Source organism: Bufo gargarizans, chromosome 2 (assembly GCF_014858855.1).
Source record: "Bufo gargarizans isolate SCDJY-AF-19 chromosome 2, ASM1485885v1, whole genome shotgun sequence".
Taxonomy (NCBI): domain Eukaryota; kingdom Metazoa; phylum Chordata; class Amphibia; order Anura; family Bufonidae; genus Bufo; species Bufo gargarizans.
In genome coordinates, this window is record NC_058081.1 from 567,637,451 (window position 1) to 567,925,808 (window position 288,358).

General features: G+C 44.2%; 2 protein-coding genes across 2 annotated transcripts in view; one reads left to right on the forward strand and one right to left on the reverse strand.

Annotated features, from left to right (window-relative positions):
• The window catches only part of LOC122926725 (ferritin light chain, oocyte isoform-like), a 10,015-nt gene extending 3,313 nt beyond the window's left edge, over nucleotides 1–6,702 (forward strand). Inside the window, exons 2-4 of the mRNA XM_044278198.1 lie at nucleotides 2,103–2,249; nucleotides 5,180–5,305; nucleotides 6,437–6,702. Of these exons, the coding sequence (XP_044134133.1) occupies nucleotides 2,103–2,249; nucleotides 5,180–5,305; nucleotides 6,437–6,595 (432 nt within the window). The 3' untranslated portion in view covers nucleotides 6,596–6,702. The remainder of the gene's footprint in view (nucleotides 1–2,102; nucleotides 2,250–5,179; nucleotides 5,306–6,436) is intronic.
• Nucleotides 6,703–77,856: 71,154 nt separating this feature from the next.
• On the reverse strand, nucleotides 77,857–207,236 carry LOC122926726. The gene is made up of 28 exons (XM_044278199.1): nucleotides 207,190–207,236; nucleotides 177,355–177,463; nucleotides 176,502–176,576; nucleotides 152,041–152,181; nucleotides 146,240–146,377; nucleotides 142,106–142,168; nucleotides 141,004–141,066; nucleotides 129,156–129,308; nucleotides 127,015–127,077; nucleotides 125,453–125,563; nucleotides 119,771–119,833; nucleotides 117,642–117,773; nucleotides 102,971–103,045; nucleotides 102,515–102,597; nucleotides 101,751–101,942; nucleotides 101,492–101,545; nucleotides 99,518–99,607; nucleotides 98,813–98,964; nucleotides 98,178–98,259; nucleotides 95,621–95,748; nucleotides 94,347–94,431; nucleotides 94,098–94,204; nucleotides 91,377–91,489; nucleotides 91,125–91,236; nucleotides 88,875–89,015; nucleotides 88,293–88,386; nucleotides 79,350–79,406; nucleotides 77,857–78,130 (listed from the first exon to the last, which is right to left on the reverse strand). Exons 2-28 carry the CDS (start codon nucleotides 177,452–177,454, stop codon nucleotides 78,050–78,052), a joined length of 2,748 nt encoding a protein of 915 aa, XP_044134134.1. The 5' UTR covers nucleotides 177,455–177,463; nucleotides 207,190–207,236; the 3' UTR covers nucleotides 77,857–78,049.
• Between the last annotated feature and the right edge of the window lie 81,122 nt (nucleotides 207,237–288,358).

Here is a 288,358-nt window from a genome sequence, read left to right on the forward strand (position 1 = left end):
AGGACTTTAATAACGTCCTAGCTGCCATAGTAACACTGAATGCATTTTGAAGACTGATCCGTCTTCAAATGCTTTCAGTACATTTGCGTTTTTCTGGATCCGGCGTGTAATTCTGGCAAATGGAGTACACGACGGATCCAGACAGCGTAAGTGTGAAAGAGCCCTTCCCACAATGGTTACCGATTTAAAATAAACAAATAAAAAAAGTAAGGGGCTTTTATAACCATGCAGGCTTATGGTATATCTCTGTACCTGGCTTCATAGAGCACCCTAACTAACTGTACATGGTTTGTGGCTCTTCACTTCCTCAATATGAGAGCAGCATATGATGGAGGAAACACTGAGCTATCTTGGAGGTATGTGTGGTCACTCGGAGGGAGCAATGCAAGGTTTTTCATACTAAATTCTAGAAATGATTCTTTGGGGTACTTTCACACTAGCGTTTTTCTTTTCCAGCATAGAGTTCTGTCCTAGGGGCTCTATACCAGGAAAAGGACTGATCAGTTTTATCCCCATGCATTCTTAATGGAGAGCCTCTTTCTCTGTTCAGGACAGAGAGAATACTGCAGCATGCTACGGTTTTATTATTTTTTTAGATCCGTTTCTCCGGATGACAAATGGAGAGACGGAACCGTTATTGCAATGCATTTGTAAGACTGATCCACATCCAGATCAGTCTGCATGCAGATTGCCAGATCTGGCAGGCAGTTCCGGCAACTGAACTGCTTGCCGGATCACTCTGCTGCAAGTGTGAAAGTACCCTTGGGCCTCATGCACGGGCGGGACAGATTAAGACCAATTCAACTTGAATAGGTCCGTGATCCATCTGCACCAAAAAAAATAGAACACGTTCTATTTTGCAGTGTTAAGGCACAAACACCACAGAAGCACTCCATCTGGGTTCTGTGCCTCTGTTCCGCACCGCAGCTTTGGATTGCAGACCCATTCAAGCGGTTTGCAGGCTACAATATGGCTGTGTGCATAAGGCCTTAACAGTAAATATAGCAGTCTGCAAAACAGTGCCCCCCCCCCCCTTCTTTCCTAGAAGTATCCATGTTTTGTCAAAATTCTGTTTGGTACTGTAGCCATGCCCATTCATTTGGGGATTTAATCTGCAGTACCTACTTGGTGCTCAAGACTAAAAAATAAACAGTAGCCATTGGCTCCTAAACTGAAAAATTTAGGAGCCAAATAAAAAAAAATTGTTGCCAAATTGAATGTGCATATATAATAAAAAATAAAAACTTGGAGAGGATAAGATGCAGATCACAGCAATGAGCCAGCACTACATATTAGGGGTGTCATGATGCCCAAATTTTGATTCAGTGGTTTTTATACCATAAAGTATTGCAGTACTTGATACAATGCAAACACCATTCTGTATTTTATGGGACATCCGTCTCATAATGGAACAGTCCTATCTTTTTTTTTTTTTTTTTCCTTTTTTGGAAGGGGGGAGGGGAACAAGGATATATCTAAATATTATTTTTTGTTACACTTTATTTACTATTTGCCCCTTAGGGGCTACAACCTTTGTCCTAATCACCCTAATAGAGATCTATTAGGGTGAATAGAACTTTATACTCTCCCTGCTGGGGTGCCAATGGGAACTGCCACAGGGGAGGGGACCCAGTGGCCACGGATCGCAGTTACCTGTCATAGATGTCAGGTGCTGACTGATTCTGAAGCCAGCACCCACTTCCTGTATTTGAATTAATGGGTAAGTTAACATTGGTGGTGCAGTGGCCATAGCCGACTCCCCTCCCCCCTCCTCCTCTCATTGGTGGCAGCAGCATGGGGGGGGGGGGGGGAGGGTCTGCTACTGTCTCCCCTGTGCTGCTGAGCGAATGCCTGCAGCAGGGCAAGGAATTATTGGCTCCCATGCCCCACTGCAATATTTGGCTAGAGCACAGCAGCCCTGTCACAAATGGCAATAAGGCTAAAGTCTTGTTGCCTTCTGCAAATTAAGGCGCATTGTCGCCAATCTTGTCACCACCTGGAGCGCTGCTACTGATCTTGCAGTTCTTTGACTTATCTCCACATATTATTGGTTCTACAGACCTACTGTTCCAACTGTGCATTGAATGTGTTTTCCGCCATAGGGATTCTACTTTGACCGGGATGATGTGGCCTTGGCCAAGTTTTCAAAGTTCTTCCGTGAGCAGTCTGAGGAAAAGCGAGAACAAGCGGAGAAATTTATGAAGTTCCAGAACAAACGTGGAGGACGGGTAGTTCTTCAAGATATCAAGGTAAGAGCTGCTGTGGGGCTTGAAGACTTAAAGGGTTTCTGTCACTAGAATTCTCACTATTAAACTGACGTTAGCAATGTGTTAATGTCACCTAACTATGATTCTTGTTTATTCATGCCCCTGTTACTGCAGAATTCTTACTTCTATATTATGCAAATTGGCCTCTAGGTGAAGGGGGGCATTGCACCAGCACCTAGAGGATCCATTCACCCGTCTTTCAATGCCCTTCTACTCTTGACAGGGCCAGGCAGTGTTCACATCTGCCTGCCCTGTGCGTTGGGGGAATCTTGCACAGGCACGATGAGTAAGCTGGCAAGCATCCTTCCCTCATCACGCCTGCGCCGAATACTGAACGGTGTGAGATTCCCCCAGGAGGATGCGACTGCTGCCTGGCCCTGTCAATCAAGATTAGAAGGGTGTTGAAAGAGGTGGGCAAATGGAGCCTCTAGGAGCAGGTGCACCAAGAGGCTTTTTGCATATTAACCCTTTCATGACCAAGGGTCATTGATGCCCCAGTGTCCAGGTCAAAATTAACAAATCTGACGTGTCACTTTATGTGGTAATAGCTTTGGAACACTTTTACTTATCTACGCCATTCTGAGATTGTTTTCTTGTGACACATTGTACTTCATGATAGATATATTTGAGTCAATATATTTCACCTTTATGAAAAAATCCCAAATTTACCCAAAATTTTGAAAAATTCACAATTTTCCAAATTTCAATTTCTCTGCTTCTAAAAAATATTTATTCCTTAACAGTCCCCATATGTCTACTTTATGTTGGCATCATTTTGGAAATGTCATTTTTTATTTTTTTTTAGGAGGTTTAGAAGCAATTCTTACAATTAAGAATTTCCAAAACCCACTTAAGGACCAGTTCAGGTCTGAAGTCCCTTTGTGGGGCTTATATAGTGGAAACCCCCATTATAGAAACTACACCCCTCAAGTTACTCAAAACTGATTTTACAAACTTTGTTAACCCTTTAGGCGTTCCACAAGAGTTAAAGGAAAATAAAGATGAAATTTTTAAATTTCACTTTTTTGGCAGATTTTCCATTTTATATATATTTTTTTTTCTTTAACACATTGAGGGTTAACAGCCAAACAAAACTCAATATTTATTACCCTGATTCCGCAGTTTACAGAAACACCCCACATGTGGTCGTAAACTGCTGTACAGGCACACAGCAGGGCGCAGAAGGAAAGGAATGCCCTAGTTTTTTTAAGGTAGATTGTGCTGGATTGGTTTTCTGAACACCATATGTTATTTTTCTGCCAATCGTCTTGTGCAGGGGCTCATTTTTTGCAGAAAGTGTTGGTTTTTATTGGTACCATTTTTGGGTACATAGGATTTTTTTTGATCATTCATTATTACACTTTATGGGGCAAGGTGACCCAAAAATTGGCTGTTTTGGAACAGTTTTCATTTATTTATTTTTACAGCATTCATCTGAGGAGTTAGGTCATGTGATAGTTTTATAGAGAAGATCATTACGGACATGGTAATACCTAATATGTATACTTTTTCTTTAAGTTTTACACAATAATAGCATTTCTGAAACCAAAATTTATGCTTTAGTGTCTCTATAGTCTGAGAGCCTTTTTATTTATTTTTTGGGCGATTGTCTTAAATAGGGTATCATTTTTTTGCGGGATGAGGTGACGGTTTGGTACTATTTTGGGGGTCATAAGCCTTTTTGATCGCTTGCTGTTGCGCTTTTTGTGGCAGTTTTTTATTTTTATTGTGTTTATCGGACGGGGTCCATCATGTGATATATTTATAGAGGCGGTCGTTACGGACGCAGTGACACCTAATATGTGTACTCTATTATATTTCTTTTTTATAAGAGTAGGCAATGTTTTTTATTTACTTGCTTTATTTTTACTTCTTTTTTTATCAGTTCCCTCTTGGATCTTGAAGATCCAGTGGGGCTGATAGTTGTACTATACTTTGCAATGCTCTTGCATTGCAAAGTATAAGGCTTCCAGATTGCCTGTAGGTGGCAGCACTGGACGCCTTTGCCATGGCAACCATCGGGTGCTGCAATCGCAGCGCTGCAGCCCCAATGGTGGAGAGAGGGAGCTCCCTCCCTCTGTTAACCCCATGGATGCCACAACCGCAGCATCTATGGGGTTACAGGAGAGTCAGCATAGAGATGACACTCTCTGCTGATGGCGGCAGCTCAGGAATGGAGCCGCCACCATTACACACAGAATGGGGAATCGGGGGCAGCGCTGGAGGGGGGGAGAATAAGTCAGTGGGTACAGACTACAGGAGGGGCAGCTAGAAAATTAATGCATGGGGAGGGGGTGGATCGCATGCCAGGAAGGAGATGAGGGCACAGATCGGGAGGGGCACCATGGGCTTAGAGTGGCACAGATCAGGGTGGTGGGCATGAGGAAAACTATCGGCTTTCAGGCTCTGATCTGCAGAGCGCAGATCAGAGCCTGAAACCGGCATTTTAACACTGCTGCGATCCGATTGGTTAGTCTGCGCAGACTAACCAATCGGATCGATTGCCAGCAAGGGGCCACTCTGATTGGTCCCTTGCCGGCATTACTGCACTGTATGCTGTCTGTGACGGCATACAGGGCAGGGGCAGAAGCTTTAATCCAAGCGCTTTGCAGCGTTTGGATTAAAGAGCTGCCAGAACGTGTATATATGTGGTAGCTGCACGGGGTATGTGCAGCTATCACGTGTGTGTATGTATGTATGTATGTATGTATATATAGATAGATAGATAGATAGATAGATATAGATATATAGCAGTTGGGAAGTGGTTAAAGTAAGAGTGCTGATGAATTGACTTAACCTATATTGCTCAAATTCAGTAGTAATTCCTGCACCTGTAACATGAAGGGAATATCGTGGATGGAGTTGTGTATTATCCAAAACTAAAAGCTGCATGTTTCCCTTTTTTTCATTAGAAACCTGAAGCTGATGAATGGGGGAATGGCACCAGTTCTATGGAGTATGCTTTGAAACTTGAAAAGGGTGTAAATCTGGCTCTAATGGAACTCCACAAGATTGCTACCGACCATGCTGATCCTCATGTAAGTGAATTTCTTGGACAAGGAAATTTGGTAGAAAAAGGTACCATATCCTTAAAATAGATCGCCAATATTTGATCAGTGAAGGTCCAACACCTAGTACTTCTGCCAATCAACTGTTGAAGAGGCTGCAGTGCTGTACAGTATGTAGCAGTTGTGCTTGGCATTGCAGTACAGGCCCATTCACTTGACTGCTACTTTCTCACTCGCATTTTTCAATTTGTGAGATCCGTCATGGACTCACGTGGTCCAACAGATCAGTTTTGCCCTAATGCATTCTGAATGGAAAAGGATCCACTCTGAATCTATCAGTTTGCCTCCGTTCAGTCTCCATTCTGCTCCGGAGGCAGACTCCTATACCATGCCTGCAGCATTTTGGTGTCTGCTTGATGAAACTGAGCCAAATGGAGCTGTCCTGGCACACAATGTAAGTCAATGGGGATGGATTTGTTTTCTCTAGCACAATAGAAAACAGATCAGTCTCCCATTGACTTTCAATGGAGTTCATGACTGATCCATCTTGGCTATGTTACAGATAATACAAACGGATCCGTTCATGACGGATGCATGCGGTTGTATTGTAACAGATCTGTTTTTGCAGATCCATGACGGATCTGCCCAAAATGTGAGTGAAAGTAGCCTAAGCCATATAACCAATGAACATGACATCACTGGCCAAAGAAAGCCACATCACTCACCAGAGTGCCTCTTCAAAGAGCTGATCAACAGGGGTGTTGGGATGTGGACCCCCACCAATCAGGTATTGATTTCCCATATGCAGGATAAGTCATAAATATATGGATCCCATAAAATGCCTTTAAGGGCAAACTATATACTATACAGTAGCTGTAAAGTGGTCTTCACAGCTAGACCTTTTAGATGCTTTCTAAATTTGGCTGATCACTAGTGGTCCAGGCTCTCTAATGTTTAGGAAAACTGGGGAGTGCTCACCATGCAGAGTCAACCGGATTGGAACTTGGTCAGACCTTCATGTGTCCAAATGGGATATATGGTCTTGTGCACTTGGGACAACCTCTTTACAGTGACAATTGCTACTGATTTCACAATAATTTGGCCTGAACTGCTTAGATCATAGAATAAATGTGCTGAAATGTCTATTGCTTCCACATACAGATGTGTGACTTCCTGGAGAGAGAATATCTAGATGAGGAAGTGAAATTGATCAAGAAACTAGGAGACCACATAACCAACCTGAAGCGTGTAAAAGCAGCAGAGGTTGGCATGGGAGAGTACCTGTTTGACAAGCTGACCTTGGGAGATGACAGCAACTAATGTCCTTTTTTCTCTATAGCTGCCAATCAAAGGGAAAGGATTGGGTCTCTGGGATGAGTACTTTTCATGCTCTGAAATGTCAAATAAACTTATGTGCAGCAAAACAATGTGGTGGTCTGGTCTAAGTTACTACTTTAATACAAATTTACTTGTACAACAAATTGGCTTAGAACTTCCCCAAAACTTGGCTTACATAGAAACATAGAATGTGTCGGCAGATAAGAACCATTTGGCCCATCTAGTCTGCCCAATATATCAGAATCCTATGAATAGTCCCTCTTATATGAAGGATGGCCTTATGCCTATCCCATGCATGCTTAAACTCCTTCACTATTTGCAGCTACTACTTCTGCAGGAAGGCTATTCCATGCATCTACTACTCTCTCAGTAAAGTAATACTTCCTTATATTACTTTTAAACCTTTGCCCCTCTAATTTAAAACTGTGTCCTCTTGTGGTAGTTCTTTTAAATATGCTCTCCTCCTTTACCGAGTTGATTCCCTTTATGTATTTAAAAGTTTCTATCATATCTCCTGTCTCGTCTGTCTTCCAAGCTATACATATTAAGGTCTTTTGAACCTGAGGCTTTTGCCATGTGATTCACTCAAAATGGCCTCTGCCGTTTTACAGATCGGAACACAGCAAGCCAAAAGATGACACACAGGACAATGGCTGGCAGGCTTGCATGTGTTTCCTTGCAGTCAGCCTCAGTTAATCAGGTGCTATATTTGATCCCTACCAGAGAAGCTGTGTATTCTGAGCATGTGCACTGATGTGAGGGTGTTTGAAACGGGAAAGCTCTGTAGATGCACTACAGCTAGTTTTGGGTCAAATGGGGACAGTGGGGAGGATGAGTAGACAGTGTCACGATCAGGGGGGGGGGTGTGACTCTACACAGGAGGGAAGGGGAACAGTAACTGGGCCTGGCAACTAGGGGGAAAAAACTGGTCACCTCCTAGACAATGCTTATCCAGGCCTTGCTATATCAATATTAATAGACTCTAAGGTAGGAATAATCTTAAATCCCTGTTAGTACCAGAGACAACCCATTCCTCCCCAGATGGATGAATGGAAGTCTGTCTCAGGCCCAGATACAAACTGAATATAACAAACACAAACAAATGCGACGCCTAACTTCTGAGACTAGCAAAAACACCAGAGATAAACTCGCACTAGCTCAGTCGAACCCAAATGAATCTATCTACCACATGGTCAGAAGGATGGGGTCAGATTAAAGGGTAGAAGTGATGACCACTGAGCAACACCTGAGAAAAGGGAAGTGGTCATTAACCCTATCAACACTGAATCAAGAGAAATCAAGGAGGCTGTTAGATTCCTCCACACTCGGCTAATCTCCTTGAGTTCCTGACAGTCACATGAGGGACCTTGACAGTGGCACTGGGCTTCAGCAATTCAGAGAAGCTGTACTTGCAGCATACCTTGAAGTGTCCCTCTTTTGGAGGGTTAGTCCCTCTTTTTGACTCAAGTTCCTCTTTGATCCCGAAATGTCATTTTCCCATTTCATCACCATGATGGCCACAAGGAGATTGAGCCATGACCTCTGTGGGGGCAGGAAACAGGAGGTTAAATTTCCCCCTCCCACCACCACACCTCAGTGTTCCTGTCCCCACTGTGGCCAGGGTCAGAAGAGTCTCCCTGTGGTCTGACAGGGAGATGAAGATGGGAAATTGATTGGTTTCCTACACCTTTATTTTTATTCTCCAGGAGGGTCCAAGGACTGTCTCCTGGTTTACCTGAAGCTCATCGGAGCTCCCCCCAGTCCGCCGGCGGCCGCGTGCTTGTGCTGGGCATCGGGAGGGCTCAGTCTGGAGCCTGCTCCCGGGCCGCAACTTCCTCCTCCCCAGTGGGTCGGGCTGTGCAGCGGCCGGGTTCGGTCATGTGACGCAACCTGGAAGCAAAGCACAGAAGGCAGAGCTGTTTGAATAAAAGGCGGGACGGCCATGGAACGCTGATCTGAGGTCTAAGTACTGTGTATGCTGTTACTCTGGAAGTAGGATGTCAGGTCCCGATTTGCAAACTGCTATGGAGCCTGATGCTCCCTCCTGTAAGTATCCCTTTGGGGGTCTGTTTAGTGATTCTATTGAAGTTTCTGCCTGGGCTTATTTACTGATGCTTCTATTCCATATTTATTTAATTTCAGGCTAAAGAGTCTCAAAAGGTTGGGAAAAAAAAACGCCTTGCTGCATTTCTTGTGCTATGATTGCCTGAATATGGAAAGAAGCTATGTAAAGAATGTATTTCTGATGTGATCCAGCAAGAACAATCCTCCCTTGTGGATAGTATCAGATCTGTGGTTCAGGAAGAACTTAGGGCCGCTAGAGCTGCTCCATCTGATTCCCAAGGCCAAACGTCCGCGTTCTAAGATAATTACCTCTTCAGGATCTGATGACGCTGATAAGGCTTCTACTTCCATGCAATGGGAAGATTATTTCTCTCTCTGAAGGAGAGATCTATGAAAGCAACAGAATTTTTTTTCCTCAGAAGAAATGGGTGACTTATTAAAGGCGGTCAGAGCGACAATGGGGATTGAAGAAGCCCCTAGGTCTCTATCTATTCAGGACGAAATGTTTGGGGGACTTAGTGAAGAAATCCAAGGTCTTCCCCAAAAACTAAAATATAAGAGGATTCTGGAGGAGTGGTCAGAACCAAAAAACGACTTGGAATATCCAAGGAATTTAAAAATCAGTTATTGTTTGACCCTGCTCAGTCTAAACTATTTGAGACCCCTAAGATCGATGTGCAGGTGGGGAAAGTAAACAAAAAACTGCCCTGCCATTTGAGTATGCTGCTCAATTAAGGGATGCTATGGAACAGAAGGCAGATGCCCTTTTGAGAAAGTCTTGGGAGGCCTCGATGTATAACATTAAGACCAATATTGCAGCAACGTCAGTAGCTAGGTCTATGTACTTATGGCTAGGAGAGCTTGAAAATCACCTAAGTAATAAGACTTCTAGGGAAGAAATCCTGCAGTCCATCCTGCTACTTGTCAGCTACAGGATTCCTTGCAGATGCCTCAGCTGAATCTATTAGATTCTGTGCTAAAGAGGCTGGACTTTCCAATGCGGCTCGTCGGGCTTTATGGATGAAGTCATGGTCGGGTGATAGGATTTCTAAACAGAAGTTAGTTTCTATTACCTTTTCAGGAGGATATGTATTCAGGCCGGTTCTAGACAAGATACTTGAGAAAGCGGCTGATAGGAAATAAAGGATTCCCTGAAGAAAGATCTTATAGAAGGAACCAGTCCTTTCGGTCATACGGTGGACAAAAAAAGGCTGGTAGGGGGGAAAGGAAAGTCAGGCCGCTGGGATTATCCCAAGGGGTGTAAAGGAAGAGGTTTCCTTCTTAAGCCCCAATCTAAATTTGAAGACAAACAATGACTCCATTGTAGGGGGGAGACTGAAGGATTTCCTAGGTCCATGGGTGCTAATATAAAAAAATCCTTGGGCCTTGGATATCATTTGGCAAGGATACAAGATAGTTTACCTCCCCCCACCCTCCAAATTTGTTGTAACAAAGATGCCTGCCAGATCCTCCAACCTGAATATTTTCCGGAGAGTCCAAGACTTGGTGAAAAAGGGAGCAGTAATCCCAGTTCCCATGTCTCAGAGGTCGGGGGTACTATTGAACCCTATTTTTAGTAAAGAACTATTATAAACCTCAAACAACTGAACAAGTTTATTCTTTACAGGAAGTTCAAAATGGAGTCTCTGAAATCCATAGTACCTCTGATAAAGCTAGGAGCATTTATGTGCTCGGTCGACCTGAAAGACTCTTATTTGCATGTTCCCATTCACCTAGATCACCAGAGAGGCCTAAGGTTTGCGATCCTAGACCCTTTCAATTAGATTCTCCATTTTCAATTCATAGTGCTACCCTTCAGGATTTCAGCCGCACCAAGGCTGTTCACCAAACTGGTGATAGAAATGATATCTCCACCCAGACAAGAAGGGTTAAATATAGTGCCGTACCTGGACGATTTTCATATTATAGCAGACTCAAAGGAGCTCCTACTGTCAGACTTGGAAATATTTTTATGCCGTCTGTCACAGCTAGGATGGATTGTGAACCAACCAAAGTCTGTTAGTGCCATCCACGAAGGTGAAGTTCCTAGGGGTTACTCTAGACTCCCTAACAGTCGACCTTCCTGCCACAGATCAAGATCCAGTCCCTGGTAAGCAGGGTGAGGCACTTTCAACACCGGAAGAAATGCTCAGTGAGAGAAGCGATGAGCCTTCTCAGCCTCCTAACCTCCTGTATACCTTCAGTCAAGTGGGCAGTCTCACTGTCGGGTGATACAGAACTGGCTATTGTCCCAATGGAATAGTGATGAGCGGGAGGTGCCATATTCTATTTCGCGAATATTCGAATGAATATTCGTGTTATATTCGTCAATCGAATATTCGTAATTATTCCAATTATCGCGAATAATCGATTTTTTTTTTTTGATTTTTTTTTTTTCGCGTATTGCGATTATTTATCTTGATAGTATAAGGCAACGTTCCTATGCTAATTGACTATGGCTAGGCTAATATGTGTATTTTACGAAATTTCGTGATTTGCTCTAACTTCGTCTCTTAGAATATTACGAATATTCTAAAAGACGAAGTTAGAGCAATATTACGAAATTTCGTAAAATACACATATAGATTGTAATTTAGCTAATATAGTGCTATAATCCCTTTTTTGCCTCAATTGTTTTTTGCCTCTTCTGAACTTAAGTTTTGTAAAATATGTACACTATTAAAAAATATTACTATAGCAGTATATTAGCTTAAATACAATCTATGTGTATTTTACGAAATTTCGTAATATTGCTCTAACTTCGTCTTTTAGAATATTCGTAATATTCTAAAAGACGAAGTTAGAGCAATATTAAGAACATTTGCAAAAGCCGAAATTGCGATGTGAGTAATATAATACGAAATATTCGCATGAAGATTTCAACTTAGCACTGCTATATTCCATATTCTAGCCTAATATGGAATATAGCTGTGCTAAGTTAGCACTGCTATATTCCATACTAGGCTAGAATATGGAATATAGCAGTGCTAAGTTGAAATCTTCATGCGAATATTTCGTATTATATTACTCACATCGCAATTTCGGCTTTTGCAAATGTTCTTAATATTGCTCTAACTTCGTCTTTTAGAATATTACGAATATTCTAAAAGACGAAGTTAGAGCAATATTACGAAATTTCTAAAAGACTAAGTTAGAGCAATATTATGAAATTTCGTAAAATACACATAGATTGTATTTAAGCTAATATACTGCTATAGTAATATTTTTTAACAGTGTACATATTTTACAAAACTTAAGTTCAGAAGAGGCAAAAAAAATTTTGAGGCAAAAAAAGGGATTATAGCACTATATTAGCTAAATTACAATCTATATGTGTATTTTACGAAATTTCGTAATATTGCTCTAACTTCGTCTTTTAGAATATTTGTAATATTCTAAAAGACGAAGTTAGAGCAATATTAAGAACATTTGCAAAAGTCGAAATTGCGATGCGAGTAATATAACACGAAATAATCGCATGAAGATTTCAACTTAGCACTGCTATATTCCATATTCTAGCCTAGTATGGAATATAGCAGTGCTAACTTAGCACAGCTATATTCCATATTAGGCTAGAATATGGAATATAGCAGTGCTAAATTGAAATCTTCATGCGATTATTTTGTTATATTATTCGCATCGCAATTTGCGAAATTTCGTAAAATACACATATAGATTAGATTGTAATTTAGCTAATATGGAATATAGCAGTAAGTTGAAAAGGCCACTGACGGGGGAAGCCAGGAATCCAAAGGACAGGTAAGAACAACTTTAGAGAAGTGGGAAAGAAAAAAATATAATAATAAAAAAAAAAAAAACGAATATTCGAATTCGCGAATATATAGAACGATATTCTAAATATTCGCGAAATCTCGAAATTGCGATATTCGAGAAAAAAATTCGCAATTCGAATATTCGTGCTCAACACTACAATGGAACAAGAAGGGTTCTCTAGATTCCAACCTTTGGATTCCAGGGTCAGTAAAGGTCTGTCTCTGATGGTGACGGACAACACGACCATAGTCTCCTACCTGAAACACCAGGGAGGTACTCGATCAAGGAGACTCCAGAATATCGCAGAGGAAATTTTCTCCTTTGCAGAGAAAGCTAAGATCCATCTCAGCAATGCACCTAAAGGGATCCCAAAATCTAGAAGCGGACTTTTTAAGCAGACAAGAGATGGATCACAGAGTGGGCCCTGAATCAAGAGGTCTTTAACATGCTAACCCCAGAGTTGGGGACTTCCTACAATAGACCTTTTTGCAACAAAAAAGAATAAGAAATTACAAACATTCTGCTCCCTAAATGCGGGAGATCATCCCTGGAGAATAGATGCCTTCCCTCTGAAATGATGTTGGGATCTAGCGTACGCATTGCCTCTCATCCCGATGGTCATTCAGAAGATTCTGGAAGGGAGAACCACAGTGATAGTGATCACCCCGTTCTGGTTCAAGAGGAGTTGGTTTGCTCCGCTCCTAAGACTGGCAATAGACGACCCGGTGAGACTCCCACTCAGAGGGGACATCCTATACCAAGGTCCTTAACTACATCCTCATCCAGAATTCCTGAAACTCACACCTGGATCCTGAGGTCTCCATCTTAGTCTCAGGGCCTGTCGGACAAGGTCATAGCCACCTTGAGATGCTCCAGGAAAAAAGTGACATCTGCGATATACTTGAAGATCTGGAAAAGGTTCTGCTCATGGTGAGGTGAGAAAAATCCAAATCTTGAAGGACCTAACAGATTCTGGAATTTATACAAAATGGGCTGGATCTAGGTCTCTCTCCATCTACCTTTTTTAAAGATTCAGATTTCCGCATTAAGCGCCTTCTTTGATGTCGACCTGGCAAACCATAGATGGATTAAACGGTTTATAAATGCTGCCCGTAGACTTAGACCAACCTTAAGATCTCGCACCCCAACCTGGGACTTAAATCTAGTACTCAATAACCTTATGTGTTCCCCGTTCGAGCCGTTGGAGAACTGTTCAATTAAATTACTTTCATTCAAGACCGCTTTCTTTTATAGCAATTACCTCCACTAAAAGATTAGGAGAGATTCCGGCTCTATATTCGTGAACCATACCTTTCCATCACTGATAAGATTGTGCTAAAATGAGACCCAGGTTTCCTGCCAAAGGTAGCCTCAGACTGCAACAGAGGCCAAGAGATCTTTCTTCAACAATCCTAAGGATCAGGAGAAAGAAGTTTCATTCCCTTGATGTTAGGCATACAGTCCTTAGATACTTAGAAGCCACTAACGATTTCAGGAAGTCTGACAGCCTGCTTGTCCAGTTTGCTGGAAAAAAATAAGGGAACCAGGGTCTCAAAATCCTCCATTGCAAGATGGATAAAGGACACCATTATCCTATGCTATAGGAATCAAAATCAGGCTCCTCCTTCCAATATTCGGACACATTCTACCAGAGCTGTCTCCACTACTTTTGCTGAATGAGCAGGGGCTTCCCTGGATGATATATGCAGGGCTGCCTCCTGGTCTAGTATTCACACATTTGTGAAACATTACCGCTTAGATTTATCTGGAACCTCTGGCCTCTCATTTGGTCGGAAGGTTCTTCAGGCGGTTGACCCCCCCCCCCCCCCCCATATGAAGTAATTTTATAACTCTCCTTGTGGCCGTCATGATATGGGAAAACCGGAATTAGTCTCACCTGTAATTCAGTTTCCATGAAATCACCATGACGGCCCATATATTCCCTCCCTTTCTCTTTTTTTGTTTTTTTGTTTTCACTTTTACTTTTCTGGTATGAAGTAATACTGAGAAATACTAATACACTTCTGGCACTTGATATCTTTGGAACACTGAGGTGTGGTGGTGGGAGGGAGCAATTTAACCTCTTCTGTGTCCTGCCCCCACAGAGGTCATGGGTCAATCTCCTTGTGGCCGTCATGGTGATTTCATGGAAACTGAATTACTGGTAAGTCTAATTCTGTTTTTTGATCGGGGGGGAGGAAGGGAAGGGAAGGGAAGGGGAATGCCTAAATGTACATTCATAAACGTACTGATTTGCTCCTTACTAAACTATCCGTATGGTTTCTACAGGTATATTAGAAAAGAACTTCATTATCTGGTGCAATTTGGACCTTAAAATATCTAATTCAATTTGTGCTAATATTTAAATGGATATTGAAGCACAAGCAAAAAAAATGGTGTAAATGCTGTAAAAATAAAGTAACTTCTCACCTAACAATCCCCGGCTGCTGCAGTTCTGATGGAGTCAGTAATTGTGCTTTGGTTGGAGTTAAAGACGTGGCCTAGTATGAAGAGAGAGAAAAAAAATTGCTGTGATGCATGACACACGTTGTCCCTATTTGCTTTTTTTAAACTTGGGAGGTGTGCTTACAGTGCACATCTAAATTCAAAGCTGCAGTACTCAGTACCCTGCCACAATGTTTCTATGGTGTACTACAGATGAGCAAACCTTTTGAGGTTTGGTTAAAGGGGATGGCTTGTAATTACCCCTGCTCACTGCTGTGATGTCTACAGCAAGGAGGTAAACCTTGAAAGAAAGGCTGTGCTCACATGAAGGTGCAGCCTTCTCTTCAACCAGTTGACCAGTGGTCTTTAACCAGGTGCTAGGTGTGGAGCATGATGGCAGACAGCAACAGTGATAAGGTGGGGCAAGCCCAGATCTATTTATCAGACTCAGCCAGAGGAGTGTGATGATCCTTCTAGATCCAGGCTTGATTTGTTTTTTTGATCATGTGGTATTATAAATCCTCTGACAGGATTTGGCAGGTGGCTGGTTTTGGCATAATGGGGAAGCATGACCGTGTATCCCTCTATGCAGATGATATCTTGGTTTTTGTTCATCAAACAGAAACCACTCTCCCTCGCATAATGGATTTGGTTGGTTCCTTTTCTGTGCCGTCTGGTCTGGAGATCAATTGGGAGAAGACTGTTCTCCTTCCTATAGACGAGCTGCGAGGTGACTGGGATAACCAGTTAACAGTTTCTGATTCAATAAAGTACCTGGGGATTTCAGTTTCTGCCAAACCTCAGGAATATTTACAACTTAATTTGATTCCCCTGCTGATAAAGCTGAGGGCTAAAATCAAGATATGGCAAAAAATTGTATATGCAAGAGCGGACAGAATCTCTTTAATAAAAATGGTAGTGCTGCCCTAGGTCCTTTATGTCCTGCGTAACTTGCCTGTATGGATCGCAGACAAGTATTTTAGATTGATAGAGCGGATGCTTAACGACCTACTATGGGGGAGGAGGCGTGTGAGATTGAAGGCGCTCTATTTCTCCATGCCCTACAACCAGGGAGGTCTTAACCTCCCCTATTTTAAGGGTTACTTTATGGCCTCTCAACTTTGCTTTTTTAATGACTGGGAAAATAGCCATTTCTGCAACAGGGTGGTGAAAGACTCAGGTTTCACTGACTTTTTTACTGTATTGGAGTCCGATTACTTACTAAACATACAGACTGGGTATACACTTTTTTGCAGAATGGCTATAAAGACCTGGCTGGCTATTAGGAGTTGGTGTGGAGTTAAGGCATCACTTATTTGTACTCCATTGTGGCATAATCCAAAGCTTTTGAATTTAAGGGTGGTTAGTGGTGGACAAATTTTGCCCCCGATGGAACTAGGGCAGAGGGCAGATTTGGGCGAGGTGGCTTGGTATGCATATTTCCAATTGAGGTCAGCACTCTCTAGCACTTTGAATAGTCACCTTCTTCTTATAGATACTCCTGAATTCTTACATGATTTAATTACTAAGAAAGCTGTCACGAAAATTAAAATATCACATTGTTATAGACACTTAATGAAAAAAAATTTGATGGGTCTTCTTTCTCCGGGACAGAAATCTTGGTCCTCGATATTCCCAGAGGTGGGTCCTCCAGAATGGGAGAACATAGGGGAAAGTTTAAAACTTGTTTCACAGAATTTTAATCACACTGTTGTACAATTCAATATTCTGCACAAAATATATGTGACACCTATGTGGTTATATAGGAGAGGACTTAGAGCCTCCTCTGACTGCCCACGCTGTGGCGACTCTGAGGCAGATCATTTACATCTGTTTTGGGACTGCCCAATGGTGGGCAGCTATTGGAGATCGGTCCAAATTACCTTGGCTCGTAAACTTAATATTGTTGTTCCTTTTTCTCCCAGGATATGGGTTCTGGGAGACCTATCGGAGGTTAACTACCAGCCCATAAAACGTCAACTATTGATTAAGGTTATGTTCTTGGCCAGGCTTCTGGTTTCTAGGCTATGGTTTTGCTCTTCTGCTACAGATTGTAGTAACTGGTTGGCCCTTATCGAGAAAGTGAAAAGTTATGAGAGCATTTTGTATAAACAAAGAGGATCCTATTCAAAGTGGGGTAAACTTTGGGAAGATTGGGACATGGTTAATTAATCAATCTGGAACTGCCCTTTTTTATCATATATATTTTTTTCCTTTTTTTTTTTTTTTTTTTCCCCCGCAAGGTGGGGGTGGGTGGGTTGGGGATGATCTTTAGTCTGGTTTTTCTGTATGCATTGCAATTGGCGAAGGATGTGAAGTTACTCTAGGAACGCTGGAGGATAGCGGGACTCTCCGGCATTGAACAATGGCCAAAGTTTTTTGTTAAATCAGGGCACTGTGCGCTCTATGGGCAGGGACCCGGGGCTCGGGACCCTGGGCGGCCCGGGGGCCGGGTGCGACCCGAAATGCGGTTCTCTCTGTTTGATATGCGGTTTGATTGTAGGCAGTGATACAATACATGTTGTATGGGTGCTATTAGGGGACAGGGCCGGTCTCTGGTGGTGTTTCTGTCCACATTCCTTTTAAAATGCCGGTGATTGCCGAGTGATACTCGACCTGAGTCCCCTTGCACCTGAGATACTGGTGTGATTGTATGTGAGGTATGGTTAAGCTGGGCACTAACTTTCAATCTTAACTATCTGGGGATAAGGCAGCAAAATATGCACGTGGGTTTTTTTTCTTTCTCCACTGCGGTAGAAGACTGCTCGACTCCCTAGGTTGCCTCAAGAAATGTTTTCGATCAAAGATCGTTGTAAGCCCGCTATGCATGTTTAATGTGAGCACCAGGTGAATGGATCTAAGATTGTTAATCCTGTCCTCCTTCACCCATATTTGGGAGAGGACGCCTGGGGTGTGCGCTCGCCCCCTGGCGGCCGCCCGGGCCGCGGGCCCCCGATCTCTGCCCTTTATAGATATTAACATGCTAAGTTAGATGCTGTATGTGTTTGCCCGATTGGGCTGCCGATGTCGGGGGAGCCCCGCCCTCCTCTTAGCAAGTGAGATTTCCATTTGACCTGTATTATCCCCATAAGTATGGGTAATTGTATGAAATTATTATTAACTATGCTTATAAATCAGAAACTTATGGACTTCAGGATCTTATAGCATAAATGTTATATGGATATGTATTTTTGTATTACAAATAAAATATTTAAATAAAAAAATAAAATAAAAAAAAATCCTCTGACAGTGTAACTCCAGTGATGCTGCTGGAGCAGGGGCGTAGCTATAGGGGGTGCAGTGGTAGCAGTCGCTACCGGGCTCAGGAGCCTGAGGGGGCCCAAAGACTCTTGTGCTGCATAAGAAGACACACAAAGCACTGAGGGAAGGGGGGGCCCAAGTCTAACTCTTGCACCAGGGCCCATGAGCCTTTGGCTACGCCCTTGTGCTGGAGGATGGGCAAGAAAGACTACATACTAGAACAGTTTGGGCCTCTGTTCTAGTCTGACCCCATGGACTTCTGGCAGGCAAGGAATGGGGTATATGCAGGAGAAAGGCTACAGTCTAGGTAGGCCGGAGCATTAAGGCGGGAGGTCTTCGCTTCGATTTGTCTCAACCTGGCTCAGCATGTAGGAAAAAAAGAAACTATTCCATCATGTTGAGACTGAACTGGCTTCTGCTTGTGGTGGCAGGAGGTTGGTGACTCTACATGGGGGCTGTAGAGGGTCCTCCCTTCCAGACATGCTGGCATAAGTGCTCACCGATGGCAGCATACACAGTATTTCCTGGTAATAACGTAATTTGGCCTCACTTTCCCCCATTTTGCTTTGATAGCAAGGGTATAAAAGCATGACTATTTAGTAATCATCAGACTGATGCCTGTCAGTGCATAAGCATACAGGTTACCATTCTGGCCAGCATGCCTGAGGAGCCAGTTCTTTCTGGCTTTGCCCTCCACTGAGATGATTAGGCATTGTAGCCGGGGTCACCATCCTCATAATCAGGCATCCTCAAACTGCGGCCCTCCAGCTGTTGCAAAACTACAACTCCCAGCATGCCCAAACAGCCTACAGGTATCAGCCTACATCAGGGCATTGTGGGAGTTGTAGTTTTACAACAGCTGGAGGGCCGCAGTTTGAGGATGCCTGCTCATAATTATCCTCCACCAGTGGCAGTTCATCCTCCTCCTCTATGGGAGTTTCTCCTTATGAGTCCTCAAAAGCTGCAGAGCAGACAGCAAGATGCATTAGCTATTCTTCCGCTGTTGTCCCCTGCTGCATAAGTGTCATAGTCTATTCTAAGATTAAAATGAGGGGGATGAGATCATTCATACCGCAATTGTCCCTACTAGTGTTGAGCGAACTTGTGTTTTAAGTTCTGCGTCCAAAGTTCGGGTTTGGGTTATCGAAGAATCCCGTTATGGATTCCAAATTCTGTTATGGTCCGTGGTAGAGGAATCCATAACGGGATTCTTCGATAACCAGAACTTTGGACACAGAACTTAAAACACAAGTTCACTCAACACTAGTCCCTACTGACATTTTTTTGCCTCTTCGAAGGGATTCAGCATCTCTGAGCTGCCACTGCCTAACTTTGAAACAACACATGCTCCCTGCTGAGGCAGTTGGTACATGACAATCATTCACAGATTTCCACTGCTCTTACAGAGGCTCTAGCATGTGAAATGTTGAATTCCTGTTGTGGATTAAGCAGTGTAACAGCAGACCGTTCTGTCACTGCAAGTCCAGGAGTGCGAGGACAGTCTCCTGGACATTGCTAGAACTTTGTGCAAGTCGGTGTACTTTTTTAAAAAGCATTGCAAGACTAGGTTATAATGTTAATCATGTGCACCATGCAAGAATCGTGTGTTATTTCCCCCAGATTCAGCGCAGCCACTATGCTGCGCCAATTGTCGCTTATCCCCTTGCTGAGTTAGTGGGGTGACAGCGGGATGCTTTCAGCTTGATGTACTTTAGCACCTGCTCGCCTGTGTGACTACTCTCTCCTAGACTGATCAGCTCCAACACCGCGTGGCAACACTTGACACATGATGGGAAGAAGTGGGCCATGAAACACAAGTACTTTAGATGCCCATAACAGCTGCTCCAGTGTTAGTCTCTAACGTGACAGGTGTCAGAAGATCTAAGAGACTGACTGCATGTGATGCGATCTGAAAGCCTCTTTTGGTTTAACTTCAGTGTTGTTGCTGGTAATGACCACACCTCTTGTCCCAGGTGTAGCTTAGTGGTCATTCCAACGCCTCTATTTAATCTGGCTTCACCCATCATGCTATGCGGTTGATGGCTTCAGTTTCGTATTTGGAAGTGCTGGTGTGTTGTCCTCTTCTGAGTTCCTGCTCATACATTTAATTCAGAAGTTAAGTGTTACTTTCCTTTTTATATTTTGTTGTTTCCCATCTGTCTTTTGTTACTAGGCCGCAAGGAGAGGCTTGTTCTTTCATATTAGAAGGAACAGGTCATCTCAAGCCCTGACACTATTCCAGGGCAATTCAGGGTTTCCAGGTTCATAGGTTCCAGTGTATGACCATTCCTACCCTCAAGGTCTGTTCATACAGTTAGAAGTCAGGGCTAGGATTAGGGTTCCTATAGGTGGTGTCTGTTTCCCTTTCCTTAGCTTTGAGGACTAGTTCCTTTTTCCCTTCCCTTCTGTTGTCGGTAGGAGGGAACACCACACCAACATCACTAATGTGACATCCAGGTGTGCACCTTGCACACAGTGACAATTGCTAGGAACTGCCCACGTTGTCCGACATGTGAGTACGAGGCAGGGATGGCTTTTTGGGAGAAATAATGCTAGCTAGTTATCTTCCAGCAAGGCTGAGCGCCCGCCATCAGCCTGCTAAAGGCAGCAGACTCTACTAAATGGTTCAGCAGCAAATGCACCTCCATCAAGTTGGTCAGGTGGAAATTACTCTTGAGTACCATCAGATTGCTGGATGTGTAAAGTTGGTTACTGGCCACACATTCAATTATCCATGGCTGATAATGTCTGTGCAGGAGAAGCAGAAAGTGATGATGACGATGTGAAAGACACCATACTGCCCATGGATGCAGCAGTTCTATTTCTGTGTACAGTGTAGTTTACAATTAAATTTTCTGGTAGAAAGATGGTAGTATTGTTTGTGATACACTGCAATGCATTTAAAAACAATAGATTTTCTGCTGTGAAAAAAAAATAACTATAATTGGCAGCAGCAGATACTGTTATTTGTAGCTGGTCAGCTAAGACCTGTCCTAGGTTGCTAGTATAGCCTTATATGTGTATACAGCTAAACCTGCTAATAACCTTAATCCAGTTCCTATGTTTATGTGTTAAAGACAAAAGCAGAGTTATTTACTGTGACATCATGTTTTGGATGCCATATAGCGGTTATATTGTGTGTTCACAGAAGCAGATAAAGATAATATGCCTTTAAGATTCATTTTGTAATGTTAGGTAAGCTCAGTGACACAGCGGAAACAGAATGCATAGTGTTAATCTGTTGTTTCTGGGTAGAAGTCTAGACCAATCACAGCCAGCTTCTCACACAGCAAGAGTTTTCACCAATCACAGCCAGCCTTACACACAGCCTGTCTGGGAATTCCCCTAGCAGGATCTGCTAGAATCATTATTCACCAGAGACAGGAGCTGATGAGGCATTAACTCCACTGAGAGCTGTGTTTTTGTGGAAGCAGAGAGGCCAAAATAGTTTCCACCAAATTACTAGCTACAAATTGCAAGCATACAAACCAAATTGCATACAAACTGTGAACTGCTCATACCAGATCATAAGCAATTGCATACTGCAAACCAAGTTGAGCAAGCAGAACTATTAGTTAGACCTCAGATATACCTATCAGAGATCATAAAGTGCTTAAATAACTTAAAGTGAGTACAGATACTCGAGATAAATATATCCACCATTTTATGTTGAATGACCAGATTAAACAGTTGAACCACCATCTTATGCATACCGCCATTTTGTCATATCTTTTCAACACGTGTTTTGTACATTGACTATCTACTGCAGAGGTTGCAGTGTTATATATGAAGAAAAGTTGAAGTTTATAAAGTTATTTCAAGCATTTGGTATGCTCTTTAAACCTACTGTTTCCATAGAACGGCGCTAGAGAAATTACAGAGTAATAGACAGTCTGGTTAGAATAAAAGTCAGAGATGTCAAAATTCTTCTAATGCCACAGCGCAAAAGGCACTTCATAGTGCTGCGCCTGCCACAGTGGAACTATTACTCTGAGGGGGAAGTGATGGCACTCCTCAACTTGCACAGTAAAGAGTGCATTAGAGCAGCAGAGCACCAGCATATACTGCCGCGCAGCAACTGTTCCCTGAGTGAGCAAGCAAAGGCACCTCAGTGCAGCTACCATAAAGGCCATAGAACGTGTAAATTAGTCAAACTGCATCCGACTCTTAAAGTGGCAGAACGGCAAAGGCAAGATAGTTAGAGCGCCAACCCTCCTGCGATCCCTAGAGAGAGAAAGAGACGCATGGTGGGAGGCCAAAGTCCAGAGCTAGAGTGCCTGCACCGCTATCCATGGAGAGACCATGTACTGCAGTCAGCTAGTTAACCACCACTAGGCCTGAAGCAGTGTATCCAAGTCAGTGCATCGCAAGTCATCACAAAGCATCGCAAGTCTGCCAGAGTATCGCAAGTCATCAGAGCATCGCAAGTCAGCGTAGTGCATCACATCAAGAAAAGTCAAGTCTCCTTTAAGAAATTTGTTCCAGCAAACTTCAGATTGCAGTATCCTGCTCTATAGAATAAGGTCAGAGCTTTAATTTTATTACTTATCATTGCATATAGGCTTTGGCATAAAGAGACATTTTTATGTTCAGATAAAGACTTTAAAGTAAAACAAAGGACAGTTTGTATTACACAGACTCTATTGCATTTAAAGGGAACCTGTAACCCGGATTTTGTGTATAGAGCTGAGGACATGGGCTGCTAGATGGCCGCTAGCATATCCGCAATATCCAGTCCCCATAGCTCTGTGTGCTTTTATTGTGTAAAAAAACGATTTGATACATATGCAAATTAACCTGACATGAGTCCTGTCCCTGACTCATCTCAAGGACAGGACTCATCTCAGGTTAATTTGCATATGTATCAAATAGTTTTTTTTTTACACAATAAAAGCACACAGAGCTATGGGGCCTGGGTATTGTGGATGTGCTAGCGGCCGTCTAGCAACCCATGTCCTCAGCTCTATACCCAAAATCCTGGTGACAGGTTCCCTTTAAAGTGAAAATCATTTATTGCCTGCATTTATCGCTGTTACATTTAAAGTGAAAGTCATTTATTTCTGCATTTGTCAATATTGCATTTAAAGTTAATGGACTCTTAATATTTGTATTGATTGTTATAGCATTTAAAGTAAAATGTCTGAGCCAGAGCCTAGTATTACCATGCCACTGTTAGAGGATACAAAGATAGAGAAGAAGTTGAAGAGCAAGGGAACCTGTCTGAGGTAGAAGATTCTTTTGCAGCATTAGTCTTGCCTTGAGCAAATATAGCCCAAACAGATGAACTAACATGTTCATCACATTCCAGAAAACCGACCCCCAAAGATGCTGGAAAATTTGGAGCAAGAAGCAGCATTAAAAGGAAAAAAGTTCGCCAGAATGTATGAGAAGTGGAAACCGTACATTAGACATTCGTAGAAAGCTAAAGCAAGAAAGTATAAAAAGGAACTTGAGTGATATGGTAGAGACGGTAGAAGAATCTGAATCAAAGCTTATGGCAGCATATGTCCACCTGCGGTCACTTACAACACCTTCCCAGGATATTGTAAGGAAAATGGACACATGAATTGTGGTCACTAAAGATTTAGTAAAGCTCATGAGAGAACTATGTAGATGATGGTCTCATAAGTCTAGAGTCTACAGAATCTGCAATCAAACTAGTGAAAGAAAGCCAAGAGTTATGCGCAAGAAGAAAACCTGCGCCTTAAATGCATCTCAAACAACAAAGAGGTACTGGAATCCATCAGTGACTCTGAACGTGCAGCAACAATGAAGAATGTAGATCTCAATTATGATCATCTTCCAGTCCAGAACGTACTTGGATTGGGATGGAATGTAGAGAACGACAAGTTCTTCTTTGAAGTATCTATTGAAGAGAAAGTTGCAACTAGACAAACCATTCTTTCCGCAGTGGTTTCTATATTTCATCCATTGGGATTCTTGGCCCCAGTAATCCTCAGAGCAAAATAAATACTGCAAGAATTATGCAGACAGAAGTTGGGATGGGATGAGCCCATACCTGAAAATTTGAGGCCAAGGTGGGAGAGTTAGATAAGAGACTTGCAAAACTTTAAAGAAGTTTGGATACCCAGATGTTTTGTACCTCATGATTTCAGAAAGTACAAGAAAATAGAACTTCATCACTTTTCAGATGCCAGTAGTTATGGTTATGGTCAGTGCTCTTACATCAGAGTAATAGGAGAAGAAAAGATACACTGTGCCAGAGTTGCACCTACCTGTATTCACACAATACCTAGACTTGAACTGACAGCAGTTGTTGTTTCAGCATCAGTAAGCAAGTTTCTGCGAGAAGAATTGGAATTAAAAATAGATGAAGAATATTTTTGGACAGACTCATAAGTTGTCCTACGATACATAAACAATATCTTTGTCGCCAAAAGAGGTGAGAAAATTCAGGAAATAACTAATCTGGAGCATTGGCATCACAATGACACAAAGCATAACCCAGCAGATCATGCTTCAAGAGGCCTGAATGTAGCAGAATTGACAAATTCAAATTAGTTCACAGGTCCAGAGTTCCTTTAGGAAAAGAAAATTACACCCAGTAAAGGTTACACAGAATTGTCTATGGGTGATCCAGAAGCAAAAGTTGTACAAACATTGAGCACTGCTGCCAAGTGTCAAGATGACATACTTGAAAGACTAGCCAGATGTTCAAAATGGAATAGTCATAAACGTAGTAGCTTGAATTCAACGTTTGGCAAAGGGAATCAGAAAGAAGGAATTGTTGAATGTAGAAGAATGAAAGCTGAAGAAACAGTCATAAGACTCATTCAACAGAGATTCTACAGTGAAGAGTTGAAGAGACTTAGTCAAGAACCTATAAGTAGAGTTGAGCGAACACCTGGATGTTCGGGTTCGAGAAGTTCGGCCGAACATCCCGGAAATGTTCGGGTTCGGGATCCGAACCCGATCCGAACTTCGTCCCGAACCCGAACCCCATTGAAGTCAATGGGGACCCGAACTTTTCGGCACTAAAACGGCTGTAAAACAGCCCAGGAAAGGGCTAGAGGGCTGCAAAAGGCAGCAACATGTAGGTAAATCCCCTGCAAACAAATGTGGATAGGGAAATTAATTAAAATAAAAATTAAATAAATAAAAATTAACCAAAATCAATTGGAGAGAGGTTCCATAGCAGAGAATCTGGCTTCCCGTCACCCACCACTGGAACAGTCCATTCTCAGATATTTAGGCCCCGGCACCCAGGCAGAGGAGAGAGGTCCCGTAACAGACAATCTGGCTTCATGTCAGCAGAGAATCAGTCTTCATGTCATAGCAGAGAATCAGGCTTCACGTCACCCACCACTGTAAGAGTCCATTTTCATAAATTTAGGCCCAGCACCCAGGCAGAGGAGAGAGGTCCCGTAACAGACAATCTGGCTTCATGTCAGCAGAGAATCAGTCTTCATATCATAGCAGAGAATCTGGCTTCCCGTTACCCACCACTGGAACAGTCCATTCTCAGATATTTAGGCCCCGGCACCCAGGCAGAGGAGAGAGGTCCCGTAACAGACAATCTGGCTTCATGTCAGCAGAGAATCAGTCTTCATATCATAGCAGAGAATCAGGCTTCACGTCAGCCACCACTGCAACAGTCCATTGTCATAAATTCAGGCCCAGCACCCAGGCAGAGGAGAGAGGTCCCGTAACAGACAATCTGGCTTCATGTCAGCAGAGAATCAGTCTGCATGTCATAGCAGAGAATGAGGCTTCACGTCACCCACCACTGCAACAGTCCATTTTCATAAATTTAGGCCCAGCACCCAGGCAGAGGAGAGAGGTCCCGTAACAGAGGATCTGGCTTCATGTCACCAGAGAATCAGTCTGCATGTCATAGCAGAGAATCAGGCTTCACGTCACCCACCACTGCAACAGTCCATTTTCATAAATTTAGGCCCAGCACCCAGGCAGAGGAGAGAGGTCCCGTAACAGAGGATCTGGCTTCATGTCACCAGAGAATCAGTCTGCATGTCATAGCAGAGAATCAGGCTTCACGTCAGCCACCACTGCAACAATCCATTGGCATATATTTAGGCCTAGCACACAGGCAGAGGAGAGAGGTCCCGTAACAGACAATCTGGCTTCATGTCAGCAGAGAATCAGTCTTCATATCATAGCAGAGAATCAGGCTTCACGTCAGCCACCAATGCAACAGTCCATTGTCAGATATTTAGGCCCAGCACCCAGGCAGAGGAGAGAGGTCCCGTAACAGAGGATCTGGCTTCATGTCAGCAGAGAATCAGTCTTCATGTCATAGCAGAGAATCAGGCTTCACGTCACCCACCACTGTAAGAGTCCATTTTCATAAATTTAGGCCCAGCACCCAGGCAGAGGAGAGAGGTCCCGTAACAGAGGATCTGGCTTCATGTCACCAGAGAATCAGTCTGCATGTCATAGCAGAGAATCAGGCTTCACGTCACCCACCACTGCAACAGTCCATTTTCATAAATTTAGGCCCAGCACCCAGGCAGAGGAGAGAGGTCCCGTAACAGACAATCTGGCTTCATGTCACCAGAGAATCAGTCTGCATGTCATAGCAGAGAATCAGGCTTCACGTCAGCCACCACTGCAACAATCCATTGGCATATATTTAGGCCTAGCACACAGGCAGAGGAGAGAGGTCCCGTAACAGACAATCTGGCTTCATGTCAGCAGAGAATCAGTCTTCATATCATAGCAGAGAATCAGGCTTCACGTCACCCACCACTGTAAGAGTCCATTTTCATAAATTTAGGCCCAGCACCCAGGCAGAGGAGAGAGGTCCCGTAACAGACAATCTGGCTTCATGTCAGCAGAGAATTAGTCTGCATGTCATAGCAGAGAATCAGGCTTCACGTCAGCCACCACTGCAACAGTCCATTGTCATAAATTCAGGCCCAGCACCCAGGCAGAGGAGAGAGGTCCCGTAACAGACAATCTGGCTTCATGTCAGCAGAGAATCAGTCTGCATGTCATAGCAGAGAATGAGGCTTCACGTCACCCACCACTGCAACAGTCCATTTTCATAAATTTAGGCCCAGCACCCAGGCAGAGGAGAGAGGTCCCGTAACAGAGGATCTGGCTTCATGTCAGCAGAGAATCAGTCTGCATGTCATAGCAGAGAATCAGGCTTCACGTCAGCCACCACTGCAACAGTCCATTGTCATAAATTTAGGCCCAGCACCCAGGCAGAGGAGAGAGGTCCCGTAACAGACAATCTGGCTTCATGTCAGCAGAGAATTAGTCTGCATGTCATAGCAGAGAATCGGGCTTCACGTCAGCCACCACTGCAACAATCCATTGGCATATATTTAGGCCTAGCACACAGGCAGAGGAGAGAGGTCCCGTAACAGACAATCTGGCTTCATGTCAGCAGAGAATCAGTCTTCATATCATAGCAGAGAATCAGGCTTCACGTCAGCCACCAATGCAACAGTCCATTGTCAGATATTTAGGCCCAGCACCCAGGCAGAGGAGAGAGGTCCCGTAACAGACAATCTGGCTTCATGTCAGCAGAGAATCAGTCTGCATGTCATAGCAGAGAATGAGGCTTCACGTCACCCACCACTGCAACAGTCCATTTTCATAAATTTAGGCCCAGCACCCAGGCAGAGGAGAGAGGTCCCGCAACAGAGGATCTGGCTTCATGTCAGCAGAGAATCAGTCTGCATGTCATAGCAGAGAATCAGGCTTCACGTCAGCCAGCACTGCAACAGTCCATTGTCATAAATTCAGGCCCAGCACCCAGGCAGAGGAGAGAGGTCCCGTAACAGACAATCTGGCTTCATGTCACCAGAGAATCAGTCTGCATGTCATAGCAGAGAATGAGGCTTCACGTCAGCCACCACTGCAACAATCCATTGGCATATATTTAGGCCTAGCACACAGGCAGAGGAGAGGTTCATTCAACTTTGGGTAGCCTTGCAATATAATGGTAAAATGAAAATAAAAATAGGATTGAATGAGGAAGTGCCCTGGAGTCCAATAATATATGGTTATGGGGAGGTAGTTAATGTCTAATCTGGACAAGGGACGGACAGGTCCTGTGGGATCCATGCCTGGTTCATTTTTATGAACGTCAGCTTGTCCACATTGGCTGTAGACAGGCGGCTGCGTTTGTCTGTAATGACGCCCCCTGCCGTGCTGAATACACGTTCAGACAAAACGCTGGCTGCCGGGCAGGCCAGCACCTCCAAGGCATAAAAGGCTAGCTCTGGCCACGTGGACAATTTAGAGACCCAGAAGTTGAATGGGGCCGAACCATCAGTCAGTACGTGGAGGGGTGTGCACACGTACTGTTCCACCATGTTAGTGAAATGTTGCCTCCTGCTAACACGTTGCGTATCAGGTGGTGGTGCAGTTAGCTGTGGCGTGTTGACAAAAGTTTTCCACATCTCTGCCATGCTAACCCTGCCCTCAGAGGAGCTGGCCGTGACACAGCTGCCTTGGCGACCTCTTGCTCCTCCTCTGCCTTGGCCTTGGGCTTCCACTTGTTCCCCTGTGACCTTTGGGAATGCTCTCAGTAGCGCGTCTACCAACGTGCGCTTGTACTCGCGCATCTTCCTATCACGCTCCAGTGCAGGAAGTAAGGTGGGCACATTGTCTTTGTAGCGTGGATCCAGCAGGGTGGCAACCCAGTAGTCCGCACAGGTTAAAATGTGGGCAACTCTGCTGTCGTTGCGCAGGCACTGCAGCATGTAGTCGCTCATGTGTGCCAGGCTGCCCAGGGGTAAGGACAAGCTGTCCTCTGTGGGAGGCGTATCGTCATCGTCCTGCCTTTCCCCCCAGCCACGCACCAGTGATGGACCCGAGCTGCGTTGGGTGCCACCCCGCTGTGACCATGCTTCATCCTCATCCTCCTCCACCTCCTCCTCATCCTCGTCCTCCTCGTCCTCCAGTAGTGGGCCCTGGCTGGCCACATTTGTACCTGGCCTCTGCTGTTGCCAAAAACCTCCCTCTGAGTCACTTCGAAGAGACTGGCCTGAAAGTGCTAAAAATGACCCCTCTTCCTCCTCCTCCTCCTCCTCCTCCTGGGCCACCTCCTCTTCCATCATCGCCCTAAGTGTTTTCTCAAGGAGACATAGAAGTGGTATTGTAACGCTGATAACGGTGTCATCGCCACTGGCCATGTTGGTGGAGTACTCGAAACAGCGCAACAGGGCACACAGGTCTCGCATGGAGGCCCAGTCATTGGTGGTGAAGTGGTGCTGTTCTGTAGTGCGACTGACCCGTGCGTGCTGCAGCTGAAACTCCACTATGGCCTGCTGCTGCTCGCACAGTCTGTCCAGCATGTGCAAGGTGGAGTTCCACCTGGTGGGCACGTCGCATATGAGGCGGTGAGCGGGAAGGCCGAAGTTACGCTGTAGCGCAGACAGGCGAGCAGCGGCAGGATGTGAACGCCGGAAGCGCGAACAGACGGCCCGCACTTTATGCAGCAGCTCTGACATGTCGGGGTAGTTGTGAATGAACTTCTGCACCACCAAATTCAGCACATGCGCCAAGCAAGGGATGTGCGTCAAATTGGCTAGTCCCAGAGCTGCAACGAGATTTCGCCCATTATCACACACCACCAGGCCGGGCTTGAGGCTCACCGGCAGCAACCACTCGTCGGTCTGTTGTTCAATACCCCGCCACAACTCCTGTGCGGTGTGGGGCCTGTCCCCCAAACATATGAGTTTCAGAATGGCCTGCTGACGTTTACCCCGGGCTGTGCTGAAGTTGGTGGTGAAGGTGTGTGGCTGACTGGATGAGCAGGTGGAAGAAGAGGAGGAGGAAGCCGAGAAGGAGGAGGTGGCAACAGGAGGCAAAGAATGTTGCCCTGCGATCCTTGGCGGCGGAAGGACGTGCGCCAAACAGCTCTCCGCCTGGGGCCCAGCTGCCACTACATTTACCCAGTGTGCAGTTAGGGAGATATAGCGTCCCTGGCCGTGCTTACTGGTCCACGTATCTGTGGTTAGGTGGACCTTGCTACAGATGGCGTTGCGCAGTGCACACTTGATTTTATCGGATACTTGGTTGTGCAGGGAAGGCACGGCTCTCTTGGAGAAGTAGTGCCGGCTGGGAACAACATACTGTGGGACAGCAAGCGACATGAGCTGTTTGAAGCTGTCTGTGTCCACCAGCCTAAATGACAGCATTTCATAGGCCAGTAGTTTAGAAATGCTGGCATTCAGGGCCAGGGATCGAGGGTGGCTAGGTGGGAATTTACGCTTTCTATCAAATGTTTGTGAGATGGAGAGCTGAACGCTGGCGTGTGACATGGTTGAGACGCTTGGTGACGGAGGTGGTGGTGGTGGTGTTGGTGGTACATCCCCTGTTTGCTGGGCGGCAGGTGCCAACGTTCCTCCAGAGGCGGAGGAAGAGGCCGAGGCGGCAGCAGCAGAATAGGCCGAGGCGGCAGCAGCAGAAGAGGTAGCAGGGGGAGCCTGAGTGACTTCCTTGGTTTTAAGGTGTTTACTCCACTGCAGTTCATGCTTTGCATGCAGGTGCCTGGTCATGCAGGTTGTGCTCAGGTTCAGAACGTTAATGCCTCGCTTCAGGCTCTGATGGCACAGCGTGCAAACCACTCGGGTCTTGTCGTCAGCACATTGTTTGAAGAAGTGCCATGCCAGGGAACTCCTTGAAGCTGCCTTTGGGGTGCTCGGTCCCAGATGGCGGCGGTCAGTAGCAGGCGGAGTCTCTTGGCGGCGGGTGTTCTGCTTTTGCCCACTGCTCCCTCTTTTGCTACGCTGTTGGCTCGGTCTCACCACTGCCTCTTCCTCCGAACTGTGAAAGTCAGTGGCACGACCTTCATTCCATGTGGGGTCTAGGACCTCATCGTCCCCTGCATCGTCTTCCACCCAGTCTTGATCCCTGACCTCCTGTTCAGTCTGCACACTGCAGAAAGACGCAGCAGTTGGCACCTGTGTTTCGTCATCATCAGAGACATGCTGAGGTGGTATTCCCATGTCCTCATCATCAGGAAACATAAGTGGTTGTGCGTCAGTGCATTCTATGTCTTTCACCGCTGGGGAAGGGCTAGGTGGATGCCCTTGGGAAACCCTGCCAGCGGAGTCTTCAAACAGCATAAGAGACTGCTGCATAACTTGAGGCTGAGACAGTTTCCCTGGTATGCATGGGGGTGATGTGACAGACTGATGGGGTTGGTTTTCAGGCGCCATCTGTGCGCTTTCTGCAGAAGACTGGGTGGGAGATAATGTGAACGTGCTGGATCCACTGTCGGCCACCCAATTGACTAATGCCTGTACCTGCTCAGGCCTTACCATCCTTAGAACGGCATTGGGCCCCACCATATATCGCTGTAAATTCTGGCGGCTACTGGGACCTGAGGTAGTTGGTACACTAGGACGTGTGGATGTGGCAGAACGGCCACGTCCTCTCCCAGCACCAGAGGGTCCACTAACACCACCACGACCATGTCCACGTCCGCGTCCCTTACTAGATGTTTTTCTCATTGTTATGGTTCACCACAACAACAAATATATTATTTGGCCCAATGTATTGTATTCAAATTCAGCGGGATATAAATTTGAGGCCTAGTATTTAGGCGCTGGGTGACCGGTATGGATTTAGTGACAGAATTAGACTTGGAAATGCACAGAAGCGTGTGTGTGAAGTTATTCTGAATGACCCTATGTGCACCTTGAATATTATATACCCTTTTAGGGATAGATTTCAAATAGCTCTGATATAGCAGAAACCACTAAATTATGAAATTGCTAAATTGGGAATTGTATTTCAACCCAGAACAAAAAATGTGCTTTGACGGACACTAAATATCTTGCCCAGCAACAACAGTACAGCGGTAACGAGAGATTTAGCAGGATATAAATTTGAGGCCTAGTATTTAGGCGCTGGGTGACAGGTATGGGTTTAGTGACAGAATTAGACTTGGAAATACACAGTAGCGGGTGTGTGTGAAGTTATTCTGAATGACCCAATGTGCACCTTGAATATTATATACCCTTTTAGGGATAGATTTCAAATAGCTCTGATATAGCAGAAACCACTAAATTATGAAATTGCTAAATTGGGAATTGTACTTCAACCCAGAACAAAAAATGTGCTTTGACGGACACTAAATAACTTTCCCAGCTACAACAGGACAGCTGTAACGAGAGATTTAGCAGGATATAAATTTGAGGCCTAGTATTTAGGCGCTGGGTGACAGGTATGGGTTTAGTGACAGAATTAGACTTGAAAATACACAGTAGCGGGTGTGTGTGAAGTTATTCTGAATGACCCAATGTGCACCTTGAATATTATATACCCTTTTAGGGATAGATTTCAAATAGCTCTGATATAGCAGAAACCACTAAATTATGAAATTGCTAAATTGGGAATTGTACTTCAACCCAGAACAAAAAATGTGCTTTGACGGACACTAAATAACTTTCCCAGCTACAACAGGACAGCGGTAACGAGAGATTTAGCAGGATATAAATTTGAGGCCTAGTATTTAGGCGCTGGGTGACAGGTATGGGTTTAGTGACAGAATTAGACTTGAAAATACACAGTAGCGGGTGTGTGTGAAGTTATTCTGAATGACCCAATGTGCACCTTGAATATTATATACCCTTTTAGGGATAGATTTCAAATAGCTCTGATATAGCAGAAACCACTAAATTATGAAATTGCTAAATTGGGAATTGTACTTCAACCCAGAACAAAAAATGTGCTTTGACGGACACTAAATAACTTTCCCAGCTACAACAGGACAGCGGTAACGAGAGATTTAGCGGGATATAAATTTGAGGCCTAGTATTTAGGCGCTGGGTGACCGGTATGGATTTAGTGACAGAATTAGACTGGGATATGGCCAAAAAATAACCACACTATTGCTGGTTAAATGCACTTGGTGACGGGCGCAGCTTGCCCCTGATGTAGTATATGGCCAAAAAATGAACAGACTATTGCTGGTTAAATGCACTTGGTGTCACAGCTTGACCAACCACACTACTGAGGGTTAAATGCACTTGGTGACGGGCGCAGCTTGCCCCTGATGTAGTATATGGCCAAAAAATAAACAGACTATTGCTGGTTAAATGCACTTGGTGTGACAGCTTCACCCTGATGTAGGCTTTAGCCAGAAAACAACCACACCATTGAGGGTTAAATGCACTTGGTGACAGGCGCAGCTTGCCCCTGATTTTGTATATGGCCAAAAAATGAACAGACTATTGCTGGTTAAATGCACTTGGTGTGACAGCTTCACCCTGATGTAGGCTTTAGCCAAAAAACAACCACACCATTGAGGGTTAAATGCACTTGGTGACAGGCGCAGCTTGCCCCTGATTTTGTATATGGCCAAAAAATGAACAGACTATTGCTGGTTAAATGCACTTGGTGTGACAGCTTCACCCTGATGTAGGCTTTAGCCAAAAAACAACCACACCATTGAGGGTTAAATGCACTTGGTGACAGGCGCAGCTTGCCCCTGATTTTGTATATGGCCAAAAAATGAACAGACTATTGCTGGTTAAATGCACTTGGTGTGACAGCTTCACCCTGATGTAGGCTTTAGCCAAAAAACAACCACACCATTGAGGGTTAAATGCACTTGGTCGCAGCTTGTGCTGGCGCACCACAAGACACAAAATGGCCGCCGATCACCCCAGAAAAATGTGACTGACAAACGGTCTGGGCAGCCTAAAAACAGTGAGCAATTGAGGATCAGCAGCTCAATGATCCACAGCTGCAGATCGATCAGTTAATCAAGTCCTTTGGAGGAGTTAATCTGCCTAATCTCGCCCTACTGTCGCAGCCGCAACCTCTCCCTACGCTAATCAGAGCAGAGTGACGGGCGGCGCTATGTGACTCCAGCTTAAATAGAGGCTGGGTCACATGGTGCTCTGGCCAATCACAGCCATGCCAATAGTAGGCATGGCTGTGATGGCCTCTTGGGGCAAGTAGTATGACGCTTGTTGATTGGCTGCTTTGCAGCCTTTCAAAAAGCGCCAAGAAAGCGTCACAAAAGCGCCAAGAAAGCGACGAACACCGAACCCGAACCCGGACTTTTACGAAAATGTCCGGGTTCGGGTCCGTGTCACGGACACCCCAAAATTCGGTACGAACCCGAACTATACAGTTCGAGTTCGCTCATCCCTACCTATAAGGCTTCCACACAACCACCCATTGTACAAGCTTAATCTTGTTCTGTAGAATGGTATACTGAAGGTGGGTGGGAAACTGGAAAATGCATAGTTACCTAGCAGAGTGAAGCATCCAGGAATTCTACCCAAAAACTCTACCTTCACAAGATTGATTATTGATCACTACCACAACATATCCTTGCATCAAGGAAGAAGCTTTACCCAAAGCTGTTTGAGAGAAGGTGGTTACTGGATTGTTAAAGGAAGAAAAGTTATAGCAAAGTATGTAAGTAAATGTGTAGTCTGCAGAAAGGCACATAGACCTACCGAAGAGCAAAGAATGGCAGATTTACCGGTAGATCGTGTAAACCCATCACCACCATTTCTTTATTGTGGAATGGATTGCTTTGGCCCATTTATCACCAAGCAAAACCGCAAGGAGTACAAGAGATATGGACTAATTCTAAGTTCCAGAGCAATTCACCTGGAAATGTTAGAGGATATGTCAACTGATGCATTTATCAATGCCTTAAGATGTTTCATAGCCATTAAAGGTACTGTCAGAAAGCTTAGATCTGACCAAGGATCTAATTTTGTCGGAGCAAAGAATGAATTGAAGAAAGCTCTTAAAGAGATTGATAAAGAAAAAGTAATTGAGTATTTGTTAAAGAAACAGTGTGATTTTCATATGAATGCTCCACATGTAAGCCATACAGGAGGAGTTTGGGAAAGACAAATCCGAACTGTAAGAAATGTGTTAAGTTCAGTGTTGAAAAAGAACGCCGGAAGAATAGATGATGCTTCACTTAGGACCCTATTCTATGAAGTAATGTCTACAGTTAACATCAATGATCCAGCAAGTTTGGACCCTTTAACTCCCAACCATCTACGTCACCTTAAGTCTGATTACATGCAACCACCACCTGGCAAGTTCACCAAAGAGGATTTATATGCTAAAAGGAGATGGTGAAGAGTTCAGTATCTATCAGAACAGTTTTGGAATAGATGGAGAAAAGGGTATTAGCCAATCTTATGCTAAGAAGTAAATGGCAAACACCCAGAAGAAATGTCCAAGTTGGTGACATAGTATTAGTGAAAGAAAAAGATTTACCTATAAGCCAATAACAAATTGGCCAAAGTTCTAGAAGTTCAAAAGTTTAAAATTGTATAGTACCTCTTTTATATGCCCCCTGTATGTATAGTGCCTCTCATATGTGCCCCCTTTATGTATAGTGTCTTATAGTGCCAAATTACACCTTGTATTTCAAATATCAGTACACTGCTGTATTTACCACATATTAGTATGGTATGTCTGAGAACTGTTGGCTTGTGCGCATCCAAGGTAGAGAGTCCCAAGCCAACATTACTATTCCAAAAAAGCTGTACCAGCCTTGCACCTGTACGTTGAGCAGAAGGTGGGCCACTCCTGTTCATTTGAATACTTCCAATTGGATAAACCTCTATGGACTCACACCCACTTTAATGACATCATACAGCTCTGATAGGGGAAATCATCTGTCAATTATACTGTAGTACCTAGGTCATTTATATCCTATCCATGGTGTTCCACATTCAATGCTGCCCAAACCCCTGATGAAGCCAGATTAGCTGGTGAAACATGTTGGGGAGCAGTCTTAGGTTTTAGTTTGCTGACCTCACATGTTTATGTGCCTTCAAGTGTTTGATTAATACACAGATACGTGCTATGCTATAAGCGATCAGTGTGTGCCAGTGCGCACTTCGATCAGAGTGGTGGTGTGGGGAAGTGCACTCCCAGCCACCGTCTAAAAACTAAGCAATTCAATAACATATTTATCTGGCACTAATAATGAGCATCAGCTAGTTTTAACCCACAGTGTTTAGCGCTCACTTATAATAGTTAGCAGATTAGTTAATAGATGTGCTGACTTAATTTTAAGCGAATCACTAAAAGTTACATTTTATTATCTGGGACAAGAAAGGAAATTAGCCTGTAGCTATCTGATTGTGTATTGTTAATTCCTTTCCCAGGAAGGGTCTAATTTATTCCTGTGTTGGCAAAACTACGGGATGAATGATGAGTGGACAGAAGACGTGGCACCTACATCTCACCACCACCTGAGCCCTGAGGAGGATGAACTGGTAGAGGAGGACATAAACGCCTAGGACATTTATACACAACTAGGTGGTTTATCTGCCCAAGCAACAGGAGAGGAGCAGGAGGAGCTAGAGTGACAACGAAGATGACGCAGATGACCCCAACAGACCGTGGCAGTATGCAGAGGAGATGGAGGCGGGTCCCTTGCACAAATGGCAAGATGCAAGCTGTCATGTTTGTGTAGTGACCGCCGCATTGTCAGGATTCAGAAGAGGGATGACTACTTGCTATCCGCATTGTTAGACCCTCTCTACCAGTCAAAATTGCCTGCATTTTTTAGACCCTTTGAGAGGGATGTAAAATGGACTACTATAGACATGCTGTGTAGTTGGCCACTGCCTACGAGCGCCATCCATTCTTAGGAAGGTCTGACAGGTAGGGCCCTCTGCGCTCACGCTCTACTGCCATGACTAGTGGGGGGGAGGGGGATGCAGGAGCAGCAGCATCATCTGCATATGCAGCAACTTCAGTCTGGAGTATCTGATGATCAGTTTTCTTCAGCTGTCTACTGAAGAAACCACCAAGCAGCTGAGTGACGTCCAGCGGAATCCCTACAACCAGCAGGTGGTCGCATACTTGTACTGCACCCTGTCACCCATGATCCAAGATCCCCTGCACTACTGGGCATGCAAACTTGAAGTGTGGCTATAACTGGCCGAGTTTGCCACGGGCATGCTTTGTTGCCCATCCAGTAGTGTGGCATCAGAGCGGGTGCTCAGTGTGTTAGGGGGACATAGTCCTAAGAGAACTAACCTTCATAAAGCTGATACTTGGGGGCGGAGCCTGGCAGCAGAGCGGAATGGCCGCAAGTTAGATCGCTCTGCTGAGGACCGACAAGGAGAAGGGCATTATTAGCAGTTACCATCAGCCAACATGGGCAAGCCTCTGAGAGATAAATCCAGGGAGACCCCGGCTCATGCCAAGCACGCTTCTGGGCAAGGAGACCTGGACAAATTTGTTAAAAAGACATCGGCGTTGCAGCCTAAGAAACCTGAAAAAATGGCGCCGCCAGAAGATCCGGAACTGCAGACCGACGCTTCGGACTCTGAAGACGGTGAAGGCAGTGCGGTAACTGTCCCATCACTGAAGGAGCACCTCCCGGTCTCGAGACCTTTCATGAGGAAACTCCTGGCAGAAGCTCTGGACCCGATAGTGCAGGAGCTAAAAGATTATAAAAAGGATCTCAGCACATGGGAGAAAGAATGGAAGCGGTAGAAACGGCCCAGACTGCATTATTGAATTTGGTTCGGCGGTGACACATTCTCTGGACTACACTCAAGCACATATTAACACGCTGTACACACAGCTGGAAGATCAAGATAACCGGGGCCGCAGGAACAATCTGCGTCTTAAGGGCTTCCCGGAAAGCATCATGCCGGACGCCATTGCATCCGCATTAGAAACTTTCTTTACTCACCTCGTGGGACCAGCAACAACCCTGGACTTTACCCTGGAGAGGGCCCACCGAGCGCTGAGGCCGCCACCAGGACCTACAGACCCTCCCAGAGATATAATCTGTAAGCTGGCGAGTTATCAAGCTAAGGAGGGTATATTGAAGGCCGCTCGCGGCAAAGCTCCTTTGAAGTTTGAGGGGGCGTCGGTGGCCATTTTTCAAGACCTTTCCCCTGTTACGTTGCGCAAGAGAAAAGCGCTGAAACCTTTGCTGGACGTTCTGAGAGAAAAGAAGCTTCTTTATCGTTGGTTGTTCCCGTTCGGGCTTCTTATAAATGCGCCTGATAAGAAGTTGGTTCTTAGGTCCCACAGTGACCTACGGCGAATATATGAATATCTGGGCATTGGTGACCAAGACATCCAGGACTGGAACCTAGCACAGGAGATCACAGACATTCCACCTTTGCCGCTTCCTACCAGGGCGACAAGCAAAACCCCAGAGACAGAGGCAGAGAAAGAGAAGCGGGAACGGGGCCTCAAGGAAGGAATCGGAAGGAGAAACCTGAGACGACAATGCTTCCTAGGGGTAATACCCCCCCCCTTCTCCCTCCTCTCACCCGATATTATACTAGTGAATACACTGTGCTTATTCCTGGTTTTAAGCTCATTGACAGGTATTTCTGATGCTTATTTTTCCTCACTCCACTTGAGATGTACCTATGTGTCTGTGGAGGGGACATGAATTCTTCTCTCCACGGTCGCATAGGCTGACTCCTCATTATTGATGTTTAATGATATGGTGAATAGTGACTAGCCGGAGTTTGATTATATATATATGGAAGCTCCTTATTAATGTGCTTTCCTATGATACACCTTGTATGATCTATAAGTGAATACTTGCTCATGACAATTTAGTTGCCCGATCTTTGTCGTTAGTCTGTAGTCGGCCTCCCCCGCCCACTACAACTAACACTGTCTTCTTTGTGGAAGATGTGTTTTTCATCCTTATGGATGGGAGGGCAGCCCGCGCATTTTCACTCTTGTTTTAGTGGATTGTGCGAAGCTATACTCCTTTTCAAAGATTTATGTTATGGTTCTTATGCTGTTTACCTTGTTAACAGTTACACCCGGCGATGTGTACATCATAGATTAGGAACAGAGGGAAAGCTACTGAGTCTAATTGTGCTATATCAGATAGGACTATGGATCCCTTAAAAATATCGCTCAACGTGAATGGGCTAAATGGGCCACAAAAAAGAAGTAGGGTTTTCCAGATGATAAAGAGAAGGTAGATCTATTGCTCCTACAGGAAACCCACTTCAGACACAATAGGGTACCTGCGCTTTACACGAAGATGTTCTCCACATGGGTGCATAGTACGCATACGTCAGCTTCCAAGGGTGTCTCAATAGGAATTAGGCAAGGTCTTCCCTTCCATGTTCAGGCACAGCTAATAGACCCCCTAGGACGGTATGTATTCGTGAAAGGGTCACTCTTTGGAAATAGGGTTACACTAGCCAATGTATATGCCCCCAATATCAACCAGGTCAGATGGTTAGGGGATACTCTACAAATCCTTCACACATTTAAAGAAGGTGCTCTCATCTTGGGAGGTGATTTTAACATTGCCATGGACCATCCCCTAGACTCCACTTCTCTTCTCCCAAGACATCCTGCATCACAAGTGAGAAAACTGAAGAGAGCTTTAGATACACATCAAGTCTCTGATGCATGGAGAGTGTTTCACCCCCAGGGGAAAGATTATACCTTTTTCTCAGCTATGCACGGTACTTATAGGAGACTGGATTATATATATTTATCTAACCACCTCCTGGAGAGAGTGGAGTCTGTGAGCATTGGTCCAATTACGGTGACAGATCATGCGCCCGTGTTGGTGAGAATCCATTTTCAGGGAGCCCCTCCTAGATCCTGGACTTGGAGACTTAATGAGACCCTCCTAGAGGATGTCAGACACAGGTCCCAGATAGAGGAGAAATTAAAAATGTTTTTTGAAATAAATGAAAACCCACAAATGGCCAAACCTATCATATGGGAGGCACACAAGGCCTTTGTAAGAGGGGAACTAATCGCCTTGGGTTCATGGGTCCGCAAACAAAGGATGAAGGAGGTTGATTTAGTAATATCCCAGATAGCGATATTAGAAAATCTTAATAAGAAACAGCCCTCCAGGGTAACCCATGAGGATATAATCAAACTACGCATGCAACTTAAAGACCTTCTGAATATTAGAACTGCTAAAATGCTTAAAATGGCGAAGTTCCAGACCTATGTCCATGGTAATAGAGGCTCAAAGCTGTTAACGAGATTAATAAAAGGCCAGAGAGAAAAGACACATATTGCACGCATCCAAAACGGTAAAGGTGAATCCCTGACCTCTACTCCAGCTATAGCAAATGAATTCGCATCTTAATAGCAACGGAGCGAGGCGCAGACATAGCGCAGGGCGTATTGACTTAGGGGGTAGGCGAGTAAGGGGTTAATTATGAGGGGTAGGTGTGTGGTTGGGGGGCTGGGTTGATGTACGGAGTGGGGGGAGCTGGTATTTTCGCGGGCTGTATATAGGGAACTGAGGGAGGGGCTACTGGTCAGTTGCCAGCTTGAGCCAGCGAGTTTTTGTGGTCATGTCCGCTATGGAGGAACTTTTGGCGTCTGTGCGGGCTGCGGTGGAGTTACATGGTATGGAGTTTCTTCAGGGGACCATCCAGGCTGCTCTTAACCCCCCCCCGCTGCCTCCGGTTGTGTCCGCTCGCGCTGTCAGGGCCAGGAGGTCCGTCCCCCCGGAGCGTTTGAGCCCTGAATCCACCCCTCGGGTCCGCCGACGCATAGGGAGCCCCGCCAGGGACCCTCCGCTGCGGTCTGAGGTGTCTGTAGTCGGTCGGGCCCTCAGACGCAGTGGGAGGAATCCAGGATCGCGTGGCGGGCCGGCGGGAGAGGGCCGGGTTCCCCCTAGGCCTGTTTCCCACACTGCACGAAGGAGGGGGAGATCGCCGGCGGCTGCGTCCCCGCGAGATGTCCCGCGCGAGGAGCGAGCCAGGAGGTACTCACCGGAGCCTGGAGGGAGCAGTGCGGCCGGGCCGTCTTCCGGTTCGGGCCTCGGGGCGGCTGAAGTGGCTGGTGTGTCGGCGCTGCGGCGGAGGGATACAGGCCGGCAGCTGAGGAGTGAGATGGCCGGGGAGAGCGCAGGAGCTGGTGTTAATGTGGATGCGGGGCGGCCCCTAGTGGAGGGCCGGCGTCATTGCACCCAGAGGATGGAGGACTGTACTACTGTGGCTCTGCCCCCGGTGGTGGGGCATGGAGAGGCGGCTTGCAGTGCGGCTGCTGCAGAGCCTCTTCAGTCGGGGGCGGGAGGACTGGACAGCCTGCGGCCGAGTGTTCGGGCCCACACATCGAGGAGTAGGAGTATTACCCTCCCCTCTCGCCATCCGCAGGAGGGGGAGGCATCGCGGTTGGAGGAGGGAGAACTGGATTCGGGAGCGGACGTCGCGGCGGGCGGAGGAGATGTTTCCATTCTGGAGGTCGCCGTGCCCTGCGGAGCGAGCACGCCGGTGGGAGTGTCTGGGAGCGGATCCGCGGCTGCCGGAGGTTCCATCCGGGGACGGCCAGGTGAGACGACGTCGTGTCAGTTGCTAGTTGAGGGTCCAGTACAGCATGGTGGGGGGGGGATGTTTTAGCTCGGGAGGTACTGTCTGGTATGCTGTCGTTGCTTTCGCGGCTGGGGTCTGGGGCGCCTGTCTCCCCGGCGTCGGTTTGGGGGTCGGCTCAGGCGTTGGGGGCGTTGGATCCGGGGATGGTGCAGGGTGCTGGTGGTTCTGGGGTGTGTGTCTCCGCTGTTGGTTCGCAGGCCTCAGGTTCAAGGGCGGTGGCGGGTGTTAGTAGTGATGTGGGGGATGGAGTTCGGTTGGCGGATGCTGCGAAGGGGGAGATATATGTGTGTTTTGAGGGGCCGCTGGGGGCTCACTTGAAGCAGGACGTTAGGGACAAGATATGGAAGGATGAGTACGTGGAGATATTCTCATTGCTTCCGTTGGAAAAATTTAATTTAGATAGGGGTAAACCTGATGAGAGTAAGAAGGAGGAGGAAGAACGGAGGCGATATAGATTGATCTCGCGTACGTTTCAGAATTGGCTTCAGGCCTTTGCGATTCTGGCCAGTGTGGTTGGGGAAAAATCGCCTGAAAATTGCTCTGCACTGTTCTGCTATATGGACGCGATAGGTGAGGCTCATCGGACGTACGGGGGTGTGGCGTGGCTTAGGTATGATGAGCAGTTCCGGCAGTGGAAGGCGGTCAGGCCCAGCATACGATGGGATCATAAGGACATTGGTCTCTGGATGCGGCTGATGGCGGCGCCTAGGGGAGGTTCCCAGCCCTTTCGGGGAGCGGCCGGGGGTCCCTCGGCCTCGGATTTTCAAGGAGGGAGCAGAAAGGGTTGTTGCTGGCAGTTTAATGAAGGGCATTGCAGGTTCTTGTCAGACTGCCGGTACAAACACGAGTGCTCCGGTTGCGGTGGCTCCCACAGTTTGTCGCGGTGTTTCCGGCGTGGGAGGGGTAAGGGACCCGAGGTTACGCAGAAGAGAGGTGACGCCGGTGAGGGTGGAAGAGATGGTCCCCTATTTAAGGAAGTATCCAAATAGGGAGGTGGCTCAGTTGTTGTTGGCGGGGTTTACTGAGGGTTTCGTGATTCCGTGTAGTTTAGTTGTGCCGAGTGTATCGGCTAGGAATTTGAACTCTGCATTGCGCCGTCCGGGGGTGGTAAAGGAGAAGATTGAGAAGGAGGTTGCAGCTGGCAGGGTTGTGGGCCCCTTTAAGGAGTGTCCTTTGCCTGATTTGTGGGTCTCCCCGTTGGGTTTGGTGCCTAAGAAGGAACCCAATAAGTTTAGGTTGATTCATCATTTGTCCTATCCTCAAGGGGGGTCGGTGAATGATGGCATTGCGGATGAGTTGTGTTCTGTGTCCTACACGTCATTTGATGCGGCGGTGCGTTGGGTGCGGCGTTTCGGGCAGGGCGCTCTGCTCGCTAAAACGGACATTGAGGCGGCTTTTCGGTTGTTGCCCATCCACCCGGACAGCTTGCATTTACTGGGTTTCCAATGGGAGGGTTGTTTTTACGTTGATTGTTGTTTGCCGATGGGCTGCGCAATCTCTTGTTCATTGTTTGAATCATTCAGTTCGTTTTTGGAATGGGTAGTGAAACAGGAGTCGGGGTGGAATTCGGTATTGCATTATCTGGACGATTTTTTGTTCCTGGGTCCGGCTGAGTCCAGGGTATGTGCGGTTCTGTTGCATACAATGGAGCGTGTGGCGGCTTGGTTTGGGATCCCTTTGGCGGGTGAAAAAACGGAAGGCCCTTCCACTGTGTTGACATTTTTGGGGATTGAGATTGACAGCGTGGCCATGGAATGTCGGCTACCTGACAACAAGGTGTCTGATTTGTTGGCTGAGGTTGTCTTCCTACGTAGGGCCCGGAAGGTCCAGCTCAAGCGGGTTCAGTCGGTCTTGGGTAAACTGAATTTCGCTTGTCGTATTTTGCCGATGGGACGGGTTTTTTGTCGGCGTTTGGCATTGGCTACTGCGGGTGTTATGGCACCGTTTCATTATCTGCGGTTACCGGCTGAGGTCAAGGAGGACTTGGCGGTTTGGGAGAGCTTTCTTGGGGAGTATAATGGGAGGTCTATGTGGATGGCAGAAGCAGTTAGTAGTGTGGATTTGGAATTATTTTCGGATGCGGCTGGTTCGTGTGGATATGGTGTTTTTTGTCAGGGTCAGTGGAGTGCGGAGGCATGGCCGGAGGAGTGGAGACGGGCCGGGGTCCTCGGCAACTTGGTGTTGTTGGAGCTCTTCCCTATTGTTTTGGCTACTGAGTTGTGGGGGGAATGGCTTAGGAATCGGCGGGTGCGTTTCTACTGTGATAATTTGGGCGTGGTGCAGGCGATTAATAGTCAGACGGCCAACTCCCCGCCGGTGTTGAATTTATTACGGCATCTGGTGTTGAGGGGTTTGCGGCTGAATGCTTGTTTTGTTGCTGTGCATGTTCCTGGGGTAGACAACTCACTTGCTGATTCCCTTTCTCGTTTCCAGTGGGATCGCTTTCGCAGCTTGGCTCCGGGTGCCGAAGTACGGGGGTTACCCTGCCCCCAGTGGCTCTGGAGCGTGGCCTTGGGGTGTCAGCTGATCTGATTCGGCAGTCGCTTAGTAGAGGTACGTGGTTGGCCTACTCTGCTGTGTGGGCTTTGTGGGAGGAATTGATTGAGCAGGTGGGTGGTTGTAGTTCGGTTGATGATTTCCGGACCTTATTGGTTTTTTGGGTGGGGTCGTGTTATGCGGCGGGTGTGTCTTTCTCGGTGGTGTCAAAGAGGGTCGCAGCTGTGGCTTTCTGGTTGCGCTGGCGGGGTCTGGCGGATGTTTCTAAGTGTTTTGGGGTTCGGCAGGCGTTGAAGGGTTACCGTCGTGGGGTGATTCGGAGGGACACTAGGAGGCCGGTGTCTTTCGCGGTGTTGCAGTTGTTGTGGGAGCGTGCGGAGTCGGTTTGTGTGTCGGCATTTGAGGTGTTTTTGTTTAGGGCTGCATTTTCGCTAGCCTTTTTTGGGGCATTTCGTATTTCGGAATTGGTAGCGGCTAGTCGCTCGGGTGGTGGAGGTTTGTTGTTGGAAGATGTACTGTTGTGTGATGGCGGTTTGCGATGCGTAATACGCAGGTCTAAAACTGATCAGGAAGGTAGGGGTGTGGTTTTGTGGCTTCGGCAATTGGTGGGGTCGGTACTTTGTCCTGTGCGTTGCGTTGAGGAATATTTGGGAGTGAGGCCGGATGGATCGGGTGCATTGTTGGTTCACCAGGACGGGTCGCGGTTGTCTCGGTTCCAATTCATATCTGTTTTTAGGAAGTGTTTGTTGGCGGCGGGTTTGCCTGTTGATGAGTATGCATCCCACTCCTTTCGGATCGGGGCAGCAACTGAAGCGGCTAGGTGGGGGCTGGGTGAAGATGTTATCAAGCGTATTGGGCGCTGGGAGTCAGCTTGTTTCCACTCGTATATTCGGCCACATCTTTTGTGAATGATTTGGGCGGGGCTTCTGTGGATGGAGCGTGTTGGTGTTCGGGTTCTGTTATGAATATGTTTATTTGTTTTGTTACAGGGGCGGCGCCTTGTCTGGCATGGATTTTCGGGCACTCGTACGTCCATTGGGGGGCCCTGCGTGCGGATGTCAGGCGGAATGGACGCCAATTGGGTTTCCCGACGGATGAGTTGGTAATCAGGTGGATTGGGTTGCGGGGGCTCCTTTGGGGTCGGGTGTTGCCTGAAATTCATGTTAATGCCACTTTGGATCGGCCACCTGATATCTTAGTGCTCCATGTTGGGGGCAACGATCTGGGTGTGCGGCGGTCTCGGGATGTAATCCGGGACATTAAGTTGGATGTGCTGCGCTTATTGTCGGATTTTCCAGATTTGCTGATTGTGTGGTCAGAGGTGGTTGCAAGACGTTGCTGGCGGTTCGCCAGGTCGGTGGAGCGTATCAATAAAGCCCGGGCAAAATTGAATAAGGAGGTGGGGCGTTTTGTTCGCAGGCAGGGTGGTTTGGTGGTACGGCACCGGGAATTGGAGGCGGCATCGCCTCAGTTCTTGAGGGAGGATGGTGTGCACCTTAATGATGTTGGCATAGACATGTGGGCGTTGGGTATTCAGGAGGGTTTGGAGACTGCCCTTAAGGTTTGGCGCGACGCCCACAGTTGAGGTGTCACCTGTGGTCGTTTGGTGGCTGCTTGATATGGGATCCTGGGGGAGCAATTCAATGGTTAAGAGATGCAGGACATGTTAGAGCCTGCATCTCGTATGGTTTGTTAATACCGAGGATGGGGCTCCTGTTTGGGCTACAAGGCCTACAGGAGGGAGACTGGTATACTTCAAGGAGTTGGTGCCCTTGGGTCGGTGAGTGCGGCCAAGGGTAAGCTTGAAGTACGAGGTGAGGCGGTGAAGGAGGATACTGCTAGTTTGGGTTGCCCTCCAGGATCCTTGGTACGGGGCAGTAGGTGATAATGTTGAGGGATGTTAAAAAGTGCCTGCTGTTGTTATTGTTATTATTATTCATGTTATATGGTGAAAGATGTTGCTTTAATGTGTGGAATAATAAAGTTTGGCCGTCACGGTCATTTTACCAAAGCAAGTAAGTGTTGGCGTTATTATTAAAGGGGATCTGGGTAGGTATCAGTGGACGGAGGAAATTCTTCCATCCTATTAAGTCATTCTATTCTTCCTTGTATAACTTACAACAAATAGATCCTAAGGACAAACATGAGAAGGACGCCTCCTTTATTCACTCAGTCGTCGTGCCCAAACTTAGCATAGAAGAGGCAGATAAGTTGTTAGCCCCTGTCACGGAGGAAGAAGTGAGAGCATGTCTTTTAAGCATCCCCTCTGGGAAAAGCCCGGGACCAGACGGTCTACCTATATCGTACTATAAAAAACTTCTGAAGACATTGCTTCCACAACTTACATTACTCTGCAATTCATTATTAGAAGGATCTTCTCTGCCCACGCAGTCCCTGATGGCGCATATCGTAGTTTTGCATAAAGAAGGGAAAGATCCAAACAGATGCGGAAGTTATAGGCCCATTTCGCTCTTGAACACCGACGTGAAACTATGGGCCAAGATACTTAGCCTTAGGATAGCCAAACATCTTCCTCAACTCCTCAGGGAGGAACAGGTGGGATTCGTGGGGGGCAGAGAGGGTAGACATAATGTTAGCAGGATTTTCCATGCCATCCATTATGCCAGAAAGGAGAAGATTCCTTTAATACTTGTAGGGACGGACGCGGAGAAGGCCTTTGACAGAGTCAGCTGGTCATTTATGAGAAGTGCACTTTTGCATTTTGGCTTTCCTCCCGCGTTCGTTACTGCAATTTTTTCCCTTTATGGAAACCCTTCAGCAAAAGTCTTGGCTAATGGGTTCCTCTCTGCCCCCTTCGGAATCACCAACGGGACGCGTCAGGGCTGCCCCTTGTCCCCTACTCTTTTTGTATTAGCTTTGGAAATTTTCCTAAATAAAATAAGGGCCTCTGACAAAATAAAAGGGTTACGGTTAGGAAATTACACACATACAGTAGCGGCTTTCGCCGACGACCTCTTATTGTTGGTAACCAATCCGGAGGAAGCCCTGCCAGAAATTATGAAATTGCTGAGAGACTATGGAGAAGTCTCGAATTTCAAGATTAACTTTGAGAAGTCCGAAATACTTAACGTCTCCATAGAGAAGGAAAAAGTGAAAACCCTAGTGACGCTCTCGCCATTCCAATGGCCAGATCGGGCCATAAAGTTCCTGGGAATCCAAGTACCTTCCGATCCCCAGCAATTCTATGGCCTAAACTACCCTCCCTTGCTAGCCAAAATCAAGTCCTACCTTGGCTCCATAAAAATCCCCTTCTTGTCTTGGCTGGGTAGGAAGAATGTTCTGACAACGTATGCCCTCCCTCAGATACTATACATTTTGAGATGTTTACCTATAAAGATCCCAGATAAACTCTTTGCAGATTTCAGGAAGCTATTTACCAAATTCTTGTGGGCCAATGGGAGACCACATCTATCCTACACTCTTCTCATCCGGAAGAGAGGGGCAGGAGGTCTTTCTTTCCCTGATTTAAGAACTTACCACCATGCTTTACATTTAGAAAGATGGACTGAACTGGCAGATACGTCCAATAACAAACTACATGTAGACATTGAGCGTAGTCTCATGGGCACCAATGCCACAAGATATATGTGGGTGGCATACAAAGAGAGGAAAAGGCCTTTGTTCCTTTCAGACATGACTAATACTATGCTGACCTATTGCCAGAAAACGGCAGGACTCCAGATGTATCATAACCAGCTTTCCCCACTTGCCCCGCTCTCGGTACTACCTTATTTTATGAGAGGAAAGGGAAGTGTAAATCAGCAGTGCTGGTACAATCTCACAGAAATGAGAATCTCGAACTTGCGGAAAGCTGTTGACCTGGACTCCTTTATTGAAGGTGTATCAGAGACACTACCGAAGCCCCTGAGAAACTCTTTAGCAATAAGAGACCTGACCATTACATGTGGGGAATACAAAAGGAAGTATGCTAGTGGAGCTTTGGATCCAACATGGTTAGAAAACTTATCGTTGTCCTCCAAAAAAACCCCACCAAAATTCTTGTCCTATTTGTACTCTCAGTTGATCCTCGCACCACCTTGTGAGAAGACTTCTTATTTAAGGGCATGGGAAAATGAGCTTGGTATAATCATACCAGACTTAGAAGTCAAATCTGTCCTGGCTCATTCGCATGGCTTTTCAAGAAGTATTCGCTTACAAGAGAATTCCTTTAAAATTCTCACGAGGTGGTACAGGACGCCAGACTTTTTGCACAAGATAAATTTACTCCCCGATGACAAGTGCTGGAGATGTTTAGCAGATAGGGGTACGATTTCCCACATATGGTGGTCCTGTTCCTCCTTAAATCATTTTTGGGGAGAAATTGGGAAACGAATCAACATAATATGCAATAAAACTATTACACTTACTCCAGAGTTGGTGTTGTTGTGGAAGCCCCAGTCGAATTTCGTGCCCTCATCTAATAGTCTACCCACACACCTGATTGCTGCCGCAAAAATCTTGATACCAAGGAGATGGAGGGATAGGGAACCTCCGGGAGTGGAAGAATGGTTGGAGGAAGTCCATCATATTTGCCTAATGGAAGAACAGGTGGGGTGGTGTTCAGGAAATAGGGAGGCATTCCTCAAAGTCTGGAAGCCTTGGCTAAACTTCCACGCAAAGAGAATTCAAACGAGAATTCAAACCACGAACCCATGAGAACTCGCATTTAGCCAGCTTATGATAGAAGGGTCATGATCTGGCCTTTGGGAGTGCTGAAGAGTGTTGTCTGCCTGCCCCCCCCCCCCCCCTATTGCTATCTAACCTGCCCATTATAGTGAGAGTTCGCATTGTCCTTCTCGACATAGTCTACCAATTGAACAGCTGATCCCTCGAACTGTCCGCTTAGCTATTCGCCGAGTTAGGGTGTATACTTGTTTTATGTTGTAACTCATTGTTTTTGTACACTTTCAAGTGTTATACGCATATAAATACGCTGTATGTATGGATGCATTTGCATTGGATTTTTGTGTACATGGAAAATCTCCAAGTGCAAAATATTGTCATGAGATTGATGTCATCGTATTTGGATATTAACCTTTCCATGCATAAATAGCAATGTTGCAGTGTAAATGCCAATTATGCTGTCTAAAATAAATAAAGAATTGTTAAAAAAAAAAAAAGATGATACTTGCCTTCATAGAGATGAATCAGGCGGGGATCAACCCGGATTTCCAGATGCCAATGCCTGATGCAACAGAATAGATCATTCTGCTACTAATGATCATGCTGTAGTATGCTGCCACACCGGAATGTTCTGCGTGCTGCTGCCACCATTCTGATGCCATCCGCCTACTTCCTCTACTGCCATTCGTACAAGGCTTCTTGGCCTACTCATATGTACATGTTACATTTTTAAAAGGATATGCATACCACTGGCCCTTGCTATCACGCTGCTGTTGTTGGGCTCTGCTACTACTGTGATCTGCCATCATCTTGTGCTCTATGCCGCTGCTGCAACCCTCCCACTCGGTTAAGTCCACGACAATAAATTAGACCTGACACTAACGTTGACCTGTAATCAGGGGCATTTCTAGGGTCTCAAAAGATTCGGGGCTCAAGCCCCAATGCATATTGCTTAATTCTCTAAGTCGACCAACCGACCCCAACCACCCCCACCCCCGCAAACACTTTTACTGTACTTCCTATACAGCAGCCGATACCTCTCACATCCAGTGTCTCCCCGGTGAAGTCTACTCTGATGTAGATCTTCTCTGTCATCATCTTCTCCGTTCGGTCTGGACAAACTTCTCTCAGCCGCCTCATCTCTGCAGAGTGTGACACATGGACATCTTAGGCTACTAGCGTTTTGGATTTCTGTTTCTGAGATCCGTCATGGGCTCTCACAAGCGGTCCAAAACTGATCAGTTTTGCCCTAATGCATTCTAAATGGAAAAGGATCCGCTCAGAATGCATTAGTTTGCCTCCGTTCAGTTTCCATTCCGCTCTGGAGGTGGACACCAAAACACTGCCTGCAGCATTTTACTGTCCATCTGACGAACCAGAGCCAAATAGAACCGTCCTGACACACAATGTAAGTCAATGGGGACGGATCAGTTTTCTCCGACACAATAGAAAACAGATCCGTCCCCCATTGACTTTTAATGGTGTTCATGACTGATCCGTCATGGCTATAGAAGACATAATACAACCGGATCCGTTCATGACAGATGCATGCGGTTGAAAAAAGAAGTTGAGAAAATCCAGCTCCACTTAAAAAGGAATAGGCGTTTATTCAGCTTGCGGTTAAAAACTCATCCGAGGATACAAAATAGAAGTCTTGTCTAAGCTTTTCGGGCTACTAGAAACAATTCCAGCCCTTCTTCATGACACAGAAAAACATTGAGAGTGAGACCTCTTGTAGGGGAGGGTGCACCTGTGTTCACTAATGTTCCCACAGGCCTGTAACCGCCCCCAGAAAGAGGTACCACACCTTCAAGTTAACTCTTCATATGAAAATCAATTTAAAGAAAAAAACACATAAATATATAACCATATGTATGCATAGAGAAAATATATATGGCCAATAGCTATGCACAAACTATGTCATACAAGGATGTACATATATAATGGATACATGAAATATAAACTGAATATGTAACAGTATTATGCCAGAATATGATGGAATATAATGGAGATCACATTATCAGAGAATTGAGTACTGTAATACTTCCAGAAAAAAGAGGAGTTCACATATCAGATCCCTGGTATGTGAGTTATTGCTGCATGATCAGATCTAGACGTTTATTGAGCCCCTCAGGCTGACGTGTGTTCAGCGAAAAAATCCAGAAGGACTCTCTATTTAATAGTTTCCTTCTATAATCTCCTCCACGCTTGGGCAGAAAAACTTTTTCTATGCCTTGTACTACCATGTCTGATGTGTCCCCATCATGGCAGACAGCAAAATGCAGACTAGCTGCAGACACATTGCGACTGCCATGATGGGGCACATCAGAGATGTGTTTGCGTATTCTAGATTTTATAGCATTAATAGTGCAACCCACGTATTGCAATTTACATTTAGTGCAAGTGATCAAATAGACAGCATGGGTTGTATTGCAGTTGAGATACGCTTTCATAGGAAAAACTCTATTATTTACTGTTGAGGAAAAGGTCTTGGATTTAATCATGTGTGTGCAGCAAATGCATCTGTGGTGTCCACACTTATAACTCCCCTTGGTCCTAAGCCACACAGGTTGCGACTTTTTCTCCTCTTGATATAGACTAGGACTGACATAGTTTGCAATTGTGGGTGCCCTTCTAGCTGCACATTTAACCCCATCTGCAACTATGTCAGTCCATTGACCATCATAAGACAGGACAGGAAAATGTTTTTTTATAATATGACAAATCTGTTGGTACTCTGTACTATATTGGGTCACAAACAAATTATTCCTTATGTCCTTGTCCTTGATATTACAGTTTTTATTTCTGTTTTTGTCTTTACTGTTGGTGTCTACATCAAGAGGTGGGACCTCCCTTTGCAATGGATCTTGCTGTTTAGAATAAAGGAGGGATCCCCTTTCTATAGTGGAGACCTGAGCTATGGCATCTTTTATGTGTTTTGCACTGTAGCCTCTTTTGCCCAGTCTATGGGAGATATATCCAGCCTCCTCCATAAAGCTATTTTTATCCGTGCAATTTCTTCTTGCACGGATTATTTCCCCCCTGGGTATATTGGCAGTTACATGTTTTGGATGACATGATGTTGCATGTAATGTGGTATTACCTGCCATAGGTTTCCTGTATGTGCAGGTAGATACCTGACTGGTGGCGGGGTCCCCCCTCAGGCGCAAATCCAAAAAAGCCACCTCCAATGTGTCATGATGGACACTAAAGGAGATGGTCTCCACACAAGAATTGATGTAACCACAAAAGGAGGGTATGGCCGCCACATCACCCGTCCAAATCAGGATCAGGTCATCAATGTAATGGCCATACCACCTGATGTGGTGCCAAAAAGGGTGGGTGTCGATGAAGAGAAAACACCTCTCCCACCATGCCATAAAAATGTTTGCAATGGAGGGAGAGAATTTGGCCCCCATCGACACCCCCGATATCTGAAGATAAAATTTATTATTGAACATGAAAAAATTGCGCCTGAGGAGGAAGTCCACCACCATCAGGACATATTCCTGCAGTCCTACAGTAATATTGCCATATGTTTGTAGAAACCAGGTTAATGATTTAATAGCCAGTTCATGGGGGATATTGGTGTACAGGGACACCACGTCTGCTGTGATCCAAACACAATTTGAGGACCATTCCATATTATCAATTGTTTGCAAAACAGACGTGGTCTCCCTGAGATAACCCGGTATTAATGGAATAAGTGGCTGGAGTATAGAGTCAACCCATTGTGACATTCTCTCCGAAAAGGAGCCAATGCCCGCTACAATGGGCCTAAGAGGAGGTGGAAAAACATTTTTGTGTGTTTTTGGGAGTGCATGAAACACTGGAATAATTGGGGACATGGTATAAATATACTCTGATTCTTTATTAGTTAGGAAGCCTGATTGGATTCCTAAATCCAGAATAGCCCTGAGTTCCTTCTGAAAGGAGGCCTTTAAATTTTTTTTTTCTTTAAATTGATTTTCATATGAAGAGTTAACTTGAAGGTGTGGTACCTCTTTCTGGGGGCGGTTACAGGCCTGTGGGAACATTAGCGAACACAGGTGCACCCTCCCCTACAAAAGGTCTCACTCTCAATGTTTTTCTGTGTCATGAAGAAGGGCTGGAATTGTTTCTAGTAGCCCGAAAAGCTTAGACAAGACTGCTATTTTGTATCCTCGGATGAGTTTTTAACCGCAAGCTGAATAAACGCCTATTCCTTTTTAAGTGGAGCTGGATTTTCTCAACTTCTTTTTTCTATTGCCGCCCGCACCTGACACGGGCTGTCCGTGCTCACAACCAAAGGAAGGGCAGGTGAGAGCTGCTACACTCCTCTTTTTCTACAGATGCATGTGGTTGTATTATTGTAACGGAAGCGTTTTTGCAGATCCATGACGGATCCGCAAAAAACGCTAATGTGAAAGTAAACTTAGCTTTCTTACGTTTCTGTACCCTAAACACTATTCTGAAGAAAAATTAGTGCCATACAAATAATCTTCCCCACAGTAATAGTACTCCTCATAGTTTCACTAATAGTAATTCCCTTCTAGAATGCCCTCCTTAGTAATACTGCCCCCAAAAGTAATAGTGCTCCCCAAGAGAGCCTCCATTAGCTGAAGAGCCCTCCAGTATTAATAATACCCTCACAGAGCCCCAGTAGAAATAAGGCTCCCTATTGTTCACCCAGTGGTAATAAAGCTCTCTACAGACTGCTCAGCAGTAATAAGGCCCCGCTATTGCTCCCCAAGTGGCAATAAAGCTATCTACAGACCCCTCAGTAGTAATAAGGCCCCATAGTGCTCTAAGTAGAAATAATGTGGATCTATAAGTCCCTGCTATAGAGCCCCCAGTAGTAATAACAACGCCTAATGTCACCTGGATTTAAAATGCCCCTACAGTACCCCCCTTCTGTTATAATGCTCCCCCTTCTGTTATCTCCCCCTTCTGTTATAATGTTCACCCTGAAGTGCTCCAAGTATTTATATTGCCCCCTACTGTTAGAATACTCGCCCTCAAGCGCTCAGAGTATTTTAATTGCTCTCCGCAGTGCCCCCTGTAGTTATATTCCTCCGTTTAGTGTACTTAGAAATTCCTTAGCCCCTCCACCATACAGTCCTATGTAAATAACATTATTTCCCTCCCTCCACCATAGTCCCATGTAAATACCATCACACCATCTCTACTGCCCCTCCAATATACAGTCCCACATAAATAACATCACCCCCTCCCCAGCCATCTGAACATACAGTCCCACTCAATATTTAGTCCCATGTAAATAAAATCACCCCCTCCCCAGCCACCTCCAACATGTAGTCCAATTTTTAAGGATGCTAACAAGCTTATTTGAGTCCAGCGTGACGTCTAACTTTGATATGAGTCCAGTGGTTTTTCTGTTCAGCGTTGTAGCCACTCCCCAATTCACTTGTTCAGAAGCTCAAAATCCCGCGCATGCGCACTGTCTGATCACTGTAATGACTCACATTCATAGCTGAAAGTAAACTGGGCATGCGTCGGCTCATCCCCACTTCCAGTAGACCAGTACAAGCAGGAGATATTTGGCAGGCAGAATGTACATCTCGGGTAAGCGTTCTCCTGCTTGACTTGTACTGTGCAGTGGGCGGGCAGCAGCCAGCCTCACTGTTCATAAAGACTCTCCATGCTGCCCCACACTTTATTTGGTTTTGCATTTAGAACATTACACTGATCAGATTTAAGATGAGAATTCATTTCCAGAAATAAAATAAAAAAAGAGCTGTAGATTATAAAAGGGGTGTGGTTTATTACGTCATTCATTTTAATAATTGGCGGGGAAATGAATAACAGGGAATGCAAAGGTACTATATTACTAAAGTAAAAAAAACAGGGGAGGAATATACTATTAAAATTAGTAATTATAATATGGGCTAGTTTGTTCATAGGGTGATAAACACATGACAGGTTCCCTTTAAATAACACTACCCCTGAACCCTCAACATTCACTCCCTCCCACAGCCGCCTTCAACATATAATGTAAATAACGTCACCCTGCCCCAGCCACCTCCAACATGCATTCCCATGTAAATAACATCACCCCCTTAACTTTCAGTCCCATGTAAATAACATCACTCTACCCCACCCCACTGTCCCATGTAAATAACTTCTTTCCCTTCAGCCCTAACATACAGTCCCAGTTAAATAACTATAACTTCCAGCATGCCTGCATGCCTCTCCCTTCACTTACCTCTCCTCATGTAGCAGACCTCACCATAGCTTTTTCCCAGAACTTCTCTTCACTGCTGAGCCATCCTCTCCTGCACTGATCACATGATGGTGACATCATCGCAGGTCCCTTTCAGCTACTGCATTTAGAACTGATCATATGACCTGTGGAAATCACAGGTCCTTCAGCTCTTGCAGGGCATTAGATTCAATTGCATTGCCGTCCTGAGAAAGGCAATACAGTTGTATCTAGCAGGCAGGCAGGACATTCAGGGCCCAGGCCCTGAATGTTTTAACCTAGCAACGCCCCTGCCTGTAATACTGACGCACAGTAAATTTACAGCTAACAGGAGGGATTTTTTAATGTGTTTGAGCCTTTTGGACAAAGCTTTTATTTTTTTTTATTTTTTTTTTGCTTTACTAAAAAGTGCTGTATGCTTTTCTTTTGGTTTAAAGGAAGTCTGTCACCACAAATTGTATTATATCTAAATTATAGACCACTTACATAGCGCTGTAGCAGCATAACTATGCATAAGTCAAATAGTACTTTTGTTGTGTCGTTCTGAAGTTCAAGAGAGGCAAAATCGCTGTTTTATTCATATGTATATGAGGGCTAGCAAGTGCCCAGGGGCAGCTTTCGGGCTGTAAGTGCCCAGGCCAGTCTGTCTTATTCTCACATAACTCCTCCCTAGTCTGTTGCTTGGCCCGCCCTATAAGCCTCTTGCATCATCCAGTGTACTGGATGAGATCCCGCTGGCACATGTGCACTGCATATGGTCGGCGGTGAACTGCGCACTTGTCGGATCTCGGCCAGTACACTGGATGACGCAAGGGGCTTACAAGGCGGACCAAGCAAGAGGCTGGGAGGAGTTATCCAAGAAGAAGGCAGAGCGGCCTGGGCATTTGCACAATGATGTAGACGGGGAAAAATTACACCTGCCTGTAATATTGATGGCACAGTACTTACAGAGCGGATTAACTATGAATGTGGGTGCACTAGAACATAAGGCACACAGCGATTCACTCTCCCTGCAGTTTAACTTCCAAACCTTCACACTTAGATTAGGCAACAAAGTGGAATGAATATGATTAGGCAGAATGTCCTCGGTCTACCTGATTTATCGCGATTCGGCTAAATCGAATTTCTCAAAACTTCTCTCATCTCTTTAGTCAAAGAGGACCTTTCATCGGTCCAAACATTGTAAGATAGCTATCAGGCTATGCAGAGCGGCGCCCCAGGATCTCACTGCACCTACTATTATTCCAGGGCACCGCTCAATTCTCCCACTATGTCCCCCGGTATTTTCGCTGATTTGGTTATACTCGGAGGAGTCTGTCCTGTTTCTCCCTGGGCGTTTCTTCTCCCAGGCTGTAGTGTTGTCCAATCGCAGCGCAGTGCTCAAAGCCAGGGAGAAAAAAACCTCCCAGTCTGTGAGCTCTGGGGGGCATGGGGGCAATACAATTAAATTTAGAAGGGCACCTGCAGCCACTGACCAGTAAAAAAAACTACCTGATGGTCCCAGCATTAAAGAGGTTGTCCAAATTACTTTTATTGATGACCTATCCTCAGTCGTGATCGCAACAGCAGCGGTGAGCAGGTGTAACTCCAACAAGTTCAAGTGTATAGGAACGAGCCATCCCATAGAAGAGATGGCTTCTTTTAGTTATACCTGCTCACCGCTGCTGTTGTGACAGTCACCAGGTAAACAATGAGGATAGGTCATCAATAAAATCAACTTGGACAACCCCTTTAACTCTGAGAGCGTCATATCATTATGTACCAGCAAGCAGCAGTGAGGAGGGTTCAGGTGGCCCCCTGGGCATCAGCCCCCCAGGAAATTTCCTGATTCAGCAGAATGGACTAGTGGTGGGAATTGGCTTAGTCTACCATTGATGTACTTTCTTGTCCAACCTCCAGGGTATTCACCACGGTATGATTCTGTGAGGATTCTCCCACACCTTCAGCTGAGGCCAATTAATAGATCTGCCACCGGATCTATCACCAGCCCAATGAGGCCACTGTCTGCCTGTCTTCATTTCCTATATTGTACTGCTGCAGCTGTTGCTGCCCCTACTGACAATACTACTGGCCCTATGCAGCTGTAATCTCCTGCCTTGTCTGTCAGGTTCCAAACTGTACTGCTGCCACTGCAGCTAATACTGCCCTTGCTGCAACGTTTACTAACCTCTACACAGACGGACATCTCCTTCCTTATCTGACCTTACTGTACTACTGTTGCTCCCATAAAAAGGGAGAATTTTTTCAAGGTTTATGTAAAAACAAATGCTCCCTCACTTTACTGGAACTCAGGCACACTGTCACTAGTACATATATTTCTGGCTTTGGAACAGGTGGAGATATATATACCGTATATATGTAGTTCCGACAACCGATTCATTCGATTCAGATCCCATACAAATTTCAAGAAATTCGCTCATTTCTAACATCAAAGTTAGGGCACTTTCACACATACATCAAAGTTTTCCGGTATTAAGTTCCATCCTAGGGGCTCAATACTGGAAAAAAAGATAATCGGTTTTGCATTCTAATGCATTCTGAATGGAGAGAAATCCGTTCAGGATGCATCAGGATGTCTTCAGTTCAGTCCTTTTATGGTATTTGGATGGAGAAAAAAAACACAGCATGTTGCATTTTTCTCTCCGGCCAAAAATCCTGAACACTTGCATTTTTTTCCATTGGAATGTATTAGTGCCGGTTCCGGCATTAAAATTGCTGCAATGACGGATCAGGTCTTCTGGTCTGCCCATGCGCAGACCTTTAAAAATGTAAAAAAATAAAAAAAAATACTGGATCCATTTTTCCGGATGACACCAGAGAGATGGATCCAGTATTGCAATGCATTTGTGAGACGGATCCGGATCTGTCTACAAATGGTTTCTGTTTGCATACAGATTGCGACAGAACTGCCTGCTGGAATCCAGCAAAGTAAGTGTGAAAGTACCCTAAACATTATAAAAAAATACATAAGGGCATCTTGGATAGGGCATAATAAGATTTAAATTGATTGACCACTAGAGTTGAGCGGACACCTGGATGTTCGGGTTCGAGAAGTTCGGCCGAACTTCCCGGAAATGTTCGGGTTCGGGATCCGAACCCGATCCGAACTTTGTCCCGAACCCGAACCCCCATTGAAGTCAATGGGGACCCGAACTTTTCGGCACTAAAAAGGCTGTAAAACAGCCCAGGAAAGAGCTAGAAGGCTGCAAAAGGCAGCAACATGTAGGTAAATCCCCTGCAAACAAATGTGGATAGGGAAATGAATAAAAATAAAAATAAAATAAAATAAATAAATATTGGAGAGAGGTCCCATAGCAGAGAATGAGGCTTCACGTCAGCCACCACTGCAACAGTCCATTGGCATATATTTAGGCCCAGGCACCCAGGCAGAGCAGAGAGGTCCCGTAACAGAAAATCAGTCTGCATGTCAGCAGAGAATCAGTCTGCATGTCATAGCAGAGAATCAGGCTTCACGTCAGCCACCACTGTAACAGTCCATTGTCATATATTTAGGCCCAGCACCCAGGCAGAGGAGAGAGGTCCCGTAACAGAGAATCTGGCTTCATGTCAGCAGAGAATCAGTCTGCATGTCATAGCAGAGAATCAGGCTTCACGTCAGCCACCACTGCAACAGTCCATTGTCATATATTTAGGCCCAGCACCCAGGCAGAGGAGAGAGGTCCCGTAACAGAGAATCTGGCTTCATGTCAGCAGAGAATCAGTCTGCATGTCATAGCAGAGAATCAGGCTTCACGTCAGCCACCACTGTAACAGTCCATTGTCATATATTTAGGCCCAGCACCCAGGCAGAGGAGAGAGGTCCCGTAACAGAGAATCTGGCTTCATGTCAGTAGAGAATCAGTCTGCATGTCATAGCAGAGAATCAGGCTTCACGTCAGCCACCACTGTAACAGTCCATTGTCATATATTTAGGCCCAGCACCCAGGCAGAGGAGAGAGGTCCCGTAACAGAGAATCTGGCTTCATGTCAGCAGAGAATCAGTCTGTATGTCATAGCAGAGAATCAGGCTTCACGTCAACCACCACTGCAACAGTCCATTGTCATATATTTAGGCCCAGCACCCAGGCAGAGGAGAGAGGTCCCGTAACAGAGAATCTGGCTTCATGTCAGCAGAGAATCAGTCTGCATGTCATAGCAGAGAATCAGGCTTCACGTCACCCAACATTGGAACAGTCCATTGGCATATATTTAGGCCCAGGCACACAGGCAGAGGAGAGAGGTCCCGTAACAGACAATCTGGCTTCATGTCAGCAGAGAATCAGTCTGCATGTCATAGCAGAGAATCAGGCTACACGTCAGCCACCACTGTAACAGTCCATTGTCATATATTTAGGCCCAGCACCCAGGCAGAGGAGAGAGGTCCCGTAACAGAGAATCTGGCTTCTGGCTTCATGTCAGCAGATAATTAGTCTGCATGTCATAGCAGAGAATCAGGCTTCACGTCACCCAACATTGGAACAGTCCATTGGCATATATTTAGGCCCCGGCACCCAGACAGAGGAGAGGTTCATTCAACTTTGGGTAGCCTCGCAATATAATGGTAAAATGAAAATAAAAATAGGATTGAATGAGGAAGTGCCCTAGAGTACAATAATATATGGTTAAGGGGAGGTAGTTAATGTCTAATCTGCACAAGGGATGGATAGGTCCTGTGGGATCCATGCCTGGTTCATTTTTATGAACGTCAGCTTGTCCACATTGGCTGTAGACAGGCGGCTGCGTTTGCCGTGCTGAATACACGTTCAGACAAAACGCTGGCCACCGGGCAGGCCAGCACCTCCAAGGCATAAAAGGCTAGCTCTGGCCACGTGGACAATTTAGAGACCCAGAAGTTGAATGGGGCCGAACCATCAGTCAGTACGTGGAGGGGTGTGCACACGTACTGTTCCACCATGTTAGTGAAATGTTGCCTCCTGCTAACACGTTGCGTATCAGGTTGTGGTGCAGTTAGCTGTGGCGTGTTGACAAAAGTTTTCCACATCTCTGCCATGCTAACCCTGCCCTCAGAGGAGCTGGCCGTGACACAGCTGCCTTGGCGACCTCTTGCTCCTCCTCTGCCTTGGCCTTGGGCTTCCACTTGTTCCCCTGTGACATTTGGGAATGCTCTCAGTAGCGCGTCTACCAACGTGAGCTTGTACTCGCGCATCTTCCTATCACGCTCCAGTGCAGGAAGTAAGGTGGGAACATTGTCTTTGTACCGTGGATCCAGCAGGGTGGCAACCCAGTAGTCCGCACACGTTAAAATGTGGGCAACTCTGCTGTCGTTGCGCAGGCACTGCAGCATGTAGTCGCTCATGTGTGCCAGGCTGCCCAGGGGTAAGGACAAGCTGTCCTCTGTGGGAGGCATATCGTCATCGTCCTGCCTTTCCCCCCAGCCATACACCAGTGATGGGCCCGAGCTGCGTTGGGTGCCACCCCGCTGTGACCATGCTTCATCCTCATCCTCCTCCACCTCCTCCTCATCCTCGTCCTCCAGTAGTGGGCCCTGGCTGGCCACATTTGTACCTGGCCTCTGCTGTTGCAAAAAACCTCCCTCTGAGTCACTTCGAAGAGACTGGCCTGAAAGTGCTAAAAATTACCCCTCTTCCTCCTCCTCCTCCTCCTCCTGGGCCACCTCCTCTTCCATCATCGCCCTAAGTGGTTTCTCAAGGAGACATAGAAGTGGTATTGTAACGCTGATAACGGCGTCATCGCCACTGGCCATGTTGGTGGAGTACTCGAAACAGCGCAACAGGGCACACAGGTCTCGCATGGAGGCCCAGTCATTGGTGGTGAAGTGGTGCTGTTCCGTAGTGTGACTGACCCGTGCGTGCTGCAGCTGAAACTCCACTATGGCCTGCTGCTGCTCGCACAGTCTGTCCAGCATGTGCAAGGTGGAGTTCCACCTGGTGGGCACGTCGCATATGAGGCGGTGAGCGGGAAGGCCGAAGTTACGCTGTAGCGCAGACAGGCAAGCAGCGGCAGGATGTGAACGCCGGAAGCGCGAACAGACGGCCCGCACTTTATGCAACAGCTGTGACATGTCGGGGTAGTTGTGAATGAACTTCTGCACCACCAAATTCAGCACATGCGCCAAGCAAGGGATGTGCGTCAAACCGGCTAGTCCCAGAGCTGCAACGAGATTTCGCCCATTATCGCACACCACCAGGCCGGGCTTGAAGCTCTCCGGCAGCAACCACTCGTCGGTCTGTTGTTCTATACCCCACCACAACTCCTGTGCGGTGTGGGGCCTGTCCCCCAAACATATGAGTTTCAGAATGGCCTGCTGACGTTTACCCCGGGCTGTGCTGAAGTTGTGCAGAAGTGGTAGCTGCAAATACAGTGAAGGAGTTTAAGCATGCATGGGATAGGCATAAGGCTATCCTTCATATAAGATAGGGCCAGGGACTATTCATAGGATTCAGATATATTGGGCAGACTAGATGGGCCAAATGGTTCTTATCTGCCGACACATTCTATGTTTCTATGTGAAGGTGTGTGGCTGACTGGATGAGCAGGTGGAAGAAGAGGAGGAGGAAGCTGAGTAGGAGGAGGTGGCAACAGGAGGCAAAGAATCTTGCCTGCGATCCTTGGCGGCGGAAGGACGTGCGCCAAACAGCTCTCCGCCTTGGGCCCAGCTGCCACTACATTTACCCAGTGTGCAGTTAGGGAGATATAGCGTCCCTGGCCGTGCTTACTGGTCCACGTATCTGTGGTTAGGTGGACCTTGCCACAGATGGCGTTGCGCAGTGCACACTTGATTTTATCGGATACTTGGTTGTGCAGGGAAGGCACAGCTCTCTTGGAGAAGTAGTGCCGGCTAGGAACAACATACTGTGGGACAGCAAGCGACATGAGCTGTTTGAAGCTGTCTGTGTCCACCAGCCTAAATGACAGCATTTCATAGGCCAGTAGTTTAGAAATGCTGGCATTCAGGGCCAGGGATCGAGGGTGGCTAGGTGAGAATTTACGCTTTCTCTCAAATGTTTGTGAGATGGAGAGCTGAACGCTGCCGTGTGACATGGTTGAGATGCTTGGTGACGGAGGTGGTGGTGTTGGTGGTGCATCCCCTGTTTGCTGGGCGGCAGGTGCCAACGTTCCTCCAGAGGCGGAGGAAGAGGCCGAGGCGGCAGCAGCAGAAGAGGCCGAGGCGGCTGCAGCAGAGGAGGTAGCAGGGGGAGCCTGTGTGACTTCCTTGTTTTTAAGGTGTTTACTCCACTGCAGTTCATGCTTTGCATGCAGGTGCCTGGTCATGCAGGTTGTGCTAAGGTTCAGAACGTTAATGCCTCGCTTCAGGCTCTGATGGCACAGCGTGCAAACCACTCGGGTCTTGTCGTCAGCACATTGTTTGAAGAAGTGCCATGCCAGGGAACTCCTTGAAGCTGCCTTTGGGGTGCTCGGTCCCAGATGGCGGCGGTCAGTAGCAGGTGGAGTCTCTTGGCGGCGGGTGTTCTGCTTTTGCCCACTGCTCCCTCTTTTGCTACGCTGTTGGCTCGGTCTCACCACTGCCTCTTCCTCCGAACTGTGAAAGTCAGTGGCACGACCTTCATTCCATGTGGGGTCTAGGACCTCACCGTCCCCTGCATCGTCTTCCACCCAGTCTTGATCCCTGACCTCCTGTTCAGTCTGCACACTGCAGAAAGACGCAGCAGTTGGCACCTGTGTTTCGTCATCATCAGAGACGTGCTGAGGTGGTATTCCCATGTTCTCATCATCAGGAAACATAAGTGGTTGTGCGTCAGTGCATTCTGAGTCTTCCACCGCTGGGGAAGGGCTAGGTGGATGCCCTTGGGAAACCCTGCCAGCGGAGTCTTCAAACAGCATAAGAGACTGCTGCATAACTTGCGGCTCAGACAGTTTCCCTGGTATGCATGGGGGTGATGTGACAGACTGATGGGCTTGGTTTTCAGGAGCCATCTGTGCGCTTTCTGCAGAAGACTGGGTGGGAGATAATGTGAACGTGCTGGATCCACTGTCGGCCACCCAATTGACTAATGCCTGTACCTGCTCAGGCCTTACCATTAGAGTTGAGCGAACACCTGGATGTTCGGGTTCGAGAAGTTCGGCCGAACATCCCGGAAATGTTCGGGTTCGGGATCCGAACCCGATCCGAACTTCGTCCCGAACCCGAACCCCATTGAAGTCAATGGGGACCCGAACTTTTCGGCACTAAAAAGGCTGTAAAACAGCCCAGGAAAGAGCTAGAGGGCTGCAAAAGGCAGCAACATGTAGGTAAATCCCCTGCAAACAAATGTGGATAGGGAAATGAATTAAAATAAAAATTAAATAAATAAAAATTAACCAAAATCAATTGGAGAGAGGTCCCATAGCAGAGAATCTGGCTTCACGTCACCCACTACTGTAAGAGTCCATTTTCATAAATTTAGGCCCAGCACCCAGGCAGAGGAGAGAGGTCCCGTAACAGAGAATCTGGCTTCATGTCAGCAGAGAATTAGTCTGCATGTCATAGCAGAGAATGAAGCTTCACGTCAGCCACCACTGCAACAGTCCATTGGCATATATTTAGGCCCAGCACCCAGGCAGAGGAGGGAGGTCCCGTAACAGAGAATCTGGCTTCATGTCAGCAGAGAATCAGTCTGCATGTCATAGCAGAGAATGAGGCTTCACGTCAGCCACCACTGCAACAGTCCATTGGCATATATTTAGGCCCAGCACCCAGGCAGAGGAGGGAGGTCCCGTAACAGAGAATCTGTCTTCATGTCAGCAGAGAATCAGTCTGCATGTCATAGCAGAGAATGAGGCTTCACGTCAGCCACCACTGCAACAGTCCATTGGCATATATTTAGGCCCAGCACACACACAGGCAGAGGAGGGAGGTCCCGTAACAGAGAATCTGTCTTCATGTCAGCAGAGAATCAGTCTGCATGTCATAGCAGAGAATGAGGCTTCACGTCAGCCACCACTGCAACAGTCCATTGGCATATATTTAGGCCCAGCACACACACAGGCAGAGGAGAGAGGTCCCGTAAGAGAGAATCTGGCTTCATGTCAGCAGAGAATCAGTCTGCATGTCATAGCAGAGAATGAGGCTTCACGTCAGCCACCACTGCAACAGTCCATTGGCATATATTTAGGCCCAGCACACACACAGGCAGAGGAGAGAGGTCCCGTAACAGACAATCTGGCTTCATGTCAGCAGAGAATCAGTCTGCATGTCATAGCAGAGAATGAGGCTTCACGTCAGCTACCACTGCAACAGTCCATTGGCATATATTTAGGCCCAGCACCCAGGCAGAGGAGGGAGGTCCCGTAACAGAGAATCTGTCTTCATGTCAGCAGAGAATCAGTCTGCATGTCATAGCAGAGAATGAGGCTTCACGTCAGCCACCACTGCAACAGTCCATTGGCATATATTTAGGCCCAGCACACACACAGGCAGAGGAGAGAGGTCCCGTAACAGACAATCTGGCTTCATGTCAGCAGAGAATCAGTCTGCATGTCATAGCAGAGAATGAGGCTTCACGTCAGCTACCACTGCAATAGTCCATTGGCATATATTTAGGCCCAGCACCCAGGCAGAGGAGGGAGGTCCCGTAACAGAGAATCTGTCTTCATGTCAGCAGAGAATCAGTCTGCATGTCATAGCAGAGAATGAGGCTTCACGTCAGCCACCACTGCAACAGTCCATTGGCAAATATTTAGGCCCAGCACCCAGGCAGAGGAGGGAGGTCCCGTAACAGAGAATCTGTCTTCATGTCAGCAGAGAATCAGTCTGCATGTCATAGCAGAGAATGAGGCTTCACGTCAGCCACCACTGCAACAGTCCATTGTCATATATTTAGGCCCAGCACACACCACACACACAGGCAGAGGAGAGAGGTCCCGTAACAGAGAATCTGGCTTCATGTCAGCAGAGAATCAGTCTGCATGTCATAGCAGAGAATGAGGCTTCACGTCAGCCACCACTGCAACAGTCCATTGGCATATATTTAGGCCCAGCACCCAGGCAGAGGAGGGAGGTCTCGTAACAGAGAATCTGGCTTCATGTCAGCAGAGAATCAGTCAGCATGTCATAGCAGAGAATGAGGCTTCACGTCAGCCACCACTGCAACAGTCCATTGGCATATATTTAGGCCCAGCACCCAGGCAGAGGAGGGAGGTCCCGTAACAGAGAATCTGTCTTCATGTCAGCAGAGAATCAGTCTGCATGTCATAGCAGAGAATGAGGCTTCACGTCAGCCACCACTGCAACAGTCCATTGGCATATATTTAGGCCCAGCACACACACAGGCAGAGGAGAGAGGTCCCGTAACAGAGAATCTGGCTTCATGTCAGCAGAGAATCAGTCTGCATGTCATAGCAGAGAATGAGGCTTCACGTCAGCCACCACTGCAACAGTCCATTGGCATATATTTAGGCCCAGCACACACACAGGCAGAGGAGAGAGGTCCCGTAACAGAGAATCTGGCTTCATGTCAGCAGAGAATCAGTCTGCATGTCATAGCAGAGAATGAGGCTTCACGTCAGCCACCACTGCAACAGTCCATTGGCATATATTTAGGCCCAGCACCCAGGCAGAGGAGGGAGGTCTCGTAACAGAGAATCTGGCTTCATGTCAGCAGAGAATCAGTCTGCATGTCATAGCAGAGAATGAGGCTTCACGTCAGCCACCACTGCAACAGTCCATTGGCATATATTTAGGCCCAGCACCCAGGCAGAGGAGGGAGGTCTCGTAACAGAGAATCTGGCTTCATGTCAGCAGAGAATCAGTCTGCATGTCATAGCAGAGAATGAGGCTTCACGTCAGCCACCACTGCAACAGTCCATTGGCATATATTTAGGCCCAGCACACACACAGGCAGAGGAGAGAGGTCCCGTAACAGAGAATCTGTCTTCATGTCAGCAGAGAATCAGTCTGCATGTCATAGCAGAGAATGAGGCTTCACGTCAGCCACCACTGCAACAGTCCATTGGCATATATTTAGGCCCAGCACACACACAGGCAGAGGAGAGAGGTCCCGTAACAGAGAATCTGGCTTCATGTCAGCAGAGAATCAGTCTGCATGTCATAGCAGAGAATGAGGCTTCACGTCAGCCACCACTGCAACAGTCCATTGGCATATATTTAGGCCCAGCACCCAGGCAGAGGAGGGAGGTCTCGTAACAGAGAATCTGGCTTCATGTCAGCAGAGAATCAGTCTGCATGTCATAGCAGAGAATGAGGCTTCACGTCAGCCACCACTGCAACAGTCCATTGGCATATATTTAGGCCCAGCACACACACAGGCAGAGGAGAGAGGTCCCGTAACAGAGAATCTGTCTTCATGTCAGCAGAGAATCAGTCTGCATGTCATAGCAGAGAATGAGGCTTCACGTCAGCCACCACTGCAACAGTCCATTGGCATATATTTAGGCCCAGCACACACACAGGCAGAGGAGAGAGGTCCCGTAACAGAGAATCTGGCTTCATGTCAGCAGAGAATCAGTCTGCATGTCATAGCAGAGAATGAGGCTTCACGTCAGCCACCACTGCAACAGTCCATTGGCATATATTTAGGCCCAGCACCCAGGCAGAGGAGGGAGGTCTCGTAACAGAGAATCTGTCTTCATGTCAGCAGAGAATTAGTCTGCATGTCATAGCAGAGAATGAGGCTTCACGTCAGCCACCACTGCAACAGTCCATTGGCATATATTTAGGACCAGCACACAGGCAGAGGAGAGAGGTCCCGTAACAGACAATCTGGCTTCATGTCAGCAGAGAATCATTCTGCATGTCATAGCAGAGAATCAGGCTTCACGTCACCCAACATTGGAACAGTCCATTGGCGTATATTTAGGCCCCGGCACCCAGATAGAGGAGAGGTTCATTCAACTTTGGGTAGCCTCGCAATATAATGGTAAAATGAAAATAAAAATAGGATTGAATGAGGAAGTGCCCTGGAGTCCAATAATATATGGTTAAGGGGAGGTAGTTAATGTCTAATCTGGACAAGGGACGGACAGATCCTGTGGGATCCATGCCTGGTTCATTTTTATGAACGTCAGCTTGTCCACATTGGCTGTAGACAGGCGGCTGCGTTTGTCTGTAATGACGCCCCCTGCCGTGCTGAATACACGTTCAGACAAAACGCTGGCCGCCGGGCAGGCCAGCACCTCCAAGGCATAAAAGGCTAGCTCTGGCCACGTGGACAATTTAGAGACCCAGAAGTTGAATGGGGCCGAACCATCAGTCAGTACGTGGAGGGGTGTGCACACGTACTGTTCCACCATGTTAGTGAAATGTTGCCTCCTGCTAACACGTTGCGTATCAGGTGGTGGTGCAGTTAGCTGTGGCGTGTTGACAAAAGTTTTCCACATCTCTGCCATGCTAACCCTGCCCTCAAAGGAGCTGGCATTGACACAGCTGCCTTGGCGACCTCTTGCTCCTCCTCTGCCTTGGCCTTGGGCTTCCACTTGTTCCCCTGTGACATTTGGGAATGCTCTCAGTAGCGCGTCTACCAACGTGCGCTTGTACTCGCGCATCTTCCTATCACGCTCCAGTGCAGGAAGTAAGGTGGGCACATTGTCTTTGTAGCGTGGATCCAGCAGGGTGGCAACCCAGTAGTCCGCACAGGTTAAAATGTGGGCAACTCTGCTGTCGTTGCGCAGGCACTGCAGCATGTAGTCGCTCATGTGTGCCAGGCTGCCCAGGGGTAAGGACAAGCTGTCCTCTGTGGGAGGCGTATCGTCATCGTCCTGCCTTTCCCCCCAGCCACGCACCAGTGATGGACCCGAGCTGCGTTGGGTGCCACCCCGCTGTGACCATGCTTCATCCTCATCCTCCTCCACCTCCTCCTCATCCTCGTCCTCCTCGTCCTCCAGTAGTGGGCCCTGGCTGGCCACATTTGTACCTGGCCTCTGCTGTTGCCAAAAACCTCCCTCTGAGTCACTTCGAAGAGACTGGCCTGAAAGTGCTAAAAATGACCCCTCTTCCTCCTCCTCCTCCTCCTCCTCCTGGGCCACCTCCTCTTCCATCATCGCCCTAAGTGGTTTCTCAAGGAGACATAGAAGTGGTATTGTAACGCTGATAACGGTGTCATCGCCACTGGCCATGTTGGTGGAGTACTCGAAACAGCGCAACAGGGCACACAGGTCTCGCATGGAGGCCCAGTCATTGGTGGTGAAGTGGTGCTGTTCTGTAGTGCGACTGACCCGTGCGTGCTGCAGCTGAAACTCCACTATGGCCTGCTGCTGCTCGCACAGTCTGTCCAGCATGTGCAAGGTGGAGTTCCACCTGGTGGGCACGTCGCATATGAGGCGGTGAGCGGGAAGGCCGAAGTTACGCTGTAGCGCAGACAGGCGAGCAGCAGCAGGATGTGAACGCCGGAAGCGCGAACAGACGGCCCGCACTTTATGCAACAGCTCTGACATGTCGGGGTAGTTGTGAATGAACTTCTGCACCACCAAATTCAGCACATGCGCCAAGCAAGGGATGTGCGTCAAATTGGCTAGTCCCAGAGCTGCAACGAGATTTCGCCCATTATCGCACACCACCAGGCCGGGCTTGAGGCTCACCGGCAGCAACCACTCGTCGGTCTGTTGTTCTATACCCCGCCACAACTCCTGTGCGGTGTGGGGCCTGTCCCCCAAACATATGAGTTTCAGAATGGCCTGCTGACGTTTACCCCGGGCTGTGCTGAAGTTGGTGGTGAAGGTGTGTGGCTGACTGGATGAGCAGGTGGAAGAAGAGGAGGAGGAAGCCGAGAAGGAGGAGGTGGCAACAGGAGGCAAAGAATGTTGCCCTGCGATCCTTGGCGGCGGAAGGACGTGCGCCAAACAGCTCTCCGCCTGGGGCCCAGCTGCCACTACATTTACCCAGTGTGCAGTTAGGGAGATATAGCGTCCCTGGCCGTGCTTACTGGTCCACGTATCTGTGGTTAGGTGGACCTTGCCACAGATGGCGTTGCGCAGTGCACACTTGATTTTATCGGATACTTGGTTGTGCAGGGAAGGCACGGCTCTCTTGGAGAAGTAGTGGCGGCTGGGAACAACATACTGTGGGACAGCAAGCGACATGAGCTGTTTGAAGCTGTCTGTGTCCACCAGCCTAAATGACAGCATTTCATAGGCCAGTAGTTTAGAAATGCTGGCATTCAGGGCCAGGGATCGAGGGTGGCTAGGTGGGAATTTACGCTTTCTCTCAAATGTTTGTGAGATGGAGAGCTGAACGCTGCCGTGTGACATGGTTGAGACGCTTGGTGACGGAGGTGGTGGTGGTGGTGTTGGTGGTACATCCCCTGTTTGCTGGGCGGCAGGTGCCAACGTTCCTCCAGAGGCGGAGGAAGAGGCCGAGGCGGCAGCAGCAGAAGAGGCCGAGGCGGCAGCAGCAGAAGAGGTAACAGGGGGAGCCTGAGTGACTTCCTTGGTTTTAAGGTGTTTACTCCACTGCAGTTCATGCTTTGCATGCAGGTGCCTGGTCATGCAGGTTGTGCTCAGGTTCAGAACGTTAATGCCTCGCTTAAGGCTCTGATGGCACAGCGTGCAAACCACTCGGGTCTTGTCGTCAGCACATTGTTTGAAGAAGTGCCATGCCAGGGAACTCCTTGAAGCTGCCTTTGGGGTGCTCGGTTCCAGATGGCGGCGGGCAGTAGCAGGCGGAGTCTCTTGGCGGCGGGTGTTCTGCTTTTGCCCACTGCTCCCTCTTTTGCTCCCTCTTTTGGCTCGGTCTCACCACTGCCTCTTCCTCCGAACTGTGAAAGTCAGTGGCACGACCTTCATTCCATGTGGGGTCTAGGACCTCATCATCCCCTGCATCGTCTTCCACCCAGTCTTGATCCCTGACCTCCTGTTCAGTCTGCACACTGCAGAAAGACGCAGCAGTTGGCACCTGTGTTTCGTCATCATCAGAGACATGCTGAGGTGGTATTCCCATGTCCTCATCATCAGGAAACATAAGTGGTTGTGCGTCAGTGCATTCTATGTCTTTCACCGCTGGGGAAGGGCTAGGTGGATGCCCTTGGGAAACCCTGCCAGCGGAGTCTTCAAACAGCATAAGAGACTGCTGCATAACTTGAGGCTGAGACAGTTTCCCTGGTATGCATGGGGGTGATGTGACAGACTGATGGGGTTGGTTTTCAGGCGCCATCTGTGCGCTTTCTGCAGAAGACTGGGTGGGAGATAATGTGAACGTGCTGGATCCACTGTCGGCCACCCAATTGACTAATGCCTGTACCTGCTCAGGCCTTACCATCCTTAGAACGGCATTGGGCCCCACCATATATCGCTGTAAATTCTGGCGGCTACTGGGACCTGAGGTAGTTGGTACACTAGGACGTGTGGATGTGGCAGAACGGCCACAGTCCTCTCCCAGCACCAGAGGGTCCACTAACACCACCACGACCATGTCCACGTCCGCGTCCCTTACTAGATGTTTTTCTCATTGTTATGGTTCACCACAACAACAAATATATTATTTGGCCCAATGTATTGTATTCAAATTCAGCGGGATATAAATTTGAGGCCTAGTATTTAGGCGCTGGGTGACCGGTATGGATTTAGTGACAGAATTAGACTTGGAAATGCACAGTAGCGTGTGTGTGAAGTTATTCTGAATGACCCTATGTGCACCTTGAATATTATATACCCTTTTAGGGATAGATTTCAAATAGCTCTGATACAGCAGAAACCACTAAATTTTAAATTGCTAAATTGGTAATTGTATTTCAACCCAGAACAAAAAATGTGCTTTGACGGACACTAAATAACTTTCCCAGCCACAACAGGACAGCGGTAACGAGAGATTTAGCGGGATATAAATTTGAGGCCTAGTATTTAGGCGCTGGGTGACAGGTATGGGTTTAGTGACAGAATTAGACTTGGAAATGCACAGTAGCGGGTGTGTGTGAAGTTATTCTGAATGACCCTATGTGCACCTTCAATATGATCTACCATTTTAGGGATAGATTTCAAATAGCTCTGATATAGCAGAAACCACTAAATTATGAAATTGCTAAATTGGGAATTGTATTTCAACCCAGAACAAAAAATGTGCTTTGACGGACACTAAATAACTTTCCCAGCCACAACAGGACAGCGGTAACGAGAGATTTAGCAGGATATAAATTTGAGGCCTAGTATTTAGGCGCTGGGTGACAGGTATGGGTTTAGTGACAGAATTAGACTTGGAAATGCACAGTAGCGGGTGTGTGTGAAGTTATTCTGAATGACCCTATGTGCACCTTCAATATGATCTACCCTTTTAGGGATAGATTTCAAATAGCTCTGATATAGCAGAAACCACTAAATTATGAAATTGCTAAATTGGGAATTGTATTTCAACCCAGAACAAAAAATGTGCTTTGACGGACACTAAATAACTTTCCCAGCCACAACAGGACAGCGGTAACGAGAGATTTAGCAGGATATAAATTTGAGGCCTAGTATTTAGGCGCTGGGTGACAGGTATGGGTTTAGTGACAGAATTAGACTTGGAAATGCACAGTAGCGGGTGTGTGTGAAGTTATTCTGAATGACCCTATGTGCACCTTCAATATGATCTACCCTTTTAGGGATAGATTTCAAATAGCTCTGATATAGCAGAAACCACTAAATTATGAAATTGCTAAATTGGGAATTGTATTTCAACCCAGAACAAAAAATGTGCTTTGACGGACACTAAATAACTTTCCCAGCCACAACAGGACAGCGGTAATGAGAGATTTAGCAGGATATAAATTTGAGGCCTAGTATTTAGGCGCTGGGTGACAGGTATGGGTTTAGTGACAGAATTAGACTTGGAAATACACAGTAGCGGGTGTGTGTGAAGTTATTCTGAATGACCCAATGTGCACCTTGAATATTATATACCCTTTTAGGGATAGATTTCAAATAGCTCTGATATAGCAGAAACCACTAAATTATGAAATTGCTAAATTGGGAATTGTATTTCAACCCAGAACAAAAAATGTGCTTTGACGGACACTAAATAACTTTCCCAGCCACAACAGGACAGCGGTAACGAGAGATTTAGCGGGATATAAATTTGAGGCCTAGTATTTAGGCGCTGGGTGACAGGTATGGGTTTAGTGACAGAATTAGACTTGGAAATGCACAGTAGCGGGTGTGTGTGAAGTTATTCTGAATGACCCTATGTGCACCTTGAATATTATATACCCTTTTAGGGATAGATTTCAAATAGCTCTGATATAGCAGGAACCACTTAATTATGAAATTGCTAAATTGGGAATTGTACTTCAACCCAGAACAAAAAATGTGCTTTGACGGACACTAAATAACTTTCCCAGCCACAACAGGACAGCGGTAACGAGAGATTTAGCGGGATATAAATTTGAGGCCTAGTATTTAGGCGCTGGGTGACCGGTATGGATTTAGTGACAGAATTAGACTGGGATATGGCCAAAAAATAACCACACTATTGCTGGTTAAATGCACTTGGTGACGGGCGCAGCTTGCCCCTGATGTAGTATATGGCCAAAAAATGAACAGACTATTGCTGGTTAAATGCACTTGGTGTCACAGCTTGACCAACCACACTAATGAGGGTTAAATGCACTTGGTGACGGGCGCAGCTTGCCCCTGATGTAGTATATGGCCAAAAAATAAACAGACTATTGCTGGTTAAATGCACTTGGTGTGACAGCTTCACCCTGATGTAGGCTTTAGCCAAAAAACAACCACACCATTGAGGGTTAAATGCACTTGGTGACAGGCGCAGCTTGCCCCTGATTTAGTATATGGCCAAAAAATGAACAGACTATTGCTGGTTAAATGCACTTGGTGTGACAGCTTCACCCTGATGTAGGCTTTAGCCAAAAAACAACCACACCATTGAGGGTTAAATGCACTTGGTGACAGGCGCAGCTTGCCCCTGATTTAGTATATGGCCAAAAAATGAACAGACTATTGCTGGTTAAATGCACTTGGTGTGACAGCTTCACCCTGATGTAGGCTTTAGCCAAAAAACAACCACACCATTGAGGGTTAAATGCACTTGGTGACAGGCGTAGCTTGCCCCTGATTTAGTATATGGCCAAAAAATGAACAGACTATTGCTGGTTAAATGCACTTGGTGTGACAGCTTCACCCTGATGTAGGCTTTAGCCAAAAAACAACCACACCATTGAGGGTTAAATGCACTTGGTCGCAGCTTGGATGCACTTGGTCGCAGCACCGCACAAGACACAAAATGGCCGCCGATCACCCCAGAAAAAAGTGACTGACAAACGGTCTGGGCAGCCTAAAAACAGTGAGTGAGCATTTGAATTTCAGCAGCTCAATGATGCACAGCTGCAGATCGATTGATTAATCAAGTGAAGTCCTTTGGAGGAGTTAATCTGCCTAATCTCGCCCTACTGTCGCATCCGCAACCTCTCCCTACGCTAATCAGAGCAGAGTGACGGGCGGCGCTATGTGACTCCAGCTTAAATAGAGGCTGGGTCACATGGTGCTCTGGCCAATCACAGCCATGCCAATAGTAGGCATGGCTGTGACGGCCTCTTGGGGCAAGTAGTATGACGCTTGTTGATTGGCTGCTTTGCAGCCTTTCAAAAAGCGCCAAGAAAGCGTCACAAAAGCGCCAAGAAAGCGACGAACACCGAACCCGAACCCGGACTTTTACGAAAATGTCCGGGTTCGGGTCCGTGTCACGGACACCCCAAAATTCGGTACGAACCCGAACTATACAGTTCGAGTTCGCTCATCCCTACTTACCATCCTTAGAACGGCATTGGGCCCCACCAAATATCGCTGTAAATTATGGCGGCTACTGGGACCTGAGGTAGTTGGTACACTAGGACGTGTGGCTGTGGCAGAACGGCCACATCCTCTCCCAGCACCAGAGGGTCCACTAACACCACCACGACCATGTCCGCGTCCGCGTCCCTTACTAGATGTTTTCCTCATTGTTACCGTTCACCAAATAAGAAAAATATTATTTGGCCCAATGTATTGAATTCAAATTCAGGCCTTTTTTTACAGACACCTAACACTATCTGGCTATCTATTTAGGTACCGTATTACACTAATACAGGCACAGCAGTAACGACAGATTTAGCTCGATATAAATTTGAGGCCTATTATTTAGGATCTGGGTGACAGGTATAGGTTTACTGACAGAATTAGACTTGGAAATGCACAGTAGCGTGTGTGTGAAGTTATTCAGAATGACCCTATGTGCACCTTGAATCCTATATACCCTTTTAGGGATAGATTTAAAATAGCTCTGATACAGCAGAAACCACTAAATTAGGAAATTGCTAAATTGGGAATTGTATTTCAACCCAGAACAAAAACTGTGCTTTGACGGACACTAAATAACTTGACCAGCCACAGCAGTAACGACAGATTTAGCTGGATATAAATTTGAGGCCTAGTATTTAGGCGCTGGGTGACAGGTATACGTTTACTGACAGAATTAGACTGGGATATGGCCAAAAAATAACCACACTATTGATGGTTAAATGCACTTGGTGTGACAGCTTGACCAACCACACTATTGAGGGTTAAATGCACTTGGTGACAGGCTCAGCTTGCCCCTGATGTAGTATATGGCCAAAAAATAACCAGACTATTGATGGTTAAATGCACTTGGTGTGACAGCTTGACCCTGATGTAGGATTTAGCCAAAAAACAACCACACCATTGAGGGTTACATGCACTTGGTGACAGCTTGCCCCTGATGTAGTATATGGCCAAAAAATAACCAGACTATTGATGGTTAAATGCACTTGGTGTGACAGCTTGACCCTGATGTAGGATTTAGCCAAAAAACAACCACACCATTGAGGGTTAAATGCACTTGGTGACAGCTTGCCCCTGATGTAGTATATGGCCAAAAAATAACCAGACTATTGATGGTTAAATGCACTTGGTGTGACAGCTTGACCCTGATGTAGGATTTAGCCAAAAAACAACCACACCATTGAGGGTTAAATGCACTTGGTGGCAGCTTGTGCTGGCGCACCACAAGACACAAAATGGCCGCCGATCACCCCAGAAAAAAGTGACTGAAAAACGCTCTGGGCAGCCTAAAAACAGTGAGCAATTCAATAGCAGCAGTTCAGTCATCCACAGCTGCAGATCGATCTCTGAATGAAGTCTTTTGGAGGAGTTAATCACTGCCTAATCTCGCCCTAACGTCGCAGCTGCAACCTCTCCCTATGCTGATCAGAGCAGAGTGACGGGCGGCGCTATGTGACTCCAGCTTAAATAGAGGCTGGGTCACATGGTGCTCTGGCCAATCACAGCCATGCCAATAGAAGGCATGGCTGTGACGGCCTCTTGGGGCAAGTAGTATGACGCTTGTTGATTGGCTGCTTTGCAGCCTTTCAAAAAGCGCCAAGAAAGCGACGAACACCGAACCCGAACCCAGACTTTTACGAAAATGTCCGGGTTCGGGTCCGTGTCACGGACACCCCACAATTCAGTACGAACCCGAACTATACAGTTCGGGTTCGCTCATCCCTATTGACCACCTTTCCTGATTTGTGCCCTTACCGCCTCAGTTAGATGATCAGCAATGGATGGCTTTCTAGTATTACCCTTGCCGACTTATCTGGACTAGTGAGTGGCTCCTGCCTAATCTGGAAATGATATGGATACAGTAATTGTCAGACCTTTTCCCACAACACCTTGACAGCTTCATAGTCCTACTGGTTGTAAGTTGAAATTCTTTTCAGATTCTTAGCGGACCTTGCATAATGCAGTGGATCAGTTTCTCCTCCACCAGATTACTGTATAGTGTACAGATGATGTCTCTCAGAACAGAGAGAAACTCTATGTAGTCATGAGGGAAGATAGGACTGGGACATTACAAGCCTGTGGGATTGCAAATGCAATATTGGGCTATAAACAATCCTTTAATAGCTGTTAGCATTTGGCTGATGGCTATCTCTCCTGACCCCATTCACACTGGCCTCAGCTGAGCTCTATTTTCAGTGAGACAGGAAGAAAGCCGCTACTGGACACCTTTGGCGGCTTATCTTCCAAGACAACAAGAGAATGGCATGCTGAAATTCAAGAAGCTCTCCATACACATTAGTGGTTTGATCAACAATGCTCTGTGTGTATGGCGACCTTAACATGAGCTGTAACTCTGGATCAGTACTGGTATATAGTTCTACACAGAATGTCATATTTGACATCTCTATATTGATGAATGGCATGAAATAGAGCTATATTTTCATATTTCATATTCAACTTCTGGTCTCATTCACTTGAATGGGGCAAATAGTTGTAATTGCACTGCACTGCCGCAACAAAGGAGAGAACATGCAAGGAAACTTTAAAGAGAAAGCAGAACCTCGCACAAGCTATGGGACCCGTTTAAACAGTTAATTAGCAGTGATGCCAGAAGTCGGAACAAGGCTGATCTGATATCGATGACCTGTCCTGAGGATAAGGCATTGATATTAATCCACAGCACAACCCCTTTAGTCTGTGTTATGGATTGAGCTTCCATGACTGAGCAGACGTACACAGGTTGGAGATCGTAATAGACAATGCAGAGCAACGGCATGCGTCGTAAGAGCTCTGCCACCATTAAAAAAATACTACAATATCTTCATGACGTTTATTGTATGCACATTCTCTCAGATTTTCAATCGTCTTATGATATCATATTCCATATACACACAATAAATATAATGTCTTGGCGGGAAGTAAGAAGTCCTCTTCATAATTATCTATTTTACTCAGTTATATAGCACTGACATATTCCGCAGCACTTTACAGACATTCGCATTACTCACTGTCCCCAGTGAAGCTCACAATCTAAGTTCCCTCGCAGTATGTCTTTGGAATGTGGGATGAAGCCGGAGTACCCGGAGGAAACCCACACAAACATGGGGAGAACATACAAACTCTCTGCATAGGTATGTAAGGCATGGGTCAGCAACCTCCGGCACTCCAGCTGCTGTGAAACTACAATTCCCAGAGTGCGCAATTGCTCAGCTGTTCTTGTAAGTCCCATAGAAGTGAAAGAAGGATTTTGAGAGTGGTAGTTTCAGAACACAGAACAGCCAGAGGTTGCTGATCCCTGCTGTAAGGCATAAGTGCTAACAACTGCACCACTAAATATCACCCTACACACAGTAAAAACTGGAGATCTCCTAAATCCAGGCAGAGAGGCCAGAACACTCCCATGTGAGTGACGCTTCTATCAGGAGACCTCTTGAATAGTCTCAGTGCCTTGAGTAAACCTGAGGGAGTGTACAGCATTGATATGGAATCTTGCAGATGATGTAGGTAGGTTATGTATACTGTAACGGAACGCATGGCACCCCGACCGGGTACCTCCGTCGATAGATGCTCCTAGTGCTTTACGAGGACTCCAGGCAGTCCACTTGACACCGTACGTACGCACTGCAGATCCCACGAACCGCCGCAGCTTGGTTGGGGTCTCACCATCCTCCACCCACGCTGGACCCAAGACCGGGCTACAGCTTCTAGTGGGTGAACCTCTCCTACATCCAGAGAGCAGGAACCATGAACAAGCTCTTACAAGAGCTTATACTCAGGGGAGTATTGTGATATAGCAATCCCCAAGAGTGTAGTTATCGTATTCCCCAAACATGAGCCAAAACTTCATGAAGTTATAAAAGCAGCAACACTTTATTGAGGGCTACCCGCCCGTATTTATGCAGGACCCCATCTGGTGGCCACGCCCCTAGGGGACCAGAAGGAAGACTGTGACACAGGACAGATATGTAGCAATTCAGGATACACAGACAAAACACATCCCCACAATGCATCATGGTTTCCTCCTCTGTGCCCTGGAGACACCCGAGGAGCAATTCAATTGTCTCTCAGGACAAAGGGAAATCGCCAATACACATGTGGAGACAACAGGACAGACATCACCATTTAAACACACAATGGGACAATGGCACAATGGGACAATAGAAACACACCCAGCATTTTCCTCCCCTCTGTCTAGGAGATAATTGAGTCAATTTCTGTATCTACTCAACTATCTTCTAAGCTGAAAAGTTACACTTCTTATAAATTGTTACAACTTTGTGAGTTTACATTGTACATACATATAACTTATATCCATTTAACCAGTATAACTTGGGGACAAACCTATCCAAAATTCACTTGAATAGGTTCAGGGGTTTAAAAGTTAGTAAAAGTATCTTAAAGGGCCGTAATCCTGAGGCAAGAGGCTGGTAAACAGGCCTCTCCAAAACCCAGTGGTGAGGTTGGTTTCGCCACATATACAGTATATACATCCAGGTGTCCTGTTCTTTCACATTGCTGAAAAACCTCTCGATATGTTATTGGAGATCACTGTCCTTTTCATTCTCTCTAGTTTCTTAATTTACTCAACACTTTCTTCTTGGCTCTCTTCATGTGAAATATCATTTTTGCCATTTCATCTGAAAAAGTCTACAATACAAAGAATTATCATGTCAAATTCAAGAACTGTGAATTCAGTACATCATGTGCTGATCCATCTTTCCACTGACATCTTATATTGTGTTCCACATTGGTGTTTCCTGACCCCATGGGTCAGCAGTCTACTGAACAGAGACTACTCCAAGAGGTCGTAATTTTATTTCTTGGGACAACTTTTTTAACTTTAGTTTGTTATGGACAGAGAATCATTTTACAGGACAGAGATTCTCTTTTGGATTATAGATTTTATAACAGGATAAAATATTACAGTATACAATATCTATACAGTTACTAAAGCAACAAGTAAAATACTTGAATCAATAGTGAAAGCAAACTAATGTACTTTATTGTTGAAGCAGACTAAGGCCTCTTTCACACTTGCGTTGTCCGGATCCGTTTGTACTCCATTTGCTGGAATTATACACCGGATCCGGAAAATGCAAGTGAACTGAAAGCATTTGAAGACGGATCCGTCTTCAAAATGCGTTCAGTGTTACTATGGCAGCCAGGACGCTATTAAAGTCCTGGTTGCCATAGTAGTAGTGGGGAGCGGGGGAGCAGTATACTTACCCTCCGTGCGGCTCCCGGGGCGCTCCAGAATGATTTCAGAGCGCCCCATGCGCATGGATGACGTGTCCATGTGATCGACTCATCCATGCGCGTGGGGCGCCCTGACGTCACTCTGAAGCGCCCCGGGAGCCGCACGGATGGTAAGTATACTGCTCCCCCGCTTCCCACTACACTTTACCATGGCTGCCAGGACTTTAGCGTCCTGGCAGCCATGGTAACCATTCAGAAAAAGCTAAACGTCGGATCCGGCAATGCGCCGAAACGATGTTTAGCTTAAGGCCGGATCCGGATTAATGCCTTTCAATGGGCATTAATTCCGGATCCGGCCTTGCGGCAAGTGTTCAGGATTTTTGGCCGGAGCAAAAAGCGCAGCATGCTGCGGTATTTTCTCCGGCCAAAAAACATTCCGATCCTGAACTGAAGACATCCTGATGCATCCTGAACGGATTTCTCTCCATTCAGAATCCATGGGGATAATCCTGATCAGGATTCTTCCGGAATAGAGCCCCGACGACGGAACTCTATGCCGGAAGAAAAGAACGCAAGTGTGAAAGAGCCCTAAGAAGATAATTTAACATGTTTTCTAGGCAGAGATGTTATTCTGGGAAGCATAGAGTATTTGTTTTTGTCTATGACTTACCTTCACTACAGGAGTTTCTATGTGGCTATCCTGCCCAGTTTTCTTTGACAAGTTCTCCTAAAAAAAGAACAAAGAGAAAGTTGAATAAAAGATAAATGGGGCTTTGGTTTATTTGACAGACTGGCAAATGTGCTGTCACCCTCTGTGTCAATGGTCAAGATGAACAACAGACCTCATATAATATTGCTTCAAGGGATTGTGCAGTCATATAAAACTATATAGACATAATTATATTATCATTAAAAAAAATCACTTAATAATATAGTGTTTCCTGCTTGGGCTACAACTCCCCTTTCTGACCCCCAATCATGTGATCACAATTATCTGACATACACTGAATCGGCATGATGTTCTCTCTACCAATCCTATGATTTCCTGCAGTTGTAACCCCACCCACTTAGATGGAGCATACTAGTCCTTTGAAGTTAGCTAAGCATCCTGCTAGTTGGAGTACAAGCATCAGGATATATGGATATTTGTCCTGATTGCTACTATGCAAAGCCATCAACTGCCTACTTTATTTCACTTTGGAAGGTTAACTTTCACTTTGAAACCAGACATACTGCCTGGTAGGGCTCATAATGCTGATTTAAACCATACCTTTCTTTTTTCTGCATGTTAAACAGCTTCAGAGATAGCTCAGTTTTTATTCATATGCAAAGGAGCAAGTTGGAGCACTAGGGGGCAGGGCTAAATCCTTGGAGCACTGTTTTTGTAACACCCCCTTTGCTTTGCACACTCCCGCTTCCCTTGATTGACAGGGTTAGACATCAGCATGGTGATGGCAGGGCTGTGTCCTAGCATGTACATATTATATACACTATGTACTGTAGCCGTACCAAAATGAGAAGAGTGGATTTATATGCTTAGAAAGTTAATATACATATTACTGCTTTATTCACTAGCACAATATATGATTATGATGAAACTAATAATATGTGTTAGCTTTCTAAATATAGAGAAAACACAATCCTCAATATGATAAGGCTTTAGCCTGGAGGTAAGTGGCCCCCCTCAAATGTAGAGATCCCAGGTTTGAATCTTGGGAGAGGCTTTCACATATTTTTGTTCAGATATTTTTCTCCCTCATTTAACCCATAATAAAATTCTATAGGCTCATCATATTGAGAATAATGTTTTTATGCATAGAAAGCTAATGCATATTGCTAGTTTCTTTATAATTATATATTGTGCCTGTGAATAAACCAGGTTTAGGTTTTTAAGCATACAAAAACACTATTTCCAACATAGTAATGCTATAGCCTTTTATTATGGGTTAAATGAGAATGAAAAAAGTGAACAAAAAGAAAACATAAAAATCCACTCTTCTACTTATGGTAAGGCTATAGTATGTAGAGTATATGATATATACATGTTAGAACACAGCTCTGCCCTCCTCATGCTGATGTCTAGACCTATCAATAGAGGGGAGGGGAGTGTGCAGAGGGAAGGGGGTGTTAAAAAGGCAGTGCTCAAAGGATTCATCCCTTCCTCCTGGTGCTCCAACTTGATCATTTGCATCTGAATAAAAATGCAGATATCACTGCAGCTGTTTTGCCTGCAGACAAATGAAAGGTATTGCTTTAATCAGCATGATGAGGCCGGGTTTGAATCAGGTTGATTATGCTGACAGAGCCTCTTTAATACTAATACTGAGATACTGTATAACTTTCTACCTATGCAAAGTTTTGTAGAGCGAAAAAGAGACACACTATATCTTCTGACTGTCTGGATTTGCCCTGTTTAAGTCTGAAGACTTGCTTACATCTAGAAAAACTTCTTATTTATTCCCATAGACTTGCATTGAAGCTGTATACAAATCTATAACAAACTAAATTGTAATATTGCTTTTGTTTAGGGGGTGTTTATCCAATCCTCCCCCCTCCCACTAGAAGATTCTAGTTCAGCTAAAAACTGTATATATGGTGAGCAGTCAGAGTCCCTAATTGTCTGCAGATAGGGACTAGTGCTCAGTAGAAGAGACTCTGCCAGACTGCAGGAGTTACCAGAAGACGAAGCTGAGGTGGGGGGTGCTGAGCCACAGACCAAGGGTTAGCAGCCTTTTGACCAGGGCTCCAGTGCTTACTGCATTGGTATTATATTTTTATGGGGGAAGAGGGGGGGTGCAGATGTCTTGGGGCTTGTGCCCCTGATCTTTTTTTTTTTTTTTACGCTAGTAACACCCCTGCTGGCCATCCTAGTCATACCGCATCAATGTACAGCATATAGCCATGGTCTCATTACTGTAGATCAGAAAGGGGAGCTGAAGCACAAACTGAAAACACTTTAATATTAGTGAATACATTTTTTATGATAAAAATATTATGATTTATGGGGCAGAGCTTGGCTGCTTGATGTAATGGACGTGTGAGCTTGCAGCTCCGTCTCAGCGCACCCCAGGGCCGCCAAAAAAACAACAATCAAAAGCCACACAATGGTTAAAAGCTCCAAAGAGAGGACCAGGGACCCTCCAGGCTCCCCTAAAAAGAATACCAGCCAGATAAACCTGTAGAAATGCTGGAAAAAGCAGAGCTTGCTGGGGACGGGTGATTCCTCCAAGATGGCGACCGCAGTTGCATGCGCGGGAGAACATGTGGCAGACTCAGCATCTGCCTCTGCCCCTATCACCAAAGCCTTCCTAAGAAAGACCATCTTGCAAGCCATGAGGCCAGTAATGGAAGAACTTGCCAACATAAAAGCAGACTTAAAAAACATATTGGCCACAGAGTGGAAGACCTGGAAACAACACACTCCAACATAGTCTCTTTTTCAAAAGCAGTGGCTGCCCGTTCATCGCAATAAGCTGAGTACATCAACAAAGCCCTGTTCCTTTTAGAGAATGAAGAATATCGCAGCAGGAAAAAAAATATCAGGATCAAGGGCTTACTGGAGCACATTGCGCCAGAAGAGATATTTCATGACCTGCTGGGGCCAGAAAGAGCTGCAGGAATAGTGGTAGAACGTATCCATAGAGCTCTGCGCCCAAAACAGGGCGAACCTCCACGAGATATAATATGTGGGCTGCTCTCCTATGTGGACACATCTCAAATTCTCACAGCAGCCAGAGAAAAGCATCCAATTGTATATGCGGAATCCATACTCCATTTCTATCAGGACCTTTCTCCAGCAACACTCGCAAAGAGGAGAATTCTGAGACCACTTCTGGAGATCCTGAGAGACACAAATATTCAGTATTCATAGCTGTTTCCTTTTGGGCTAGCAGTATGGCATAAAGGCCGAAAAAAGGCGGTCAACTCTCCGCCTGACCTAGAAAAGCTGTGGGCAGCTCTGGAAATACTGCCCTTACAGATACCATCATGGATGCCGGTATTTCTGGACCAAGAAACCTTCCCCCGCTCCCGACAGTGGTCGATTAGAAAACGGCCTCCAGGGACATGGGTCCAAAAGAGAAAAGAAGATTCTCCAAGGCCGCAATCCCAACTACCTGACTTTCACAACCACCCAAGTTGATTTTACTGCATCCATGAAGAGAGGACTAACCACATCTTCTACTAATCCACAGATTTGGGGTCAACGACCCTACTAATCATTAACCTTTTGCTATAGACCCACACGTACGTGAGTGCAATGGTTCAGTGTTATTTGCATTTTCAGACGTTAGCTCTTTACAGTTGTTGAGTTGTTCTTGGTGTGCAGTGTTCAAAGAGAGGCAGATTCTAGTCTGGTCGCAGAAAAAAAGAGGTTCTCCCCCCCTCCCCTCCCCTCACCCCCTTTAGCTGTAGAGGGAGACCTCTAATGTCCAGGCCATTTGTTGTTAAAGTGCAAGTCATGTTATACATGACAAAGATAGCCCTGAATCAACCATCCCCCACCCCATCCCCTCCAATCTCTCTTACTTAGCTTTCACCTTCCAAGACCGCTTACTTCCCTTTGGGTGGCGCTGGGGTGCGCGACATGCACAGGTGTTACCTTGCCCCCACCCACCCACTTGATTTGTCTCTGCCCAGTTGGAGAGAGCAGTGGGTGGAGACTCTATTGAGTCAGTGTGTCCTAGCAGGCAGGACACATATAGTTCAGCACATTTTTCATATTTACTTAGTATAGGATTGTATACTAGTTATCTTTGAATTGTCGTCCGTTTAGAAATATTTGTAATTGCCCCTTGTCTCGTCTTGTCTAGTCTGACCCTCACCCGTGTCTGAACATACCCATATCCCCTGCCATCCATCCATCTCACGACACAGTTGCATATTGTTCAGTGTGTCTCCCAAGCTAAATATATCCACTAGTACTAGGATCCCTAGCTAAGATTTCACATTTGCTGTGAGCTTCCTATGACAAGCATTACAATCACAACCTTGAATATAAAGGGATTAAACTCACCTAACAAAAGACACCACACCATCTTCCTACTTCGCAAGCTCAAAACTAGAATTGTGTTTTTGCAAGAAACCCACTTCAAAAAGTTTAGAATACCTAAACTTCCCACCCATTATTTCAGCCAATGGCTCCATAGCTGCCAAGAGTCTCTGCGCACAAAAGAAGTTTCAATTGCTTTCCATAAAGACATCCTGTTCCAGATTTCACAACAATTCTCAGATGCTGATGGGCAGTTACTCTTTCTAAAAGGATCCATCGCATCTGAGAAATACACCTTCGCAAATTTGTATGTCCCTAAGAAAAAGCTAATTCCATGGCTACTGCAATCCCTGGAAGATCAAAAAATATTCAGGTGGGGACTTAAACCTAGTACTAAACCCCCTGCTGGATTCCTCCTCACGACGCTCCAGTATTTCGCAGAACGCAATTAGCAAACTTCATGCCAAACTAAGAGAGGTAGGCTTAACTGATATACAAATGTCACATGGTTAGCACTCCTTTTTTCTGAGATTTGAGTTTGGTTATCTAATCTAAGCAAACTACTTAAATTGCTTTTCAATGGCTTTTGTTTCAAGATAATTAAATGAGTTGAAATTTGAGTTAACAGCGGGAGTGCTAACCATGGTACGTGTGTATGGAGGCAACTCCACCCCCAGACAAAAACACCTTCAAATCTTTGGTACACAACTCTTTCCAGAGATTAGATCACCTTCTAGCCACCAAACCAGTTTTGTTACAGACCAGCTCAGCCTCCATTGGTAGAATCACCATCTCAGACCACGCCCAGTGCTCTTTCACAATGTCTATGAATCAATTACCTAAAAAAGAATGGTCATGGAGATTAAATGAATCTCTTCTTAGCGACAAAATATCCCATCAGGAAATAGACAAACTGCTCAGGGAGTACTTTGAATTAAACTCAGTGGAAGAGACAGAACCCCGATGGTCTGGGAGGCGCACAAAGTTTACATAAAAGGTATGTTCCAAACTAAAAAAACATAAACAGAAAGAAATTGATAGCATTCTACAACATATTGCGGCGGTGGCAAAAAAACCAAAACACTTCAAAGCACTCCTACTCCAGGAGGATCTGGTGACCCTGAGAGTAAAACTCAAATCCTACTTTTCAGCTCGGGCATCTAAGCAGTTCCTATACAGTACTTCAAACATCTCATATATGCACACAGGGATAAAGGGGGAAGGTTGATGACTTCCCTCATTAAAAAGGCTAGAGCCAAAGCTTTTATCCACAAAATTAAGGATGGCTCGGGTAAAACAGTGACGTCCACAGTAGAGATTGCGAAAGCTATCCATCACTTTTATTCTAAATTGTATAACTTAAACGAAAAAGAAAATGCGGACACCAATGCCAAAATCTCAGAAAACGCAGAAATTCCTCCACTCCTTAAAATTTCCTTCCTTATCACCCGCAGTAGCGGCTAATCTGTCCTCCCAATTTTCCGAAGCAGAAGTCAAAGAGGTTATATGGAGCTTCTCCCCTAAAAAGAGCCAAGGCCCAGATGGCTTCCCCTTACATTACTTTAAAACATTTCACGAGATGCCAATTCCCCAATTGACGAGGGTTTGCAATGACCTTCTCTCGGGTGGAGCTCTCCCTAGACAGGCTCAAGAAGCCCTGATCAAGCTGATTCCCAAGAAAGGGAAGGACCTCACAGAGTGTGGAAGTAATAGGCCAATTTCCTTATTGAATCAGGACCTGAAAATTTTGGCTAAATTACTTGCCAACAGGATTAAATCCGTTATCCCCACTTTGGTAGGGCCTGAACAGGTAGGGTTTATTCAAGGGAGAGAAGGGAAGACCAACACGTCCAGGCTATTCCATGTCATTCACAAAGCCAAATTACCACTGGTTCTTCTCGGCATTGACACCGAGAAGGCTTTTGGTAGAGTTAAGTGGACGTTTATGGAAGCTACGTTACTCAAATTTTCTTTTCCGCAACCATTGATACATGCGATCCTCGCGCTATATCAAGCCCCTCATGCACGTCTTAACATAAATGGCACACCTTCACCCGTATTTGAGATCACAAACGAAACCAGGCAGGGATGCCCGCTCTTCCCCGCCCTATTCGTTCTTGTAATAGAAATTTACTCCAGATGATTAGACAGCGAGATAGCATCAAAGGAGTACCTATGGGGGCCAGACAACTAAAATTCCTAACTTTTGCAGATGACCTGCTGTTCTTAACAACACACCCATCAGATAGTCTCCCTGAGATTGCACAAGCACTGAGCGACTTCGGATTTATTTCTAACTACAAAGTCAACTCTACCAAGTCGGAGGTCCTAAATATATCAGCCCCGCAAAATGTGATTCAGGATCTGAAATCTATCACAAACTTTGCGTGGGCTTCCTCATCAATTAAAATTTTTAGGGGTTCGTCAATCTAGAGACCTCACGGAGCTTTACCACTTTAATTACTCACTTTTACTTGTAGAGATTACAAAACTATTGAAATCCTATGAGAAAATTTGGATCTCCTGGCTTGTTAGACGAAACCTGCTGAAAACATATATAATGCCAAAAGTGCTATATATTATGCAGATGGTGCCTATACACCTTCCCTCCGCCTTTTTCACCTCTATCAGAAACCTCTTCTCTAAATTCCTAAGGAATAACAAGAGACCTCAACTAGCTCACTCCCTGATGGTCAAGAAGAGGGAAGCGGGTGCTCTGGGTATTCTGGATGTTTTCTCATATTACAAAGCAATTCAGCTGAACAGATGGTCACAGCTGCTGGCCCCAGTAGGAGAACCAGATCCCTATGCAATATCCTCCGTGAGGGAAAAACACACAGAATTGAGGAGCCTATGGTTCCCTAGCGCCAGATCTAGAATGGATAACAAAAGCAATCCTATCTTATCAGGCCCAATGGAAGTGTGGAGTTTGACAGCCCACTCCCTTGCTCCGCAACCTTCTCCTCTCTCTCCAATGTCCCTACTACTGGTCTTAAGTGCCTCCCCGGAAGCAGCCAAGGTGGACATATGGCGTTTCTTAACTAATTGGAAAATGGGGGCTGAACTTAGAAATAGAGCAGCCCCCACACTCAAAGCTCAAGTCATTTCTACCACTAGATACTCCTGGAGTTACCAAATCCTTCTATTACGCACACTTTAAATGCATATGCTCCAAGTTCCTAGCGGTGGGGACCCCAGTGAGGGATCTCACAGTCTTTGAACAACTGTTGCTGTCTGAACCCAATTCTAGGAAAATCTCTTATTTATACCATCATTGTATTTTGAAGAACACTATCTCTAAACCGGCTTTCTTGAGCTCTTGGGAAAAAGAACTGGGGTTAAATCTCTCAGAGTCAGAGACAAGATTTGTCCTGCAACACTCGCAAGGATTCTCGCGATGTGTGCGCCTGCAGGAAATTCATTATAAGCTTCTGTGTAGGTGGTATAAAACAACTGAATTCCTCTTCCAGCGCAATGTCTCTGACTCGGACAGATGCTGGAGGTGTCAGAAAGTAGAAAGTAAAAGGATCTTACTTGCACAAATGGTGGGACTGCGAAGCCATTCGCACATTTTGGAATCAAATTGAATCAGCCATCCGGGTCATTAGCAAAACTCCCATAAACATTTCTCCAGATATGATCGTTCTGGCTAGGCCTAGTGCCACTTACTGCCCATCCAAAACAAATCTCACTACACATTTGCTAGCTACAACAAAAGCATTAATTCCTCTACATTGGCTTAGTCCGTATCCTCCTACAGTGGAGGAATGGTGCATCAAGGTGGACCAGATATGCAACTTTGAGGAACTGGTTAGCAAAACAGAGAAAACTCACCATAAGTTCGTGAAAATATGGTATCTGTGGAGAGTGTGGAGAGGATTGACCTGATGTCATAATACTAACATATCACACCCGCTATTCACTAAGTTCCCCTGAAACTACAACTGATATGGATATATTTAATCCTCACCCCTGGTGGAGGAAAATTTGTGTCTCATAACAAGAGAACTCAAGAAGCAACTTAAAATAGCAGGGATTAAATGCCCCCCCCCCCATTGTCCTCCTGTCTCCACGTCTTATGCGTGTCTTCGGTTGAATGCTTAAGATGTACAATGTCGGGCTATATACCAACGCATTCAGCGTGGGTTTCAAATTAGGGAAACGATACGCTCGTCACCTAGGGAGGAACCCATGACTCGCCCTTACTCGAAACAGGATATGTACATTCTCTCCTCAGATAACATGGGACTGATTGTAATATTATACAGTCGCTTCTTCTTTTTTTTTCTTTTTTTTCCCTCAGAAATGTTTCTGTAAAGTAGCAGTAGTAATTGCGGAAGCTTATACACTCATAGGTGTCATTTTGATTTGTCACCTTCATCGCTCATTGAGATTGCTCATGCTCATTGTATGTTACTTGTTAAGTAAAATAATAAAGAGAATTTAAACAAAAAAAATAATATTATGATTTATGATACTTAGCAATAAAAACATATTAGATTTATGTTTAGTATTAATTTTTTCAGTTTCATATTTCTCAATATATATTCTATATAATATTTGTAACGTTTATTATTTTCAGAGGTAGATCACACACTACACCAATGTCATTATTGTACAAACCTTCATAAACTGCTGTAGATCTTCATAGATAGGAGCCATAGAGTTCTCCCATTCTTCATATACAACACCATGAGGCTCATACTTCTCGTGTCTCCTGAGAAGACCACAAAGATGTTGTGTGATAACCACATATAGCTAGATTACTCCTAACCTGAGGTTATAGTATACAAATGCATGTTCTATACAGCAATACATAATAGGTTAATGATAATGAGGGCCTATACTGCTGACCTGGTGGTATTGGTATTTTCCAAAGCTATGTTGTGTGTGTGCTTAAAAGGGAATTCCAGGATCGAAAATCTGTTCACTAATAAACTGCTCCCAACACATGTAATCACTTGCTATTTATGATCTTCTTTCTGCAATGTCCTGTTTCCTTGCACTCTGGTGATGTACAGTATTCCTTTTTTTTTGCTCCAGGGCCTAATGTCATCACATTGACATGTCAGGTGGTGCATGGCTTGTTAGCCTGTGTCCTGCCAACGTAACATCATCAATGACGTTGTGTCTGAGGACGACTGGTATGTTGTCTGCTTTTGTTCATTTGTCCAGAATGCACAATTATCAAGTCCTGATACTTACATTACTAAGTCTATTAATTCTTTTAACTCCAGGGCCACAGTCCTGGCTTCATTCACATGTCCTTCCATTGCAAGACGAGCGCTGAACTGAACACTGTGGATCTGCAGAACGTTCAGGTCAATGGACTCCAGAGCAGTAGTACTAGAGTGGAGAACAGAAATTCATACAATACAAGCAACGTCAAGGAAACATTTATGAAAAGTAAGGTTTACCAGATGGCATGGCAAAAATATAATACCTAAAAAATATATTACTCACAAAAAGTTTAGGAAATTTGGATTTCAGGTAAAATAACAGTGGTGGGTATGCCCCTACAAAAAATGTCTATGTCTTAAAAACTTTTCATGTGGCCTTGAGCATCAGTTACAGCTTGACAATGACGTCTCATGCTGTTCACAAGTTGACTTATTGTTTGCTGAGGCATGGCATCCTGCTCTTTTTCAAGGGCGGCCCTCAGATCATTGAAGTTCTGGGGCACAGAGTTACGAGCCTCTACGCGGCAACTCAGTTGATAGGTTTTCAATGGGATTCAGGTCTGGAAAAAGTGCAGGCCACTCCATTTGAGGTACCCTAGTCTCCAGCAGCCGTTCCCTAATTATGCGACCTCGATGAGCTCTCGCATTGTTGTCCATGAAGATAAAATTTTGCCTTTGTTGTCCATGCAGAGGCACAATGACTGGATTAATGATGTTATGATTAATCACTGAACTTTTAAAAGGCATATCATGATAAAAATGCAGATCCCTCTGCCCAACCGGTTTCAGCCAGTTACGGCTATCTCTAGGACTGTTTGCCTTTTAAAAGTTTTAATTTTGTGAGTATAACCGAATAAAACAAATTCCTTTACGGTTACATCCTGCACGAAGGGTTTTCTCTCTCCATTTCTTCACCTGAGTTGGCACTTTTGCACAAGGGTCCGGAAAATAGCCATAAGTGACGTTGTCTTAATGTTTCCTTTATCGACAAGGGTGAATTACCATACTGAATGCCAGAAGGGAATAAGCTATAAAGACCACTGGACCTCCGAAGTGACTAGTGGAATTTGGCCAGCACTTCAGACCGGCTTATTAGGAGGAGAGACTTAGGATCACCCGTGTAGTGGTGAGATTTATCTGTCAAAACTCATCCTATTTTAAATAGACTTTATTTTAACAGTGATATCCGCAAGTTCCAAGTCGTCGTATCTTTCTATGTTTTCCTGATCACGGGAGTGTTTTGTCACTTGTTCTGAGCTGTATGTAATCCGTGCATTTTCTTTTGATTTTACTGTTGATCCATTGTTAGGTGTCGTCTTGGTCTCATGATGACAAAATGTGAACAGCATGATGAGGAAGACTGTTTAAATACCAATTCTAATTAAAATAGGAAATGTATTGGGTTTATCCTGAAATTTCACCCACAAGCCAAATATCCCTAATTTTTTGTGAGTAGTGTATATGAACATACATTTCTTTGCTATCACATGGCCTGTGCCCTCTAAGAACACAACTATTAAACAGCTTGGTTTAGAATACTATTGGGACCTGTCCGCACAACTATATAGTGGCTCAGTGCAACTCCTAAGTTGTTTGGAGCAGTGATACAACAACCACAACCTATAAAAGTCTATGGGGACCAGAGCTTTTTTTTTGTCAGACTGTGATGTGCCATTCGATGCTGTATTACAGAAATACTACTTCCAGGGCAGTATATCTCTGAACATATCAGTGTATTTGGTGTACACTCTAGTTAATTAATGTTGCCTTATTGCCCTCTACCTATTGTTTGATTGTGTCATGTCCCCTCAGGTGTAGTCCACTTTTTTTATCTGATGTATTACATCATACATATAACTTTTATGAATTATTGAATAAAGTATATTTATATTTTGCTACTAAACCCGTTTAGTCTCAGTTTATCTTTTGTTTGTGTATGTTTATGTACACTGAGTGGGTACGTTACTGTAGAGTGTTCTTTTTCGCATAGGATCACTATATGTGAACACAAAATGTGTATTTTGTGACTGATATTGTTTATTCCCTATATCTCTGAAGTATAGTGCTTTATAGAGGCATTAAACAGTGGTACATGGAGTGCTTGGCTGCTTGGTACAGAGCCACAGGGACTCTGTGTGCCCCATTCAAGTTCTGTGCAGTGTGCACATGTTCACGAGGCCTTCATTCAACTAAAATGCAAGTTGATGTTCTTCTGATATCATCTTACCATCTTATGATATTCTTTTAGTTTCTTATCTGTTCTGATATCTCTTACCCATCATTGGTGACTGGCCTTTTCTGGCTGAGGATCCGCCATCTACTCCTTCCATCTGGGAGTGTATAAGTTAAGTGTAGTTGTATTGGTAGCTGGGAGTAGCGAAGCACTTCTGTTACAAAAATATAATGACTGTTTAGAACTCCATTTATACTAAAGACAGAGCCAATGAGTATTTCTGTAGTGTCAGTTGTCAAGTGTAACACATATGGTTAAAAAAGGGAATTTAGAATTTACTTTTTTTTAACAAACCTTTAATCTTGGATGAATGAATATCAAATTCTGTGGACAAAACAGTGTCAGCCGTTACACTGCCGAATGTCCTTTCCAACAAAGACTCATTATTTCCCTCATAGAGGAAGTACCTTAATGGAAAAATAACAAACACAATGCATTAACACCAATGAAGGGAGAAGCATAGATACCACTAAATGATCACTGAGAGAGGGCAGGGAGGCATTATTCGTATTATTATTAGGGTCATTTTGGCCATTGTAAACAGAAATCTAAAATCTCAAATGCACATATTGTGCACACTATAGAGTTCCAATGGTTAGCACTGTTGTTTGGGATCCTGGGTTCGAATCCTACCAAGGAGTCTCCAATATTTGTTGATAAAAGACATAGCTCCATCGAGTTCAATGATAAGACATTCATAGATTAAGTATAACCCTCAGTGCTATTTGCTATTAGATAAGCAACTAGCCCTGACGTAGTATCTGCCATTACTACCTATTGGGGTAGGGCATTCCATAGCTTAACTGCATGAATTGTAAAGAATATTTTGCTGTACTGGTGTCTAAATGACCTTTTCTCTGCACAAAATGAAAACCTTCTGGTCCTCTGTAAAGTCCTAAATTGTTGTCCCCAATTTTATTGCATTTAAGATATGCAGTCATATCATTACAGTGTCCCAGATGCATTACTTTACATTTATCAACATTAAAATGTATCCACCATGTTCTTGCCTATGATGCTAGCTTATCTAGGTATTTCTTTAATATTTGATAATGAAGCTAGGCTTTATGTATCCTACATTTTTGTGTCATAGGCAAACATTTGACGCTTTACTCTCAATCCCATCCACAAGGTCATTAATAAAGAGAATTGGACGTAGTGCAGATCCTTGTGGTACCCCGCTGTTGAATTTAGCCAATTCTAAGCATGTACCTGTCACGATAGGTAGGTAAGCAGGAAAATAACCAAACACAGGAAAACAAACAGAATAAATGATTAGGCCCAAAAGCTAGGGAGAAAAGGGTCACCTCCTAGCAATCCCTAAAAGTTTTCCCTAAACTATTGTGTCCATGTGCATACCCTAATGGTGGATATGCACATGCCCTCGTGCCTAAACCTATACACCGTGGGCAAACCCTAAGCAGTAGGGAAAAGGGAAGAGGCAACCTGCTTCTTCAAAACCCTGAGGAAGTAAGCGTCTCCCTAGGAGACCCAGATAAAGACACAATGGGAAATAATGGAGAGGACTTATCTTGAGCAGAGCTGGAGCAGACAATCCACCACACATCCAGAGCTCACAGGAAAGAACTATAACCCAAACAGGCCACTGGGGGAAGGATGGATAAATAGCCTCACTAACAATCAAACCCAGTACACCTGAGGGAAGGTGGATTCAGCTCACACCAAAACCAAAACAAACAGAGAAGTCAGACATGTGCAGCCAGTCTGACAGACCTCCGCACATTCACAGGGCAAGGCATGACAGTACCATTTACAACAATTTTTTGGGGGATGCTTATCAAGACTGGGGTTCCTGTATGCCAGTCTTAATCCCCCTGCGCTGGCGTTGCGCAAATTATAGTAAATCTGGCATGAAGCTCCGCCACTATAGCTAAGGCCCACCCACTGTCTTGCCACTTCAGAAAAGTTGTAAGAATCTGAAAAAGTCGCAAACTATGGAGCAAATATAGCGTAAAAGGTTTAAAAAATTCAGCCCCTTTGTTTTCTGTCCTGTAACCTATTCTTTACCCATGTGCATATACTGTCCCCTAGCCCCTACATTTGTAGCCTAAGCTCAAGGCTCTTGTGTGGTGCAGTATGAAATGCTTTTGCATAATCCAGATATACCACATCTGCCGCATGACCACCATCTAGATTTGCACTTACCTCCTCATAGAAACCATGCATGTTGGTTATGAACAGCCTATTTTTCATTAATCCATTCTGGTTATCAGTTATTAATTTATTCGCTGCTATATACTTTGGAAGCTCATCATTTTACATACAACAGATGTCAACTTTAGACCTTTTTTATACAACCATGTCTGTGATGACATCTGTGACAAGATTGTCAGTGGTTCATCAATGAAGATGTCTGTAACGAATACGTATTTGGTCTTTGAGTCAGTTTTTTGCCCTTCATGTGTCATCCGTATGCTATGCCACAGATACTGTAATAAGCCTTGGATGCACATGACCTTGGTTTTTCTTCCTTGGTAGGTATTAACCACATAATAATGGGAACACCCTATAAGACCTGCCATTATGGATATCTGACCCAGTTGATTAGCCATCATAATTTGCCCCCTATCAGATTTGCTCAAAACCTTGTACTTGCCTATTTTTCCTGCTTCCAACACATCGGCTTCAAGAACTGACGGTTCACTTGCTGCCTAATATATACCACCTTTTGACAGATGCCATTGCAACAAGTTAAGCAATATTATTCATTTCATGTGTAGTTTTCATGTTATGGCTAATCAGTATATATTACAAGAAATTAATTGCATATTACCCTCTACAAAAATGTGATACCACCATGGAGACCAGGAGAATCGCTTTAAAAAAATAATACGCTGATGTAGCACAGACAGAATAACTGGTCCGTATGTTGTAAGAAATGTGTCCATTAACTAATTAATTTACATTTGGTGCACAGTTTGTTCAGAAATGCGGTACCGTCATGGGGACTAAACTTAGTCTATATTTTGTTGAGTACTAAAATTGGTGACTTACATTGTTTTAGGCAGAAAAACTTTTAATTTCACATCAGTAGCAATTATTTCTTCCTCCATGATTGACTGAAACTCATTAGCCAACTTAAATGGATGTACAATATTCACCTAGCAGAGATAGAGCATAAAATAGCTTCTAAATACAGGTATTTTAGCAATGAATGATTAATGGTGGTGAATAAGAACTCATTACTGCTCTGTGACATGATAGGTCAACACACCATAATGCTGAATAATAACCAAATTATACCTTGCCTCCTGTTTTATCCGCAAGTTGTCCCAACTCAGGCAATCGGCAGTTAGTTCCTTCTATCGTCACCACAGAAACAACCACACTGAAAGATAAAAATTCAATTTATATACAGTCTCAAAGCATCTATCTTTACTATCTCAACTCAAATGATTGTCAGTGAGATTTGGTGTTTAAACCAAGTTAGGCTGGGTTCACATATGCACTGTGAACTCTGGACATCTAAAACTAATTTTAAAACTAGGTAACATTGAAATTATTTTAAGATTCTTTGGCCTTGTTTGCAAGTAGGTTGACATTACTTCACTATTAGGTGTCCTGAATTTTAGTTGGCATCTTTATTTTAATCATGGTCACTGCTGTAGTCACCCAGTTGACATTAATTTATAATACACCTATCATTTCAGTCTTCAGGACATTCAGCTTCAACTGCTCAGTAGATGTAGGAGACTTTCCATTTTAATGGTGCAGCAATGCAACGCAGAGTATGTGACCCCATTGGCGCCTACTGAACAGATTTCCCTTGGGCTAATCCTGAGGGTATTGTTAAGGTGAACTCCTTGTTTGGATTTTGGTGCAGGAGCCACTACTTCTCTATGAGTAGTCTCTATTCAGACATCATTGGGGACAGGCATGAGCATGGTCAGTGGACCTTATCAATAATGAATCTGCAAGATTTTTTAGCCATACACATTAATAGCAAACATAACATAAGATGGTCTGGGTGATGTACCGTACAAAAGAAACAATTGTTAAAGAGCCGGGGATCTAGCCCTCTGACTGCATTTCTTATCCTGCATTTGTCTATGACCAGATAAGAGTCTGCGGATCACACATCAGTAAAATCAGCTACAGGAACATAATCAGAGGGATGGGCGCACAGTTGTGAGGTGCAGGGTAGAGATAACAGGGGTAATCTATGATTAGATTTATGCCAATTTGTGGCATATATCTGTCTCAGATTCTGTTGCAAATTGGGATCTGTGACTTCTTCCCCTTCCACGACATGTACACCAGTTCTAAAAACGGGGGGCAGTGAGGGTGGGCCGGCAGGCCCATCTCATTTATCATTTTCTATGACAGTTTTTGGAGTAGAAAATTATCTAAATCAATGCCAGCAAGGGAGCTGGGGTAGATTTCAGGCTGTTAGGTGCTGGGGGTGAATGCGCCTAAGATATGTCAAGGTCGGTGCAGGGGTATTAAGACCGACGTCTAAAGCACCGTGTTTAATAAATGACCACAATTTTTTTTTGCAACGAATATATAAATCAAACCTGTGCTGAAGAGCCAAGTCTCCCAAATTACTATAGAAAAGCTTGGAGGACTGGTAGACATTCTCCTCTGAAATATCCTCCAGGTTGCCTAGGTCAGTGTTAGCTCTGCCATCTGTGCAGATAATCACCTAAACAAAATATGAATCACGTGTTAGTACACAATTGGCCAGGGCTTTTATAGCAATCCAGATGCCGAAGTGAGTGTGCCCCCCACTTAACAGGAAAATTGTTTGCTACTTTAACAGTTGGTAGGACTGTAAGACAATGCTATCACACATTTTTTTTTACTATTAATCACCATCCCTGACATAACAATAATTTTTTTTATGTCATGTTACAACCAGTGGCGTACATACAGAAGTAAGGGCCCCATAGCAGGGTTTAAACCAGGCCCTCCAAACAGAACAGAAAGGTTTCCGCTTAAAACCTTTTCAATGACCCTTGGGCCATTTTTCCACTGTCTCATTTGTAGTAGTTGTTGTTACTTTGGAAGGTAGAGTCCTGACCAAGTTTTCACCCCCAGTAGAGGAAGAGATTATCCCAACTGGGCCCCCTCTTGCCCTTGGCCCCATTGCAGTTGCATGGTCTGCCACTATGGTAGTTTCGTCCCTGGTTACAACTGTCACAGCACAATTCCCATTTGTGTGCACAAGCATACAGTGCCAACTAGTGGAATAAACTGGTAGTGCTGAATACTATGAATAGCCCTTGGCCTCATCTTATATGACGGATGGCCTTATGCCTATCCCATGCATGCTTAAACTCCTTCACTGTATTTGCCGCTACCACTTCTGCAGGAAGGCTATTCCATGCATCCACTACTCTCTCAGTAAAGTAATACTTCCTGATATTACTTTTAAACCTTTGCCCCTCTAATTTAAAACTATGTCCTCTTGTAGCAGTTTTTCTTCTTTTAAATATTCTCTCCTCTTTTACCTTGTTGATTCCCTTTTATGTATTTAAAAGTTTCTATCATATCCCCTCTGTCTCGTCTTTCTTCCAAGCTATACATGTTAAGGTCCTTTAATCTTTCCTGGTAAGTTTTATCCTGCAATCCATGTACCAGTTTAGTAGCTCTTTTCTGAACTCTCTCCAAAGTATCAATATCCTTCTGGAGATATGGTCTCCAGTACTGAGCACAATACTCCAAATGAGGTCTCACTAGTGCTCTGTAGAGCGGCATGAGCACCTCCCTCTGTCTACTGGTAATGCCTCTCCCTATACACCCAAGCATTCTGCTAGCATTTCCTGCTGCTCTATGACATTGTCTGCCTACCTTTAAGTCTTCTGAAATAATGACCCCTAAATCCCTTTCCTCAGATACTGAGGTTAGGACTGTATCACTGATTTTATATTCTGCTCTTGGGTTTTTACGCCCCAGATGCATTATCTTGCACTTATCAACATTAAATTTTAGTTGCCAGATTTTTGACCATTCCTCTAGTTTTCCTAAATCCTTTTCCATTTGGTGTATCCCTCCAGGAACATCAACCCTGTTACAAATTTGTGTGTCATTAGAAAACAGACACACCTTACCATCGAGGCTTTCTGCAATTTCGCTGATAAAGATATTAAACAATATGGGTCCCAGAACAGATCCCCGAGGTACCCCACTGGTAACAAGACCATAGTCTGAATATACTCCATTGACTACAACCCTCTGTTGTCTGTCCCTCAGCAACTGCCTAATCCTTTCAACAATATGGGAGTCCAAGCACAAAGACTGCAATTTATTGATAAGCGTTCTATGTTGGACAGTATCAAAAGCCTTACTAAAGTCTAGATAAGCGATGTCTACTGCACCTCCTCCATCTATTATTTTAGTCACCCAATCAAAAAAATCAATAAGATTAGTTTGACATGATCTCCTTGAAGTAAACCCATGCTATTTGTTATCTTTCAGTCCATGGGATTTTAGATGTTCCACAATCCTCTCCTTAAATATGGTTTCCATTAATTTCGGCCTATAGTTGCCCGATTCCTCCCTACTACCTTTCTTGTGAATGGGCACAACATTTGCTAATTTCCAATCTTCTGGGACGACTCCTGTTACCAGGGTTGGCGCACCTCAGACATTGATGGCACGCTCGGCTGTTTTCAGAAGTCGCATAGCGGTGAATGGAGAGCGCACCAGCATGGCCGTCTCAATGAATTGGAAGGCACTGTATGACAGGAGCTCATTCAGCACTTTGCATCAGCATTACCAAGAGAACTGCACCACCCAGTTGAAGCTTATTCAGCTGGATGGCAGAAGCAACAACAAAGTTTAGTTTGGCTAATGTTACCATCATCCAAATCAGTAACTAGGTTTCATCCAGATATTATAATTTCGGTTTCAACCAGGTGTAACTTGAAACTCCTAGACTTCAATGCAAAATTGATAACATGGCACCTTCACTTACCTTATGCTATTTATATTCTGTTATTGGACAGAATAACCTTTGAACACTCTCAATTGCCTGGGTCTGGGTGTGTCTGATATGTCTGCACCCCCTATAGCTAGACCAAAGGGGTTCATTCATTGTAACCTATGGTTTTCAAACTACAACTCACTTGCCTTCGATCCTGGACTCTTGGAAGCCATTGCTATTGAAACCAGAGCTGCAGGTCCCAGTGCTGTAGCTCCATTTTGTTTCAGGCTGTAATAGAAAAAAAAATAGTTTGTGAATTCAGTTCTTTTAAAGGAATTTTCCCAGAGTTTTTATTTACTGATGACCTATTAGTATCTAATCGGTGCAGGTCCGACACCTGGGACTCCCGCCGATCAGCAGTTTGAGAAGGCATTGGCATTTCAGTAGCACAGCGGCCTTCTCTCTGCTCATAAAGCACAGCGCTGTACATTGTATAGCAGCTGTGCTTGATATTGCAGCTCAGCCGCACTCACTTCAATGGGGCTGAGCTGCGCCGAGGCCATGTGACCGATAAAGTGACATCAGATAAACTAGGAAAAGCTGGAGCAGGCCGCAACTCTACTGTGAGCGCCTTCTCATGCAGCTGATCAGCAGGGGTCCCAGGTGTCGGACCTCCACCGATCAGATACTGATAACCTATCCAGAGAAAAGGTCATCAGTTTAAAACTCCTTGAAAGCCCCTTTAAGTAATATTGGCAAAGCTTGGCAAATAAAATAAATACCAGACCAGACTGTACTGCAAGTCATAACAGGGCAAAACAAGGAGAAGAGTGTACTTTACCATTGAATTATTCCTTTCAGGGCATGCAGAGTATTTACTAGTGGGTCTGGCATGGGTTGGTCTTCACCTCGTGCTTTCAAATGATCTGGATCTAACAGTTCATCTCCATGCAGCACCAGTGGCTGTATAGTGCCATCACCATATAGCTTCACCTTTATACAAATTAATAGAACATGAACATAAGGAGTCATCCACAGGAACAAACAGGTATGAAGTCAAGGAAAATCCATTCAAAAGGCGATTTTCAATATGTGATGGGAATAGTAATGGAAAAGACAGATGGATTTTAACCAGGAAACATCTGATGAGGAGTTAAAGGGGTATTCCAATTTCAGGCATATCAATAGGATGTAGAAATAGAGTGCGTCCAATGTGAGGGCAGCGGCAACCTCCTGATCCATTTGCAGAACAGTCCATATCAGCAGAGTCTGCAAGATACTTTCATCATCCCCAGGTCAGCATGCACCACATAAATTGGGCAGCCAACATGGAAGCCAGCCATGACATGCACTTGTGAAGAGGGCTAGTTCAGAACAAGGGCATCTGATGTACTGGCACCACTTTTCATGTACAGGACTATATACAGTGCATTGTTCCATTTCTCCACAGAGTATACTCATTACTATACTTGAGCCTAATGCTCGCATAATAATCCACATTGTATGACCACAATCTAGGAATCTAGTTTAGATACAGTATTCTTACCTGGTCACTGAACGTTACAAGTGCTACTCTCTTTTTAGAATTCTGCTCATGCAGAAAATCCAGAGTTTGATCCAATGCAGATTTGACAGCCTGAAAGCAATTAGAGTAGTAAGTAAGCAACTTAAAGCAGCTCTAAGGCAATGATGGCATATCGCTAGGATATGCCATCAATGTCAAATAGGTACAGGTCCCACTTCTGGTTCCCTCTCTCATTTCCAGAACAGCCCCCTGAAATAAAGGAGAGCACAAAGCACACGCATTAACACAATCCAATCACCGCTATGGGAGTTCTGAAAATAGGCGAATGCTGGCTCGGTTATTTGTACATATGATAATCTCTCCATTCACTGCTATAGGATTTCAAAAAATAGCCAAGCACACTTGCTCAACTATTTTTGGAGCTCTCATTGCAGTGAATGGAGAGCATGACGCACATGCGCAGTGTGCTGTCCTTTACTTCGGGGGGTTCATTCTAGAGATAGGAGCAAGTCTCACAGCTCGGACCCGGACCTATCTGATATTGATGGCCCATCCTAGCGATATAAAATCAATGTCTACGATAAGCCAGCCTCTTTCATGCAATAATATATTAGAGAAATTCACATAGCTCCAAACTTATATAGCACCAATTCTAGCTATCACCAGGCCAACACCACTGCAGTAAATTGACACATGTTGCTTAATTAGAGAATAGTGCAGGGTGTGTCGTTTTGGTGAGCTAGCAACCACAAGGGTTACTAAATCTCTGGTGGACTTCCACAATGTTCACCCAGAAGGATGTGAGGAAAGGAGGGGGAGAGTAAACTTTAAAACTTTGTTTACCTCTATTGATCAAGTAGAACACTACCCCATAATGCAAGAGTCAATCCTCTTTAAAAGGGTAAAAAGTCCTTCCTGACACCAAGTGGTGATCAGACTAGATCTATGTTTATACAAGGATTATAGTACATTTATATGTGTTGATATTTCTTTATTACAAGGTTTTCTAGAAGAGATCAACTTCTACTGCAAAAAGCAGCCCCTGAGGAGACTATTCCAAGCTTCACCACTCTTAGGCCTCTTTCACACGGGAGTCATGGATTTAGGCCGGATAAGATGCGGGTGCGTCACTGGAAAATGCGTGATTTTTCCACGAGAGTGCAAAACATTTTAATGCGTTTTGCACGCGCTTGAGAAAAATTGGCATGTTTGGTACCCAAACCCGAACTTTTTCACAGAAGTTCGGGTTTGGGTTAGGTGTTGTGTAGATTTTATTATTTTCCCTTATAACATGGTTAATACAGAATGCTTAGTAAAATAGGGCTGAAGGGGTTAAAATAATAATAATAATAATTTAGCTTATTAAGAATGCTATTATTTTCCCTTATAACCATGTTATAAGGGAAAATAATAATGATCGGGCCCCCATCCTGACCATCTCCTAGCAACCATGCGTGAAATTCGCACCGCATCCGCATTTGCGTGTGAAAGAGGCCTTACAGTAAAGAAGCCTGGTCATTAGAAGCCTGGGGATTGAAACGTTGTTTTTCCACCCGCAGTGAATCTTGTCTTCTGGACAAGCTGTACATCAAACAGATGTTTGCAATATTTTTTGTATGAGATATTCATCGACTTTTTTTAAAGTTAAGATTTTTTTAAACCTTTTCCTCTCTCAAATGATTTTTGTACCTTATTAGTTTTATTATCTTCTTTTTCTAACTTTAGTTAGTTATATAATTAGACTATATGGGAGTCATTTATCAAACTGGTGTAAAGTAGAACTGGCTTAGTTGCCTATAGCAACCACATTCCTCCTTTCATTTTCCAAAGGAGCTGTCCAAAATGAAAGGTAGAATCTGATTGGTTGCTATGGGCAACTAAGCCAGTTCTACTTTACACCAGTTTGATAAATGACCCCCTATATTCTTTAAACAAGTACCAGGGGCGGCACTTCTCTTAAAATACATAAAATATAGATATTATATTATGGTTTACCTCCATTCTTGATTTGTACATTATATTATAATCATTGCTCTGGTCTTGTGTCACCTGCAATAGAATTTGAAATTAAAAATGTTTAGACGCACTCTTGGAAATGTATTTAATTTGTTTGCAGTACAATATACTGCCGGTACCTGATACACAGACTTGTTTTGATGAAACCTGACAACCCAATGAGGAAAAGGTACAGCAGTAAGCAAGCTGTCTGTCAATTGCAATAGGCTGTAAAAGTAAAAGAACACTGACTCCTCACCTCTGTGGTCACACTCATGCTTCCTGATATATCAATGCAAAATATGATCATGCTTTGGTCATGGTCAACAAATGAATATTCATTCCAAGACTGGGAGTCTGCAGCGTAGAGTTCGTCTCCTTCTTCTCTACTCATGAATATGCTATCATCGGACAAGTGGTTTGTAGCAGCACAGAAAACACAAGTCCATGTCTGAAAGGAAACCAATAAATACATGAAAGAAATAATAAAGTGCTAGAAGGTGAAAGTTGTCAGAGGGTGCAGGACTTCAAATATATAACTTCCCCTTACATTTTCTTACTATAGAAATAGTTTATCTTGGCAGCTGACATTTTAGTCATGCTCATGTGATCTACATCATTTGATAAGGGGCAAGTGGGTTAAAGAAACTGAATAAGGTGCTATTTGGGGGAAGGTGCGTGAGGGGGTCACAATTTTACAATTCGTACATATAGGGGAGATTTATCCTGTCACAGTTTGCTTTAATTTACAAGACCACAATTATCACTACATTTTGTATAATGTATAAAACGATACACGCGGCATGATAAATTTGCCAACATTGCCATTTGTCTTCTATATACCACCTCACTGCCTGCTGTAAACCAATGCCAGTATCATATGCCAAAATATGGAGTATATCATTTTGCTTTCACATTCTACAGTACAACTTCTCCTAGCCACAGTCCGTTTTGTAGTTTTCACAAATTATTATTTCATTATATATATTTGGCTATTTTTGTGTTTTTTTTTCAGTCATATACCTTGGTATCATCTACATGATTGAGCTTCGAGCAGCTGGCAGAGCAGCCACTGCACAGCAGTGGGGATGCTCTGATATCAGTATCTGCGGAAAGAAGAATGACATTGAGTACAGGTAACTACAGAGTCAGTAAGCAGACATGTAAGTGTATCGACACTATGGCTCATCATGGACTTTGAGGCTAAGTTCCAAATGTTTTCAATGTTCTCAATGTTCTCAGACAAACTTAGAGCATGAATACCCAGGTTCCCTCAGGCTCCCCTAAACCCAGTGGGTGCTATTACTTATGCCACCCCTACACAAGTTTGTATAATGTTTGTGAATGTTTTACCATGTTCTTCGCTTGCGCACCACAAACAATAGCCTGTGGGGTAAAGGGTTCTACTTTATGTTTCCACGTGTGGAAGTCTACTCCTGTATTATTTATACCATGTACCATCATAGTCTGTCTTCTTACCAGAGTCTTCAACCATCTTTCCTATGTTCAGAAGCAGTATGTTGCAGTTGGCTGGCAACCTTTCAGCAGGTGGTACTACAAATAATAAAGATATATTATAAAACTAACTGCTCTTCTTAATAGAATGAGCAAACCAAAAGTAGCATGATCTTCTTACAGAGAAGAGCGGAAGGGAGGGAGACAGGACAAACCTTATAATGACAATCACCTGGCTAATACTGTGCTGCCAAAATAGCTCTGACCCATCAAGGCATGGACTCCAGAAGGACTCTGTAGTTGTCCTGTGGTGTCTGGCATCAAGATGTTGGCAGCAGATTCTAGACGGGGCACACCATTCTACCTAACATATTGCCAATCTTGATGGGTGCATTATCACCAGAAGATCAATATAATTCAATTCACCAGTCATTATTTTTAAAATGATGGTTCATTGATGTAGATAAATGATAGATACATGATGGATGGATAGATGTTTGTTAACACTAGTCAGGCCCCTGTGATTCCAGAGTGGAGGATCAGTAGTATATAGGTGGTGTAGGGATACCAGGTGAGTTTACCATTGTCACCAGATAATCTTTAAAGGGAATCTGTCACCCAGATTTTGGACTGTTAGGACTGTTATAAGGAGTCCAGATCACAATTATTTTATTTTCCTACTGCCCCACATTACCCTGCTGTCAGTTCTCAAAGCTGCACTGAAATACACAGTCCTAACTGCTGTGCCATGCTAACATAATGTAGAGGACTGTGCATGCACAGCAGTCCTGACAATGTATTTCAACACAACTTTGAGTGCTGACAGTGGGGGAACGGGGTTAGTAAATACAAAGAATAGTGATCTGGACTCCTTATCTGCAGTACTACTCAAGTATTACTGTAGATTATGGTCCAAATTTGGCATGACAGATTCCCTTTAGCCTATTTTGGCCTTAAGAATGAAGACCCATTTTTCAAATCTGACATGTCAATTTTTGTGGTATAAAGTTTGGAACGCTTATACTTATCCAAGCCATTCTGAGAATGTTTTCTCATGAAATTGTACTTTATACCAGTGATGCATCTCAGTAGATATATTTTGTTTTCATTTCTAAACGAAATCCCAAGTTTAAAGAAAATTTAAGAGAATGTGCTATTTTTTAAATGTTTAAATTCTCTGCTTTTAAGATAATAATAGCTCACAAAATACCTTTGAATAAATGTTTACCATATGTCCACTTTGACACTGTTAGCATTATTGTTGAGTGAGAATGCCCTGCTGTTCGGCTCGATCATCGCTATGCTCGGCACATGGCGGTACTCGGCCGAGTACCGCATGTGCTCTAGCGCCATGCTTGAGTCTCCTCCCCGCACGTTTCGCCGCTGCTACGCAGCCAATAAATGTGCAGGTAAGTACTGCCCTCACTGTAATGCCAGTAGCCATGTTGGCTACTGGCATTACAGTGATTGGCTGGCCAGAACACGTCATTGGGTGCTATATAGCACCCGATGACGCACATTTGGCTCATTTAAAGCCAGGAGAGCTGCACTTCGGAACTGTAGGGAGTGTAATCGCAATCTATTTAGTAGAAAAACGTTTCAATAACCCAAAAGTCCTTTTAAGGACTATTGTCTGTGGTGGCAGGCTGGCCGTGTTTTATAGCTACAGTACCATATTTTTTTTTTTCCAGCATTTTCAATACTTTTTCTATAGAGGTTGTCTGACTTGTGACATCTGTCCAATACCTTCTGTGTGTCAGGGCCAGAGATTGGAGAAATATAAGTGAAAATTAATATATTTTTTCCATAATTTTCAATACTTTTTCTATAGAGGGTGTCTCCAGTGACTTGTGACATCTGTCCAATACCTTCTGTGTATCAGAGAGAAATATAAGTGAAATCTATTTACCTTTTTCCATACTTTTACGTACTTTTTCAATATACTGTGCTTGCTGTGAACTGTGACATCCGTGCCACATCTTGTGTTAAGCGTGCATATAACATTTAATATGAAAAAAGTGATCACTAAGGGACGGGGAAGTGGCCGTGATGCTGATGGTTCACGCAGAGGCCGTGGCCCTGGGCGCGTTGAAACTGTGCCTGCTGCCAGAGTACAAGAAAAACAATCATCCACGATACCTAGCTTCATGTCCCAGTTTGCAGGGCGTCACAGGACAAAACTCTTGAAGTCAGACCAGTGCGACCAGGTGGTCGGTTGGATTGCAGCAGATAATGCTTCCAGTCGGTTAAGCACCACCCTGTCTTCCACCAAGTCCAGTCTCAGTAGCCAAGAGATTGGTCAACAGAATTCTCTCCCTGATCCTCCTTCCTCCCACCTTCCTTCCTCCCACCATGGAGAGTCTGGCCAAACAAGTGATCCCACACTCTGAAATTCCGAGGAGCTCTTTTCATCTCTATTTCTTGATTTGGCCTTCTCGCCAAGCACGCTTGAAGAGGGACATTAGATTCTGTGCCCTGATTCCCAACCTCTTGAGCATCCACAGTCACAAGAACATGACGGTGGGGAACGGCAATTAGTGTTTAATGAGGTAGATGATGATGAGACACAGTTGTCAATGAGTCAACTGCAATTACTGTCTCAAGAGGTTGATGAAGAGGATGAGACACAGTTGTTAATCACTGAGGTTGTGGTTAGGTCAACAAATCAAGAGGATGATCAGAGTGAGGAAGTGGAAGAGGAGGTGCTGGACGATGAGGTTACTGACCCAACCTGGGAAGGTGGAAAGTTGAGCGAGGACAGAAGTACAGAGGGGGAAGGATCTACAGCACCACAACAGGCTGGAAGAGGCAGTGGGGTGGCAAAAGGGAGAAGGCGGGCCACACCAAACAGACCCGCAACTGTTCCACAGAGCACCCCCTTGCGTAAATCTCCCTTGCCAAGGGGTAGGTGTTCCACAGTATGGCACTTTTTTGAAGAAAGTGCGGATGACAAAAGAATAGTAGTTTGCAACCTGTGCCTCACCAAAATGAGCCAGGGCGTGAACAATAGAAACCTCACCACCAGCAGCATGATCCGCCACATGGCATCCAAACACTGTAATAAGTGGGACTAACGCCTGGGTCCACAATCTGTGTCTGCAGGTCACACCACTGCCTCCTCTTCCCCTATGGTATGTGCTGGCCAATTGCCTGTCGATGGCACAGGTGAGGATGCCTCCTGCCCTACACCCGGACCTTCACAAGCACCATCAGGGACCACATCCACTTCCCTGTCCCAGTGCAGCGTCCAAATGTCATTACTCCAGGCATTTGAACGCAAGCGCAAATACCCAGCCACCCACCCCCTGGAAATGTTGCCATTTAGGCTTGTGGAAACTGAGGCCTTCCGCAGCCTGATGTCGGCGGCCATCCCGCGGTACTCTTTTTCAAGGTGTGCCGTGCCCGCCTTATACCAACATGCGTCCCGAGACGTCACACGTGCTTTGACCAACGCAGTTACTGGGATGGTCCACTTAACCACAGACACATGGACAAGTGCATTTGGCCAGGGATGCTACATTTCCCTGACAGCACACTGGGTGAACATTGTTGATGGTGTTCGATCAACACTAGTTAGCATCATTGTTCAATTGTACTTTTATTTTTCGGAGCTGATAAAGGGCTTATAAGTTTAGCAGCAAGTTTACAGATTTTCAAATTCCATTTTTCATGGACCAATTCAGTTCTGAAGTGGCTTTGAGAGGCCTCTATATAAGAAATAATCCATAAATCACCCCATTTTAAAAACAACACCCCTCAAAGAATTTAAAATGGCATTTGTAATTACAGTGAAGGAGTTTAAGCATGCATGGGATAGGCATAAGGCCATCCTTCATATAAGATAAGGCCAAGGGCTATTTATAGTATTCAGTATATTGGGCAGACTAGATGGGCCAATTGGTTCTTATCTGCCGACACATTCTATGTTTCTATGTTTCTATTTAGGTAATTTTATTAACCCTTTATTAATGCAAAATAGAGGTGAAATTTAAAAATGTATTAATGTTTTGGAAAGCAGGTGATAAAATAGAACTAATACTCAATGTATTACCCTGATTCTACAGTTTTTAGAAACATCTCATATGTGGCAGTAGAGTGCTACCTGACTAAAATACCAACCTCAGAATTGAAAGAGAACCTTGTGGATTTTGGAGCCCAGTTTTTTTAAGACTTTTTTCAGACACTATTTTAGGTTGCGTGGGCCTTGAGATGCTAAAACCTCTCAAGGAATATAGGGTTGCAGTAAGCATTTTGACCCCACAGATGTTTTATTGAATTTATTACAATGGGGGCATGAAAATCAAAAATATTTAGTAATATGTAGTTTTAGCTCAGTATTTTTAATTTTTACAAAGGTTAAAAGGAGAGAAAGTACCCCAAAAATTGTTACACCTTTTATTCCAAGTATGGTTATACCACATATATGGTCCTAACCTACAGTTTGGGCACACAGCAAGCCTCAGAAAGGAAGGATCTCTATATGGCTTTTGAAACCCAGATTTTACTGGAATGGTTTTAGGTGCCATATCAAACTTGCAACGCCCCTGATGTACTAATACAGTGGAAAGGCCAAGAAATAACCCTATTTTTGATACTATACCCCACAAGGAATTAATCTAGGAATGTAATGCTGGTTTTAACCACACATGTGTTTCACAGAATTTATTTGGGGGTACTATCTCTTCTTGGGGAGAGAGTGCCTTAATCGGCATAAGGAGACTTATAGGCCATACATTCTCCTCTGCAATTCTGTGAAGAAAGGGATGCAAATGAGCTCTTAGCAAGCTCTGCCTATAATGTCACAAGATGTAAGACAGCTATCCTATACATCAATGTTTAACCCTTTAAATAGGCCTTAAGACATGATATTAAATAAGCCAGCATATCATCTGTAGACAGCTGTTTGGGGGTGATTGCCCCTCATCAGTGCAGAGCAGAGATTACTTGCTTAACTGGGCGCTCTCTCCCCAAGGAGAGATAGTACCACCTAAATCCTGACTTAGGCCTCTCACCCAGTTAAGCCAGTACTCACAGGTGCTGGCTTATTTAATATCCAAGTCAGTGGAGGGCTGGCAGCCTTCGTCCTGACAGCAAATCCAGTCAAGTGGCACATTTTAGCCCCGCCCCCGCCCAAGAAAAACTTCCAGACCACAGAGAAACATGCCCAGCACGGAGAGGGTCCTTGGAGCCCCGTAAAACCTGACGGATAACAGCCCGTGCCCTCAATTAAATTACCTCCAGCCTATAAACGCCAGCTCGGAGGCAGACAACCGTGGGTCAGATACCCGCCATATCACACCCCAACATCCAATACCTGGGGAGTCCAGACCCCCTTTGGCTCCCTCCCCACCATGCCAGAGCCACTATAACCACCAACTCCAAGGACCCACCCCTGCCACGACCCAAGGGGGTGACGCCTCACCTCCTTGCGTCCCACCACACTCGCAGAGCCACCTCAATTCCATCCTGTATTCCCGAACACCACAAGTTGATACCCACCGCGTTTAAATGAACCCCATCCGCCCTCCAAAAAGCCCCCTCTCCTGCCTCCAGCTCCCTATGCCGGACTGCAACACCGCCATTCCTCACCACAAACCGGCCCACCGCCCTATTAACCTTTATCCGGGCTTTGTTCAACCTCTCTACCGACCTAGCGTCTCTCCACTGCTTACACGGCACCATATCCGACCAGACCGTAACCATACCAGGACACTAAGCCCACAAACGCAGCAAATCGAACTTTATGTCCCTCGTAAGCTCACGAAAACACCAAAACCCCCGGATACGAGTCTAACCTGGTAAAATTGTAAAATTCTAGAAGAACCCGGCTCCACAACATACCTCTAATCCCCAACCAACGAACCACCGCCACCTCCCTAGAAAAGCCCAACTGCCTTCCATCCGGCCTGACCGCTGCTCGCAAAGCTCCCCAAAACACGTACGAGTGCCCCATAATCCACACCAGGCATGCCACACCACCTGTAAGAAGCACAAAATAAAATATGTCAACCGGGCAGCAAAGAACAGCTCCCCACCCATTCCCTCAGCCCAACAACACTAACCCCTCCCCCCCGTTATAACAACGCCGGCCTAACATAGGACCGGAACCGCAGCTACTCCCATCGCCCAATGCGGCGAATGGCGTCTTCACTCAATCCTCTTCTAGCCGCCTCGGTGGCAGCACCGATCCGGAATGAATGCCCCCCAAACAACGCTGGGTCCCTGCCCAGCCTTTTCAAACATGCCTGAAATACCGCTATAAACTGGAATCTAGAAAGGAAGGACCCGTCATCATGCACCAACAACGGTCCGTTCCCCCCAACCTCCTACCCCCAAAAATTCCTAAGACACTGAACTGGGCACGCATCCGACCCCGCCACCTGATATAAAACCACCCGACAACCCCGGCCCAACTGATCCGTTTTCGACCTCCGAATAACAAACTCCACCCTGTCCTGAAATAAAACTATGTCCTCACCCTGCAGTCCCCCTGCTCTGCACTTATTCAGGCTAACCAATTCTCCAATGCGCAACGCACCAAAGAAAGCCAACGAAAACGCCAACTTAAACAGCCTAACTTCACTAACTGATACACAGACCTGTTCTAACTGCTCCAACATCTCCCCTAACAGCTCGAAGGAAACCGGCCTGCGCAGATTCCCACCCGGTGCCCGCCTCCTCCAACCCTTCAAAGCCTGCAATACCCAGAATGATTTAGTCACATCCACTATATCCCGACCCTTACAACCAAAAGCCACCCCTGCCATAAACTTACTGATTCTGGACACTGACCATCCCTCCTCTCTGCAGTGCCCCACAAACAGCAACATCATAGCCCCTTCCTCCAACCCGCACCCCTGAAAACGCTCCCTCCATTCCTCCCATAATCCCCAAGCCCTGTCATACGCCGCCCAACTCCCCCCCGACAGGGATCCCCTCACCAAGTCGCCAGCCGACCAAATGGCAGCTTCCACAGTTCCTGCGGGAAACTCTTTCCTTGCACGTCCGCCTCTGGTGCCAGCACCCGGAAACGCTCCCACTGAAAATGAGACAAAGCATCCGCAATTGAGTTACTCACCCCTGGTACATGGGACGCTACAATCCAAGCATTCGATGACAAGCAACTCAAAACCAAATGTTGAAGCAAACAGACAACCGGCGGTGACGAGGCCGAAACACGGTTAATGGCCTCTACAACCCCCAAATTATCACAGTGGAATCGCACCTTCCTGTTCCTGAAAAGCTCCCCCCAAATGGACAACACTACCACAATGGGGAAGAGTTCCAGCAACACCAGATTTTTTACCCAGCCTTCCTCCTGCCATTGCGTAGGCCACTCCCCTACACACCAATGACCCTGTAAGTACGCCCCAAACCCGCACCCCCCAGCCGCATCCGTAAAAAGGTCAAGATCCGCTGCCAACACCCCCTCCGCCATCCACAAAGACCGGACGTTATACTGCTTCAAAAAGGAAGCCCACACCCCCAAGTCCCCCTGGAGTTCCCAGGTAAGCCGTACAAAGTGATGAGGGGCCTGAACTCCCGCTGTCGCCTGTGCCAACCTTCTACAAAAAATCTGCCCCATGGGCATAATCCGACAGGCATAGTTGAGTTTTCCCAGCAAGGACTGCAATTCCCACAGACGCAGCTTCTTCCGCCCACAGGCCGCCACAAGCACCCCTCGCAGATCCTCAACCTTGTCGTCCGGCAACCGACACTCCATAGCCACCGTATCAATGACTATCCCCAGAAAACTCAGAGCAGTCGCAGGACCCTCCGTCTTTTCCGACGCCAAAGGAACCCCAAACAGTCGCGCCATAACTTCGAACTAATGCAGCATCACTGAGCACCCCTGCGGCCCAATAAACAAAAAATCGTCCAAATAATGGATAATAGAACTCCAACCCGACCATTCCCTCGCCACCCATTCCAAAAATGTACTAAACTTCTCAAAATAGGAACATGAAACCGAACAACCCATGGGCAAACAGTGATCCACGAAAAAAAAACCCGTCCCAAAAACAACCCAACAAGTGCTGACAATCCGGATGAACTGGTAGAAGACGGAACGCCGCCTCAATATCCACTTTCGCCAGCAAAGCCCCTTGCCCATAAAACCGAACCCAACGAACCGCCTCATCAAACGACGTATACACCACCGAACACAACTCCGGCGCGATACCGTCATTAACCGAACCTCCCTTCGCAAATGATAGATGATGTATAAGGCGAAACTTATTGGGTACCCTCTTCGGTACAACCCCCAACGGCGATACACGCAAATCCGGCATCGGCAGATCCTTGAAGGGGCCTGCCATACGACCCAATGCCACCTCTTTTTTTAATTTTTCCATCACCACCCCAGGAAGCTCCCTCGCCGACCTCAAGTTCTTAGACTCTTGCAAAATTTCCCCCTCCACAAATGGGATACGAAAACCTTCTTCAAAACCCGACAACAAAAAACCTGCCGCTGCCACATTCGGATACCTATTTAGGAAGGGCACCATCTCGGTTACCCAGATGGGCGTCTGCCCCTTTTCCAGCCGAATCGCTCCAGCCGCTCCCTTTTCGACCCCTGAAGCACCGCTGTGCTCCATGACTCCCGCCACATGAGGAACACTCGTGCTTGAACTTGCACTTGTCCCCATACTTACATCCCCCTTCATTGAACAGGAAGCATAAACCCTTTTGCGAGGCCGCCGAGCTCTCCGCTTGCCCAGAACCCCCGGCTCCCCCTGGAAAGGACTGCCCCCCCCAGGACCGGAGCCATCACCCTCATCCACAATCCGATGTCCTTATGATCCCACCGGATGGTGGACCGAACCGCTTTTCGTTGTCTAAATTGCTCATCGTACCGCAACCATCCCATCCCCCCATATGTCCGATAAGCCTCTCCTATTGCATCCAGGTAACAGAAAAGTGTGGAACAATTTTCCGGAGCCTTTTCCACAATGACACTGGCCAGGATCACAAACGCCTGCATCCAGTTTGAAAAAGTCAGCGGAATCAAACGGCACCGCCGCTTGTCCTCGTCCTCCTTCCACTTATCCTCCCTCCTATCTCTATCCAAATTAAACCGTTCTAGCGGGAGCAACGAGAATATGTCCACGTAATCCCCTTTCCATATTTTTTCCTTCAACTCCGACTTAAGGTGGGCCCCCAGCGGCCCTTCAAAACAAACGTACACCCCATCGTCCAACCGTAGTTCAACCCCATCCCTTTCCGTATTCGCTTTCTTATCTCTACCACCAGCCTTGTCCGCTGGACCAGCCACTGGAACCCCTAATGACCCACCACTGCCTGCGCCTGCGATCCCGCCATCCCCCAGCCCAATAGACCCAGCCGTCGGCCCCTGACCCCCGGACCCTGCCCCTTGTATACCCCAGGCCGCCACCGGTGCCCCACATTTACCAACCCCTTCACTAAATCCCTCAACCCCCCTAACAATGCCTCTAACCCCCCCGAAACAGACCCCTGTGGGCCCCCCCCACCCCAGGACCCCCCCCCCCCCCCCCCAATACAAGCCACCGCTAATGCTGATTCCCCTTGAATCTCACCTGGCTGCGAGGACGCCGGATCTTGACCGGCGCTGATCTCCCCTCTGGACAATCTCCAATCTTCAGCACTACCAGTGCCCACTCTTGCTGCTTGAGATCCCAGAGCCTGCAGTTCCGCAGCTCGCCCACTAGAGGCCGCCATTTCCTCGGCTGAAGCTGACACTGGAGCCTGCAATACTGCAGCTCGACCAACGGAGGTCGCCATTTCAACAGAAGATGACGATGCTGGGCCAGCTCCGTGCCGCCCGATCAGAGAATCCTGCTCCCGGCCGCCATCTTGACCACGCCGTCCCCCAGATGGATCCCGGACTTCACTCCCACGGCATGCCAGGTGAGCCCGCCCTGGCCCACCTGCCCATCCTGGTCCCGCTCCCACGTCGCCCGATTCAGGGGTGGAGATGTCAGGTCTCTCCTGCCCAGGGCCCCGCCGTAAAACCGGATTCCTCCCGACACGCGATCGCCCGGCTCTACTGCTCCTACCTGCGGCACGTGTCAGAGGGTCCCTGGCGGGGCTCCGTACCCGGCGCCGGACCCTCGGGGTCTCCTCCGGACTTAGGCGCGCCGGAGGCCTGGTCCTCCGCGGCCGGCGAATAGGGAGGGCTGTGAAGGCCGAATCCCCTGACCCCGGAAGCAAGCCTTGAACCGTTGCCTGAAGCCATTCGGGCCCTTTGCTCTCAGCTGCCGCCCGGAGCTGCGCCAGCAAAGCATCAACAGAAGACATCTTTGGGAAAAAGGTCAGTCACCCCAAGAGGTAACGCAACAGCAGGACAGGGGCTGCTGCAAGACTGCTGTCCCCACACGAGATGACCCTGATCCCGCCTCCCGCTGCCCTTTTTAAACCCTACACTCCTTCCCTAACGTCCCCCCACCACCCATCCTTGCAATACCCCTTAACCCTGAGCCTCCCAACTCACTCCCTCCAAACGCCTGTCATGCCAGGCCTACCCCCAGTCTTGCAGCCTTAAGTCCGGCCTGTGCTTGATTGATCCACCCCATACTGTAGAGCAGATTGCTGCATCTAGCAGTAGCTGTCTCTTTCACGGACGAGCAGGTGATTGTCGGGAAGGAATACTTCCTTCCTGACAATAAAAATGCTCATCTGCAGGTCTAATATAGCCCTAAGGCAGACCTCCCAGAGTGGCCGACCCATGGTGGAAATCATACATACCTGGTCTGACACACCCGCACCAGCTGTTTTTCTCTCTGCCGCACTGAAATCAACATCCGTTGACAGGGGGGACACGACCACTTCAGCCAAGTGATGTTTTACCACTTTTGCATCACAAAATCATTTTTTTAATTCAAAAACCATATACTAATGTCCATGACATTTTTATTTTTGCATTAATGTATAAAAGCCTGGGGGCTTTTTTGTGGGATGGACTAGTTTTTTTGGTACCATTTTCTGGTACATTTGTCTTTTTGATCGCTTTTTAATTATACTTTTTTTTGGGGGGGGATGTGAAGTTGGCAAATATTGCAATTCTGTCAGTATTTTTTTGGGGGTTCACCATACAGTATATATGATGTGATAATTTTACTTTGCGTGTTGATATGAATATGACGATACCAAATCTACTGTATTTTTCGCCCCATAAAAGTGGGGGGGAAATGCCCCTGTGTCTTATGGGGCGAATACTAATAAGGGCTTCTATTATTGAAGCGCTTATTAGTACTGGAGGACCAGGAAGCGGTGAAGGCTCTGTACTCACCACTTCCTGGTCCTCGGCTGTCGGCTGTGTAGTGGCTGCGCACAGCGTGAGGGCGCTCTGTGACCTCACGCTGTGCGCGCCAGTACACAGCACAGCAGACAGCAGAAGTAAGCAGATCACAGGCAGTGAGGAGCGGTGGCGTCCAGGAGCAGGAGAGGTAAGTGTTTTTTTATTTTATAAAACATGATGCTGCTTGGGGCTGAGGCAATGGAATTGATGAGAGGCATAATGGGGGCTAATAAGAGGCATAAGGACTGATATGGGGGCTGATGAGAGGCATAGGGGCTGATGAAAGGCATGGGGGCTCATATGGGGGTGATTAGAGGCATAGGGGCTAACGAGAGGCATAGGGGCTGATATGGGGGCTGATGAGAGGTATAGGGGGTGATATGGGGGTGATGAGAGGCATAGGGGCTGATATGGGGGTGATGAGAGGCATAGGAGCTGATATGGGGGTGATGAGAGGCATAGGGGCTGATATGGGGGCTGATGAGAGACATGGAGGCTGATGAAAGGCATGGGGCTCTTATCTGAGGTCTGACTGGGGTCTTATTAACATTGGGGGTCTGATTGGGGCTGTCAGCTTAGGTTTGATTAAAGGGATTCTGTCACCTGCTTTTAGCATTTTAAGCTGGCACCAGCGCTATGTTGACTAAAGTACCTTATTTCCAGGACTCTTCTTTTTACTTATTTTCGTTTGGTAGTTTTGATATAAAAGCGATTTTTATGTTATGCTAATTAGGGTCCAAGGTGCCCAGAGGGGCGTTTTTTTCACTCTCCAATGCCCAGTGACGCCCCCCTGCAGTGCCCAAGACAGCCTCCTGATCATCAAAACACCTCCCACAGCCCGACAAACGCTGCCGCCCCGTCCTCCTTCCTGTCTGCGGCCAGAAAACTTGCAGTACCGCCTGCGGCCTGCGCAATCATCAACCTCCTGAGGGCAACAGCCTCAAAAGTCTCACTGGGCATGCGCCAAGCCCAGTGATGTGACCTGAGCGCTGTTGCCCTCAGGACGTTGATGATCGCGCAGGCCGCAGGCGGTACTGCGCCTGCGCAAGTTTTCTGGCTGCAGACAGGAAGGAGGACGGGGCATATCTATAAGGTAGATTATGACGTGGGGAGGGGGCGGAAGCGTTTGCCGGGCTGTGGGAGGTGCTTTGATGATCAGGAGGCTGTCTTGGGCACTGCAGGGGAGCGTCACTGGGCACCGGAGAGTGAAAAAAACGCCCCTCTGGGCACCTTGGACCCTAATTAGCATAACATAAAAATCGCTTTTATATCAAAACTACCAAATGAAAATAAGTAAAAAGAAGAGTCCTGGAAATAAGGTACTTTAGTCAGCATAGCGATGGTGCCAGCTTAAAATGCCAAAAGCAGGTGACAGAATCCCTTTAACAATGGGGGTCTGACCTGAGGTGTAATGAAAAATATATTTTTTCTTATTGTCCGCCTCTAAAACCTAGGTGCGTCTAATGAGCCGATGCGTCTTATAGGGCGAAAAATACGGTATATGATTTATCATGTTTTACTACTTTTGCTTCATAAAATAACTTTTGATAAAAATCTTTTTGTTTTACATCTCCATATCTAAGACCTATTTTTATTATTTTTCTGTCAATGTAGCATGTTTTCTGCGGGACAGTCTGTACATTTTATTGTACCATTTCGGGGTACGTATGACTTTTTTATACCATTTTTTGGGAAGTGAGGTGACAAACAGTGATTCTGGTTGTTATGGACGTGGTTATACCAATTATGGGTATTTTTTATTATTATTTTTTTCAAATATAAATTAGTGTATACGGGGAAAAGTAGTTTGTTTGTTTTTTATTAATTTTTTTACTTTTTTCCCCACTTGAACCTACAGTGATCTAATCGCTAGTACAATACACGGCAATAGTCAGTTTCACTCTGATACTTCGTCTACTAGAACCTGTCTCTGGACAGTTTTGGTAGACTTTGGTACATGGCAGGCCCAGAGGCCTTGTTAACGCCTCTGACTGCCATAGCAACCATCGGGACCCTGCAATTGCGTTGCAGGGGCCTGATGGGTAGGAGAAGGAGATTGCTCCCTCTGTAAACTCCTTAGCTGCCACAGTTGCTACTTTGGACCAGTATGAGGTCCTTATGTTTCATTAAAAATATCTCTGTACTTTGCCCCATTCAGCTTTCCCCAACCCTGTCCAGTCTCCCTGTCCCAGCCACTGAAAAACACCCCCACAGCATGATTTTGCCACCACCATGCTTCACTGTAGGGAAGGTATTGGGGAGTGCCTGGTTTCCTCCAAACATGACGCTTAGAATTGAGGCCAAAAAGTTCAGTCTAGGTTGGTTCAGCAGACCAGAGAATCTTTCTCACAGTCTGAGAGTCGTTTAGGTTCTTTTTTCTTAAACTCCAGATGGGCTTCCATGTATCTGTTACTGAAGAGAGGCTTCTTTCTAGCCACTCTGCCACAAAGCCTAGGTTGGTGGAATGATGCAGTGATGGTAAGTTTCTCCCATCTGCACACAGGATCTTTGGAGCGTAGCCAGAGTGACAATTGGCTTCTTGGTCACCTATCTTACGAAGGTACTTCTCCACTGATTACTTTATTTGGTGGGGCAGCCAGCTCTAGGAAGAGACCTGCCTGCTACAAACTTCTTCCATTTAAGAAATATGGAGGTCACTGTGCTCCTGGGAACTTTCAGTGCAGCAGACATTTTTGCACCCTTCACACAATCTCTGAGCTCTATAGGCAGTTCTTCCTTCCTAATGGCTTCGTTTTTTCTGATCTGCCTAGCCACCTGTGAGACCTTATATAGACAGGGGTGTGTCTCAAATCATGTGAAATCAACTGTTACCACAGATACAATAGTCTCCAATCAAGGTGTAAAAACATCTTAAAAATGATCATGAGAAATAAGAGGCCCCCAGAGCTAAAATTCAGGTGTCATAGCAAAGGGTCTGAATATTTACATCCATGCAAAATTTTTGTTTTTCATTTTTAATAAATTTGCTAATATTTTGTTTGGCGTATTAAGTGTGGGAAACGTGAATTTTTTGTTTTAGCACAACAGATAAATAAATGATATATAAATGATAGATAGATAAATAGATAGAATAAAGCGGGTCCACTATGCTTTTATCTACTTTGGAGTGCTGCTTTTTTTAATTTACTTTTTGTATATGCATAGGCCAACAGCCTACGATCTATTGCACCTACATGTTCTATTTATGACAGTGCTGTTGTTTTTTGTTTTTGTTTTAGATAGATATATAGGCAGATGACAGACAGAGATAGATAGGCCTCATTGAGTTTGGGCTATAGGTGAATAAAGTGGTGACCGTTTTTTCACTAATTTTGGAGTGCTGCCCTATTTCTGGGATTTAGATAGACAGACAATCGATATATAGATAGATAGATAATTTGTTAAAACGAAGGGTACCAGGTGAGGTTGCCATTGGATGGTCTCGAAGGTTCACTGATGTCGTCTGCATTTCCATTTCTGTGGATACAGCCGGCAGAACTACCAAGTAATTATGGTCATTAGGTGCCATGCTTTCACCATGGGGCAGGTCTATAAAAAATGATAGCAGAGTTAATCTATGAGCATCGTTCACAGTAATTCAGAAAAATGCACAAATATAGTTATATTATTTTACTTTTTATATACAATTTACTGTGGCTTCTATTATTATTATGTGGGTGGGCTGATGGGGTATCTGAAAAAGGGGCATGCAAAAAAAATTGCAACAGCATCATCCACATGGGACATGTAACATCCCTGGTCCCCTGTTAGATCAAACCGAAAAATGCCTGGTCTATTTTTTTCTCGAATATTGCAATTTCGAGATTTCGCAAATATTTAGAATATCGTTCTATATATTCGCGAAATCGAATATTAATTTTTTATTTTTATTTTTTTACTGCTCCAGTCGGTGCCCGTTGCCGCTTCTGCCGACTTCCGTGCTCATGGAGCGTCCCCATCACCATGGGAACGTCTCCATATACTAGAATGTACTGTCAGATTTGAGAATTACGTTGAAATCGCAATTCGATTAAGTCAAGTTATAATAATCGAATTGCGATTTCAACTTAACACTGCTATATTCCATATTCGTTCATTCTAGCCTAATATGTAATATAGCAGTGATAAGTTGTAATCGCAATCCGTTTAATTCAAGTTTTAATAATCTAATTGCGATTTCAACTTAGCACTGCTATATTCCATATTAGGCTAGAATTAACGAATATGGAATATAGCAGTGTTTGTTAAGTTGAAATCGCAATTCGATTAAGTCAAGTTATAATAATCGAATTGCGATTTCAACTTTTACGTATATTCTTAATATTGCTCTAACTTCGTCTTTTAGAATATTCGTAATATTCTAAAAGACGAAGTTAGAGCAATATTACAAAATTTCGTAAAATATTCTATATGTGTATTTTACGAAATTTCGTAATATTGCTTTAACTTCGTCTTTTAGAATATTACGAATATTCTAAAAGACGAAGTTAGAGCAATATTAAGAATATACGTAAAAAGTTGAAATCGCAATTCGATTATTATAACTTGAATTAATCGAATTGCGATTTCAACTTAACACTGCTATATTCCATATTAGGCTATAATTAAGGCTTGATTCCAACTATTTGCGACTGCACTTGGGGACACTTTCAAAGTTTTCCCAATTTTTTCGGACTGACTGACCTTAATTTCTTAAAGTAATGATGGCCACTCGTTTTTCTTTACTTAGCTGCTTTTTTCTTGCCATAATACAAATTCTAACAGTCTATTCAGTAGGACTATCAGCTGTGTATTCACCTGACTTCTCCACAACGCAACTGATGGTCCCAACCCCATTTATAAGGCAAGAAATCCCACTTATTAAACCTGACAGGGCACACCTTTGAAGTGAAAACCATTTCAGGTGACTACCTCTTGAAGCTCATCAAGAGAATGCCAAGAGTGCGCAAAGCAGTAATCAAAGCAAAAGGTGGCTACTTTGAAGAACCTAGAATATTACATATTTTCAGTTGTTTCACACTTTTTTATGTATATTATTTCACGTGTTAATTCATAGTTTTGATGCCTTCAGTGTGAATCTACAATTTTCATAGTCATGAAAATAAAGAAAACTCTTTGAATGAGAAGGTGTATCCAAACTTTTGGTCTGTACTGTATATATATATATATATATATATATATATATATGTATGTAAAATATAGGATAGCAGTACACAAAGAGGTGCCCATGTGCAATCCTCCAAAAGATCCTGGACAGGGATCCCCAATGTAGTAAAATGATAAGCAGAGGCAGCACTCCAGCTGTAAAGAAGAAAAGTGGAGATCCACTTTTCTTCACTATAACCAGAGTGCTGCCTCTGCTTATAATTATACATGTATATATATATATATATATATATATATATATATCTTACTATAAACAGATCACGCTATATATGCATTTCATGAATTGAGTACATTGAAATGAAATGTCAGCTACTAAATCCTTTATATCATGTATATCTTTAGCTTTTTTATTTTTTTTATTTTTTTATCTTTGTCCTTACCATTAGGGTTTAAGTCATCACAGGTGGCATAGTCATATGAATGCGTTTCAGGCTCAGTCACACCTGTAGAATAGGAAAATTTAGCTTGAACAAAAAAATTGACAAAGATATTTTACCATGGCAGTGAGGATCATGAAGGAGCATAGAAAACAAACAATGATGTGTGAGTAAGGCTTCTTTCACACAAGTGTTTTTGTAATTCACATATGATATTTTGTGTATCTGTAAGAGTGTAGGCATGATTTACCAATGTAATTGAATGTAGAGTGTAAATTGCCTGCTATAATTCGTTTGGTCAGTAGATGGCTGCAAAGGACTAATTTACATTGAAGTTTACTATAGAGAAAATTCTGATATTCATTTACCCTGTAAAGTCAAAATACCGATAATTCAGGGGCAGGCTAGGACTCTCAGAAGGGTTATGGCGAACTGTAAATGCAGGTTTGAGGCTGCATTTTGAAAATGACTTGCTGCATCACAGTCTCCCTGTAAAGGGGAGGAGTTTCCTGGCAGAGCAGGAAGAGACCAGACGGAGGCTGCCTGGTGAATGCTGAGGATATCAGGAGAGAACCCCTGTGGAGCCAGAAAGGGATTTGCGGCTCACAGGGGAGACCGACACCATCCCCAAGGAAGACACTTGTAGCGTCCGCCCCAGGAAACATGTGGCTGATGGTCCGGTTCGTGCTGGAGTGAACCAGGGGATCAAGGAAAAGCACCAAGAGACTGCGCCAAGAACTGTAAGTGCGGCTCTGCCGCGTCACACCTCGATGTGACTAGACCAGACTTCACCTTCTTGGATTACAAATAGTATTGCACAGTAGACCATGCTCTTACCCCATGATGTTCTGCCCCATTTACAATAAGGGCTACCTGATTTAGAGGAAGTTGGATAAAGATGTAGAATCCCTGGTTACACCAATTATGCCACAATTTCACCAATTTGTGCCACTTTTTAGACAGATTTTAGATGCAGAAATGTCAGTAAATCTGGGACACAGCATGAAAACTGCAGGAAAAAATGTAGGTGGCAAAAATCTTGTGTTTATTCTTACTTTTTTTTTTATGATATAAAATGCCAGTGTCAAATTCATGTGTGTAAGGACCTTCAAACATTAAAGAATCATGAAGACTAGTACTAATTATATGTTCATATTACCAGTAGGCAGTTTAGGGATGAAGACTACCATATGCATGTTAAGATTAGAGACTGTAGAGCCAAGCTTTTTAAACAATTAGACATCCAATTCTCAGAGAGGTATGGCGTGTTCCTAAGTGTCCCATATTCTGCAGGACAACCCCACTGGACCAGAAGTTTGGTAGATCCAGTAGGACATTGGTTATCTACAACAGCACGGAACAACACCAGAATTATGGAGCAATTTGTGCCCAAAAACTGGTCTGCATTCCTTGTACCACATGAAATGTTTTAGACTCTTTTCATGCATCATTCAAAAAGAGACTGTGACGTAATTAAATGAGGCATGGCTTCACTAGAAAAGGGAGTGTCTTGAAAACTGTGCACTAAAAAATGTGCCACGTTTTTCTCTGTAAAGCAAAGCCACAAATTGGTGGCATAAAGTTAGACTAGACCAGTGATGGTGAACCTCTTAGAGACCAAGTGCCCAAACTGCAACCCAAAACCCACTTATTTATCGCAAAGTGCCAACACAGCAATTTAACCTGAACACCAATATCATATATCTTCCATGTACTTTATCATTTAGCTATAATAACCTGCCTACATTCAATGTGCTGCCTGTGCTGTTCATGGCATGTCCTGCACTATTGAATGGCAGGCAAATTGTAAGGCACATTGGTACACCATAGACTTTCTCCAGGGTGCGGGTGCCCACAGAGAGGGCTCTGAGTGTCGCCTCTGGCACCCGTGCCATAGGTTCGCCATCACTGGACTAGACAGTCTGAAGATGTGACAGATTTATCATCCAGCATAACTCACTGTGATAGATATGGTCCAGTTTAAGACTGCCCAGGTTTACTCTGTCTGTTTGAAAGTATTAGTCAAACTCCTCCATAATCTTACTTATCTTACTAACCCATTAGACACAGGGTTAATGGTTACAGTTCTTGTACAGATGCTTGGCACTTACAGATGCTTGGCATACAGTTTGACAGTTAAAGTCCAGTACGAACCTACTGGCTTCTTAAGAGGCACAGATCTTATACAGTTCAAAACAAATTATGGGATGCTTGTGAGACACTGTAATGATAGCTCTCTATTATTAATGGTACTGTGGATGGACTGGGACAACACAAAATGATTGGCGACTTGGTCATCAGTAGAGAACAGGCCAACTGGGACAATGCTGGTGGTCTATGGAACTGAATAGGTTAGGCTACTTTCACACTCGCTCTTGGTGCGGATCCATCATGGATCTGCACAGACAGATCAGTTCAGATAATACAACCGCATGCATCCGTTCAGATCTGATCCGTTTGTATTATCTTTAACATAGCCAAAACGGATCCGTCTTGAACACCATTGAAAGTCAATGGAAGACGGATCAGTTTTCTGTTGTGCCAGATTGTGTCATAGAAAATCTGTCCCCATTGACTTACATTGTGTGTCAGAATGGATCCGTTTGGCTCAGTTCCGTCAGACGGACACAAAAACGCATCCAAAGCGGAATGGCGATGGAACAGAGACAAACTGATGCATTCTGAGCGGGTCCTTTTCCATGCAGAATGCATTAGGGCAAAACTGATCCGCTTTGGACCGCTTGTGAGAGCCCTGAACGGATCTCACAAACGAAAAGCCATAACGCCAGTGTGAAAGTAGCCTTAGGGGGCACATAGCTGCACGAGAACCTGGTGTCCAGTGCACCAATCACTACAACTAGGCTGAAAGGATCTGGAAGTTAAAAGTTTTTTTAATGGTTACATCAGGTTTTGAGATCCTGAAAAGCAGTGTGATAAGCATCACCCAAAAACATATGCAATTATTTACATACATCATGACCCCAAACATTGCTATCCTACTGCGTTCCAGTTACAAGTAGTTGTTAAAGCTTTTTTGGACCACTGTGGCTAAAACTGGAAAACACTCCAATAGAGGAATCCAGATAAAGGCAGCTGACCTACAGGGCAGGACAAATAGAGACATAGACATGGAACTTGTTCAGATTTGGATCAAGTCTTTAGGAATGCAGTCAAACAGAGACATGGGCTTGGAACTTGTTCAGACTTGAATCAAGCCTTCTGGAACCCAGGCAAACAGAGACATGGGCTTGGAACTTGTTCAGACTTGGATCTAGACCTCAGGAACCCAAACATACAGACAACCAGTCCAAACTGTAACAACTGCAGGGACCAGTGCACACATGAAAGTAACTTCTGGAACCCAAACATACTAGAAAAAGCAAGCAGACATGGCAACGATTTCAGGAATCCAGACATGCTTTGCAGGAAGAGGCAGAACAAAGCTTCAGGAACCAGGCTTTAGGAATCCGGAGCAGAAATCAGGAAACAGACTTCAGCATACAGGCTTCAGGGTATAAGCCTTGTTGCACATCCAGAGTCTGGACAGACAGAACTCCACCCCGATACTGACACAACTTAGGAATGAAATAGCAGATGTAGGACTCATGCCCACGAACGTAAGGGCTCCGTGCCAGTATTGCGGACCATAAATGGATGGTCCAGAATATATGGGCATCTGCCATGTGAACTCCGTGTAACTTGAATGGGTCCACGACCCGCAAGATACGACTGAAGATAAGACATCACCTATCTTTTGTGGGGCAGAGGCATAGATCGGAAGCCCACAGATGCAGTACAAAGTGCTTTCATGGGATTTTGGGACCACGCCTCCGCACCACAAAATATGACATGTACTATCTTTTGTCGTATTTTGTGGATCGCCAACCCATTCAAGTCAATGGGTCCGCATCCGCACCAGGAGTGCACACAGCCAGTGCTTGTGGATTGCGAACCGCTATTTGCAGTCTGCAGCATGGGCACAGAGCCCTTACGTTCGTGGGCATGAGCCCTTACCAAGCACATGGAAAACAGGTGCAGAATAAGACACAGACTGGGGAATTAACCCCTATGGAACCAGATTGGAGAGACACACATCACAATATGGAATTCAAATCCACAAGTAATCTGAGACACAAACAACAGAGGTGAATGTGCACTGCCACATGGACACATGGCCTTAGATAAATCCACAATGTACGGCAACCAGACCATACGGAATACAATGGCGCACAGAGAACAGACATTGTAACAGTACTCCTCCACACACACACACACACAGACAGGGAATATATACAAGTCACAGGGCAGTTCATACCCACAAGTATCCCTGGCCAGTACGCATAGAACAGAGGCAGATGTGCACTGCCACACAGACACAATGCCCTAGATACACAACCACAATGTACAGCAACCAGCTCACACAGAATACAATGGCGCACAGTGAACAGATGTGTAACAGTGGTATGTAACATATTTCCTTCATCATAAATTAATACATAAAAATATTATTAAAGAACAACCCCCAGAATAAACAGAACCCAAAATAATTTCCTAAAACAAATACATGCTGTCAATTAACTTGGAATATACCCTAAATTACAGACTCTCATCTCAGATAAATACAGATACCAGACTAGACACTGAGTAAATACAGACCCTGAAATGAATAAATACAGACCCCAAAGCCCCTAAAAAAAAAAAAAACAGACCTCCGACCAGATCACCTGAATAGAGACCCCAAAATACAAACTCAAAAACTCCTAAATAAATGTAAACTCAGACCAGACCATAGTGTAAATACCATCCCACAACAAACACAAACCTCCAAAACAACTACAGACCCCAAGACAGATAACCTTACCTAAAGTAAATATGTAAACCAGAAAAAATACAGACCCCCTATAAATATGTATCCCATAATACATACACACCTAAGATCATACCACAAAAGAAATACAGACCCCTAAAATAACTAGTCACTAGACCTGACAAAATAAATACAGACCCCAGACCATTCTTTGTAAATAAATATGGACCCTAGAGAAAAATACCTTAGACCAGACTACAGAATACAGACCAGTGAACGAATGCATACTCCAGAATAAATATGGATTCCAGAATAACTAGACTCCCAAAGATAACTAGAGATGAGATGTTTTAGATCTGATTCTAATTAGTCATTTGGAAGATTTGATTCAGGTAAAAAAAAATATACCCAAATAGAAAGTGCTCCAGTCGTGGCCAAAAATTTGTGTATAACACTCTTGGGCCTTCTTTTTTTTTTTTCTCTTGTCTTTTTTTAATCTTTTTTTTTTTTAATAATTTCTCTCTCTGACAAAAGATGACAAACATGGGATGGTCGTTAAATCCTTTTTCATTTGTTTTTAAAAAAAATACATTTTTCTAATATTTGTTGAGAGTTGAAAATGCTTGGAATCACATATCAAATCAGGATATCAAGCAACTGTATGACCATTTCCACTGTAGTTTATTGGCGTTACAGAAACAGCTGAGTATTTCACAACTCCCATAAACTACGATGGAGAAAGCCATACTTCATGTGCAGCCACCATCCATCTAATCTCTTCTACTTTGGAGATGGCTGCCCCTGGGCTGTGAGCTTTGCCCTCATGCACTAGATGAACTCTATTAGTGAGCAGAAATAATTAGATGGAGTAACAATACCTGATATCTGATGTGTTGGAGGCATTTTCATGCAATGTTGAACAGTTGGCTCCAGGCCTGTGACATCTGAAGATGGCCAAGCCACACAACAGTGGTCTTTTTGAATTGTTCCTGGAAATAGAAGACAAGTTCTAAAATGTCAACGAGAAAATCTCAACATTAAGGAACAAATCAAGTTCAAAGAAACAATTGAAGCTTATAAATCTTGGGTTTAGATAATTACCTACTTTAAGTATCAGTAGGTCATAGTCACTTTGGGTTTTTATAGATTAGTGGTGGCCAAACAGTTGATTTCGATCTACCCAAAGACCTTAAAGGTAATCCACAGGTAGGCTCACCAGCAAATCATATAGTGCCTTGAGAATTTCTACCAGGGCAATGAGCTAGTTTGGGCCTCACTTAATTCCTTCTAGCATGAAGAAAGACAGAGTGGTGGAGCAGAACAATAAAGATGGCATGTTTCTAGAGCAAGTGTGTAAAGTAACTAACAATGGTTTCTGTCTCTAGTATTGGGCCATAGGGGCATCTGAAACACAGCTTGCTGAAATTTTGCAACAGAATCAAGTACCTGTTCCTGGTCCACTGGTAGGTCACATACTAATACATACCTGGCCTCTCATATTTAAGATGCACTTAAAGGATTGTTTGCTTTGAATAATCCCTGTTAGTAGTGCCCCCTGGGAATAAGCCGATCAGAGCGAAACCTGCCAGGAAGTGTGTAATAAACTTACCTGTTCGGGCTCCAGTGACGTCATCCTCAGCCTTGGCATGGCCGTGATAGGAGAGATGCGCTGCTGAACTACGCCCCATGGTGATGCAACCGCATCCTTAGTAACAGAATTCAATGCTCTGTTTCTCCCTGCAGCAGGCGTGTGCTGGGGGAGATTAGCAGTGGGCTGTGTAATAGTGTTTCTGACTAATGGAGCGCTGAGTCATGTACTTATCAAGATCTGATCCGGGGACTCAGTGCTCTAGTTGAATCCCTACCTGGCCATACACCATTGCCAGTGACAGTCTTGTTTGGCTCACTAGCTAGGTTCCTTGTTCCCTGTTTATGCATTTACTGAATCCTCTGTTTCTGACTCTGACTTGTCTTCTGACCACTCTCTGTCTCACGTGTTAGGTACTGTACAACTCATCTGGTTCTGATCTCGGCTTGTCTTCTGACCACTCTCTGTCTCTCATTTGGTATTGCATAAGGCCAAGTTCACACTTCAGTTATTTCCATCAGTTATTTCCATCAGTTATTGGGAGCCAAAACCAAGTGAGGGTCAAACCCCAACAGTTGCAATTCTTTCCATTAGACCTTATCTCTGAGAAGGCTTCACTCCTGGTTTTGGTTGACAATAACTGATGGAGGTAACTGACCAAAAATAACTGAAGTGTGAACTTGGCCTAACCTGTTTGGTTATGACCCATTGTACTTATTGGTAATTACTGTCACAACCACAATCACAGATCACTGCACATTTTATGAATTGTGTACACATGAATGTCAACTGCAAAGCCCTTTTTATCATGACATTTATATCTTTATAGTTTTGTAACAATGTTATCCTTACCATCAGGGCTTGAGTCCTCACAGGTGGCATACTCATACGCATGTGTTTCAGGCTCAGTCACAACTATGTAATAGGAAAATTATCATTGATATTGGTAATATTCAGTTTGGACATATACATAATAACAGTGGAGACTATAGGCGCACAGTTCTTAATAAAGCACCCTATTCCTTACTAGTATCCCAGATCCAACTAACCTGTGACTCAATACTTCTACCCCGGAAAAAGTGATGTATCACAGACAATCTCCTATTCACACAAAAATTTATGATGTCCTAGCTGCAGCTGGAGAGGTAGCAATATAGAAAAACTTGTGCTGACTGGTGTAGAGCAACTATTCAAAAAGTGCTAAAGGGATGATGTCATTATTTGTGTAAAAAATGTAAATCAGATATCTTATAGTAAATCACGCTCTCTTTCCAACAAAGTTAGAACCAGCCCTGTACCTCACATGTATCCAGTGATATCACCATTAATTGGGGGCTTGTCTTCTGACCACTCTCTGTCTCTCATTTGGTATTACGTAAGGCCAAGTTCACACTTCAGTTATTTGATCTGTTATTTCCATCAGTTATTGGGAGCCAAAACCAGGTGCGGGTAAAAAACACAGAACAGGTGCCAATCTTTCCATTAGACCTTATCTCTGAGTAGGCTTCACTCCTAGTTTTGGCTGACAAGAACTGATGGAAATAACTGACCAAATAACTGAAGTGTGAACTTGGCCTAACCCATTTGGTTCTGACCCATTGCTGTGTGACTCTGCTTTTGTGTTTGTTGTCTGTTGGTGTTTGTCTGTCTCTGCATTTATTTAGAGTAGGAACTGTCGTCCAGCTGCAGTTCTGCCAAGTAGGGCTTATACTGCAACTAGATAGGCAAAGCCGGCTGGGTTCTAGGTTAGGGCTCACTGTCCTTGCATGTCCCTACCTACAGGCATAATAAAGTGCAGCACCACCACAGAAGAAATTATGCATTACAGAATTTTCATTGAAATGGACTATCCATGTCACATCAAAGACCCTTCTGCTCTTCACGAGAATAACCCAGGATTCCCTACTTTTTATGCTGTTGAAAAGGGGTTGGAGACACTCTGTTATTGACATATATTGGTTACTACAAACTTGGTATATTGTGACTTTTTTAATATGAGTAAAGGTTTATATATCCTAATGTCAAAGCTCATATGTGCAAATTCTTACCCACAGTACATACTACTCCTTTTTTGACAACTTTTACTTTTTACATGGTACAAAAGTAACAGCACTTATTGGCACTTAGTTTCACAACCACCATCACATAATACTGTACATGGGCATTTTATGAATTGAGTACACATGAATGTCAACTGCAAAAAAAACCATGACATTTATATCTTTATCTTCTGGGAACGGCTTTATCCTTAACATCAGGGCCTGAGTCTTCACAGGTGGCATATTCATATGCATGTGTTTCAGGCTCAGTCACAATTATGTAATTCAGGGAAATTTACATTGAACACAAAAAAAAAATCACAAAAATGTTTTCTTATTGGTATCCCAGATCCAACTGTCCTGTGACTCAACACTTCTCACCTGGAAGAAGTGATTTATCACAGACATTCTCCCATTGGCACAAAAACGGGAAGCTATAAATGACTTTCTATCTGCAGCTGGAGAGGTAGCAACATAGAAAAACTTGTGCTGACTGGGGTAGAGCAACTATTCAAAAAGCTCTAAAGGGATCACTCTCTCTCTCTTAGAACCAGCCCTGTAGCTCCCATGTATCCAGTGATATCTTCATTCATTGTTCTAATTGCTCTAAACACTCCCCCCCCTTGACAGCGCTATCCCAAGTTAAAGTTGTTCTCTAGTGCTGTCAATGATTGGGAGGGGGTGTGTTTAGATGTTGGTTGGCGTTGCATAACGGTGCTCATACTCAACCTTTGGGCCTTCGGGTATCTGAACCCAGGCACAGCTGCTAGTTCTGGATTTCTTATGGCTATGTCCCTGTACTGAGTATAGAACATCAGATGGAGAACTATTTATGAGCATGATATTTTATGAACACCACCAAAATATTGTAGACCTACAGCACTGTGGATATGCAATGTTATAGTATAGAAGTATCTACAATAATATAATGTTGTGCACAAGCAGTCATTTTACCAGATGGTTTATATATTGAAGGTTTCTTGGTGCGGTCTGGAATAGGCGGCCGGCTGTTTTCTGTTGTAGGACTGATGATCATTGTTGGTTGCTCAGTTTGGCCTTCACTGGTGGCATGATGTATGTTACTAGGTGAGAACGTACTTGGCATTTCTGAAACAAGAGTGATCAGAGGACCATAGGTTGGCAGGAGCATGTTATTATTCTTAATATAATCGCCATCAATGAGAGCAGACTGGAAAAGGTATTAGAAAAACATGCAATAAATCATGGTCAGAAGCTTTATAAATATGGTGCATGTATAATTTCAACTGGTGTTGGATTTCTTGTACTTGTTATGATTGGGCTCCATTATAGTTCTAACCCTTGGTCCACTGGAAAATTGTCTGGTTATCTAAGGCTACTTTCACACTAGCGTTCATGGGTCCGTTCGTGAGCTCCGTTTGAAGGAGCTCACGAGCGGACCCAAACGCCTCCGTCCAGCCCTGATGCAGTCTGAATGGAGCGGATCCGCTCAGACTGCATCAGTCTGGCGGCGTTCAGCCTCCGCTCCGCTCGCCTCCGCACGGACAGGCGGACAGCTGAACGCTGCTTGCAGCGTTCAGCTGTCCGCCTGGCCGTGCGGAGGCGAGCGGATCCGTTCAGACTTACAATGTAAGTCAATGGGAACGGATCCGCTTGAAGATGTCACCCTGTGGCTCAATCTTCAAGCGGATCCGTCCCCCATTGACTTTACATTGAAAGTCTGAACGGATCCGCTCAGGCTGCTTTCACACTTAGAATTTTTTCTAAGTTATTAATGCAGACGGATCCGTACTGAACGGAGCCTCCGTCTGCATTAATATGATCGGATCCGTTCAGAACGGATCTGATCAAGCGCAAGTGTGAAAGTAGCCTAACCCTGGAAATAACATCACTGTACCGGAGTTTGTAGGTATTTGTCTGCAAGAGGGAACAGAAGAAGGCGGCTTGCGGTTATCTAATTGTGTTGGTTGCAAGCCCATGTGTGTATTAGATGGAGAGAGCATGCAGTGTGGTTCATTGGGCTCTGAAAGGAAAACACTAGCAAAATATACAAAAGTTATGACATATGGGAGACTGCGAATATGGCTTGATTACAACCCCTACATGGTCACCCAGCATGGCTAATGGTAATCCGTCTATTAATGGTGGATTTCAGGGCTGGAGTAGGAACTTAAAGTGGCACTGGAAAAAAAACTACTAAAAGTGGCCCCATTTTGTAGGCAGGGGTTGATGAGGCATCTGAAAAAGTGGCATGCAAAAAATTTGCAACAGCATTATCCACACGGCACATTACCGTCTCTGGTCCCTGGTTGGCAGAGAAAGTTATTGTGAGGCTCAAGCGTCGTTATAAATTATCCGCACTGCTGGCAATCTATGCGCCATTGACCCCTGACTGGAGTAGTTTTTACTCTACTTTTTACAACTGATAGTAAATGTGTTGAGCCCAGTGTCCCAGCCCCAGTCACTCCCTTGCTACTCTCATATGTCGAGCACAGTGTATTGTTTTAGCGGGACCTCACTGCATAATAATGATTTATAATGCTATGTGCCCCTGCCCAGTTATAATTAATTGCATTGTCATAATGTCATGAGTAAAATGCATTATAGTTGAAGTAAGGCAGGGACATACAGCGTTATAAATGAATATAATGCAGTGAGGTCCCATCTACAAGAGCAGAGTCCAGGACCGGAAATCACGCTCCTGCAGACAACTCGCTCGCCTGAAACTGGCCTAGGGATACTACGGTACCACGGTTGGGACAAGTACCAAATGTCCATGTAAGCCACAGCAGGATTATATTTACTGAATAGAACAGAATTGTTCTATTCAGTGTTCACTGTTAATGGTCACACGATAACCCGCAAACCACACTGCCAAAAACAATACTGACCATTCTTGTAATATATTTTAATTACTGAAATCAAACATTTCCTTTAGATAAATATCACTAAAGTGGCCGATTTGAAGCCTTAGCAACGCTGCTCTGTCGTCTGTGTTATACTGTGCAGTATACTTTTTTTTCGTAGGGCCCAAGTTTGAGGAACAGCCTCAGGCCTTTGGGCCATTTAATAAGCCCATGAAACTGAGGGCTGATTCACATGACCGTGGCTCCTCTCACCCAAACTGACTGTATCATAATACTTTATGGTACGGCCAGTTGCTATCTGATGGAGGGGCTATTGTACTGTACGCACATGATGTGAGTACAGTACATGAGACTGATGATGACATAGGATCATAAATCACTATGATGCAGTCAGCTTGGGTCAGGGGAGCCACTGTTGGTCAGCAAATGCAACAACACAAGGCCCATGTTTCCCAGGCCCACCACATGTGAATAAGTCCTTAGTCATACTCTCTAGACCTGCACCATATTTATTACAAGGGCTTAGGCTGGATGATAAATCTGGTGCAGGGATAGACACATTTCACTGAATCTATGCCAAGTATTGGTTAGCTTTTTTGAGACAGAATTTTATGCCATAATTGGGGCACATATTTGCCACAAATGGCGCATATTAGACCACGCCCCTACCCACAATGTTCTGCCCTACTTCCATAAAGCCCTGCCTGTTTTCGAGGAAGTTGAAAAAAGCTGTAGAAACCCTAGTTGTGCCAAACTATACCAAAATTGCACCGATTTGTGCAACTTTTTAGACAGATTTTAGGCACCAATACATTAATAACTTCAGGTCACTGTGTGCAAAAAACTTTAAAAAAAAACACCATGAAAACTACAACAAAAAATGCAGGTGGCAAAAAAAAATTTGCTTATTCTGGCAGTTTGTTACAGATTTTAAAAAAATTCAAGTTCATGTGGGAAAGGACATAAAATTAAGAGTTCATATTCCATATATTACAGGTAAGCTGTGTAGGGATGAAGACTACCCTATAATAAGGCACCTAATTCATAGCATAGTCTCCCATATTCAGCAGGACAGCCTCTCTGGACCAGGGGTTTGGTTATCTACATGAGCAGAGGAATGGCACTAGAATTCTGGAGCAATTTGTGCCAAAAAACTGAAGTACATTCCTTGTACCACAATAACTGTTTAGACTCTTTTTATGCCTCATCCAAAAAGGGACTGTGATGTAAATAAAGGAGGCATGGCTTCACTAGAAAAGGGAGTGGTTTGAAAGGTGACTGTGCACCCAAAAAGTGCCAACAATTAGCAAATTTTTGCCATAAAGCAAACCAACCAGTTGGTGGTGCAAAGTTAGAATAGATAGTGTAAAGATGTACCAGATTTATCAGCCACTGATAAATCTGGTGCAGTTCAAGACTGTTCAGGTTTACACTGTCTAACTATTAGATAGTATTAGTAAATCTGCCCCATAATCTTATGTTATTGGACCGTGAGGGACATGGTTTGTATAGATGCTTGGTGCTTACAAATGGTATACAGTTTGGCAGTTAAAGGGAGTCTTTCACCTCCATATGGCCATATACAGTGCTTACATTGCCCTATAGCACATCTATACATGAATGTTATGTGCACTGCCTCGCCGGGCCGGAGCATGCGCACTGCAATGCCCATTGTAGGCATTGCATCGCTTTAACTACTGCGCATGCGTCAGCACATTGCCGCTGGTTTTGCGCCGTTCGCCGGAGCATGCTCAGTAGTTACAGCGTTGCCGTGCCCACAATGGGCATCGCAGTGCACATGCTCTGGCCCAGCGAGGCTAAGCACAGTCGCAGGATCTCGGCCGGACCTTAGGATGACGCAAGGGAATTGGAGGGCGAGCATATGCAGAGGCTGGGGAACAATGAAAAAAGGCAGGGCAGCCTGGGCACCAACACAGTGAACGCCGCCCCTGGGCACTTGCGAGTGCTCATTTGCATATCAATCAAAGTTAGTTTTTCCAGCTTCTGCAAGTGTAAAGACAAAGGTACCATAACATTCATGTATAGATGTGCTATAGGGCAATGTAAGCACTGCATATGACCATATGGAGGTGACAGTCTCCCTTTAAAGTCAAGTCCAAACTTGCTGGTTACAGTCGTCAGCAATAAATGCATAACAGTTTCTCTTACAGGAAGGTTCTGAGTGCACTAACAGTTCAAAAAAATTTGGGATGCTTGTGAGACACTATAATGATAGCTGTCTATTCAGCTTTGTTTGCCGTACAGTGGATTGATCCTCCACTTGTCAGGGCTGGCACAAGGCAAAATGATTGGGGACAACTCTGGTGGTCTATGGAAGTGGTATATGGAAGTGAATAGGTTAGTGGGCACATAGTTGAATGACAGGGGCATCTGAAAAACAGCATTCAGAAAGTTTGCAACAGAAACAGGTACCTGTTAATGGTCCCCTGGTAAATCACATAATGAAACATTCCTGGCCTTTCATATTTAAGATGCACTTAAAGAGTTGTTTGTCTTGAATAATCCCTTTCTATTAGAATTGTCCCCTGGCAATTAGCTGTTCACAGGGTGTCCTACTGCTTGCACCATCTTTGGAGAAACCTGGCAGCAAGTGTTTTTTTCTCGAATGAATTTTGTTTGAAGAGGCTCACCCGCTAGCGAGGGTAAGGTGGGTGCCTTTGACAAGACTGACTCACCCTGTCAGAACAAAAAGAAATACATTGTATATATAATGTTCGTCAGGCACTCGCAGCAATGGTTCACTCAGAGAGCAGGAGATTTAAATAATTCAAATCCTATTTTATTGTTCTCTAAACATATATATTAGGTTTGACGATTACAAAAAATATAAAATAAAATATACATAAAAACACTCAATAAAAGATAATAAGTAATACATACAACTTTGAAACTTCTATGACACACTGTTGGTATACTCCTATAAAATACAATTAATAAAGCTCCTATGATACATTGTTAGTGAGAGTTGGTGGTGTATTTTTCTTATGACCAACTATTAGTAAAAGTTGCTAATGTATTATGTTTTTTGGACACTAGGTGGCGCTTGTGTTCTACTTTCAGTTTGAGCGGCAATGTATTTATCGGCTGCAATGTATTTCTTGTCAGCCAGATGGCGCTAGTCCTTGCAGTAATAGGTAATTGCTTGCAAAGTTCAGCTGTGTACAGATCCTACTAGTAGATGATTACTTGCAGAGTTTAGCTGGAAATTGTATAGGCATATCAAGTGTTACTCAAGATTATTCAGAAGTCAGAATGTTGATTTATCCTCTATGGAGAGGTGCCCACGTGCATTTTATATGGATCTGTCTATGGAGGTAATTATTTAAGTGCCTAGTCCTAATATGCTATATAGCCTTTTAACTGTTGTGGCGTCCCACGTGTTAAAGGATAACTGTCACACTTAGACCCTAATTTAAATTTTCATATATGTAGTTACTAATAACATGATATTCCAGAATCAGTTACTATTAGACTGACTTAGCCCATATTTAATAAGATTCAGCCCTTAGCAGCCAGTCTGCATAAAACTGCAATTTCACTATTCGGTTAAGATGGCCGCCACTGCCCTCACCCTGAGGCTAATCCCGCCTGCCCTCACTAGCCAGTAACAATAGCCCCCCAAAAGTGTCAGTAACCAGAGCCCTCCCCCTAAAGGGTTAATCTCCTGCAGCACAAAGGGGTCCTCTTACCACATGTGGCTTTCATTTATACACTGAGCAGATGGCAGATCTCCCTTCCCTGGTCTGCGCTGCTTCGGCTCTGCATTCTCCAGCTCTGCTGAGTGAGGGAGCGTCTGCCAAGCGCAGGGACAGGGACAAGTGCCCACAGCCCAGGCACTGTTATCAGCTGCTGGGGGGGACCTGGCTTTAATCATTTACTTACAGTCCCTGTCTGTCTGTAATCTGACCTTACATGCTGCGTCCTCATGTGTCCTCTGTCCTTCAACACAGAGGACGGACCATGTCTAACAACCTTATTTTAAGCACAGGTAAAAGTAGGCAGTACAGGGAACAAAACTGTGGAATTAAGGGGTAATTGAATACACAGTGAAAAGTTGAAATAGGGCCACCAAGGAGATATTAATCACCACAATCCAATACTCCCCCAAAAATATATATGACAGTTATACTTTAATATAATACTAAATACCTCTTGTTGCCCTTGATGGTTTTGTCTTGATACCAGGTTTATTGCTTCTCATTCCCAATAGGTCGGCTTGGCTTCAGGTCTCTATTGTTCAAGGCCTTCCTGTATGTAGGATTTCATCATGCCTCCATGGGGGTTTAATATGAAGTAAATCCAAGGGATTCCCGGATATCCTGACTTCACGCCAATGTTTGATACGGGCCAATGTGGAGGTAAGTGAGCAGGTCGTCTCCCCAAACGCGTTTTGAAGTAACTTACTTCCTCAGTGGTTGCCTGCTCACTGTGGCCTTTGTCTTTTTATACCTGCTAATGGGTTTATTGTTCACCCCAAAAAGCTGTACTGGATTGTCATTCCACTCCATATTTTCTTTTACAAGTAATCCCTTTATATTGCAGTATGGCTTGTGTATCTTTCATTCCAAGAACAGTGCAGCAAAGTGATTTATCACAAAAAATGCATCAAAAACGCATGTTTCTTTGTGTATAAAAACTCTATGTTGTGCAACAAACAATGTACATGGGTGACAATTTCATTTTAACAATGTAATAATGATGTTTTCTTCATATTGATAAAAATACAATATAATAGTAAGATATAGTTCCTCAATATAGACACTACAAGCTGCACTGTTCTTGGAATGAAAGCCATACTGCAATTTAAATGGATTACTTGTAAAAGAAAATATGTAGTGGTATGACAATCCAGTACAGCTTTTTGGGGTGAACAATAGACCCATTAGCCAGGTATAAAAAGACGAAAGCCACAGTGAGCAGGCAACCACTGAGGAAATAGTAAGTTACTTTGAAACGCGTTTGGGGAGACGACCTGCTCACTTACCTCCACATTGGCCCATATCAAACATTGGTGTGAAGTCAGGATATCAGGAATCCCTCGGATTTACTATATATTATACCCACATGGAGGCATGATGGGATCCTACATACAGGAAGGCCTTGAACAATAGAGACCTGAAGCCAAGCCGACCTATTGGGAATGAGAAGTAATAAACCTGGTATCAAGACAAAGCCATCAAGGGCAACAAGAGGTATTTAATATTTCTATAGAATCTCTAAAGAAATAGCTCACCTCCTCACAACCACGGTCAGGAGCTCAGATCTAAATTGATTCACCCTTCAAATTAAGTAGATTGCGATGGAAGACTGGCACACTTGACACATGGAACAATGTGGGCGAAGTCTGAATCACAGTTTAATATCAACCAAAATATGTTTACCGTATTTTTCGCTTTATAAGGCTACTTTCACACTTGCGTTCAGAACGGATCCGTCTGCGTTATATTGTAAAAAAAATTCTAAGTGTGAAAGTAGCTTCAGACGGATCCGTCCAGACTTTTTACATTGAAAGTCAATGGGGGACGGATCCGTTTGAAGATTGAGCCATATTGTGTCATCTTCAAACAGATCCGTCCCCATTGACTTACATTGTAAGTCTGGACGGATCCGCTCGCCTCAGCACGGCCAGGCGGACACCCGAACGCTGCAAGCAGCTGAGCGGAGCGGAGGCTGAACGCTGCCAGACTGATGCATTCTGAGCGGATCCGCGTCCACTCAGAATGCATTAGGGCTGGACGGATGCGTTCGGGGCCGCTTGTGAGCCCCTTCAAACGGAGCTCACAAGCGGACACCCGAACGCTAATGTGAAAGTAGCCTAAGACACACCTGATGATGCACCTAGGTTTTTGAGGAGGAAAATAAGAAAAAAATATTTTGAACCAAAAGGTGTGATTTTGGTAGGTTTTGAACTAATGGTGGTCTGTGGATGACGCACTGTTATGGGGATCTGTGGATGACGCACTGTCATCCACAGATCCCCATAAGTGTCATCTACAGATCCCCCATCAGATGCCTCAGTTTGGACGGAGGAGGCGGGGACACTCATGGCGGGGCCTGGTGCAGTGACTCTACTCTAATACACCGGGCCCAGCAACTGTTAAACATTCAATCTTATCTATTTGTATATGCTCTGTACGGTACTTACTGTAGTACCGTAAGTAAAGCATTAAGACGGTGCAGACCGGCATCTCCCTCGGTCATGCGCCGCCTGCCGCAGCTCCCTCCTCATGCGCCGCCTGCCCCAGCTTCCTCTGTCATGCGCCGTGTGCCTGCTTATCTCACTTTATGAATGAACAGGCAGGCGGCGCATGACAGAGGGAGCTGCCTGGGGCAGGCGGCGCATGACAGAGGGAGATGCCGGTCTGCGCCGTCTTAATGCTTTACTTACGGTACTACAGTAAGTACCGTACAGAGCATATACAAATAGATAAGATTGAATGTTTAACAATTGCGGGGCCCGGTGTATTAGAGTAGAGTCACTGCACAGGGCCCCGCCATGAGTGTCCCCGCATCCTTCCTCCACACTGATACTTCGCTGGCTGCGCTGTGCAGCATAGCGGCCAGCAAAGTATTCGCTTTATAAGACGCACGGCCAAAAGTGCGTCTTATAAAGCGAAAAATACGGTAAATATATATATATATATAAAAAAAGTATGGCTAAAATATTGACTGAAAACAAATAGTGCACAAATACAATATAAAATAGGCAAGTATAGTAGCTCAGAATAAGGTAACTATTATAATTCTTAAATCAGTTTGTTATGCATCCCGAAGCATGACAAAAAAAATAGCTTTCCCCTTCTTGCCACTGAAGAAGGGGAAAGCTATCTCTGAAACGCTTCTGGTAAAAGACTACGATTTAAACATATGTTCAACCCAGAAAGAATGAACTTTGTTGCGATTTAAAACAGTGCACTGTAATTTCCGGAAGTAAACGATCATAGTCTATCATAACCAAGGACTTGATCGAGACACACCGGAAGATCCCTTCCTGCCTGCTTGAACGCCAGCTCCGTGAGTACCACCCACATGGTGAACTGACTTCCGACCAAACGCGGGACGCCGACGGAGAAACAGCCGGGACGCCGGTCTGTAGTTGGCCTTAGGAGGTGCCACAGGAACCTACGAGCAGTCCGGGAAAAATAAAGGTAAGCCCAAATACGTGGGTTATCAGTATCAGCTTAGAAGGACTTCGCTAACCTGGCGTCTAGACTTGCGATCATATCTATCATAGATACAATATATCCAATTTGATTCAAACGGATTTGCCATATTTGCTACATACCGGTTTAATTTTTTTACCACTCTAATTAGACATTTTGGACTATATTGTTGCAATAAAGGACATCTGATCGACATTCCAGACTCACACTGCAATTAAAGCAGTAGACATATTTTTGTCATGCTTCGGGATGTAAAACAAACTGATTTAAGAATTATGATGATATGGATATTTGTATGCAAATATTGTTAACTACGTCTGTGGACTGGATTGGACGGACTTATGGATTGTAAAATATTGGATATGTGATATGGTTATTAATTTTGCATTAAAAAAAAAAATAAATAAATAAATAAATAAAAAGAATTATGATGTTTTCAGTCAATATTTTAGCCATACCTTTTTATTATTATGTATATATATATATATATATAAACATATTTTGGTTGATATTAAACGTTACTGTGATTCAGACTTCGCCCAAATTGTTCCATGTGTCAAGTGTGCCAGTCTTCCATCGCAAGGTATTTAATATTATATTAACACGTGAGACTCCATGACAGTTAAGAGGCTCTATACTAGTCCATAGCATATTGATACTGTGCACTTAAATAATTACCTCCATGGACAGATCCGTATAAAATGCACATGTGCACCTCTCCATAGAGGATAAATCAACATTCTGACTTTTGAGTAATCTTGAGTAACACTTGATATGCCTATAAATTGTCCAGCTAAACTCTGCAAGTAATCATCTACAAGTAGGATCTCTACAAAGCTGAACTTTGCAAGCAAATACCTATTACTGCAAGGACTAGCGCCATCTGGCTGATAAGAAATACATTGCAGCCGATAAATACATTGCAGCTCAAACTGAAAGTACAGGGTGGGCCATTTATATGGATACACCTTAATAAAATGGGAATGGTTGGTGATATTAACTTCCTGTTTGTGGCACATTAGTATATGTGAGGGGGGAAACTTTTCAAGATGGGTGGTGACCATGGCGGACATTTTGAAGTCAGACATTTTGAATCTAACTTTTGTTTTTTCAATAGGAAAAGGGTCATGTGATATATCAAATTTATTGGGAATTTCACAAGAAAAACAATGGTGTGCTTGGTTTTAACGTAACTTTATTCTTTCATGAGTTATTGACAAGTTTCTGACCACTTATAAAATGTGTTCAATGTGCTGCCCATTGTGTTGGATTGTCAATGCAACCCTCTTCTCCCACTCTTCACACACTGATAGCAACACCGCAGGAGAAATGCTAGCACAGGCTTCCAGTATCCGTAGTTTCAGGTGCTGCACATCTTGTATCTTCACGGCATATGCAGATACGAGATGTGCAGCACCTGAAACTACGGATACTGGACACCTGTGCTAGCATTTCTCCTGCGGTGTCGCTATCAGTGTGTGAAGAGTGGGAGAAGAGGGTTGCATTGACAATCCAACACAATGGGCAGCACATTGAACACATTTTATAAGTGGTCAGAAACTTGTCAATAACTCATGAAAGAATAAAGTTACGTTAAAACCAAGCACACCATTGTTTTTCTTGTGAAATTCCCAATAAGTTTGTGTCACATGACCCTCTTCCTATTGAAAAAACAAAAGTTAGATTCAAAATGTCTGACTTCAAAATGTCCGCCATGGTCACCACCCATCTTGAAAAGTTTCCCCCCTCACATATACTAATGTGCCACAAACAGGAAGTTAATATCACCAACCATTCCCATTTTATTAAGGTGTATCCATATAAATGGCCCACCCTGTAGAACACAAGCACCATCTTGTGTCCAAAAAACATAATACATTAGCAACTTTTACTAATAGTTGGTCATAAGAAAAATATACCACCAACTCTCACTAACAGTGTATCATAGGAGCTTTATTAATTGTATTTTATAGGAGTATACCAACAGTGTGTCATAGAAGTTTCAAAGTTTTATAAAGTTGTATGTATTACTTATTATCTTTTATTGAGTGTTTTTATGTATATTTTATATTTTTTGTAATCGTCAAACCTAATATATTCGCTCTCTGAGTGAACCATTGTTGCGAGTGCCTGACAAACATTATATATACAAGTGTTTTTTTCTGCAGCACCACCACAGGAGAAATGATGCATTACAGAGTACTCATTGAAATCAATGGACTGCTCATCTCATGTCAAAGACCACTAGAAGAACCCAGAATTCTCTACTTTTTACGATGTTGAAAAAAGGGGTTGGAGGCGCTCTGTTACTGACATATTGGTCACTATAAACTTGGTTTATATGAGTGAAGGTTTATATATCCTAATGTTCTCAGAATACCTCATCATGTGCAAATTCCTATCCACAGTACATACTAATTCCTTTTACTGTGAACAACGTTTACTTTTTATATGGTAAAAAAAAGTATGTGATGTTTCAATACTTTTGTGTAGAAAAAGACTAAAATATTATAGCAATGATAACTTTATTGGGTAACCAGCAAAAATTCTGTTTGCGAGCTTTCATAGCCCTGAGGCTCCTTCATCAGGCAAATGAAAGTATACATGGTCAAATACAAAAGTAATAGCACTTATTAGTACCTAGTGGCACAACCATCATCACAGATCACTGTACATGGCCATTTTATGAATTGAGTACACATCAATGTCAACTGCTTGGACTTATATCATGACAATTATATCTTTACTGTTTGGGAACGGTGTTATTCTTACCATCAGGGATTGTGTCTTCACAGGTGGCATACTCATATGCATGTGTTTCAGTATCAGTCCCACCTATGTAATAGGAAAATTACCAATAAACAAAAAAAAAAATCACAAAAAAGACATTATGGGGGGCACTAGGAGGAAGGGGGGAGAGGAGCACTATGGGGGCATATACCGGGGGCACTATATAGGGGTATTTTATACTGGCACATTATGGGGACATTAGCTCAACTGGAGGCATTACAAGGGGGTATTTTTTGCATTGTCACATTATAAGGAGAATTATTTCTACTGGGGAGGGGGGCTTTATTACTCCCCCATGGTATGACCCCTTAGTAGTAGCACCAGCCTCTCCCTGCTCTGCTATACTCCGTCCTGTGAGTGGCTGGGAGGGAGATCTGTGGATGACACTGTTATAGGGAGGGAGATCTGTGGATGACACTGTTATAGGGAGGGGGATCTGTGGATGACACATATAGCATAAGATGCTATATACGGTATGTGTCATCCACAGACCCCCCCCCCCTCCCCCATAGCAGTGTCATCCACAGATCCCCCTCCCTATAAAAGTGTCATCCACAGGCAACTAGGACATGTTGAAATCTGAGTGATTGTTGTTTTTTTTTAAAACCACAGACAGCAGGACTTTTCTTCCCTGTTGCGGTTTTAGGTATTGGGTAAAGTATATATATATCCTAATGTTCTCAGAATACCTCATCATGTGCAAATTCCTATCCACAGTACATACTAATTCCTTTTACTGTGAACAACGTTTACTTTTTATATGGTAAAAAAAAAGTATGTGATGTTTAAATACTTTTGTGTAGAAAAAGACTAAAGTATTATAGCAGTGATAACTTTATTGGGTAACCAGCAAAAATTCTGTTTGCGAGCTTTCATAGCACTGAGGCTCCTTCATCAGGCAAATGAAAGTATACATGGTCAAATACAAAAGTAATAGCACTTATTAGTACCTAGTGGCACAACCACCATCACAGATCACTGTACATGGCCATTTTATGAATTGAGTACACATGAATGTCAACTGCAAAGTCCTTTATATCATGACAATTATATCTTTACTGTTTGGGAACGGTGTTATCCTTACCATCAGGGATTGTGTCTTCACAGGTGGCATACTCATATGCATGTGTTTCAGTATCAGTCCCACCTATGTAATAGGAAAATTACCAATGAACAAAAAAAAAAAATCACAAAAAAGATTTTTACCATGGCATTAAATCCACAATTTACATTGAATAATCATTTATTTGAATAGGATCGGACCTGCAGTACCTCAGCACAGCCACTACAAAGTGGATGGAACTTTGCACCTCACATTCCTGACTACCAGCAACTTCTGATTGATGGGGTGTGAGGTGTCAGACTCCCATGAATCTGATATTAATGACTTATCTTGAGCATAGGCCAATATCTAAGTACCAGAAGAAGGTTTGTACACAAACATAGAAGAGGATTCTTTACGGTAAGAGCAGTGGTGTCGCCAGAGGGGGCCACGACCCCCCCTACATCACACTGTGCCCCCCCATGTGCCCCCCCAACTAACATGCCCCCCTAACTGAGCGGCTGCATCCGGGCACAACAGGGAGATGAGCGCTTCCGTTGCGTTCATCTCCATAGTCATCTGCCTGTGCTGCGGCAGGGGAGGGAGAGGCGTGTCCCTTCCCCTTCCTTTGATAGGCTGCAGGCACTAGGCCGCCTGAGCCATACAGCACGGGACACAGGCTGGAAGAGGCCTGCATCGCATCGCTGACATGGAGGTAAGTATAAGTGTTTTTTTGTTTGTTTTTGTTTACAATAGTTTTACAGGCACATTAGGGGGGCTCTTGTTACTGGCACATTGGGGTGGCTTATTATTGGCACATGATGGGGGGCTTATTACTGGCACATGATGGGGGGCTCTTGTTACTGGCACATGATGGGGGCTTATTACTGGCACATGATTGAGGGGCTTAATACTGGCACATGATTGGGGGCCTTACTACTGCCACATGATGGGGGGCTTATTACTGGCACATGATGGGGGGCTTATTACTGGCACATGATGGAGGGCTTATTACTGGCACATGATGGAGGGGCTCTTGTTACTGGCACATGATGGGGGCCTCTGGTTACTGGAACATTGGGGGGCTCTTATTACTGGCACGTGATGGGGGCTGGGCTCTTAATACTGGCACATTGGGGGGCTCTTGTTACTGGCACGTGATTGGGGCACTTATTACTGGCATGTTATTGGGGGCATCTTTTACTGGCACGTTATTGGGGGCACCTTTTACTGGCACATTATTGGTGGGCACTATAGGGGCATCTATTGAGGCCACAAAGAAGGGGTATTTTATTTATGGGGGCTCTGTACAGTAGCATTTTATACTGGGTCACATTATGGTGGGTACTATGGGGAAGAGGGGAGAGGAGTACTATGGAGTCATCTACAGGGGGCAATAAGAAGGGTAATTTTATACTTGCAAATTATGGGGGACACTGTTGGCATCTACTGGGGCACGATATATGGGGCATTTTATACTGGTACATTATGGGGGGCACTAAGAGGAAGGGGGAAGAGGAGCACTATGGGGGCATTTACTGGGGGCACTATACAGGGGTATTTTATACTGGCACATTATGAGGACATTAGCTCAACTGGAGGCATTACAAGGGGGTATTTTTTGCATTGTCACATTATAAGGAGAATTATTTCTACTGGGGAGGGGGGCTTTATTACTCCCCCATGATATGAGCCCCCTAGTAGCAGCACCAGCCTCTCCCTGCTCTGCTATCCCTCTGCCCCTTCTCCAAATCCTTATTATGAAATCTCTCTCTTATTAGGATAAAACACAACATCAGCCCCACCGAGCCCCCCGGCCAAGTGTTGAAGTGGTGTCCAAGATCCCCAAGGGCAAAGCCAAGTAAATGTAAGTTTTCATGTGAAATATGTTTGTTATACACATAGCATACACTGTGCCACACAATGTACAGTATACCTCTACACTGTGCCCCACAATATATCTCTACACTGTGCCACACAATATACAGTACACCTCTACACTGTGGAGTCTGTTCTATAAGCACCCTTGATCTGTGGCGGCAGACAGAAAATAATCTGGAAGTGCCCCTCCCGAGACCAGGCTCTGGATCCCCCACTGGACCGCTCACAGGAGTGTACGTTTCTTCTAAACTGTAATCCGTATCCTCTGACCTACAGAAATCAGCACTTGCTCAGTAACAACTAACAGGCAGTGTCTGTAGCCTGGCCCTGTTACTGAAGCTAGCCGAGTGGTGTAAGGTTAAGGTACTCGCAGAGATGAGCGGCCGCTGAATCCTGATTTAAAGTTAAAGTTACTGCAGGATATGGATTACAGTTTAGAAATGTCAAATGTACACTCCTGTGAGTGGCTGGGAGGGTGATCTGTGGATGACACTGTTATAGGGAGGGGGATCTGTGGATGACACTGTTGTAGGGAGGGGGGTCTGTCGATGACACATATAGCATAAGATGCTATATACGGTATGTGTCATCCACAGATCCCCCCCATAGCAGTGTCATCCACAGATCCCCCTCCCTATAAAAGTGTCATCCACAGGCAACTAGGACATGTTGAAATCTGAGTGATTGTTCTTTTTTTTTAAAACCACAGACAGCAGGACTTTTCTTCCCTGTTGCAGTTTTAAGTATTGGGTAAAGTATCGCAGAATTTCTAAGCATACTTGTGTAAATGTATCATTGTTATAGCTGCCCCCCCCCCTACTTTTGTCCTGGCCCCCATTGTGCCCCCCCCCCTCCCCCCGCCCCCAAAAAAAATTTGAAACCTAGAGACGCCACTGGGTAAGAGCAGTGAGACTTTGGAACTCTCTGCCTGAGGAGCTGGTGATGGTGAGTACAATAAAGGAATTCAAGAGGGGCCTGGATGTATTTCTGGAGTGTAATAATATTACAGCCTATAGCTACTAGAGAGGGATCCAGGGAGTTATTCTGATTGCCTGATTGGACTCGGGAAGCAATTTTTTATTCCCCTAAAGTGGGGAAAATTGGCTTCTACCTCACAGGTTTTTTTTTTTGCCTTCCTCTGGATGAACTTGCAGAATGACAGGACGAACTGGATGGACAAATGTCTTTTTTTGGCCTTATTTACTATGTAGAAAACCCCAGTAAATTAATTTGTCATGTTATTATGGTCATGTGGATACCTAATTTATGTAGGTTTTTTGTTTTATGTATTATATGCACGATGCATTTGCCAAATTTGCCAAATTTATTAAGATTTGTTAATAATTTTGGATCCTAAACTGAGCCTGACTTTCGGCGGGGTTGATTTTAAATATAATTTATGCCAGTTTTTAGCATAAATTATAGTAAAAATGCCTTAACATCACGAAGCCTCCGGTGCCAGTTGTAGTAAATCTCAAAAGTGCAATCTGACATAACAAAATGTTTGTAGCCCATGTATAGCTATTAGACAGGTTTACATGTTACATATTTTTGGTCACCTCTAGAGTGAGTTTCTATTATAAACAACCAACATTCTCCGGTCCTTTACTGATAACAGAAATGCTCCACACTCCTATTACTGAGGCTGCTCATCTGTGTACCCTTCCCATGTCACCTATGTCCTGTAGATTCATTCCTGCCGAACCTTAAATACATTTTGGACTGTCTGGTATACAACAATAGATTTCTATATTTGGTGCTGTCAAAGGCATAACATGAAGCTAATGGTCCTCAAGGCAAAATCTGTAACGGGGCCCAAAATAACATGTGCCATCAATAACAATGGAGGCTTTTGGGCATTCAGGCATCTGAACCCAGGTGTAGCTGGTACTTCGGCATTACTTATGGCTATGTCCCTGTCTTGTGTAGAAAACTAGTGTGAGTAGAACATCAGATGTAGAACTATTTATGGCTAGTGTTGAGCGAACTTGTGTTTTCAAGTTCAATATGGTTTATACATTGAAGGTTTCTTGGTGCGGTCTGGAATAGGTGTCCGGCTGTTTTCTGTTGTAGGACTAATGATAATTGTTGGCTGCTCAGTTTGGCCTTCACTGGTGGAATGATGCATGCTACTAGGTAAGAACGTACTTGGCATTCTTGAAACAAGAGTGATCAGAGGACCATAGGTTGGAGGATTCATATTATAATTTTTAATATAATTACCATTATAATCCTAACCTTTGGTCCACTGGAAAATTGTCTGGTTATCGAACCCTGGAAATAACATCACTGTACCTGTTTTTGTAGCCATTTGTCTGCGAGCGGGAATAGGAGGAGGTGACTTCTGGCCATGTAACTGCACAGGAGATTTTGGTCGCAAGCCCATGTGTGTATTAGGTTCTGGAGGGAGTCTGCAGTGTGGCTGATTGGGATCTGAAAACACAAGCAAAATATGCAAAAGTTATGACATATGGCAATATAGTTGTGATTATATTCCCCTACATGGTCACCCACCATGGCTAAAGGTCAATCGGTCTACTATTATAGACTTGTGCTCTTTCACACGAGCGATACAGATTGTGTCAGGATCTATTCTGGAACCAACTGATGGTTTGCACACAAGTTCAATCAGTTTTTTCTGCGATTGTATTCAGTGTTTCAGTTTTTTTTGCATTTTTAACACATGTGAAGAAAAGCTGAAGAATAACACTCAACATCTCCTAGCATCCATCAGTGAAAAATGCATTACATCTGGACGCCTTTCGCTTTTCACGCAAGCCTCAATAACTTTTATAGGACCAGGGCAGTGTGAAAAATACCTCTTTCACAGGAGTGAGTTTTCCGTCTAGATGTGATGCGTGTAGCGAATGCATTGCATCCGGACTGAATCCTGACCCATTAATTTCAATGGATCTGTTTACTTGAACGTCGTTTTTCACGCACCATCTCTGCATTCAGGAAAAATCGTAGCATGTTCTATATTGTGCTTTTTTTTCACACAGCCCTGGTCCAATAGAAGTTAATGTGGCTTGCGTGAAAAGCGGAAGGAAATGCGTTTTTCACTTATGGTAGCTAGCAGATGTTGAGTGTTATTCTTCAGTTTTAACAATATAACAAAATAATAGCAAAGATAGGTGCACTCTGCGGTCTTACTAAACCCTCAAAAGTGATGGAGGGATAGCATTAAAATCTATCATTCTTATCTCTCTGTATATCATCCCTCACACTCTCATCTAATCTATCGATTTACTTATCTGTCTATCTCATATCTATCTGTCTGTCTGTCTCTACCAAATAAAACCAGACTGGAAAATATTGGTCATTAGAAAAACATGCAATATATGGTGGTCAGATGCTTTATAAATATGGTGCATGTATACAGGGAGTGCATAATTATTAGGCAAATGAGTATTTTGACCACATCATCCTCTTTATGCATGTTGTCTTACTCCAAGCTGTATAGGCTCGAAAGCCTACTACCAATTAAGCATATTAGGTGATGTGCATCTCTGTAATGAGAAGGGGTGTGGTCTAATGACATCAACACCCTATATCAGGTGTGCATAATTATCAGGCAACTTCCTTTCCTTTGGCAAAATGGGTCAAAAGAAGGACCTGACAGGCTCAGAAAATAGTGAGATATCTTGCAGAGGGATGCAGCACTCTTAAAATTGCAAAGCTTCTGAAGCGTGATCATCGAACAATCAAGCGTTTCATTCAAAATAGTCAACAGGATCGCAAGAAGCGTGTGGAAAAACCAAGGCGCAAAATAACTGCCCATGAACTGAGAAAAGTCAAGCGTGCAGCTGCCAAGATGCCACTTGCCACCAGTTTGGCCATATTTCAGAGCTGCAACATCACTGGAGTGCCCAAAAGCACAAGGTGTGCAATACTCATGGCCAAGGTAAGAAAGGCTGAAAGACGACCAGCACTGAACAAGACACACAAGCTGAAACGTCAAGACTGGGCCAAGAAATATCTCAAGACTGATTTTTCTAAGTTTTATGGACTGATGAAATGAGAGTGAGTCTTGATGGGCCAGATGGATGGGTCCGTGGCTGGATTGGTAAAGGGCAGAGAGCTCCAGTCCGACTCAGACGCCAGCAAGGTGGAGGTGGAGTACTGGTTTGGACTGGTATCATCAAAGATGAGCTTGTGGGGCCTTTTCGGGTTGAGGATGGCGTCAAGCTCAACTCCCAGTCCTACTGCCAGTTTCTGGAAGACACCTTCTTCAAGCAGTGGTACAGGAAGAAGTCTGCATCCTTCAAGAAAAACATGATTTTCATGCAGGACAATGCTCCATCACACGCGTCCAAGTACTCCACAGCGTGGCTGGCAAGAAATGGTATAAAAGAAGAAAATCTAATGACATGGCCTCCTTGTTCACCTGATCTGAACCCCATTGAGAACCTGTGGTCCATCATCAAATGTGAGATTTACAAGGAGGGAAAACAGTACACCTCTCTGAACAGTGTCTGGGAGGCTGTGGTTGCTGCTGCACGCAATGTTGATGGTGAACAGATCAAAACACTGACAGAATCCATGGATGGCAGGCTTTTGAGTGTCCTTGCAAAGAAAGGTGGCTATATTGGTCACTGATTTGTTTTTGTTTTGTTTTTGAATGTCAGAAATGTATATTTGTGAATGTTGAGATGTTATATTGGTTTCACTGGTAAAAATAAATAATTGAAATGGGTATATATTTGTTTTTTGTTAAGTTGACTAATAATTATGCACAGTAATAGTCACCTGCACACAGAGATATCCCCCTAAAATAGCTAAAACTAAAAACAAACTAAAAACTACTTCCAAAAATATTCAGCTTTGATATTAATGAGTTTTTTGGGTTCATTGAGAACATAGTTGTTGTTCAATAATAAAATGAATCCTCAAAAATACAACTTGCCTAATAATTCTGCACTCTCTGTAATTTAAAGGGTTTCTGTCATGAGAAATAACGTTATGTAGCTGGATGACATTAGCGATGTCCTAATGTCAGCAGAACATAACTATGACTTATATCTCCCTGCCTGCCGCCGTTCGCGCTAAATAATGACTAGTGGGGCGTTGCTGCAGCACCTAGAGGCTCCGTCCCCTCACCGCTTGGCACGCCCTTGTAAAGGTGATTGACATCCTTGGTCTCCTCTGTGCCCCGCGAATCCAGCGCCTGCGCCGTCTATTTTAGTATTAGGCGCAGGCGCAGTGAGTGAAGGACGGCAGCAGGCGAGCGTCCTTCACTCACTGCGCCTAATACTAAAATGGACGGTGCAGAATTTGCGTGGCACGGAGGAGACAGAGGATGTCAATCACCTTTAAAAGGGCGTGCCACCTTTACAAGGCGTGTGAGCGGGCAGGTCTCTGGGAAAAGAGGATACAGCGTAGTCTCTGTACCTAGAAGTCATCTCAGCCGCCTGATGTATCTATAAAAATAAACTTGGTAGTTTGTTAAATCTACCCAGTTTTTATATGAACATAGACTAGTTGAGGTGCTGTACATTGAATATATGTATGTAGTGAGGTAAGTCTACTGTGTCATGTGCCACTTGTGCAGGAGGTGGGAGACTAGGGGCCCATCTTGATGTCTTGATGGGCCAGATGGATGGGTCCGTGGCTGGATTGGTAAAGGGCAGAGAGCTCCAGTCCGACTCAGACGCCAGCAAGGTGGAGGTGGAGTACTGGTTTGGACTGGTATCATCAAAGATGAGCTTGTGGGGCCTTTTCGGGTTGAGGATGGCGTCAAGCTCAACTCCCAGTCCTACTGCCAGTTTCTGGAAGACACCTTCTTCAAGCAGTGGTACAGGAAGAAGTCTGCATCCTTCAAGAAAAACATGATTTTCATGCAGGACAATGCTCCATCACACGCGTCCAAGTACTCCACAGCGTGGCTGGCAAGAAATGGTATAAAAGAAGAAAATCTAATGACATGGCCTCCTTGTTCACCTGATCTGAACCCCATTGAGAACCTGTGGTCCATCATCAAATGTGAGATTTACAAGGAGGGAAAACAGTACACCTCTCTGAACAGTGTCTGGGAGGCTGTGGTTGCTGCTGCACGCAATGTTGATGGTGAACAGATCAAAACACTGACAGAATCCATGGATGGCAGGCTTTTGAGTGTCCTTGCAAAGAAAGGTGGCTATATTGGTCACTGATTTGTTTTTGTTTTGTTTTTGAATGTCAGAAATGTATATTTGTGAATGTTGAGATGTTATATTGGTTTCACTGGTAAAAATAAATAATTGAAATGGGTATATATTTGTTTTTTGTTAAGTTGACTAATAATTATGCACAGTAATAGTCACCTGCACACAGAGATATCCCCCTAAAATAGCTAAAACTAAAAACAAACTAAAAACTACTTCCAAAAATATTCAGCTTTGATATTAATGAGTTTTTTGGGTTCATTGAGAACATAGTTGTTGTTCAATAATAAAATTAATCCTCAAAAATACAACTTGCCTAATAATTCTGCACTCTCTGTAATTTAAAGGGTTTCTGTCATGAGAAATAACGTTATGTAGCTGGATGACATTAGCGATGTCCTAATGTCAGCAGAACATAACTATGACTTATATCTCCCTGCCTGCCGCCGTTCGCGCTAAATAATGACTAGTGGGGCGTTGCTGCAGCACCTAGAGGCTCCGTCCCCTCACCGCTTGGCACGCCCTTGTAAAGGTGATTGACATCCTTGGTCTCCTCTGTGCCCCGCGAATCCAGCGCCTGCGCCGTCTATTTTAGTATTAGGCGCAGGCGCAGTGAGTGAAGGACGGCAGCAGGCGAGCGTCCTTCACTCACTGCGCCTAATACTAAAATGGACGGTGCAGAATTTGCGTGGCACGGAGGAGACAGAGGATGTCAATCACCTTTAAAAGGGCGTGCCACCTTTACAAGGCGTGTGAGCGGGCAGGTCTCTGGGAAAAGAGGATACAGCGTAGTCTCTGTACCTAGAAGTCATCTCAGCCGCCTGATGTATCTATAAAAATAAACTTGGTAGTTTGTTAAATCTACCCAGTTTTTATATGAACATAGACTAGTTGAGGTGCTGTACATTGAATATATGTATGTAGTGAGGTAAGTCTACTGTGTCATGTGCCACTTGTGCAGGAGGTGGGAGACTAGGGGCCCATCTTGCTAAAACTACTTTCACACTCGCGTTTGGTGTGGATCCATCATGGATCTGCATAAATGCATCCGTTCAGATAATACAACCGCATGCATCCGTTCAGAACGGGTCCGTTTGTGTTATCCTTAACATAGCCAAAACGGATATGTCTTGAACACCTTCGAAAGTCAATAGGGGACGTATCCGTCAGTGAAAACGGATCCGTCCCCATTTACTTACATTGTGTTTCAGGACAAATCCATTTGGCTCAGTTTCGTCAGACAGACACCAAAACGTCTGCCTCCAAAGCGGAATGGAGGTGCAACGGAGCCTACCTGATGCATTTTGAGCGGATCCTTATCCATTCAGAATGCATCAAAACTGATCTGTTTTGGACCGCTTGTGAGATCCCTGATCAGATCTCACAAACAGAAACCAACCTTAGGGGCCCACCGGAGGATTTACCTGTACCCCTGTGGGCCAGTCCAGGCCTGATTACAACCCCTACATGGTCACCCACACTGGCTAATGGTCAATCTGTCTACTACTGGTGGATTTATAGCTTGTGCTCCCATAATAATGTATATTTACACTGACTGATAGCAACAGAAGAGCAGAGACGTTTAAGGGTCTAGCTGGGGCACTTGAGAAGTTTAAGTAGTAAATGCCACAGAAAAGAAAGCCATTAGTAAAACAAAAGGAAATATCACAGTCCCCTCGCTGTTTCCAGTCCCAAGCACCTCTGGTTCGCACCCAAGCTGGGGTGGGGTCAGAAGGGTCTCTGTTCTAGAGATACATATGTGTAAGTCCCAGAAGTCTATCAAAAATATATGGCATATCCTGTAAATATGCCATAAATATCTGAGATGGGAATAACCCTTAAGTATCATACTAGAAGAATATTATTGTTCATTAAATAGAAAGTCAGTAGTGAACAGCAATATGTATTTGTAGAGACATTGGTGGATGCAAGTACTACATGCAATAGCTGTACCAGGAGGTGCGGACACTGTGGATTTTTTCCTTCTTTGTGGAACAGGAGGAGGTGTCTTCTGATCTTCTAACTGTGCAGGAGATATTGGCTGCAAGTCCTGGCATACATTAGATTCCGGGGAGACAGTGCAATGTTGTAACCCTGTAAAGAAAACATGAAAGAAAAATAACATCAGGGAAGGATGACTTCAGCATTAGTCCAATATATTTGGTCTCAGAGGGCATGGAACTCTTAAAACATAATAGGACTATTCCTGTGGGACCCCTGACTATCCCTCCACACAGAGATGCACCCAGGTGGTAGGTGCACTTTGTCCACATACCTGCCCCTAATTGACTCTAATACAGGTCCTTCTCAAAAAATTAGCATATTGTGATAAAGTTCATTATTTTCTGTAATGTACTGATAAACATTAGACTTTCATATATTTTAGATTCATTACACACCAACTGAAGTAGTTCAAGCCTTTTATTGTTTTAATATTGATGATTTTGGCATACAGCTCATGAAAACCCAAAATTCCTATCTAAAAAAATTAGCATATCATGAAAAGGTTCTCTAAACGAGCTATTAACCTAATCATCTGAATCAACTAATTAACTCTAAACACCTGCAAAAGATTCCTGAGTCTTTTAAAAACTCCCAGCCTGGTTCATTACTCAAAACCGCAATCATGGGTAAGACTGCCGACCTGACTGCTGTCCAGAAGGCCATCATTGACACCCTCAAGCAAGAGGGTAAGACACAGAAAGAAATTTCTGAACGAATAGGCTGTTCCCAGAGTGCTGTATCAAGGCACCTCAGTGGGAAGTCTGTGGGAAGGAAAAAGTGTGGCAGAAAACGCTGCACAACGAGAAGAGGTGACCGGACCCTGAGGAAGATTGTGGAGAAGGACCGATTCCAGACCTTGGGGGACCTGCGGAAGCAGTGGACTGAGTCTGGAGTAGAAACATCCAGAGCCACCGTGTACAGGCGTGTGCAGGAAATGGGCTACAGGTGCCGCATTCCCCAGGTCAAGCCACTTTTGAACCAGAAACAGCGGCAGAAGCACCTGACCTGGGCTACAGAGAAGCAGCACTGGACTGTTGCTCAGTGGTCCAAAGTACTTTTTCGGATGAAAGCAAATTTTGCATGTCATTCGGAAATCAAGGTGCCAGAGTCTGGAGGAAGACTGGGGAGGGGGAAATGCCAAAATGCCTGAAGTCCAGTGTCAAGTACCCACAGTCAGTGATGGTCTGGGGTGCCATGTCAGCTGCTGGTGTTGGTCCACTGTGTTTTATCAAGGGCAGGGTCAATGCAGCTAGCTATCAGGAGATTTTAGAGCACTTCATGCTTCCATCTGCTGAAAAGCTTTATGGAGATGAAGATTTCATTTTTCAGCACGACCTGGCACCTGCTCACAGTGCCCAAACCACTGGTAAATGGTTTACTGACCATGGTATTACTGTGTTCAATTGGCCTGCCAACTCTCCTGACCTGAACCCCATAGAGAATCTGTGGGATATTGGAAAGAGAAAGTTGAGAGACGCAAGACCCAACACTCTGGATGAGCTTAAGGCCGCTATCGAAGCATCCTGGGCCTCCATAACACCTCAGCAGTGCCACAGGCTGATTGCCTCCATGCCACGCCGCATTCTGCAAAAGGATTCCCGACCAAGTATTGAGTGCATAACTGAACATAATTATTTGAAGGTTGACTTTTTTTGTATTAAAAACACTTTTCTTTTATTGGTCGGATGAAATATGCTAATTTTTTTAGATAGGAAATTTGGGTTTTCATGAGCTGTATGCCAAAATCATCAAAATTAAAACAATAAAAGGTTTGAACTACTTCAGTTGTGTGTAATGAATCTAAAATATATGAAAGTCTAATGTTTATCAGTACATTACAGAAAATAATGAACTTTATCACAATATGCTAATTTTTTTAGAAGGACCTGTATACCCTACGTCATCCCCACACGTTTCCCCCAATTTATGGGTTCTTCAGGGGAAAATGCGTTAATGGGTACACTATGCTAAAAATAAATGTGATGTCACCATAAGATAAACCCCAGTGGAGAAACTACCAATGAATGAAAAATATACGTGAGTGTAAATGGTAATCAAAATATAAAGAACCGCAAGGGACGAATGCTTAAAGATGCAAATAGATAACAACCGGTCCAGAGGACCACTCACGTGTGATGGTAGCTGAGGGGTGAGACGACCACACAGCTGAACGTCACAGCTAGATAATGGTGGAGCAGCAGAATGGCATGGTGTGTTGGGAGATTAAATAGTGGCGGCGAGGCGGGAATTTCCTCCACGCTAGTCATGTGCATATGGCATCTGGAACGCATATGGTAATGTTTGCTTTCCAGAAATGGAGGTGAGGTATAGGAAGGTGTAATAATAATGGTGCATGCTTAAATGTAAGCACCGCCCATGTGAACACCCCTATCTAGCGAGGTACTGCTATGGTAGCGGAGACATTGCTTACATAACCACCTGGGTTCCAGTCGGGTAGAGTGCATCTTCGGGTTGGAGCGCTCCAAAAGCCGGACTGTGAGCTCCGCCCGTCTCTCGCGCGAGATGCCGCTAATGGAGCGGATACACTTCCCACATAACAGAGGTAGCTTCCGGTCACACACATAATGGAGAGGACTCAAAGAGGAGTCCTCTCAGTGCATTTTACTGCTGGTTTTTGGGAGCACAGGGACAAAATGCAAGTGAGTATGACGATAATAATTACATATCCGGACTGAGCATTACTTACACTATATGCCACTTACTATAGTTTGGGGGGTGTTTTGGAACTAACAGATTCCCTTTTATCTACACCCTTACCTTCTGCCTGATGGATGTTGTCATAGACATGAGGCCTAAGGGACAGGAACACACATGTAAGGGGTAGCGAAGGAAGTGCCTAACTAGCTATCTGTGTGCAGTCTTATTAGCCATGTACACACACAGTCCATCCTTGGAACACTTCCAAAATACAGTCTAAAGGTCCATTCACACGTCCTGTTTTTTTTCATCCTGAAAAACGGTCCGTTTTTTGCGGATCCGTTGTTCCTGAAAATGTTTCCGTATGTCATCCGTTTTTTGCGGATCCGCAAAAAACGGAAACATGTATACATTTCAATAATCAAATAAAGTTGTTTGGATTTCTTTGAAAAAAAATTGAAAAAAAAAAAAAAAAAAAAAATTTGTTATGTGTTTCCAGGAACGGAATCCGCAAAAAACGGATGACATACGGAATGACATCCGAATGTCATCCGTTTTTTGCGGATCCATTGACTTTGTATTGTACCAGGATCCGATTTTTCAGGACAAGAATAGGACATGTTTTATATTTAAACTGACATGCGGAACGGAACAACGGAAACGGACAGCACACATTGTGCTGTCCGATTTTTTCCAGGACCCATTGAAAATGAATGGGTCCAGATCTGGTCCTGATCTGTTCCTGAAAAAACGGAACAGATCAGGAAAGAAAAAACGGACGTGTGAATGGACCCTAAGGGTACTTTCACACTAGCGTTTTTACTGAATCCGGCAGGGTTCTGTAAAAACACTTCCGTTACTGATAATACAACCATCTGCATCCGTTATAAACGGATCTGGTTGTATTATCTTTAACATTGCCAAGACGAATCCGTCATGAACTCCATTAAAAGTCAATGGGGACTGATCCATCTTGCTCCGCATCTCAGTAAACCGCAGCATGCTCCGGTCTGGGAATGAAACTAAACGGAATGGAATGCATTTTGGAGCGTTCCGATTAGTTCAGTTTTGTCCCCATTGACAATGAATGGGGACAAAACTGAAGCGTTTTTTTTTCCAGTACTGAGCCCCTAGGACGGAACTCAATACAGGAAAACTAAAACGCTAGTGTGAAAGTACCCTTAGCCAATCAGCACAGCCCATCTCTGCTGTGTGTAGTGCCCTGGAGCAAGGGCACGTTGGAGTTTGGGTGTTTGTGGACATTGCCTCAGTGGTTAGCACTGGTGCCTTGCAGCGCTGGGGTCCTAGGTTCAAATCTGACCAAGGACAACATCTGCATGTAGTTTGTATATTCTCCCCATGTTTGTGTGGGTTTCCTCTGGGTACTCCGGTTTCCTACCACACTCCAAAGACATACTGATAGGGACCTTAGATTGTGAGCCCCATTGGGGACAGTTGGATGCTAATTGCCTGTAAAGCGCTGCAGAATATAGTAGCGCTATATAAGTGCATGAAATAAATAGACAGCTGGGTCAAGTACAACACATGTAGAAGAAAATGCACTTAGAGTTATAGGAAATCAATATGCAATGTGTAATCTGTCATTTCTCCTGACTTAAAGTAATTGTTTTCTCCATGATATAGCAAACTCTTATATTCCTCCTTGAAGTGTATGAATAAATTGACAAGCCTTCAATGTCATGGTGTGTTCCTGAGCTGCACAAAAACTTGACATTTGAGGCTCATAATCCCCAAGGGGTGGGGTCCATATGGTATCACTCTGGGGGGGGGGGGGGCTGCCTCAGTTGTTGTCCTGGGGTGCCTTTTTGAGGGACCCTTATTACTGGATGAGGAGGAGGAGAAGGAGGAAAAGGGCTAGAGGAATGTGCATGCTCTTCTCCCTCCCTGGCTTTCTTCTTGCCACTCTGCTATAAAGGCCAGATTTGTGGACGACTAAGAGTTGTCCTGTGGACAGATTCTTCCCACCTGAACTGTGGGCAGTTCCTCCAGAGTGAGCATGGGCTTATTGGCTGCTTTTCTTATTAGTGCTGCCCTTGCCTGGGCTGTCAGTTTAGGTTGACGGTCATGTCTTGGTAGGTTTGCAGTTGTGCCATACTCCTTCCATTTTCAGATACTGGATTGAACAGTGGTCCGTGAGATGTTTAGAGCTTGTGATATTTTTTAGAACCTAACTCTGCTTTATACTTCTCCACAACTTTATCCTTCACCTGTCTGATGTGTTCCTTGGTTTTCATGATGCTTTTTGATCACTAATGTTCAATAAAAAAAACTCAGAACAGCGGTAATTATACTGAGAATAAATTATACACAGGTGGACTCTTTTTACTAATAAGGTGACTTCTGAAGTCACATTGGTCACACAGGATTTTATTTAAAGGTATCGGAGTACAAAGGCACACCACACTTTTCAGATTTTTATTTATTAAATATTTTGAAAACTATGCATCATTTTCTTTTTACTTCACACATACTTGCTACTTTGTGTTGCTCTCAAATATTTGAACCCAAATATTCTCCATTTTTGAGAGCAGCAGCAGTGCAGTGTGGAACCTCATGCAGGGGCGTAGCTAAAGGTTCATGGGCCCTGGTGCAAGAGTTCACCTTGGGCCCCCCTTCCATCATTGCTTTGTGGTCAGGGGCAGTGAACCACATTGCCTTCCTGCTGTCTGAGGCAAAAATTGAAACTGCACCCCCACCATGCCAAATTCTTGACCTAACACCTTCCCTTCAGCCAGAGGTGTAACTTAACCAGCATGCACCTTCTATAAAACAGGTGTCTTCTCATGTGCTACAAGGATCTTTGGGGCCCCTCAGGGTCCTGGGCCCGGTAGCGACTGCTACTTCTGCACCCCCTATAGCTATGCCCCTGACCTCATGGACAAGGAAAGAGATTTGCAAAAGGTTAAAGGTTGTAGTAGTGGCACCATGGGGAGTAGCATGTGCAGTACAGTATGAAACATGATACAGATAGACAGTAAAAGTTGCATCATTTGGCTGACGATAAATAGGCACTGTTATCAATAGCAGATCTGTTCATTGTCATCAGTCAGAAGTGGAAATCTTCACTGACCGTGTGCCTGATTCATTTTCACTAAGATAATGTTTTGGACACTTGTGCAGGACAATTTTGCCTGTTTGGTTTTGAGGACACCGCCTGTCATGCTGAATACCTTCTCTGACAGTATGCAGGAGGCTGGACAAGATAGTAGTACAACAATGGAAAAGTGGGCCAGTTCCAGCTACTGTTCCAATCTGCCTCCCTAGAAGTCCAGGTTGCAGGGAATGTGCCAAAGAAAAGGCACTAGAAATCGAGACAATTTTAATTGTCAGCTGACCAGAAGTAACAATGCCATACAGTGTCGGACTGGGGTACCTAGAGTTCACCATTAAAATTTATTTTGGGGGCCCACCGTACGGATACATTCAAATATAATAAATAATCTAACACGTTTTTTTTATATGAATATAGGCTGGTTGAGGTGCTGTACATAGAATATATATATGTAGTGCAGTAAGTCTACTGTGTTATGTGCCACTTGTGCAGGGGGTGGGAGACTAGGGGCCCACCTTGCTCAGGGGCCCCCCGGGGGATTCCCCTGTACCCCTGTGGGCCAGTCCGACCCTGATGCCATAGAGCAGAATGTAATTTTGGTGATGGCTCAGAACTAAGCGACAATTTTTATGGAAAGAATTATGTAGCAAAGAAGACCAGGATTTTCTCAGAAATCGATTGCTGCAATCAGATTTGAAAAACCTGATCAACACAAAGTTTCAACAACAACCAGGAGCATTCCCTGTGATGCACAGCTATTTGATATGTTCAATGTGTTGTCCCTGGTGCTAAACACAGAACTTTGAAGTTTTGAACTTCCTGTGTTGATGCACAATCAACCCTTTAGCGATCAAGCCTGTTTGGGCCTTAATGACCAAACCAAATTTTGGAAATCTGGATGTGTCACCTTAGCGGAGAATAACTATATTAAGAATTTACACATCCAAATAGTTGACAGGAAGGAGTTTAACTGCCTGTCAACTTATGTCCTACTCAAACATAAGAGGACAGAACAGTGAAACAGTGGTTTCTCATGGGCTGAATGGTAGGTTACTTAATCCCGCTGAACCCACAGGCTGGATAAGAGGATACTGAGCCCTGCACAGTACTACAGTGCAGCAATACTGCTACAAGCCACCCCTAACAATTGCAAGTGTGTAAGCCTGTTCATAGTGTCACCATGTCAGCAAGACTGGACCATTTGAGACAGGATTTTACATCTCAGCTAGCTCCAGAGGCACAAATAGGTCTGTGAGCTGCTCCACAGTCACCATTGGCTGTACAAAAGCTTAACCCTCCAAGACATGAGCGGCCTTTCAAAAACAAAAGATGCAGTTGAAAAAGTAGAAAGCACACCTAGAACACCTAGAAGCGAAATGAGAGATGCAGTCAAAACTGGAGAGGACACACCTAAAAGAAGAGCCTGAGAGACTGGCTGCAGAGAATGAGGCTGCAGCCGCTATGGCTGAAGCGGAGGCTTTAGAGCAGGGGTGCAGAAACTTTTTGGGTCTGGGGGCCACATTATCACATTTCACAATTTTAAGGGGCTGCAAAAAAAAAAAAAAAAAAGTTAATCAGCGCTTGTTTGCATCAGCCTATTACACAGGCCGATGCAAAGTTAATGGGGAGGAATGATCACTACCACTGTCATTCTTCCCTCATTATAATCAATAGAGCTGAATGAGGGTGATTACAGAGGCAGATGTGCTGATGATCATCGTACAGCTTTCCTCCTGATAAAATATGCAAATTAGTAATTCCTTGTTTCTCTGCTGATCAGCGGCCCGATTATACAGGCCAGTTATCAGGAATGAGCACTCCTATGAACACTTGTTCCCAGTAATTGTCCTGACTATTGTGCAGTGTAACAGGGGCTTAAAGGGATTTCCCAGTAAAAAAATATTTTTAACACATTCCTGAAGCATGGCCCTGAAACAGAAGATTCATACTTTCCTGCTCCCTGCCACTTCCGCTGTCTCCATCTTCCGGTCCTGGCGCTGTTTACATCTGGCTGGCTATGGGCATAGTCACTTGCACCGCTCCAGCCAATATATGGTGATGTGGCCGCAAGCAGCGTTTCACAGCTGAAGTCAGTCATTTGCTGGAGGGGTGCCTTGAGATCTGAAGATGGAGACAGCGAGAGCAGCATGGAGCAGGAAAGTACAAATCTTCAGTTTCAGGGACCATGCTACAGGAAATTGTAAAAAAAATCATGGGGGTTAACTACCCCCCGTGGACTGGTATGACTGGCGGACATTTAATGAGCCCAAGAACCAATAATAAAGATTTACACCCCTACAAAAGGAGGGCACACCCCCCAGCCCATTGTGTTCTTTTCTGTCCTCCGGACAGGTGGACAGGCGGTTCCCCTCCATTTTAGGGAAAGTATTTATCTTTTGTGCTGGCGTTTTTTTTTCTCCAAAATTCACCGCCTATTTCTGTATTAGTGCAGTTATTTGTTGCGGTCTTGCTACTACGCTAATTTAGTGGGCCTCTGCTTATGCTTCAACTGATGGTTTCAATTTGTTCAGAATTATTAATTCTTTCTTGTTTTTCAGCGATGGCTTCCCCGTAAAGCGGCCTCAAAGAGGAAGCACTTGTCCTGCTTTGATTGCAGTACACTGCTGGATGACAATTGTCCCTACTCAAGGTGCGAGGCGTGCCGTAGATCACAGTCGGCTACGGAGCCCACCATGCAAGAGATGTATGCGTGGGTCAAGGGATATGTGGATGAATCCATCAAAGGTGTAGTCAACCTGCTGGACGAGAGGCTTCCTACCTCTACTCAAGCCCCTATGGAGACCTCTGCGCCCGTGGAGAGGCCCGCTGCAATTTCTTTAGGCTCCACCTCTTCGGATGAAGAAGAGTTTAACTTCCTGTTTTTTCCCACCAGAAAGGACCCAGAAATTGCTAAAGTCCATCAGGTCGGGGGACCATGATGTTGACACTGGGGAGTCCTCTGTTCCCGCCGGTCGGGCACATCGCGTCTTTAAGGCAGATGAGACCCTCCTTTCTGTTATGAGAATGGAATGGAAGAAGCCTAAAAAAGGCCCTGTCCTGACAAAAAAATTCAGGACAATGTTTCCCATGGCAAACTCCTTGGTGGAATCGTGGGTTCCATTCCCAAGGTGGACATGGCTATTGCCAAACTGTCCAGACGCACTCTGGTGCAAGCAGACGATGGGTCTAATCTGCAAGGAGGGCAGTGTGCACTCTGAGGCGAGGTTATTCGGCTGCTGCAGCCTCTGCCTCTACCGCTATTGCGGCTATGGAAGTCTCTTCCTTCCTGCGCTCCCGTCTCAACCAGATACAGACGGATGTGTACCAGAGAGTGTCCCGGGACGATATCCTGTTTAAGACCGTTAATTTAGCCACGGACTTTCTGTGCGATATGGCACAGTTGCAGCTGAAGCTGGCAGCCAAGTCGATGGCCTTAGTTTTTATAGCCCACAGGCCCTTATGGCTTAAGCCATGGGTCGCGGATAATGCGTCCAAATACAATCTATGTGGTTTGCCTTTTGAGCCTGACCGCCTGTTTGGTGCTCAGCTAGATAAAATTATGGAACATCTCTCTGACAAAAAGGGGAAGAGTCTTCCCCAGCAGCCCTTTCGGGGTCGGGCCAGACAGGAGCGTGGCAGTAGATCCGGCCAACAGTCTAGGTCACATAGAGGAGCTAAGGAGGCTAAGCACTCCTGACTATGGGCCTCTCGCAGGCTCTCGGTTAACCCCCATTACTCCTGCCATCCTTCCCGAAAATTTTCCCATTCCTTGTCCCCTGGTCTCGCCCAGTTCAAGGATGTCTGGGCTCAGGAGATTTCGGACCCTTGGGTACTTAAAGTCATTTCCGAGGGCTACTTAATAAACCTCAAGTCACCTCCTCCGGACAGATTTATTGTCAATCAGCGCCTCCTGCCTGCCAAACAGGCAGTTTTGGAGGCCTATATTCAGGACTATATCCTCAAGGGCGCTCTGATGGATGTCCTGGCAAGAGAACGGGGCTTAGGGATCTATTCTTCGTTTTTTCTAGTTCCCAAGAAATCTAGAGACCTCCGGATGATTATCGATTTGAGATTTTTCAATCGATTTATAAGGAAGGTAAAGTTTCGTATGGAAACTATCAAGTCAGTCATCCACGTCCTCAACCCTACCCTGGACCTCAAGGATGCCTATCTTCACATCCCCATCCATCCTGCCTCCCAGAGGTATCTCAGGATCGCAGTCCAGGTCTCGGGGGTCCTCAGGCACCTTCAGTTTGCTGCCTTACCCTTTGCGATTTCCTCTGCTCCGATCACCTTCTCCAAGGTGGTGGTTTCGGTGGTGGCAGCTTTAAGGCTTCAAGGGCTGACTGTAATTCCTTATCTGGACGATTGGCTCTAAATAGCCTCCTCGGTTCCAGTTCTTTCCCGCCATCTTCATGTAGCGATCTCTTTTCTGCTCCGCCTAGGGTGGATCATCAACTGGCAGAAGTCGAATGTGAGCCCGTCGACTTCAGTAACCTATCTAGGCTTCATAGTAGACTCAGTTGGGATGTCACTCCAGTTGACTCCAGAATGAAGAACTCGGATTCGGGACCTGGCAAGGTTCCTTATTATTCCTCGTCGAGTCTCTATCAGGACTCTCATGAAGATGTTGGGGCTCATGTCAGCGGCTGCGGATGCAGTCCCTTGGGCTTTGTGGCACCTCCGCCCCCTTCAGTCGGAGGTCCTTGCAAAGAGGGATAGCAGCCCCGCCGGGCTAAACTCCCTGTGCTCCCTGTCATGTCAAACTCGAACCTCCCTGAGATGGTGGCTCCATCTCCCGGAGGGAAAGTCTATAACCCAGACATTCTGGGTCATATTGACTACGGATGCGTCCCAAGTAGGCTGGGGCACTCACCTAGACGATTCCCCTGTAAGGCATTTAGTAGCGCTCCCATTCTGATCCAGCCTGATCAGGAGAGACCCTTTATTGTGGAGGTGGATGCGTCCGAGGACGGTGCAGGAGCAGTCCTTTCACAAGGTCCTGCTAGCCTCACTAACCTGAGACTGTGTGCCTTCTTCTCCAGGAAATTCTCTCCCACGGAGAGAAACTACGACATAGGGAATAGGGAGCTGCTGGCTATTAAATGGGCATTTGAGGAGTGGAGGCATTTTTTATAGGGGGCAAGGCATCGGGTAACTGTTGTCACTGACCATAAAAACCTAATGTTTCTCGAGTATGCTAAGAGGTTGAACCCCCGTTACTCCTGCCATCCTATGGAGTGTGTACCACTCCACTGGTACAATAAAATGTATCTGTGTAGCGCCACCTGCTGTATGCTTGTTTCTTATTTCTTTGACCTGCTCCCTGAGATGGCCGCACATTCTCAGTTTCATCCTTCAACTGGCTCCTGAGCTGGGATAGGGAGAGCATGGGCATGCCCCCTTAGCTGCAGCAGAAAAGACACTTCCTTTGAGCTGCCTTCTTGATATCCATCTAGCAGAGCATTGAATGGGGAGATCTCTGGATCCATGTGAGGTACAGGGCTGGTTCTAGCTTTGTTAGAAAGAGGTTGTCATGTACTATATGATGTCTGATTTGATTTTTTTACATTAGTCATGGGCTAAAACAGGGTCAGTGTCTACCTGCTTCCACCTCAGAGGATCACACAAATGTGTTCACAGTCACTCCAATAACTGTAGAACGGTAGAACATGTCCTATTCTTGTCCGTTTTGTAAACAAGGATTGGAAATTTCTACAGAAGTAAAAAAATAAATGGTGCCATGATTTCGGCTGGGATCCGGCTTTTAGCGTATCCGCCATTTACAGAGAATAAAACACGACCGTGTACATGAGCCCTAATATGTATATTTACTCATATTCCAATGTAGACCTACAGCCTGTCCACCTCATGCTGTGAGTAGAGACTTTATCTCTAGACCTTCATTCATTTCAATGGGATTAAGTGATTTGCTTGTGTGAAGATTGGTGCTTACTTTATTAAACAATACCACAATGGCCCAGTTGACCCAACATCTGGTATTAGCATAATTGTATTGGATCAAAAAATAGATGTTGCTATCACCACACAGCCTCCCAGATACAGCGGAGCCGAAAGTCATCCTTTATCAAATATAGAAGGATCAGAAGAATATGGAATACAACTCACACAATAAGATATATAATACACGCTACAAGATAGGCCGTCTATCTATAGCAGGTCCGATTCTACCTAACTGGTCAGAAAATTCCATTCTGGATGAATAAACTCAACCCGAATTCAAAGTCCTCCAACTGTCCTGAAAATTCTTAGATGACACTCAAAATGAAAGTCATAGCTTACTTCAGTGTAAGTGGTCATAGGGGAAAACAGCAGGATACTTTTATTTGGGCTCCTTATCACATAGAGAAATAAACATAAACACGGTTATCCATTTCAAAATCATTTATTAAAACAAAATCCCTGCAGAGAAAAATTGTGATCCAGAAGAAGGCAAAAACCTGGACACATTTGGCCAGTTTGTGTCACAGGGAAAAAGACGAAGACTGTTGTGTTCTCTGTTGACTCTGGGACGCTGGTCTGGGGCTTGTATCCTGAAAGCTTCTTGCCTTAACTATCAGCCTGGCGTCCACCGGCATGCCACGCAGATAGGAAGACTGTTGTAACCGTCTCCGTGTGATTGGTATCCGTTGGATATCTCGAGATGCCTCCAGATCTATGTGGATAGATCCAATGAGTTCAGGATAGATGAGAATATCTTTATCCTGTTTGCCGATAAGTCTAAAGGCCGCAAGGCGTCCAAGGCGTCGATTGGTCGCTGGATTAAGGAGGCCATCAGAGAATCTTTGTCTCCCAGGCTTTAGATCCTCCAGAGTTTGTGAAGGCCCATTCAATTGGGCCATTTCCACTTATTTCGCTGAGGGGACACCTTCCTCTGGAGATGATTTGTAAAGCTGCCTTTTGCCAGTGGACGATATTATTTAGCATTTTTCCTTTTTCTTTTTTCTTTTACTTATTTATTTAAATTTGTTATTGAAATTATTTTATTTTATTTTTTTAATATATTTTTGCCACACACTTTAAAAGACCTAATGGGCGACACTGACTTTTTTTCTTTAGCACTTTTTTTTTTTTTTTTTCTTTCTTTCAATTTTTTTTTACATTTTGTAAAGCTCCTGTGGGGGCTTTGTACCAAGGCAGAGCTGATCAGGGATTACTGACCCTGCAGTTCTAAGCTCCTCTGCCCCTATGACATCCAGTAATCACGTGATCAACCGGGTGCACCTGCATAGCGCTCCTTGAGGAGAAGGCATAAACGCTGATAAACCTCTTCTGCCTTCTCCTCGGCACCCTCGCTGTCATTTACAGCTGGGGCAGATATGCTCATGCTACAGTGCAGGGGCAGGAGCTGTAATCCAGCGCCGTGCGGCGCTCCATGGCTCTGGGGCTGCGTGCAGCCCATGGGCCGCAAGTTGTGCACCCCTGCTTTAGACAAAGCAATTAATCCCCCAGGTGACAGACTCAGAGGCATATTTTGGCCATCTTGACAACTGTCTGCATACTTCAGACATGTACTACAACATGCTAAGTCAGATGACAGCCTACATTCAGGTTCAGGAGCACAGTCAACCGCTGATAATGAGCTCTAGCAGAATCCTGTCACACAACAATTAGCCTCAGCTGACCATGCAGCCTAAGTCAAACAAGACAGCAGATTCATGTACCATCAACCCTCAATGCAATCTGTACCTAAATCAAATGCTCACAGTATAGTCATGCACTTTAAGAAGGAATGAGTACAGTGGCTATTACAGCAACAACACAATAAAAAATTACAATAGACCGCCAGATCCTCCACACAGGAACCTATCTCCAGATCCATCGTACAGATATTCGATCTCCTCAAAATCATTGTAAAATGTTAGCTAACAACTATAGATGAGCAAAGTTTCGTAAACTTCAATTCAGCGGCTTTGCCGAATTTCACAAAGAAAGTGCATTTCTTTGTGAGTAGTGTGGGAAGGCACAAGGGTTCCGTCATTGACAGAAGGTATGTGTCACCGAGATTCCTGGCCTCGGTGAGGTAAGAGCCCACTCAGAGGCAGTTAGTGCTGACTGACACTTGTTATTTAGTATGGCTGTAGAGCCGATACGGGCCGGCTCTTACTGGGAGCAGCCAAAGTGCAGGGTGGGTGGCTTCTCCCCATGTTCTAGGCCGGGTATTGGTTTGGGATATAAAAACCCAGCCAGCAGTCTCAGCTGTGTGGATTATCCTCCACTTCACAGTGAAGCTGTGGAGAAGCTGTGGTTTTGGGATCTGCATTAGTTGTGCCGTGCTAAAGGGCTGAGAGCCGCATTGCTGGAAAACAGGCCCCCTAAAGCCTGCAGTGGATGGCTGATGAAAAACTGCTAACCAGGTGAACGTCTGTCTTCTGTGGACTTTCCATGGTGTGAACATACACCAATACTGCGAACTGTTATTTTGTTTTGCCTTTTGTGTGAATAAACACTGAACTATTTAAGCTAAAGACTTTGTGATTGCCTCAATACTGCGTCCGCTAACCTGCCTACCAGAGCAAATCCCCACATTAGCGAGCGCATCGCTGATCACGGCATGTGAGATAAAAAAATAGGGCTTTCAGGAGTTAATCGGTGAAAAAGAAAAAATAATAATACTCACCTTATCCAATTTGAGCGTGATTGAAGATACCGCGCAAAATCTTACGCTGCGCGTGTTGACATAATTGCCTTGGCCAGCGTGATGCTGGCAAAAGATAAGATGGCCAACATCTACAGTCGTGGTCAATTACATAAATATTGGAAATTGGAAAAGTTGCTGCTTAAGTTTTTATAATAGCAATTTGCATATACTCCATAATGTTATGAAGAGTGATCAGATGAATTGCATAGTCCTTCTTTGCCATGAAAATGAACTTAATCCCGCAAAAAAACTTTCCACTGCATTTCATTGCTGTCATTAAAGGACCTGCTGAGATCATTTCAGTAATCGTCTTGTTAACTCAGGTGAGAATGTTGACGAGCACAAGGCTGAAGATCATTATGTCAGGCTGATTGGGTTAATATGGCAGACTTGACCTGTTAAAAATAGGGTGATGCTTGAAATCATTGTTCTTCCATTGTTAACCATGATGACCTGCAAAGAAACGCGTGCACCCAACATTGCGTTGCATAAAAATGGCTGCACAGGCAAGGATATTGTGGCTACTAAGATTGCACCTCAATCAACAATTTATAGGATCATGAAGAACTTCTAGGAAAGAGGTTCAATTCTTGTTAAGAAGGCTTCAGGGCGTCCAAGAAAGTCCAGCAAGCGCCAGGATCATCTCCTAAAGAGGATTCAGCTGCAGGATCGGAGTGCCACCAGTGCAGAGCTTACTCAGGAATGGCAGCAGGCAGGTGTGAGCACATCTGCACACCCAGTGAGGCGAAGACTTTTGGAAGATGGCCTGGTGTCAAGAAGGGCAGCAAAGAAGCGACTTCTCTCCAAAAAAAACATCAGGGACAGATTGATCTTCTGCAGAAAATATGGTGAATGGACTGCTGAGGACTGGGGCAAAGTCATATTCTCCGATGAAGCCTCTTTCCGATTGTTTGGGACATCAGGAAAAAGGCTTGTCCGGAGAAGAAAAGGTGAGCGCTACCATCAGTCCTGTGTCATGCCAACAGTAAAGCATCCTGAGACCATTCATGTGTGGGGTTGCTTCTCATCCAAGGGAGTGGGCTCACTCACAATTTTGCCCAAAAACACAGCCATGAATAAAGAATGGGACCAAAACACCCTCCAACAGCAACTTCTTCCAATAATCCAACAACAGTTTGGTGAAGAACAATACATTTTCCAGCACGATGGAGCTCCGTGCCATAAGGCAAAAGTGTATAACTAAGTGGCTCGGGGACCAAAACGTTGACATTTTGGGTCCATGGCCTGGAAACTCCCCAGATCTTAATCCCGTTGAGAACTTGTGGTCAATCCTCAAGAGGCGGGTGGACAAACAAAAACCCACTAATTCGGACAAACTCCAAGAAGTGATTATGAAAGAATGGGTTGCTATCTATCAATCAGGAATTGGCCCAGAAGTTGATTGAGAGCATGCCCAGTCGAATTGCAGAGGTCCTGAAAAAGAAGGGCCAACACTGCAAATACTGACTCTTTGCATAAATGTCATGTAATTGTCGATAAAAGCCTTTGAAACGTATGAAGTGCGTGTAATTATATTTCACTACATCACAGAAACAATTGAAACAAAGATCTAAAAGCAGTTTAGCAGCAAACTTTGTGAAAACTAATATTTGTGTCATTTTTAAAACTTTTGGCCACGACTGTACAATCACAATACATTAGTAAGTTAACTTTCTCTACATGATAAATGCCACTTACTGAAGTTAGACAACCCCTTTAAGGTATTCATCTAGGGGTACTGTGAGAAACAAATTAATACTAAGCAGGTGAAGAATGTTTGTTTTTCTAAATGTTTTTACATGTGTCAAGATTTTTGTAAGATCAACCTCCCAAAAATGACCCCATTTTGAAAACTATACCCCTTAAGTTATTTATTTAGGGGTGTAATAAGTAATTTTAACCTCCAGTTTTTTTTTTAAAGAAATTAATACTAAGCAGGTGAAGCAAATTTTTCACACATGTTGAATTTAAAGACAGTGTTTTTTTTTACAGAGCACATGAAATGAAGTACCTGTCAAAATGTTTTGTGGCCCTAGTCTTATGTCTTGACAGACAACAGGCCCTAAACCAAAAGGAGCAGCCAGTGGCTCTCAGAACAGAAAAGAAATTGAAATTGTTTCAGGTCCCAATGCACACTTGTGGAGGCATCGAGCAGCCTGTACAATAGAAAATCCCCCAAAATTATTTACTTTTAAAAAGGTGTGCATGCTGAGTGCACCACTGTTACTGTCTTAGAAACATGATACATTGTTATCTGCATTCTGGTCTGACATAAAATAGGGAAAATAACTGTACTGTAGTGAAGGGCAATATGTCCATGAAAATGGAGGAAATGTATCTGTGACAAATTCGAGTTTGTTCACAAGATGAAAGAAACCTGTAGGGCTATACCTGTAGGGTCGTACATCTCTTTAGCACCATCAATCTCTCCATCTTGCCGGGCAGGGACCTGTTATGGTGCACTCATGTAAACAGCTATGCACACAAACAACCAATTACCTACAGAATATATAAAAGGACAGTGTCTGGAACCATCTGTAAGAACAGTAATAGATCACTAATCCGCAAAATTCTGTCAGTATTTCTAGACATATTGTCCGGTGTACGATGTCCACCAAAAACAAATCCTTAATAAAGCTCTTCAGAGGGGTAATCAATGTCATCAGTTTATTTGGGCAATCATAACCTGGGTTTTTTCAGTGGGACCTGGAAATTGTCACTAAAATGCATAATTCACATAACTCCTAAAATACTGGGGTAGAATAGGTCTTACTGGTTGCCCAGGCTGATTTATTTATTTTTTGCAAAGAACATGTGTGGAGGTCCACATTCTGAAATAGGCAGGCGTGGGCTTATGTGCAGTAAACTGCCTTAACCCCTTAGTGGCCTGTTTTGGGCCTTACTGACCAAGTGTTTTTCTTCCTTTTTTCATCATCGCGTTCCAAGAGCTATAACTTTTTTACTTTTCCATCTATATAGCTTTTAGGGCTTGTTTTGTGCGGGACAAGTTGTAGTTTTTAATGGCTCCATTTTAAGGTACACATAACTTTCTGATTAACTTTTATTAACTCTTTCTGGGAGGGAGATGAGGAAAAACAGCAATACTGCCACTGCGTTTTTACGTTATAAATGTTACAGTGTTCATTTTTTGGTATGAATAACACAATATCTTTATTCTTTTGGTCAGTACAATTACAATGATACCAAATACATATAGTTTTTTTTTACGTTTTACCACTTTTTTGCAATAAAAACCCTTTTTTATAAAACAAAAAATGTTTTTGCATTGCCGCGTCCCAAGACCTATAACTTTTTTATTTTTCTTTCTGTTGAGTTGTGTGAGGGCTTGATTTTTGCGGGACGGCTTGTATTTTTCATTGGTATCATTTTGGAGTAAATGGCGTTTTTTGATTGCTTGTTATTAAGTTTTTTCGGTGGCAACTAAGAATAAATTAGCAATTCTAATATTTATGTAGTCCAAGTTGTTACGGACGCGACAATACCAAACATATGGGGGAGATTTTTTTTTTGTAATTCTTTTCATTGGAAAATAGTGTAAATTATAACAGACAGCTTTTTGATTGATTTTAAAATGCAATGCATTATCCCTATAGTGCATTGCATTTAAGTGCTATTCTGACATTGACCAGCAGGCTGCTCCAGAGAGCTTGATGGAAATTACTCAAGGCTGGTCTGGGGCCTACACGAGACCCCAGCCAGCCTTCACACATCGGCACCCCGCGATCGCATTTGCTGAGTTCCAATAGGAGAGAGAGGGAGTCTGCTCCCTCTGTCAGCACTTTACATGCGGCAGGTGCCATTGCCCGCAGCATGTAAAGTGTTAAACTACCTGGATCGGCACTCCTGCCTGTCTGGGCTGTTAGAGAAGGGCCGAGGCTCTTATGTGAGAGCCAGGCCCCCGCTCCCCGCTGCACAGGGGACTCGTGAAGCGCTTAGACTGGGCCACCATAAAAAGCGGCGGCCCAGCCTAAGGCTCCTTCGTGACCGCCGTAAAAACACGTATGGGTGGTCACTAAGGGGTTAATAAAAAATTAGCTTGTGAGTAGGGTTCGTACTGAACAGGATTTTTGGACCCCGGACCAGAACCCAAACTTTTCAGTAAAAGTTTGGGTTCGGTGTTCGGCTGCAGCCAATCAACAAGCATTTGACTTGTGTGCCATTAGAAGCCATCATAGCCATGCCTACTAAAGGCATGGCTGTGATAACCCAGTGCAGCATGTGACCCAGCCTCTATATAAGCAGTTGTCACATAGCGCTGCACGTCACTCTGCTCTTATTAGTGTAGGGATAGGATGCTGCTTCTGTGAGGGAGAGAATAGGAAAGAATCAGTTATTAGAAGTTCTTGTTAACTCAGCGATCTACAGCGCCCAGTGACACAGAAAAATAACTTTTATCCGTCTGTTAGTTAGGTTGGTGTTGGCAGCCATTTTATGTAAGTTGAGTGCACCAGCAAAGCATATTTGTCACATTGAAATACAAGCTTGAAATACTGCAATTATATTCTGGGTATAAAAAAAACACCCATTTTTTTGCAAGACCCTACATCTGGGGCCTTTGCTACATTTGTCACAGTGAAATACAAGCTTGATATACTGCAATTATATTCTGGGTTTTATAAAAACACCCATTTTTTGCAATGCCCTACATCTGGGGCCTTTGCTGCATTTGTCACAGTGAAATACAAGTGTTAGATAGTGCTGTTATATTCTGGTATTAAAAAAACACCCATTTTGGGCAAGATAATACAGCTGGGGCCTTTGCTGCATTTGTCACAGTCCAATACAAGCGTTATATACCACTGTTATATTCTGGTATTATAAGAACACCCATTTTGGGCAAGATAATACATTTGAGGCCTTTGCTGCATTTGTCACATTCCAATACAAGTGTTAGATACTGCTGTTACATTCTTGTTTAAAAAAAAAACACCCATTTAGGGCAAGATGATACATTTGCGGCCTTTGTTGCATTTGTGACAGTCAAATATGAACTTGAAATACTGTTGTTATATTCTGGGTTTAAAAAAACACCAATTATTTGCAAGACCCTACATTTGGGGCCTTTGCTGCATTTGTCACAGTCAAATACAACCAGTCAATACTGCAGTTACATTGTTGGTTTACAAATTAACATTTTTTGGGACCGTGAAGTAATTGTATAAAATTTGCCTGTCACATTGTTGTGTGACCTCAAGAAAATTTTCCTCTTTATGACACCGACACTGCCTTACTTTCAGTGAACTTAGGTGCGAGTAGGCGACAGAACGTTCAACGTTATTTGGTAGGGCCGAATGCGGCTCTACGAATGGTGAGGCCAGAACAAATACCTAGTAGACAGGTTAATACAATTTCACTAATTTCTCTGTTACATAGTTGGGTGACATTTACCAATTTTTGACTGTGAAATACCCCTGCTCTACCTAGTGGACAAGGAAATACATTTCACTAATTCTTCTGTTACATTATTGGGTGACATTTTACCATTTTTGCTGTGAACAAACCGCTGCTCTGCATAGGTGACAGGGACCTAAATTTAAAAAAAATCATCTGTTACATTGTCAGGTGACATTTTACCAATTTTGCCGTATACAAACCCCTGCTCTGCATAGGTGACAGGGACCTTATTTTTGTAAAATCGTCTGCTCAATTGGTGGGTGACATGAACACAGTTTTGCCTTGAATAAACCCCTGCTCTACATAGTTGACAGGGGCCGAAATTTTAAAAAATCGTCTGTTCCGTTGGTAGGGGACATTAACCCATTTTTGCTGATGAAAAACCCCTGTTCTGCATATGTGACAGGGACTTAAATTTCTAAAATTCGTTTTTAATTGGCCTTTTCATTCGATCCTTCCGCTTTAATAACTTGTCCCACATTTCAGCTCGATCATATTGCAGCCATTGACCTCCCTTGGATGTGGTATCCATTTCTCACGCTCCCTCTCTGGCGCGGAACCTTGATTCGCCGCTAACCGTGATCACCACGGTAGGCACAGAAAAGAACATCAAAAGTTGATATAGCAGATATCCAATTGGATCGTGGACATCACGGGGACGTGCGACATGGTGGAGCAGTATGTGTGCACACGCCTACACGTAATGACTGATGGGTCTGCCCCCTTCAACTTCTGGGTCTCCAAATTGGGCACATGGCCTGAGCTTGCCCTTTACGCCTTGGAGGTGCTGGCCTGCCCTGCAGCCAGTGTATTGTTTGAACGTTTGTTTAGCTCAGCTGGAGGGAATTATCACAGGTTATATTTCCCAATGTTTTGGGGTGTACCCTAATTTAAACAAAAAAAAGTTTTTTAAATTAAAACCAAAAAACAGTGTTGGCTACCTCCACCTACACCGCTACATCTACCGCCTCCTCTACCTCCTACTCCATATGACCTTGTCCTCCTAGATCAAGATTATTATTTTTAATTTTTATGTATTTTATGTTATTTTAAGTCATTTCCCTATCCACATTTGTTTGCAGAGCACTTGCCATGCTCTTAACCACATTTTGATGCCATTTGCCCTCTAGCCCTTTCCATTACTTTTTTAGAGCCATTTTAGTGCTCCAAAGTTCAGTTCCCCGTTGACTTTAATGGTGTTCGGGTCAAGTTCGGGTCCCGAACTCAAACCCGTCGAACCCGAACATCCAGGTGTCCGCTCAACTCTACTTGTGAGTGATCGAGTTTTTGAATTAATTGTACAAAAAATATATTAAAAGTAGTAAAGTTTTCACTGTCTGGTGTTCCACTGCCCATCCTAAAAAGACCCCTCCTTCTCTAGCAAGCCCACAACCTAAACAGAAAATAAGAATAGGTTGACTTCCTGACCCACCTACCCTATTTGGTTTAAATAAAATGAATAATTGGAAACTTTATTGTACATTTCAAGACAGAGGTACTTATAAAGGCTTGGTTGTGATGGGCAACTGAGGCAGTAAAAGTGGGTTTCTCTCCTTCTTCTATGCTTGCTACAAACCTGGCATCTTTTTTAAGGATATTTCTGGGTGGCAGGGACAGGGAGAAGAAATGTTCTGATAGCATTCGAACATCCTCAGATTCAAAGGACTGTTCAGGGGCAGAGGATTCAAACAGGAGATGCTCAACTCCCTTCTTCTGTAATTTGAGGAAGCTGAGCGTTCTTTGGGATTTTTAAACAAAAACAAACCAATCGGAATTAGATAAATGGCTACGTTTTTGTACCAGGCCCTGTTTTTTCACTTCATTAGGTAGGTTTTAGGCGCTTGGTCAGAGAGATCTGCTCCTTCCATAAATTTAGTCTAGTCTATTACACAGACCACTTTACACTTTTCAGCAGTAGTCCCCCCCTCCCTAATTGTCACTGTGGTGTCTGAATGCACAGTGGTGAGAATGTAGACATCCTTCCTGTCCTTCCAGTTCACTGCAAGTAGCTGGTCACTTGCAAGTGTGAATAATGTTCCTCTTTTCAAATACTTAGACACCAGTTGTTGTGGTAATCTCACTCCGTTTCTGTGTACTGCCTAACAAGCCCCTCTGTTTGCAGCATGAAGAGGTTTAAAAATGGTTACGGTAGTATAAGTATTATCGGTATAGAAGTGGTACCTTTTGTGCAGGAATGTAACACTTTAAATAAAACCTTTTTTTTTAAAAGAGGTGTACAAAGTAAAACAGGCTCAGCAACGGTGTGATGGACAGTAACTATGTGTGCATGTGTGTGGAGGGGGGCTACAGAGGGGGGAGACACTGGGGAGCTGATCTGAACACTGGGGTACCAGATCTGGGCATTGAAGGCACTCTTTCTCCTCTTATGTGAGAGGAGAGGAGAAAGAAACCCTCCTGTCAGCAGCTCCTTGCTGGCTTTTTCAGTGAGCGCTGTGATACAGTGTATTACAGCAATCACATGATCAGAGACCATTCCTTACAGTCTCTGATCATTACTCCAAGCCCTCAGCTAACTTCAGTAGCTGATGGCACAGATCTTAGTCCTTTGATTTAGTGCTAGCTTAGACATCACAGTTAAAAGGTGGCATCCTAGACCATATGGTCAATAACGGGTTAAACATACCTTTCCACAAACACACTGAACACTGGTATTGACAATTTACAATAGCACATTGATGCAATAAAATGCACTGAATTAACATTGGTACATTGATGCAATAAAATACACTGAATTAAACTGGTTTATTGACATGCTCAATGCTTTCAGTTAACCCCTTCAGGACCCTGCAATTTTCCGTTTTTGAGTTTTCATAGCTTTTTTATGTTTCCTTTCACACAGCTGTATAAGGGCTTTTAATGGCACCATATACTATTGCATACAATGGGGTGGAATTGTTAAAAAATGCAATTCCGCCACAGTTTTATGGTTTTTACGGAATTCCCTATGTGGTAAAACTGAACAGTTACCTTCCTTCTCCGGACAAGTATGATTGCATCGATACCACATTTATATAGCTTACTTGTGCTTTAATACTGACAAAAATAACCTTTTTGCAGTTTTGTCTATGGAGTTGTAGTTTGTAGATCTGTAGTTTCACTTTTTTTAGGCTAGTTTTACACTGGGGGTAGGGGACGCCGGCAGGCTGTTCCGGCGAGTGAACAGCCTGGTGGATCCGTCCTGCCACTAGTTAACATGTGCCCCCGGACTGCCGCTCCGTAAATGCAATACTTTTAGGCCGACTGCCTCTCGGCGTGCACTGCCCTGCTGCCGCTGGAACTCCGCCCTCTCATCTGACAAATAGATCTAAAGAGACTGAAGCAGCAAAGTTTCTGAAAACGGCTCATTCACACGGCCCTAGGTGGGCCGTTCCATGCATTGGGGACCTCCGTACGGCCGCCGGGATGAATCCAAACCCATTCAACTTGAATGGATGTGCATTCTTCCGTTCCGCAAAAAGATAGAGCAAGTTCCATCTTTTTGCGGAATGGAAGTACAAAGCATGGAAAAGAACCCCACTTCGTAGTGCTTCCGTAGTGTTCCGTTCCCTGATTCCGTTCCACACCGTTCCACATCTCTGTATTTGCAGACCCATTGAAGTGAGGGCTTGCTCACACGACCGTTGCCCCGCCGTGCCCGTGCTGTGGACCACAAATTGCGGTCCTCAATGCACAGGCACCGACCGTGGGCCAGCCGCATGGGTCCGCGATCTGTCCGTTACGTAAAAAGATAGAGCAAGTTCTATCTTTTTGCGGTGCGGAGGCACGGAACCTCAGGAAGCACTCCATAGTGCTTCCGTTTCATGCTTCCGTTCTGTTCCCCACCGCATCTCCGGATTTGCGGACCCATTCAAGTGAATGGGTCCACATCCGTGATGCAGAATGCACACGGCCTGTGCCCCGTGTATTGCGGACCCGGCGTATGCGGGCCGCAATATGGCAACGGAGGGGCAACCGTCGTGTGAATGAGCCCTGAATGAGTACGCATCCGTGATGTGGAATGCACATGGAACGGTGCCCGTGTATTGCGGATCCGCAAATGCAGGCCGCAATACGGCAACGGAGGGGCAACGGTCGTGTGAACGAGCCCTTAGTCTTAAAACTTTTGGCCGTGACTGTACTTTTATTTGCAGTTAAGACCCACTAAAATGGATATACACTTACACTAACATTGGAGTTCATTTCTGATCTACTAGATATGAAATGTAAGTGCTATTAGTTTTAAGTGAAAGCATCTAGGAATAGCAAAAACTCAGCCACAAAAATCAGCACAAAATGTGTGCGTTGAAAGCCTCTACAATTCAAGAAATTAGATGTGGAAGATCAAGGGGCCCACAGACTGTAGACCACGGAAGGCAGTGTTCCTCGACTCTGGTCCTCAGGGCTCACCTACCGCTCAGGATTTGAGAATATCCCACAGAATAAATACCTGGGGTAATTCCTGATGCATGGACGCTAATTATATCACCTGCTCAATACTAAGGAAATTCTGAAAATATGACCGGCAGATGGGCTCTGAGGACTGGAGTTGAGGAACCCTGGTCTAAGGGGTCCTCTGCTCTTTTTGTTTTCCATTGTTCTTACCATCAACTTCTGCATCATTTCTGGGTTTCTCTTCAGGATGGAAATGGTCATAAAAACTTGGGCTAAGGACGGCATCTGCAAATGTATATCAAAAAAAAAAAGCTCTAAAGATGGATTTACACTTACCAATAATAGACCAGATTATCGGGAATGACCATTCCTGCAAACGCTCGTCCCCGATAATCTGGCCATCTAAATGTGCCGTCAATCACCGGATAAATGAACAAAGCGTTCATCAGATTATCTTGTTGTTCGTGCAGACACTACAATCATCGTTCCTGAGCAGCAGATTCTGTATGAGGACGAGGGATAGCTATAGCAATCCCTCGTCCTCATACTGTCAAGGAGATCGCTGCATGTAAATGCAGCGGTTTCCTTCAGTGAGCGAGCAGCTGACTGTCAGGAAGGAATGCTTCCTTCCCGTCAAGCCCGTATAAACTCACCTTTAGAAATAAAGACAAATATGAGGCAACATGTCATCAGGGTTAAAATTCTGCACAGTGAACAAATAGTGGAATCTAAATACAATCAAGGATTGTAAAAAGTCAAGTGCCACTGCACATGAATAGGCAAGTTCTAGATGACTGCACACCATATGGTTGAGTGGTGAAGAAATGCATTATGGATGAAACAGGAAAAACTGTTTTCTACTTAGATAAAAGTCCCAATAAAGTCACACAGACTTGGGGAAAGAAGTCTGAAGTTGACTGCAAGGATTGTAACCACATCTTATGATTGATGTGAATATTGAGTTGTGTGACAGTCAGGGTAATCAGAAATGTTACCAGAACCATTGCATCATTCACAGTGAAGCCCCAGCTTGAATGTTGAAGGTTATGTTACTTGTACCTACCATTCTGGGACACTGGTACTGGAGACAGGTGGCTTTCTAGCTGCACATTATTATCACCTCTGGAATCATCTACATAAATGTATCTACAGCCAAACTCCATTCCAAAGGCCTGAAATAAAAATGATTTAATAAAAATTTTGGAAAAAACACCATCTTAAAGGGAAGGTATCATCACAAGATTACATATTGTTTCAATATTATTCAAAAGATGTCTTATAAGTATTTGCAGATTTTATTGTTGCTATCCACATAAAACAGCCCAGCTTTGATGTGTCAACTGGAACAGGATTAGCAGAGGGTGGAGGATTTAATTATACAGTAGCTTCAGGAGGACTAGAAGCAGATATTTACCACTATTCACTGTAGACACATGTTCTATATGCATTTCACCTGCCATTTTCTCAGGCGGCCTATTCTTTATCACTTAAAGGGAGTCTGTCACCACATTTTAGCATGTTAGACCGTTAAAATAGGGTTATGTGATCCACCCAGAACATAAAAACGGTACCTTTGTTGTAGAAAACGGACTTTTCTTTTTGCCGAAAATGAACTTATAAGATTATGTTCTGAGCCCTCTCAAGTGCCCAGGGCGGTCTCTCAATCCTCGGAGCCCCAGGCAGCACCTCCTAAACGGCTCATAACCCCGCCCTCCGTGCACCTCTGCCCGCCCGTTTACTCCCCTCCCCTGTCCTTTTCCACTGCGGCTGTGCGGTCCAAATCGTAGCGGGCGCGTGCGCAATGCGATGCCCGCTCCTGGCAGGGCATCGCAATACCTACTGCGCATGCGCCCGCTACGATTTGGACTGCACAGCAGCAGTGGAAAAGGACAGGGGAGGGGAGTAAACGGGCGGGCAGAGGCGCACGGAGGGCGGGGTTATGAGCCGTTTAGGAGGTGCCTGCCTGGGGCTCCGAGGAATGAGAGACCGCCCTGGGCACTTGAGAGGGCTCAGAACATAATCTTATAAGTTCATTTTCGGCAAAAAGAAAAGTCAGTTTTCTACAACAAAGGTACCGTTTTTATGTTCTGGGTGGATCACATAACCCTATTTTAACGGTCTAACATGCTAAAATGTGGTGACAGACTCCCTTTAAGATTGTAATCTATAACATTTCTCTGTCAATTGACTCCAGTGCTGTAGACGGGTCCAAATTGATAGAAGGTTTGGCCAATACAAAAAAAATGGGGCTAACACAAGAAGTCAAAGCCAGCAATACCATATTGTAGCACAAAACACAGCCACAGCAGAACCAAATATCACAGTACAAGATATAATGCATAAATAAAAAACACAGAAATACAGGGAAACTGATTTAGGCCTAATTATCCCTCACAGATAAAAAACATTTAAATTGTCACCGTGTGAAAACTGAAAATACATAAATGGATGACTGAAGCTTGATGCTGAATTTCTCATTAAAGTGATTGTCCCACGTAAAATATTCTACGATTTTCAAACCAGCACCTGGATCTGAATATTTTTGCAATTGCATGTAATTAAATATTTAGTATAGCCACTGAGTTATTCAATAAAATGTATCTGTATACCGCCACCTGCTGTTTTTTTTCTTATTTGTTTGTCCTGCTCACTGAGAAGGCTGCACATGCTCAGTTTAATCCTCCAACTGCCTCCTGAGTTGTGATAGAGAATAGCATGGACATGCCCCCCTAAGCTGCAACAGAGCTGTCAGCTTGATATAAATCTAGCAGAACAATAAATGGGGAGATCTGTGGATCCATGTGAAGTACAGGCTGGTTCTTGTTTTGTTAGAAAGAGGTTGGCATGTACTATATGATGTCAAATTTTAATTTTTTACATTAGTCATGGGATAACCCCTTTAATACACACAGGTAGATTGTTGCTATACCTTGTGTCTTGAAGTAATCACCTATATATGCTGGCTTAATTACTTTAAAAAATGTAAATTCCAACCGTGTTAAAACGGAAAATACGTAAATGGACAATTGAGGCGTGATACTCAATTTCAACTTAACACACACAGGTAGATTGCTGCCACACCATGGGTATTGCTGCAGTTATCATGTATATTTGTTGCTTCATTAAATTAAAAGCACCCCTCCCAAAAAAAAAAAGAATTGCAACTGTGTGGAAACTGAAAAAACTTATATAGATGATTGAGGCTAAATTTCAACTTAACACACACAGGTAGATTGCTGCAACACTGTAGGTATTGCTGCAGTAAGTATGTTTATATGCTGCTTAATTATATAAAAAATTATATTGATCGTGTGGAAACTGAAAATATGTAAATGGGAGATTAAGGTGTGAAGCTCTATTTCAACTTAACACCCACAGGTAGATAGCTGTCACACAGTGGGTATTGCAGCAGTAATCACATTATAAATATACAGGTGAAACTCGAAAAATTAGAATATCGTGCAAAAGTCCATTTATTTCAATAATGCAAATTAAAAGGAATTGCATTAATGCAGCTTAAAATTTGAATTTGCATTTCTGTTGCACTTTTTGTGATGTAAGGTGACAAAAACTGCTTTTTTGGCACAGTTTTTTTGTGGGTTTTTTTTAACACAAAATAAGCCCTTATGCAACTCATTCAACAAAAAAATTCAAAAAGTTATTGCTCTTAAAAATCCATGACAGAAAATTCAGTGTTAGAAAATCCAGATGCTGCTCCTTCCCTTCTGAGCCCTGGCGTATCCCCAAATAACAGTTTATGACCACAATTGGGATGTTACTGTATTCAGGAGAAAGTGAGTAGCAAATTGGGGGGGGGGGGGGGTTATTCTCCTGTTATCTTTTAGGGCCTAAAGCACCCAAGTATAAAAAAATTCTATGAAATAGCTGTTGAGTGAAGTTTTCTCTACACCCCTTAAAAATTTCTTGGGTGGTGTAGTTTACAAAATGTGGTCACTTTTTGGGGGTTTTCACTGTGGGGATACCTCAGGGCCTCTTCAAATGCAAAATAGTGTCCAAAGACCATTCCAGCAAAATCTGCCCTCCAAAAACCATATGGCGCTCCTTGCCTTCTGTGCTCTGCCGTGTGCCCAAACAGTTGTATACAACCACATATGGGGTGTTTCTGCAAAATCAAGGTAATAAATATTGAGGTTTGTTTTATTGTTAACCCCTTATGTGTTCCAGGAACAAATTGATTAAATTGGAAAATCTGAAAAAAAAGTGAAATTTTGAAATTTTGCTTTAATACCTAAAGGGTTAACAACATTTCTAAAACCAATTTTGAATAGTTTGAGGGGTGTTGTTTCTAAAATAGGCTCATTTATGGGTGGTTTCTACTATGTAAGGCCCACAAAGTGACTTCAGAACTGAACTGGTCCTGAAAAAGTGAATTGCTTCTAAAATGTTAAGCCTTCTAATGTCCTAAAAAAATAAAATGACATTTACTAAATGATGCTAAAATAAAGTAGACATATGGGGAATGTTAAGTAATAAATGTTTTATGAGGTATCACTTTAGGTTTTAAAAGCAGAGAAATTGAGCAGAGAAATAGAAATTTAGAAAATTGCGAATTTTTCAAATTTTTGGGTAAATTTGGTATTTTTTCAAAAATAAAGGGGAAAAATATTGACTTAAATTTATGACTATCATGAAGTACAATGTGTCATGAGAAAACAATCTCAGAATGGCTTGGATAAGTAAAAGCGTTCCAAAGTTATTACCACATAAAGTGACACATATCAAATTTGCTAAATTAGGCTTGGTCAGGAAGGGAGTAAATGGTCTTGATAACAATATTCATATGTGTCTTTTTATATAGTGTATGTATCTACACCGCTTAATTATATTTTAGATCCCACAAAAGGGAAAAAAAATTGGGAAAAATGGGGAAACAAAATGAAAGTATTTGCTTGTAGGTAGCTGCTTTTGAGGTACACCTGCACTTTTGATAGCAGGCACAGCCACAGGTCCTGTCGCCTCTCTCCCTGTCTGTCAGCTGCCCTGCTTCTCTCTATTGTACACAACACACACGATTCTTCTGTGAATTCCTAGACTTTCTCTTCACTTTTCCTGTAAATAAGCTTGATTGATTGATTTCTGACTGTCTGGATTGGTTATTCACTGTTCTGACTCCCTAAGGTCATTTTTCTAGCACACACTGTAACACCCAACCACCCTCATTCACAGCCCACTTCGTTTCCCAGCCCTTCCAAATACACGGCCTTGGAAAACACGTTGTAAAGATGTTTGGGCCTTATCTAGGGATGAAAAGAGTCCTACATATTTATTTATGTCCTTCACAAAGGAATATCCAAAAAGGAAACCTTCTGAAGATAGGGTATTGTCTGCAGCGGCCAGGTGTACTAGTTGTGGGTCTAATCACATGAGGATACAACTCTTTCTTTCCATGCATATATAAATTATTACCCAATAAACATATAGCCCTTTGAGACCAGCCCTTGAGAACTGATAAATCTACTGGATTATATCTAAATTTTTTGTTAATGGACCGACAACGTCCAATAGTCTATCCTAGATCAACCTGAAGGAACCATCGACTCCTTTTTTGTTTTGTTTTTTTTGCCAGATTTGGATAAATATTTTATAAGGGTTGGATCTATTTCCGGAGTATCCACAACTTTATGCGGAAGTGTGGGTCTAGGGCACTCTGAACGTAGTTTATTTGTCACTGTTTTGTCTAATGGTTTTTTGAGTCATAAAGAAACAAATTTGGAAACTTGAGGTTGTGGTACTCATTCTTCTGACCTAGGATGTTTGATTATCCCTGGGTCAAAGAAAGGGACACCCGACCCATCTAAGATAAGGGATGAAGAACTTTCTTCTGCTCCCAAAATTTTGTCTCCCTCAGAAACGTCCTCATAGAGGGACATATTGTCAATGTCAGAATTATCAGCGTCATCTAAGGAGGACTCAGAAGGGGAAGAGTTATATGAATCTGGCTTAACTCTCCAAGCCTTAGAAGCTCGCTTCATGTTGACAACCTCAGGGGCGGAGGGTTCAATGTTGACTGCTTTAGCAGCAGTAATTGTGCTTTTTGAAAAAGCTTTAGACGTATCCTGATCCCATGTATCATGTAAATTTTGTAATTTTTTTAGGAGTGGGATCGGTAAAAAAGAGTCTTTTAAGGGTGGCTTTACCCCATTTCATACCTTCTGCTAAACGGGAAGTGGATTCATCCGTAGACCAAAATTGGTTTGTGCATTAGTAATAGCCATGGCCACAGATAGTGCAATAACATTTTGTAGTGAAGACATGGTGGAATGAACCACACATTCTACAGATTTTGCCACTGTATCATTGACTATGGCTTGAAGGAAATCTTCCTCCACAATTATTGAACCTGGAGTGCCAGGTATTTTATTACAATCCTCAGCGGACATGGTATAGGAAAAGTATATAGATAATTGATAAGGAAAATAATGAAAAATGTGATGAAATTAAAACATCATATAAAAATATAGATAAGTATTAATTTGAGCAATACTAATGAAAATATATGAAAACTGAAATATGCATATAAGACCATAAGTAGAAGGATATTGTGTTAGTAAGAACACTAGGGGGCAGCAAAGAACTGTAGAGGAGCCAAGCTGGAAGCAGTTGACTAGCGGTGAAACTGACAGGAATGCCGAGTGTGTCTGACAGAAACTTATGTGAGATAAAAAAAGCGCCCAGGCTGAGGACGAGCTAGCACGTGCGCACTGAAGGGAACGGAGCGATGAGGTAAACCGAAAGTAAACAGTGACGACGGTAAGAGGTGAGGGCAATGGAAAGAAATCTCAGCGAAAACACGACTGACCAAATCTCCAATAGAGCGTGATGAGCACAGGAATATATATATCAAACCCACAGGAGAGTCCAATATAAAATATAAGCGCTCTCTCTCTATATATATATATATACATATATCCATGAATGTGTATATAATGAATATATGAATATACACAAACCAAATGCAACAATGTCAAAAACGATATATATATATATATATATATATATATATATATATATATAAATATATCCACAATCACATGAGGAAAAAAATCAATACATATCTTTCTGGGAGTCAGCAGCAAGAAAGAAGGACGTTATTGTGATGGGTTAAACCTTATATGACCTACGCTGCCTGTTGATTGGCTGTTCCTGAACACTGATTTACATATCTTGTAAATAATTTTTTCTGTTTTACGTTGTTAACTATTTGCTGCTGGGAGTAAAAAGAAAGATCTTAAAGCATAATGGAGTCTCCTGTCTTGATTTAAAATCATATTTATGGCACATCCCTGTGACATGTCATAAAATGTTGGCCATAGGCATGTGGGAGTTCCTCGGATTCCAGGAATGGGCCCGTGCCCATCACTACCTTTACTAGAGAAATGGACACTCTGAGTCAGTGGGAATGATGATAAATATTATTCACTTTGGTGGAGAGTGATCACACGTGATACTTGGCCCCTTCCTTATTGATTGCCACAAGCTTTCATCATAACCCATCCTCATCACTTGCCTAAGCTAGTTTATGAGACAATAACATCACTTTGTATCAGATGTAAGGGTTGCATCTATTAGAAAAGATGGTCTTCACTGCTGTTATTAGATGTTTTTGCTCATAATGGAAGCCCGCATAATACCACTACATAGTGCCAAGATAATTTTGCCATACACAGTTCACATTATAGAGCCTCAAAACTTTGCAGTATTTAAATACATCTCAAATAATACTGCAATATAGATCCATATAATAACACCATGCACCACCAGTTTGCTCCTGGGGTTCCCATCTTTGGCGGGCCCACTACTGAATAGGTGCCCAAATTGCCACTTCTTAAAAACCAGCCCTGGGCACAGACGTGTTATTATCCATATATATATAATATATATATATATATATATATATATATATATATAGAGCTGTACATAGGAAACAATGAAGGGGAAGCAGTACTCGCTGAAGTAACTTCTGTTAGCAAATTGATGAGTATGCCAGGAGTCGGACTCCCGTCAATCTGATGGCTATCAATATTGTAGTTCCAGATAACCTATTTAACACTAAAAATCCATAACATGAGACATGTACAGTATATTGAGTCTTCATGGTCCTTACCATGAATACAGCAATGTTATCTTCAATCACTTCAGTTACTGTGAAGGATAATTTGTTAAAAGGGGTTCTCTGGGAATGATTGAAAGTGTATGATTTAAACGTGTTTTATGGGCCTGTAGTTGTAAGATCCTCACCTGTCTCGCACTCCGGTGTGACCAAAAAGGGTCCTCATGGAGCTGCGGGACAGGTTACGCGTGTCTCCATTGATACACCAGCTCCGACCCCTTTGCGAACTGACGCGGGGATGCGTTCGCATGTGCGCCGGAGGGGAAGACTGCATGGCTTTCGGGGACAGCTTGGCCGTGCTAGCTTCTTATGCGCTTCGCCGACCAGCGAAGGGAATAGCACCTGGCCGCAAGTTCAAAGCAGATTAGGGGGCCGGCATTGGTCTAATTGACTAATGACCAACCAAAGCCTTCTACACAGGTGTGGGGCAGGATCATGAGATATGGGGAGTGGACACTTGGCGCCCTGGGATTTGTTAGCAGGCACATAAAAGGTGGTCTCCCAGGTCAGTCAGTGCCCACTGTTATCCTTCCTTATCCAGGTGCAGGTCAGTACTGCTAGCTACTGACTGAAGTTTGCTGGGACTCTGTCCATTCCAGTAGGACCCAGGACTTTCCGTGCCGCATCCGTTTACCTGGCAAGTTGCACAGAGACTTATGCACGGATCGGGACTACTCCTGGCTTTCCTTCATTTTTTGTTTCCCCAGTGAAGTTTACCTGGACTTTGTATTTTTTGTTAATAAACCGCTTTTACTTCACCCTCACTGGTCTGTTTCGTTGGTGCCATGCATTATAGAACAGTGGGCCCAACAAACAGTTGCCATGGAAAGAATCCAGCAGCAGCTAACTGAGTTAACAGGAGCAGCTAATCTGTTAACCCAACGACGCCTGAATGTGCCGTCAGTCGCTGCAGCTCAAATCCAGGAGCAACTGTCTAATGTGATGGGGGAGGTTCAGCAGCTGCTCCAAGTAGCTTCCACGTTACCCATCACGATCGCAAGACACTAAGTGGAGCCGAAGATTCCTCTGCCTGACTCCTTCACAGGAGATAGACAGGAATTCCTAAACTTCAGGGACTCCTGTCTTTTATATTTCCAGTTACGGCCGATAGCTTCTGGCAATATCAGACAGGATTGGGATCAAAGTGTCCTTGCTGTGTGAAGATCCCCAACGTTGGGTGTTTAATTCGCCCCAGGACCACGCCGCCTATTTGTCAGTCGAAGCTTTCTTTGAGGCCATGGCCGTTATCTACGACGACCCAGATCGTACCCGTACTGCCGAGAACCATCTCGAGCATATTCAGCAAGGTCGCTGCCTTGCCGAAGAATACGCTGCGGAATTCATGCGATGGGCAGCTTTCACCAGCTGTGGTGACGCAGCCCTCCGCCATCGTTTCCAGCTGGGACTTTCTGATGTAGTCCGGGATTTTTTTTAGCCCTACCCACGCCTGTCTCATTGGAGATGGCCATCTCCCAGGCAATCGATGCTGACAGACGGATCTGGGAGAGGCAGGTAGGGGCCACCAAGAGCCAATAGAGATTGGGTCCTCCCATCTTACACAAGCGGAACGAGCTTGTCGCCAACAGAAGTTATGAAAAAAATATATATAGCACTGAGCTAAGCAAGTTTTATGCAAAAAAAAAATATATATATATATATATATATATATATATATATATATATATTTCCTCATTTCCCTGGTTCTTTTCTGGCCCTTTGTTTACATGCAATAAAAACCATCTCTGCCCCTCCCCCTGCACTGCTAAGGGAGTGAATACAAGAGCTGCCCTGAGTGACATGTCTGCCTGCTGGGAGACTCTGCAGCATGTTGTATGTGTAGGACTACAAGTCCCAGCTGTATAATGACACTGCTAAGGGAGTGAATACAAGAGCTGCCCTGAGTGACATGTCTGCCTGCTGGGAGACTCTGCAGCATGTTGTATGTGTAGGACTACAAGTCCCAGCTGTATAATGACACTGCTAAGGGAGTGAATACAAGAGCTGCCCTGAGTGACATGTTTGCCTGCTGGGAGACTCTGCAGCGTGTGCAGCACGCCAGACCTGCAGGGTATAGCGATAGTGAGGTCACGGTTATGGGCAATCGAGGGTTACTCACTTTTCTGAGGAGAACCCTGGGCAGGCATGCGACAGTGAAGGAGAGGTAGACACTAGTTCCTCTGGGGCACACTTGGTAAATGGGGACCAGGCCTGATGGTATGTGAGGTGCCCTGGATGTTGCAGGTATTTTGAGTGCCTTAGGTAAGGTCCCTTTAAGAATCGTGACACCAGTACCTGTAACGGTGGCACACCAGTTTGCAGGAGGATTAACGGAGTACACAGATGGTAAACCAAACAATGCTTTACTTCAGGAAACAGTCCAACTTTATACAAGCAATTGCAGTAGTTGATAATGCAGTCCTTTACAATATAAATGCACAGCAGGTACACTTCACAGCACGGCAGGTTTCTATCTTGCAAGATACTTGGAGGGTATACAGTTAATGCTTTGCAGTCCAATGCTGCTCTATCCCCTCAGCTATTCTAGCTGGCTGGATCCCAAGGCCCGGATGCCAAATTGCTGGCTTGAATCCTTGGTATAAATTCCTTCCTCTAATATTGGCACTTGCTCTATATTACAGTACCTCTGCCTCTCAGCTGGATTCTCTGCTGGATTGGAAAGGTGGCTGCAGGTTTCTCCCAGGAGGTCCACTCCTACTACTGGGGTGTCTCATCTGTGTTTGCTGGATTTCTGGTCTCCAGGCAGGCTGTACTCCTTCTAGCCTCCTGGTGCAACTAGAAACCAGGACTATCTAGCTGCATGTCAGGAGGAGGCCCTCAGCATATCTTGGGATAATGCCTTCTCACTTCTGTCTCCACAGACTCCTGACTATGACCTAACCCCTCCCTGTCTGGGCCTGGACATTTATACTAGGGGCTCCCTATCTCCCTCTAGTGTCTAGGATGTCTAACTACACCCAAATAGGCCTGCTGAGCATTAACAGGGGAAACATTACAAATGTAAAAACACACAGAAAATACATTTAGATGCATAGTTAAATATAATATCACTGTTCCTTGCGAGCAGAAGTAACACATTACCCAATTGACCCTTGTGTAGTGCCCACTCCTACCTAGTGGGACACTACACATGTTGTATGTGTAGGAATACAAGTCCCACCTGTATAATGACACTGCTAATACACACAGGATCTTCCCCCTACCTTCTTGTGCAATGCTCTCTCTAGTGACCCTCAGTGAAATCTGAGAAACCAGCCACTGGAGATAAAGTGAGTGAATTGGAAAGCTGTTACATTTGCTTAGTTAGGAACATAGAAAGAACAAAAAAAAAAACTCGGATAACCCCTTTAAAAAACGTTTTTGGGTTTTGCACATTATTGATAATTGTATTTCATGACTACTCTTCTAAGGGTATTGCCTTCCTTTATACTGCAGTTCTCCTGTACCACTCTGCCTGCGACTTTTAGCAGTTTAAGCAGTAATTTATGATTTTCTTTTGCTCTCAATAAATCTTGCGTTAAGCATAAAAAAAAAAACTAATAATAAATATATGGTGAGACGGTTGCAAGTATTCTTCGAGCAGTTCTCTCTCGGTTCTGGCGTTCTTTCTGCTCCCGGTTGGGTATAAATTTGTCTTTCTCTTCCGGTTTTCACCCAGAGACCAACGGTCAGACCGAAAGGACTAACCAGGAGCAATATCTCTGGTGCTTTGTGTCAGACTGCCAGGAGGAATGGGCCGCGCATCTACCCTTCGCAGAGGTGGCTTATAACAACTCTGAGCATGCTTCCACTAAGATGTCGCCATTCAGGTGCGTGGGGGCAGGGATCCAAGGCTCTCTTCTCTGGCCAGGCCCTCCACTGATTCACCGGTGGTGGATCAATGGTTCGAGGATAGACGTCCCATTTGGTCGTCGGTTCTCCGGAATCTCCGCAGTGCAACAGAAGAAATTTGCTGATCGTCATCGCACTGGAGGGCAAAAGTTTAAGGTGGGAGATCAGGTGTGGGTCTCCACCCAGAACATTCCACTACGTCAGCCATCTTCCAAGTTGGGTCCTCGATTCATTGGTCCTTACCTGGTGATGCAGAAGATCATCCGAGTTACATACAAGGTTGCTCTTCCACCGTCGATTCGAGGAGTGAATACCTTTCATGTATCACTTCGTAAATTGGCGGCCGACTCCGCTACCTTCATTCAGACTTCACCCCAGTAGGAGGTCCAAGGGGTGTCAGAGTTCGAGGTGAACAGGATTTTGGACTCTCGTTTTGTCCAGAGGTCTCTCCAATACTTGGTAGACTGGAAGGGTTTTGGTCCAGAGAAGAGATGTTGGGTACCTGCTTATCAGGTGCGTGAGGATGAGTTGGTGGCAGCCTTCCACGGGGATAATCTGGGTAAAGGTTGCTTTGAGTCTTCTGAGCTGCCTCCTCAAGGGGGGGGTAAAGTAAGATCCTCACCTGTCTCGCACTCCGGTGTGACCAAAAGCGGTCCTCGTGGAGCTGGGGGACAGGTTACTCGTGTCTCCATTGATACACCAGCTCCGACCCCTTTGCGAACTGACGCGGGGATGCGTTCGCATGTGCGCCGGAGGGGAATACCGCATGGCTTTTGGGGACAGCTTGGCCGGGCTAGTGGCAGTACGCTGCGGCCAAGCTTGTCTCTGGTGTCTGTTGCAGATTCCATTCCAGTGTCCATGTCGACGAGCCTATTGTGCATCTGCATTTGCGTTTGAAACCGGGTTTGCAAGGGAACACACGCGGTCGCACGGTCGCGCTTCTTATGCGCTTCGCCGACCAACGAAGGGAATAGCACCTGGCCGCAAGTTCAAAGCAGATTAGGGGGCCGGCATTGGTCTAATTGACTAATGACCGACCAAAGCCTTGTACACAGGTGTGGGGCAGGATCATGAACTATGGGGAGTGGACACTTGGCGCCCTGGGATTTGTTAGCAGGCACATAAAAGGTGGCCTCTCAGGTCGGTCAGTGCCCACTCTTATCATTCCTTATCCAGGTGCAGATCAGTACTGCTAGCTACTGACTGAAGTTTGCTGGTACTCCCTTCGTTCCAGTGGGACCCAGGACCCGGAACTTTCCGTGACGCATCCGTTTACCTGGCAAGTTGCACAGAGACTTATGCACGGATCGGGACTACTGGATTTCGTTCATTTTTTGTTTGCCCAGTGAAGTTTACCTGGACATGGTTTATTTTGTTAATAAACCCCTTTTACTTCACCCTCACTGGTCTGTTTCATTGGTGCCTTGCATCACAGTAGTTTTATGGAATGGTATGTAGGTGTTGGTTGTGGGATGTGCCAGTCCCTCCCCACTCCAGTATAACACTTTCCCATAGCCTAGGGCAAACCCAGGTGTAGCTGCTGGTTTCATTACTGTGGGGATAAATACAGGGCTGAAATAATTGTTCAGTGTCAGATGCCTGAAAGGTGCATGACCTGTTGTTTGTATAAAGCCTAATCTTCCGTGTTATAATACGTGAGAAAAACTCACTGTTGATTTACTGCCTTGACAGGCAAGGATTTTTTTGTTTTGTTTTGTGGTTTATGTTCTATTTTTTTTTTTTTACTCGTTTTATGAAAGATTAACATTCCAGGGGTGAATCAAATAGTAAATGCACAGGGATTTCCCATGCAGGGGAATAGCATCACATGATTTAAACATAAAGTACAGGGCATACAAATTAGATTACAATAGACCATATAGAGTAGGACTAGAAATAAATACAGCAAGTCTTCGACGGTAATGAAAGGCTAGCCTCAGCGCACTTCAACCGAGCTTAGGTTATCAACCACTGAATGCATGTAGGAGTTTTGCAAAGTTAACGAGGAAGAATACCACTCTCCCCAAACCTTTTGAAACTTTTGCGGACATTTCCTGTGCTTAAAGACTCAAAGAGTCAAAAGCACCTCGTTCCAATCATCTTCTGTCAGAGTAGGTATGAACATCTTCCACCTATCCTGAATGGCAAGGGGGTTCATTGTCATGCAATTGAAAAGCAAGTGTGTATACAGCACAGAAATTATCCCTCTCGGGCCCTGGGACCTCAACACACCGATTAAGGGATATTTTGAGATACCCCGCCCCACTCCTCTGAACTGAGCATGTAGGGCATGCCTCAATTGTAAGTGTCTGTAAAACATATTATGGGGTACTCCAAATTTGTCCTGGATCTGCAAAAAGGAGCGCAAATGCCCACCCTTGTATGTCTTTCAATGTGTTAAACCCATGGAGTCTCCACATATCAGCCCTTTCGATCGATTTTAGATGAGAAAACATGGGGTTATCCCACAGCGGGATGACATCTGGTAGATCCTTATGCATATGCAATTTTGAAGCTTGCCAAACTTGATGCGCTAGCCTATGCAGAGGCAGGAGGCAACTACGAGGGAAGCGTGAATTCTCCAAAACTGGCCAAAGAGTGCTTAGATGTAAGTATACTTGCAGGAAATATTCTGCATTACATAATTCAACTGACAATGAACAAGGCCTCAGGAATTTCAGTTGACCAGCCAAGAAATAAAGGAAAAAGTCTGGTAGGGAAGCACCCTCCTGCATTTTGGACCTTTGGAGTACAGCTAAAGAGAGTTTCCTTCTGGCCTTTCCCCAAACAAATGAAGTAATCATAGCTTGGACACGGTCAAAGAACCCTCTAGATATTGGTGTGCAGGCGTGAGCTAGAAGATACAGGCCCTTAGGGAGCAAGATCATTTTAACTAAATTCAGTCTACCCATGATGGAAAAAGGGAGGGATTTCCATGTTTTGAATTTGTCTGCAAATAGAGCTTCCAGAGGTTCTATGTTCAAGGTGTATGACATTTGTACATCTCTTGTGATTATTATTCCTAGATACTTAAAACGATCCACTACTGGCAGATTGTGATAGTGTGGCGGCCATGTATGAGTCCAAAGGGGAATAATAGCGGACTTGGTCCAATTTATGTGCAGCCATGAGAACTTGCCAAACTGCTCAATAATTTCAATCACTCTAGGGAGCGCAACCTCAGGATTGGTCATAAATAAAAGCAAATCGTCCGCATAAAGCCGAATTTTATCTTCCCTGCATCCCATGGTGATTCCCGTGTATATCTGGTCCTGCCTGATTCTAAGGGCTAGGTGCTCTACTGCGACCGCAAATAGCAGAGGCGATAAAGGGCACCCCTGCCTCGTGCCTCTATTCTGTGGGAATGAGTCAGAATGATGGCCATTAAATAATGTTTATGTTCTATTTATGTGCCATTACTTCACTCGTTGCTGTATAGCTGGGATCAAAAATAGATGGCATTAGACTTTTAAACAGCTTTCACACACGGATCCCAACATAATATAAAATATTGTGTATATCCAATATGCTGGATTTCTATTAGTAACTTTCTGTTGTCATAGAAAAGCAGTGATGTGCCATAGCAGCCAATTACTGACCACAGCAGTGATGTATCTGCAATTGTGGTCACATGGCTCCAGACAAGAAGTGGTGGGAAATCCCTGTGACTGTTAAATGATAATGTTGGTGCTTTTCCTGTACCTCCAGTCACAGGGATTGAAATAAAAACATGTCGGCATGCTTGAACCTGTTTTCCAGGGGTTAGGAAACACCCGTGGGACTTTAGAAATGAATGAGAACAAATATAAATAATAAAGGCAACATCTGCCTTTTGTCTGGAAAAAAATGTCCTTGAAGCCACTCAAACAACACAAACAATATCACAAACATTTAGAGACAATAGCGGTCTATCTTCTCCTGGTCCGTTCCATTTTCAGGGTTGACCAGCTGAAGAGTGGAGCTTGGTATGCCAGTGGAAAGAATCAACCTAAGCTCTGGTGGGGTGAGGGACACAAACAAGTGCTGAAACATTGAAGTTTCTCTTCCTATGGATTCGAATATGGGACAGAACAGGATCAAATATGAGACTATTGTAACGAGTGATACAAATATTTGACTTTGCTTGCAACTATAGTGGCTTCTCTAAAGAGAAAGGGATGTATCGTAATAAAAGTGAATTAGGTAGAAATGTAATTTATCCTTAGGATATATGACATGACATATTCTATAAGTGTACAGAAGCCGCTCCATTGTAATAGGTGAGGTCCTATAGTGGAGAGAATACATTTTGTGTTTACTTATTAGAATGGGGCTCTATGAATACCATGTTGCCTATTATTACACAGTATAGGGATATTGCATGTATTCATTGGGTTTGCCTTCTCTAAGAATGCTGTGTACACTGTGCTTAGAATAGAAAATTTGGTAAAGACAGCATTCCTTTATACACCTTTATACACCTCTGACAAGTGACTAGTGTTGAGCGCGAATATTCGACTAGCGAATATTAATCGCGAATATCGCTAATTCGCAAATATTTCGAATATAGTGCTATATATTTGCTATATCGAATATTCAGCATTTTTTAACATCTGAAAACTTGATTCCCCCCTGCTTCTTTCTTGTGGCTCAATAAGTCATTGGCCCAAAAGCAACTTAAGCAGGAAGGAATCATGTTTTCATATGGAAAAAAAAACTAATATTCTAAATAACGAATATATTCGCTATATTGCTATAACTTTATTTTTTAGAATATTCGTCATATTCTAAAACAAGAATATATAGCAATATATAGACTTCAATTAAGCTAATATAGTGCTATAGTTTTTTTTTTTAATAGTGTCAATTATTTCCAAATCTGAAGTTCAGAAGAGAAATAAAAAATTAGACTATAAAAGAAAAAGATTATAACACTATATTAGCTAAATTACAGTATACTGTTTATGTGTATTTTACAAATATTCACTATATTGCTATAACTTCGTTTTTTAGAATATTCGTCATACTCTAAAACAAGAATATATTACAATATAGCGAATATTCGTAAAATACACATATAGACTGCAATTTAGCTAATATAGTGCTATAGTATTTTTTTTTTATAGTGTAAATTATTTCCAAATCTGAAGTTCAGACGAGAAAAAAAAAAATTGGACTATAATTTTTTTTATAGCGCTATATTAGCTAAATTTGTCTATATGTGTATTTTACGAATATTCACTATATTGCAATACATTCTTGTTTTAGAATATGACAAATATTCTAAAAAACGAAGTTATAGCAATTTAGCGAATATTCGTAAAATACACATATAGACTGTAATTTAGCTAATATAGTGCTATAATCTTTTTTTTATAGTCAAATTTTTTATTGTTCTATAATTTACACTTAAAAAAAAACCCAATGCACTATATTAGCTTAATTGCAGTCTATATGTGTATTTTACGAATATTCACTATATTGCTATATATTCTTGTTTTAGAATATGATGAATATTCTTAAAACTAATATATGGCACTATATTTACTTCTATATATTCTTTTTTGAGGAACTTCACATTGCTCGATTTTTACATTTTAGATTAATTGCAATCGCGAAAATAATCTCGAATACGAATATTCTAGCGAATATTCACAAAATGTCACAAATTTGAATATGGAACCTGACGCTCATCACTACAAGTGACGTGAATCACATTTGCACCCATCAGGGGGTGGCATATATTAGACAGCAAGTTAAAAAAGGGGGTTGTAGTACAGCTTCTAAAAAGGTTGTGCTTTATTTCATGCTGTAAAAACTTCCAAACACAAGACTGGTATGCGGTCTACTCGTTTTGGACCTATCAATCACGGTCCTTACTCATGACAATACTACCTTAAACTCTTGAACCTTATGAATCCCTGCTCTGCCAATCCAATAGGAGTACGGAGTCACGTAACTCACAAGGATCAGGAGAAAACCTGGGATGAAATTCCCTTAAAATTAACAACTCTGTGGGGAAACAAGAACCTAGCTCAAACATCCAGTAAGCTTCTCGACTGAGAAGCTTACATCTATGATCACCCCCTCTGACAGGTAGAGACACCCTTTCGATTCCCTGTACAGAGAACCAAGAGGTGTTCCCTTGGTGCACTACGGCAAAATGCAAACTCACCACAGAAACATTATGGGTTACACCCCCTGCATACACCTCTTCATGGTACTGGTATTACATATTCAATGTCCTTTTTAGCATGACAATGATATCTGCCACACACATGAATCCACGCTATTAATCGCGTTTTTGGTGCAGATTTGATGCAGTTATGCCATTAAAAAGGGTGTAATCCACACCAAAAAAACACAACAATTTATGGATTTCAAAATCCATACAGCAGGTCAATTTCCACACATGCAGCGTTTTTTTCTTCTGCACAAAATTTGCGCTGAAAAAATGTTCGTAATCCAGGCTCTGTTACCTGGATCAACGCTTGTTTTGATGACGCTGACAAAAACGATAGATCTAGCCAGTGGTGTTGCTAGGTTAAAACATTCGGGGCCTTGGCCCCTGATGTTTTGTCGCAGGCCCCGAATGTCCTGCCTGCCAGCTAGATACAACTGTATTGCCGCCCTATTGACAGCAATACAATTGAATCTGGAAGAGCTGAAGGACCTGTGGTGACATCACAGGTCATGTGACCAGCAAAACAGGCAGTGGTTGGGAAGGACCTGCGATGATGTCACCATCATGTGACCAATGCAGGAGAGGATGGCAGTGAAGAGTAGAAGTTCTGGGGGGAAGAAGCTGTGGTGAGGACTGCTACATGAGAGATAAGCGAAGGGAGAGGCAGAGCAATGCTGGGAGTTGTGGTTATTTAACTGGGACTGTATGTTAGGACTGAAGGGAGGAATGTTATTTACATGGGACTGTATGATGGTGGCTGTAGGAGGGAGTGATGTCACTTATATGGGACTGAATGTTGGAGGGGGCTGGGGCACGGTGATCTTATTTACATGGGACTGTATGTTGAAGGTGGCTGTGGAAGGAGATTATGTTATTTACATGGGACTGTATATTGAAAGTGGCTGGTGGGGGGAAGGATGTTTTTTTCAAGGGACTGAATGTTGAGGGGTGATGTTTAGATGAGATTGCATGTTGGAGGCGGATGGGAAGGAGGTGATGTTATTTACATGGGACTGTATTTTGGAGGGGAATGTAGATAGAGAGGGATGTTATTTACATGGGACTGTATTTTGGAAGCGGCTGGAGAGATGGTGTTATGTTATTTACATGGGACTCTGGCAGAGGGTGGGAAATAGTGTTATTGACATAGGACTGTATGTTGGAGGGGCTGAAGGGAGAGGAGTGATACTATTTACATAGGACTGTATTTTGGAGGTGTTAGGAGAGATGGTGTGAGGTTATTTACATGGGACTGTATGGTGGAGGGAGGAATATAACTACAGGGGGCACTACAAATCCAAGGGACATTTTAGGCATTCTTATTACTACTGGCGGCTCTATAGGAGGGACCTATAGATCCTCCTTATTTCTACTAAGAGCACTTATTACTACTGAGGGGTCTGTAGAGAGTTATATTACCACAGGGGGAACAATAGGGGGCCTTATTTCTACTGGGGGGGCTCTGTGAGCATTATTAATACTGGAGGGCTCTCTTCTACTAATGGAGGCACTCTTGGGGAGCGTTATCACGGTTGGGAGCACTGTAGGGAGCAGTATTACTAATGATGGCACTCTAGAAGGAAATTACTATTGGTGGGACTATGAGGAGCACTATTACTATGGGGATTACTATTTGGGGGTATTGGGGAGCACAGCGAGCAGCAGGATAACACAGTGGGGACTCCAGGTTGGGAGATGATGATAGAAATGTGAGGAAGCCAAGATGTCCGTGTGTCAGACTCTGCAGAGACGAGGCGCGGCTGAAAGAAGTTGTCCAGACCAAATGGAGATGTTGACACAGATGATCTACATCAATGGAGACGTCACCTGGGAGGCCCTGGATGTGACAGGTATGTGCTGCTGTATAGAAAGTACATCAAAATGCGGTGTGTGTATGGGGGATAGACTTAGAGAACTGGGCCAAATTCATTGGGGCTAGGGCCTCGGATCTTTTGAGACCCTAGCAACACCCCTGAGTCTAGCGCTGAGATTCCATGCCTGCGCCCCTATGCACACATGTTCGGCTTCATTCTCGACTCGAGTAGATGCATAGTGTGCATGCACCATCCGTCATGGCATGGGTGTGCAGGCGCGGGATCTCAGCCCTAGAGCAAAGGGTCCATCGCTGTCTAAGGGCAGGGACGTGAACTACAGCAGAGGGGCGTTGTTATGGAGCACCAGGGGCATCGTTGGAGTGGTGCCCGAACCACATAAGTCCGCCTCCTGGTGCTCGAATACTTTATTTGCATATTTTTAAAAATTTATTTTTCTCCACCACCGGACCACCGACAGCAGAAAAAAAGGTATAATTTTTGTCAGAGTCATCAACCCAACAAGCTACATGTCTGGTAGGGTAGGGTTGATCCAGGTGACAGAGCCTTTTTACAGTCAATAGGTAGTGGATATAAAAAGTCTACATACCCCTGTTAAAATGTCAGGTTTCTGTTATGTAAAAAAATGAGACAAAGATAAATCATTTCAGAACTTTTTCCACCTTTAATGTGACCTATAAACTGTACAACTCAATTGAAAAACAAACTGAAGTATTTTAGGTAGAAGGAAAGAAAAGATATGAAAATAAAATAATATAGTTGCATAAGTGTGCACACCCTTAAACTAATACTTTGTTGAAGCACCTTTTGAGTTTATTACAGCACTCAGTCTTTTTGAGTATGAGTCCATCAGCATGGCACATTTTGACTTGGCAAGATTTGCCAACTCTTCTTTGCAAAAGCACTCCAAATCTGTCAGACTGCGAGGGCATCTCCTGTGCACAGCCCTCTTCAGATCACCCCACAGATTTTCAATCAGATTCAGGTCTGGGCCATTCCAAAGCTTTAATCTTACTGTGGTGAAGCCATTCCTTTGTTGATTTTGATGTATGCTCTGGGTTGTTCATCTTCATGTTCAGCTTTCTAGCAGAAGCCTGAAGGTTTTGTGCCAATATTGACTGGTATTTGGAACTGTTCATAATTCCCTCTAGCTTAACTAAGGCCCCAGTTCCAGCTGAAGAAAAACAGCCCCTTGGCATGATGCTGCCACCACCATGCTTCACTGTGGGTATGGTTTCTTTTGGTGATGTGCAGTGTTGTTTTTGCACCAAACATATCTTTTGGAATTATGGCCAAAAAGTTCAACCTTGGTTTCATCAGACCATAACACCTTTTCCCACATGCTTTTGGGAGATTTCAGGTGTGTTTTTGCAAAATGGAGCCTGGCTTGGATGTTTTTCTTCGTAAGAAAAGGCTTTCGTCTTATCACTCTACCCTATAGCCCAGACATATGAAGAATACGGGAGATTGTTGTCACATGTACCACACAGCCAGTACTTGCCAGATATTCCTGCAGCTCCTTTAATGTTGCTGTAGGTCTCTTGGTAGCCTCCCAGACCAGTTTTCTTCTCGTCTTTTCATCAATTTTGGAGGGACGTCCAGTTCTTGGTAATGTCACTGTTGTGCCATATTTTCTCCACTTGATGATGACGGTCTTCACTGTGTTCCATGGTATATCTAAGGCCTTGGACATTCTTTTGCACCCTTCTCCTGACTGATACCTTTTAACAAGGAGATCCCTCTGATGCTTTGGAAGCTCTCTGTGGACCATGGCTTTTGCTGTGGGATACGACTAAGAAAATTTCAGGAAAGACCAACTAGAGCAGCTGAACTTTATTTGGGGTTAATCAGAGGCACTTTAAATGATGGCAGGTGTATGCTGGCTCCTATTTAACATGATTTTGAATGTGATTGCTTAATTCTGAACACAGCTACATCCCCAGTTATAAGAGGGTGTCTCATTTTTTTACAGCACAGAAACCTGCCATTTTAACAGGGGTGTGTAGACATATAATATCCACTGTATATTCACTTCTGTTTTTTACACTGAGTATCTTTCTATTCAGAGAAAGTCGCAGCATGTTACATTCTCATCTGTTTTTCACACAGGACTGGTCCATTCAATTCAATGGATTAGTAAGAAAACTGAAAAAAAAAATTGACAACATATAAATGCCATCCATGTTAGGTGCGTTTTTCACTGATGGTTACGAGGAGACTGAGTTTGCATTCGTCAGTTGTTTTTTTTCACTGACACAAAAAAAACTGAAAAGTAGACATACTGACAAGAGCTGGAAAATTACCAGTTTGCCACAGAAAGGACTCAAACGAGTTACATATCACTCCTTTAGGGTCCAGTCACACGTCCGCAATTCTGTTCCGCATTTTGCGGAACGGGATTGCGGACCCATTCATTTCTATGGGGCCGCACAATTTGCTGCCCGGGTCCGGAATTGCGGATCCGCAATTCCGTACCCTATTCTTGTGCACAATAGCGGACAAGAATAGGCATTTTCTATTAAGTGCCGACGATGTGTGATCCGCCAAACACTTACGGACGTGTGAATGGACCCTTAAAAGGGTCCTTAGAAGTCTGAAAATGACTGGTTGTACCTGTCATGTGATCTTCCTGCTTCTTAAAGGGAACCTGTCAACAACATTATGCTGACCTCACTGAGGGCAGCATAAAATAGTGACAGAAATGCTGATTTCAGCAGTGTGTCACTCATGAGCTAAAATTAAGTGGTTGCTGAGAACCAGCCTCAATCATTGCAGTCCAGGCCTTGAGAAGAGTCAAATCTACTTGAGAAGAGTCATGGTTATTCATAATCTCATGCTCTCTCACCCATCTACTGATGGTTCGCAGTTCTCTCCTAGAGACAAAGGGCGAAAACTATGTAGAAGACTGTCAATCATCAGCAGGTGGGCAGGGAGAGCAGGAATTCATGAATAACCAGGACTCTTCTCAGGTGGCCGGGACTCTTTTCCAGGCCCAGTCTGCAATGATTGTGATGTTGGTTCTCAGCAACCACTTACTTTTAACTTTGAAAAGACAGACCGCTGAAATCACCTCATCTGTCACTGCTTTATTCTCCCGTTAGTATGGGCAGCATAAAATTGATGACAGGGTCCCTTTAAAGGGGTTTTTCCCTCAGGACAGCAACAGAGACTGTTGGAAATACCATTGCTGAAAGAGATAAGCTGCCACTAGACTGTCTGGAGGTTTCTTATGGCTTCTGTTAACCAATAACACTGATGTGTATTGATGTTTTAAAGGAGTTGTCCAGGACATTTACAGGGAGTGCAGAATTATTAGGCAAGTTGTATTTTTGAGGATTAATTTTATTATTGAACAACAACCATGTTCTCAATGAACCCAAAAAACTCATTAATATCAAAGCTGAATATTTTTGGAAGTAGTTTTTAGTTTGTTTTTAGTTTTAGCTATTTTTGGGAGATATCTGTGTGTGCAGGTGACTATTACTGTGCATAATTATTAGGCAACTTAACAAAAAACAAATATATACCCATTTCAATTATTTATTTTTACCAGTGAAACCAATATAACATCTCAACATTCACAAATATACATTTCTGACATTCAAAAACAAAACAAAAACAAATCAGTGACCAATATAGCCACCTTTCTTTGCAAGGACACTCAAAAGCCTGCCATCCATGGATTCTGTCAGTGTTTTGATCTGTTCACCATCAACATTGCGTGCAGCAGCAACCACAGCCTCCCAGACACTGTTCAGAGAGGTGTACTGTTTTCCCTCCTTGTAAATCTCACATTTGATGATGGACCACAGGTTCTCAATGGGGTTCAGATCAGGTGAACAAGGAGGCCATGTCATTAGATTTTCTTCTTTTATACCATTTCTTGCCAGCCACGCTGTGGAGTACTTGGACGCGTGTGATGGAGCATTGTCCTGCATGAAAATCATGTTTTTCTTGAAGGATGCAGACTTCTTCCTGTACCACTGCTTGAAGAAGGTGTCTTCCAGAAACTGGCAGTAGGACTGGGAGTTAAGCTTGACTCCATCCTCAACCCGAAAAGGCCCCACAAGCTCATCTTTGATGATACCAGCCCAAACCAGTACTCCACCTCCACCTTGCTGGCGTCTGAGTCGGACGGAAGCTCTCTGCCCTTTACCAATCCAGCCACGGGCCCATCCATCTGGCCCATCAAGACTCACTCTCATTTCATCAGTCCATAAAACCTTAGAAAAATCAGTCTTGAGATATTTCTTGGCCCAGTCTTGACGTTTCAGCTTGTGTGTCTTGTTCAGTGGTGGTCGTCTTTCAGCCTTTCTTACCTTGGCCATGTCTCTGAGTATTGCACACCTTGTGCTTTTGGGCACTCCAGTGATGTTGCAGCTCTGAAATATGGCCAAACTGGTGGCAAGTGGCATCTTGGCAGCTGCACGCTTGACTTTTCTCAGTTCATGGGCAGTTATTTTGCGCCTTGGTTTTTTTACACGCTTCTTGCGACCCTGTTGACTATTTTGAATGAAACGCTTGATTGTTCGATGATCACGCTTCAGAAGCTTTGCAATTTTAAGAGTGCTGCATCCCTCTGCAAGATATCTCACTATTTTTGACTTTTTTGAGCCTGTCAAGTCCTTCTTTTGACCCATTTTGCCAAAGGAAAGGAAGTTGCCTAATAATTATGCACACCTGATATAGGGTGTTGATGTCATTAGACCACACCCCTTCTCATTACAGAGATGCACATCACCTAATATGCTTAATTGGTAGTAGGCTTTCGAGCCTATACAGCTTGGAGTAAGACAACATGCATAAAGAGGATGATGTGGTCAAAATACTCATTTGCCTAATAATTCTGCACTCCCTGTATAGCATATTGTTAAGATATACCGTAAACGTCAGATAGGAGCGGATCCCAGATGTGGTACCCGCATCTATCTCCAGAATGGGGCCCCAGAGTGAACAAAGAACACACCGAGTATGCCCATGTACTCTCCATTCACTGCTATGGCATTCAAAACAATAGTCAAGCAAGCATGCTCAGCTATTTTTAGAAGTCCCATAATATTGAAGGAAGTGACCAGCGCACCCATCGCTATGAAACCTCACACAACAGCCGAGACATCCTCAAATAACCTCCTACAGCCATGACATTTATTGTGGTTGGGAAGGGATGCAAATGAGCTCTTAACAAGCTCTGCCTCTAATGCCACCAGATGTAAGGCAGCCATCCTATAAGTCAATGTTCAGCTCTTAAAATAAGCCTTGAGACATGACTTCGATATTAAATAAGCCAGCACCTCATCTGCAGACAGCTGTTTCGGGGGTGATTGCCTCTCATCAGTAGTGTTGAGCGCGAATATTCGAATATCGAATTTTTTTCGCGAATATCGGCACTTCGCTAATTCGCGAATATTTCGAATATAGTGATATAAATTCGATATTTCGAATATTCTTTTTTTTTTTTTTTTTTTTTTTTTTAGTGTTATATTTTTTTCTTTCCCACTTCCCTAAAGTTGTTCTTACCTGTCCTTTGGATTCCTGGCTTCCTGGCTGCTCCAGTCAGTGCCCGTTGCCGCTTCTGCCGACTTCCATGCTCATGGAGCGTCCCCATCACCATGGGAACATCTCCATATACTAGAATGTACTGTCGGATTTGAGAATTACGTTGAAATCGCAATTCGATTTTTTCAAGTTATAATAATCGAATTTCGATTTTAACTTAGCACTGCTATATGCCATATTAGGCTAACTAATATGGCATATAGCAGTGCTAAGTTAAAATCGAAATTCGATTATTATAACTTGAAAAAATCGAATTGCGATTTCAACGTAATTCTCAAATCCGACAGTACATTCTAGTATATGGAGTCGTTCCCATGGTGATGGGGACGCTCCATAACTAAGCATGGAATATGGCTTCAATGGCTTGGTAGAATTAGCGAATTGACGAATATATTCGTTATATTCCACAAAACGAATATAACGAATGTATTCGTCATATTCCACAAAACGAAGATAACGAATGTATTCGTCATATATCACAAAACGAAGATAACGAAGTATTCTGCATCTTCATTTTAGCTACCTATTCATCAATTTCGCTAATTCTAGCAATGATATAGGAAAGTTGACTATAGAGACAGCTAAGTTTAATTCGCTATGCGATTATATGACTGCTTTTTTTTATAAATAGTATAATTATAATAATTATCAGGTATTATAATTATTCTATTTATTTAAAAAAAAGCAGTAATATAATCGCATAGCGAATTAAACTTAGTTGTCTCGATAGTCAACTTTCCTATATCATTGCTAGAATTAGCGAAGTTGATGAATAGGTAGCTAAAACGAAGATGCAGAATACTTCGTTATCTTCGTTTTGTGGAATATGACGAATACATTCGTTATATTCGTTTTGTGGAATATAACGAATATATTCGTCAATTCGCTAATTCTACCAAGCCATTGAAGCCAACCATATAGTAAACCAGGTCCAAGTTGGAATCGCAATTCGATTATGTCAAGTTATAATAATTCGAATTTCGATTTTAACTTAGCACTGCTATATGCCATATTAGGCTAACTAATATGGCATATAGCAGTGCTAAGTTAAAAATCGAAATTCGATTATTATAACTTGAAAAAATCGAATTGCGATTTCAACGTAATTCTCAAATCCGACAGTACATTCTAGTATATGGAGATGTTCCCATGGTGATGGGGACGCTCCATGAGCAGGGAAGTCGGCAGAAGCGGCAACGGGCACTGACTGGACAGCTAAGTTTAATTCGCTATGCGATTATATTACTGCTTTTTTTTTAAATAAATAGAATAATTATAATACCTGATAATTATTATAATTATACTATTTATAAAAAAAAGCAGTAATATAATCGCATAGCGAATTATACTTAGCTGTCTCTATAGTCAACTTTCCTATATCATTGCTAGAATTAGCGAAATTGATGAATATGTAGCTAAAATGAAGATGCAGAATACTTCGTTATCTTCGTTTTGTGATATATGACGAATACATTCGTTATCTTCGTTTTGTGGAATATGACGAATACATTCGTTATATTCGTTTTGTGGAATATAACGAATATATTCGTCAATTCGCTAATTCTACCAAGCCATTGAAGCCAACCATATAGTAAACCAGGTCCAAGTTGGAATCGCAATTCGATTATGTCAAGTTATAAAATTCGAATTTCGATTTTAACTTAGCACTGCTATATGCCATATTAGGCTAACTAATATGGCATATAGCAGTGCTAAGTTAAAAATCGAAATTCGATTATTATAACTTGAAAAAATCGAATTGCGATTTCAACGTAATTCTCAAATCCGACAGTACATTCTAGTATATGGAGATGTTCCCATGGTGATGGGGACGCTCCATGAGCAGGGAAGTCGGCAGAAGCGGCAACGGGCACTGACTGGACAGCTAAGTTTAATTCGCTATGCGATTATATTACTGCTTTTTTTTTAAATAAATAGAATAATTATAATACCTGATAATTATTATAATTATACTATTTATAAAAAAAAGCAGTAATATAATCGCATAGCGAATTATACTTAGCTGTCTCTATAGTCAACTTTCCTATATCATTGCTAGAATTAGCGAAATTGATGAATATGTAGCTAAAATGAAGATGCAGAATACTTCGTTATCTTCGTTTTGTGATATATGACGAATACATTCGTTATCTTCGTTTTGTGGAATATGACGAATACATTCGTTATATTCGTTTTGTGGAATATAACGAATATATTCGTCAATTCGCTAATTCTACCAAGCCATTGAAGCCATATTCCATGCTTAGTTATGGAGCGTCCCCATCACCATGGGAACGACTCCATATACTAGAATGTACTGTCGGATTTGAGAATTACGTTGAAATCGCAATTCGATTTTTTCAAGTTATAATAATCGAATTTCGATTTTAACTTAGCACTGCTATATGCCATATTAGTTAGCCTAATATGGCATATAGCAGTGCTAAGTTAAAATCGAAATTCGAATTTTATAACTTGAAAAAATCGAATTGCAATTTCAATAGGAGAGTAGCCTTTACGTTAAAATCGAAATTCGATTATTTAAATCGCATATTAATCGCGATAACAAGAATAATGACGAATATTCGATTTCGACGAATATAAAACGAATATTCTATCGAATATTCGCGAATTTCGTCGAAATCGAATATGGCACCTGCCGCTCATCACTACTCATCAGTGCACAGCAGAGAGTACTGGCTTAACTGGGTGAGAGGCCTGTGTCCGGGTCAGGGGGAACTAACTCTCCTTAGGGAAAGAGCACCTTAAATCGGTGTGAGGAGACTTATAGGCCATACATGCTCCTCTGAAATTCTGTGATTCATTGTGGTTTACACAGACCTGTCTGACCACATACCACTGGTGACAAGTGGGAATCTACGGAAACATTACTGTCAGATGTTATCCACAAGATGTACTGTACAGTAATGCTCAGAATAACCAAGAAAAGACAAAACCGGACTGACTGGAACCACTTTTACAATTCTTATCTCTGACTTCCTCCTCATAGTTCAAGAGATTAATGGATAGATGCCTTATTGATGACTAAAGGGATCAGCATGGAGGAGTGTATTGCTATTAGCCTGTGATCTAGAAAATGACCTTCACAGAGCAAGCAAGGAGCTAAAGTCAGAAAACACTGTTAATTATTAAGTTACTTCTTGTATGTATTAACCAAAACCGGCCAAGAGCTACAAAAATGGTGGCCTATTGTGTTGGAAGTGAGAAAAATCAATCTGATAGTCCCTGAACCTTATTTTCTTTGGTGAATTTATATTAGGGAATTGCATTTAGTGTATAATTCTACTTTATCCGGATTTACATTCCATGCGGCTTCATGGCAGCGCATCAGCAGACAATATCTGTCAGCTATGTCATAGGTAGAACATAGGAGGGGGAATTAATTAAGACTGGCGTTTCATACGCCAGGCTTAAAGAGCCTCTGTCAGCATAATCAACCGTATGAAACTGGGCATAGGGTAGGGTTGATCATGCGGCGTAAAATGATACCTTCCTTTTGTCTGTAGGGTGAACTGTTGCAGCACCAATTACCTATTTCAAGCACCAAGGGCCTGGCCGTAACACTTGAACCGCCAGTAACAAAATGCCCCCTGTGCTCTTTGTACCCCCCTTTGATTTACAGGTCAAGACATCTTGTCTAGCCCTGTGTCCTAGTGCTTTCATCCAGTCAGCTCACTGACTTGGCGCTTGCACAGTGGATCAAATGCTGCTTCCCGAGCAGCGCATCCATTGTGCAAGTGCCAAGTCAGCTCAAGGACTCGTTTGCACAGTGAATCTGATGAGCACAGAAAGCAGCATCACATCCTTTGTGCAAGCGCCAAGTCACTGGGCAGACTTGGCGCAGGAACTCTGGGGGATGGTTTAAACAGTTATCTGCCTAACCCTAACCTGCCTTCTAGGAGGCACATGTCACTCTTAAGGGTGTATTAGACACCCAAATCCTGCTAGCGATTTTCGGGAGGGAAGTGTGCCCTCCCGGAAATCGGCAGATAGCTAGCAGAGAACACTGCTGCTATTAGATGCAGCGATGTCCTCCGTGGCATGGGGAGGAGCGATCGTTAGATCATTGCTAATCCCATACAGGACAGCACAGTGCCAACGGCAGATTGTGCTGTGTAATCACGAGCATGCTGAAAGATCTGGACTGCCTAATAAAAGAGCGTTTGTTCGTTCATCAGGCATTTAGAGGCAGTATTAGACTGCCAGATGATCAGTAATGAGTGTTCATAGGAATGATCATCGGGCATAAAATCTGGCAGTCTAATATACCCTTTAAACCCCATTTATGTGGCTACACGGTTATTGGCAACAGAAGTTTGTATTGTGTGAAGGACAATAGTTTCTGATGTTCTAGAATTTCTGAAACTTGGCACCAGAGTCTGAGCCATGGCATTGACAGCTGGCTCTAGGTCAGGATCTTGGCGTTGGCACTTCAGACAGCAGGGTAGAACGGGACTGTGCGCCATCACACAGTTATAACTATTATCATCACCGAGAATTGTCATTTTCTAAGAACAGTAGTTTGATTCAGATCATTCTTGGAATGAGTTCCGCACTATGGGCTGTAAATATGCCATAAATACTTGAGATGGTTACCACTTTGGGGGATCCCATGCAAAACCTTTAGGCTAGGTCTACACGACGACATTTGTCGCGCGACAAAAAGTCGCGCGACAGATAGGGCGCAACAGTTGTCGCGCGACATTTTGTTGCACCAATGTCGCGCGACAATTTTTATAATGGCAGTCTATGGTGTCGCACTGCAACATGCGACATGTTGCGACTGCGACGCGACAGTCGCAGAAAAATCCATCTTGTTGCAGTGCGACACCATAGACTGCCATTATAAAAATTGTTGCGCGACATTGGTGCAACAAAATGTCGCGCGACAAATGTCGTCGTGTAGACCTAGCCTTAGAGCTGCCTTACAGTGAAGTGCATGCGTGGCCACCCTCCATTCATTTCTATGGGAGTTCAAAACTATGATAGAAATTAATTGAGAGCAAGCTGCCCACGCGCTCTGTAGCTCTCCCTCACTTTTGGGTGCCCATTTTAGAGATAAGTGCAGGTTTCAGAGGTGGGACCCACACCTATCTGACACTGATGGCATATCCTAGTGATACGCCATGAAAGTCCCAGGTGACATTACCCCTTTAAGCTATATTTTGAGCCCCAGAACTATCTCCATGAAAGGCAGGCATGCTCCACACCTCCTATACAACAATACATTATTACTGTCAGATATGCAATATCAGAAGACCATACCAATCACAGGATATATGTACTGCATGATATTCATTATTTTACTACCAATATCATAGGTGGTATATATATTCTGGCACTTACCTGCTCTGGTGGGTTCTTTTACCTTTGAAATCACAGGTTAGTCTGTGTAAGGTGTACAGAAAACGCTCAGAATAGGCGTGGTGACATCTGATAACGACACATGCCTCAAGCTACATACGTCAATATTAATGGTAATTGGTAATGACCACTAGGGGGCCACAAGAGGCAGCTAGCATTAAACTACATACAAGCTGGTAATACTACACTTGCCGTGAACCTCTGCAGTCACTTTACACTTTATAATGTCTGCAATTTAATAACATAAGTGGCTTAGCAAGAAATTGAGGACAAATACAAATCAATATGACTGCAGGATCAGACTACACAGGGTTTATTAGTAGTATGGTGCCATGGGGACAAATAGGCCACCATAGGAGCTGTAAGATAGATTAATATTACTCACAGATTTGCTTCATTTTTTATTGTACATGCAAATAAACTGTAAATATTGGTTTCTGGCGTGGGCCTTCCATTTAAAGGGCACTGTAACGGCAATTGTTACTATTAAGTGTGAAACAATTAAGAAAAAACAGATTACCATAGGGTTTCATCAGGTTTAAAATGTATTTTTAAATACTACAGAGTTGTATGTGAGAATTCAGTCTCCACGGCCCCACCACACGATGATCAGTCACAGATATAAAAGAGGAGTCAGAGCACTATCTGTTATGATCATAAAAGGCTGTGCCCAAAAACAAGCAGAGTGTAAAAAAATATAGCTGGAAACCTAAATACCTCAACTGAATGGCAGACATCGACATGGATTCAGATTGTGAGAAGAGGAACACAGCGTCTGCTGAAGGCGGCCATAACGACCTCCTCCCAAATGGGGCAGTCGGCCCCACTATTACCTTCCTGCCTACCTGAGAGCTCTATAGTGCATCCAATGTTCTTTATTGGGTTAAGGACCTCCAGCATCTGGTTAGGACACAATGCTCTACTACGAACATGTAGTCAGCATACAGTTACATACCTGGCTTCGTTGATAATACGGTGCAATGTGCTAGAACCTACATTTACCAATTTTACTTCATTTTCTAATCTGATTGCTTTAATCTGGTTAGCGCAAATCTGCACATATTACACCAGGTCATTTTTTTTTAAACAAGGGTTACACAATACAATACATTCACATTCTAGTCGCTTAGATTCTACCACTGAAGACACATAGCCATTACCCTGAGACCGTTTCAAACAGTAGCAGCCTTATCGTAATGGTTTATGTTCCTGAAAGACATCCTCTGGGAATACAATGATTTGATACAAGGCACAGACATTGGGCATAGCCTTCACTAGTTGCATTGCCCAATACAGTGAGCCAGAGGCAGGGGCGTAACTAGAAGTGACTGGGCCCCACAGCAAATATTTGTAAGGGCCCCCCTCAGCGCGCTTCGCACCTCCCTCCTCCTGTGTAAACCCCACTCCTTTGGCACAGTGTAGCGGTATACTGTATATTGTGTGGCACAGTATAGAGGTATACTGTATATTGTGTGGCACAGTGTAGCGGTATACTGTATATTGTGTGGCACAGTGTAGAGGTATATTGTGAGGCACAGTGTAGCGGTATACTGTATATTGTGTGGCACAGTGTTGAGGTATATTGTGAGGCACAGTGTAGCGGTATACTGTATATTGTGTGGCACAGTATAGCGGTATATTGTGAGGCACAGTGTAGAGGTATACTGTATATTGTGTGGCACAGTGTAGCGGTATACTGTATATCGTGGGGCACAGTGTAGAGGTATACTGTATATTGTGGGGCACAGTGTAGCGGTATACTGTATATTGTGTGGCACAGTAGCAGTATACTGTATATTGTGAGGCACAGTGTAGAGGTATACTGTATATTGTGGGGCACAGTGTAGCAGTATACTGTATATTGTGAGGCACAGTGTAGAGGTATACTGTACATTGTGGGGCACAGTATAGAGGTATACTGTACATTGTGAGGCACAGTATAGAGGTATACTGTATATTGTGTGGCACAGTGTAGCGGTATACTGTATATTGTGGGGCACAGTGTAGGCTATATGTGCATAACATAAACATACTCCACATGAACACTTACAGTTACATGGCTTGGCCCTTGGGGATCTCGGACGCCACTTCCACACTTTGGCCGGGGCTCGGCGGAGCTGATGTTGTGTTTTATCCTAATGAGAAAGATTTTATAATAAGGATTTGGAGAAGGGGCAGAGAGATAGCAGAGCAGGGAGAGGCTGGTGCTGCTACTAGGGGGGTCATACCATGGGGCAGTAATAAAACCCACCATAATGCCCCCCCCCCCCAGTAGTAATAATTCTCCTTATAATGTGACAGTGCAAAAAATACCCTCTTGTAATGCCCCCAGTTGAGCTAATGTCCCCATAGTGCCCCCATAATGTGCCAGTATAAAATACCCCTATATAGTGCCCCCAGTAAATTCCCCCATAGTGCTCCTCTCCCCCCTTCCTGCTAGTGCCCCCCAAATTGTACCAGTATAAAATGCCCCATATATAGTGCCCCAGTAGATGCCGCTCAGTGTCCGGCTTCTGATAGGCTGCCGGCCTAGTGTCCCCCATAATGCCCCCCAATAATGTGCCAGTAAGTGCCCCCCATCATGTGCCAGTATCAAGTGCCTCTCCCCCCCCCACATGTCCCAGTATCATAGTGCCATCTCCCCCCATGTGCCAGTATCAAATGCCTCTCTCCTTCCCACCCCCCATGTGCCAGTATCAAGTGCCTCTCTCTTCCCCCCATGTGCCAGTATCATAGTGCCATCTCCCCCGCAAAAAAGTGCCAGTATTAAGTGCCTCTCCCCCCATGTGCCAGTATCATAGTGCCAACCCCCCCCCCACATGCCAGTATCAAGTGCCTCTCTCCTCCCCATGTCCCAGTATCATAGTGCCATCTCCCCCCCTCCCCCCACTAAAAAGTGCCAATATCAAGTGCCTCTCTCCCTCCCCCCTCCCCATGTGCCAGTATCAGGTGCCTCCCCCCCCCATGTGCCAGTATCAAGTGCCAACCCCCCCTCTCCCCTCCAGGTGCCAGTATCAAGTGCCTCTCTCCTCCCCATGTCCCAGTATCATAGTGCCATCTCCCCCCCCCCCACCACCACAAAAAAAGTGCCAGTATCAAGTGCCTCTCTCCCCCCCCCCCAATGCCAGTATCAGGTGCCTCTCTCCCTCCCCCCCCCATGCCAGTATCAGGTGCCAACCCCACTCCCCCCCATGTGCCAGTATCAGGTGCCTCTCCCCCCCCCCCCAGGTGCCAGTATCAGGTGCCAACCCCCCTCCCCCCATGTGCCAGTATCAGGTGCCTTCCGGCCCCCCCATGGCAGTAACAGTCGGGTATTAAAAAAAAAAAAAAAACACTTCTACTTACCTCCATGTCAGCGATGCGATGCAGCCTCTTCCTGTGTCCCGCCTTGTATGTCCTTATATGGACTCAGTGCATGTATTTCAGAAAAGAGTCTGCTGGGATTCGAACCCACGACCTTCTGCTTCAGAGGCAGAGCAGCTAACCACTAGACCATACGAGCTGCCTTGAGGCTGACTGAAAAAATATGAGACTTCTACTGTTATAGCTGGCTAAGTCTACATCTATACACATGGCAGCTGTTCATATATAGAGATGTAGCAGAGCTGAATGTGCTGAGACAGCTGTCATATACAGATATAGCAGTATCTCAGATATATCTCTATATGACAGCTGTTCCAGCTCAGCCCTGCTATATCTCTATATATGATAGCTGCCCCAGCAAACCCAGCTCTGCTACATCTATGCATATGACAGCTGCCCAAACACACCCAGCACTGCTATATCTCTATATGACAGCTGTCCCAGCACACTCAGCCCTGCTATATCTCTATATATGATAGCTGCTCCAGCACAACCAGCCCTGCTACATCTATATATCTCTAAGTATTGCTATACAGTAGATAGATATATAGAGATATAGTAGAGCTGAGTGTGCTGGGGCAGCTGTCATGTGTATAGATGTAGCAGTGCTGGCTGGGTTTAGGCAGCTGTCATGTGTATAGATGTAGTAGAGCTGGGTTTGCTGGGGCAGTTGTCATATATAGAGATATAGTAGAGCTGAGTGTGCTGGTGCAGCTGTCATGTGTATAGATGTAGCAGAGCTGGGTGTGTTTGGGCATCTGTCATGTATAGATGTAGTAGAGCTGGGTTTGCTGGGGCAGCTGTCATATATAGAGATATAGCAGAGCTGAGTGTGCTGGTGCAGCTGTCATGTGTATAGATGTAGCAGAGCTGGGTGTGTTTAGGCATCTGTCATGTGTATAGATGTAGTAGAGCTGGGTTTGCTGGGGCAGCTGTCATATATAGAGATATAGCAGAGCTAAGTGTGCTGGGACAGCTGTCATATAGATATATAGCAGTGCTGGTGTGTTGGGGGCAGCTGTCATGTGTAATGATGTAGCAGAGCTGGCTGTGTTTCGGCAGCTGTCATGTGTATAGATGTAGTAGAGCTGGGTTTGCTGGGGCAGCTGTCATATATAGAGATATAGCAGAGCTGAGTGTGCTGGGACAGCTGTCATATAGAGATATAGCAGTGCCTGGTGTGTTGGGGGCAGCTGTCATGTGTATAGATGTAGCAGAGCTGGCTGTGTTTTGGCAGCTGTCATGTGTATAGATGTAGCAGAGCTGGCTGTGTTTTGGCAGCTGTCATGTGCATAAATGTAGCAGAGCTGGCTGTGTTTTGGCAGCTGTCATGTGTATAGATGAAGTAGAGCTGGGTTTGCTGGGGCAGCTGTCATATATAGAGATATAGCAGAGCTGAGTGTGCAGGGACAGCTGTCATATACAGATATAGCAGTGCTAGGTGTGTTTGGGCAGCTGTCATGTGTATAGATGTATTTTATTTATTTTTTTTAACAGTCAGTTGTAATGCAGCCTTTATGGCTGTGAGGGTAAATGCTTTGCCACTGATTCACTTATAGATTGGAGGTTGTGGGTTTGAATCCCAGACCAGGAGACTTTAGCAGACAGTAAAATTAGATCACACTAGTGGCTGTGAAGGGGCCCTGAACACGATATTTAACTAACTTGAAAATAAACTGTCACACACGCTGCTGGGGCGCCGGGCCCCCATGGCAGCCCGGGCCCCGAAGCAGCTGCTTCCCCGGTAGTTACGCCACTGGCCAGAGGTTGGACTGACAGAGAGTAGCAGGTTCAATCACCAACCACACGGAGACGGTTACAACAGTCTTCCTATCTGCGTGGCATGCCGGTGGATGCCAGGCTGATAGTTAAGGCAAGAAGCTTTCAGGATACAAGCCCCAGACCAGCGTCCCAGATGGAGAAACCAAGAGTCAACAGAGAACACAACAGTCTTCGTCTTTTTCCCTGTGACACAAACTGGCCAAATGTGTCCAGGTTTTTGCCTTCTTCTGGATCACAATTTTTCTCTGCAGGGATTTTGTTTTAATAAATGATTTTGAAATGGATAACCGTGTCTTATGTTCATTTCTATATGTGATAAGAAGCCCAAATAAAAGTATCCTGCTGTTTTCCCCTATGACCACTTACACTGAAGTAAGCTATGACTTTCATTTTGAGTGTCATCTAAGAATTTTCAGGACAGTTGGAGGACTTTGAATTCGGGTTGAGTTTATTCATCCAGAATGGAATTTTCTGACCAGTTAGGTAGAGTCGGACCTGCTATAGATAGACGGCCTATCTTGTAGCGTGTATTATATATCTTATTGTGTGAGTTGTATCCCATATTCCTCTGATCCTTCTGTATTTGATAAAGGATGACTTTCGGCTCTGCTGTATCTGGGAGGCTGTGTGGTGATAGGAACATCTATTTTTTGATCCAATACAATTATGCTAATACCAGATGTTGGTCAACTGGGCCATTGTGGTATTGTTTAATAAGGTAAGCACCAATCTTCACACAAGCAAATCACTTAATCCCATTGAAATGCATGAAGGTCTAGAGATAAAGTCTCTACTCACAGCATGAGGTGGACAGGCTGTAGGTCTACATAGGAATATGAGTAAATATACATATTAGGGCTCATGTACACGGTCGTGTTTTATTCTCTGTAAATGGCGGATACGCTAAAAGCCGGATCCCAGCCGAAATCAAGGCACCATTAATTTTTTTTCTTCTGTAGAAATTTCCAATCCTTGTCCACAAAAAGGACAAGAATAGGACATGTTCTACCATTCTACAGTTATTGGAGTGACTGTAAACACATTTGTGTGATCCTCTGAGGTGGAAGCAGGTAGACACTGACCCTGTTTTAGCCTTAAAGGGGTTATCCCATGACTAATGTAAAAAAATCAAATCAGACATCATATAGTACATGACAACCTCTTTCTAACAAAGCTAGAACCAGCCCTGTACCTCACATGGATCCAGAGATCTCCCCATTCAATGCTCTGCTAGATTGATATCAAGAAGGCAGCTCAAAGGAAGTGTATTTTCTTCTGCAGCTAAGGGGGCATGCCCATGCTCTCCCTATGCCAGCTCAGGAGCCAGTTGAAGGATGAAACTGAGCATGTGCGGCCATCTCAGGGAGCATGTCAAAGAAATAAGAAAAAAGCAAACAGCAGGTGGCGCTACACAGATACATTTTATTGAATAACTCTGTGGCTATGCTAACTTTTTAATTACATATAAATATAAAAGTATTCAGACCCAGGTGCTGGTTTGAAAACTGTAGAATATTTTCTGTGGGACAACCCCTTTATATGCTGTGGGGAGAAAAAATGTTTCCCTCTGTAATGGAGATCGCAAATTCGAATAATACATCTGGTATGTCACTGTCCATGTTGAGGGACTATTTGTGAGGTTTTCCAGCTTCGCTAACATTTGATCGCGTTCGCGAACCGTTCCGGCCGATGTTCGTCCATCACTGCACCCGGGACCCCCGCCAATCGGCTGTTTGAGAAGGCAGTAGTACCACAGCTTTCTCTCGGCTTTCCCTAGGCCATGTGACATCACATTCATTGGTCACATGGCCTAGGCGCAGCTCTATACAATGTACAGCGCTCTGATTGGTAAACTGTGAGAAGGTCTGTTGCATTCTCAAACAGCTGATCAGCGAGGGTCCCGGATGTCAGACCAGCACTGATCAGATATTGATGACCTATCCAGAGGACAGGACATCAGTATAAAACTCCCAGAAAACCACTTTAATGTGTGGAGGCTGACTCAAGGAGGAAGATGTTGAGCCAGACTGGAATTATCAGATATCCAACTACATTAGGCATATTAATCCTAACATCTCCTTTTAGAGATGGATTGCACAAGGCATTAAATCATTAGTTGATATACAGTATGTACTAATTTAGTTATATACCTTTAAAAGGGTATTGCGGAGGAAAAAGTTCAGATCAGATCAGATTGGTGGGGGTACTACCGGTGGGACCCCCACCAATCACAAGAACAGGGCCCTGTACCCCCGGCAAGCCCCCTGCTGCTCCCCTGAAATGACCTGCGCGGCCGGTCGCACAAGCGCACGGCCGCTCCATTCATTTCTGTGGCTGTTCCGGAGATAGCCAAGCACTGTACTCGCCTATCTCCGGAACTTCCATAGAAATGGATAGAGCAGGATAACTTTCACCTACCGGAATACCCCTTTGAGAAGTTTTAGCCAAAGGCCTCTGATTTGTTAGCATATCTTCAGATTAAGAGCTTGTTCACACAAACGTGCCGTGTTTTGCGGTCTTCAAATTGCGGATCCGCAAAACACAAATGGTCCTTTATAGAAATGCCTATTCTTTTCAGCAAAACGGACAAGAATAGGACATTTTGAAGAAAATGAGGAAGCAGCACACTGTATAAGCAGGGGGTGCACGTCCGGCCAGTGTGGACCAGCACCTAGGTCCAATGTATTAGAAGAGAAAAATAGCCAGCAGCACTCCAAATCAATTCAAAAGTTGATGATTTATTGGACCCAAAATCAGGCGACGTTTCAACAGCTTGTTGCTGTCTTTATCAAGCACAGTGCACATGTGTTACAGACACACTTTAAATAAGGGCATCAATCAAAAATAGATTAACATCAATTGAACATAATACAGTGAATGTACAGTGAACGAACAATACATGTGATCATAGAAAATACATATATCAAATTGGCCTCATTTGGCAAAAATAATACATCAGACTAAAACAACATTAATTCCACATATCGTGATTTATATGGAATATAACATAATAAGTGTCAGTGATTACCCTAATAAGGTGAATTAAAAAACTCACTGTCAGGTGGGCAGCTGCATGGTTGGCGTTGAACATGCTCCTTGGCGTCCCCATACACGATTTGAGCATGCGCGAAAATACTATACGTAATTAGCGCATGCGCGAAAATATCAAATCTCGTAATTAGCGCATGCGCGAAAATATACGTAATTAGCGCATGCGCGAAAATATCAAATCTCGCGATTCCTCCGTTTTCAAGCGGCTGGCTAACACCCACAACTAAGATGGGCGAAACTGGATCAAATGCATTGTGCGCATGTCAGAGCAGTAATGGGTGCCACCCAACACATATCACATGATCAAAGTGATCTCAATAGAGCTGCTAGTCCATGGAACCCGATACTATAAATGAATTGGGTCCTAGGGCAATGCCGCACGGCCACCCACGTGTCAAAGCACGTATGGTAGTCGGGCACAGTGCCCCAAAGATCCAAAATCGAAACTATAAAAAATGTTTTACTTGATTTGTATATGAATGTCACATATTGATTGACAATTCATAATAATGAGATATCGGCGTGAACAATGGGAAAACAAACCTACATCGCAGGGGGATCCCCACGGAACGCCACTAATCTCTCAAAAAGTAACAACATTGATACCTATAAATGAATATAAGCATTCAATTCAAGGAAAAAAAGGGAAGAACAAACATAATAATGCAGGTACCACGGTCAAACGGATCAAATTTTTCTATATGAACAGTATACGGGGGCATCCAGAACAATGTACAACAAATTCCGCACAAATAGTAAAGCACTGAACCAGACATATATTGATTGAATAGAATAAATAGATATTGGGGAGCCAACTGGAACCAAGATGAACGTCACATCATGCAGTGCCTCCGCCAAGGCAGTGAGGTCAAAATGAATCTAAAAACAAAGAGAGAAAATTTTTAGCGATTCTCATAAAAAAATATACTTGATTCAGGATAATGATTGAAATGCAGAAACACACGTGCATTTGACCTACAGAAAGGGATACGGATCCTGCAGAGTAGAGAAGGCATAGGATATGGGCAGTGCCAGGGCCAAACTAATCCACCCTAAAGTCCACGTTTAACCCATTAGGTTTTAACGTCTTTAGCGTATATATCCAGTATAACTCGCGTTTTTTAAGGATAGCCTGTCTATCTCCACCACGCCTCCCCAATTCTACCTGTTCCAAAATTCGAAATCTCAAATCACTCTGTGTGTGCCCTGCCTCTTTAAAATGTTTGGACACTGGTAAATCCATCTTTTCTTTCCTGATGGAGTAGCGATGCTGATTCAGTCGTGTCTTTACATCCCACGTGGTCTCACCAACATACCACTTCCCACACGGGCAGGTCAGTTGGTAGACCACATAGGATGAGTCACAGGTCAAGAATTGAGTGATATTCATCATCCCACCAGTGGCCGGATTTAAAAATGTATCTCCTTTGATCATAAGTTTGCAATTTATGCAATGATAGCAAGGGTAGCAGCCAGTACGAGTAGAACCACACATTGTCCTCACATTGATCCTGGCACTGCCCACATCCGCCTTCACCAATCTATCACCCACATTCCGTCCTCTCCGATGGGAGAAAAGAGGGGGTGATTTAAATTCCGCAATTTGGGGAAAACTATTCCCTATCAATCTCCAATGTCTCCGAATGACACTCGCAATTTGCGGGCTGTCAGTCGAGAAATGGGAGATGAAGGGAATGCGAGGACTTTGGGCCTCTTTCTGAACGATAGTATCAGTGAGTTGATTCCCCAATCTATCAATGGTATTTCTGATCAGCTTTTTCGGATATCCACGTATGGCAAATTTCTGACTCATTTCTTGGAATCTAGTGTGTCTCACTTGTCTATCCTTAACTATGCGATGTACTCGCAAGAACTGGCTGTAGGGTAGAGATCGGATCATGGAACGAGGATGGTGGCTGTCATATCGTAACAGAGTGTTCTTGTCAGTAGGCTTGACAAATAAATCAGTACTCAAACCTCGTCCCATGATCCGGACCTCTGTGTCCAGGAACTGTAGTTTATCCATGGACTGCACCATAGTGAATTTCACAGTGGGGTCGATTTCGTTGAGAAAAGCATGGAACGCAAGGAGGTCCAACGTGTCGCCCGTCCACACCAAGAAGATATCGTCGATATAGCGCCACCACCCCAGAACATGTCTGAAGTGGTGGCTGCCATAGATCGACGACTCCTCGAGGTGGGCCATGTAGATGTTTGCATAAGTGGGCGCCACGTTGGACCCCATCGCGGTTCCACGCAACTGAACAAAGAAATCGTCCTGAAAAAGAAAATAATTTTTCGTAAGAACAAATCTTAATAATGAAAGTAAAAAATCTTGACAAATTTCGGAATAATCAGAACTTCTAAGACACGCCCCAACAGCCTGCAGGCCAAGCTCATGGTCAATCGACGTGTATAAACTACACACGTCGAATGACACAAGAGCCGAGCCTGCAGGGACCTCAAGTTCATTTATCTTAGACAAAAAATCACCCGTGTCTCTGATGAATGATCTGGTGGAGATGGCAAAACGGCGCAACATTTTATCAAGAAAAATCACCACATTGTAAAAAAGGGACTCCCTCCCAGATACAATTGGGCGGCCAGGCGGGGGCGAAACCCCCTTGTGTACTTTTGGCAGGGTGTATAACAGAGGTGTACAGGGCTTGTCCCGATACAAGTAGCTGAACAACTTGTCATCAATAATTTCCGCCTCACGGGCTTGATTTAAAATATCTCTTAGCTCCCTTAGTAAGCCAAATTTCAGATCCTGTGCGACCCGTTTATACACCTGTGGGTCGTTAAGTTGGCCATGAATCTCCCGGATGTACTCACTGGTGTCCATTACCACAACCCCACCACCTTTGTCCGCGGACTTGATGGTGAGGCTGTGGTCGGAGGCAAGAGAGCACATTGCAGTCATCTCATCAGAGGTGATATTGGCAAATCTAAGATCATTGTGTTCAGAAACCCTTTTCAATTCATTTAGGTCCCTGCGTATGGCTAGAAAAAAGGCATCAACAGCTGGATGATCAATCACAGGGTTAAAGTTACTTTTGACATATAGACCTGTATTATGCAAAGACAATTCTGTTGATCTATCACCTTCACCTCTCACAGTTTGGTTTTGTGTAGCAAACCAAATCTTGAGTTTGATACTACGTATACTACGAATAGGACATGATATAATTTTTGCAGGTCTACGGAACGGAGCAACGGATGCGGACAGCTGAGTTCATACTTGAGTTATTTGGTCAGTTCTGGCCCCGTAACTGCCCAAATAAGTGGAGTGTGCAGTGATTCTAAGAGTGACGCCTGTCATCTGCATGTCATACGAACTCACAGTATTATTTCACTACCAAAGCAGACTCCATATGTGTGTAACTGCAAGGCACAGTGTCCTACACCACTATAAAGGCTCTCTGCAGCCAGGAAATAGCAGTTTTTTAATGTAATTAGCTGGGAATTTATTCGGATCGAACCAATTTTTTTCAAAAAAATTTGACGAAACGGCGAATCGAATTTTTGAAAAATTCACTCATCTCTAGTTGCCAGGGAAGAAAGGTCAGCCTTTCAAATGGGAGACTGTTTTGTTGCTTTCCAGTCTTCTGGACTCACAAAGGAGTGTCTTCGACTCCTATACACTGGGCATTCCATGACTGGTTTCATGATCCTCCCATCAATTGGTCCAGCAATTTCATTAATTCCTCTTATTACAAATGTGATATAGCAATATATATATATGTTAAATTAAAAATATCAATGTTTAATACCCTGAAGCACAAAAACACAATACTAATGTATTGTTTTTGTCCATATTGCCTCCTTTGCTGGCTTGATTAATTTTTCAGTCACATTATACACTGCTCATTTCCATGGTTACGACCACCCTGTAATCCAGCAGCGGTGGTCGTGCTTACACAATATAGGAAAAGGCACTGGCCTCTGTGCACTCCCACAGCCCTGGCCACCAGGTGGTGAGGTGACAGGTTCTCTTTAAGTTCTGTAGAAATTGAGGGGCACATTTATTAGGACCGGCGTTTTAGACGCCGGTCATAATAAAAGCCTGTAGCTAGCGGGGTATCCGCCGAAGTTATGAAGAGGCGGATATTTCAGTATAGTAAATGACCCCCTAAATCTGTGCAGCAGCTCTAGCCATTCTGACAGCTCCCTGACCGAATGTAGCTGCTTGCAGAATCTATATATAATGTACATTCCAGGGGCATAGCAAGTAACCGTGGGGCTTCATAGCAAAAATGACTTGGGCCCCACTCTATCATGACCACCTTCTGCAGCAATTCCAGTAAATTTTATGATTATTATGGTCTCCCTGATGCACAAGGATAATGTAAAAGTTGAAGTGACTTTATTGTACATATTGTAGATTATTTACACAGTTATGTCACAAAATAGCAATAATGCACACAGTGATGTCACTAGTAGGAGAATATAGGCAAATAGGTCATTGCATAGGAATGACACACATAGAAAGGTCATCATGTATCCCTTCTCTATGTTGAGAAGGGGTAATACAGGGTGGTCCACGAAAAAGTAGACAGTCTCCAGCAATAGTATGACAAAATGAATGAGCCAGTGGATTGTTTCTTTAATAGCCCACATGCCACACGATGCAGAAAGTGGTCCCCATTCATATCTATGCATTCTTGGGCACGTCGCATTATTTCGGCTGATACTACTCGTAATGTTGCGGATAGTGTTTGTGATATTTTCCTTCAGTTCATCCAGGGATGTGGATTGTTAGCGGACATTTTCTGTTTTGAAGTTCCCAACAGATAAAAATTGCACGAGACCTATATATAGCTATATATAGGTTTCTTACATTTATCTGTGTTAAAGATTTGCCCTACGTAATGGATTTACGTTCTAAAGAGACAGAGTGGCTGGCGCAGGTCACAAGGATTTTCAAGGAGGAAAGCATTCCTAATTCTAATTCCATACAACCTGATGTATCCGAGACGCAGAAACTCCTAAAAAATTTATACCGTAGTAGAACCAAAACATGGTGGAATAAAGCTGCGCTTGAACAGTATTTGACCAGAGACTTGGCCCCAAGGGGCCTTCGCGTTCAGGTATGTCCATCATTTCCACTAGAAGACGACATTTTAAAGCAGAGATGGGAAGAAGCCTGTAAGCTGTGCTCACGTACATTTATTGAACTACTGATTGGATATGAAAAGAAGCAACTGGAGGATATTGAGAAGTCAATCACACCGCTACAGGATAAATTGCAGACAATAGGAAACCCAGAGATGATGGCACGGTTTGAGCAAGATTTAAATAATGATCAAGCACGTTGGGAAAAAGAAATTTAAGAACAAAAGGCGAAGAAATTTCAGCGTGATATTGCAGACTATCAAAATGAGCGGATATTCCGGTGGCATTATAAGCGCAATATTGATTGCTCTGCCTCAAGTTCGGTTACATCTGTACGAAGCAACTACTCACAGCGTGCAGAGGGCTCAACACCAGTAGGGTCGACCATGATGACATCAAAAACGCTCATTAAACGAAATTATAACAATCTGGATGACTCCAAAAATGGAGAATTAAAGGTAATTAACCTTTCGGATATACTTTTCTCTGATCCCCAGTTGGAGGTGTTGTCCTTTGGACTGTCTTTTAGTCCTGTGTCCATATATGACAATTTCACTGCAATTAAGGATACGTTCCTTTTTGCTAGGAAGTTGGTCTATAGGAAACACTTTTCTAAATCATGTTCCAATGATATTTTTACAGCCCCGGAGGAACTGGAGGCGCTTTGAATACTAGAGGAATTGTTGATGGAGCAGGAGACAGGTGAGTCAAAATTTCCGCCGTTCACTCGTGGTCGGTCTGTCACGTTTCCACCCTTGTCACTTAGTCCGGCAATTGAGACATTTGTTAAGATGGTGGTGAAGGACTTATTTTCTCTTCCCACGAAACGTCCATATGACAACTTGAACCACTCTCAAAGAGTGGCGCTAAAACAACTTCGAGCAATGAAAAAGGTGGTATTTAAGCCGGCTGACAAGGATGGAAACGTGGTAGTCTGGCCTGTTGAGATGTATGAGGCGGAGGCTCATCGTCAACTGCGTGATACTGCTTGTTACCGGAGATTGACATCTAACCCTACCAGTGGTTACCAGATGCAGATACAGGCCATTCTGTTGGCAGCGGTGGAGTCATTGACTATCAATAGGATGGTATATAATGGCTTGGTGGTGAAATATCCAATAATCCCCACACTATATTTACTACCGAAGGTCCATAAATCTTCAACCAGGCCTCCGGGTAGACCGATAGTATCGGGGTGTGGGGGGTTATGCGAACCCATTTGTCGCTTCTTGGATTTCTACCTCAAGCCATGTGTTGAATGTCTGCCGTCCTATGTGCGTGACTCCACCGACGTGCTAAAACGGTTGGAAAATGTCCACATGGAGGATGACATGTATCTTATGACATGCGATGTCGAGTCGCTTTATACCTGCATCCAACATGAACTTGGTTTGAGGGCCTCCAGTTTCTTCTTGCGGACAAGGAATTTGTCGCCAGAATTGGTGGAGTTCATGCTAACTTTGTTGGACCTTGTTCTAACACATAATCACTTCCTATTTAAAGATCGATATTACCTCCAATTGCGAGGTGTGGCGATGGGGGCGACTTGTGCGCCCTCATACGACAACCTATTTTTGGGCCTTTGGGAACGTGAACATGTACAACAAGCCATGGATAGTGCAAGTGGACAGGTTATATCCTGGATCCGCTTTATAGACGACATTTTGTTTGTTTGGCAGGGATCCAGGACAGCACTTGATTTATTTTTTGTACAACTGAACGCGAATGATTGGAACATCAGGTTGACCCAGACCATCTCCCAATGTCAAATGACCTTTTTGGATATTAATATCAAGACGGCTACGGATGGCACCTTATCGACTGGAGTTCACCGTAAGGATACTGCTGTAAATGCTTTGTTGCATGCATCGTCTTTTCACCCTCAACACCAAAAACGGTCCATACCGATTGGACAGTTTTTAAGAGCTAAAAGATTATGCACCACAACAGAGGACTTTGAAAAAGAATCGACCTTGCTTCGACAACGCTTTGGACAAAGAGGATATCATCCTGTGGTTATTGAACGGGGGTACCAGCGAGCTGTGAATACATCTCGACAGACCCTCCTTACAACAAAGCCCAAGAAAGTCTTGAATACGGCGGTGGGTGAAGCTCGACCAGTCTGCATGATTACAGATTATAGTACACAGTGGAATAATATCAGAAAAACTTTTGTGAAATACTGGCCTGTCTTGCAGACTGACCATGTCTTGAACTCGGTTCTCACTTCGGCCCCCACTCTGGTTTCCAGACGTAGCAGGAATCTCAGTGACATTTTGGTATCTAGCCATTATGTCCCACCAAGGAATCAAGAATTCCTGTTTCAGTCTAGGGGACCAAAGTGGGGCTCGACACCGTGTGGACACTGTAGTGTCTGTAAAGCCATGGTGAAGAGTGTTTCCTTCAACGATTCATCTGGTAAAAATGCTTATAAGATTGTGCATTTTATCAATTGCAGCACCTGTGGCGTCATCTATTATGCAACATGCCCGTGTGGATTAATCTACATTGGCATGACGACACGAGAATTGCGTATACACGTTCAGGAACATCAGAGTGATATACGTTTGGCGTCAAAAGTGGGAGCTGATGATAGGGAACGAATATCAAAGCTCAAACCAGTCGCGCGACACTTTCGGTTGAAACATAATAATCGATGGCAGGACCTGAGGGTCCGTGGCATTGATAAGGTGAATCTAGGCTCTCGGGGGGGTGACCTCTTTAGACGACTTGAACAGGGTGAAAGTAAATGGATAATTAAACTCCAAACCCAAGTACCATACGGGTTGAATGATAAGGTGCCTTTTGCATCGTTTTTGTGAATGCTTCCTCCTTGAATCTCCGTGCTCTGTCCAGGTTTCTTCATGTTTTATGTGTATGGTGCTGATTGAAATGTAATCTTGAGTAGGCTGTGGATATGGTGGGGGGCTCATTAATGTACACAGAGGCTTGAGGTATGAAGAGGGGCCGTGTGATGGGTCTATGTGTGGTTTTGGATGTGGACAGTGCATGCAATGGTGGCATTGGATTGGAGGGGGTTGACGCTTTTGTAGGGGAGGACGTGACAATAACACATTGTTAGATGTTTATATATTTTCTCTCTTTTTGAGGGATCTTGACACATATATACATGGTCGTGTTTCACGGCCTATGTATAAGAAATTATATTTAATTTTGTTGTTTTAGATATAACTAATTATGCACAACTAGTGTAATTTATACTGGTTATTCATTTACTTTTGCACAATTTTTAATCACTATTATTTTTTGTAATAATCATGTATGCTGGTCCTATTGGGGGTCCGGTAGATATGAGGCTCCAGATTCCTGATCCCTGCTAGAACAAATTGTGTGTGACAGGGGTATGATAGTAATAGCAATTCTGAATGCCCTCATAGTATATATATCAAAAGTCCCCCAATTGGTCCGGGTAGCAATTATTTGCGGTCACGCTTTTATGGCACTGTGCACATTGTTAATTATATATTATGGTAATGTGGATTTAATTACAGGTACCTAACTTTGAAATTTTCTTCACAGTATTTATATTGGAACAGGTTTTATTTATGTTCCCCTCCTGCGCATGCGTCAAAATTGTAGTATGTCACACTGAATTGCTGGGCAATCCGGTGTGCATGACTACTACTCCTATGTAGTGCATGGCATCTGTATAGTGCAGTTGCACTTCAGATTCCTGCACTATACAAACATATACATATATGTATATACATTAGAGTCAATTTGAAACAAATGAGGAGAGATATTGGGAGGTTTTATATATATGTATATCTTTTTTGATGACTAATGAACATCCTATTTAGGTTGTTAGAGTACTCATTTATGCTTTTTAATAAGAACTGTGCCTTGAGATGCATGATCTGTGTATATTGTCCATATTTGAGAACCACTACGATTCCTTGTAAATCGAGTCGACTTTGTTGTATATGTTATTATGACCCATCCATGTGCCCCTACTTGACATGGCGGCTGTGGCGTGTCCGGCGATCTGCGCATGCGCCGCACTCGGGTGCCGCCGGTCGCTCCGGAATGACGATTGTCGCACAGGAAATGCGTGACCGCCCTCTTCCGGACTGGCGCGGCGTCACAGGAGGTGCGTGACTTGTGTGGGGGGCCGGACGCTGCTAACAATCACCATGCGGCAATGTTCAGGTGAGCCAGTGGAGTTTAATTGAATATGAGTCCAAGAACCAATGAGATGTATCCACCTGACCTATTTAAGACAGCAGTTCCATCTGACCAACCAGTACCCCTTGAAAAAGCTGTACGCGAAACGTGCGTTGGGGAGTGGACCGGTGGTGTTGCTGCACGATACATTTAAATCAAGTGGTCAGTATTTCTTTCATTATGTGCTGAGTTTAACTCCAACTATCCCTACTGCTTCAGCTTTGACAAATGTGGTGTGTATTACCACACTAACTTTGTGACAAATTCTGATGTACAATGCATGTAGGTATTCTTTTGGTAGTTATGAGCCATTGCTTTATTATATATCCTTTAATTGATGACCAACTGGTAATATCTATGCACTTGCACTTTATACCTATACATATATATATATAGATATATATATATATCGACAGTTCACCATCGGTCCCCTTGGTTTTTAATGTGTATTGTAACCTGTGTCCATTTTTCTGTTGTGACCAGTGCTGATCATGTGTCTTTTCTGTGATTTTCAAATAAATTATGTGACTTTTGGACTACTTTAGCATCACTTGATTTATTTGTATTATACTCATCTCACTCCTTATGGTCGGTTATAAAAATTGCACGAGGACAAGTCTGAGGAACGTGGTGGCCATAATCCCTTGCTCACAGTTTGCTCCTACATCAACAGTTCATGAATCCGTGCCAGTGAGGTGTGGCATGTTGTCCCATCTTGTTGGAAAGAGCAGGACATTTTTGTTTCTGCAGCATCACTGCTGTAGAGCTGCAAGCAGTATCGGCCAACATAATCCGATGTGCCCAAAGATTCAGCATCTTTTGTGACTTGTGGGTAAAAAATAACAATCCACTTGCTCATTCATCTTGTCACACTATCGCTGGAGGTGGGCTACTTTTTCGTGGTCCATATAAACGTGGAGCCCAACAGTCATTATTTGCTGCACCTTATGTCTGAATGAAAATGCATTTCTGGTATTTTACAGTAGAAAACCATACTCTTCAAAAAGTCTCCCAAGGTGTCCAGACCTAATTTATTTATTTATTTTATGCACTTATATAGCGCTGCTATATACCGCAGTTCTTTACAGACATTAGCATCCAACTGTCCTTAATGGGGCTCACAAGCTAAGTTCCCTATCAGTATGTCTTTGGAGTGTAGGAGGAAACTGGAGTACCTGAAGGAACCCACACAAGCACAGGGAGAACATACAAACTCCATGCAGATGTTGTTATTGGTCAGATTTGAACCTAGGACCCCAGCACTGCAAGGCACCAGTGCCAACCAGTGAGCCACCGTGCTGCCCACTCATGGCGTAGCCTTAATAAAAATAAATGAGGCCATCTATCTCTATGAACGTATCTATGCTTCAAGAGGGACAACTGATTAATTCCTTAACATATGGAAGCTCAAAAACTCTCAGAAGACTCTTGTCACCCACACTTTTAAAAAATATGAGGTTCTTAGCACACAATCGGATGACATTGTGTGAGCCCATCTGCCACGTCAAGGCGACCTCATTCAGATAGGTCCCTACCCTAAGACTCTTTTTTTTTTAATAACATGATTTACACTGATTTGCACTATTAATTTGAAAAGCCAAACTGATAAGCAGTATATTGGCGTTTCTCTATAACAACTGACTACTGTATACAAAATAATGTAAAAGCACACTGCAAGTGATAACACCAGTTACACTCAATATATCCTGTTATATGTATAACGTGTTAGTGTAGGGACCCACCTAAACAAGGAGGGATTAAGCACTGCAAAAGGGCTAACAAAACAGATGTGAATTTAATATATGAAATAGAATTCAACCCATGAAATGTTATAACAATATTGATTGCAACTGGTACACCATGCAATGTTTGTATAGTCAGTCACTGCAGAGGAAAAGCTTTTTTGTTTTTGGTGCATTATGTGGCGGAGGCCAAGCTTTTATTTTTCTAAAATGTAAAATTTAGAACAGAACTTTTCTCCTATTACTGTGTAACATTTTATGGATATCACGCAGGAAGTGATATCATACACTATATACACTACACTTAACCTATATGCAGACACTATATAAATTACACTGATCCTATATACACACTGCATACATTTACCCTATATATAGACTACACTTACCTTTCACATACACTATATAGACTACACTTACCCTGTGTATGCACAGTATATATATATATATATATATACTACATTACACTTACCTGATATACATACTATATAGACTACACTTACCGTAAATATACACTAGACTATTCTTACTCTATATATACATTACATAAAGTACATGTACCCTAACTGTACACTATATACATTATACTTGCCTTATACATACACTATATACTGTACACATACCTTATACACTAAATATTGACGACACTTACCCTATACAAGCACTATATACACAATATATCCACTATATACTCTACACATACTCAATATACAGACTAAGTATAAAGATTACATCTATATACACACTACAGAGACTACACTATACATATATTATATACACTACATTAATCCTATATGCTGACACTATATAGATTACTTATCCTATATTCACACTATATACGCTACACTTACCTTTTTTACAGACATTAAATAACTATATAGATTACACCAATCCCATGTAAACACTATGTAGACTACACTTAGCTTACATATAAACTGTATACACTACACTTACCCTATACACATAAACTGTATACACTACACTTACCCTATACACACACTATATACACTATACATACACTATATATGCTACACTTACCTTATATACAGGCATTTTATACATTAGTTATCCTATATACACACACACACACACTGTATACACTACACATACCGCATGTAACACTATAATGACTACACATGTCATATACATACACTATATACACTAAACTTACCCCATATACAGAAACTATATAAATTACACATACAATATATACATTACACTTACCCCACTTAATATATAAATATATTTATCTATATGCACACACACTACACATACCCAATATGCAGATAAAATATAAATTAAACAACACTTACCCTGTACAAACACTATACACACTATACATTTACTATATACTCTACACATACCTAATATGCAGACTAGTTATTAAGATTACACTTATCATATATACAAAACATAAATACTACATTTATGCTACAGTAGATACATACTACATAGACTTAACCTATACATAAACTATATACACTACATTTATCCTATATGCAGAAACTATATAAATTGCTTACCCCTATATAAACACTATAGATTACACTTATCCTACACACATACGCTATATACACTACAGTTATCCTATATACACACTATTACACTACACCTTATTCATACACTATATACACTTACCCTATATACCGACTAACTATAAAGCTGACATATTCTATAAACACAACACAGAGTACACTTACTGTTTATACACTAATACACACTACATAGACTACGCTTACACGATACATTATCTATGTACACTACATTTACCTTATACATACACGAAATACACTACACTTACCCAATATACAGACACAATATAAATTACACTTACCTGATATACAGACACAATATAGATTACACTTACCTTATATACAGGCACTTTATACATTAATTATCCTATATACACACACACACACACTATATACACTACACATACCGCATGTAACACTATAATGACTACACATGTCATATTCATACACTATATGCACTAAACTTATCCCATATACAGAAACTATATAAATTACACTTATCATATGCATACAATATATACATTACACTTACCCCACATAATATATAAATATATATATCTATATACACACACACTACACATACCCAATATACAGATAATATATAAATTAAACAACACCCTGTACAAACACTATACACACTATACATTTACTATATACTCTACACATACCTAATATACAGACTAGTTATAAAGATTACACTTATCATATATACAAAACATAAATACTACATTTATGCTACAGTAGATACATACTACATAGACTTAACCTATACATAAACTATATACACTACATTTATCCTATATGCAGACACAATATAAATTGCTTACCCCTATATAAACACTATATACACTACACTTACTCTATATACAGACACTATATAGATTAAACTTATCCTACACACATACGCTATATACACTACAGTTATCCTATATACACACTATTACACTACACCTTATTCATACACTATATACACTTACCCTATATACCGACTAACTATAAAGCTGACATATTCTATAAACACAACACATAGAGTACACTTACTGTTTATACACTAATACACACTACATAGACTACGCTTACCCTATACATTACCCTATACATCCACTATATAGACTACACTTACCCTATGCATCCACTATATAGACTACACTTACCCTATATGTAGACAATATAGATTACACTTACTGTAGGTACACGCCGGAAAATATGGTGCGGTATCGGGACAGAGGGACAGATTGGAATCCCATGAAAGCACTACAGAGTGCTTCCGTGGGTTTTCTGTCCGTGCCTCTACACAGCATAAAAGTAGTGCATGCGGACCGCAACAGAGGCAAGGCCGTCACACATGAGCCCTAAATCACATGACAGTGACATTACTCATGGCAGCAGCTATTTTCCAATATTTTCCTGCTGCCACTTCTCAAACAGTGCAGATCCAGAAAGTGCGTGCTCCAATGATGCAAGACTTCACCTGGAAGTGAAGGCTCCGAACCTGGCGCCTTCACTTCAGGGTGGACTGACGTGTCTCGGTGCATGTGCAGTCGGAATCTGCTCAGGAAGCAGAAGATCAGGTCCACAAGAACCGAGTCACTATATACAAAGATACTAAGGTATCATCTTAATGGCATGATCAACCCTACCAGGCAACATGCCTGGTTTAATAGGGTTGATTATGCTGACAGACGCTATTTAAGAATATACTATACACTGAGAATATATGTAATGCCTGTTGATGTTTTCTCCTGTGGTCCGTGAGAAGGTTCTCTGTGAAGACTGCGGAGACTGAAGATTGTGTCTGAATTAAAAAGAAAACATGACATAAATATTCCAGCAGTTGATGGACTCTTTAATACATACTGTCTATCAGGATGGACCCCGTGTCTCAATCTAGTATCAAACAACGAGTCACCCCGATGTCCATTGTAACTTGTCACACCTCACCTTTCATTTGCTAAGTGAACTGAACAACTGCAACTTCTGATACTCACTAATTTCCAACATTCTGTCATTTTCTGTGATTTTGTTGATGTCGTCACATCAAAAATGTACATGGAGCCTCAGCCCAATGGAGATTCTTAAAGGGTTGCAAAAAGAAGTATAAAAAGTATTCCCAAATCGTGCACTGAGACCCTATTTAGCATAAAACAGCAATTTGGGTAATAAAAGAATCAAGCATACTTTTATTTTTGATTCACATGGCCGTATCAGGGCTTGTCTTTTGCAGAACAAGATGTGCTTTCTAATGGCGCCATTTACAGTTGCATACAATGTGAATGGGAAGCGGAAACAAATTTCAAATGGGGTGGAATTATAAAAAACGAAACAATTCTGCAACAGTTTTATATTATATTTTTTTTAACACCGTTTCCTATGCATTAAAACTGACCTATTATTTTTATTCTTGGTCATTACGATTACATTAGTCCCAGGTGCCTGCAGTTTAAAACAGAAGGCACCTGGCGGATATCGCGCCCGCTCTGCTCATGCGGTTTTTGTTACAGAAGCGCACAGAAATCCGTACAGAAATGTGTGCTGACTTTCTGCTCCTTACCCTACACCTGTGTACCGGCACCCTAAGGCTTGGAGGGGAGTATGCAAATTAACTCATACCAGCCCAACCAACTATCTGAATAAAAAATTACCCTTTTTGGGAGGGTTTTTCCGATATTTCTATGACTGTGCCTGTAGTAATAGAGCAAGATTTTCATTTCAAGGTTCAGTCCAAAAAAGCTGGTTTCACAAGCTAAGGCCTCATGCACGCGACTGTGCCGTTTATTTTGCGGTCCGCAAACCGTGGATCAGCAAAAATCTGAAGTTGCCCGCGTTGCCTTCCGCAATTTGCGCCGGCAATATAAATGCCTATTCTTGTCCGCAAAGCGCGGACAAGAATAGGATATGTTATATTTTTTTAGCGGGGCCGCGGAACGGAGCCACGGATGCGGACAGCACACGGAGTGCTGTCCGCACCTTTTGCGGCCCTATTGAAGTGAGTGCATGAGGCCTAAAGCCGCAATGCATATGAAGAACCTCCCTTACAGGCAACTACATGAGATGAGTTTAATGACGCCAAGAATTTTCACATTTTAAGGCTTTATTCACACAGTCAGTGTTTGGTCAGTGATTTCCATCAGTGATTGTGAGCCAAAACCAGGAGTGGATCCTACACAGACATAAGGTAGTAGGGAAAGATCTGCACCTGTTCTGTGTTTTGGACCCGCACTTGGTTTTGGCTCAAAATCACTGATGGAAATCACTGACCAAACACTGACTGTGCGAATAAGGCCCTAATGCAATCATCTGCAGTGTCTGCCATTCTTTATACTTCACCTTTCTTTAGCTAACTTCACCACAAGTGTTGTAGACCTGACCAAAAGTCCTATTTTCCCTAGACACATAATAAACCGTTCAAATTTAGGGAAAACGCTAAACATCTTTTCCTGTTTTATTGTATTTATTGTAGCTTACTAAAAACACAGCAGTTTTATACGGAGATATCCCGCACCTGAATATAACAGTTAGATATGTCTCAGTATCTTACCCCAGAAATCCCACCGTGAGCAGTGGACGCAAAAGCAGCTCCTCCGGGTGTCTCCAAAATTCATCACTAACCATAAAATCAGTTTCATCTCCCAAGGAGCCAACTGATGATTTTTAGATTCAAGCCGACCAATCGCTGTCTGTTTACTGCAGTTGCCATGGTGATGTCAACATCAGAGTTAAAGGGGACATTACCTTCCTGATCACTTTTTCTTTTCAAATACTAATCTTGATGAATTCCTGCACTTATGTCAAGTGTGAATGAAATCCAAATAATCTTTACATGTTATGCCATGGAGAGGTAGAAATTAAAGGGGGTTTGTCACCTATTTGTGCTGCCTTATCTGAGGGCAGTATATAAAGGTGACAGAAATCCAGATTTTTTTTAAGTAGTGGCAATCTCCAACGGGACCTTAGTGCTGGAGCGCCTGTTAGGCCAGGTTCACATCACCGTTTAGCTTTCCGTTCTTCTGTATTTTAAGCATCTGTTATGCTCAGTTATGCACATGTTGCATCCTTTTTAGCCATTTCCGTCTGGGATCCGTTAATTTAGAGGGGAAAAATTCCTACATAATTTTTTTTTTGCAGTCTAAAATAACGGATCGTAGACAGAAATGGCTAAAACGAACGCAACGTGTGCATAACAGATGCTTAAAATACATGTGAACTCAGGCCTCATGCACACGGCCGTTGTGTGGTCGTTCCGTGCATTGGGGACTGCAATTTGCGGTCCCTAATGCACAGGCAATGTCCGTGCGGCGGCCATGACGAATCGAGACCTATTCAACTTGAAGGGATCTGGATTGCGGGCCGCAATATGGCCACAGCCGGGCAACGGCTGTGTGCATGAAGCCTTAAAGGGATTGTGTCACTTCAGTAAATAGTATTTATCATGTAGAGAAAGTTAATACAAGGCACTTACTAATGTATTGTGATTGTCCATATTGCCTCCTTTGCTGGCTGGATTCATTTTTCCATCACATTATACGTTATGACCACCCACCCTGCAATCCATCAGCATTGGCTGTGCTTGCACTCTATAGGAAAAAGCACCAGCTTATATAAGCTCCCACTGTACCAGCCACCAGAGAGGCTGGTGTTTTTTTCTACAGTGTGCAAGCACGGCCACCACTTATGGATTGCAGGGTGGTCGTAACCATGGAAACGAGCAGTGTATAATGTGGTAAAAAAATGAATCCAGCCAGCAAAGGAGGCAATATGGACAATCACAATACACTAGTAAGTGCCTTGTATTAACTTTCTCTACATGACAAATGCCACTTGCTGAAATGACACAATCCCTTTAAAGGTAGGTTTTGTCAGCTCCAAAATCCTCTTCGTATCCCACGTCAGAAACCGCTGCGCAGTGTTTTCTGCCACTGAATGGAGCTAAACCACTAGCAGGCTCCGGGTACGGCTTTGTGGGGGGCAATAACCCTCGGCTGCATGAACTGCCGCTTGGCCTCCCATTGAATACAATGGGAGGTGGTTTCAGCGCAGATTCAGCCAGGTTTTCTGCACCAATGAAATGAACTCAGTGAGAGAGTGCAGTGAGAGCACAGCATGGACACGCAAGATAAGGTAGACCTCGCGGCACATTGCATTTGCCACTCTAATATTTTGGTCAGTTATTTCTGTCAGTGATTTTGAGCCCAAACCAGGTGCGAGTCTAACCACAGAACAGGTGCAGATCTTTCCCTTATACCTTATCTCTGTGGAGGCTCCACTTCTGGTTTTGGCTCACCATCACTGACCAAACACTGATGTGTGAATGAGGCCTAACACTGCCCTCACTGATTGCGCGGTATCAGAGTGGTGAAGAGAAATGAGAGCTGGTGGCCGCCCCCTGATATATAAATGCCCCAATAACAATAAGATCTCTTTCACACGTCCGTGATGACATCTGTGACAAGCTAGTCAGTCTTTCATCCGTGAAAATGTCTGTGAAGGATCCGTGTGTCCGTTATTTGCCCTCCAGGTGTCATCTGTATTCCATATACACTGCTAGGCTCCCTACCAATGGTCAGTGAATATCACTGAGAGAACAAAGTGGTTTTCACGGCCCAGTAGACTCCAATGGGCTGGTTTGGTTTTGGGCGGTTTTAGGTAACAAGCTGCATCTGAGCAGCCTCCTATTTACTTCACCACAGTGGAGAGGTCATGTTAGAATACCACAGCACCTGCCGCAGGAGCAAAGTAGTAGCTGTCGCTCCGAAATTATGGCTCAAATTCTTTGTCTTCCCTACCATCCCAGTATTTTTAAGCAATGTACCCACCTTCCAAAATCCTTGACCTTTAAAAAACAGGGAGGATGGCGCATGCACGTCCCCTTCCTCCCTCTACAGATGGTGAAGCTCCAGGTCTCCAGACACACCAAGCATTGCTCTGCAAATGGCCGTTTGTCCTTCTGTTATGGAACCTTCCTCTGTGGGTCCTTTATGTCATAGACTTATGCATCTATGACATCAGCAGCACAGTTGCCATAGTTACTAACTACAGGGGCTTATTATTGATACCTACCTCATGCACTAACTGTGAAGTCAGCCACAGTGGTCCCAAGTATTAACCCTTTCTTGACTGACTGGAGACTACAATATACTTGTCACCAGAAAGGCCCCTAATCACTATGGCACTTAAAAGCTGCCCTAACAGTAGTAAGTTAGGGAGAGTCGTGACAGATGTGAGGTGTAATATGCACACCCATGCCCTCAAGTCCATTTGCTACATATGAATTTACACAGATTCCAGTGGACTTTTCTTTTGGTGGCAAAAAGTAGCGATCTACCAAACTATCACAGGAAGAAGATTTTAGTATAACCAGTTTCTTATACGTTGTCTTTGAAATGACCCATAACTCACCTAAAAAAAGAAAAATAGCATGGAAGCTTCCGCAAAGAGTGCACATTCAAAACGAATAGGAATCAGGATTGGCACAGAGAAGAATTAAGGGGGTCATTTATCAAACTGGTATAAAGTAGAACTGGCTTAGTTGCCCATAGCAACCAATCAGATTCCTCATTTCATTTTCCAAAGGAGCTGTCCAAAATAAAAGATAGAATGTGATTGGTTTCATTTATGCTACAGATTTCCACTGTATATTTCACTGTTTGCAATGCGCAGGGTTAGATCTTTGGTAAATCCGCACTGAAATCCACCGTGGAATGTCAGCCAAATCTGCAGTAAAATTACCATGTTGGGCAATCTTCCCCATGTGGCCATGCCATAGCAACCAGAACTGGTAGTGACACCTGCTGCTGTCTCAAGGAAGGGACCCTGCTTTTCTGTGCTTCTATAGGAACTCGACTTTATGGATTAAACACACAGCAGTCATTGCATCACCAAAATTTATGATGCAGCGACCGAGCAGGTTCAATCACCAACCACACGGAGACGGTTACAACAGTCTTCCTATCTGCGTGGCATGCCGGTGGACGCCAGGCTGATAGTTAAGGCAAGAAGCTTTCAGGATACAAGCCCCAGACCAGCGTCCCAGATGGAGAAACCAAGAGCCAACAGAGAACACAACAGTCTTCGTCTTTTTCCCTGTGACACAAACTGGCCAAATGTGTCCAGGTTTTTGCCTTCTTCTGGATCACAATTTTTCTCTGCAGGGATTTTGTTTTAATAAATGATTTTGAAATGGATAACCGTGTCTTCTGTTTATTTCTCTATGTGATAGGGAGCCCAAATAAAAGTATCCTGCTGTTTTCCCCTATAACCACTTACACTGAAGTAAGCTATGACTTTCATTTTGAGTGTCATCTAAGAATTTTCAGGACAGTTGGAGGACTTTGAATTCGGGTTGAGTTTATTCATCCAGAAATGGAATTTTCTGACCAGTTAGGTAGAATCGGACCTGCTATAGATAGACGGCCTATCTTGTAGCGTGTATTATATATCTTATTGTGTGAGTTGTATCCCATATTCTTCTGATCCTTCTATATTTGATAAAGGATGACTTTCGGCTCCGCTGTATCTGGGAGGCTGTGTGGTGATAGGAACATCTATTTTTTGATCCAATTCAATTATGCTAATACCAGATGTTGGGTCAACTGGGCCATTGTGGTATTGTTTAATAAGGTAAGCACCAATCTTCACACAAGCAAATCACTTAATCCCATTGAAATGTATGAAGGTCTAGAGATAAAGTCTCTACTCACAGCATGAGGTGGACAGGCTGTAGGTCTACATTGGAATATGAGTAAATATACATATTAGGGCTCATGTACACGGTCGTGTTTTATTCTCTGTAAATGGCGGATACGCTAAAAGCCGGATCCCAGCCGAAATCATGGCACCATTTATTTTTTTACTTCTGTCGAAATTTCCAATCCTTTTCCACAAAACGGACAAGAATAGGACATGTTCTACCGTTCTACAGTTATTGGAGTGACTGTAAACACATTTGTGTGATCCTCTGAGGTGGAAGCAGGTAGACACTGACCCTGTTTTAGCCTTAAAGGGGTTATCCCATGACTAATGTTAAAAAATCAAATCAGACATCATATAGTACATGACAACCTCTTTCTAACAAAGCTAGAACCAGCCCTGTACCTCACATGGATCCAGAGATCTCCCCATTCAATGCTCTGCTAGATTGATATCAAGAAGGCAGCTCAAAGGAAGTGTCTTTTCTGCTGCAGCTAAGGGGGCATGCCCATGCTCTCCCTATCCCAGCTCAGGAGCCAGTTGAAGGATGAAACTGAGCATGTGCGGCCATCTCAGGGAGCAGGTCAAAGAAATAAGAAACAAGCATACAGCAGGTGGCGCTACACAGATACATTTTATTGAATAACTCTGTGGCTATGCTAACTTTTTAATTACATATAAATAAAAAAGTATTCAGACCCGGGTGCTGGTTTGAAAACTGTAGAATATTTTCTGTGGGACAACCCCTTTATATGCTGTGGGGAGAAAAAATGTTTCCCTCTGTAATGGAGATCGCAAATTCGAATAATACATCTGGTATGTCACTGTCCATGTTGAGGGACTATTTGTGAGGTATTCCAGCTTCGCTAACATTTGATCGCGTTCGCGCACCGTCCCGGCCGATGTTCGTCCATCACTACACCCGGGACCCCCGCCAATCAGCTGTTTGAGAAGGCAGTAGTGCCACAGCTTTCTCTCAGCTTTCCCTAGGCCATGTGACATCACATTCATTGGTCACATGGCCTAGGCGCAGCTCTATACAATGTACAGCGCTATGATTGGTAAACTGTGAGAAGGTCTGTTGCATTCTCAAACAGCTGATCAGCGAGGGTCCCGGATGTCAGACCACCACTGATCAGATATTGATGACCTATCCAGAGGACAGGACATCAGAATAAAACTCCCAGAAAACCACTTTAATGTGTGGAGGCTGACTCAAGGAGGAAGATGTTGAGCCAGACTGGAATTATCAGATATACAACTACATGAGGCATATTAATCCTAACATCTCCTTTTAGAGATGGATTGCGCAAGGCATTAAATCATTAGTTGATATACAGTATGTACTAATTTAGTTATATACCTTTAAAAGGGTATTGCGGAGGAAAAAGTTCAGATCAGATCAGGTTGGTGGGGGTAATACCGGTGGGACCCCCACCAATCACAAGAACAGGGCCCTGTACCCCCGGCAAGCCCCCTGCTGCTCCCCTGAAATCACCTGCGCGGCCGGTCGCTCAAGCGCACGGCCGCTCCATTCATTTCTGTGGCTGTTCCGGAGATAGCCAAGCACTGTACTCGCCTATCTCCGGAACTTCCATAGAAATGGATAGAGCAGGATAACTTTCACCTACCGGAATACCCCTTTGAGAAGTTTTAGCCAAAGGCCTCTGATTTGTTAGCATATCTTCAGATTAAGGGCTTGTTCACACAAACGTGCCGTGTTTTGCGGTCTTCAAATTGCGGATCCGCAAAACACAAATGGTCCTTTATAGAAATGCCTATTCTTTTCAGCAAAACGGATAAGAATAGGACATGATATATAATTTTTGCAGGTCTACGGAACGGAGCAACGGACGCAGACAGCTGAGTTCATACTTGAGTTATTTGGTCAGTTCTGGCCCCGTAACTGCCCAAATAAGTGGAGTGTGCAGTGATTCTAAGAGTGACGCCTGTCATCTGCATGTCATACGAACTCACAGTATTATTTCACTACCAAAGCAGACTCCATATGTGTGTAACTGCAAGGCACAGTGTCCTACACCACTATAAAGGATCTCTGCAGCCAGGAAATAGCAGTTTTTTAATGTAATTAGCTGGGAATTTTTTTCGGATCGAACCAATTTTTTTCTAAAAAATTTGACGAAGCGGCGAATCGAATTTTTGAAAAATTCACTCATCTCTAGTTGCCAGGGGAGAAAGGTCAGCCTTTCAAATGGGAGACTATTTTGTTGCTTTCCAGTCTTCTGGAGTCTTCGACTCCTATACACTGGGCATTCGATGACTGGTTTCATGATCCTCCCATCAATTGGTCCAGCAATTTCCTTAATTCCTCTTATTACAAATGTGATATAGCAATATATATATATATGTTAAATTAAAAATATCAATGTTTAATACCCTGAAGCACAAAAACACAATACTAATGTATTGTTATTGTCCATATTGCCTCCTTTGCTGGCTTGATTCATTTTTCAGTCACATTATACACTGCTCATTTCCATGGTTAGTAAATGACCCCCTAAATCTGTGCGGCCCCACTCTATCATGACCACCTTCTGCAGCAATTCCAGTAAATTTTATGATTATTATGGTCTCCCTGATGCACAAGGATAATGTAAAAGTTGAAGTGACTTTATTGTACATATTGTAGATAATTTACACAGTTATGTCACAAAATAGCAATAATGCACACAGTGATGTCACTAGTAGGAGAATATACACAAATAGGTCATTGCATAGGAATGACACACATAGAAAGGTCATCATGTATCCCTTCTCTATGTTGAGAAGGGGTAATACAGGGTGGTCCACGAAAAAGTAGACAGTCTCCAGCAATAGTATGACAAAATGAATGAGCAAGTGGATTGTTTCTTTAATAACCCACATGCCACACGATGCAGAAAGTGGTCCCCATTCATATCTATGCATTTTTGGGCACGTCGGATTATGTCGGCTGATACTACTCGTAATGTTGCGGATAGTGTTTGTGATATTTTCCTTCAGTTCATCCAGGGATGTGGATTGTTAGCGGACATTTTCTGTTTTGAAGTTCCCAACAGATAAAAATTGCACGAGGACAAGTCTGAGGAACGTGGTGGCCATAACCCCTTGCTCACAGTTTGCTCCTACATCAACAGTTCATGAATCCGTGCCAGTGAGGTGCGGCATGTTGTCCCATCTTGTTGGAAAGAGCAGGACATTTTTGTTTCTGCAGCATCACTGCTGTAGAGCTGCAAGCAGTATCGGCCAACATAATCCGATGTGCCCAAAGATTCAGCATCTTTTGTGACTTGTGGGTAAAAAATAACAATCCACTTGCTCATTCATCTTGTCACACTATCGCTGGAGGTGGGCTACTTTTTCGTGGTCCATATAAACGTGGAGCCCAACAGTCATTATTTGCTGCACCTTATGTCTGAATGAAAATGCATTTCTGGTATTTTACAGTAGAAAACCATACTCTTCAAAAAGTCTCCCAAGGTGTCCAGACCTAATTTATTTATTTATTTTATGCACTTATATAGCGCTGCTATATACCGCAGTTCTTTACAGACATTAGCATCCAACTGTCCTTAATGGGGCTCACAAGCTAAGTTCCCTATCAGTATGTCTTTGGAGTGTAGGAGGAAACTGGAGTACCTGAAGGAACCCACACAAGCACAGGGAGAACATACAAACTCCATGCAGATGTTGTTATTGGTCAGATTTGAACCTAGGACCCCAGCACTGCAAGGCACCAGTGCCAACCAGTGAGCCACCGTGCTGCCCACTCATGGCGTAGCCTTAATAAAAATAAATGAGGCCATCTATCTCTATGAACGTATCTATGCTTCAAGAGGGACAACTGATTAATTCCTTAACATATGGAAGCTCAAAAACTCTCAGAAGACTCTTGTCACCCACACTTTTAAAAAATATGAGGTTCTTAGCACACAATCGGATGACATTGTGTGAGCCCATCTGCCACGTCAAGGCGACCTCATTCAGATAGGTCCCTACCCTAAGACTCTTTTTTTTTTAATAACATGATTTACACTGATTTGCACTATTAATTTGAAAAGCCAAACTGATAAGCAGTATATTGGCGTTTCTCTATAACAACTGACTACTGTATACAAAATAATGTAAAAGCACACTGCAAGTGATAACACCAGTTACACTCAATATATCCTGTTATATGTATAACGTGTTAGTGTAGGGACCCACCTAAACAAGGAGGGATTAAGCACTGCAAAAGGGCTAACAAAACAGATGTGAATTTAATATATGAAATAGAATTCAACCCATGAAATGTTATAACAATATTGATTGCAACTGGTACACCATGCAATGTTTGTATAGTCAGTCACTGCAGAGGAAAAGCTTTTTTGTTTTTGGTGCATTATGTGGCGGAGGCCAAGCTTTTATTTTTCTAAAATGTAAAATTTAGAACAGAACTTTTCTCCTATTACTGTGTAACATTTTATGGATATCACGCAGGAAGTGATATCATACACTATATACACTACACTTAACCTATATGCAGACACTATATAAATTACACTGATCCTATATACACACTGCATACATTTACCCTATATATAGACTACACTTACCTTTCACATACACTATATAGACTACACTTACCCTGTGTATGCACAGTATATATATATATATATATATATATACTACATTACACTTACCTGATATACATACTATATAGACTACACTTACCGTAAATATACACTAGACTATTCTTACTCTATATATACATTACATAAAGTACATGTACCCTAACTGTACACTATATACATTATACTTGCCTTATACATACACTATATACTGTACACATACCTTATACACTAAATATTGACGACACTTACCCTATACAAGCACTATATACACAATATATCCACTATATACTCTACACATACTCAATATACAGACTAAGTATAAAGATTACATCTATATACACACTACAGAGACTACACTATACATATATTATATACACTACATTAATCCTATATGCTGACACTATATAGATTACTTATCCTATATTCACACTATATACGCTACACTTACCTTTTTTACAGACATTAAATAACTATAGATTACACCAATCCCATGTAAACACTATGTAGACTACACTTAGCTTACATATAAACTGTATACACTACACTTACCCTATACACATAAACTGTATACACTACACTTACCCTATACACACACTATATACACTATACATACACTATATATGCTACACTTACCTTATATACAGGCATTTTATACATTAGTTATCCTATATACACACACACACACACTGTATACACTACACATACCGCATGTAACACTATAATGACTACACATGTCATATACATACACTATATACACTAAACTTACCCCATATACAGAAACTATATAAATTACACATACAATATATACATTACACTTACCCCACTTAATATATAAATATATTTATCTATATGCACACACACTACACATACCCAATATGCAGATAAAATATAAATTAAACAACACTTACCCTGTACAAACACTATACACACTATACATTTACTATATACTCTACACATACCTAATATGCAGACTAGTTATTAAGATTACACTTATCATATATACAAAACATAAATACTACATTTATGCTACAGTAGATACATACTACATAGACTTAACCTATACATAAACTATATACACTACATTTATCCTATATGCAGAAACTATATAAATTGCTTACCCCTATATAAACACTATATAGATTACACTTATCCTACACACATACGCTATATACACTACAGTTATCCTATATACACACTATTACACTACACCTTATTCATACACTATATACACTTACCCTATATACCGACTAACTATAAAGCTGACATATTCTATAAACACAGCACATAGAGTACACTTACTGTTTATACACTAATACATACTACATAGACTACGCTTACCCGATACCTTATCTATATACACTACATTTACCTTATACATACACGAAATACACTACACTTACCCAATATACAGACACAATATAATTTATACTTACCTGATATACAGACACAATATAGAGTACACTTACCTGATATACAGACACAATATAGATTACACTTATCCTATGTACACACTATATAGAGTACACTAACACTATGTAGACTATACTTAACCTATATGCATACTATGTAGACTACACTTACCCTATACATCCACTATATAGACTACATTTACCCTATGCATCCACTATATAGACTACACTTACCCTATATATAGACAATATAGATTACACTTACTGTATGTACACGCCGGAAAATATGGTGCGGTATCGGGACAGAGGGACAGATTGGAATCCCATGAAAGCACTACAGAGTGCTTCCGTGGGTTTTCTGTCCGTGCCTCTACACAGCAAAAAAGTAGTGCATGCGGACCGCAACAGAGGCAAGGCCGTCACACATGAGCCCTAAGTCACACGACAGTGACATTACTCATGGCAGCAGCTATTTTCCAATATTTTCCTGCTGCCACTTCTCAAACAGTGCAGATCCAGAAAGTGCGTGCTCCAATGATGCAAGACTTCACCTGGAAGTGAAGGCTCCGAACCTGGCGCCTTCACTTCAGGGTGGACTGACGTGTCTCGGTGCATGTGCAGTCGGAATCTGCTCAGGAAGCAGAAGATCAGGTCCACAAGAACCGAGTCACAGCACAGGCACGAAAATCCTGGGCTAGGCAAGATGTCAGGCCCTGTCAATCAGAGAGGAGATGGGCATTTCAAAAGCGGAGCTCCAAGGCTTCTGGCCACCCACTTCTGGTCGAAAGAGCGAACTTGCATAATAATAAAAAAAAACTGATATTTAAGGAATGCTGCTATATACAAAGATACTAAGGTATCATCTTAATGGCATGATCAACCCTACCAGGCAACATGCCTGGTTTAATAGGGTTGATTATGCTGACAGACGCTATTTAAGAATATACTATACACTGAGAATATATGTAATGCCTGTTGATGTTTTCTCCTGTGGTCCGTGAGAAGGTTCTCTGTGAAGACTGCGGAGACTGAAGATTGTGTCTGAATTAAAAAGAAAACATGACATAAATATTCCAGCAGTTGATGGACTCTTTAATACATACTGTCCTATCAGGATGGACCCCGTGTCTCAATCTAGTATCAAACAACGAGTGACCCCGATGTCCATTGTAACTTGTCACACCTCACCTTTCATTTGCTAAGTGAACTGAACAACTGCAACTTCTGATACTCACTAATTTCCAACATTCTGTCATTTTCTGTGATTTTGTTGATGTCGCCACATCAAAAATGTACATGGAGTCTCAGCCCAATGGAGATTCTTAAAGGGTTGCAAAAAGAAGTATAAAAAGTATTCCCAAATCGTGCACTGAGACCCTATTTAGCATAAAACAGCAATTTGGGTAATAAAAGAATCAAGCATACTTTTATTTTTGATTCACATAGCCGTATCAGGGCTTGTCTTTTGCAGAACAAGATGTGCTTTCTAATGGCGCCATTTACAGTTGCATACAATGTGAATGGGAAGCGGAAACAAATTTCAAATGGGGTGGAATTATAAAAAACTAAACAATTCTGCAACAGTTTTATATTATATTTTTTTAACACCGTTTCCTATGCATTAAAACTGACCTATTATTTTTATTCTTGGTCATTACGATTACATTAGTCCCAGGTGCCTGCAGTTTAAAACAGAAGGCACCTGGCGGATATCGCGCCCGCTCTGCTCATGCGGTTTTTGTTACAGAAGCGCACAGAAATCCGTACAGAAATGTGTGCTGACTTTCTGCTCCTTACCCTACACCTGTGTACCGGCACCCTAAGGCTTGGAGGGGAGTATGCAAATTAACTCATACCAGCCCAACCAACTATCTGAATAAAAAATTACCCTTTTTGGGAGGGTTTTTCCGATATTTCTATGACTGTGCCTGTAGTAATAGAGCAAGATTTTCATTTAAAGGTTCAGTCCAAAAAAGCTGGTTTCACAAGCTAAGGCCTCATGCACGCGACTGTGCCGTTTATTTTGCGGTCCGCAAACCGCGGATCAGCAAAAATCTGAAGTTGCCCGCGTTGCCTTCCGCAATTTGCGCCGGCAATATAAATGCCTATTCTTGTCCGCAAAGCGCGGACAAGAATAGGATATGTTATATTTTTTAGCGGGGCCGCGGAACGGAGCCACGGATGCGGACAGCACACGGAGTGCTGTCCGCACCTTTTGCGGCCCTATTGAAGTGAGTGCATGAGGCCTAAAGCCGCAATGCATATGAAGAACCTCCCTTACAGGCAACTACATGAGATGAGTTTAATGACGCCAAGAATTTTCACATTTTAAGGCTTTATTCACACAGTCAGTGTTTGGTCAGTGATTTCCATCAGTGATTGTGAGCCAAAACCAGGAGTGGATCCTACACAGACATAAGGTAGTAGGGAAAGATCTGCACCTGTTCTGTGTTTTGGACCTGCACTTGGTTTTGGCTCAAAATCACTGATGAAAATCACTGACCAAACACTGACTGTGCGAATAAGGCCCTAATGCAATCATCTGCAGTGTCTACCATTCTTTATACTTCACCTTTCTTTAGCTAACTTCACCACAAGTGTTGTAGACCTGACCAAAAGTCCTATTTTCCCTAGACACATAATAAACCGTTCAAATTTAGGGAAAACGCTAAACATCTTTTCCTGTTTTATTGTATTTATTGTAGCTTACTAAAAACACAGCAGTTTTATACGGAGATATCCCGCCCCTGAATATAACAGTTAGATATGTCTCAGTATCTTACCCCAGAAATCCCACCGCGAGCAGTGGACGCAAAAGCAGCTCCTCCGGGTGTCTCCAAAATGCATCACTAACCATAAAATCAGTTTCATCTCCCAAGGAGCCAACTGATGATTTTTAGATTCAAGCCGACCAATCGCTGTCTGTTTACTGCAGTTGCCATGGTGATGTCAACATCAGAGTTAAAGGGGACATTACCATCCTGATCACTTTTTCTTTTCAAATACTAATCTTGATGAATTCCTGCACTTATGTCAAGTGTGAATGAAATCCAAATAATCTTTACATGTTATGCCATGGAGAGGTAGAAATTAAAGGGGGTTTGTCACCTATTTGTGCTGCCTTATCTGAGGGCAGTATATAAAGGTGACAGAAATCCAGATTTTTTTTAAGTAGTGGCAATCTCCACTGGGACCTTAGAGCTGGAGCGCCTGTTAGGCCAGGTTCACATCACCATTTAGCTTCCCGTTCTTCTGTATTTTAAGCATCCGTTATGCTCAGTTATGCACATGTTGCATCCTTTTTAGCCATTTCCATCTGGGATCCGTTAATTTAGAGGGAAAAGATTCCTACATAACTTTTTTTTTTGCAGTCTAAAATAACGGATCGTAGACAGAAATGGCTAAAACGAAGGCAACGTGTGCATAACAGATGCTTAAAATACATGTGAACTCAGCCTTAGGCCTCATGCACACGGCCGTTGTGTGGTCGTTCCGTGCATTGGGGACTGCAATTTGCGGTCCCTAATGCACAGGCAATGTCCGTGCGGCGGCCATGACGAATCGAGACCTATTCAACTTGAAGGGATCTGCGATTTGTCCGCACGGCAAAAAAACAGAACATGTATGAACCCGCAGCTCTGGATTGCGGGCCGCAATATGGCCACAGCCGGGCAACGGCTGTGTGCATGAGGCCTTCAGTAAATAGTATTTATCATGTAGAGAAAGTTAATACAAGGCACTTACTAATGTATTGTGATTGTCCATATTGCCTCCTTTGCTGGCTGGATTCATTTTTCCATCACATTATACACTGCTTTTTCCCATGGTTATGACCACCCTGCAATCCATCAGCATTGGCTGTGCTTGCACTCTATAGGAAAAAGCACCAGCTTATATAAGCTCCCACTGTACCAGCCACCAGAGAGGCTGGTGTTTTTTTCTACAGTGTGCAAGCACGGCCACCACAATCACAATACATTAGTAAGTGCCTTGTATTAACTTTCTCTACATGACAAATGCCACTTGCTGAAATGACACAATCCCTTTAAAGGTAGGTTTTGTCAGCTCCAAAATCCTCTTCGTATCCCACGTCAGAAACCGCTGCGCGGTGTTTTCTGCCACTGAATGGAACTAAACCACTAGCAGGCTCCGGGTACGGCTTTGTGGGGGGCAATAACCCTCGGCTGCATGAACTGCCGCTTGGCTTCTCATTGAATACAATGGGAGGTGGTTTCAGCGCAGATTCAGCCAGGTTTTCTGCACCAATGAAATGAACTCAGTGAGAGAGTGCAGTGAGAGCACAGCATGGACACGCAAGATAAGGTAGACCTCGCGGCACATTGCATTTGCCACTCTAATATTTTGGTCAGTTATTTCTGTCAGTGATTTTGAGCCCAAACCAGGTGCGGGTCTAACCACAGAACAGGTGCAGATCTTTCCCTTATACCTTATCTCTGTGGAGGCTCCACTTCTGGTTTTGGCTCACCATCACTGACCAAACACTGATGTGTGAATGAGGCCTAACACTGCCCTCACTGATTGCGCAGTATCAGAGAGGTGAAGAGAAATGAGAGCTGGTGGCCGCCCCCTGATATATAAATGCCCCAATAACAATAAGATCTCTTTCACACGTCCGTGATGACATCTGTGACAAGCTGGTCAGTCTTTCATCCGTGAAAATGTCTGTGAAGGATCCGTGTGTCCGTTATTTGCCCTCCAGGTGTCATCTGTATTCCATATACACTGCTAGGCTGAAAATTAAGTTTCAATCACAGCTCCTACCAATGGTCAGTGAATATCACTGAGAGAACAAAGTGGTTTTCACGGCCCAGTAGACTCCAATGGGCTGGTTTGGTTTTGGGCGGTTTTAGGTAACAAGCTGCATCTGAGCAGCCTCCTATTTACTTCACCACAGTGGAGAGGTCATGTTAGAATACCACAGCACCTGCCGCAGGAGCAAAGTAGTAGCTGTCGCTCCGAAATTATGGCTCAAATTCTTTGTCTTCCCTACCATCCCAGTATTTTGAAGCAATGTACCCACCTTTCAAAATCCTTGCCCTTTAAAAAACATGGAGGATGGCGCATGCACGTCCCCTTCCTCCCTCTACAGATGGTGAAGCTCCAGGTCTCCAGACACACCAAGCATTGCTCTGCAAATGGCCGTTTGTCCTTCTGTTATGGAACCTTCCTCTGTGGGTCCTTTATGTCATAGACTTAGGCCTCATGCACACGACCGTTGTGTGCATCCGTGGCCGTTGTGCCGTTTTCCGTTTTTTTTCACGGACCCATTGACTTTCAATGGGTCCGTGGAAAAATCGGAAAATGCACCGTTTGGCAGCCGCATCCGTGAGCCGTGTTTCCTGGCCGTGAAAAAAATATGACCTCTCCTATTTTTTTCACGGCCAACGGTTCACGGGCCCATTCAAGTCAATGGGTCCGTGAAAGAACACGGATGCACACAAGATTGGCATCCGTGTCCGTGATCCGTGGCCGTAGGTTTTAGTTTCATACAGACGGATCCGAAGATCCGTCTGCATAAAAGCTTTTTCAGAGCTGAGTTTTCACTTCGTGAAAACTCAGATCCGACAGTATATTCTAACACAGAGGCGTTCCCATGGTGATGGGACGCTTCTAGTTAGAATACACTACAAACTGTGTACAAGACTGCCCCCTGCTGCCTGGCAGCACCCGATCTCTTACAGGGGGATATGATAGTACAATTAACCCCATCAGGTGCGGCACCTGAAGGGGTTAATTGTACTATCATATCCCCCTGTAAGAGATCAGGGCTGCCAGGCAGCAGGGGGCAGACCCCCCCCCCTCCCCAGTTTGAATATCATTGTGCGGCCCCCCCCTCCCCTGTTGTTAACTCGTTGGTGGCCAGTGTGCGCACCCCCCTCCCTCCCTCTATTGTTTTAATACATTGGGGCCAGTGTGCGCGCGCCCCCCCAACCCCCCCCCTCCCTCCCTCTATTGTTTTAATACATTGGGGCCAGTGTGCGCACCCCCCCAACCCCCCCCCCTCCCTCCCTCTATTGTAATAATAGCATTGGGGCCAGTGTGCGCACCCCCCCCCCCCCCCCCCCGATCATCGGTGGCAGCGGAGTAGAAGATTTTCATACTTACCTGGCTGCTGGCTGCTGCGATGTCTGCGTCCGGCCGGGAGCTCCTCCTACTGGTAAGTGACAGCAATGCGCCGCACAGACCTGTCACTTACCAGTAGGAGGAGCTCCCGGCCGGACACAGAGATCGCAGCAGCCAGCAGCCAGGTAAGTATGAATCTTCTACTCCGCTGGCACCGATGATGGGGGGGGGGGGCACACTGGCCCCAATGCTATTATTACAATAGAGGGAGGGAGGGGGGGGGGGTTGGGGGGGCGCGCACACTGGCCCCAATGCTATTATTACAATAGAGGGAGGGAGGGGGGGGGGTTGGGGGGGCGCGCACACTGGCCCCAATGCTATTATTACAATAGAGGGAGGGAGGGAGGGGGGTGCGCACACTGGCCACCAACGAGTTAACAACAGGGGAGGGGGGGCCCACTGGCCACCAATGAGTTAAAAACAGGGGGGGGGGTCTGCCCCCTGCTGCCTGGCAGCACCTGCCAGGCAGCAGGGGACAGTCATGTACACAGTTTTTTTGTATATTCTAACCTGAAGCGTCTCCATCACCATGGGAACGCCTCTGTGTTAGAATATACTGTCGGAAATGAGTTTCACGATGTAGCTCATATCCGACAGTATATTCTAACATAGAGGCGTTCCCATGGTGATGGGGACGCTACAAGTTAAAATATACCATCGGATTGGAGAAAACTCCAATCCGATGGTATAACAGAACTCCAGACTTTACATTGAAAGTCAATGGGGACGGATCCGTTTGAAATGGCACCATATTGTGTCAACATCAAACGGATCCGTCCCCATTGACTTGCATTGTAATTCAGGACAGATCCGTTTGGCTCCGCACGGCCAGGCGGACACCAAAATGACTTTTTTTTCATGTCCGTGGATCCTCCAAAAATCAAGGAAGACCCACGGACGGAAAAACGGTCACGGATCACGGACCCACGGACCCCGTTTTTGCGGGCCGTGAAAAAAAACTGTCGTGTGCATGAGGCCTTATGCATCTATGACATCAGCAGCACAGTTGCCATAGTTACTACAGGGGCTTATTATTGATACCTACCTCATGCACTTTAACTGTGAAGTCAGCCACAGTGGTCCCAAGTATTAACCCTTTCTTGACTGACTGGAGACTACAATATACTTGTCACCAGAAAGGCCCCTAATCACTATGGCACTTAAAAGCTGCCCTAACAGTAGTAAGTTAGGGAGAGTCGTGACAGATTTGAGGTGTAATATGCACACCCATGCCCTCAAGTCCATTTGCTACATATGAATTTACACAGATTCCAGTGGACTTTTCTTTTGGTGGCAAAAAGTAGCGATCTACCAAACTATCACAGTAACAAGATTTTAGTATAACCAGTTTCTTATACGTTGTCTTTGAAATGACCAATAACTCAGCTAAAAAAAAAAAATAGCATGGAAGCTTCCGCAAAGAGTGCACGTTCAAAACGAATAGGAATCAGGATTGGCACAGAGAAGAATTAAGGGCGTCATTTATCAAACTGGTGTAAAGTAGAACTGGCTTAGTTGCCCATAGCAACCAATCAGATTCCTCATTTCATTTTCCAAAGGAGCTGTCCAAAATAAAAGATAGAATCTGATTGGTTTCATTTATGCTACAGATTTCCACTGTATATTTCACTGTTTGCAATGCGTAGGGTTAGATCTTTGGTAAATCCGCACTGAAATCCACCGTGGAATGTCAGCAAAATCTGCAGTAAAATTACCATGTTGGGCAATCTTCCCCATGTGGCCATGCCATAGCAGCCAGAACTGGTAGTGACACCTGCTGCTGTCTCAAGAAAGGGACCCTGCTTTTCTGTGCTTCTATAGGAACTCGACTTTATGGATTAAACACACAGCAGTCATTGCATCACCAAAATTTATGATCCAGCGACCAAGCAGGTTCAATCACCAACCACACGGAGATGGTTACAACAGTCTTCCTATCTGCGTGGCATGCCGGTGGACGCCAGGCTGATAGTTAAGGCAAGAAGCTTTCAGGATACAAGCCCCAGACCAGCGTCCCAGGTGGAGAAACCAAGAGTCAACAGAGAACACAACAGTCTTCGTCTTTTTCCCTGTGACACAAACTGGCCAAATGTGTCCAGGTTTTTGCCTTCTTCTGGATCACAATTTTTCTCTGCAGGGATTTTGTTTTAATAAATGATTTAGTCAGGCCGGACATGGAGCGGAGCGTTAGGGGGAGGCCGCTCATGAAGAGGGTTTGGCGTGAGGGGACAGGCAGGTAAGGGGTTAAGGATCGGAGGAGGGGTTAGGTAATGGCGTGTGTCGCCATGCGAACGGGGGAGGGGCTATGAGGCAGAGCGAGGGGGAGGCGGTGTTAGTGGCATTTGGCCAGGGGAAGCGAACGGAGGAGCATGGCGGCGCCGGCGTGGTCTGTGGAGGAGATGCTGGAACGGCTGCGCAGGGAGGCGGAGGTGCGGGGGCCTGGCTGGTTGCAGGAGCAGGTTGGTGCGTGTGTTTTAGCTCCTGCAGCTACCCCCAATGTACGGGCGTCCCGCCGGCGCGCCTTAGCCCGGAAAGCACTCCCAGGGTCCGGCGCCGAGTTGGGAGCCCCTCAAGGGACCCTCCGCGGCGGAGAGGGTCTGCCCGGTCTTCTGCGAGGCCCTCTCGTCGCGGGAGGAATCCCACCACACGGCGGGGCCCGGAGCAGAGCGGGACGCCCCTTCCCCCGCTCTCTGCTGCTAGTCGTGGGGATGCAGGACCGGGAATGGTGGACCGGCCCAGCCCAGGTCCCAGCCGGCGGTCTACTCAGCTGTGTGAGGAGTTCCAGGTGGTTCGGGCTGCGCGGTGTGTGGGAGAAGAGCTGTGCAGGCCCAGAGAAGTTCCAGGCGACGGGGGAGCCGTGTCAGCGTGCCGGAGGCCTGCCAGCGTTGTCCAGAGGGCCGTGCCAGTCGTCCGGGAGGAGTTACCGTCGACGTCCAGGAGCAGCGCAGAAGGAGAGTCCGTGCAGCGGGAGTCAGGATTGGCGGCAGCGGGAGTCACAGCGCCCGTGGTGCCTGGTGAGCTTGCTTGGGGTCCCTTGTTAGCGCAGGGCTTCCCGGCGGGGGGTGCTGGGGGGGGGGGGGTGGCCATGGGGGATTTAGGTAAAGGGTTGGGGCAGTTGTTGGGGGGTTTGGCGGGTCGGTTGTCTAGTCTGGGGTCAGGAGGGGTGTCACCGTTGCCGGCGTGGGGGGTGCCGCCGGGACCGGTGGCGGGGTCGTGCGGCGGTGCGGTGTCTGTGGAGACTCAGGCTGGGGGGGAGGAGGAGGTGCAGAGGTTGGATGATAGGGCGCGTGGGGAAGTGTATGTGTGCTTTGAGGGTCCGTTGGGGGCCTATTTGAAGCAGGAGGTTAAGGAAAAAATCTGGAAAGGGGAGTACGTGGAGATATTTTCACTGCTCCCGTTGGAAAGGTTTAATTTGGAGAGGGGTAAGAAGGATGAGGGGAAGAAGGAGGAGGAGGAGAAGCGGCGGCATAGGTTGATTCCCCGCACATTTGCTAATTGGCTGCAGGCGTTTGCCATATTGGCAAGTGTGATTGGGGAACGGTCCCCGGAATGTTGTTCGGCGTTGTTTTGCTACCAGGATGCTATAGGCGAGGCGTATAGGGTGTATGGCGGGGTGGGGTGGCTTTGCTATGACGAGCAGTTTCGGCAGCGGAAGGCGGTGAGGTCAGATATTCGGTGGGACCACAAGGACATTGGATTGTGGTTGAAGGTGACGGCACCACCTAGGGTGGGGCAGTCCTTTCGGGGGGAGCCCGGAGGGTCGTCTTTGGGAGCATTGGCAGCGGCATCAGCAAAAGGTTTGTGTTTCCTCTTTAATGAGGGGAGCTGCAGATTCGGTGCTAAGTGCAAGTTCAAGCACGAATGCACAGGGTGTGGGGGGGCCCATGGAGTTAGTCGGTGCTTTAAGGGGGGGTAGACAGAGGGGCGGTGATGGCGCTGGAAAAGGGGCGGACGCCGGTGCGGGTGGAAGAGATGCAGGGGTTCCTAGATAGGTACCCGGATCGGGCGGCGGCCAGGTTGTTGGGGTATGGGTTTCGGTTTGGTTTTCGCATTCCTTCGGTGGTAACGGCGGGGCCTAGGGTTCATAAAAATCTTAGGTCTGCGCTTGATCATGCGGAGGTGGTGACGGAGAAGTTGAGGAAGGAGGTGGAGTTGGGGCGAATGGCGGGTCCTTTCAGGGCACCGCCGATTCCGGACCTTACGGTGTCTCCGCTCGGGGTGGTGCCGAAAAAAGAGCCGAACAAGTTTCGGCTCATCCATCATTTGTCTTACCCAAAGGGGGCGTCGGTCAATGATGGCATAGATCCCGAACTTTGTTCGGTGGTGTATACGTCATTTGATGCGGCTGTGCGCTGGGTGCGACGGGGTGGGCGGGGTACGTTGTTGGCAAAGGTTGATGTTGAGGCGGCGTTTCAGCTGCTTCCGGTTCATGTGGAGAACATGGGTTTGTTGGGTTGTTGTTGGGAGGGGGAGTATTTTGTGGATCGGTGTTTACCAATGGGGTGTTCTCTCTCGTGTGCGTACTTCGAGACGTTTAACTCTTTTTTGGAGTGGGTAGTGCGGGAGGTTTCGGGTTGTTCTTCGGTTATTCATTACTTAGATGATTTTTAGTGTCTGGGGCCGGCGGATTCTCGCGTGTGTTCGTTGTTGTTGCACACGGTGCAGTCGGTGTTTGCGCGTTTTGGGGTGCCGTTAGCGGGGGGAAAAGACAGTGGGTCCGGTGACGGAATTATGCTTCCTGGGGATTGTGATAGACACGGTGCGGATGGAGTGTCGGCTTCCGGAGGACAAGTTACGGGATTTACGGCAGGAAATTGCTAGGGTCATTGGGCGGGATAAGATTAGGTTGAGGGATTTACAGTCGTTGTTGGGGAAGCTTAATTTTGCATGTCAGATTATGCCAATGGGTAGGATTTTCTGTAGGAGGTTGGCTGCTGCTACGGCTGGGGTGTCTGCGCCTTATCATTTTGTTAGGTTGCGGAAGGAGTTAAAAGGGGATTTGAGGGTTTGGGCTGAGTTTTTGGGGCAGTATAATGGGCGGACATTGGTAATGGGGGAAGTTTGTGACACCGCGGATTTTGAGTTATATACGGATGCGGCCAGGGGTGCTGGTTTTGGCGCGTATTGTCAGGGGCAATGGTGTGCGGGCGGGTGGCCGGAGTCTTGGGTGGTGCGGGGTTGGGTGAAGAATGTTGCTTTGTTAGAGTTGTTTCCCATTGTCGCGGCGGTTGTGTTGTGGGGGGGACAGTTTGAAAATAGGAAGGTGCGTTTTCATTGCGATAACTTGGGGGTAGTTCAGGCTATCAACAGTTTGTCTGCATCTTCTCCTCCGGTGGTGCGGCTTTTACAGTTTTTGGTATTGCGGTGCTTGTCATTGAATGTGTGGTTGGTGGTGGAGCATGTCGCTGGTGTGTCTAATTCTGTGGCGGATTCTCTTTCTCGTTCACAGTGGGAGCGGTTCCGGCTTCTAGCGCCAGAAGCGGAGTTGGAGGGTCTGGAGTGTCCGTCATGGCTGTGGGGGATCTTGGAGGAGAGGTGATGGGGTTGCTTAGGGATTCGCTGAGCCCGGGTACGTGGAGGGAGTATGGTAAGGCGTGGGACATCTGGGAGGAGTGGATCGGGGGCTGGGGAGCCGGGGGGGAGGATGGGTGTGTTAAGATGGTGATGTTGTTGGGGCATTTGAAAAGTGAGGGTTGGTCGGTGTCTAAGGTGAGTCGTTTTGTTGCAGGGGTGGCGTTCGGTTTCAGGATGCGGGGATTGGTGGATTTGACGAAGGGGTTCTTAGTGCGACAGGTTTTGAGAGGTTGGCGTCGGGGGGCGGGTAAAGTGGCTGATTGGAGGAGGCCGGTGTCTTTTGATTTGTTGATGCGGTTGGGCGAGAAGCTGAGCGGGGTCTGTAGTTCTGGGTGGGAGTTGGGGTTGTTTAGGGCGGCGTTTGCTTTAGCGTTTTTTGGGGCGTTCAGGTTGGGGGAATTGGTGAGCGGTAGTGTCAACCGAGCGGGGGGGTTGGCGAGCGAGGAAGTAGAGTGGGGTGAGGACCAGGTTGTGGTTCGGATTCGTAGGTCGAAGACTGATCAGGAAGGCAGAGGGCAGCGGTTTACGTTGTTTCCTGTTCCAGGGTGTGGCATGTGCCCGGTTAGGTGTGTGGGGGATTATCGTGTGGGTGTTGTGCGGGATGCATTGCCGTTTTTCCGGCATGCGGATGGTTCCTTTTTGTCCAGATTTCAATTCGTGGCTGTTTTTCGGAAATGTTTGAGGGCATTGGGGGTTCGGGAGACAGAGTATTCCGGGCACTCATTTCGGATTGGCGCTGCGACTGAGGCGGCCAGGTTGGGGGTCAGTGATGAGGTCATTATGAGGATTGGGCGTTGGGAGTCGGTGCGATTTCGGTCTTATGTTAGGCTGGGTTTTTTGTAGTAGGGGCACAGTGATATGGGTTGGTGTTAATTGTGTTTTTGTTTGTTTGCAGGTTTGCCGGCGGCTTTGGTGTGGATCTTAGGTCATTCCTACGTCTTTTGGGGGGCGCTCCGGGTGGATGTGAGGCCGAATGGTCGGCAGCTGGGGTTGAGTGCTGAGGTGGCTACGGTGAGGTGGTTGGGGGTTAGAGGGATGCTTTGGGGGGGGGGGGGGGTGTTGCGGGAGGTACAGAGGTTTGCTCGGTTGGATCGGGCCCCGGATGTGTTGGTGTTTCATGTTGGGGGAAATGACTTGGGGAGGCGCCCTTTTCGGGAATTGATACGGGATGTGAAATTTGACTTGTTGAGGATCTGGGCATTGTTCCCCAGGGTGGTTACGGTTTGGTCGGACATCGTGCCACGTAAGTCGTGGAGGGAGGCACGGTCCGTGGAGAGCATTAATAAGGCCCGGATTAAGGTGAATAGGGCGGTGGGCCGATATTTATGGCAAGGAATGGGGCTGTGGCGGTGCGGCATGAGGAGTTGGAGAAGGGTGTTGGTGCATTTTGGAGGATGGATGGGGTGCATTTGAACGCGGTGGGGACGGATTTGTGGTCGTTGGGGATTCAGAATGGAGTGGAAATAGCGTTGCAGATGTGGAGGGACGCGCAGGTTTGAGGAAGTCAATCTGCGCCTTCTTGGAGGCGGGGGAGGTCCTTGAAGTGGAAAAAGATGGTGGTATCTGAGGATGGGAGGGCCCCGCGGGAGGGGCTGGACTCTCATGGAGGAGCTGGGATTAACGAACTAGGCGTCCATCAGTTGCTGCCTCCGAGCTGGGTTCAACGGCTGGGGGCAAGATGGAGTCGCAGGGTTTTTTCCCGGTGTTTATGAGGCTATTGGGGCTTCTAGGACCTCCCTCGTCATGGGTTAATTTATGTTAATTTATGTTAATTATGTTATGTATTTATTTAATAAACGGCTGCTGTGGCCGATTAAATCCAAGCAGTAGCGTTGTGTGGTTATTTATGGGAAGGGAGAAAAGAGGCAGGTAAAGTAAGAATTGAAGGAACCGAACGAGTAGCCAATTCCCTCTTCATGAAATTGATAACCGTGTCTTATGTTTATTTCTCTATGTGATAAGGAGCCCAAATAAAAGTATCCTGCTGTTTTCCCCTATGACCACTTACACTGAAGTAAGCTATGACTTTCATTTTGAGTGTCATCTAAGAATTTTCAGGACAGTTGGAGGACTTTGAATTGGGGTTGAGTTTATTCATCCAGAATGGAATTTTCTGACCAGTTAGGTAGAATCGGACCTGCTATAGATAGACGGCCTATCTTGTAGCGTGTATTATATATCTTATTGTGTGAGTTGTATCCCATATTCTTCTGATCCTTCTATATTTGATAAAGGATGACTTTCGGCTCCGCTGTATCTGGGAGGCTGTGTGGTGATAGGAACATCTATTTTTTGATCCAATTCAATTATGCTAATACCAGATGTTGGGTCAACTGGGCCATTGTGGTATTGTTTAATAAGGTAAGCACCAATCTTCACACAAGCAAATCACTTAATCCCATTGAAATGTATGAAGGTCTAGAGATAAAGTCTCTACTCACAGCATGAGGTGGACAGGCTGTAGGTCTACATTGGAATATGAGTAAATATACATATTAGGGCTCATGTACACGGTCGTGTTTTATTCTCTGTAAATGGCGGATACGCTAAAAGCCAGATCCCAGCCGAAATCATGGCACCATTTATTTTTTTTTACTTCTGTAGAAATTTCCAAACCTTGTCCACAAAACGGACAAGAATAGGACATGTTCTACCGTTCTACAGTTATTGGAGTGACTGTAAACACATTTGTGTGATCCTCTGAGGTGGAAGCAGGTAGACACTGACCCTGTTTTAGCCTTAAAGGAGTTATCCCATGACTAATGTAAAAAAAATCAAATCAGACATCATATAGTACATGACAACCTCTTTCTAACAAAGCTAGAACCAGCCCTGTACCTCACATGGACCAGAGATCTCCCCATTCAATTCTCTGCTAGATTGATATCAAGAAGGCAGCTCAAAGGAAGTGTCTTTTCTGCTGCAGCTAAGGGGGCATGCCCATGCTCTCCCTATCCCAGCTCAGGAGCCAGTTGAAGGATGAAACTGAGCATGTGCGGCCATCTCAGGGAGCAGGTCAAAGAAATAAGAAACAAGCATACAGCAGGTGGCGCTACACAGATACATTTTATTGAATAACTCTGTGGCTGTGCTAAATTTTTAATTGCATATAAATATAAAAGTATTCAGACCCAGGTGCTGGTCTGAAAACTGTAGAATATTTTCTGTGGGACAACCCCTTTATATGCTGTGGGGAGAAAAAATGTTTCCCTCTGTAATGGAGATCGCAAATTAGAATAATACATCTGGTATGTCAGTGTCCATGTTGAGGGACTATTTGTGAGGTATTCCAGCTTTGCTAACATTTGATCGCGTTCGCAAACCGTCCCGGCCGATGTTCGTCCATCACTGCACCCGGGACCCCCGCCAATCGGCTGTTTGAGAAGGCAGTAGTGCCACAGCTTTCTCTCAGCTTTCCCTAGGCCATGTGACATCACAGTCATTGGTCACATGGCCTAGGCGCAGCTCTATACAATGTACAGCGCTCTGATTGGTAAACTGTGAGAAGGTCTGCTGCATTCTCAAACAGCTGATCAGCGAGGGTCCCGGGTGTCAGACCACCACTGATCAGATATTGATGACCTATCAGTACAGGACAGGACATCAGTATAAAACTCCCAGAAAACCACTTTAATGTGTGGAGGCTGACTCAAGGAGGAAGATGTTGAGCCAGACTGGAATTATCAGATATACAACTACATTAGGCATATTAATCCTAACATCTCCTTTTAGAGATGGATTGCGCAAGGCATTAAATCATTAGTTGATATACAGTATGTACTAATTTAGTTATATACCTTTAAAAGGGTATTGCGGAGGAAAAAGTTCAGATCAGATCAGGTTGGTAGTGATACTACCGGTGGGACCCCCACCAATCACAAGAACAGGGCCCTGTACCCCCGGCAAGCCCCCTGCTGCTCCCCTGAAATGACCTGCGTGGCCGGTCGCACAAGCGCGCGGCCGCTCCGTTCATTTCTGTGGCTGTTCCGGAGATAACCAAGCACTGTACTCGCCTATCTCCGGAACTTCCATAGAAATGGATAGAGCAGGATAACTTTCACCTACCGGAATACCCCTTTGAGAAGTTTTAGCCAAAGGCCTCTGATTTGTTAGCATATCTTCAGATTAAGGGCTTGTTCACACAAACGTGCCGTGTTTTGCGGTCTTCAAATTGCGGATCCGCAAAACACAAATGGTCCTATTCTTTTCACAAATGGTTATAGAAATGCCTATTCTTTTCAGCAAAACGGACAAGAATCGGACATGATATATAATTTTTGCAGGTCTACGGAACGAAGCAACGGATGCGGACAGCTGAGTTCATACTTGAGTTATTTGGTCAGTTCTGGCCCCGTAACTGCCAAATAAGTGGAGTGTGCAGTGATTCTAAGAGTGACGCCTGTCATCTGCATGTCATACGAACTCACAGTATTATTTCACTACCAAAACAGACTCCATATGTGTGTAACTGCAAGGCACAGTGTCCTACACCACTATAAAGGCTCTCTGCAGCCAGGAAATAGCAGTTTTTTAATGTAATTAGCTGGGAATTTATTTGGATCGAACCAATATTTTTCTAAAAAAAATTTGACGAAACGGCGAATCGAATTTTTGAAAAATTCACTCATCTCTAGTTGCCAGGGGAGAAAGGTCAGCCTTTCAAATGGGAGACTATTTTGTTGCTTTCCAGTCTTCTGGACTCACAAAGGAGTGTCTTCGACTCCTATACACTGGGCATTCCATGACTGGTTTCATGATCCTCCCATCAATTGGTCCAGCAATTTCATTAATTCCTCTTATTACAAATGTGATATAGCAATATATATATGTTAAATTAAAAATATCAATGTTTAATACCCTGAAGCACAAAAACACAATACTAATGTATTGTTTTTGTCCATATTGCCTCCTTTGCTGGCTTGATTAATTTTTCAGTCACATTATACACTGCTCATTTCCATGGTTACGACCACCCTGTAATCCAGCAGCGGTGGTCGTGCTTACACAATATAGGAAAAGGCACTGGCCTGTGTGCACTCCCACAGCCCTGGCCACCAGGTGGTGAGGTGACAGGTTCTCTTTAAGTTCTGTAGAAATTGAGGGGCACATTTATTAGGACCAGCGTTTTAGACGCCGGTCATAATAAAAGCCTGTAGCTAGCGGGGTATCCGCCGAAGTTATGAAGAGGCGGATATTTCAGTATAGTAAATGACCCCCTAAATCTGTGCAGCAGCTCTAGCCATTCTGACAGCTCCCTGACCAATGTAGCTGCTTGCAGAATCTATATATAATGTACATTCCAGGGGCATAGCAAGTAACCGTGGGGCTTCATAGCAAAATTGACTTGGGCCCCACTCTATCATGACCACCTTCTGCAGCAATTCCAGTAAATTGTATGATTATTATGGTCTCCCTGATGCACAAGGATAATGTAAAAGTTGAAGTTACTTTATTGTACATATTGTAGATAATTTACACAGTTATGTCACAAAAATAGCAATAATGCACACAGTGATGTCACTAGTAGGAGAATATAGGCAAATAGGTCATTGTATAGGAATGACACACATAAGGTCAGTTATGTCGGCTAATGCTACTCGTAATGTTGCGGATAGTGTTTGTGATATTTTCCTTCAGTTCATCCAGGGATGTGGATTGTTAGCGGACATTTTCTGTTTTGAAGTTCCCAACAGATAAAAATTGCACGAGGACAAGTCTGAGGAACGTGGTTTCCATAACCCCTTGCTCCCAGTTTGCTCCTACATCAACAGTTCATGAATCCGTGCCAGTGAGGTGTGGCATGTTGTCCCATCTTGTTGGAAAGAGCAGGACATTTTTGTTTCTGCAGCATCACTGCTGTAGAGCTGCAAGCAGTATCGGCCAACATAATCCAATATGCCCAAAGATGCATAGCCCGGAACAGGGACCACTTTCAGCATCTTTTGTGACTTGTGGGAAAAAAATAACAATCCACTTGCTTGTTCATCTTGTCATACTATCGTTGGAGGTGGGCTACTTTTTCGTGGTCCACATAAACGTGGAGCCCAACAGTCATTATTTGCTGCACCTTATGTCTGAATGAAAATGCATTTCTGGTATTTTACAGTAGAAACCCATACTCCTCAAAAAGTCTCACGAGGTGTCCAGACCTAAATTATTTATTTACTTTATGCACTTATATAGCGCTGCTATATACCGCAGCTCTTTACAGACATTAGCATCCAACTGTCCTTAATGGGGCTCACAATCTAAGTTCCCTATCAGTATGTCTTTGGAGTGTAGGGGGAAACTGGAGTACCTGAAGGAACCCACACAAGCACAGTTAGAACATACAAACTCCATGCAGATGTTGTTATTGGTCAGATTTGAACCTAGGACCCCAGCACTGCAAGGCACCAGTGCCTACCAGTGAGCCACCGTGCTGCCCACTCATGGCGTAGCCTTAATAAAAATAAATGATGCCATCTATCTCTATGAACGTATCTATGCTTCAAGAGGGACAACTGATTAATTCCTTAACATATGGAAGCTCAAAAACTCTCAGAAGACTCTTGTCATCCACACTTTTAAAAATATGAGGTTCTTAGCACACAATCGGATGACATTGTGTGAGCCCATCTGCCACGTCAAGGCGACCTCATTCAGATAGGTCCCTACCCTAAGACTCTTCTTTTTTTTTTAATAACATGATTTACACTGATTTGCACTATTAATTTGAAAAGCCAAACTGATAAGCAGTATATTGGCGTTTCTCTATAACAACTGACTACTGTATACAAATAATGTAAAAGCACACTGCAAGTGATAACACCAGTTACACTCAATATATCCTGTTATATGTATAACGTGTTAGAGTAGGGACCCACCTAAACAAGGAGGGATTAAGCACTGCAAAAGGGCTAACAAAACAGATGTGAATTTAATATATGAAATAGAATTCAACCCATGAAATGTTATAACAATATTGATTGCAACTGGTACACCATGCAATGTTTGTATAGTCAGTCACTGCAGAGGAAAAGCTTTTTGGTTTTTGGTGCATTATGTGACGGAGGCCAAGCTTTTATTTTTCTAAAATGTAAAATTTAGAACAGAACTTTTCTCCTATTACTGTGTAACATTTTATGGATATCACGCAGGAAGTGATATCATACACTATATACACTACACTTAATCTATATACAGACACTATATAAATTACACTGATCCTATATACACACTGCATACATTTACCCTATACATAGACTACACTTACCTTTCACATACACTATATAGACTACACTTACCCCGTGTATGCACAGTATATATATATATATATATATATATATATACTACATTACACTTACCTGATATACATACTATATAGACTACACTTACCGTACATATACACTAGACTATTCTTACTCTATATATACATTACATAAAGTACATGTACCCTAACTATACACTATATACATTATACTTGCCTTATACATACACTATATACTGTACACATACCTTATACACTAAATATTGATGACACTTACCCTATACAAGCACTATATACACAATATATCCACTATATACTCTACACATACTCAATATACAGACTAAGTATAAAGATTACACCTATATACACACTACAGAGACTACACTATACATATATTATATACACTACATTAATCCTATATGCTGACACTATATAGATTACTTATCCTATATTCACACTATATACGCTGCACTTACCTTTTTTACAGACATTAAATAACTTACACTTATCCTAAAAGCACACTATATAGATTACACCTATCCCATGTAAACACTATGTAGACTACACTTACCTTACACATAAACTGTATACACGACACTTACCCTATACACACACTATATTCACTATACATAAACTATATATGCTACACTTACCTTATATACAGGCACTTTATACATTAGTTATCCTATATACACACACACACACACACAACACTATATACACTACATATACCGCATGTAACACTATAATGACTACACATGTCATATTCATACACTATATGCACTAAACTTACCCCATATACAGAAACTATATAAATTACACTTATCATATGCATACAATATATACATTACACTTACCCCACATAATATATAAATATATGTATATCTATATACACTTACCCTGTACAAACACTATACACACTATACATTTACTGTATACTCTACACATACCTAATATACAGACTAGTTATTAAGATTACACTTATCATATATACAAAACATAAATACTACATTTATGCTACAGTAGAAACATACTACGTAGACTTAACCTATACATAAACTATATACACTACATTTATTCTATATGCAGACACTATATAAATTGCTTACCCCTATATAGACACTATATAGATTACACTTATCCTACACACATATGCTATATACACTACAGTTATCCTATATACACACTATTACACTACAGCTTATTCATACACTATATACACTTACCCTATATACAGACTAACTATAAAGCTGACATATTCTATAAACACAGCACATAGAGTACACTTACTGTTTATACACTAATACATACTACATAGACTACGCTTACCCGATACCTTATCTATATACACTACATTTACCTTATACATACACGAAATACACTACACTTACCCAATATACAGACACAATATAAATTACACTTACCTGATATACAGACACAATATAGATTACACTTACCTTATATACAGGCACTTTATACATTAATTATCCTATATACACACACACACACACACAGTGGTGTATCTTGGTTTTGTGCTGCCCTAGGCGAGACTAAACTCGGGCACCCCCCTAATATAAATTTGACCCACCCCTTCCTTGTTAAAAAACAATGTGCAGCTAGAGTTAGTACAGTATTAATCCCTCCCTAATTCTCCCCCCTCTAACCACCCAACGGGTCCCAACCCCCTTACCCCATAAAACAACAAAGTAATAGATTTTTTGTGAATTACTGTAATTTAAGTACTTTTTTGAAGACAGCAGGCTCAGAGATCAGTGCATTGGTGGCCGGGCCTGGCCTCAGTGTTCACGGTGACCGTGTGCAGGATCCGCTCTGCACTTGGAGGAGATAAGGCTCACCTTAGCGTTGCCGGCCCGTGACTCCACCTCCGTGTGACGTCACAACGGCAATGTGAGAACGCAAAAGGCAGGGGAGGTCGGGAGAAAGTCAGGAGGGGGAGGAAGTAAGTTTTTCAACTCCTTTACTATGTGGCGCCGGCGATGCAGCTTGCATAATGAAGGATCGGACAAGGGGCAAAAAATATATTTAGCATATTGTGTAACTATCGCTAAGCAAACAAGGCATTTTGCCACCCCCTTTTCAAGTGCCGCCCTAGGCAAATGCCTTGTTTGCCTTGTGATAGATACACCCCTGCACACACACACACTATATACACTACACATACTGCATGTATTAATAGGGTTGACCATGCTGACAGACGCTATTTAAGAATATACTATACACTGAGAATATATGTAATGCCTGTTGATGTTTTCTCCTGTGGTCCGTGAGAAGGTTCTCTGTGAAGACTGCGGAGACTGAAGATTGTGTCTGAATTAAAAAGAAAACATGACATAAATATTCCAGCAGTTGTTGGACTCTTTAATACACACTGTCCATCAGGATGGACCCCGTGTCTCAATCTAGTATCAAACAACGAGTGACCCCGATGTCCATTGTAACTTGTCACACCTCACCTTTCATTTGCTAAGTGAACTGGACAACTGCAACTTCTGATACTCACTAATTTCCAACATTCTGTCATTTTCTGTGATTTTGTTGATGTCGCCACATAAAAAATGTACATGGAGTCTCAGCCCAATGGAGACTCTTAAAGGGTTGCAAAAAGAAGTATAAAAAGTATTCCCAAATCGTGCACTGAGACCCTATTTAGCATAAAACAGCAATTTGGGTAATAAAAGAATCAAGCATACTGTTATTTTTTATTCACATAGCCGTATCAGGGCTTGTCTGTTGCAGAACAAGATGTGCTTTCTAATGGCGCCATTTACAGTTGCATACAATGTGAATGGGAAGCGGAAACAAATTTCAAATGGGGTGGAATTATAAAAAACTAAACAATTCTGCAACAGTTTTATCTTATATTTTTTTAACACCGTTTCCTATGCATTAAAACTGACCTATTATTTTTATTCTTGGTCATTACGATTGCATTAGTCCCAGGTGCCAGCAGTATAAAACAGAAGGCACCTGGCGGATATCGCGCCCGCTGTGCGCATGCGGTTTTTGTTACAGAAGCGCACAGAAATCCGTACAGAAATTTGTGCTAACTTTCTGCTCCTTACCCTACACCTGTGTACCGGCGCCCTAAGGCTTGGAGGGGAGGATGCAAATTAACTCATACCAGCCCAACCAACTATCTGAATAAAAAATTACCTTTTTTGGGAGGGTTTTTTCAATATTTATATGACTGTGCCTGTAGTAATAGAGCAAGATTTTCATTTAAAGGTTTAGTCCAAAAAAGCTGGTTTCACAAGCTAAGGCCTCATGCACGCGACCGTGCCGTTTATTTTGGGGTTCGCAAACCGCGGATCAGCAAAAATCTGAAGTTGCCTGTGTTGCCTTCCGCAATTCGCGCCGGCAATATAAATGCCTGTTCTTGTCCGCAAAGCGCGGACAAGAATAGGACATGTTATATTTTTTTAGCGGGGCCGTGGAACGGAGCCACGGATGCGGACAGCACACGGAGTGCTGTCCGTATCTTTTGTGGCCCCATTGAAGTGAATGCATGAGGCCTAAAGCCGCAATGCATATGAAGAACCTCACTTACAGGCAACTACATGAGATGAGTTTAATGACGCCCAAAATTTTCACATTTTAAGGCTTTATTCACACAGTCAGTGTTTGGTCAGTGATTTCCATCAGTGATTGTGAGCCAAAACCAGGAGTGGATCCTACACAGACATAAGGTAGTAGGGAAAGATCTGCACCTGTTCTGTGTTTTGGACCCGCACTTGGTTTTGGCTCAAAATCACTGATGGAAATCACTGACCAAACACTGACTGTGCGAATAAGGCCCTAATGCAATCATCTGCAGTGTCTGCCATTCTTTATACTTCACCTTTCTTTCGGTAACTTCACCACAAGTGTTGTAGACCTGACCAAAAGTCCTATTTTCCCTAGACACATAATAAACCGTTCAAATTTAGGGAAAACGCTAAACATCTTTTCCTGTTTTATTGTAGCTTACTAAAAAAACAGCAGTTTTATACGGAGATATCCCGCACCTGAATATAACAGTTAGATATGTCTCAGTATCTTACCCCAGAAATCCCACCGTGAGCAGTGGACGCAAAAGCAGCTCCTCCGGGGGTCTCCAAAATTCATCACTAACCATAAAATCAGTTTCATCTCCCAAGGAGCCAACTGATGATTTTTAGATTCAAGCCGACCAATCGCTGTCTGTTTACTGCAGTTGCCATGGTGATGTCAACATCAGAGTTAAAGGGGACATTACCTTCCTGATCACTTTTTCTTTTCAAATACTAATCTTGATGAATTCCTGCACTTATGTCAAGTGTGAATGAAATCCAAATAATCTTTACATGTTATGCCATGGAGAGGTAGAGATTAAAGGGGGTTTGTCACCTATTTGTGCTGCCTTATCTGAGGGCAGTATATAAAGGTGACAGAAATCCAGATTTTTTTTAAGTAGTGGCAATCTCCACTGGGACCTTAGTGCTGGAGCGCCTGTTAGGCCAGGTTCACATCACCGTTTAGCTTCCCGTTCTTCTGTATTTTAAGCATCCGTTATGCTCAGTTATGCACATGTTGCATCCTTTTTAGCCATTTCCGTCTGGGTTCCGTTAATTTAGAGGGAAAAAGTTCCTACATAAATTTCTTTTTGCAGTCTAAAATAACGGATCGTAGACAGAAAAACGAAGGCAACGTGTGCATAACAGATGCTTAAAATACATGTGAACTCAGCCTTAGGCCTCATGCACACAGACGTTGTGTGGTTGTTCCGTGCATTGGGGACTGCAATTTGCGGTCCCTAATGCACAGGCAATGTCCGTGCGGCGGCCATGACGAATCGAGACCTATTCAACTTGAAGGGATCTGCGATTTGTCCGCACGGCAAAAAAACAGAACATGTATGAACCCGCAGCTCTGGATTGCGGGCCGCAATATGGCCACAGCCGGGCAACGGCTGTGTGCATGAGGCCTTCAGTAAATAGTATTTATCATGTAGAGAAAGTTAATACAAGGCACTTACTAATGTATTGTGATTGTCCATATTGCCTCCTTTGCTGGCTGGATTCATTTTTCCATCACATTATACACTGCTTTTTCCCACAGCTTATATAAGCTCCCACTGTACCAGCCACCAGAGAGGCTGGTGTTTTTTTCTACAGTGTGCAAGCACGGCCACCACAATCACAATACATTAGTAAGTGCCTTGTATTAACTTTCTCTACATGACAAATGCCACTTGCTGAAATGACACAATCCCTTTAAAGGTAGGTTTTGTCAGCTCCAAAATCCTCTTCGTATCCCACGTCAGAAACCGCTGCGCGGTGTTTTCTGCCACTGAATGGAGCTAAACCACTAGCAGGCTCCGGGTACGGCTTTGTGGGGGGCAATAACCCTCGGCTGCATGAACTGCCGCTTGGCCTCCCATTGAATACAATGGGAGGTGGTTTCAGCGCAGATTCAGCCAGGTTTTCTGCACCAATGAAATGAACTCAGTGAGAGAGTGCAGTGAGAGCACAGCATGGACACGCAAGATAAGGTAGACCTCGCGGCACATTGCATTTGCCACTCTAATATTTTGGTCAGTTATTTCTGTCAGTGATTTTGAGCCCAAACCAGGTACGGGTCTAACCACAGAACAGGTGCAGATCTTTCCCTTATACCTTATCTCTGTGGAGGCTCCACTTCTGGTTTTGTCTCACCATCACTGACCAAACACTGACGTGTGAATGAGGCCTAACACTGCCCTCACTGACTGCGCAGTATCAGAGTGAAGAGAAAGGAGAGCTGGTGGCCGCCCCCTGATATATAAATGCCCCAATAACAATAAGATCTCTTTCACACGTCCATGATGACATCTGTGACAAGCTGGTCAGTCTTTCATCCGTGAAAATGTCTGTGAAGGATCCGTGTGTCCGTTATTTGCCCTCCAGGTGTCATCTGTATTCCATATACACTGCTAGGCTGAAAATTAAGTTTCAATCACAGCTCCTACCAATGGTCAGTAAATATCACTGAGAGAATGAATAGCCCCCGGACCATTAGGAGGGGGATCCATGGCTGAATTGGCATTAGGCCAGATGAACTATGTTTGACCCTGGGTGCTGGGGTTGAGGTTGTTAGGCAGATTAGGAGGATTCAGGCGGGAGGTTTTCCCGCTGTTTTGATTAAGGTTACTGGGCAGAGGTGCTTTGCCCAGTAACCGGAGTATGATTGGTTTTTAGGTAGGCCTGTGAGGACGCTAGGGCTAGGGCAGTTTTGCAGGGGACTTAGAGATAGGCTCTGATTGGTCTCTGGAGGCCGCTATTTTCAAATAAAAATGGGGAGATGCAGGCAGCGGTGCCTTTTGGAGTTATCTGCGTGTCAAGTGGAGCGTTCGTCCCAGCTGCTGTTACCTGATGGAGGCGTTAATAGAGGAATTGGCGAGCCGTGCGGTGGAGGATGGAGCTCCTGCCTGGATCGGGGAGTGCCTTCTGCGTCTGAGAGGTACGGAGCTGGTTCCGTCGGGGTTGCCTGCAGTACCGTTTGCCATGCTGCCACCTGTGCCTGAAGCGGTCCGGAGTGTGGACGGAGTGATTCCTGTGGCGATGCGGGCGGAGGATCCGGTGGAAGCTGGTGCGGTCCGGGAGTCGCGTCTGCGGAGGAGCCGGCGGGCCAACAGAAGATATTCTCCCTCACCTTCTGCGCAGGAGCGGCCGAGATCTCGCGGGAACAGGAGCCTGGTGGATGGCATCGCGAGAGGGCGCCGGGAGATGACGTCACCCATTGTGCGGCTTCCGGCTCCTGGAAATGTGGCGGCGACGCAGGCTTCTAACTCCCCCCTGGGGGCTCTTGGCTTGGAGTCTCAGGGTGCGGAGGGGCCTGGGAGCGGGATCGTGGAAAGCCAGCCGGCTGGTGGCTGGGCTGGAGGTGCGGCAGGAGGACTTCCTGGGACCAGTTCGCAGACAGCGGTGGCATCCCTACCTGGACCGGTGCAACAGTCTGGTGAGTGGCCGGGGCAACTTGCTCCAGTAATATCCTCGCTGTCTTTAGTGCTGTCTTCTTTGCAGGGGCTGGTGTCTGGCCACCCCCGGGTTCAGCCCCCCTCGTCCCCTGCTGCGGCTGGTGGTTTATTGGGTAATGTCTCTTCTGCCTGGCTGCCAGCTGACGGTTTGGGGATGGGGGAGGGGGATAGCGTGATAGAGCCTCTGTCTGTCCCGGTGCGGGCTCGTGCTAAGGGGATAGCAGAGGACTGTTTTAGAGAAGTGATGCCATGTTCTATCTCTCCACTGGGTTTTCACCTGTCTGCAGCGGTTAGGGAAAGGATCTGGAATGGGGATTTCATTGATATTTTGTCTCTCCTCCCTGCCTCTAAGGATTTTATTGTTAAAATGGAGCGCAGGGATGATAAATCAGAGGAGGAGAGGAAGCGTCCCATTCCTAGATCTTTTCACAATTGGCTTCAGGCGTTTTGCATTTTTGCTAGTGTGGTGGGTGAGAAGCAGCCGGAGAAGTGTTCAGGTTTGTTTCAACATGTGGATATAGTATTGGAAGCATACAAGAACTTTGGTGGTTTTGGCTGGTTCCAATATGATGAAAATTTTAGACAAAAAATGGCAGTATATCCGCAGTTGCGTTGGGGTACTAAAGATGTGGGCTTATGGCTCAATTTATTATTGCCGCAGAGACCGGTTGCGGTGCCAAAGACGGCTTCTCTTTCTACAAGTGTAATGAAGCGTGGGGTATGTTTTGCGTACAATGAATCACATTGTAAGTGGCCCGCCACATGTAAATACAAGCACGAGTGTGCTTTCTGTGGGGCTGGCCACCCAATGTCTAGATGTTTTAAGAAAGCCAGTTTGCCGGCGCAGCCGTCGGCAAAAGAGTTTTTTCAAAAAAGCGTTGACTCCAGTAAAATTGGAGAGCATGCTACCCTGGTTAGGTCGGTACCCAAACCGGCAGATAGCTGATTTGTTAATTTCAGGTTTTTCAGAAGGTTTCATTATTCCGCCATTTTCTGGGCAGGGCTGTGAGATTGTGAGGAATCTGCCGTCAGTTGAGCAGTACCCGCATGTTGTAGAGGAGAAGGTGAGGGCAGAAATTTTAGCAGGTAGAGTGGCGGGTCCTTTTGTGGAGCCCCCCTTTGAGGATTTGAGGTTATCTCCTCTGGGGGTGGTTCCTAAAAAGGAACCTAATTCATTCAGAATGATTCATCATTTATCTTACCCGTTTGGTGGTTCTTTGAATGATGAAATTGATAGTTCTTTATCTAGAGTGTGTTATTCTACTTTTGATGCTGCTGTGTCACTGGTAAAGTCGTTTGGTGTGGGGGCTCTTTTGGCCAAGGCGGATGTCAAGTCCGCCTTCAGGTTGTTGCCAATACACCCGGCGGCTTTCAATTCTCTGGGTTTTTATTTTAAGGATAGGTTTTATTTTGACAAATGTTTGCCGATGGGCTGCTCTATTTCTTGTTTTTATTTTGAGGCATTCTCGTCTTTTTTAGAGTGGGTAGTTTCAGTCCGGGCTATGAAGGGAGGTGTAGTTCATTACTTAGACGATTTTTTATTTGTGGGGCCTCCAGGGGGAGTTTTTTAAGGTATGTAGGGAGTTTGGTGTTCCGTTAGCTGTTGAGAAAACTGTTTTGCCATCTTGTTGTATTGAGTATTTGGGTATTATTATAGATTCAGGTTTAGGGGAGGTGAGGTTGCCAAGGGAGAAGGTGCAGAAGGTGGCGGGTTTGATTCAAGGAGTTTTGTTGCGTCGTTCGGTTACTGTGAAAGAGGTTCAGTCTTTATTAGGTTTGTTGGCGTTTTGTTGTAGGGTAATGCCCATGGGGCGGGTGTTTTGCAGGCAGCTGTCACAGAAAATTGCAGGTATCAAGAATCCTAGTTTTCATGTGAGTTTGGACAGTGATGCACAGGATGATCTGAAGTTATGGTTGGATTTTTTGGGGAGTTTTAATGGTCGCTCTATGTGGCAGGAGGAGTTTGTGGATGCCCCTCAGTTGAATTTATTTACGGACGCAGCAGGGAGTGTAGGTTTTGGGGCGTTTTGGGAGGGGCATTGGTGTGCGGAGGCTTGGCACGAGTCCTGGGTGAGGAATGGCGTTTTAAAAAATTTAGTGTTACTTGAGCTGTTTCCGGTGGTGGTGGCGTTGGTTTTATGGGGTAGTTTCTTTAGGAATAAGCGCATCAGGTTGCATACGGATAATCAAGGGGTGATGTTTGCGGTTAATTGTCTGTCGTCAAAGAATCCGCTAGTAGTAAAATTGTTGAGGCATTTAGTGCTTGTTTGTTTGCGTTGGAATATTTGGATAAAAGCAGTGCATATCCCGGGTATTAATAATGACATTGCTGATGCGTTATCCCGTTCACAGATGCAGCGTTTCTTCAGCTTGGTTCCGTGGGCAGATGCTTTAGGGATTCCATGTCCGGAGCACCTATGGGGGCTGATTTGGCGGTAGTTTGGGAGCTGTTGAGACGTTCGGTGGCGAGTGCGACTTGGAGGAGTTATTTGTCGTCATGGCAGAGGTGGGAGCGTTTTATGAACGGTAGGTCTTGGTCGCTTCTGGGGGTTAATGATGCTGTGGCGTTGTCTTTCTGTTTGAGCTTGTTGGAAGAAAAGTTAGCTTATGCGTCTGTTTGCAAGGTTTTAGCGGGAGTTTCATTTTTTCTTAAGGCATGTGGGCGTAAGGCGTTATCGGATGTTTTCGTGGTGCGGCAGTTGTTGAAAGGGTATAAGGCTGGCGGTGTTTTGCAGGATGGGAGGTGTCCTATTACGCCAGGGATATTGTTGAAGTTATGTGATGCGGCTGAGTTGTTGTGTTTTGATCAGTTCGAATCGGTGTTGTTTAAGGCAGCTTTTGTGGTAATGTTTTTTGCGGCTTTGCGGATTGGGGAATTGTTGCCCAGGTCCAGGTATAGCGGAGGGGGATTGTCACGGAGGGATGTGGTAGTTGTTGATTCAATGTTATTGATTTTCATTCGTAAGTCCAAAACGGATCGGGATGGTAAGGGTTGCAGGTTGAGAATTGGGTCAATCCAGGAAAAAGGTATATGTCCAGTAGAGGCGGTGAAGCGCTATCTGGCTTATCGCCCTGATGGGGTGGGGACATCCTTTTTTTGCGCATCAGGACTTGTCACCGCTGTTGCAATTTCAATTTAGGGCTGTTTTGTCAAAATGTTTAAAGATGCTGCAGTTGAATGATAGGTATTTTTCTTCGCATTCCTTTCGGATTGGGGCAGCAACGTCAGCGGCGCAAGCAGGTTTGCATGAATCCGTAATACAACGGATCGGGCGTTGGTCTTCCAATCGTTATCAATTGTATGTTAGACCGCATTTATTAATTGAGTAATTTATTCTAGTTTCAGGTTTGTCGGTTTGGATTCTGGGCCACTCTTTTGTACACTGGGCGAGTAGGAGGGCCGCAGATCGATGTTACGGACTCAATTTGTCTTTGCAAGAAGACGCTGTCAAGTTGCACTGGAACGGTGTGCGGGGTCTTCGATGGTCAGGTTTGTTGGATTTAGTACTGCAGTTGTATGATGTTCTTCCCCCGCCAGATGTCTTAATCGTTCATTTAGGAGGGAATGACATCGGTGGAGGAGATACCATGCACCTGATCTTCAGGATGAAGCAGTCCATGTTGGAACTTAGCAGATTTCTTCCCCTCACTAAGTTGATTTTTTCTGAAATTATTCCAAGGAGGTGCTGGAGGTTAAGTGCTGGGCAGCAGTTTAAGGACAAAGTAAGGAAGCGGATAAATAGGGTTATGGCTAAGTTTATGCCGTCAGTTGGGGGTTTTTCTTTTAGGCATGTGGATCTTGAGAGTGGAGAGGCTGGTCTGTTTTTTCGGGACGGGGTTCATTTGTCGGACATTGGTTATGATATTTTTAATTTAAACCTGCAGGCTATGATTGAATTAGCTGTGGGTGGGGTGGGGCCCTTGCCACTTCTGGGAAGCGGCTGCGGGCCGGATGGGTGGTAAGGATAGTCGTCCCCGATATAGGGATGGACTTGCTTATGTGTACATTTGTTTGTACTGCTGAAGGTAAGTCCGAGTCTATGACTGGACTTTGTTATGAGTTATAATGTTATGAGTTATAATGTTATTTATTAAGTTAATAAACAGGCCTTGGCCTTTAACTCCACTCTCTGTGTTGTGTATTATTTTATATAAATAGAAAATAAGGTATAACCAAATGTGTTTGGGTTTGGGTTGTGTGTAATAACATTGGCAATATATATGACATATTCTGCCATGAATAGCCCCCGGACCATTAGGAGGGGGATCCATGGCTGAATTGGCATTAGGCCAGATGAACTATGTTTGACCCTGGGTGCTGGGGTTGAGGTTGTTAGGCAGATTAGGAGGATTCAGGCGGGAGGTTTTCCCGCTGTTTTGATTAAGGTTACTGGGCAGAGGTGCTTTGTCCAGTAACCGGAGTATGATTGGTTTTTAGGTAGGCCTGTGAGGACGCTAGGGCTAGGGCAGTTTTGCAGGGGACTTAGAGATAGGCTCTGATTGGTCTCTGGAGGCCGCTATTTTCAAATAAAAATGGGGAGATGCAGGCAGCGGTGCCTTTTGGAGTTATCTGCGTGTCAAGTGGAGCGTTCGTCCCCCGCCCGCCCTCCCAATTTTTGTCAAGTATGATAATATGGTAAACGGTCATGGCGCTGTGGGTGGTAAGGATAGTCGTCCCCGATATAGGGATGGACTTGCTTATGTGTACATTTGTTTGTACTGCTGAAGGTAAGTCCGAGTCTATGACTGGACTTTGTTATGAGTTATAATGTTATGAGGTATAATGTTATTTATTAAGTTAATAAACAGGCCTTGGCCTTTAACTCCACTCTCTGTGTTGTGTATTATTTTATATAAATAGAAAATAAGGTATAACCAAATGTGTTTGGGTTTGGGTTGTGTGTAATAACATTGGCAATATATATGACATATTCTGCCATGAAGTGGTTTTCACGGCCCAGTAGACTCCAATGGGCTGGTTGGGTTTTGGGCGGTTTTAGGTAACAAGCTGCATCTGAGCAGCCTCCTATTTACTTCACCACAGTGGAGAGGTCATGTTAGAATACCACAGCACCTGCCGCGGGAGCAAAGTAGTAGCTGTCGCTCCGAAATTATGGCTCAAATTCTTTGTCTTCCCTACCATCCCAGTATTTTGAAGCAATGCACCCACCTTTCAAAATCCTTGACCTTTAAAAAACATGGAGGATGGCGCATGCACGTCCCCTTCCTCCCTCTACAGATGGTGAAGCTCCAGGTCTCCAGACACATCAAGCATTGCTCTGCAAATGGCCGTTTGTCCTTCTGTTATGAAACCTTCCTCTGTGGGTCCTTTATGTCATAGACTTATGCATCTATGACATCAGCAGCACAGTTGCCATAGTTACTACAGGGGCTTATTATTGATACCTACCTCATGCACTTTAACTGTGAAGTCAGCCACAGTGGTCCCAAGTATTAACCCTTTCTTGACTGACTGGAGACTACAATATACTTGTCACCAGAAAGGCCCCTAAACACTATGGCACTTAAAAGCTGCCCTAACAGTAGTAAGTTAGGGAGAGTCGTGACAGATGTGAGGTGTAACATGCACACCCATGCCCTCAAGTCCATTTGCTACATATGAATTTACACAGATTCCAGTGGACTTTTCTTTTGGTGGCAAAAAGTAGCGATCTACCAAACTATCACAGTAACAAGATTTTAGTATAACCAGTTTCTTATACGTTGTCTTTGAAATGACCAATAACTCATCTAAATAAAAAGATAGCATGGAAGCTTCCGCAAAGAGTGCACATTCAAAACGAATAGGAATCAGGATTGGCACAGAGAAGAATTAAGGGGGTCATTTATCAAACTGGTGTAAAGTAGAACTGGCTTAGTTGCCCATAGCAACCAATCAGATTCCTCATTTCATTTTCCAAAGGAGCTGTCCAAAATAAAAGATAGAATCTGATTGGTTTCATTTATGCTACAGATTTCCACTGTATATTTCACTGTTTGCAATGCGTAGGGTTAGATCTTTGGTAAATCCGCACTGAAATCCACCGTGGAATGTCAGCAAAATCTGCAGTAAAATGACCATGTTGTGCAATCTTCCCCATGTGGCCATGCCATAGCAGCCAGAACTGGTAGTGACACCTGCTGCTGTCTCAAGAAAGGGACCCTGCTTTTCTGTGCTTCTATAGGAACTCGACTTTATGGACTCGACTTTTCCAATTTCTTTATACAAAGTTGGCATTTGACCAAGATATTTATCTCACCCAGCATGGGTATATGTAAAATGACACCCCAAAACACATTCCCCAACTTCTCCTGAGTACGGCGATACCACATGTGTGACACTTTTTTGCAGCCAAGGTGGGCAAAGGGGCACATATTCCAAAGTAGCACCTTTTGGATTTCGCAGGCCATTTTTTACACATTTTGATTGCAAACTACTTCTCACACATATGGGCCCCTAATTTGCCAGGGCAGTATAACTATGCCACAAGTGACCCCATTTTGGAAAGAAGACACCCCAAGGTATTCCGTGAGGGGCATGGTGATTTCCTAGAATTTTTTATTTTTTGTCACAAGTTAGCGGAAAATTATAATTTTTTTTTCCTTACAAAGTCTCATATTCCACTAACTTGCGACAAAAAATAAAAAAATTCTAGGAACTCGCCATGCCCCTCACGGAATATCTTGGGGTGTCTTCTTTCCAAAATGGAGTCACGTGTGGCGTAGTTATACTGCCCTGGCAATTTAGGGGCCCAAATGTGTGAGAAGTAGTTTGCAATCAAAATGTGTAAAAAATGGCCTGCGAAATCCGAAAGGTGCTCTTTGGAATGTGTGCCCCTTTGCCCACCTAGGCTGCAATAAAGTGTCACACATCTGGTATCGCCGTACTCAGGAGAAGTTGGGGAATGTGTTTTGGGGTGTCATTTTACATATACCCATGCTGGGTGAGAGAAATATCTTGGCAAAAGACAACTTTTCCCATTTTTTTAGACAAAGTTGACATTTGACCAAGATATTTCTCTCACCCAGCATGGGTATATGTAAAATGACACCCCAAAACACATTCCCTAACTTCTCCTGAGTACGGCGATACCACATGTGTGACACTTTTTTGCAGCCTAGGTGCCCAAATTCCTTTTAGGAGGGCATTTTTAGACATTTGGATCCCAGACTTCTTCTCACGCTTTAGAGCCCCTAAAAAGCCAGGGCAGTATAAATACCCCACATGTGACCCCACTTTGGAAATAAGACACCCCAAGGTATTCAATGAGGGGCCTGGCGAGTTCATCCCCCAAAAATTTTTGGGGCATAAGTTAGCGGAAATTGTTTTTTTTTTTGTTTTTTTCTCACAAAGTCTCACTTTCCGCTAACTTGGGACAAAAATGTAAATCTTTCATGGACTCAATATGCCCCTCAGCGAATACCTTGGTGTGTCTTCTTTCCAAAATGGGGTCAGTTGTGGGGTGTTTGTACTGCCCTGGCATTTGAGGGTCTCCGCAATCATTACATGTATGGCCAGCATTAGGAGTTTCTGCTATTCTCCTTTGAGCATACAGGTAATGAGATTTTTTTTTTCCGTTCAGCCTCTGGGCTGAAAGAAAAAAATGAACGGCACAGATTTCTTCATTCGCATCGATCAATGTGGATGAAAAAATCTCTGCCAAAAAAGAAAAAGGAGGGGAAAGGCGTCTGCCAGGACATAGGAGCTCCGCCCAACATCCATACCCACTTAGCTCGTATGCCCTGGCAAACCAGATTTCTCCATTCACATCAATCGATGTGGATGAATAAATCATTGCCGGGATTTATTTTTATTTTTTTTATATACAAAGTGTTTGCCAAAGCATAGGAACACCGCCTCCTCCTCAGCTCATATGCCTTGGCAAACATATCTTTTACTGCAGAGGAGAAATCTCGTCTTGCAGCGCCGCATACACCGACTTGCGTGTAATCTGACAGCAGCGCAATGCTTCTGTCAGAATGCACATCAGTGCTGCAGCTAGTCGATCGGTTGGTCCACCTGGAAGGTAAAAAAAAAAAAAAGAAAAAAAAAAACAGGCCGCAACGCAATAATTTTATTAACTTTGGAACAGAACATATAAACTTTACCTTTTTGAACTGAACATTAAACTTTTTGCTTACTGGTGTTTTTTTTTTTTTTTCTTACCTTTATAGAACAAACCTCTCCTTCCCCATGGGTCAATGTGCAAAGCGCAAATCGCCCAAAGATGTGGCAAAGTGCGTTATGCACTTTGTCCCAGGTGAAAGGAGACGTTTGCAGCAGCTCTGTGTGAATGGGCCCTAATAGCCCTGTGTGCCTGTCCTGGTGAGATGTGATCCCTATGCTAGGTGTACCTGTGTGTGGTACTTCCGGAAACACTCCCCTAAGCATAGGGCAGGGTGGTCAGGACAGAAATAGCGGGTGTCACGCCTTATTCCACTCCTGCTACAGACACAACATCTTTTTCGGGGTCACGGTTGGGTTGAGGTACCGGCAACGACATTGGGGAAATGTCGCTCGTGTAGACGGCTTACTACACTGGTGGATGGGGCCACGGAACCTCTTGGGTACAGGAGGTTCTCGATGATCTCTTCCTGAAATTTGAGGAAGGATCGTGTTCTCCCAGCCTTACTGTAGAGAACAAAACTATTATACAGAGCCAATTGAATCAAATATACAGACACCTTCTTATACCATCGTCTGGTTCTGCGGGAAACTAAATACGGAGACAACATCTGGTCATTGAAGTCCACCCCTCCCATGTGAAGGTTATAGTCGTGGACTGAGAGGGGCTTTTCAATGACACGGGTTGCTCGCTCAATTTGTATTGTCGTGTCTGTGTGAATGGAGCAGAGCATGTAAACGTCACGCTTGTCTCTCCATTTCACCGCGAGCAGTTCTTCGTTACACAATGCAGCCCTCTCCCCCCTTGCAAGACGGGTGGTAACGAGCCGTTGGGGGAAGCCCGTGCGACTAGTTCGCGCGGTGCCACAGGCGCCAATCTGTTCTAGAAACAAATGCCTAAAGAGGGCCACACTTGTGTAGAAATTGTCCACATAAAGATGGTACTCCTTGCCGAATAAGGATGACACCAAGTCCCAGACTGTCTTCCCACTGCTCCCCAGGTAGTCAGGGCAACCGACCGGCTCCAGGGTCTGATCTTTTCCCTCATAGACACGAAATCTGTGGGTATAGCCTGTGGCCCTTTCACAGAGCTTATACAATTTGACCCCATACCGGGCGCGCTTGCTTGGGATGTATTGTTTGAAGCCAAGGCGCCCGGTAAAATGTATTAGGGACTCGTCTACGCAGATGTTTTGCTCTGGGGTATACAAATCTGCAAATTTCTGGTTGAAATGGTCTATGAGGGGCCGAATTTTGTGGAGCCGGTCAAAAGCTGGGAGGCCTCTGGGACGGGAGGTGCTATTGTCACTAAAGTGCAGGAAACGCAGGATGGCCTCAAAACGTGCCCTGGACATAGCAGCAGAGAACATGGGCATGTGATGAATTGGGTTCGTGGACCAATATGACGGCAATTCATGCTTTTTGGTTAGACCCATGTTGAGGAGAAGGCCCAGAAAAGTTTTAATTTCGGAAACTTGGACTGGTTTCAACCGGAAAGGCTAGGCATAAAAGCTTCCCGGGTTGGCGGTTATAAATTGTGTGGCATACCGGTTTGTTTCGGCCACGACTAAGTCCGAGAGCTCCGCAGTCAAGAACAGCTAAAAAAATCCCAGGGCCGAACCGATCTGAGCTGTCTCAACCCGAACTCCAGACTGGGCGGTGAAAGGGGGAACTACAGGTGCGGCTGAAGTTGGGGACTGCCAATCAGGGTTTGCCAGCACCTCAGGGATTCTCCTCAGGGGGTCTACGGGCCCGTCTTTGCGGTGACTGCGACGGGGTAACTACTACTCGTGCCACCGTACCAGCTTCAACTGCCCTTCTGGTGCTCGCCACTTCACCATGTTCTACGGCAGTGCTGGTACTAGGTCCAGGGAGGGCTGCGCTGCTGGTGTATGCCTCACCACGTTATCTGACAGCGCCAGCCCCACTCTGCTGCCCTTGAAGAGGATCCTGCGCAACCTGTGGTCTAGCGACACGGGGCCGGGTACGCCTGGTGCTATCAGGGACCTCAGCCTCCTCGTCCGAACTTTGGGTCAGAGTCCCACTGCTTTCTACAGGTTTATATTCTGACCGGCTAGATTCGTCAGATGAGGGTTCCCATTCCTCATCCGACTGGGTCAGAAGCCTGTAGGCCTCTTCAGAAGAATACCCCCTGTTTGACATTTGGGCAACTAAATTTAGGGGTATTCCCTGAGACTACCCAAGAAAAAAAGCAAGCCTGTCTTACAAATGGGAGGCTAGCGAAGTACCGGAGGCCGCTGCGGTTGATAAAAAATATCAAAACTGATTTTTTTTATCGCCGCAGCGCATGTAAAGTGAATGTGCAGTGATCAGAAAAAAAATATTTTTGGTCACTGCGGTGGGGCGGGCGTGGGTGAACGCACGTGTGGGCGACCGATCAGGCCTGATCGGGCAAACACTGCGTTTTGGGTGGAGGGCGAACTAAAGTGACACTAATACTATTATAGATCTGACTGTGATCAGTTTTGATCACTTTCAGATACTATTAAAGTACAAATGCTGATTAGCGATACGCTAAGGGACTGCGGTGCGGTGGGCTGGGCGCTAACTGATCCCTAAACTACCTAACCAAGGGGCCTAAACTATCCTAAAACCTAACGGTCAATACCAGTGAAAAAAAAAGTGACAGTTTACACTGATCACTTTTTTCCTTTCACTAGTGATTGACAGGGGCGATCAAAGGGGTGAACAAAGGGTTAATTGGGGTGCAGGGGGTGATCTGGGGCTAGTGTGTGGTATTTGGTGTACTCACTGTGAAGCCTGCTCCTCCTCTGGATCCAACCGACCAAAAGGACCAGCAGAGGAGCAGGGAAGCCATATAACAGATCATATTTACTAATATGATCTGCTATATGGCTTCTGATTGGATTTTTTAAAAATCATTGGCTGTCATTGGCGATCATTGGCTGGCAAGCTGATTACGCGACCCCCCTTGACGAAATGCCGGCCCGCATTGCGCATGCGCGGGCCGGCTAAGCGCGTCATCTCGCGTCTCGCGAGATGACGCGCCAATGCGTGATTGTGCACAGCGCTGCCGCCTCCGGACCGCGGATTAGCGTTAGGCGGTCCGGAGGCGGTTAATAAATTATTTTGAAATGGATAACCGTGTCTTATGTTTATTTTTGTATGTGATAAGGAGCCCAAATAAAAGTATCCTGCTGTTTTCCCCTATCACCACTTACACTGAAGTAAGCTATGACTTTCATTTTGAGTGTCATCTAAGAATTTTCAGGACAGTTGGAGGACTTTGAATTCGGGTTGAGTTTATTCATCCAGAATGGAATTTTCTGACCAGTTAGGTAGAATCGGACCTGCTATAGATAGACGGCCTATCTTGTAGCGTGTATTATATATCTTATTGTGTGAGTTGTATCCCATATTCTTCTGATCCTTCTATATTTGATAAAGGATGACTTTCGGCTCCGCTGTATCTGGGAGGCTGTGTGGTGATAGGAACATCTATTTTTTGATCCAATTCAATTATGCTCATACCAGATGTTGGGTCAACTGGGCCATTGTGGTATTGTTTAATAAAGTAAGCACCAATCTTCACACAAGCAAATCACTTAATCCCATTGAAATGTATGAAGGTCTAGAGATAAAGTCTCTACTCACAGCATGAGGTGGACAGGCTGTAGGTCTACATTGGAATATGAGTAAATATACATATTAGGGCTCATGTACAGGGTCGTGTTTTATTCTCTGTAAATGGCAGATACGTTAAAAGCCAGATCCCAGCCGAAATCATGGCACCATTTATTTTTTTACTTCTGTAGAAATTTCCAATAGAAATGGATAGAGCAGGATAACTTTCACCTACCGGAATACCCCTTTGAGAAGTTTTAGCCAAAGGCCTCTGATTTGTTAGCATATCTTCAGATTAAGGGCTTGTTCACACAAACGTGCCGTGTTTTGCAGTCTTCAAATTGCGGATCCGCAAAACACGGATGGTCCTTTATAGAAATGCCTATTCTTTTCAGCAAAACGGACAAGAACAGGACATGATATATAATTTTTGCAGGTCCACGGAACGGAGCAACGGATGCGGACAGCTGAGTTCATACTTGAGTTATTTGGTCAGTTCTGGCCCCGTAACTGCCCAAATAAGTGGAGTGTGCAGTGATTCTAAGAGTGACGCCTGTCATCTGCATGTCATACGAACTCACAGTATTATTTCACTACCAAAGCAGACTCCATATGTGTGTAACTGCAAGGCACAGTGTCCTACACCACTATAAAGGCTCTCTGCAGCCAGGAAATAGCAGTTTTTTTAATGTAATTAGCTGGGAATTTATTCGGATCGAACCAATTTTTTTTCAAAAAAATTTGACGAAGCGGCGAATCGAATTCTTGAAAAATTCACTCGTCTCTAGTTGCCAGAGGAGAAAGGTCAGCCTTTCAAATGGGAGACTATTTTGTTGCTTTCCAGTCTTCTGGACTCACAAAGGAGTGTCTTCGACTCCTATACACTGGGCATTCCATGACTGGTTTCATGATCCTCCCATCAATTGGTCCAGCAATTTCATGAATTCCCCTTATTACAAATGTGATATAGCAATATATATATGTTAAATTAAAAATATCAATGTTTAATACCCTGAAGCACAAAAACACAATACTAATGTATTGTTTTTGTCCATATTGCCTCCTTTGCTGGCTTGATTCATTTTTCAGTCACATTATACACTGCTCATTTCCATGGTTACGACCACCCTGTAATCCAGCAGCGGTGGTCGTGCTTACACAATATAGGAAAAGGCACTGGCCTGTGTGCACCCCCACAGCCCTGGCCACCAGGTGGTGAGGTGACAGGTTCTCTTTAAGTTCTGTAGAAATTGAGGGGCACATTTATTAGGACCAGCGTTTTAGACGCCGGTCATAATAAAAGCCTGTAGCTAGCGGGGTATCCGCCGAAGTTATGAAGAGGCGGATATTTCAGTATAGTAAATGACCCCCTAAATCTGTGCAGCAGCTCTAGCCATTCTGACAGCTCCCTGACCGAATGTAGCTGCTTGCAGAATCTATATATAATGTACATTCCAGGGGCATAGCAAGTAACCGTGGGGCTTCATAGCAAAATTGACTTGGGCCCCACTCTATCATGACCACCTTCTGCAGCAATTCCAGTAAATTTTATGATTATTATGGTCTCCCTGATGCACAAGGATAATGTAAAAGTTTAAGTGACTTTATTGTACATATTGTAGATAATTTACACAGTTATGTCATAAAAAAGCAATAATGCACACAGTGATGTCACTAGTAGGAGAATATAGGCAAATAGGTCATTGCATAGGAATGACACACATAGAAAGGTCATCATGTATCCCTTCCCTATGTTGAGAAGGGGTAATACAGGGTGGTCCACGAAAAAGTAGACAGTCTCCAGCAATAGTATGACAAAATGAATGAGCAAGTGGATTGTTTCTTTAATAACCCACATGCCACACGATGCAGAAAGTGGTCCCCATTCATATCTATGCATTTTTGGGCACGTCGGATTATGTCGGCTGATACTACTCGTAATGTTGCGGATAGTGTTTGTGATATTTTCCTTCAGTTCATCCAGGGATGTGGATTGTTAGCGGACATTTTCTGTTTTGAAGTTCCCAACAGATAAAAATTGCACGAGGACAAGTCTGAGGAACGTGGTGGCCATAACCCCTTGCTCACAGTTTGCTCCTACATCAACAGTTCATGAATCCGTGCCAGTGAGGTGTGGCATGTTGTCCCATCTTGTTGGAAAGAGCAGGACATTTTTGTTTCTGCAGCATCACTGCTGTAGAGCTGCAAGCGGTATCGGCCAACATAATCCGATGTGCCCAAAGATGCATAGCCCGGAACAGGGACCACTTTCAGCATCTTTTGTGACTTGTGGGAAAAAAATAACAATCCACTTGCTCATTCATCTTGTCATACTATCGCTGGACGTGGGCTACTTTTTCGTGGTCCACATAAACGTGGAGCCCAACAGTCATTATTTGCTGCACCTTATGTCTGAATGAAAATGCATTTCTGGTGTTTTACAGTAGAAACCCATACTCCTCAAAAAGTCTCCCAAGGTGTCCAGACCTAATTTATTTATTTACTTTATGCACTTATATAGCGCTGCTATATACTGCAGCTCTTTACAGACATTAGCATCCAACTGTCCTTAATAGGGCTCACAATCTAAGTTCCCGATCAGTATGTCTTTGGAGTGTAGGAGGAAACTGGAGTACCTGAAGGAACCCACACAAGCACAGGGAGAACATACAAACTCCATGCAGATGTTGTTATTGGTCAGATTTGAACCTAGGACCCCAGCACTGCAAGGCACCAGTGCCAACCAGTGAGCCACCGTGCTGCCCACTCATGGCGTAGCCTTAATAAAAATAAATGATGCCATCTATCTCTATGAACGTATCTATGCTTCAAGAGGGACAACTGATTAATTCCTTAACATATGGAAGCTCAAAAACTCTCAGAAGACTCTTGTCACCCACACTTTTAAAAATATGAGGTTCTTAGCACACAATCGGATGACATTGTGTGAGCCCATCTGCCACGTCAAGGCGACCTCATTCAGATAGGTCCCTACCCTAAGACTCTTTTTTTTTTTTAATAACATGATTTACACTGATTTGCACTATTAATTTGAAAAGCCAGACTGATAAGCAGTATATTGGCGTTTCTCTATAACAACTGACTACTGTATATAAAATAATGTAAAAGCACACTGCAAGTGATAACACCAGTTACACTCAATATATCCTGTTATATGTTTAACGTGTTAGTGTAGGGACCCACCTAAACAAGGAGGGATTAAGCACTGCAAAAGGGCTAACAAAACAGATGTGAATTTAATATATAAAATAGAATTCAACCCATGAAATGTTATAACAATATTGATTGCAACTGGTACACCATGCAATGTTTGTATAGTCAGTCACTGCAGAGGAAAAGCTTTTTTGTTTTTGGTGCATTATGTGACGGAGGCCAAGCTTTGATTTTTCTAAAATGTAAAATTTAGAACAGAACTTTTCTCCTATTACTGTGTAACATTTTATGGATATCACGCAAGAAGTGATATCATACACTATATACACTACACTTAACCTATATACAGACACAATATAAATTACACTGATCCTATATACACACTGCATACATTTACCCTATACATAGACTACACTTACCTTTCACATACACTATATAGACTACACTTACCCTGTGTATGCACAGTATATATATGCGTTAATTTCTTAACGATAATTTGTTTTCCCTTAGTCCTAACAGCAGCACATGTGGGGGGTTTATCCGCCCCAGTGAAACTGGTAGGACAGACGGAATATTTAATGAAGTAAAGTAATCAAATAAATCCACGCCCCCATTACCTCACTATAAGAGGCCAAACCCCCCATACATCAATGTGTCATAACAAGAAACTCTCAAAAAACAAAGGGAGGGATATTTGTGTGCTGCTGTTAGGACTAAGGGAAAACAAATTATCGTTAAGAAATTAACGCTTCCCTTACGTGCTAACCAGCAGCACATGTGGGGACTTAGCAAGAAGTTAGCCTAAAGGGTAGGGACTTCAATGCTGAATGGAATTCAAAACAGACCGCCCAAAGGCAGTGTCTTCTGATCCCCTGAGGTTGAGTCTATAATGGCTCACAAAGGTAGAATGTGAGCTCCAGGAGGCCGCGGAACAGATCTGTTCCAGTGGAATAAGAGACCTTTTGGCCCAACTAGTAGAAACTGCTCGGGTGGAGTGAGCAGTGACAAAGGCAGGAGGAGGTCTATTCTGGGAAGCGAAAGATTCTCTGATGGCCTCTCTGATCCATCTACTTAGAGTAGGCTTAGAGGCCTTCTTCCCTTTATTCCTGCCAAAGAACAGGATAAGAAGATTCTCTGACCTTCTGAACTCCCGGGATCTCTCAATGTAGATTCTCAAACATCTGGCCACATCCAGAGTATGGAGGGAAGTTTCTTCTGCAGAGGAAGAAGAGGAACATAACACAGGCAAAGACACAACTTGATTAATGTTGTGCACAGAGGGCACCTTAGGCAAAAAGGTGGGTAAAAAACGTAAAAGGACTCTGTCCGGTAAAATAAATAAAGTGTATGGCTCATACGCCGAAAAAGCCTGAAGCTCTGAAATGCGTTTGGCCGAAGTTACGGCCAACAAAAAGGTTACCTTCCAGGATAAAAACTTAAAGTCCACTTCTTCCAAGGGTTCAAAGGGAGGACCACTCAACCCTTTAAGCACCACTGAGAGATCCCACTGCGGTATAGGTCTTGAAATGCTAGGCTTAAGACGTACGGCACCTTTAAGGAACCTCTTAATCAGAGGGTCTTGATGTAAAGATCTGCCAAAGGCGGCTGACAGAGCAGAGATCTGTACCTTGAGAGTAGAAGGGCTGAGGCCCTTATCTAGTCCATCCTGCATGAACTGAAGAATAGCTGATACTGGAGGATCCTGAGATGGTACTTGATGAGATGCACACCATAGAAGAAAAATGCGCTTTACCCTGGCGTAGGCCTTGACAGTCGCAGGAGCTCTGGAATGAGACATCGTTCTTAAGACCGCTGCTGATAGCCCTTCCGGCTCTAGAAGGGACTCATCAATCTCCAGGCTGTCAGATTGAGTCTGGATGGATCCAGGCAGAGCTGAGTGCCCCGGGACACCAGGTTCTGCATTGGGGGAAGCTTCCAATATTGCCCTCGGCTCATCTGCATGAGCAGGGTAAACCAAGACCTCCTGGGCCAGAATGGAATCACGGCTATTACTGAGGCTTGGTCCTGCCGAATCTTCATCAATACCCTGGGTATCATGGCGATGGGAGGAAAGATGTAGGCCAGCCTGAACTCCCATGGAATTGACAGAGCATCTACTGCCAAGGGATTGTCCTCCCGATACAGGGAACAGAACGTTTCCACTTTGGCATTGAATCTTGTCGCCATGAGATCTATGTCCGGGCGACCCCACCGGAGAGTGATCTGATGAAAGATCTCCTGATTCAGAGACATTTCTCCCAGAGCTGGGACTCCTCTGCTGAGCTGGTCCGCAACCACATTCAGGGACCCCCGAATGTGGACTGCTGAAAGGTGGGAAAGATTCTGCTCTGCCCAAGACAGAATTAGACCTACTTCTGAGAGTAGACTCTGAGACCTGGTGCCTCCCTGTTTGTTGATGTAAGATACCGCAGTAGAATTGTCTGAGCGAACCCTTACAGCCTTGTTTCTGATAAGGGGGAAAAAATGAAAGAGAGCCATCCGGATTGCTCTGAGTTCTCTCAGATTGGATGACATCAAACGCTCTTGAGGGCTCCAGGATCCTTGAACTTGAAGTTCCTCTAGATGGGCACCCCAGCCTAGAAAGGATGCATCTGTCGTCAACAGGATCCAACAAGGTTGGATCAAGGACCTCCCATCTTTGACCTGTTTCCACCACTTCAGTGAGCGGCGAGCTTGAGATGACAGGGAGCACTTTGTCTCTAGCCCTCTGGGAGTTCGATCCCATAGACTCAGAACTTCCGCTTGAAGAGGGCGAATATGCCACAAGGCCCAAGGAACCGCATCCACGGCTGCTGACATTAGGCCTAACATCCTCATCAATACTCTGATAGTTACCCGGCGGGGAACCATGAGTTGATCTGCAGTCTTAGAAATGCGTAACTTCCTTTCCGGAGAAAGGTAGAGCGTCATGTTGGCAGAATCTATTATGAACCCCAGAAACCTCCTGGTAGTGGAGGGAGAAATCTCTGACTTCTGCCAATTGATAATCCAGCCCAAGCGCTGGAGGAAGGACTGAGCCTGCAGAAGATGAAGATGAAGCGTCTCTACCGAGTGGGCTTTTAGAAGCCAATCGTCCAGATATGGAATGATCTCCAGGCCTCTCAATCTGAGGGGAGCTACTACAGCTATCACCACTTTGGTGAAGATGTAGGGCGCGGTTGTGATGCCGAAGGGAAGCGCGGCAAACTGAAAATGTTTCACCGTCCCTCTGAGACTTACTGCCACTCGTAGATACTTCCTGTGGGCCTGGCACACAGGGATGTGGAGATAGGCATCCCTTAGATCCAGTGTGACCATCAGGTCCCCTGGGCTCAGGATGCTGATTACCGATTTGATGGTTTCCATCCGGAACCGCCTTTTCTTTATGAATCGGTTGAGGTAGCGGAGATCTATGATCATGCGCCAACCTCCTGTGGCTTTGGGAACAAGGAAAACTGGCGAATAGACGCCGGATCCAATCTCTTCTGGAGGAACCTCCTCCAAGGCCCCTTTCCGCCTGTATTCCAGTATAGACTCCTCCAACACCGTTTGCTTCTCGCGTGGAAGTAATCTTGTCAAAACAAATTTTTCTGGGGGAACAGATAAAAATTCTATCCTGTACCCTGTCCTTATTATATTCAGGACCCAGGGATCTGGAACAAACTCTGTCCAGGTATTTAGAAAAAAAGTTAAACGGCCTCCGACTGGGAGGTCTGAAAGAATAGGAGTCAAATTTATGACTGGATCTGACGGAAGGGGAGGGCCGTCACTGGTCGGCTTTATTGTTTTTGTTCCCACCGGAACGATATGATCCTCCCCTCCTGGACCCGCGGCCTCGCTGAGGCCTGGATTGGCCCTGAAAGGATCTGGACCCTCTACCCTGCCTACCCCTACCCTTAGGGGTTTGAGGAAGGCATTTGCCCTTTTTATCGGCAAGACCCTCCATAATGCGGTCCAGTTCAGTCCCAAAAAGCCTTCCTGGCTCGTAAGGGAGGCTGCATAAATTATACTTGGAGGCATTATCTGCCACCCAAGGTTTTAGCCATAGTGGCCTCCTACCCGCTGCAGAGAGGGCCATAGCTTTAGAGGCTAATTTTAACTGTTGTGGGCCAGAGTTACACAGAAATTCCACGGCAAGTAGAATGGACTTAAACTGCGCCAGGATGTCATCACGGGATATGCCAGAGTCGATATCCGACTGCACCTGTCGGAGGCGTCTTTGGAGGAAGACGGCTACCTCCGTAGAGGATATGGCCACAGATGCAGCAGCAGCAGCAGTGGAGTAAGACCTTCTCAAGGTGCATTCTACCCGCCTGTCCATCGGGTCCTGTAAGTTGGAGCCGTCATCAGCCGGGACAAGAGTCCTCTTAGACAATTTTGCAATTGCCAAATCAACTTTGGGCACAGTGCCCCACTGGTCAAATTGGGAAGTCACAATCGGGAACATGGACTTGAAGCGCTTTGAGATGACCGGTGCCTTCTCAGGATGTTTCCATTCTAGCTTCATTAATCGAGACAGAGTCTCGTCCACTTTGAAGGCCCTTGGCCCCCTAGAGGTGGACTCTGAAGCTTCCCCGGGATCAACATCCTGGTCCCCCGACCGGATGGATCTAAGTAACCTCTGGGTCTTCTCTACAGGAAAGGCGTACCTTCCAGCCTCTTCTTCCTCCCCGCTAGACTCAGAGGAATGGACTTCGTCCACGGTATGGTAGACTTCCTCCTGCATAGGAGTGGGTCTCAGAGGAGATCGGACACTGGGTCTTCTGGATGACACGGAATCCCTTAGGGTGTTCATTGAGGACTCCACAAAGTCCTTTACCCAGACTACTACGTCCCGTATGGTAGGCTCCGTATCAGGAGGCAGAGGAGGAGGACGGCAAGAGGGACACCTATTAAATTCATAGGAGTCCGCTAGAGGGGTGTCACAATCCCTACACGCCAAATGCTTGCGCTTGGATGACGTCTTGCGCCCAGTCCGATCCCCATCACCGGCAGAGGACATTATCTGCAGAGAAAGAGTTAAAAATGAATGAACAATGTCTATTCATTAGCTAACCAAGGAAGCAGCAAACCTACCAGACACAGGAAAGCTGGTGACTAAAGTAGTCTGCCTCAGTAACCAACCCAAGGCTGCAAACAGCACAGCCTGGAAGGACTGGAGGCTTTATATATTCAAATTTGGCGCCCAAACTGACGTCAGACGCCAGGTTTGAACAAACTTTATTCATTGTTGTTCAGCAACAAACCACCAGAGGGCGCTGGAACACAATGTGTGTAAGCCAAACAGGAAGCTGAATGCAAGAGCTCCGTGCCTCCAAACTGCCGGCAGCACCAGCTTCATCAGATAAGCTGCAACCCTGAAAGAGAAACACAAGGTTAGCATGAAATCTAAGAGTGCGGCAGCCAAATGGCTGCCCCGTCTGTCCTGCAGTCCCAAGGACAGAAAAAAACACATTGATGTATGGGGGGTTTGGCCTCTTATAGTGAGGTAATGGGGGCGTGGATTTATTTGATTACTTTACTTCATTAAATATTCCGTCTGTCCTACCAGTTTCACTGGGGCGGATAAACCCCCCACATGTGCTGCTGGTTAGGACGTAAGGGAAATATATATATATATATATATATATAGGCGATGAAAAATCAGAGCAGCACTCCTGATGATAAATGTGTGGGTGCCAGCGGTGAACACACCTTACCAAGGTGTAAATTTAGAATAAATGAAAGACACCGCAGCACTCCATTTGGTGAAAAAAGTGGGACCCTTTATTCACCTGTGCGACGTTTCGGTCCGCTCACTGGGACCA

What these genes read in the sequence shown, in the direction of transcription:
- LOC122926726 (XM_044278199.1), bottom strand. Translation starts at nt 177,454, where the DNA reads ATGGAGTTTGGCTGTAGATACATTTATGTAGATGATTCCAGAGGTGAT. An exon ending in TCCAACACATCAGATATCAG is followed by an intron (nt 119,834 to 125,452) that starts GTATTGTTACTC and finishes CCTATTCTACAG; the next exon opens with GTGTGACTGAGCCTGAAACG. An exon ending in TAGAAACTCCTGTAGTGAAG is followed by an intron (nt 78,131 to 79,349) that starts GTAAGTCATAGA and finishes TTTGTATTGTAG; the next exon opens with ACTTTTTCAGATGAAATGGC.